Consider the following 282,586-nt stretch of genomic DNA (forward strand, 5'->3'; position numbering starts at 1 on the left):
GTAGCAGTCAAGCATTTTTGGGCTCATTAATATTGATAAAAGGGTAAGAGAAAGCTTAAAGTGGGCTTTTCTTTCTGATCTTGTCCCCCCTTTAAATGATTCTCAAGGACACATAAGTAGTAAGGACACAAAATTGTGAACTGAATCCAAGTCCTCCAACACCAAAACTATCCTTCCACTTTACCATGCAGTCTTTCGCATTAATTTTTTCATTTTACAGACCAGGATATTGTTATTCTCCTAAGGTAACACAACTATATATTGGTTGAGCTTGACTTAGAAACCCAGATCATTTGAGTCTCAGTCCATACTCTCCTCCTTCCTGGTTGTAGCCAGTCAGGTCAGTGAAGGCTTCCCTTCCCCCTCCCTTTTTGTCAACAAATCCTTTTTGTGGTCCTCAAAGACCACCACTCAGGGCTGCCCTTGGTCCTCCTTACCCTTCAGCAAACTCTGAGAGTGACCTACTGGTTGCCTGAAACCTAGCACTGGTTTTTTTTTAGGGCCTCAGACTGTGCTGCTCCCAACTCATTACCACTGATGTTCCGGGACACCTGGAATATGACAGATGCTATTAAGAAATCAAATACTGCTGTATCCGGAAGCAAAGCTAAGAGAGCACAAACAGATTAGTAAGGGGAAGATTGATGAAGCCGAGTCACAGGAAAATAAACAAAGGGAACTTTTCTCTGCCAAATCACTTAGGTATTGGATTTTTTTAAAAATGAGCAGTTGCACCACGGGCACCCGCCTAATCGGAATGAATCACAAGACCTCGGGAGCAGGGCTAGCAGAGGGCTGGGGAGAGCAGTTGGCACCGGGGGCTCACACACACCTGAAATCCATGGGTGGGTGATGTCATTTGGCTCAGACCAATGGATATTTAGGGAAGTAGCTGTTTCTGGGAGATTGTTCTATAACAAGCGATACCTTCATGGCTTAGCCAAGCCTCCGTCTCCCAGATGTTCTCTGTGGGAGCCAGAACTCTGTGGATAGCCAGGTAAATGGGAGCAGACTCCACAATAGGCTTTCCAACTTACTTCCATCCTGTTCAAGGAGATACTTGGCGTCTGACCCAAAAGGAGCTTCCGCGTGTCTAACGATGAATGTGGCTATTATCGCTCTGTCTGCTGCCTTCTGCTTGGCTTGGCCAGCAGCCTCCATCACCAGATTTTAAAAGAAAGCTCTAGTGGCCAATTTTGATCCTGAAAAACAGAAGTTGAATCATATTTCCCTTTTTTTGATGGAGAAGTGGGGAGTGGGGTGTGAGGTTAGAGGTACAGAATGTTGGCTCAGCCACTAAACCAGTCACTTTTGTTAAGTGATTCTTCTTTATCAGAAGAGAGGGTTGGGCAAGGGTAAATCTGAAAATTACTATGCTCTACAAAATGCAAACCATTGATAAGCTCTTTTGAAAATTTTAGGAATGTATTAGCTGAAGAAAGTTGGCTTTCTAAAATAGAATTAAATAGAACCAGTATCACTTGGTGTTCTGACAAGAAATACAGTGATGCAAATGGGAAAAAAAAGGAAATTTGCAACTTCACTGGTCACCAGGATATCCAGGAAAATTGGAACTGAGGGTGGGAATAGACTGATTTTTATTGTTGTCTTTGTAGCTCCACTGAGTAGCATAATGCCTGGCACAGAGGGCTTAGAAAATGATCAGATCTCTCTACAATTTTACTTTCTCTTTGAGCTCCCTCCAACAATGCTAATTGACTATTGGATATTTCAAACCAAGGGTCCCAGAGACATGTAGAAATCAACATTTGAAACTGAACTCATTTTCTCCCCAAACTCATTCCCTTTTCAAGCTTTCCTATTTCTGTTGAGGATGTCACCATCCCACCATTTACTCAGGGATCAAGCCTTAGGGAAGTCATTTAAATTTAGTCATTTGACTCAGATTATTTGACTTCTGTCTTCACATCTCCAGTGCCTAAGATGGTTCTTGTTGCTATGTTGTTTCAATTGTATCCTACTCTCTATGATCCCATTTGCAGTTTTCTTGGCAAAGACACTGGACTGTTTGCTGTTTCCTTCTTCCAGCTCATTTTACAGATGAGGAAACTGAGGCACAGAGTTAAACTACTTGCATAGAATCACACAGTTAGTGTGTGGCTGAAACCAGATTTGAACTCAGGTCCACTGTGCCACCTAGCTGCTCTAAAGATGGCATTTGGCATTTAATAAATATGTGTTGATTATTGATTGACTAATTGATACAGGGTCATTTTGGACACAAGGAACAGTGGGAGGAAAGTCATAGAACTGATGAGAGAAGTAAGATTCAAGGGACTTGTGAGCTCCTGGAGAACAGAAACTGCCATTTTTCATGTTTCTATTCACAAAATCATAGCATCTGACATTAAAAGAAACTTTATCAGCCACCTACTTCCATCTCTATTCACTCCAGAGTTCCAAAATGGATTCTGAAAGTCCTACCCAAAGATAGGAATGCCCTGAGCAGGAATTCATGAAGGAGACAACCATCATTTTGGTGCATCTGCTCTAACTAGTCTCTGGGTTGAAAACAAATCTCCAAATCCAGCAACCAGTCCCTTGATTTTAGTCTCCCTTCCTTTGTTCTCTCTGGATGTTCCCAAGGTTCAGGGTCCTCACACTGCTGGCAGGGGAATAATGAGAAAGGATAAGGTGTGTGGGAAGTGATAAGAGATAAGCAACAGTATCAATAGCAGAGAGCACCTCTGCTGCTCCCCAGCATGTTGCCACACACTGGATGATGCTTTTCCATGGAACTCTGACTGATCAGTGGTAGGTCCTTGGTTTTAGTTTGGAGGGATCCCTTCACTTTACCTAGAACGATAATCAGATGACATCTGGGTCTCTGCTCGCCTTTAGAAGGTGCTGACTACTCTCTCTCTTTCTGTTTCTGTCTCTGTCTTTCTGTCTCTCAATTTCTCTCTCTCTCTCTCTCTCTCTTTCTCTCTAACTTTCTGTGTCTGTCTCTTTCTGTCTCTCTCTGCCTGTCTTTGCTAAGACATAATTTTAATATAGTTTTCATGCAAAAAAATCTATTATTTCAAGTATTTCCTCTGCTTTCATTGGGATTCTTTATCCATTGATAGATTCTGAGTTTTTTTTCACATCATTGTAGTTTCTCCATCCCCAAATCTGTTATTATTGCTTTGCATTATTTCATGTATAGTTTCTTCCATTTCCTTCATATACCACTTACTGGTTGATATAAATTGATTCATAGCATTGAATTCAATTAATATATCACAATTTATTTAAACATTTCCTTATTATGGGATATTTTTGTTGCTTCTGTTTACTGTTTATTTTTTGTTTTTTTTGTAAGTACATCATAGAGTTCATAGGAAGTCTACAAATATTATTTCATTTAATTATCCTAACTATCCTGTAACATAGGTAGAGATGAGGTTATCTGGAGTCTAAAATGAGGAAAACAGATTTTGAGAAGATAGGTGACTTGTTCAAGGTCACAGAGGATATTGGGAATAGATGGCTGACTATTCTCAGTGTCAGTTTTACTATTCTGCCTCTGATGTAATGGGTTGCCCAGAGCCCAAAGTCCTTTCACTAATAATATAATCCAATGCCCCATGGCAAAAGCTGCTACTAAGATAGTTAGTAATTCAGAGGATAAAATCAAATAAAAGCTGTGGGCAAGGAGGCTAGAAGGAGCCAAGGACTTTCCTGAGGTCTTAGGAACTCCCTGTCCAAAATTTTTGCCCAAAGAGGGTCTCACTACAATTCACCTGAGAACAAAGTTGAGCTGTGGGATGTCAGGTCTGCACTACAACTGTCTTGCTCACAAGTCCAGGATGGTGTTTGTGGAAGCACAAAAGCCTAACTCCCATCTCCCTTGTTCCTCCAGTATCCCAGTCCATAACAGCCCTGATTTCTAGTAACATCGGTGTTGGAGGTCACATACACACCAACCATACAGCAACAGCTCCCTTCCCATCATTATTGCATTATTACTACTACATTATTAGTTGTGGGAGATCCATTAAAAGGCCTTCAAGGCCTACATTCTTGCTAACTCACCCACCTGACTAGGACTTGTTCTGCTTCTGGCCTAGAACAGCTTGGGCTTCCCTATGATACCACAGGGCCTTCAGGAGCTGCTTCTGGTCTACTGGGCCCAGCTAGAGCAGGGGTATCAAACTCAAACATAATTAAGGACCACTAATCCATATAAGATATCCTGCAGGCTTCACATTGGCTTCATTTAAAAATATCATGTTATCTATGTTTAATTGTATTTTATTTATTTTGGTAAATATTTTCCAATTATATTTTTATCTGGTTTGGTCTCACTTGGAGTATTGTAGGACTTATATTTGATACCTCTGAACTAGTATACTTACTGAACAGGGAAGTCATGAGTGGACAAGCCCTCCACCTCCCTCCCACCCAACACTTCTACAACATCAGCCTGAACTATTTCAATATAAGAAGTTGTGGTGTAGACTTTGAGCAGCTTGGGTTAACTATGAGCTCTTTAGGCAAGGAAAGGATAAAAGCAGTTTATAGGATGCTCATTTCCTACTCCTTTTAATCCCCTTTCTACAGCTTTTCTTTTGCTTTTTATCTTTTGGACCGCTTTTAAGTGTCTTGTAAACTGCTTTTTTTTAACCAGGGGGCATCTGAATATATTTTTGTTAAATGGAATGTTTGTTTGAACTTTCAGGCTCTCAGGTTAGGGATCCTTGCAATTCTGTAGCAGCATAGTAACGGCTGAACTTATCACCTGGTTACAAAGATTTTAAAATGTTTTGGTCTGAACCTGTGATTTCTTGGGTGCCAGAAACTTCAGGTAAGGCAGTTCCTCTACTGAATACAAAGCTGGGCCTTCTTAGGAAGGTCTTAGTTGTCTGGGGCACTGAAAGGTTAGATGGCTTGCCTAGGTTCACATTAATTGTTCAAGGCTGGACTTGAACCTGTTATACTAGTTCCGAGGCTAGCTCATTCTCTACCTCTCTAAAATTTTACTTGAATGATGAGAAAAAGAAACTCAAAGATAGAGTCTTTTCATTACAGATAAGATCCAGACTCAGGTCTGCGCCCTCCTTTCTGGCAGTATCCTCCTCAGAAATTTCCTTATGGTGTTCCAAGTTCTCCTTCCTGAGACTCATGTATTGCTGCTTGTCCTAGATTTAAAAATTACTAATTGTGGCTCTACTCCTTCCTTCTCTTTCCCTAAAACTCAAATTTGATCAAATTCAAGCTTTCATCTGAGGCTGGAAGTTTCCAAGAGGTTAAGAAGAGAGGAGGGAAAGGTTGGAAAAGATGGAAGTATGGTATAGGGCTTCCATTGAGATGAATTTCATAGCAGGTTTTCTCAAAACATGGGGCTAGTTGGGCCAGGAACTAGAGCTAGACTTTCTGTTGGGCTCTGCCCAGTCTGGATTGCCTTAGGTAACTTCCTGGTGAGCAGCCCACCTGGACTGCAAAGCGGGATTCACTTTGGCTTTGTGTACTTCACAGACACACATACACATACACACATACTCACAGAGATACACATACATATGGGAACTCAGAAGCCACTGAGTCCAGCCCATATGTGAATAATAACAATTTGGAAGAGGAGCCAGCATCCTCTACTGGAAGCCCTACAAGGGCTCACTATCTCCTAGAAGCAGCACCTTCTACTAGTGGACAGCTCCTCTAAAGAAAGAGTGCTTTCTCCCATCAAACCTAAATAAGCTCCTTTGCATTCACTTCTAATTCAGCTCTCTTGGAACTTGGCAAACTCCTCTGTCATAGGAAAAGCACAAAATCATAAATTAATTGTTAAAAAGGATAATATAAGTCATTCAGTCTGTCAACAAGCTTTTATTTTCTTTCTTTATTAAAGCTTTTTAGTTTTCAAAACATATCCATGGATAATTCTTCAACATTAACTCTTGCAGAAACTTGTGTTCCAGTTCCCCCCTTTCCTCCTCCCCTCCCCCAGATGGCAAGAAGTCCAATATATGCTAAATATGGTAGAAATATATGTTAAATCCAATATATGCACACATATTAATACAATTATCTTGATGCACAAGAAAAATCAAATCAAATCAAAAAAGGAGAAAGAAAACAAAATGCAAGCAAACAATCACAGAAAGAGTGAAAATACTATGTGGTGGTCCACTCTCAGTTCCACAGTTCTCTCGGGGTGTAGATGGCTCTCTTCATCACAAGACCATTGGAGCTGTTCTGAATCATCTCATTCCACAAGCTTTTATTAAGCACTTTCTATGTATCTGACATTATGCTATGGCACTAAGGATACAAAGAAAGGCAAAAACAGGAGCTTGCATTCTAATGAGGAAAATCCCATGAAATAACTGGGTACATACAAGGAATATAAAAAGTGGGGGGGGGGAGTGATCTGAGAGCAACAGGCACCAGCCCTGTGGGCAGGAGAGGAGAATAGGACTGGGAAAGATCTTCTATAGAAGGTGGCCTTTGAGCTGAATCTTGAAATAAGCCAGGGATATGAAGAGGCAGAGATGAGGGGAAGAGAATTTCAGGAATGGTGAAACAAGAAGAACAAAGTTATGAAAATGGGAGCTAGAATGTCATGTTCAAGGAACAGTGAGTACTAGTGTGATTGGATCATAGAACCTGTGGGGATGGGAAACTAAAGTAGTCAACAATCATGGAAAGATAGGAAGAGGCAAAATTGTAAAAACTTTAAAATGCTGAACAGAGACTTGTATATTTGATCTTAGAGGTAAGAGAGAACTATTGAAGACTGTTGAGCAGCGGGATGAAAGAGTCAGACCTGTCCTTTAGAAAAATCATCTCAACACCATAAAAAATTTGAAAGGGAACAGATTACATACTTTTCATAGCTACTGGGAAGAAATGTATTCTTAACCAAAAAAGGAGTAGAGGTAATTAAAAAGATAAAATAGCTAAGTTTAATTAAATGAAACAGAAAAGTTTCTGCATGGACAACATTAATGCATGAAAGATAAGAAGGATAAGAAGAACTGCTTGCTGAATGAAGAAAAAAAGTTTTGTATCAAATTTCCCCAGTAAGGGGTATCTGAGATGTGTATGTATGTATATAGGTGTAAACATACTTCTCTATCTATATCCACCATCTGTCTTTCTACTTATCTATTTGTCTGTTTATTAGTAATAGGCATTCTCCAAAAGACAAGTGGTCAAAGCATATGAACAAATAGATCTCAAAAGAAAAACTTCAATATATTCACAACCACATGAAAGAAAGCTCAAAATCACTAATAATAAGAGGAATGGGGGAGCAGCTAGGTGGTGCAGTGGATAGAGTGTCAGCCCTGAATCAGGAGGACCTGAGTTCAAATCTAGCCTCAGACACTAACACTGCCTAGCTGTGTGACCCTGGTCAAGTCAATTAACCCCAATTGCTTCAACAAAAACAAAAATAATAAGAACAATGTAAGTCAGAACAACACTGAGGTTTTATTTTCTACCCAGAAAATTGGCAAAAATGAAGGAAAATGTCGATTATAAATGTTAGAGGAATTGTGGAAAGATAAGACATCAATACATTGTTGGTGGAGCTGAGAAGTGGTTTAGCCTTTCTGGAAAGCAGTTTGGGACTATGCAAATGAAATGATTAATATGTGTATATCCTTGAACTAGAGATTCCATTGTTGGCTTCTACCCAATGAAAAGGCAATGATAAGAAGAAAGAAATCAATTAATCAATAAGCATTTACTAAACTCCTAACATGGGCCAGCACAATATACAAAAGCAAAAATGAAATAGTTCTGCCCTAAAGAAGCTCATATTCTGTCAGGGAAAAACTATGGGTATATAGTCTTTTAATATTCTTCCTTTGGCTAAGGATATGTTGATTTATAAGGTCATAGATTTAGAGCTGAAAGGGATGTTGAGTGCAAACTCTTTCTTTTAAAAGTGAGGAAAGATGATATATAAATAACTATGTATAAACAAGTCATAGACAGAATTAGAGATAATCAGCAGAGGTAAGGAACTCACGTTAAGGGAGATTGGGAAAGGCTTACTGTAGCAGTGACATTTTAGCTGAGAATATTCAGGGAAGCAAAGAGGTAGAGATGAGGAGGGAAAGTGTTCCGGACCTGAGGGTCAATCCGTGAAAATGCCAAGATGGGAGCTGGGGTGGTTTGTCCCTAGCAAGGAACAGCAAGGAGACCAGAATTAACTTTGGGCAAGTTACTTTGTCATGCTGGACCTCAATTTCATTATCTGTAAAAATGAGTAATTTGGATCAATGGCCTTTGAGGTCCCTTCCGGCTTCCAGTCTATAATTGAATGTCCAAGTGTTTGTTATAGTGCATGCTCACAAAGACTTCTCAATTACCCACATCCATTAGCATAAATAATGGAGACCTGATTTCACCTTCAAGTTCAGATCTTCCTAGCAGAAGAAATGGAAGGATGATGAGTGATTTACAGTGAGATGAAAACTGAAGCCTCTCCCCAGAAACCCTAGAGACAATTTAGACATTGTGTTATTAGAGTTCTAACTCAGTTGGGACCAGGAGATCACTAGATCATAGGTTTTCAGTCAGAAGCTATCTAATCCACCTTGGTTTTTTTCTTTTTTTAATATATATAGACTCAGAAATTCAGAGAAGTTATGTGATGGAAGTTTGTCCCTGAATTTAGATGTTTTCAAATTGCCTTCTTAAGGGTAAGAAGTCAGTTGACTGAGAGTGGGTCAACTTACATTGGGTGGTAATTGGATATTGTTGAGCTGGATTGAATGCTGAATCTTAAATCAAGAGGACCTAAGTTCAAATCTGGTCTCAGACACTTAGTAGCTGTGTGACCCACAACAAGGCAGTTAACCTCAATCTGCCTCAGTATCAATGGGAATAATAATAGCACCTACTTCACAGGATTGCTATGAAGATAAATGAGATATTTATAAAGCATTTTGGAAACCTTGAAGTGATTTAAATGCTAGTTACTATTTTATAGATGGGGACAGAGGATGGTATACTGCCTTCGGTAACTCCTGCATATATGCATACGTGCACATTTGGGTTGGGTTGGACTAGATGGATAAACTTCATCTCTCGTTGTTTTTGTGCCTATTGGAAGGCCCCAGTCCAGTTTTCCCTACCTGCTAAAGTCTCTTCCAGCTCAGATTCTGTGCTTTTATGAGATGGGGATCTGCACGCCCTGGAATCATGCATGTGTGCACTTAGGAACAGAGAGAGATAAAGATGGAAGGTGGGAGGAGGAAGGTGGCTGACCAGCCATTCAATCTAATTAACCCCTGGCTCACAAGAAAAATTCTTTAAAATTGGAAGCTGTCATCCAACATCTCTCCTCCATCTCCCAGCCAAACTCTTAGAAAAAGCTATCTGTCCTCTTTGCCTCCATTTCTCCTCTTATTGATTTCTCATCCTCTTGCATTCTGCCTTCTAACCTCACTACTTAGCTGAAGCTGCTCTCTCCAGGGTTGCCAATGATCTCTCAATCACCAAATCTGATAGTCTTTTTTTGTTGTTATTTTTCCTAATCCTTCTTGACCTCTCTGTAGCTTTGAATCTTTGCTGTAGTCTTTCCTCTGCATTCAATTTACTAAATAGGAGACTATATGTTGATTTGAGTTATAGTCTTATTAAGTCTTTTAAAGTCTTCACAAGCTGGATCCTTCCCATCTTAATCTTATGCTTCACTCTCTCTGTCTCTAGGCTTCTTGCTGATCCTCACACAACACATTCCACCTCTTCACATTTATGCACTTAACTGACTGTGTTCTGTGGCTGAAATGTTCTCCTTCTGCTCTGATTCCTGTTTTCTCTTACCTCCTGTGAAGATTCAGTTCAAATCCTACCTTCTTCCTGGCTGCTCCTGATTTCTCCCCATTTACTAGTGATTTTGCTGAGATTACAACTCCAATTTGGTAAATTGCACATAATTTATATGTCCATAGTTGTTGGTCTATTATCTCCCCTATTAGAATATGAACTCCTTAAGAAGGACTTTATTTTTGTCTTTCTTTGTATCTTTAGCATTTAGTACAATGCCGATCAACAAAGCTTGTTCACTTGATTTCATAGAATTTTTCTGCCACTTTATCTTCAGAGACTGAGGTCAGTGCAAATATTGCAATTATTTTCATGGTGGTATTTTTTTAAACATTCATTTAAAATTTATTTTTACCTTTGAATCTCTTCTTCCTTTCCATTTCTCCTTACCCACTGAGAAGATAAACATCGTGATATCAATTAAATAAGTGAAATCATGCAAAAACATTTTTCCATATTAGCCATCCTGCAAAAAAGCAAGAAAAATAAAGTGAAAAATTATGTTTCAATCTATATTCAGACTTCTTTTTCTGGGGGTAGATATCATTTTTCATCATGATATTTTGGAATTGTCTTGGATCATTTTATTGATTAGAATATCTATGAAATTGATCATCATGAACAATATTGCTGTTAAGCATGTTCAATGTTCTTCTGGTTTTTTCTCATTTGCTTTGTATCAGTTGATATAATTTCTCCCAGTTTTTTTGAAACCATTTTGTTCATCAATTCTTATAAGCATCCATGAAACATGATATAAAATTTGTCCCCAATTTCCTACTTAACTTCTAATCTTGGTTACATTGGTTTTGTTTGTGCAAAATCTTTTAAATGTCATATAATCAAAACTATTCATTTTACTTCTTATGATACTCTGTAACTCTTGTTTGGTCACAAATTTTCCCCTTATTCATAGATCTGATAGGTAAAATTTTTCATACTCTCTTAATTTGCTTATGATATCATCCTTCATATTTAAGTCATGTATCCATTTTGAGTTTATCTTGGTATATAGTATGAAATGTTGGTCTACATTTAGTTTCTGCTGAATGTTTTCAGTTTTCCCAGTCATTTTTGTTAAATATTTTTGTCATGTCCCCAAAGCTTGGGTCTTTGGATTTCTCAAATAGTAGATTACTATGATCATTTGCTGTTGTATATTGTGTACTTAATCTATTCCACAGTGGGATTTTTTTTCAAATATCTCTCATTAGTAATGCAATAAATCATGACCAAATGTCTCATGAAATATAAAATTCTTGATGTTTGGGGCATAAGATAAAACCCACTCAGTCAATTGTTTTCTTTCCCTCTTTAGGGAATACCTAGGAGCCATCCTTCCATTTAGCAACAACTTCCTTCTTTCTTCTGGTCCAAATTGATATGATTCAGCTTCTCCAGAAATATGTCTCCTCGATCACTGGGCAAGAACTTCATATTTAAGCACTCATAAAGCTTTCACTAAGTTCAGGCACTGTGCTAAATGTTGAGAATACAAATTCATGCACAAAATCTTTGGGATTCCTGCCTTCAAGGAGTTCCCATTTTACTAAGGGAAGACAATATATAAAAGGTAGCTGAAAAAAAGTGGGGAGAGGTCAAAGGAGAGCAGAGGTGAATTAAAAGTGAGCATTTTGGGCATTTTCTCCAATGAAAGTTCCATGGAGGATGGCGTACCGGCTTGAGAAGGCATCAGAAGAAGAGGTGTAAGAATCCAGAGAAATCTAGAGTATTAGCCATCAAAGTACAGTTAATAGTTTAACCACTGTATGATTCTTACCCTCTGAAGCCTTTTTCTAACTTTGCTACCATCATTAAAAAGGCAGAAGGTGTCTTTATTGGACTGAGGACCATCTAAACATTTTCCCCTGCCTTAAGGACTTTCATGGTCAAGAATATTTCCATCACAGAGGAATGTAACTCTCTGTGATCAACCAGATTAATGCTTAGCAAACATCCTCAATCTGTTCCTAGGGCTATTCTCAAAGCCTTTTCAACAAATAACCTTTGCTAGAGCTTTTCCTCTGCTGGTATAGCCTTTGAGACACCAAAGTTGCCTCTGTGCGCCCATGAATCATTGGAGGAAGACGGTTGTGGAGGGAAACAAAGACATTTCAATTAAATAGCAATATAAATATAGTGGGAAGCAGCCTGGGAAAACTGAATAGAAAGAACTGCACTCAGTTTTCTGAAACTTTTCCTGATTTCTTGGTCAAGTCTTTCTGCCATTTCTAATATCCATGGGAGGTGAGGGTACGATGGAGGATGGGGATTGGGATTTCTAAGCCTCTTTTGTGCAGGAGAGGTCATAGACTTTTCTACCTGCTGAAGAGGATCTTCAGATCATTCAGCCTTCTCTGGCTTCCTTCTTTCATTGCCTTTCTGTGTCTTGGCTATCATCCACAATTGATGTTCTATCTTTAGGACTCCTTGGCTAGTATTCAGAATTAATACCTATAAGGCTTTCTTCATCTGTCAGGCTTCTACAACTATTCTCAAAGGTCCAGACCCTTAGACTGAGATGCTTATATTCTTTGAACTGTTCCTGTTGTTGTTTGGTCATTTCTACTACTCATGACTAACTCCTTATGACCCCATTTGGAGTTTTCTTGGTAGAGATACCGGAGGGATTTGCCATTTCCTTCTCCAGTTCATTTTATAGATGAGAAAACTGAGGCAAAAACGGTTAAGTGACTTGTTAAAGTCACACAACTAGTATCTGAGGGTGAATTCGAATTCAAAAAGACAAATCTTCCTGACTCCAGGTGTAGCACTCTTTCCACCATACCACCTATGCTCCTCTTTTTTTTTTTTTATTTAATAGCCTTTTATTTACAGGTTATATATATGAGTAACTTTACAGCATTAACAATTGCCAAACCTCTTGTTCCAATTTTTCATCTCTTACCCCCCACCCCCTCCCCCAGATGGCAGGATGACCAGTAGATGTTAAATATATTAAAATATAAATTAGATACAGAATAAGTATACATGACCAAACTGTTATTTTGCTGTACAAAAAGAATCAGACTCTGAAATATTGTACAATTAGCTTGTGAAGGAAATCCAAAATGCAGGTGGGCAAAAATATAGGGATTGGGAATTCAATGTAATGGTTTTTAGTCATCTCCCAGAGTTCTTTCTCTGGGCGTAGCTGGTTCAGTTCATTACTGCTCCATTGGAAATGATTTGGTTGATCTCATTGCTGAGGATGGCCAGGTCCATCAGTACTGGTCATCATATAGTATTGTTGTTGAAGTATATAATGATCTCCTGGTCCTTATGCTCCTCTTTTAAACTATTCTATTAACTTCTCACCTTCTAAACTTTTGAGTTATCACCTGAAACTTTTATCTTCTCGGCACTGTCTTGTTCTCTCCTGTCTTTCCCAGATCCTTCAATTAGACCATCACCTCAATTCTGGTATTTTTTTCTTCAGACATTCTTTCATGATTCCCCTTGTATGTTTAGTAAAGCCATTGTGCTGTGTTTAGTCTTCCAGAGGGAGGCTGACTAAATCTATATGTTCTAGGGGTCTCTTTGAGGGGTTGGGGGTATCTTTAACTAATACTATCAGTTCAAGTCATATTCTGAAGAGCCTCCATTTTATTTAACCCATTAACATAAATTAGTTTTTTTTTACAAAAAGATATTGGTGGCCTCTAATTTCTGTTATTAGGGGATGATGAAAGAGTTTGAGAGTTCTGAAGTCCAGGAAGGCTAAAGCCAGTTGGATGTTGGCACTATGTTCCGGGCCCAATATGGTGAACCTCCATGAGTAGAGCCATGAGTATTAGATTGCCTAAAGAGGGGTGAAAGGATCCAGGTCAAATACAATGGATCAGAGCTTTTATGCTGATTATGAGTAGGGTTAGACCTAAGAATGGCCAGCTTCTTTTATGTGGGGATGGATCACTTACTAACCCCCATTGCATTTATTTTTTAATGTACCCTATATTTTCTCATCTCCTACCTTTGTTACCTTAACATCTTAGGGTCCTTTGTTTCTTTTAAGACTCAGCCCAAACACTCTCATCTGTAGGAGAACTTGCCTGTTATCCCCACTCATTCTTATTGAGCACATAAGCTTGTTGCTTCTGCTCGGCTCCCTCTGAAGTGTGGTACAATGGAAAGCCCATCGGATTTGGGGTTTGGAGGACTTGCCCTCTGCCTCATGGGTCGCCATGGTCAAAAAGGTTTCTATCAGTGAATGACCAGCCAACGGGGGTGGGGGGGTGGGGAGAGTACCTCTCTGCGATCACGTTCCACATCTATTATTTACCTACCAGTTGTGTGGTGTTGGTTCACATTCACATCTGGGCCTCATCTGGAGAATGATGGAGTTTAGGTCCTTAAATTCCTGTCTAGCTCAAAATCTATCTCACTTTGTATGTATCATGTGTGTACTTCTTTATAGAACTGTAAGTTCCTATGGAGAAGGACTGGTTTTGCTTTTCTCTATATCCCAAGCTCTTAGCATGGTACCAGGCCCAAAGTAAGGTTTACTAAATGCTTGTTGATTAATTTATTGATTAGCTATAAATATCTTGCAACCTTTGTTCCCTCTCTCCCCTGCCCAGAGAATGTAAGCTCTTTAAGAGTAGGGACCAACTTACTTTTAACCTTATATCACCAACATGTAGCATAAGAATCCCACATATAGTAGACACTTTTAATAGATGCTTATTGATTGACTAATTGATTTATTAGGAAAGATAATGCTGGAATCTTTTATCCCCATACATAAATCTCAGCGATAAAAATTGTCCTGCTTATATGCTTGTGCACCATGGCCATGCAAATTTTTGTAATATCAATTTATGAGAACAGCTGAGAGTCAATTAAATCCTTGGAAGAAAGCAGTCATGGGAATTCAAGGAGGTTTAGTTTACTGTGTGTTTTTCTTTTAAAACAATTTTAGTTGTCATCAATGATAATGACGATTAACACAGATTTCTGCTTTTTTGTACACGTTGTTATACCTTAGAGTTCTTCTGAATCATCCATTATTCTCCCCTTCTAAAGGGGTTGGAAGACAGAGATTATTTTCCTAAATTTGGGAGAAGAGAATTCACTTGGAAGCAGGTGATTGCTTTTCCTGGAGGCTCCTCTCCAAATCTCCAAGAATCCAACCAAGTCATTACACCAAGCATCTATGAGTCAGTTTGCCTGACTAGTAAAAACACTCTACTCCTGGGATCTGTAGGAACACAGGCCCCAGCTCAGTTTCTTTTAATTCTCTTCGGTGCTCCTGTTCTACCCCTGATCCACCTTTTGTGATTCTGGTCTAGCTTATATCTATGTATTCATAATGAAGTGCCACCAGATTGGGTTGGCAGGATGTAGACTGTATAGGGAGGTGCTACTGACTGAGAGAAAACTTATAATTACAGAATCATGGGATTTAAGGGTGAGAAGGATCATCATCTCAGTGTTCATTTTGTCTAAATCATACCTGAAAAAGACCCTTGCAGTATAAAACACCAAACAAGTGGCCATCCAGCTTTTATTTGAAGAGAAGGGTTACCTCTTTCCTTCAGCTCAGTTGATATAGTCACATCCTAAAATGACTAGGTTTTTAGCATAATCACCAGATAATAAGGTATTAATGTGTTAATCAAATGTTAATCTTTAGGAAGTAGAAAGCACCTCATTGAATCAGAAGGTGACTGCCTCTTTGGTTAGTGGCAGAGAGGGAACACAGTCCAGTCAGTTCCAAGATGTGGAGGCAAGAGCTGACAGAACTAGGGAAGAACCCAGATATTTGCTTCTTGGTTGAGGATGGGGAGACTTTCTCTCCTGTCCATCACTACCATCAGCCATAATGTCTAGCAAAAGAAGATATCCCACCCCAAAGTTTGAGAGTTCTTGGGTTTGGGGAGTCGGGGCAGGAGCTAGAAATACAGGATAGATGCTCTTCAAACATGCTACCCACCTCTTACATTGTGCTCTCTGGAATGCCTGTTCCATAGGCAATAAATTAGCTTCCATTGAAAATCTTTTCCTTGTTTGCTCCAACTTCTTGTACTCATAGAAAACTGACTCTTTTTAGACCAAAGTCTCTTAAACTGTGGATCATAACTCTATCTGGATTGCATAACTAAATATGGGGCTTGCAAAAAAACCAAAAACCTGACAACAGTAAAAGCTTTCTGAATAATCTTCTTCTTGCAGTATCAAATATTCCACCAAGATTTAATTCTTTATGTAAAAATAAACAAACATATCCATCTCATTAGTGTGCAAATTTGCTTTCATCTTTAATAAATGGTAAAATTATATCTATACCAGAGGCAGCTAGTTGGTGCAGTGGATAGAGTACCAGCCCTGAAGTCAGGAGGACCTGAGTTCAAATCTGATCTCAGACATTTAATACTTCCTAGCTGTATGACCCCAATTGCCTCAGCAAAAAAACCCCCAAAACAATAAAAAATTTATATCTATACCAAAGCATTGTTTTGAAATAAATTTCTTTATAATTTATTATCAGTAAATGTTTCAAAATTTCATTTTGGTCATGTAATATTTTCTCAGCTGAAAAGGAGCCATGAGTGGGAAAAGTTTCAGAAGCTCTACTCTAAACAGCTTCTTTTGCCATCCTTTTTAGTACCAGTTGAAATTTCACTAATTTCCCAACCTTCCACCCCAATCTTCCAACTCACTGAAATGATGGGATAGTTGGAGTATTTCTTGTTCACCATTGCCAATTCCAGTCTCTCTATCTTCATCAGTCAGTAACCTCTCCTCCTTTGAGGTTCATTTAATCCATATCTACCATCTAATTGGGATTTTGGTAGCTATTATCTATAGATTTTCAGGATACTCATCTTCTTTCCTTAATGAATTCATTTCCTGGCTCACAGTCTTTCTTCCCCCATTCCTGCCCTCACACTAGGGAACTTCAACATAAAATTGACACTTCCTCAAATACTCTGATCTCCCAGTTCTTCAACTTAGTTGATATAAGTATAGGAAGTAATGATACGAAGACCAAGCATTACAACGCCAGGATTAAAACATAAGGGGATAGTGGATAGAGCAATGGACTGGAATCAGGAACTCTGAATTTAAATGCAGCCTCAGACACTTACTAGCTATGTGACTGTGGGTAAGTCATTTAACCCTGTTTGCCTTAATTTTCTCATTTTATAAAAAGTAAAAAGGAAATAAGCTAGAGCTAAGAAACCACTCCATTATCTTTGCCAAGAAAATCCCTAATGTGGTCATGAAGAATCGGCCATGACCGAAATGACTGAACATTTTATATAGTAACATATAATCTATAACATAGCAATATATAGTCACAAAATAACAAAGGGTTTATTAGAAAAGGACTCGGGACAGAATCTTGGGGAATAGTGGAGATGAGTGATTGCAGGATCAAAGTTGTGACCATCTCTATATGTAGCTGTGGCAGGGGCTTCACAAACCATATTTATAGGAGTGCATATTCCAGGGGAGAGGATGATTATGGTACAGGTTTTTAGAAATAGTCACCCTTTGGTAACCTAGAACCTTTCTAAGGAACTCAAGTCATTGATGCAATGACTTGGAATGATAATCATAAGAAAGAACTTCATTCTTTCAAGGAAAAACCCAGTGCCTCCCTCAACTTCCTGCCATTCTAATTGGATTTGCTTCTTAGGAACTCCCACCCATTGTCCTTGAGGGACTAGCCTTCCTTTCATATGACAGCCTTTCAAAGACTAGAAGAATTACAGAATTGGGATCATCCTGTCTAACCCATGTCCAATCAGAAACCTCACTACAACTCGGTTATCAAGTGGCTGATTGGGCTTTGCTCTTGCATCCCCACAGAACCTTTCCTTCTCTGGACTTCATATTACCAGAATTCTATGAGAATAGACATCCTGCCCTGGTTGCTGGGGCTTCGTGGTGATCAACGCCACCAACCTCCAAGATCAAGATCCCCAGTGTTGAGAAGGATGGGGAAAAAGATATTCTTCTATTCCTCCTCTGCCTTGCCTGCCATTCCTGCTCCTGCCCCTGCTCCTCAGTTTCCTCTGCCTTCTGCGCTTTTCATTCTATCCCTCATTAATTTCTTCATTTTCCAAAACTCCCCCAAAGGATTTTATAGCTGGAGCTTATGCGGTTGTTTTCCTGGGCTTGGTGCAAAAGGGACTCAGGGATTAAAGAGGGGAAGGATACAGCTCGGACTGAGGCATTTTTGCAAATTATTTTTCCTGTTTTCCTTGATGGACATGTATGACATACATCTTTCATATGCATGTGTGACTCTGCTTAGAAAAATTTAGGGGACTCTAAGAAACCAGCCAACCAATGCACATTTATCCCCCCCCACTTTGAGTGCCCACCCCTTGCTATGGAGTCCTCTAGAACAATAAGGACCACTGGCCCCCCCACAATTTTTTTTTTGAAATTCAGTGCATGCATAACCAGCCCAGGTCAAGCTTTACTCCTTAGAAAAAGTAGCCTCAAGGTACCCTTAGCTGTTTTCTCAGAAGTACATGTGGCTTTTAAACCTAACTCTACCACCTCCTTTTATCTCTCCTCACACTGGCTTCTAAAGGAAATAAATCTAGAGAAGGCATTCCTCACCTGAGGTCTGTAGACTTTAAAAACATTTTTAAAAAAATAACTATATCAATGTAATTGGTTTCCTTTGTAATTCCATGTATTTTTTATGCATTTAAAAATACTCTTCTGAAAAGAGGTCTTCACCAGATGACTAAAGGGGTGTAGGATGCAAAAAAGATTAAGAACTCCTGGCCTAGGGTATGAATAATTTTTAATGTAGCTAATAAAATGCATAACTTTCTTTGACTGCCTCTTGGCTTTATTCCAACTTAAACTCTCTCCTCATGGAGTTTTGGGCTCTGTTCTTTGCAGGCTCACTCTGCACATCTGTAGACCAGTAGACTCATGGTTGATGGCTGTGTAGTTTATTTAACAAAGAGTTAAGTCACATGGAAAATAAAAGTAAGCCAGTTGCTTTGATTGGCAGCCAAGAAGAAATAAAGTAAACATTTCCCTTTTCCATGCTCTTCTCTTGATCAGAGGGAAAAACAGGATATGGATGATAGGTTGAAAATAGGGGAATTTTTTTTCCCCACTGGAGAAGGTGAAAGGAGAAAAAAAGCTGTTGAAAACAGGTGGTTCCAAGGTCTGTTTTTCCTGACCACCTCACTCTGATTGGCTCAGACCTGTGCCCACTTCAGGTCCAGTATGTTCTTGCCTCCTTCCTATAATATCTCCCTTGTCTCTGTCTCTCCATCTGACACTGAGGGCTTCTCTGTAGCCGCTTTGTAAGACTTTTATCTAGAAGTTCATTCAAAATAGAAATCCTAGGAACTTAAAGGTTCTGGGCAATTACTTTGAGTTCCCCCCAAGTCTTCATGGTGACAATGCTAGAAGTGACAATTCCACAGGGAAGCTCTAAGTTACCTTAGATTACCAGAGGAATTACCTAAAGTACATAGGTCAATGCAATTAGATTTTTTTTTGCATTTTTTAATTGAAGCTTTTTATTTTCAAGACTTATGCAAGGATAATTTTTCACCATTGACCTTTGCAAAACCTTGTGTTCCAATTTCCCCCCTTCTCCTCAACCCCTCCCCTAGATGGCAAGTAATCCAATATATGTTAAACATAGTAAAATATATGAAAATCCAGTATAGGCATATATATTTATACAGTTATCTTGCTGCATAATAAAAATCAGATCAAAAAGGGGGAAATAAGAAAGAAAATAATATTCAAGCAAAAAATAACAGAAAGAGTGAAAAAGCTATGTTATTGTAGAGGACTGCTTGCCATCTGGGGGAGGGGGCAAAGGGAGGGAGGGGAAAAATCGGAACAGAAGTGAGTGCAAGGGATAATGTTGTAAAAAATTACCCAGGCATGGGCTCTGTCAATAAAAAGTTATTAAAAAAAAGCTATGTTTTGATCCACACTCAGTCCCCACAGTCCTCTCTCTGAGGGTAAATGGCTCTCTTCATCACAAGATCATTGGAACTGGCCTGAATCATCTCATTGTTGAAGAGAGTCAGAATTGATCATCTTATAATCTTGCTGTTGCTGTGTACAATGATCTCCTGGTCCTGCTCATTTCCCTCAGCATCAGTTCATTTAAGTCTCTCCAGGCTTTCTGAAATCCTCCTGCTGCTTGTTTCTTACAGAACAATAATGTCCACAACACTCATATGCCATAACTCATACAGCCTTTCTCCAACTGATGGAATATAATTAGATTTTAAAGGAGAAAGAGATCAGAGTGGGCCCTGGCAGACATGAAAAGCTTCATGAATGAGCTGGGACTTAAGCTAAGCCTTAAAGGATGGGAATTGTTTGAATGGAGAAGATGTAGGACTATATGTCTTTTCCTTGTCTGCTCCCCCTCCACCCAGTTACCAGAGCTCTTCTCTAAGGCAATATTCGATTTATGCTGTATGTATCTTGTACATCCCAGTATAAATATACATGTGTGTATACACATTTACACACATATGTGTGCATACACACTCATGTGTATATGTGCACATATATGTATATACACACATTGTTATTATATATACATATATCTTCATTAGGATATAAATTCCTTGGAGAAGGACTGTTTTTTGCTTCTTCTTGTATCTCTAACATAATATAGTTCCTGGTATGCAGTAAATGCTTAATAAATGCATACTGATTAATTTATCAATTTGTGGACAGTGAGGAATTCAATTCAATTGATAGGATCATAGATATAGAGCTGAAAGTTATCTCAGAAGTCATCTAGCTTAGTCCTCTTGTTTACAGCTGAGGAAACCGAGATCCAGAGAAAGCCTTGGTCAAAATCATGTAGGAAGAGTCAGAATTTAATAATCATCAGGAGGTTCAAAATGGCTCTAGTACACCTCTGAGAATGGTAATTCTTATTTTGGGGTCTATAAACTTGTTTTAAAATTACCTTAATATATTTAAATGTAATGTATCTAAATACATTATTTTATAGAGTAATTTGTATATTAATATAGTATTAATTTGTACGCTATTAAGTATGTATATATATTCATATCAATTAATATTAAATAAAATGTATTAAATGTATATGTTATATAAAACAGTGAACATCATATCATAGAAATAAATTATATTATATATTTAGATATAGTCACATGTTTATTTCAAATATAATATATTGAAATATAATTTTAATATATTTAAACATTATTTATTTCCTTTATAATCTTCTGTATTTTGTTCATTCATTGAAGAACTTATTTGAAAAGGGATTCATAGGCTTCTCCAAATTGCCAAAGAGGTCTAGGACACAAAAAATGGTTTAAAACATCTAAATAAGAATAAGGAGCTAACTATAATTTGATTGAATTTAATAGGAATAAATGAAAGAGTTGAAGCAGTCTGGTGAGGTAGATGGAAGATTGATCCGAACCACCAGACAACTTTCTAATATGGGAAGATGCAGAGTGGGCATTGATTTGCATTGGTAGAGACAATTTCATAATCAGGAGTTATTTCTAGTTCTATACCAATGGAAGTGCAGGACTGGTCCCTTACCTCTTTCCTAAAGGTAAAGAACTCCATTGATGAGTTCATAGAATCACAGGATCTGAGCTAGAAGGGACCTCATTTTCTCCAGAAATAAAAAAAAAAAAGTTGCCCCCAACACACTTTTATATTTAATTTGCATTATTAATATTTTCTCTATCACTTTCTTAAGTCTAAATAATCAACTAATCAATCAGGCTCTGATCCGAAGCATTTGCTAATTTCTGAAATGTAATTGTTCAGATTGAAAATTTAACAACTAGCTCTTCTGTGTCTTTTTAGAACTGGTTCCAGTACCCCAAGTCCTATCCAAATGTGAACAAGAATTTTCTGTAAAGACTTTTCTGTAAAGTCTGTTATCCAGACTTCTCTTGAAGATCTTCAGGGAAGAGGAGCTCACCATCCTTTCAAGATATCTGATTCCACTTTGGGGAAGCTCTACACAATAAGACATTTCCCCCTTTTTCAGTGGTTCCTAAAAATTTTTATTCCTTGAGCCCCTTTCAACAATAACAAAAATGTCTTATGAACCTCCAGTAAATTTAAATATACTAATTAAAATACTGTTTTAGATATAATTGTTGTGTTTAAAACAAATGCAATTAGTAACAATTACAATTGCACAAAAGCACCAAATTAAAATTTATTTTATATAATTATAAAACTCTAAATATAAAATATAAAACTTGACTTGTAAAGTGATTATAAATATTTTGTGTGGACATTCTTTTTTTATTATTTAATAGCCTTTTATTTACAGGATATATGCATGGGTAACTTTACAGCATTAACAATTGCCAAACCTCTTGTTACAATTTTTCACCTCTTACCCTCCACCCCCTCCCCTAGATGGCAGGATGACCAGTAGATGTTAAATATATTAAAATATAAATTAGATACACAATAAGTATACATGACCAAAACGTTATTTTGCTGTACAAAAAGAATCAGACTCTGGAATATTGTACAATTAGCTTATGAAGGAAATCAAAAATGCAGGTGGGCATAAATATAGGGATTGGGAATTCAATGTAATGGTTTTTAGTCATCTCCCAGAGTTCTTTTTCTGGGTATAGCTGGTTCAGTTCATTACTGCTCCACTGGAAATGATTTGGTTGATCTCGTTGCTGAGGATGGCCTGGTCCATCAGAACTGGTCATCATATAATATTGTTGTTGAAGTATATAATGATCTCCTGGTCCTGCTCATTTCACTCAGCATCAGTTCGTGTAAGTCTCTCCAGGCCTTTCTGAAATCATCCTGTTGGTCATTTCTTACAGAACAGTAATATTCCATAATATTCATATACCACAATTTATTCAGCCATTCTCCAACTGATGGACATCCCTTCAGTTTCCAGTTTTTAGCCACTACAAAAAGGGCTGCCACAAACATTCGTGTACATACAGGTCCCTTTCCCTTCTTTATAATCTCTTTGGGATATAATCCCAGTAGTAACACTGCTGGATCAAAGGGTATGCACAGTTTGATAACTTTTTGAGCATAGTTCCAAACTACTCTCCAAAATGGTTGGATTCGTTCACAACTCCTTGTGTGGACATTCTTTAAGAATTAAAAGAAGCAACCTAACAAGACCTCATACACTCACTTTATATTAAATTTCTTAACTTTGCAAATTTTATTGAATATAGGTAACTTTAAAATATTTTATTTTTTTCAATTACATATAAAAACAAATGTTAGACTTTGGTTTTTATTTGAGTTCTAAAATTCTCTCCCTTTTTTCCTTTCCTCCTCCTTCATTGAGAAGGTGAGCAATTTAATAAAGTTATTACATGTGCAGTCATGTAAAACATATTTCCATATAAATAACATTTTTAATTAAATAAATTACAACTTGGAAGATGTTTAATATAAGACAACAATAATATATAAACTTCATTTTAGTGTTGGACTTTTTATGTGAATAAAGTCTTGCAATATACAGTTTAACACTAGGTAAACGCTGTCTAAAATCTGATTCAGCATTGCATTTATCTCTGTATTTTGATTTAAAACAAGATTAAAGTGAAAATGCTCACTCACACAAATATGTGGTGGGAATGGGAGGAGAATTTTAAAAGCTTTCTTGCTGGGACATAGAAATTCATCTTTTTATTTTTAGCCACCTAACCAAATGACACAAATTAATAGCTATATTCTTCTATTGACTAACGACAAGCATTATATTAAATGATAAATGTGTTTGAAGTTCAGTTGCTTATACTGCTTTGTTTTAAACAAAATTTGAATAAAATCAATCTTTGTAGGTAAAGAATCTCTTCAGATGTGACTTTCTTCTTTTCTTCTACTGGAACACCTGTTACACTCTTACAGAATCTCTACTGGACACATGATTAATATTGTCCACTAGTTCATTTCAAAATCTATCAGATAGAAAATAGTATCAAATATAAAGGATTTACATAAATTGAAAAATAGTCTTAACCCTGCAATAAGATGTAACATAAGGTTTGTCTGTGATGGTTTCAAGTTAGCTTGTAGTGCACGTGCCTGGAGATCAAGGTCTTCAAGCAGCCTGACATTTGTACTGCAGGAACCAAACTTTCATAACATCTTGATAACATGATGATACAGCTGATTAGGTATAATTACAGGTAACAGGAATAAAGGAGCTTTTTTGGTACAACAGAATGAAAATGAGGCTGTGTGAATCTGATCCTCTGTTGAGAATAAGTTCGTGCTCAAATGTTGAACCCTTGTGGCAGTTTGGAAACAATTTGAAAACAAGTTGAGAAACTGTAACAACAGATTGGATGTAGTCAGAGGCAGTCAGAGTTTAATATAACTGCTGCATAAATACCAAAATCATTGTGTCCATAATCATTATGATTTTGAATCATTGCAGAAATATACCTATATGCTCCAAGCACGCTTATCTTTGTTATCACAAAGGGAAATGGATGTGTGTGTGTATGTATGTGTGTATATGTGTGTGTTTACAACAATTATTTACTGCTCAAGGCGACATTAAAGAATTTTTAAGGCAAATTCCTTGGACTACAATCTTAGACTTGGAGGTTTGCAAATTCAAAATGGGAATCACTGCTCTTTGCAACATTTACCCATTTTCCTAGTTCTGTCCTCTGGGACAAAGTAAAATAAATCTAATTCATTCAAATACTTCCAGGTCATATACTTGCCAACAGCTCTCATGCTCTGCTCTCAGTCTTTTCTTTCCTAGGCTAAATAACCACATTTCTTCAACCAGGCTTTGCTTAGAGATTTCACTGAGGGGGAACCCACTGCTTCCTAACCTTTCTTCTAAAACAGCCCATTATTCTTTTGTTGGGAAGTTTTCCCTTATATCAATCCTAAGTTGTTCTTCTTGTGTCATCTATCCAGTTATACTAGTTCTTCTATCCTTTGACACCAAGCCAAACAAATCTATCCTTTTGTCCACATAGCAGCTTTCAAATATTTGAAGATAGCTCTCATGGCAGTTAGGTGACACAGTGGATAGAGTGCCAGACTTGGAGTCAGGAAAAATCTTCTTCCCGAGTTTAAATCCAGCTTCAGATACTTACCAGTTGTGTGATGCTGGGCAAGTCACTTAACTAACTTTGTTTACCTCAGTTTCCTCATCTGTAAAATGAGCTGGAGAAAGAAATGGTAAACCTCTCTCATACCTTTGCTGAGAAAAGCCTAAATGGGGTTACAAAGAGGTAGACAAAACTAAAAAATATTTATACAAGGAAATCATGACCCTACTCTTTTCCTGTCCAAGCTAAAAAAAATCCTCATTTGCTTAAACAAATCCTCATATGATAGAATCAAAAAGACCTTGATGATCAAAAGGATGATGGTCCTGGTTGTCCTTTAAATATTGTCTGACTTGTCAATATCCTTTTTAAAACAGGGAAGCCAAAACTGAACCTCATTCTCCAAATGTGGTATGATCAGGACAGAGTATAGCAATAGCATTCCCTCTCAAATCCTGGATTCTGCACCTCTCTTAATTAAGTCTAAAATTATATTAGTTTTCTTGGTTGCCATATCACATTATTGACTCATATTGACTTTGCAGTCCACTAACTACCCTTCCCTTTGCCTTCCATTTTGTGTTTGTAAAATTGATTTTTTTTTACTCCTTATTAAATTTCATTTTACTAAATTAGTCTCAAAATATAATTTTGTACATAAAGCACCTTATTTACTCCCCCCTTTTGGGGGGAGAAATCCTATACATGAGCCATAATTAAAATCATACCAAGGACATGCTGGGGATGGGAGTGAAGAGAAAGGCAATGAGCTGAAAAGCATGAAAATGGGGACCTAAATCCTTCTCATTAAAGGCCAGGATTAAACCCTGTCCAAACTACATCCTGGGCACAGAACAGGGAGTTTTCATGGTACCCCAGTCTCTTTGATTTCTAGCAGTGTGGCTCCTCTTGAAGTTAGATTTGAAAATTGAAATTTTCCCTTTTCTGTTCTTGAGTGACTTCTCCCGGTCTTTACAATCTCAGTATTCAGTAACAGGGACTCTTGCAATCATGTCAATCATTTTTTCAGTACTTAAGGATGTAGTTCACTAGGCTTGCTGTCCTGATTTCTCTTACTAAGTCTTTCCTTATACCTAATATTCATTCCCTCTTTACTCTGTCTGTGACTACAAGACTATTACCAATGTAAAAACCATTCTCCTGGAGAGATAAAACAATACAAATTATTGCAAGCAGCTCCTTCTTTTCTTTGTATCTGGCATCATCCTAAGCCCCCTAAACAGGGGTCCTAATCTTCCTTTGATTCCCCCTTTCCACTTCCAAATAGCTTTAAAATACTCCTAAACTAGTTCAAAGTTTCCCCCTCCTCTGGAGTTCTTGAGGTGGAGGTTTGATGAGCACTTATTGGGTATGTTTGTATAAGGGATTCTTGTCTAGTTAAGGAGGCAATATAGTACAGTAGAAAGAGCATTCATTAGCTTTAAAGTCAGCAAATTTAGATTCAAATTCTGCTTCAGAAACTCACTATCTGTGTGATTGTGGCTAAGTAATTTCTCTCTCCTGGACCGCAAAACTGCAAATCTTTGATTCTGTTGTCACAGAGGGTCTCTTCTTGTATTGTGATTTTCGGTTGGGTCAGGGGACTTTTTGTTCTTCTGATATCACATGGACAAAACACTCCAGCTATATATGGCAACAGCCACGGACACCTTTTGTCAGGTTTATGATGCTGATGCTGAATAGAACATCACTAAACTCACGAGTATTTGTCACTTTTAATCTGAGTACAGATCCCAGCACAAGCTGCCTTTTTGTTCCCTAAATCTGGTTAGTATCCAACTTGAGTGTGGCCATAATCACATTCTCACTTTTATTTCTTTTTATCATCATGGCTCTCCTGCTGAAGAGGATGAAGAAAGCTTTGCTGATTAAAAATGAATAAAACATCTCTCTCTGCGTTGAAAGGTAGAATCAAGGCAACATTGAAATATTTTTCAATAGGTCTATAATCTCCTTCATTGTTGTGGGGCCTCCCTCCACCTGTGCAGATTGCCATCTCTCTTTCTCATTTTGTGTACTTCTCACCCACACCGTTCCATAAATCCTTTACAAAGGATATTTTCAGTATCATGGAGTTCTTCCTCTGTTTTTTTAAAAAAAATATTTCTTGTATAACAGTGTAACATTCTCTTAGTAACAAAGAGAATAAACTTGTATGATATATGGGAAAACCATTTTCCTTTCCAGTCCCATATACTTTTGATGATAAATTTTGCACCAATTATTGAGTAACAGTTATCATTGGTCATTTTGTTGTTGTTGTATGGTTATACTGGAGGAAGGGAATATTTTCATACATAAGACATAATGTTTTTTGGGTTTCGGGTAAGGTAATCAGGATTGAGTGATTTGTCCAGAGTCACACAGCTAGTATCGACTATCTAAGGTCACATTTGAACTCAGGTTCTCCTGACTCCAGGGCAGGTACTCTAATTACGGTGGTACCAATTGCTCCTCCCCATTCCTCACCATTTATACTATATTCTTCTTGACCTCTTTAAAGACTTTGATACTGTCCATCCCCATCTCCTCTTGAATACTCTCTCCTCTCCAGATTTCTATGATGATATTTCTCTCATTCTCTTCCTACCAGTGTGACTTCTCCTTAGGTTCCTTAACTGGATCTGCATACAGATCATTCCCACTAACCAGGTATGTCCCTTTCTAAAAATATGAAATCCTTAAATTCTATCCACATCCAGAAAAAGAACTATAGAGTCTGAATGAAGATCAGAGCATTCTATTTTCACTTTTTTGCGTTTTTTTTCCCTTTTATCTTAGTCTTCTTTTCCAACATGACTAATGTGGAAATATGTTTAATTTAATGTACACGTATAACCTATATCAGATTGATTGCTATCTTGGGGAAGGGAGAGGGGAAATAAATAGGGAAAAATATGAAACTCAGAATCTTATAAAAATGCATATTGAAAACTGTCTTTACAAATAATTGGAAAAATACTATTAAAAATAATATGTGGACCTGAGTATGGATCACAACATAGCATTCTCACTCTTTATTTTGTTTGCTTGCATTTTGTTTTCTTTCTCATTTTTTTCCTTTTTGATCTGATTTTTCTTGTGCAGCATGATCATTGTGAAAGTATGCATAGAAGAATTGCCCATGTTAAACATATATTGAATTACTTGCCATCTAGGGGAGGGGATGGGGGGAAAGTAGGGAAAAATTTGGAATACCAGCTTTTGCGAGTGTGAATGTTGAAAATTATCCATGCATATGTATTTTTTACTAAAATTTTTATTTTCAAAACATATGCAGATAATTTTTTAACATTGATCCTTGTATAGCCTTGTATTCCAAATTTTCCACTCCTTCCTCCCACCCTCACCCCTAGATGGCAAGTAATCAAATATATGTTATACATGATAAATATATGTTAAATCCAATATATATAAATATAATTTGTACAATTCTCTTGCTGCACAAAAAAAGATCAGATCAAAAAGGAAAGAAAATGAGTAAGAAAACAAAATGCAAGTGAACAACAATAAAGAGTGTGAATGTTATGTTGTGATCCACAGTTAGTTTCCACAGTCCTCTCTCTGGGTGTAGATGGCCTCAGTCATGTCATTGTTGGAAAGAGTCATGGTCCATCAGAATCGATCGTCTGTAATGTTGTTGTTCATGTAAATGTTTTGAAAATAAAAAGCTTTAGTTAAAAAAAGAAGAATAAACAAACAAAAAAAGTAAATGAGCTCCTTGAGAACAGAGATTGACTTCCTTTTCTATTTGTGTCTCCAGACTTTAGCACAATGCTTTGCACATGAAAAGGCTATAATAAATTATTTTTTTTTCATTCATTCATTAGCAATTCTGTTCCATGAGCCCAGTACTACAGGGTATGCTCGGGGAACAGAATGCAGGGGAAACTCTCACACATCACAGCAACTTTTAAAGACAAACTCACCTCTCAGTGGGCAGTGTAGTGGGTACATTCTGGTCTTATTGAAGTCATGTCTGATTTTTCATGATCCCATTTGGTTTTCTTGGCAGAGATAGTAGAGTATTTGCTATTTCCTTCTCCAGTTCATTTTACAAATGAGGAAATTGAGGCAAGCAAAGTGAAGTGACTTGCCTAGGATCACACAGCTAGCAAGTTTCTTATCTCTGGTCACCAGGCCTTACTGTGGAGAGAGATCATAGGATACCTTGAGGAAACTGCTGGGGAGGGAAGATGGGAGGATCAATCTAGGGATTTGCTCACCTGGGGTATGGCTTCCTGGAAGGAGAGAATATTGTCTAGTAGCATGACACTGTCTCTCTGGATTTCCCTTCTATGTATCTGACCATTTCTTCTCTGATTCCTTTTTTTTATCTCTTCATCCATGTCATGCTCATCAACTATGAGTATCTCCCAAGACTGTCTTGGGCTCTTTTTTCTTTTTTTTTCTTCAAATACATATAAAAATAGGTTTCAACATTCACATTTTGCAAAACTTGTGTTCCAAATTTTTTTCCCTTTCCTCTGCCCTTCCCAAGACAGCAAGCAATTAGATATAGTTTGAATATATATAATTCTTCTAAATGTATTTCCATATTTATCATTCTGCACAAGAAAAATCAGATCAAAGGGAGAAAAACATGAGAAAGAAAAAAAGCAAGGAAATAAACAACAACAAAAAGGTGAAAATCTTATCCTTTGATCCAGATTCAGTCTCCATAGTTCTCTTTCTGGATGCAGATGGCTCTTTCCATCATAAGCCTATTGAAATTTCCAGGACCCCTTTTTCTCCATTTTATATGCTCTCCCTGGGTGATCTCATCAGCTCCCATATATTCAATTATCATCTCTATGCTGATGATTTCCTGATCTCTATATCCAGCCTTAATCTGCCTCCTAAAGTCACATCTCACCAGTTACCCTCTGGGCTTCTTGAAATGGATGCCACAGAGATGCCTCAAACCCAATGTGTCCAAAGCAGAACTCTACCCAACATCCCTATTAATTGAAGCCATCACCCTCTTCTCAGTCATCCTAACCCACAACTTGGAGTTATTCTTGATTCTTTATTTCCCCTACATATGCATTCTGTGTTCACATCCTATCCTTTCTACCTTCACAACATTTCTCACAACTCTTCTCTCTACTCACAAAGCTGCCATATTGGTGCAGGATCTCCATCCCTCCTTGGGCTGTGGTCATAATCTCCTCATTGATCTCCCTTCTTCAAATTTCTCCCCTTTCCATGTCATCTACACATACAGCTACCAAAGTGATTTCCCTAAAGTGCAGACTACTCCGTTACTTAATGAACTCCATTTGGGTTTTCTTGGCAGAGATACTGGAGCATTTGCTGTTCCCTTTTCCAGTTCATTTTATAGATGAGGAAACTGAGGCAAATAGAGTGAAGTGACTTGGCCAGGATATTCTCTTTTTTATCCTGCTTCTAAATCCCTTTGGACTGAGAACCAAGCCCCCTTTCCTGCTGTCTCAGTAGCCTGAGGTCCCCTCCCTGTAGAACAGTCCATCAACTCAAGGCCCACTTACCTTAGAATTTCCCTTCACAATGTCTGCCCCTCTTCCCTCATTGGGGAGTTCCTTCTGGGACTCCCATTTTGTAAAGGGGCAGGGGCTGATCTCCCTTTATTTTCCTAGGAGAACATATTGCCTTGAACCAGATACATTTATCTCTTTTCCCATTGCTACTCCTATTTTCCGTTCTCTTTTGTGTATTCATTTATTGGAATGTAAGTATCTTGAGGACAGGGACTATCTTCCTTTTTGCTCATATATTTATTTGTATCCACAACAGTTAGCACAGTGCCTGGCATAAAGCAAGTGCTTAATAAATGCTTATTGTAAAACTATCCGGTACTGGTTAAGAAACAGAAAGGTAGATCAGCAGAAAAGAGTAGACAGACAATACACAATAGTAAATGATTAGAGTAAACTTGGGTTGGACAAATGTAAAGATTTAAACTTTTGGGAGAAGACTATTTGGTAACTATTATATCATTTGATAAAAATTGTTGGGAAAACTAGAAAGTAGTCTGGCAGAAACTAGATAAAGATCAGTCTTAACATCATTTACCAAGATAAGGTCACAGTGGATACATGACCTAGATATAAAGGGAGATATCATAAAAAAATTAGAACATGAAATATATTGACCTATCAGACTTATGGATAAGAAAAGAATTTATGAATAAACATGAGTGCATTGTGAGATGCAAAATGGATAATTCTGATTACATTAAGCTTAAAAGGTCTTGTACAAATAAAACCAATGTAGTCAAAATTAGAAGGAAAGCAGAAAACTGGGGAAATTTTTATAGACATTTTCTTGGCCTCATATCTCAAGTATATGGAAATTTACTTGTCAAATTTAAAAGAATGAGTCATTCCCCAATTGATAAATGATCAAAGACAATTCCAATAGATTTAGGACAGAAAATGCCATTTGCATCCAGAGAGAGAGAGAGAACTATGGACACTGAATGTAGATTGAAACATACTATTTTTATCTTTTTTTTGTTTGTTTGCTTGCTTTTTCTTTCTTGTGGTTTCCCCTTTTGTTCTGATTCTTTTTTCATAACATGAATAATATGGAAATATGTTTAAAATGAGTGTGCATGTACAACCTATATCAGCTTGCTTGCTATCCTGGGGAAGGGATAAATAAGAAAGGGAGGAAGAAAAAAATTGGAACTCAAAATCTTATAAAAATGAATGTTGAATTTTTAGATGAAGAAATTAAAAACATTTCTAGTCACATGAAAAGGTGCTTTAAATCACTATTGATCAGAGAAATGCAAATTAAGACATCTCTGAGGTACCAGTACACACTTCTCAGATTGGCTAAGGTGACAGAAAAAGATAATGACAAATATTGGAGGGATGTGGGAAAACTGGGACACTAATGCATTGTTGATGGAGTTGTGAATGGATCCAACATTCTAGGGAACAATTTGGAACTATGCCAAAGAATTATCAAACTGCATATACCTTTGACCCAGCAATGTTTCTACTGGACCTGTATCCCAAAGAGATCTTAAAGCAGGGAAAGGGACCCACATGTGCAAAAATGTTTGTTGCAGCCCCTTTTACAGTAGCAAGAAACTGGAAACTGATAGATGTCCATCAGTTGGAGAATGGCTGAATAAGTTATGATATATGAATGTCAAGGAATATTACTGTCCTATAAGAAACGATCAGCAATATGATTTTAAAGAAGCCTGGAGAGACTTATATGAACTGATATTTTAACTTAAAGGGTTAATGTTGAAAAATTATCCATGCATATGTTTTGAAAATAAAAAAGTTTAATACAATTTTTTAAAATGAATGCTGAAAACTACCTTTACAGGTAATTGGAAAAATAAAACACTATTGATAAATGGTCAAAGAGTATAAACAGGCAGTTTTTGGATGAAGAGATCAAAACTATTTGTTGTCATTTGAAAAAATGCTCTAAATCACTGATGACTAGAAAAATGCAAATTAAAACAACTTTGAGATATCATCTCACTATTAGATTGGCTGAAATGATAGAAAAATGACAAATGTTTAGACAACGTGGACAAATTAGGACATTCATACACTGTTGGTGGAACTGTGAACTGATCCAACAATTTTGGAGAGCAATCTAGAATGACATTAAAAGAGTTATAAAACAGTTTTTATTTTTAGACCTAGCAATATCACTATTTTTTCTTTCCCAATTTTTTTCATTTTGACTATTTACCTATTTGTTTGTTTGTTTATTTAATTTTGTCTATTTCCCAAAGATTATTAATAAAAGAAGAGAAATAACCTATATGTTCTAAAATATTTATACCTGCTTTTTTGTGGTGGCAAAGAGCTAGAAATTCCCCAATTGGGGAATGGCTAAAGAAGTTGGGGCAGGGATATGGCAGGGATGGAATACTACTGTGCAATAAGAAATGATGAACTGGTTGATTTTAGAAAAACACAGAAAGACTTGCATGGAATAATGAAAAGTGAAATGAACAGAACCAAGGAGACCACTATATACAGTAACAGCAATATTGTTCAAAGGATAGTGGTGAGCAACCAAGTTATTCTGAGTATTACAAACACTCAAATCAGCAACAAAGATCTTAGGAAGAAAAATGCTATCCATCTCCAGAGAACGATTCAACTCCAAAGAACTGATAAATAGAAGTATGCACAGTATGGCTTTACATATATTTCTAAATTTGTATCAAATGGTGGTCTTCTCTAGTGAGCAGTGGGGAAGGAAAGAGGGAAGGGGTCAGTTTGGAACTTAAAACACAACAGCAAAATAAAAAAAATAAAATGTTTATTCTCTTCCTGGAATATATCATTGTTAATCCTATTCTTTGTAACCTCATTTGGGGTTTTCTTGGCAAAGATACTGGAGTGATTTGTTATTTTCTTCTTTCTTTAGCACATCTTTTTTTTTTTTTTAAACAGTGACTTACCCAGAGGCACACAATTAGTAAGTGTGTGACAATGGATTTGAACTCGGGAAGATGAGATTTCCTGACTCCAGGCCTGGAACTCTAGCCACTGCTCCACTAGTTCTCTGGTGCCTTATAAGTGCTTAGATTGAGTAAATGGATGGCCATATGGCAAATCTGCCAGTGATAAAGATGAAAGCTAATAAGGTGTATTGATGAATATTTTTCTATCAGTCAGTCAACAAGGACTTATTAAGTGCTGTACTGTACTAAATACTTTTGGCACAAAGGAAGGCAATCATATGGCTCCTGCAGCTAGGAACCCCCAAGAAAGAAGCAAAGGCTGAAGACATAAGCAATAAAATTTCCTTTCTAGAGCTTTTAATGGTAGACTTTATCTTGCTTGGGGCTTATGGGCCAACTGTCTGTGCTATGAAAGTGTCAGCGTCCCTTGATCAGGGGGGATTTGAGAGAGAGCAGCACAGAAAGGCTTCCCAAGTTTCCTCTCTCTTACACAGAAAGTGACCTTGAGGGATGTTTTACCAGTTTTCCCACTTCATGGGGATTCTAGGGCAATGATCAGTTGGTAGGGGGGAAGACTCAGTTTTTGTCTCTGCTCCCAAATCTAAAGTTCACTCTCTTTGAGCATTGCACCTGGATGAGAGGGGCAAGAGTTAGAAATCCTAGTTAGAGTGGGGAAGAAACTCAGGTTGTCGTATCCAATTTTTGCATTTTTACAATTGAGGAAACTGAGGTTCAAGGAGATGCCTTTTTTCTTGCTCATGGTCACATAGGTAGTGAATATCTGAGATGGAACAGGAGTGATCTTTTCACTGTAGCACAAAGCGGTCTCCTCCCTCTCCCCTTCCTTCTTCTTCTCCTTTTCCTTCTCTTCTTCCTCCTCTTCTTTTTTCTCCTCCTCTTCCTTTCCCTCCTCCCTTCTCTCTTCTTTTTTCCTGCTCTCCGTCTTTCTCTCTCTCTGTTTCTGTCTCTGTCTGTCTTTCTGTCTGTCTCTCTGTCACTCTGTCTTTGTCTCTCTTTTTCTTTCTGTCTTTCTTTGTGTCTGTCTGTCTGTCTCTCTCCTCTTTTTTCCTTCTCTTCTCCTCCCTCAACATCATCAATTCCCATGTGCTCAATTACCATTCTTTTCCTGCCCTGACTCTTCATCTGGTTTTAAAAAATGTTCCATTGTTACCAGCACAGTCCTCTGGCCATCTGCCTGTTCTCCTTTATGCTTTAATACTTGACTGACCTATCTCCATGGATTTAATTATCATCTCTGCGCAGATAATTTCCAGATCCATATCTCTAGTTCAAGTTTCTCCTCTAAGCTCTAGTTTCATACCACCGATCAGACATCCCCAAATGGATGTCCCGTAGGTGTCTCAAACTCATCACCCCCAAACCCCAAGAACTCACTGTCTTTCCCCCCAGACTTATCCCTGGGCTCTTCTTTCATCCTCACCCCACTCTCTGTATTTAATTAGTTTTGTCGATTCCACTTACCCAACATTCCTCACGTCTGTTCAATTCATTCACACAACTGTCATTCAAACTCATCTCTTCTCACCTGGAATATTGAAATAGCCTCCCAAATGGGTCTTGCTGCCTCTAGTTTTTCCCCTCTCCAATCTGTCCTCCCTGTGGTTGCCAAATTAATATTCCCTAAGCAAACATCTGACCATTTTTATGAGACTAATTTATATATACATCAAGGGCATCTTTGAGGAGAGAAGAGGCAGGCTTTTATTAATGGTATTTCATAGGAAGCTACAATTAACTAAAATATGTAGGGAATGTGAGATCCCACTGTGATTATTATTTGTTGAAAATTAAAGAAATAATTTGAGTTGGTCAAGCAAAATACTTTCCTTCTGTCTCTTTATCTTGCAGCTTACAAACCAACCATCATCCTGACTGCCCTCATTTCATATTGCTTCCTACCCTTCTTCCTATCCCTGACCTTGCCTATCATAATCTTGGTTCTTACTCTAAATAAACCCTTTCTGGTTTGCCACATGACCTTGGATGAGATAGTTAAGCCTTGATTGCTCTACCTGTAAAATGGCTTATTACCCATTTCCTTCCTTACCAAGGAGTCTAGGTGATGCTGTGGCTAGTGCTTAGGTATACAGTCAAGAAGACTGGAGTTCAAATGTGACCTTGGACAGCAGTCAAGTTACTTAATCTCAGTCTGGCTCAGTATCCTCAACTATAAAATGAGAGTAATAATAGTGTGAGGATCAAATGAGAGAATAGTTGTAAAGTAGTTAGTATTGTACTAACTATTGCCTGTCATATAATGGGGGCCTGATAAATGGTTGTTCCCTTTCTTCCAACGTGAGCAAAGATGAACTCATGTGTGAGAATCATCTGGAGCTCTTTGGAAAGGAGACCACAGGTTTTAGAAATAGAGGGGTACCTACATATTCCCTTATTTTCTAAGAGAGTACAATTAGATGAATAGAGGTTAAGTGAATTGGTTCTCCAAAGTCTCACTGGCAATAAGAGGAGATAATCAGTTATGATTATTCTATTTTTATTGGAATTAACTAGTCCAACACAAAACTGGCTCTGGTCATAGAGGAGGGAGCAGGGAGGCAATAGAGGGCTGGAGGTTTTTTAGGAAGTAGTATATGTGGTCAAACTCTATTTAGGAGCTTTTGGTTCAGGAAGAGATTGTCTTCCTTTACCTGGTGACCTGGGGGAACCTGAAGGGGAAATTAGCTCAGGCAGTATATTTTTCTTTAGGAGGAAGAAAGCAGCAGAACTCTGAATGCTGAATCAAATGGAGTGACCCTTAAAGACTGGCTTCTCCCACTATCTCATTTTATCAGGAAATAAACTGGCGTCCAGAAGGGGGAAATTGCTTGCTGAAGACCACTCACCAATAAACAAGCTGGGATTCTAAAGCTTTACTTAGTCCTCTTCTCATTTACTCCCACTGGACTCACCACAAGAACCTGAGTTTCTCTCAAAACCCTGGATTTTAAACGCATTTCTTTGCCTTTATTAAGCCAAGAACCTCAGAGACTTTCCTTAATAGGAGTGGACATTTGATAAAGGCAAGAATGATGATGATGAATTAAGATAGAACCAAATACTGCCCAAATCATAGGAGTATTTGACTTTTAAATAGTAAAAGTTGCTCAAAGTGCCCATTCGGTTCATATTTTCATGGCATTGTGATTGTAAATAGTAAAAGAGGATCTGGGGGCCTGCTTTCCACCAATCACACCATGGAATTAGGATCCTAGTTTAGAGTGGCTGGACCAATGTCAAACAGCTATCACCTCAGAGAACAGTTGAGAAGTTAAGTCACTTTGTTGGCAAGTGTATGTCCCATTCTCTACCTGTTGACCTCCACCTTCATGTTTTATATATTTAGATTAAGAGCCAGGATTGTGATAGCTTCATCATTCACCCTCTGAGACCAGTATTGGCCAGGACAGTAACTTGATCTTTTGGTCTTCTTTCCTTTCTGCTATTATGATCACTGTGTATACCATTATCTTAGCTCTACTCCAATTAATCTGCTTCCTACAAGCCTTCTCATGTTTCTTGTAGTTGTCATCTATGATAGTAGAACCAGAAGGCATCTTAGGGGTCACCTAGTCCAATTCCCTCGTTTTACAGATGAGTAAACTGAGGCTTGGGGAGGTTGGGTGATTTGCCTCTGTTCACATAAATAGTAGGTGACCCAGTTTTAAATCAGGGTTTTTTTCCCTCTCGCCTGTACTGGTTATTGTGAAGCCAAAACATACTTGGCTCCCCCACAGTAAGGTAAGTCAAACCAGCAGATTAAGTGCCTACTGTGTACCAGGAGCTATGTTAAGTGCTAGGAACACACACAAAAACATTCACAACACATCCTTTGCTCTCTAGGAGTGCTCAGTAAAGCAGAGGAGACAACAGGAAAAAACAATGTACAAACAAGCTCTAGAGAGGGCGAATTGGAGATAATCAGCCAGGGAAGGCACTAGCTTTAAAGGGGATTGACAAAGGCTTCTTGTGGAAAGTGGGATTTGAAGGAAGCCAGGAGGCAGAGACAAGCATGGGAGAATTCTAAGCATGGGAGGCAGCCACGACAATGCAGAATGGGAGATGGACTGTCTTGCTCATGAAATGGCGAGGAGGCCTCTGTACACAGTAAGAGAAAGACATCAGAAAACTGGAAAGATAGGAGGGGGCCGGATTACGGAGGGCTTCCACCACCAAACTTTGGGATCGCATAAAGTCAAACAGGACAAGAACCAACAATCTGCTGGAAATCAGAGGACTATCTCTCCAAGCCTTTTTGAAATCATATTTTCAAGACAATGTGTTGATATTCCTCCTCCCTGCAGAGAGGGTGCTTTTTCTCCTGGGATCATCTTAATTTGGGGTCTGCTGACTCCCTGAGCTCACTTTTACCTTAAGCAATTGTGACTCACTCCCTAATTTCCCATTTCCTCTCTAGGGACCCAAGGCTCTGTTTATTTTTATCTCTGGAATGGAGCTAAGTTGCCAGGAAGATGATCTTATTCTATCCACGAGGGCCCTATCGATTTACTGCAGTGATAGAAAGGCTTGTGAATCCATCTGTGTAGGTGTTTGCTCCCCCTCATGAGACCTTCCCAACCCCATGTCTTGGTAGATTGTCTTTTGGAATTGCTGGAAGAAAAAAAATTATCACCTGGTGACCAATCGATTTATGAATTTTTCACGATTCATTTTTGTGTAACAACCCCAGGCAAGGCAAGGACTCTCATGATACATTTGTAAGTTGCTCAAAGCGAGGAAGAAGATGCGAGAGTGATTTGAATAAACAGGTGAAAGATAGGAATGGGGGGAGGAGCAAGGTTTGGCTCTGACATTTCAGGAGGAGGCAGGGATGGCCAAATCCACCTTTTACAGCATCCTAGAAAGAATGAACCAATCATAGAAGCTCAAGGATGGGTCTGCTATATAAGACACGAAAGAAAGAAAGAGAAAAAAGAAAGAAAAGAAAGAAAGAAAGAGAAAAAAGAAAGAAAGAGAGAGAGAGGAAGAAAGGAAGGAAAAGAAAGAAAAGGGAAGGAAAGGAAAGAAGAGAAAAGAAAAAAATTCCCTTGCTTTGCCCTCAGTCCAAGAGTAGTGCTGATTCTTCTTTTTCCTCCATCAGCAACATGAAGTCATGAGATTGTTAGGACTGGAAAGGACTTACTCTAAATTCTGGGATTTTAGAAGTAAAATGGGCCTTAGAAATCACTGGCTCTGACCTGCTTATTTTATAAAGGACACTGGGGTGCAAGGGGGATTTTCTGAAGGAGTGCAAGGAGCAGCACACTGCTACAAAGCATATCTCCTATTCTGCACCACATTCCCTCACCTCTCTACTGAGAGCAAGAATCATGGGAGCACAAGTCTAGGGTTTAAAAGTGTTTTTCTCCATTTCTATACTAATCATTGTATTTAGAGACTGGCCACATTTTAGTGTGGTCTTTCCTCCTAGTACAAAGTTTTGGGGGGCAGCTAGGTGGAGCAGTGGATAAAACACCAGACCTGGAGTCAGGAAAACCTGAATTTAAATCCAGTCTTACACTTATTAGCTGTGTGACCCTAGACAACTCACTTGAGCCTGTTTCCTCATCTGTAAGGTGGGATGGAGAAGGAAATAGCAAAACACTCTGCTATTTTTGCCAAGAAAACCCTAAATGGGGTCACAAACAATTGGGTATGACTTAATCAACTGAATAAAAAATAAATCTAGGTAGCACTGAGAAACTAAATATAGAGTTCAATCCAGCCTTAGATATTTACTAGCTATGTGACTTGATCTCCATTTGCCTTATTTTTTGGTAAATGGGGGATAATAATGGCATCCTCCTCCTACAGTTATTGTAAGAATCAAATGAGATGGCACATAATAAGCACAATTTAAATGTGAGCTCTTGTTATTATTTACACAATTGCAATCCCTGCCCTTCTAGTTCTGCTTCTTCCCTCTGCATTATTTATACCCATTTCCCCCAGTTTCTTGGAATTTTTTCTATTGGTCATTTCTTAGAGTGCAACAATACAATTTACAGCCAGATGCCATTTTTGTTCAGCCATTCCCCATCTCCATTGAGATGGTCCCTCTTACAGGATCTGCCATGGCTGTGCATTTGCTGTCTCTCCCAGGATCTTCCTCCTTGTCTCCTTCCACCCTTTGGAACTCCTTCTACCCTTTGGGGCTCAGCACTACGCCCTAAAAAGGATTCCCAATGAGCTCTTCAAAAACCTCCTTCTTTTGCAGAGGGGCATGTGGGACATTGCCTGAGGGCTGGTCTCAGAGTGAGGAAGGCTCCCTGGATGAGACCTTGAGACTCCCAGGTTCACCTCTCTCCCGCCGCAGGATATCAAAGAAATAATGTCCTTGAAGGTACTGATCACACGCATGCTAAAAGCACTTCTTAAATCAGTCTTTATTGCAGACAATAGCATAGCATGGGGTTCCCTGGGCCTCGATGCTGGATGACCGACCCACCCGTGGTCTGTGTCCCACAAGGTCATTGATTCTGGTTCCTGGGTAGCAGGGAAGAGGGCCAGGGATGGACAACACTCTGGTTCACCTTGAGCAGCAGAGGCGGCCTCTCTCCCTCGATCCGAGAGTCAGGTCACACAAATGGAAATTAATGATAAATGGTGGGGAAAAAGCACAGAAAATATATAAAATGGGGCCAAGATGGGAAAAGAGAGTGGCTGACTCAGTTTATCGTGTTGACATTACAAAAGAAAGCACATCATATCGAAAACAGTGATTATAAATGGGAATAAAATCCAACTGCATAGAAAAAAAGGCAAAACAAGACAGAATGGGAGGGAAGGGAGAAGGGCCCTCTCTCCTAGTTGCCTTCCCCTCCCTCTGGCCCCGGGAGTCTGTGGGTTTCATAGAAATTCTCTGTAGAAAGGAATGTCTGTGGTCTGCGTACTGGATGGCCTTTGACCAAGGTCTCGCCTCGTGATTGGCGGGGTTCCTCATAGAGGAAAAGAAGGTGTCTGTCCAGGGAATTTGTCCCACCCGATGTTGGTCCGAGCCGGGAACGTGGGCCCGACGCTTCCTTGAAAAGCAGATCCCATGGGTGGGGATGTCCAGACCCCGGCAGCCAAGCTGGAGGCTGTCCAGAGGAAGGGGCTAGTGGGCTCTGGCTGGACTGTGGAGGTGGCCCACTGGCAGTGGGTGGGCTTCTGTGTTGAACACCCAGTCTTCCAAGGAGAGGAGATCATCTTCAGAGAACAGCAAATAGAGGTACCTGCGCACCATGGGAGGGATAAGAAGAGCTTGTTAGTTGTTCATCCCAGAGCAGTGACTGCAACAAAGCCCTGGGTCCTGCTAGCTGTGGAGGCTGACCTGACTAGACCAGCATGGTGGGTGGGAGTCCTGGCAGGCAAACAGCTCAAGGGGGTGGAATTAAGCTGGAAACTGGTGTCCAGAGGTAAAGGAGGGTCACCATTCATGGACCCAGGGCTGAAGATATAGGGAGCTTATGGTCATGGGGAAGGCGTCCAACTCTTCTGAGAGATAGAAACTGTATCTCCCAGTCCCCCTGCCACTGTTCTCCATTGTATTTTCTTGGCAGAATGTTGGGAGCCAGAACCTTCCAACCAGGCTAGAATTAAAGACCACCAGGAACCCCAAAGTCAATCTTCCCAGAAGCTCATGGCTAGATTTTCTAGGCTAAGGACTTCTCATCTTACTCTGGGATTACTGACCTCATCTTCTCCCAACCTCCAGGCTCCCCATTCCATTCTAAGAGATTTACTTTCTTAAAATAAAATTTTAATTATAAAGTCATGAAATCCCAATAGTTGGAAGGGAAATTAGAGGCAATCTAGTCTCAGGCTATTGGACTTGGTGTTGGGAACCCTTGGTTCAACTCATTTCAGATCCTTACCTGGGTCACACACACACACACACACACACACACACACACACGACTGGCCCATAAATCCCTTCCTTTGGTCTTTCTCCCTAACAAAGTGATCACTAAGGCAAAATCCCCTTCTCCTTTCAGAGTCCCAACACAGACTGCCTCCTGGTGACTTTTTCTCCTTTTAAGACTCTTCTGGGTATTCATTTTAACCCAATTTTACTTCTAATATAATGTAGGGGGAAAGGGGGAAGAGGGCACAATCATAACTAGCACTTCTGGAATAGGAAGGGGACTCAAACTTGGGACAGAGATGTCTGAGGACACAAGACAGGAGGTTGGAAGGACTGAAGAGACCCTGGGACATTATCTCCCTGCAAGGAAACAGACACTCTAAGAAGCCTGCAGACCCATGAGTCTGCTCCTAGGAAAGACACAGCAGGGAGGATGCAAACTGGGTTTGCTCTGGAGAAACTCATCTGGGGTGTGAAGGAGGGAGATACATTCATTTTAACCACTTGTTCTTGCTAAGTTAGTTGTTTTTAATCACTAGAGCCAGGTCAGCACCCAGGGGAGGAGAGTGTCAAAGTGCCTGTGGTCTTACCCTAGTTAATCCTTTGAGACTCTGTAATTTGCCCGAAACCCCAACCATCCCCAAGCAAACACCTTTGGTTCTTCTTAGAGAGAAGGAAGGAGCAGTTTCCAAAAAGCCCAGTCTTACTTTAGTGTCTCTGCCAGGAAAAAACTCTGTTGCATGTTATCATGCTCAGGAAACATGGTATAAACATTTCGGATCCCAGAGAAGCCTGTTTCTGTTCGACAGTATTTTTCTAGAGCCTAGAAAAAAAGGAAGGGAATATTAGGAGGTTCTCTGAATAGGACCTTGTGGTTGTGGTCAGCTCTAGATGAGTTATTTCTTTGATCAGAAAATGTCTTCAATGATGAGACAGATGATAAAGATGAAGATGGTGAAGCTATCAGACATTCACACAGCACTTTAAGTTTGTAGAGCACTCTAGAGTTCTAAGGATCCTTAGAGATACTTTATTTTCATTTTACAGAAGGGGAAACTGAGGCCCCCAGAAAGTAGATGATTATCTGAACTGACCTTTTCATTCAAGGAAAATCAAAACCACCAAAAACCAGATAGTTAGCTGTCCTCTCCTTTCCAATTTCAAAAGGTAGGAAAAGTTACCCTGCTTTCTCATTCTTGCTGCTCTTTCCACTCCCACCAATAACCTCCTCAGCATATTATATAAGGTCTGCTCTTCCTGCTCCCCTTTCTCACAGATCACCCAGACCCCTTTCTGCCATATTTTTACATGTTTATAACTGAACACTTAAAATGATCTATTTTTCAGTATTTCCTGGGCAGACTTTCTTTGTCTGATAGGATTCATTGATCAAGCATTTATGAAGTGTTTACTGTTTGTCAGGCATTAGGCTGGGTATCAGGAATACAAAGACAAAAGTAAAACAATGTTAGCCTTCGAGGAACTGACATTCTGCAGGTGGAAACAACATGGGGGTCTTTTGGGTCCAAAAAAACCCCTGAATTCCTCCTCCATATAACAGTCTTTTAAATGCTTGAAGAAAATAATTATTCCGCACCTCCACTTTCTCTATTTTTAGGTTAACCATGAATGATTCCTTTAATTGATTCTCAAGTTCCCTCTTCATGCAGTCACCCTTCTCTGGACCTAGCAATGATGTAATGCAAATAAGACTGAGAACTATAGAAATAAGAGCTGTGGTCTCAAACAAGATCAGTTTGTCCTACTTCCATGATTTCAGGGGATGATACCAATAAAATTGTACTTGTTGGGATATGGATTCCAGTTCTGGTTGAGTCACAGGCCAGGGAGATTTTGCTTAAAAAATAATCATGATGATGTGACAATGATGGCAATGATAACAAAAATAATACCATCAAATTCCTATAATGCTTTAGCAAGGTTCACAAAGCACTTTTCCTCCCTATCTTGTGATACTGAAAGGGTGAATATTATGATCCCCATTTCATAGAAAGTGAAAGTGAGGCTCAAGAAAGCACATACTTGTTGAAAAGCCAGGGTTGCCCAAATGTCAGAACAGAAGTCTGCTCCTAGAGTTCTGGATACCCAGTTCAGCATAATTTCCCCCACTTTAATTACCAGGTCTCTCAATGGAAAGAATAACAACTATCATTTCTGTAGTACTTTAAGGTTTCTAAAGTGCTTCGTTCACAACCCAATGAGGCAAGAATTATATGTTTTACAGATGAGGAAACTGGGGTTTTGAGAAGAGGAATGATCCAAGGTCAATCATCTCAGAAACAGCAGAACTCCTGATCCTCAAGCCCGGTACATGCCAGCTCTGAGGCAGAGAGAGAGTGGAGAGAATGATAAGCTTGTAGTAAGGAAAACTTGAGCTCCAGTATGACCTCAAACACCTGCTAGCTGGGTGATGTCAAGCACACCACTCAGTTTTGGTTTGCCTCAGTTTCCTCAACTTCAAAATGGATTTATCACAGTGTCTAGTACACAGTAGGCACTTAATAAATGCTCCTTCCCTTCTTCCTACTGTGAAGAGATGATCAATCAGTGTGGAGGATAGTAGAATATGCTCATCTCCCACCAATGTATAGCTTCTTCTTTTAAAATTTTTTCTTTTTTCATTATGAATTTATCAATAAATAATAATAAATGCTCCTCCCCTTGTTCCTAATGTGAAGAGATGATCAAATCAGTGTGGAGGATAGTAGAATATACTCATCTCCCACCAATGTATAGCTTCCTTTATTCTCTCCTTATCTTTAACATTTTTCCTCATGAATTTAACAATCAATAAATGTATATAATTCATTTTTTGAATATGTATTCAACTGTGAGCTTTTGTTTATATTACATAAACGTTACATATATATAATATTTGCTTATAAAAGTTATATAATGCAACTTTTATTTATATTTCAGAAGTCTTTATGATGTCACAGAAGGGAGCTGCATTTCTTTTTCATGGTGAGTCTCACAGGTTGGGGTGGGAGGACTGGGGGGATGGATGGGAATGGGGGAGGGGGGCTCTGTGAGCCCCAGCTCCAGCTCTGTCCTTACCTCCACAACTTCCCAACCCCATTGCCGGTACTTGGGATCATGAGTCAGGCGCCACATGTACATGTAACTTTCCACCACCTCGGGCCGCAGGATGTAGTAGCTCTCGCTGGGGCTGGATGTTGTGGCTTCACTCCCAAAATCAAACCAGAACACCTCTGGTCCCAGCTTGGTGTCTGAGGGGCGGACACAGGACAGTCAGTCACAGTCACCCACCCTCACATCCAGGGCTCTCGAACTCTGAGCTATAGGGGCCAGACACCCCCCGCCCTGGGGCTTTCATATGAACAAGAGGCCCTCCCTACAACCCATGGCACAAGTGCCTGTCCTGCCTTTGCCCGCAGAGCCTGTTACTGCTCTGGACTGTTAGGAAGGTTAGATAGATATTGGGCCCAAATCGTCCCCTTGGCAACGCCCTTGGGCTCCCATTCTACTCTCTAGGGCCAAAGCAAAACTAAGGGAAATCCTCTGGAATCAAACTCTGGAAGACAACTCCTTGCCCCATTCTCATCCTCCCCACTTCTCCAGGATTTTCTTCTCAATTCAATTCAGTAAAGGGTTTATTCAAACAAAGTTAAAGGCTCATGGAGGAAAGAAGCTTTATCCATTGTAGCATTCAGCAACCTAGCACTAGGAATACTAATATAACAATGATAACTCTCACCCTCAAGGAGTCTGCTTGGTCTATATAATCCCCTCCTCCCACCCCCCCCACCTCCCACCTCCCATGGCAATTTGGGGTTAAGTGACTTGCCCAGGGTCACACAGCCAGGAAATGTTAAGAGACCAGATTTGAACTCAGGTCCTCCTGACTTCAGGGCTGGTGTTCTATCCCTGCTCCACCCAGCTGCCCCATTGGTCTATATAGTATTTCAAATTATTTCTGATTTCAATAATTTCTGATCACTTACTAAACTGATCCGACTTTTTAAGTCTTTCAAATTTATCTTTGCAGTATTGTTGTTGTTACTGTATACACTGTTCTCCTGGTTCTTCTCGTTTCATTTTGCATCAGTTCATAAAAGTGTTCCTTCCAAGAGTTTCCTTCCTCCCTTCTCATAGCACAAGAACATTTCATCACTTCACATACTTATTGAGTCACTGCCTAATTAAAGGGCATCCCTTCCATTTTCAGTTCTTTGCATCACAAAGGAGTTACTATCAGTGTTTTTGCACCTATGGGTCCTTTTCCTTTTCCTTTAATTACTTTGGGGATAGAGATTTAATGGTGGGTTAAAGCACATATACAGCTACATAGCTTTGGGAGTGTAGTCCCAAATTGCTTTTCATAACAGAGGGATCTTTGCAAGGGGAATGATGGTCAGAATGGTATTGAAAATAACAGGGAGGGAATGAGAAACAAGGTTCTCCCCAGATTTCTAGGTGGGAGGAATAGAATTTCCAAGAGGAAAGGTATGTCAAAGGTCATCTAGTTTCTCTTAGTAAGACAGAATGTTGGCGGTGAAAGGGAACTTGGGATATATTCTCTTGCAGGCACATTGGGATGGCCAGACTGTCCAAATGAGCAGAGGGGCCACAGGGGAGCAGGGGCTAGTGAGGCTATCAGGGAAACCTTTTCCCCTTGTGTCTATTAGGGACTACAGTGGCACTTGACTTTTCTGACTGTTTCCATTTCTTTCTTTTTAAATTCACTCAAAGCAACAAATCATTAGTTGAAAACTGGGGGCCTTCCTTCAGAGACTTGGGAACAGCCCTGGTCTGGGAGGTGAGAGGGAAGGCCTGGGAACGTGATTCAGAACCAAATGTTGTGCTGGTCCGGGACGACCAAGCAGCCCCAGAACTAGGCCTGAGACCTGCCTTCTGCAACCAGCCAATGGAAGGGGTTCTCGGGCCCCAGCCGGGGCACTCGTAAGCACTTGCTATGTGGCCCCGAGCAGAGTTCTGCCTTTGTCAGGGCTTCAGTTTCTAAACAAGGGGGTTGTATTGGTGATCTTGAAAGTTCACAAACTTCAGTGACTCTGTGACTATGAATTAAATCATTTTAAGCCTGTCCCTAAGGGAATGTATGTTTTCTGAAAGGATTAAAATCAAAGGCACTTAAAGCTGGAGAGGACTTTAGGATACAGAATGTCAGAATTGGGAAGGTCTTTAAAAAAGTCGACAGTTTTTTTCCTTGGGCCCTATTTAAACTGTTTTCCTTTTTTAGTGATGAAGAAAGCTTTGCGGGGGATGGAGAGTGGGGGCAATTTATATTTTTTCCCTTTTTGTTGTTTAAATTGGGGCTTTTTTTTTTCCGGATTTGGGTTTTTCCAAAGGGGTTGGTTTTTATAATTTTTTTAAAAAGGCAAAGGGTGGAGGGGGAGGGGAAGGGGAAATTTGAAAAAAGATTTCCGGGTAATTTAAAATTAATGGCTTGCGGTAAATAAAAAGGGCTTTAATTTAAAAAAAAGAAGTGAAAGGGGAAAAATGTTAGGAGAAAGCGGAATGGTGGGGTGGGGGAGGGGGTTTTTGCCTGGGGAGCTGGGGCCTCCGGAAAGGGAATGTTGGGGTTGTTGGGGGCTTGGGGTTTGGGGGAAGGCCTTTAGGTTTTTGGAAGGCTGGGAGGGGGTTTTGAAAACCCGGGGGTTGGGAAATGGGGGTTTGGGGGGCCAAAAGGTAGAATTTTTTGGAAAGTTTAGAAATGAATGGGGATAGTTTGGAAAGCATGGGGGTTTGGCCAAGCCTAAGTTGGAAGTAAGTTTAATTGGTTTTTAAACGGGCCTTTTTTTTCCTTTGTAAGGATTTTTTTGGCGGGGGGAAGGGGCGGCAATTTGGGGCATTCCAAATAAATCAAATTTTTGGTTTGTAAATTTTGGGGGATTGTGGAAAATTTAAGCGGAATTAAGAATTTTACCTTGGGAAAATAGGCGGGAGGGCTTTAAACCCAACCGGGGCCGGGGTAATGGGCAGGATTGGGCCTTGGCTTGTTGTGTTTTTCCCAAATTTTTTGCCTTTAAGGTGTTTTTGGGGGAGGAAAGGTGGAAAAGGGATTTGGTCGGATGGGTTTTGGCCGAGTGGCGAAAGGGGTGGGCGGCCTGGCCGGAGATGGTGTGCGGGGATGGGATGAATGTTTTGGGAATTTGGGTGGTGGGGAGCAGGAAGAAAGAGGAAAGGTTGGAGGGATTTTGGATGGGGCTTTAATTGGAGGTTAGTTAGTAAATTTTGACGGTGTTTTGGGGCAAGGGTTTGTTTTGCCGGGCGGGGTTGGTGTTTTTTATGGGGTTTTTGTGAGGTGTGGAGGGTGGTGGGCGGGGAGGGGTGGTTCGTTTTGCTTGGTGGGGTGCGGGTGGGGTGGTGGGGAGGGGGTTTTGCGGGGGGTGGGGGAGATGTTTTGGGATGGTATTAGGATTTTGGTGGGGTTAGGGGGTTAGAGAGTTTTTTAAAAGATATTTTGGCTTTTTGTTTTTTTGTTTTATTTTTTTTATTTTTTGTTTCTTGTTTTGTTTTTTTTGTTTTTTTGTTTTGTTTTTGTTGTTTGTTTTTGTTTTTGTTTTTTGTTTTTGTTTTTGGTTTTGTTTTTGCGGCGGCGGCCGGGTTTGGGGATGGGTGACGGCGGTGGTTTGGTGGAAGGGGGTGGGCGGTTTTGTTTTTTGGTTTTTTTTGGGGGTTTGTTTTGTGAAATTGGGTGTTTTGGTTTTGTGGTTTGGGGAGCTTTTTAGGGGGGGGTTGGTTTTGGGATGGGGTGGTTTTTGCTTGGGAAGCGGGGAAAGGGAGGGGGGGGCGGGGAAGGGGGGGGGGTGGGGGGTTAAGTGGGGTGGTGGTTTGGGGAAGCAAATTTGCCTTGGGTGTGATGGTAAATTTTGAAATTTGGGCGGTGATTTAGGCTTTTTTGGTGGGGTGCCGTATGGCGGGGTGGAAAGCGTTGGTTGGGGCTGTGTGGGATTTTTTAAAGGGGAGGGGTGGGGTTTTTTTGGAGGTGGAAAAGAAATGGCTGATGGTGGGGTTGTTTGGGGCTTTTGGGCGTTGGTGAATGGGGCCTAGATGGGGAAGGGTGTTCCGTTTTTGTTTTTGTGGCTGGGGAAATTGAGTGGTGGTTTTGTTTATAAGTTAAAGGTTGGGTTGGGGGTGGGGTTTTTGGATTTTTGTTTTGTGGGGTTGGGATGGTGGGGTTTTTGGAAGGAAGCGGTTTACGGGTTGGGTGGAAAGGGGCATGGAGGGGGAAATTGTGGTGTGGAATTTTTGGTGTTTGTGATGGGGTGTTTTGTTTTTTTTGGTTTTGGCGGTTTTTTTTTAATAAAAGAATGGGGGAAGTGTTGTTGGGAGGGGTGGAATTTTGTTTAGTTGGAGGGTTTAATGGGTGTTGTTCGGGTTATGGTTATTAACGTTTTTGGGGAGAGGGAAAGGGGTGGCATTTGGTGTATTGAGGAGTTTGGGAGGTGGTATTTTGGGTTTAAGGTTGGTTTTGGGGCCAAGGTTGTTTTGTTTGCCCTTTGGTGGGGTGGTTGGTTTTTTTTTGGAAGGGGGTTATTTTGATGGTTTTTGGGGTTTTTGTAGGGTTGGGGTTTGTTTGGTTTTTTGTGGGTTTTTTTTGGTTTTTTGGGAAGGTGGTTTTTTGGGTTTTTCCTTTTGCATTTTTGGGTGGGAATGGGTGGGGGTTGTTTTTGTTTTTTTGGCCGGGTTTGGGAATTGTTTTTGGGGTTTTTGGTTTTTTTGGGCTGGGTTTTCTTCGGCCTTTTTGGGGTGGAGGTTTGTTGTTTTGGGGAGTGGGGCAATTTAATGGGCTGGCTGTTTTTGGGTTTTTGGCTTGTGGGATTTGGGTGGGGTAAGGGTGGGATAATTTGTTTTTTTTTTGGTTTTAGTTTTGGGAAAGGGGTGGAAATTGGTGTTTTGGAAATTTTCGGCTGGCAAAGGTGCATTGGGGTTCCGGTGCTGGTGCCTGTTTTGTTTTTGGTTTGGGTTTGGGTTTTTGTGGTGTGTTTTGTGCAAGTTGGTGGTGTGAAAGGGGTTTGGTTTTGGGTTTGGGGTGGTGTTTTTTTTTTTTTTAAACGGGTAAGGGGGGTATTTTGTTTTTTTGGGGTTTTGGTTTTGGGTTTTAGTTAGGGATGAAAATAATTTTGAGGTTGGTTGGTTTTTTTTTGCGGGGTTGTGGGGAGGGGCAAGGTTGGGGTTGGGAGTTTTTTTGACGGGGTGGGTTTTGGGCGGCAGAGGGAAATGGGTGTTGGGAAAGTGGGATGATGGGTTGGGCGTGTTGGTGGGTTGGGTGGCTGAGTTTTGGGTTTGGGGTTTTTTTTGCTGGCCGAGAAATGGTTTTTTGGCAATTTTTGGGTAAATTTAGGGATTGGGTGGTTTAAATTGGTTGTGGGGAAGTGGGGTGAGGGGGGGTGTAAAGGGCTGGGAGTTGGTGAAGGCTTTTTTCTTTGGGAAGTTTTAAAGTGGAAATGGCTAAAGGGTTTTTGGTGAAGGGTGGAATTTGGTGTAAATTTTTGGGCTTTAAAGGGATTTGGGGTTGTGGGTTTTGGGGAAATTTTAAATGGAATTTAAAGGAGGTTTTGGGAAAGAAGGTGGATATGGTTTAAATGGGTGGTTGAGTTGCGGAGGTTTTAAATATTTTGAATTTTTTTTGGAAAAGAAATGGTTTTGGGAATTTTAAAGTTTGTGTTTGGTTGTTTTTTCCTTTTTTTTTTTTTTTCTTTTCCTTTTTTTTTTTTTTTTTTTTTTTTTTTTCTTTTTTCTTTCTTTCTTTTTTTCTTTCTTTCTTTTTTTTTTCTTTTTTTTCTTTTTTTTTTTTTCTTTCTTTTTTCTTTTCTTTTTTTCTTTTTTTCTTTTTTTCTTTTTTTTCTTTTCTTTTTTTTTTTTCTTTTCTTTTTCCTTTCTTTTTCGGTTTCCTTTCTTTTTCCTTTCTTTTCCTTTTCATCCCTCCTTCCTTCCTTTCTTCCTTGTATCTTTGTGCCTCTTCTCCAGTGCATGGACTGGGGTGAGGGTGATGGCTGAGGAACAATGAGCATCTGTATTTTCTCCTTCCAGGGCCACTCTTTGGCAGTGCTGGACAGCACCCCCGGGGCAGTGGGGGGTGCACCTCTGAAAAGAGCTGCCCTGCACTTGTGATAAAGCCCTAGAAAAAGGTTCTGCCCCCCCCGGGGGGAAAGTCCCTGTGGAAGCTCGATCCAGATCAGATGACCTCTCAGATCCTTGTCGACTGCAGGATTTGGTGATTGTAGCAACTAATTACCAACCTGTTCCAAAAGGACAGAACCAGCTTCTTACCTCGAGGGCGGTATAATACATATTTTTAGCTTCAATGTCTGTCTTGGCTGACATCAACCAGGCCTTGATCAAATATTCATAGAAACTGTCCCCGAGTCCTCCAATAGAGACATGGTCTGTGAGGAGAGAGGAGGCACGAGAATGGTTACTATGCAACTGGCCAGACACCCCAGAGCAGCCGCCATGTAGAGAGCTCTTGTGTGGGGGCTGAAGGCTGGTGTGGGGTGAATCAGCAAGAGAAGAAAGAAAGAAAATGAAGAAAGGGAGGAAAGCAGGAAGGAAGGAGAGGAGAGGAGAGAAGTAAAGGAGAAAAGAAAGGAAAGAAGGAAGGATGGAAGGAAGAAAAGAAGGAAGGAAGGAAAGGAGGAAGGAAGGAAGGGAAGGAAGGGAAGAAGGAAGGAAAGGAAGAAAGGAAGGAGGAAGGAAGGAAGAAAGAAGGAAGGGAAGGAAGGAAAGAAGGAAGGAAGAAGGGGAGGAAGGAAGGAGGAGGGAAGAAAGAAGGAAGGAAAGGAAGGAAAGAAGGAAGGAATAAGGGGAGGAAGGAAGGAGGGAAGGAAGGGAGGGAGGGAGGAAGGGAGGGAGGGAGGAAGGCGGGAGGAAGGGAAGGAGGGAAGGAGGGAAGAAAGAAAGGAAGGAGGAAAGAAGGAAGGCAGGAGGAAAGAAGGAAGGAGGAAGGAAGAAAGGAAAGAAGGAAGGAAGGGAGGGAGGAAAGAAGGAAAGAAGGAAGGAGGAAGAAAGGAGGGAAGGAAGAAAGGAAGGAAGAGAGGGAGAGAAAGAAAGAGGAAAGAATAATGAAAGAAGGAAGAAAACAGAAACAAAGAAAGAGAAAAAGGAAGGATAAAAGAGAAAAAGGAAGGATAAAAGAGAGAAAGGAAGGAAGAAAGAAAGAAAGAAAGAAAGAAAGAAAGAAAGAAAGAAAGAAAGAAAGAAAGAAAGAAAAAAGAAAGGAAGAAAAAGGAAGGAAGGAAGGATTTGGACTTTGAAAGAATGAAGATGGGTGACTAAGTTTGTGAGGGAACCAGAAACCATGCCATAATAGGAATGACTGAAAAAACAGAGGGATGAGCCTGGAGAAGAGGTTTGGGGGGACAGTCTCTCTCTTCAAGTGCTGGAAGAGTAGTTGTGCAGGAAGTGCTGAGGCCCGCTATGGGAGGCAGAATAAGGAATAAGAACCAGTAGGTCAACACTGCAGTTCAGCACAAAATGTGTCCCTTTCAGAGTCGAGGGACCCGAGTTCAAATTTGCCTCTGGCCCACACTTCCTAGACTTCCCTCTTGGGACCTCAGTTCTTCAGCTCCAGAATGAGAAGAGTGACTCAGACAGCCCCTGAGGCTTCTTCCAGCTTCAGAGCTCGGTCATTAGAGAGAAGCAGGTTTCAGCTCAATATAACAACAATAACAAAAACAATTAAATTGTCCCAAAGTTGAATTGCTGCCTCAGGGTCAGTACACTGACAAGCACTGATTAAAGGGCCCACCCTGTGGCAGATGGCTGCTCAGTACCAAGCCTACAAAGCCGGAAGGGAAACAGTTCATGCCAGAAGGAACTCAGGTACTCTCAGGTGAGACACAGCCATGTATACGGATATACTGGTATTGCTGTTCTTGTTCAGTTATTTCAATCATGTCCGACTCTCTGTGATCCCATTTGAGGTTTTCTTGGCAAATATAGCAGAGTATTTTTCCATTTCCTTCTACAGCTCATTTTACAGAGAAGGAAACTGAGGCAAACAGGGAGAAGTGATTTGGGTAAATAGCTAGTAAGTGTCTGAGGCAGGATTTGAACTCAGATCTTTCTGATTCCAGGCCATACTAAATACAAATAAAATGAATACAAAGTGGCTTTAAATTCCTTTCCTTTCTTTCCTTCCTCCCTCCCTCCCTCCCTCCCTTCTTTCCTTCCTCCCTCCCTCTCTTCCTTCCTTCCTCCCTCCCTCTCTTCCTTCCTTCCTCCCTCCCTCTCTTCCTTCCTTCCTTCCTTCCTTCCTTCCTTCCTTCCTTCCTTCCTTCCTTCCTTCCTTCCTTCCTTCCTTCCTTCCTTCCTTCCTTCCTTCTTTCCTTCTGTCCATCTTTCAGCAGCGTGTGGACAGCCACCTGTTGGGCGTGTTGTAGTGAACATTCATGCTAAGGTAAGAATGGACCAGGTGCCCTCTGAGGGAACTCTCCAAGGTGGAAGATTCTGTAATGCTATGACTTGAAGATCATCGCTGGCTGAATGTTCTGGGCAAAATGTTACAAGCCTCTTCCAGAGCAGACATAAATCATCCAAGTGGAGCAGGGCCTTCTAGTTATTAAGTGTAAGTGAGCTATGCTTTTTTTAAAAGCATAATCAGATGGTAGAGAGTTCAGAGACTTTTATTACTGGATGACATACAAGGTAATTAATGCTGGGCAGGTTCATAAATGGCTAAAGAAGTGCAAATGAGACTTAATTTAGTCACTTAAACCCTCTAGTACAACCCTCAGAAAAGAACAGGGTTTAAATTTAGCAAATTAGAATAAATGGAGTCCAACAATTAACGGAGGGACAATTGAGTGGAAAAAAGCTCTTGAGCCAATTTGGCCCAATCAACATTTATTAAGAGCCTACTATGTGTGTGCAGTTCCCTGGGTAGACTCCTCCTCTTGGAGCCATTGTACCATTGGGCTCTGGCCCTCTGATGTTCTGAAAAATTATGGGAGGAACCAGTCCTTCTACTCCAGCCCCAGCCTCATCTTTAGGCCACTAGGAAGAGTAGAGGGAACTGAACTTGGAGTCAAGAACTCCTGAGTTCAAATCCCACCTTGAATACTTCCTGTGTGATACTGGATGAGGCACTTAATTTAAAATGAGGATAATAATAGCACCCACTTTCCAGGGTTATTTATTGTGAGGAAAAAATGAAAAACTGCAATTTGTAAACTTCAAAATCATGTATCTAAATGCTAGTTAGTATCATACAAAATTGCCCAGTGGGTAACGTAGTACTGTTGGGGGGCCCAGGCTGCTTATACCCCACAAATTAGCCTTCTCAGCTTCTGTCGGTCCACGGCCCAGCTCTGTATCCATGCTTCATCCATCCCTCCCCTCGCTCCTCTTAAGTTGTAGGTCTCAAAATGAGGCATTTGTGCTGCTGTTTGTCCCTGACCAGGACCAGCATTCTGAGAACAGAAGGGCTCAGTCTCAGCACTGACTTGGGGTTAATTTAGGACTTTGGAAAATAAGTTTCTCTGGACTTCAGCTTCATCTCAAAAATTATAGGCTAGGATAAAATGATCCCTAAGATCCAGATCCGACCTCCTGGGTTCTAAGGGCCCTCCCAGCTCTGACCTCCTGAGTTCTAAGGCCTCTCTCAGATAATGTATCCCACCTCCCAAGTCCAGTGTACCAAGGTGTACTGAACACTGTTTCTATAACAGAGTTCTGCTCTCTCCTAGGGCCCTTTTGTGCCCACTTCCACATAAGGAAGCCCAAACTGCTTGAATTGCCCAGGCTCATACCCAAGTCTCAGGTACCAGGACTGGGGGCTTCCTGGCCAATCGCTGTTGTCCTTAATCCATAACCATATGCCTGCTCTTTGCCAACCACAGGCCTCATATTTTATTAATGAAGAAGTTTTCCATGCATAACAGATTTTCGCCCAGCCTGGTGCTCCCGGCACAGCGGGAGGAGGAATTATGATTCCCTGCAGGAGGTCTCCTTTTGGATTGGAAAGAAAGGTAACTGTTTAGACCCGGGGCTGCCTTTCCTGCTCAAGAGTAGCTCCCGCTTTATGCTAATACCAGGCAAGAGAGTTTATCTCCTAGTCAATGTCTTGCAATTAAGAGAGCAACAATTCCTGAACTGTCTCCTCTCGTGACCATCATCAGTAATTCAGAGCATCTTTCTCCCGGCGCTGAGGATCTGGCAATGGGATGATTCGGTTAAAAATACTTTCTGCTTTGTAAGTGCTTTTTGTTAGAGGTCACAAGGGGATGAGCTCGCTGGTGAAGAGGCCATAATTTCTGGACCTCCCGGCCTTATAGACATGCAAAGAACTTCAGTCCTCAGGTCCTTGGGGGACCCCAGAAGAAGCACTTCCTGTTTCTAGCCCTGCAGAAAAGCCTCAATAACGATATATGGCACCTGCAGTTTTCAAAGAGCTTTCATACCTGTTGTCTCATTTGATGGTCAGAGTTTCAGGAGAGGGGTGTCATTATGTCATTTGTAAATCAGGAGATTGCCCATTCCATGCAGGGAAAATTAAAATGTCAGAGCTAAGAGGGCCCTGAGAACACAGCATATCAGAGCTGGGAGGGTCTTAGAACCCAGGATGTCAGAGCTGGGAGGGCCCTTAGAACACAGGATGTCAGGGATGGGAGGGTCCTTAGAACCCAGGAGCTCAGAGCTGGGAGGGCCCTTAGAACCCAGGATGTTAGAGCTAAAAGAATCTTTAGAACCCAGGCTGTCAGAGCCGGGAGGGCCCTTAGAACCCAGGAGGTCAGAGTTGGGAAGGTCCTTAGAACACAGACTGTTTTAAGGGTGAAACCATAGTACGCAGAATTCTGATTTTGGAGGCAGAGGACCTGGGTTCAAAGCCTGCTTTTACCACTTATTATATGAATGACCTTAGAAAAGTAATTTTACTTTCCCTGGACTTCAGTTTCCCCATTTGTAAAAAAGAGGAAATTGGACTAACTGGTCTCTGCGGTCTCTTTAAGCTCTCACTCTAGATCCTTTGTGTGCTGGAGGTGCATGTACATTGGATTTGGAATGGGTCTTGGAATGTTGGAATTGCAAAGATCTTTAGAAAAGAACAATGCAGATGAACACAGACTTTACAACAGAAAGAGCCCAGAATAGAACACACCAGGGCTAGCAGGGTCCCAGGAGCAGGGAGTATAAGGGCATTATAATTACAAACTTATTAAAGTCCAAGACTGCACTAAGATTTTTGGGACACTGTAAAATAATAATATTGATTCTTTTGGTGGTGGTGGTGGGGGAAATATCCCCAACTTAATTCATTGGCTAGAGAAATTCTAGTGAGAAAATGCCCCTTTGCCAATGCAGCTTCTTAGAAAAAAGCACTGTTAGGGCTCTAACTCCAACTCGAACTCTTTGGAGTTAGAAAACCTGGTTTGATGCTTCGTCAAGCATCATTTAACTTCCCTGATCTTCAGTTCCTAATTTGTAAAATGAGGAGTTGAAGCAGATGGCTTCTCTGTCCCCAACCCCCAGATTTGTTGTAGTCTCAGAATCAGGGATTCTTAACCTTTTAGATGTCATGGACTCCCCCCGTCCCGGGGGGCACTTTGGACAACCATAAAATCTATAGATTCCTTCTCAAAAAAATGATGTGACATAGAAGGTTACAAAGGAAACCAGTTATAGTGAGTTAATTTTTTGAAGCTCATGGAGGCCAGAACCTCTACTTTCGAGAGTGCCTGGGTGCTCTCAGAGAGCTTGGGAACTTGTGACAGTCCACAACCAATATTCACAAAAGCAATATGTAAAAACAAAACAAAACAAAACTATGTACAACTAAGATCTATATAGGATCAATGACTAAACTGCCCCCTCAGTTCCATTTTCTCTTCTCATAGCAACCCTATTTATTTTCAGGATCTAGTCTAAGTCTCATCTCCTCCAGGAATCACTTCCAGAACCCCCCAGCCCATACTGATGCCTCCCTTGAGCAGCCCTAGTGCTTACCACGTGTCCTGCCCCTCGGACACTTAGCACATCCTGTCTTCTGTTTTTAATTATCAGGTACAAATGCCTTATTTCACCAACCAGAGAGTCAGCAGGGAACTGGAGAGGAAGTCTGAACCTTGTATTTCTGGGAGCCCCAGGGTGCTGAGCACACCCTATTATGTTTAAAGATAAGCCTTCTCCGGCAAAAATTCTGACTTTCCAGGGGTATTTCAGCCATTTGCAAAGCTGTCTTGAAAATATCTGGCCCTCTGTGGTTCTTATTATTTACCTGTCGTGGAAAGTCTGCCATTCTTTATTAGCTCTCCTTGGTGGGAGGAGCAGTATTGCAGAGCAGGTTGGAAAAAGGTAGTAAATTCCCTGTCATATGGAATTTTAACAGCTACTTGTCAGAGATAATAATAACGAGGATGATGATTATAACTAGTATTTATGTAGTCCTTTAAAATTTGCAAATTACTTCAAATATTAACTCATTTGATGCTCACAATAACCCAGTGAGATGGGTTCCCATAGTTACATATGAGGAAACTGAGGCACAGAACGATTATATGAGTTGCTCAGTAAGTCTCTAAGGGAAGGAGTTGAACTCAGTCTTTCTGAGTGTGAGTTCTGTGCTTTGTCTATTGTACAACCTCGCTGTTCCATATTGAGGGTCTTCCTGGTCAGGTGGGAGTTAGATTTGAAGATTTCTCATTTCACTTTCATCTGGGATTGGGAGTCCAGGAGAGGGATTAGGCTTCTCAGTGTAAAGTACAGAGAGAAATTAGAAAGGAAATAAGGATGAAGCCGGGGATGATGGAGCCTACCTTGCTTCTGACGGCACCGGATTTGGGGCTAGAAGGGACCTTCTAAAGATCACCTAATCCAAGACTTCTTCACCTTTTTGTGTTTAGGATCCCTTGGAAGTCTGGGGTGGGAGTCTGTGGATCCCTTCTTGCCTATTTTCACAATTAAAGAAAATTCTAAATCTCAGCAGTTAATGAAAATTAAAATGTCAATTTTTTTTCCTCCATTCAAGACATCTTTCCATCAATCCCTGGGCCCAAAGTTAAGAACTCTGGACCAATCCAACCCCTACATAGGAACATAACTCTGAGCTAGAACTGGGGACCTCAGAGATCATCCTAATCCAATGTCTCATTGTAGAAATGAGAGTCACAAAAACTGAATCACAAGGCTACTAAAGTAACAGAGGCTGAATTTGAACCCAGGTTCTTGGCCTCCAAATCCAGAGCTTATTCCCCTGCACAGTCTGATGCTCCTGTTCCTGCTTTGCCCCTTGCCTCTCAGTTCTTTCTGCACTTGGGGCCCCTTGTCGCATTTTTCTTGTCGCTGAGCATGTGTTTCAGAGCAGTAATGTACCAGATGTGCAGAACCAGAAAAACATTCTTCCCGGGCCTAAGCTGGTCCCCCCCAGAGGGACTTAGGAGGGACAGGGCCAGCCAAACACAATATGCTCTTGTTCCAATTGTTTAGTGCTCCCCAAGTGGTCCTCAGGACCATAACCCCTGCAAGGGAAAGTAATTTTATAGACTCAGTGAGTTTCCCCGTCATAGATCTGACAACCCCCCATCTTGGCAAGTGCTCTGGGGGGAGGGAGGATCCTGAGGTCCTCGGATGCTTGGCTTATATTGGAGCTCACTCTGACCTGCAGTGGGAGGCTGAGGAAGGATGAACCCCTCTTTGTGGACCAAGGCTGGGGATTTCTCAGTAGGGGGCTATAAAAAAGGCTGAGATAATGAGCTTGAATCAATCATTCCTCACTTGTGAAGGCTGTTGCTACAATGGATGGAGAGGCAAGAGATATAATGGAAAAGATGGTGGAGCAGGAGTGGAACAGGAGCCCAGTGTTTGCTTAGACAGGGGTCCTCAAACTACGGCCCGCGGGCCAGATGCGGCAGCTGAGGACATTTATCTCCCTCACCCAGGGCTATGAAGTTTCTTTATTTAAGGCCCACAAAACAAAGGTTTTGTTTTTACTATAATCCGGCCCTCCAACAGTCTGTGGGACAGTGAACTGGCCCCCTGTTTAAAAAGTTTGAGGACCCCTGGCTTAGAACCTGGAAGGTGGAGAATGAGTGCTTGTGGAATAGAAAACAGAAAAGCAGAGAAAGCCCTGGTTAGAAGGGAGGGAGAAGTATTCTATGTTAAATGTAGACCCTTGTGCTTGGATGACTGCCCCCAAAACCTCAAAGGCCTATGATGACAAAAGTACAGATGTTCCATAGTCATAAAGCACTATAGAAATATGAACTGTTACTGTTGTTATTGTTAGATACAGCTTGGTATAGTAGACAGAGAGCTAACCTTAGAGTCAGGATTTAAGTCCTGCCTCTGACATACAATGGCATTTTGATGCTGAGGAAGTTATTCTTAATCTCTCAGTGCTCTAGGCAGCTCTCTATGATGAAAAATTGCAAAGGAGGTGCTAACATGCATTGGTGGAGGGAATTTCCTCACCTGGGAGTTCCCTGTATCAGTGAAACTACAGGTCCAGTCCCTACCCTTGCTATTATTGTTGCTAGAAGCAGTTTGGTGGCACAGCAGATAGACCACTGAATCTGGTTAAGAAAGACTTGAATCCAGTCTCAGACACTAGCAATAATCATGATTGCCTCAATTTCCTCATCTGTAAAAAAAAGAGGAATAATTGAATGAACTCCACCAGGTTGTTGTGAGAATCAAAAAAAAAAAAAAAAAGACTTTGCAAACCTTAAAAGTGTGTGGCTCTGGGCAAATCATTTAATCTCTGGCTGTCTCATAGATAAAAACATGATAACTATAACATAATTACATATCAATAGAGAGATATCAATAACTTTTCACTCCACAGCTTCTCTGAGTTGTTGGGAGGATAAAATGAGATGCTATTTGCAGACAGAATGCTCTGCACATCTTTAAATGCTCTATAAACACTAGCGATAACGATTTACGTTGGACCTGTGGTTTTGCAGGTGAAGGGAACTCCCCCTGAGGAAGATACAGGTCAGCATCTTCACTAAAAACTGATACTTATCTAAGAGCGTGACTGGGTTAAATAAATGACTTGTCCAAAGACACATGGCCTTCCGACCTTCCTGGTTCCAAGGCCAGCTGCCTTTAGATCTCTTGTTCCTCACAAATAGTCCTTTCGGTAACGACTGATAACACAATAAAGCAGCGGAAGCGCCCCCAGACACGGTGGCCCTCTTTAAGCCAGCTCACCCATCCCGCGGGACATACGTACGTTGGACCCAGCTGCCACTGACAGGGCTGAGGAAGTTGGGATAGAGGCCTTTGGGCTTCTCAGTTCTGTTGAGGACCCTGCGGATATTCTTCACCTGTACAGAGAGAAGAGATGGGGGACTCCTCATTTCCACAAAGGTGCAAAATATTTTGCCTCATCCACAGGCACGAGGGGAATAACATATAAATTCTGTGAACTGATCATCTCCCAGGGCCTCAGGGAGGCAATCGGTGGCAGGCCACAGGCCAGGCGCTATTGGCCTGTGGGGGCGGCTAGCCCAGCCTTCTCCCTTGGAGCTGCCTGCCTGGTCAGTCGGTCGGTCACCAAGTAATTATTAAGTGTGCGCCATGCTCCGGGCACTGGGCTCCCACGGGGGACCCAGGGGTCTATTCTCTGCCCTCTCCTAGCACCCTGCTCATGAGAGCAGCCCCTCTTCCCAAAGGAAGTTCTTATTTTGACATATTCAACTCTTCATGACCCCATTTGGGTTTTTCTTGGCAAAGATATTGGAATAGTTTTCCATTTCCTTCTCGGGCTCATTTTACAGAAGAGAAAACTGAAGCAAACAGGGTTAAGCCACTTGCCTGGGCTCACATAGCTCATAAGTGTCTGAGGCCACATTTGAACTCCAGGGGCAGCCCTCCATCCACTGCAGCTTTCCCTCCCAAAAGAATTTCTGAGTTTAAATTGAGCCTCAGACCATTACTAGCCCTGTAATTTAGGGCAAGCAATTTAACTTCTGTTTGCCTCAGTTTTCCAAATTGTAAAAATGGGGGTAATAATTCAGCTCCTCCTGATTTCAGGAGGTGTTCAGGGACAGTGTTCTATGCATTACCCCAAGATTCTTCTTCTTGAGTTCAAATCTGGGCTCAGATACTTACTAGCTGTATGACCTTAGGCAAGTTGCTTCACTCTATTTTACCTTAAAAGGAAATGGCAAACTGCTCCAATATCTTTGCCAAGAAAAGTCCAAATGGCTTCATGAAGAGTTGGACATGACTGAAGAACAACCCACCTCTCAGAGTTGTTATTAAGAGTTGTAAAATTCTTTGTAAACTTTAAAGTGTAATATAAGTGCTAGCAATGATTATATATATATATATATGTATGTATACATATATATATATATATATATTTATATATAAATATATGTGTATATTATATAGACATGTATATAATGCATCTCTTGTATGTAGGGATTTTTCCCTAGGGCTTCTCATGAGACAGCAGGCTAAGTATAAATATATTTAGAGTATTACAGAATGCTAAGGACCATGGAAATAAACTGGTCAAAGCCAGAGAGGCCTACTTAGAGAAAGGAAATTACTTACCCCAAATCACACTGCAAATAATGGACATGGTGAGATTTGAACCCTGCTCATCTGACTCGATAACATCTGCTTTCCCCACTACACTGTGCTTCAATCCTACTGGAATGTTATTTCCTGGAGGGCAGGGACTGTTTCTTTGTGTGTTTGTTTTCGGTAGCCCCCAGTACCCACCGCATTGCCTGGCACATAGGAGGTGCTTAATAAATGCTGTTTAAGGGGGGAGTTAGGTGGTGCAGTAGAGAGAGCACCGGCCCTGGAGTCAGGAGGACTTAAGTTCAAATCTGGTCTCAGACACTTAACACTTCCTGGCTGTGTGACCCTGGGCAAGTCACTTAACCCCAATTGCCTCAGGAAAAAAAAAAATGTTTCCATTGAGTTTAAACTGCCACAGTAACCTGAGTTTTCCTGCAATGACACAAGGTGCCTGCTGATGATCTTCCAGGCATTGAATGGGCTCAAACAGAGGCTGAAGAAGTTCTCAGAGGGTTTTGTAGAGGGCTGATTTAGGGAATTCCTAGTTCTTTCAATTCTGAGAAACTAGGACCTTATCTCACACGGGAACAGAATGATTTAGACTACGTGTAACTAATTGCCTTCCAGATATTCATTCCTGTTCTCAGCTATACCCACATTATTGGTAATAGGTATATTCTAGACCAAAGCTTCTTAAACTGTGGGTCTTGACCACATATGGGTTATGGAACTGAATGTGGGGGTCACAAAATTACGATAATTATCAGTAAATGTTTAATTTATATGCTTATGTTATATATCTATCTATACAAGATTCTGTAAAAATTTCTTAGATGAAAAGGTTTCACAAGTGGAAAAAGTTTAAAGTTTGTGCTAGACAAAGGGATTTGAGCTGGTCTTGGGTAGATAGAAAAGAGACAAAGAATGGGCCTGGTAGCCAAGTGGGGGAGCGGGGTGTCAAGGGGAAGAGAATTAGACTAAGGGACCTTGTTCTTCTCAACACCAGACACCAAGGGCAGTAACTATGTTCTCTGCCCCTCAAATTGTTCTCATCTCCAAACTAAACATCCCCAACTTCTCGATGCTCAAAAACCAATTACAGAATGTTGTGAGTGAACCATTCCCAATTAGCTTAGAGAATCACAGAATGTCAGAGGTGAAAGAAGTGTAGATCATTGCTTAGAGATTTCTGAGAGCATAGAATCTGGGGCAACTAAGTGGTACAGTGGCTAGACCATGGATCTTGGAGTCAAAAAGACTTATTTTCTCCTTTTTTTTTTAACCTGATTTTTTTTTTTTGTGAGGCAATTGAGGCTAAGTGACTTGGCCAGGATCACATAGCTAGTAAGTGTTAAGTGTCTCAGACTGGATTTTAAACTCCTGATTTAAGGAGGTGTTCAGGGCCAGTGTTCCATTCATTACCCCAAGCCAAGATTCTTCTTCCTGAGTTCAAATCTGATCTCAGATACTTACTGACTGTATAACCCTAGGCAAGTCGCTTCACCTTGTTTTATCTTAAAAGGAAATGGCGCCAATATCTTTGCCAATTAAAGTCCAAAGGCTTCATGAAGAGTTGGACAGGCTGAAAAACAACAACAAAGCATAGAATGGCAGAACTGAGAGATGCTTGGGAATCTAGAATGTTGGAGCCAACAAGAGGGCATAGAATGGCAGAACTGAGAGATGCTTGGGAATCTAGGATGTTGGAGCCAACAAGAGGGCATAGAATGGCAGAACTGAGAGATGCTTGGGAATCTAGAATGTTCGAGCCAACAAGAGGGTATAGAATGGCAGAACTGAGAGATGCTTGGGAATCTAGAAAGTTGGAGGGACCCTAGAACACGATGCCAGAGCCAGAATGGACCTTAGAATACAAGAGGGAAAACCCACAGAATACAGAATCTGAGGGCTGGGAGGGATCTAAATGAGCACAGAATGTTGGAGCTGGCACAATACTTAAGAGACCATCTTGTCAAACCCTCTTATTTCATAGATTACAACATCACTTCCACCCATCTGTTCAGCAATTCAACTGAACAAGTATAAAGTATACACTCCAGCCCTGTCCTCTGGGGCCAGGTAGGATTAACCACATCCAATTCCTTTTCCATGTGACAGCCCTTGAAAGATCTGAAAGCCCAGATTCCAGGCTAAGCAGCCCCTGCATCCTACACTCAATCTGCCCAGGACCTGGTCTCTACTTCCCTAATGTTCCTGGTTCTCCTTTTCTGGATGTTCTCCAGTTGGTTCACATCCTTCCTAAAATGGAGCAATCAGAGCTAATATAATCTCTCAGAGATGACTGGAGCATCATCTTTCTCCCACAAATGATGATTCTCACGTCAACGCTCAAGCCTCAGACTCCATATTTGTAACATGAGAGGCTTGAACTCTGTCGCCTCTTCCTACTTCTAATTCCATGAGCCTGAGGCTGCCCAAGATCTTGTCTGGCGGGCCAAGGTCACCTTTGGCAAATCGGTGAGCAGAACTCAGTTCTCCAGGATTCTAGCCCTATCCCTAAATGCCCTTATCTCCCTCCCAGGTGGAGGGTGACGGGGCCCTCCCTATCCCTGTGGCCACACAGCGGTATGTCAAATCCTACATACTATGGAGTCACTCAGAAGAAAGACAGCACCCCCCCCCCACCCCAGGAGATGTTGCTGTTAATAGATTTATCTACAAGCCAAGCAAGGGAGAACTGGCGTTTGAGCTGTCAAACCTTTTTTTCCAGAGCATGGTTCTGCGCTCTGCCAAGTCAGGTCTCATTTCCATTCCCGTTAACAGAGCCCATTAAATCAGGGCAAGGATGTGCTTGTACCTCAAGCTATTTCCAGCTGTCCTGGCAGTGAGCAGCCGAGCAGGTTAAATTAGATCCCACCACGGGCATGGGCCCCATCTAGAATTTGGGCCAGTTTCTGGCCTGCCAATAATCACCTCAGCAGGAGGCATGATTGGGGGGACTAAAATAGGCCCAGAATGTAAATGGACCAGAAAAATTAACTGGAAAGAAATCTTTGCATTTCATGGCCCAAATCAGCCGCTGAGCATGGCGTCTCTAGCTCTATCTTCCTTCTCTCAGGTTGTCCCAGGACTGGAGCAAAGACTTTCCATTATTCTTGGAACTAGTCAAAGTCTGATTAAAGGATGTATCCTAGGGAGTATCAAAAATAGGGGGGCTAGAGAAGGTTAAAGGGATGGCAATTGAGAGGATGAAAAGTTTGGAAAATAAAATCTATTGAGAAAAGCATAGAATGCTTTCTCTCTGTCTCTCTGTCTCTCTGTCTCTCTGTCTCTCTCTCTGTCTGTCTCTATCTCTGTCTCTGTCTCTCTCTCTCTCTCTCTCCTTTGTATCTGAAAAGGAAGAGAAATCTGTAGGGTGGCCAGATGTCTTTAAAAGTCTTAAAGATTATTTGAGGAAGGACAATGACGATTTATCTTCATCTTGAAATAAAATGATTTCAGGACCCAAGATTTCAGCAGGTTAGAATGATGGGCCCAAACGCAATTTGAAAGGAAATGGAATAACAATAAATGGAAAAGCCTACATTTTGGTGCAGTTGATGTATGGATAGAGCACAGGATCCAGGAGCTGGGAAGACCTGATTTTGAAAGTGGTTTCAGATATTTACTAGCTTGGGCAAATCACTCAACTTCTGTCTGCCTCAGTTTCCTCATCTGTGAAACGAGCATAACAACAGCAGTCCCCTCCCAGGTAAATGGAGGTGATAATTGTAAAACGCTTTACAAACTTTAAAACATTATGTAAAGGCTGGCATTATTTATTCAGAGAAAAACACCATAGTTCAAGTGAAAAGGGCCTAGGAGATTGAATAGACTTAATTTGGGTATGAGTCAACAGTAGGATACAACAGCCAGAGATGCTAATGTGTTCTTCAGCTGTATTAATAAAAGTAGATTATCTTGAATGAGATACAGGATGGAACCAAAGCTTTCTGTTTTTATCAGGTCATATGTGGAGTCTTAGATTGGGTTCAGGGTATCACAGCTTAGTTAAGGCCTGCTGAGGGCAGTTGGGGGGAATGGGAGAGCTGTTCCAGTCCTGAGAATGGCTTGGCTTGGCAGGGGGTGGGGGGCAGGATTTCACATAACAGCTCTAAGGTTGTTATACGGAAGAGAGATTCGGTTTCTTTTGCTTGTCCTCGGGGACAGAATTAAGACTAGCAGACAAAAGGTGCACAGGGGCCACAGTGAGGGGTGCAAGGAGACTTCCCTAAGACTCATACACAAAAGGAGGACGAGGTGTCTCAGGAGACAGTTGGTCTCTGGGCCTGGGGGCCTTCAGTGGCAGCTGGTTTCAGAAATGTCCTGACCTGTCACAGGCTGAACCAGATGCCCTCTGAAGCTCCTGTCAAATCTGAGATCCAGTAACGTCAGGCTGAGGCATTGAAGCAGAAGGTGGAGGGATGCTCTGTCAGGGATGCTCTGGAGTGGATCGCATTCTTCAGAAAGGGAGTTTTAGGTGGTGAGTCTCCAGATCACTTCCTACTCAAGGATTCCCTGACCATGGTCCTAAGCACAGAGAGCCTTGGTCTCCTTGGGGGGCTTCTGTATTCTAAGAGGGCTCTGAGGAGAGGGCAGGAAGAACTGAAGGACAAGGAAGATACTTGAATGCTTCTGAATCCTCCCCGTTTGCACCAGGTGAGTGCTTCTCTGATGCTTTAGCCATCCCCTACCATCACCCAAAAAGGATAACTTCACTTTGTGGGGGTTCTGCCTACATTCATACATGGGCCTGCTGTTTTTTCCCAATAGATTATGACAAGGACTGTTTCTGTTTTTTCTTTGTATCCCCTGGGACTTAGCACAGTGCTTGACACATTTTGTTGTTCAGTCATTTCGGTCATGTCCAACTCTTTGTGACCTCATTTGGGGTTTTCTTTCTTTTTTAAAAAATGTTTATTTATTTAATATTTTAATTTTCCCCAGTTACCTGGAAATGGAGTTTTCTTTCAAAGATACTGGAGGAGTTTGTCATTTCCTTCTCCAGTTCATTTTACAAATGTAGAAACTGAGGCAGAGTGAAGGGACTTGCCCAGGCTCACCCAGTTAGTAAGTGTCTGATCCAGAATGGAACTCAGGAAGATGCATCTTACTGACTTCAGAGCCAGCATTCTATCCGATGTGTCACCTCATTGTCCATGCTTGGCACAGACCAGGAATTTAATAACTGATGATTGATTGGATCCTCTGAAATCCCTCCACAGGCTTTTTTTTTGAGAATAGGAGTCATGGTTACAGAGCTTAAAAGGACCTTGGAAGCTATTTCTAATTTAATGCTCTCATTTAAAAAAATAATTTTCCATTAATATGTTTGTTCTTATATTCTTCCCCCTCCCCCTTAGGAAGTGTCATCCCATATAACAAAGAATTTCCAGTCCTCTTATTTTACAGATCAAGAAATTGAGGCCCCCCCAAAAGAAACTATTATTAAGGGGGGGGGGAAGAAACTGAGGCCCAAAATGGTGACTTGGTAGGAGTGGTTATGGACAAAAAGCTTTGTGTCTGGTGAGATGATGGACACGGCTGCCCTGCCTCTGCCTTCCCACCTGAAGCCTTTCCAGCCAGGCAAGGCAGCACCTCCAGAGTGTGTAGCTTCCTGAGAAGGCAGTTAAGAACCCAGACAAACTGGGGGGGGGGACCCTAAGGAGACTTCAGGGGAGTTTCATTTCTAGATTTTCAAAATATATACTATACTATCCTAGGTGTGGCTCAATGATGTGTCTACTCACACACTATCTGTATAGTTTAGTTGTATATGTACACATACATTTGTGTACATGAGTATAAATGTGTAGCCATACACAAACATACATGTATATATGTGTAACACATATGAGTTAAGAGAGGGGCAGTAGGAGAGAAAGGTATAGGAAGAAGAGAAGAGAGCATGTATATTTGTTATTATGAGTAGAGGAATATGCAGTAAAGATGTATTGTTAGAGATGTCAGAAGCATAGATGGAGATATAGACAGAGCATGAGCAATGAGATGAAAGAGAATTACATGAGAAGAGATATGGCAGAAGCAGAGAGATAGACAAAACAGAGAGAGAAGAGACAGAGAGAACAGAGACGAAGAGAAGAGAAACAGAGACAGATGAGAGACAGAGAGGACAGAGAGAATAGAGACAGAGAGACAGAGACGAGACAGAGAAGAGAACAGAAGAGACAGAGACAGAAGAGAAGAGACAGAAGAGACAGATAGAGAAGAGAGAAGACAGATGAGAGAGGGAGAGAGATGAGACTAGAGAGACAGACAGAGACGAAGGCAGAGATAAGAGAGATAGACAGAGATAGAGAAGGAGAGACAGAAAGATAGAGATAGAGAGAGACAGAGACAATTAACTAGAGCACTGAGAGATTAGATAGAGAGACAGAGAGAGACAGAGACTAGTAGCAGACAGAGACTAGAACTAGAGAGATAGAGATAGTTAAGAGCTTACAGTCCCCGACTAGAAGACTAGAGATAGGACTGAGGGACAGAGACCACATTAACTGCAGACTAGACCAGTCCTAGCCAGAGCATCGAGAGTTAGGACAGACGGCTAGGAGCACAAGACAGGCCCGCGACGTGAGGGCTCACGAACTGAGGAGGTCCCCACCCACGCAGAAAGATGACTAGGGATTGAGGCGGCAGAGAGTGACGCCACACAGAGCATCGTTCCGGCGCACTGGAGAGTGTCACCAGGCCTACTGAAGCCCCGAGAGGCCAGCAGACTGCTCAGCCAGAGACAGCAGATCTGGACGGGGGAATCAGGTGCAGTGGATCTAACTAACCCTGGGATCTCTGCCCCTGCCTAGCCGCTGAAGGCCACTGGGGCAGAAGCCTCCGCCTTCACTCTTCCTATCCTCCCGTGACCCAGGCCACCTCCCCCAGCCCCAGCAGTCGCTGTTTCTTCGCTGCCTCAGGAGCAGTCACCACGCCCCCCTTGGATCTTGTCGAGCCACTGCAGGAGTGCAGTCTCCTCCCCCCCTCAGAGGCAACTGGCGAGGACTTCCCTGACGAGATCGGCCTTAACCCAGATCTAGGGCAGACTCGCGTGCGGCCACTCCAGCCAGGATGCTCCCGCCGAACGCCCCTCCCAGGCTGTGCCCCGCCAGGCAAACCCCCAGCCGCCCCCATCACACCGCCTCCCATGCCGCCTGGCCTCCTGCGTGGCTCTCCCCTAAGCCCTGGAGGCATCCCCGCGCTCCCGCCGCTGGACTGCTTGCCCCTGGATTTAGAGCTCCCAGTGCTATGGGAAAATTCTCCCCTCAATGGCTGCCCAGAGCCCAGCCTCAGGCTGCTAGCTCCCAGAGAACCTGCCATCATCACAGCTGCCTCTTCCCGGGGCTGGGTCTCCCCCCCCACCCTGAGTCGTGCTCCCGGCTGCCACTGGAAGGAGTGGGCCCCTCCCCCGCCCAAGGGGCGGGGGAGGACTTCCTTTTCTGAAGCGGGCAGAGATCTTGGAGAGGTGCAGGAACTCCAGGTGCAGGGATCCGAACTCCGCCAGGATGCTGCTGCCCAGAGACGCCCAGCCCCAGGTCCTGCTGACGCCGCTGGGGAGACAGAAGCCCCGCCATCATCATCGTCATCATCATCATCATCATCATCACCCCTCGCCATCGCCCGCTCGCGTCCTCCCCCGGCCCCACAGCTCTTCGCACCTTACCCGGCTGCCTCCCAAAGAGCCAATGGTCACTTCTGGCTCTCCACCTTGTGATCTTATGACCAACCATAAGTGCTATGGAGTGCAAAAAATAATCCTACCCATTCTACAAATGAGCAAACTGAGAGCAGTCACTTGTCTAAGCTCCTAGAGAGAATCCGAGGATAATAATCACAGCTGCCGGTTCTCAAGATGACCGTGTGTTTACATCTGTTCTCATTTAATTCTTTCAGTGACTGTATGAGTCAAAGACAACAAGGATTATTATACCCATTTAACAGATGAGAAAACTGAGTCTCAGAGATAAAGTCAAAATGGAGGAGATACCTGATTTCCTGCCTTTGAGTCCTTGACATGACCTGGCCTGCCCAATTGTTGTTACCATCCAAGGAGCCCCCACAAGGGTTGAAGGGACCCAAAAACAGAAGAGTGGAAGCCAGCAGCATTGGGATGGCTGCCTCTCACAGGCTCTGCTAAATTAATCAGGGTACAGACACCAAGCCTTCTCTTCTATTTAATTTGCTAATTATAGTAAACAATTCAATAAATATTGATTTATACTTTGGGCAAAGCCCTATGTTGGATCTGAGGTCACAAAAATGAAAGTCTTGCCTTCAAGGAGTATGCAATTTAATCCAGGGTTTATGGTGCTCATAAAAGAAGGAAAGGAAATAAGCATTTATTAAGTACCTACTATGTACAAGGCACTTTACAAATGTTATCTCACTTGATTCTCACAACAACCCCAAGAAACAAATATTATTAACCCCATTTTGTTGTTGTTGTTGTTGTTTTTTCAGTCATGTCCCAACTCTTCATGACCCCATTTGGGTTTTTTGTTTTTATTTTTTTGGCAAAAATACTGTAGCAGTTTGCGATTTCCTTCTGCAACTCATTTTACAGATGAGGAAACTGAGGCAAACAGGTGTCGTAGCTAGTAAAAGTATCTGAGGCATGATTTGAACTCATGAAAACGAGTCTTCCTTATTCCAAGTCCAGTACTCTATCCACTGTAGCATCTACCTGTCCTAAAATGAATTAACTCCATTTGGGTCTTTTTTTTTTTTTTTTTTGACAAAAATACTGGAGTGGCTTACCATTTCCTTCTCTAGCTCATTTTTACTGTTGGGGAAACTGAGGCAGAGTTAAGTGACTTTCCCAGAATTGTATAGCTAGTATTTTAAGCTATATTTGAACTCTGGTCCTCCTGACGCCAGGCCCGGAGCTCTATCCACTGTGCCAACCAGTTGCCTCTCTCCATTCCTCTTTACACACTGCTAAATAGAGCTGAACAAATCATAAAACCATGGTGCCTGGGTCCACTTCAAACTAATGTTACTTAATCTCATCTGGGACCTTCTTGCTAATTGTTCCTTATCCCACTCATCCCAGCAGCTCTTGCAAATCTTAAGCTTCCATGGCATCTTTTCCCTCCACCTGCCACTGAAGAGCTCACCTCCTACCTCCCTAAAAAAAGAGACTTTTGTGCTGAGAGAGAGCGCTCCCCTTCTCTCCTCCTCCTCATCTCATGTCATTCAGGCACCTTCCTCCACCATCTCCTCCTTCAGTCCTTCTCTATAAGGGGAACCCCTCTACATGTGCCTCTATTCTCCTGCTCTTCTGTTTCTCCAGCAGATTGCCCCCTCACCCCTCAATCGCTCCCAGGCTTTAGCAAATCTTCAAACTTTGGATTCTTCCTCTGCTGCCTACAAGCATACCCACGTCTTCTCCCACCCTGTATAAACCCTAACTTGTGTGCACCAGAGTCACTCCTCTGTATCTCACTTTCCTTTCTTGGTTAAACTCCTGGGAATGTTGTCTGGGCTAAGGATGTCCACCAGCAGCGAGGTGGTACCATCATGGATGGAGCGCTGTCCCTGGAGTCAAGAAGAATCATCCTGAGTTCAAATTCAACATCAGACACTACTAGTTGAGTGACTTCTAATGGGTCACTTAACCCTGTTTGTCTCAGTTTCCCCATCTGTAAAATGAGTTGGAGAAAGAAATAGCAAACCAGTATCTCTAATCCCAAATGGGGTCAAGAAAACTTATAAATGACTAAACAAAAAGCTTCTTAACCCAGCATAATCCACCTTAGGTCAACCAAAGTGCTCCCTCCAAAGCTTACCCAATGAGCCCTTAATTGGATTTTTCTCAGTCTTTATCCTTTTAACTTTTCTGCAGACTGTGACACAGTTAACCATCATTTCTTCCTGGATATTCTCTCCCACCAAAGTTGCTGTGACACCACTCTCTTCTGTATCTCTTAATTCTCTGACCTCTCCTTCTTCCGGATGAAGAAATCCTAATTGGGGGCATTCCCCAGAACTCTGTCCTTTTTTTCTTTTTCCTCTATATTCTTTCATGTGGTGATCTTATCAGTTCCCGTGGATTCAACTGCCATTTCTATAGAGGTGATTTCTAGATCTAAATACTCAGCCCTAGTCTGTTCTAGGCTCTTGTCTTTGGTCACCAGCTACCTTTTGGACATCCTGAATGGAACTTCCCACAGGCATCTCAAACTATGTTCAGAATAGACTTCTACCTCCCTTTCCCCAGCCTGTCCCCCTTCCTTCCCTACTTTCTTATTACTATTGAGGTACCGCCATTTTCCCAGTGTCCTCTGTGGATCCTCACTCACACTCAATATGTTGTCAGATTTTTAATTTTTACCTTCATGACATCTTCACCACCCTTGCCCTTCTCTGTCCTCCCACAGCCATCACCCTCATTCAGTTCTTTTAATTGTCCCTTTACCTCATGACTCCTTGCTGGCCAATCCAAACATCCCTCCAGTGCCAAAGTGATCTTCCTAAAGTACGGGTCTGTTATCACCCTCACACACACTTAATAAACTCTGGGAGCTTCCTGTTAACTCCAGATCAAATGTAGATTCCCCTCTTTGACTTCCGAAGCCTGGATTCCTTGCATCAGCCTGATTTTCCAGCCTTTTGGCACTTCAATGCCCTTCACATACTGCATCCAGTAATACTGGGCTTCTGGCTGTGTCTCCAATATGCTTGCTCCTGACTCCAGGCCTTTTTACTGGCCGGGTTTCATGTCTTCAGTCCTCTCCCTGGGCTCCTCTGCTCCCTAGATTTTCTGGCATCCCTCAAGATTCACCTCTGGAGAACATTTTCCATGTTGCTTCTACTGCTAGCAACTTCTTGCTAGGATTCCACATGTAAATATTCATTTGTGAGCTCTTTCAAGCAGGAGGATGTCATAGGGAACGTTTAGTGCAGTTCCTATTAATTAATGATTGTTAAGGGATTGGTATTCTATGTTCTAGCATTCTACATTCTAAGATTCTTTCCTGCTCTGATATTTTTCCATTCTAAGATTCCTTCCTGCTCTGTAGTTTCCATTCTAAGATTCCTTCCTGTTCTGATAGTTTTCTATTCTAAGGTTCCTTCTTGCTCCGACATTCTGTGTCCTAAGTTCTTTCCCAGCTCTGATATTCTGTGTTCTAAGTTTCTTTCCTGCTCTGACATTCTCTGTTCTAAGTTCTTTCCCAGCTCCGACATTTTGGGTTCTAAGGTTCCTTGCTGCTTTGTTACTGTGTGATTTGACAGGAGCTGGTTGATTTTGGGAAGCCAGGACCAGGCATGAACGAAATCAGGGTCTCTGAGTGCTTACATCTCCTCCCCTATAAATCATTCTCCATCTTGCCTCTTTTTAAAAGGAAGGCCACAGGACACTAAGAACAGATTGGGGAAGGAGGCTGGAAGAACACAACATTGATTAAAAAAACAGTAACAATTAGCAAGCACTTTAATGCACATCCAGCCTTACAAAGGACTTCACTTCTGCTACTTCCCCTCATTCCAGGGGAGTATAAAAGTAGCAACATCACTAATTAGCTGTGCAGACAGGAGGCAGAGTAGGAGGCTGAGAGGCTGGAGACTCAGAAGCGAGGCCAGAGTTAGATCCCACAGGGCTGGCCATTTCTTTCCTGCTGGCTGCTATTTGCTGTTTTTAGAATCAAAAGATCTTAAAGACTGGTCCTTGCACAGAATCAAAAGCCCCCAAAAAGAATCTCTGTCCCTGGTACCACCCTGTCACAAGCTGCAGACTAAATGGAATATCGGAGTTGGAGTCAGCTTTGTAATCCAGGTCAGAGACAGGAAAGTCTGAATTGGAAGAGGCTCTAGAACACAGAATGTAAGAGAGGGAAGGGTCTTTAGAACAGAGAAAGAGAGAGCTGGAAGGGTCCTGAAAACACTGAAAATCAGGGTTGGGAGGGCCCTTAGAACCCAGGATGTCAAAGCTGGGAGGGCCCTTAGAACCCAGGAGTTCGGAGCTGGGAGGGTTTTTAGAACCCAGGATGTCAGAGCTGGGAGGGCCCTTAGGACCCAGGAGGTCAGAGCTGGGAAGGCCCTTAGAACCCAGGAGGTCAGAGCCAGGAGGACCCTTAGAACCCAGGATGTCAGAGCTGGGAGGGCCCTTAGAACCCAAGATGTCAGAGCTGGGAGGGCCCTTAGAACACGGGATGTCAGAGCTGAGAGGGTCCTTAGAACCCAGGATGTCAGAGCTGGGAGGGCCCTTAGAACCCAGGAGGTCAGAGCTGGGAGGGCCCTTAGAAAGTAGAATGACGAGCTAGGAGGAGTCTTAGAACCAAAAAGCAGGATTCTCTTCTCTATTTGTATTCTCCATGCTTGGCACACAGAAAACACTTAATAAATGCCCATTCATTCATTCAAACAGTAAGGATGATCCCTCATCACAGAGAAGCTTCTTCCACTGGGAAGGAGTTTGAACTGCATTGATCCAAATGATGGATTTGGAGCCAAAGGACCTTCATTTAAACCTCAATTCTACTACTTTCTACCCATGTGATCATGGGAAAATCTTTTTTTTTTCTGAGTATCTGTTTCTTCCTTTGTAAAATGAGAGGGTGGGACTAGACAGGGTCCATTTAGCTTAGAGTCCTGTGATCCCATGACCTGTCTCCTCCTTCCTATCATGATCAGTTCCAATCTGGTGTTTTGTGTACAATTTTGGGGGCCATCTTTTAGGAAGGGCAAAGGAGGGTGGCGAGCATCCTTCTCAAATGGGTGCCACATTTCGATCATTCAAAGATACTTGGGATATTTAGCCTGTGGAAGTATGAAGGGATGGGGGAAGGAGGAGACACACACATATTCTGACTTTAAGGCTGTCTGGTAGAAGAAGGATCAGTTTTGTTCTTTTGGTCCCCAGAGCAGAAATAGGGACAAACAATGGAAGGCATATTTAGGCTTGTGGTCAGGGGAAACTTTCAAAAGTTGACCCAAAAGCTGCTTTGGGAGGAGGTGAGTTCCCTCATCCTTGAATACGGATAGCCACGTATGGGATCCAGGAATCCCCTTTCAGTGCCCTAGGGAAATGAAAGGGGATGGATAGTGTGACTGTGTCAAATAGGTTTCAACCCTGGGGTTGACACTTGGCTGGTTCAGTATCTGAAGGGATGGGATGGGCGCTGGAGGAGGCTTCCAGACAGGCTGAAGCTGGAGGTGGGGCCGGAGGAACAGGGAACAGAGCTCTCATCTCCCCATATACCACCCCCAGGCCAATAAGACCCTCCTTTCCAAGTTCCCAGCAGGGCAGGCTGCTAATGGGGATTCTGCCTTCAGATTTCAGCTGGAGCTGAACAGGTCAGAGAGCCATCAGTGAATAATTGATGCTGCCTATGGTAATGAGGATCCCAAGGAAATTTCAAAGTAAAAGACAACTAAGCAGCCTTTGGTTTTTACATTCATTGGTATAGCACCTTCCTCTCCAATACAAGCTGTTCCCAAGGAGGAGCCCTGATTTAGCCATAAAGGTGACAGCTAGGGAATTCAAACAGCAAACCGGGAGGGGAGCACTCTTCTGCAAAACATACAAAGTTGGCTTCTGAGGTCTTCCCTGCTTCCTTTTCAACCATATCAGTGGCATAAGAAGCATCACAAAATAATTAGGAAGAGGGAGGGAGAGACCTGGATTTGAGACCCCCAGCTCTGAAACTACTCTTTGTGTGACCTGGGCCAAGCCATGGGAACTCTTTGAGATTGAGTGTCTTTAACTGTACAAAGGACACAATCCACCTTCCCTACCTACCTCAGAATTGTAGGAAAAGTACTTTGTAAATCTTTAAGATCTATGGAAATGTAAATCATCATCACCATTATTATAGTTCCTATTATTATTAATGCCTGGCAGCCCAGCTGTTTAATAAGCCCCATTCGTGGCTTTTATTCCAGAGCCCGGGAAATGCACTGACTTTGACTGCCGGGGTCCCCTCCAAAGCCCACTCTCCCTCAGGAGAGTCCCCTTCCACACGGAGAGGAGCAAGGGCAGGAAATTTCAGATGCAGTTAGACAAAAATGACCTACCCTGGTTCCTCCTGACCCAGAAGAGTTGCTCGGCTCTCCCCCTTCTCCAGCCTGAATGAAGCTTCTTGGGGGGGATTATTATGTGAGCCGATGCCCAAGGCACAGGCCATAGATAAAGAGCTGAAGGATGCTTGAAAGAGCATCTAGTACAACCCTCTTATTTTATAGGTGAGAAAATCGAAGACTGAAAAGGTAAAATGGTTTGTCCAAAGCCAAACAGGTATCCCAGAAGCAGGATTTGAATTCAACTCTGATAGTGAATCTAGAGCTCTCTCTTCTGAGGCAGCAAGGTGTGACACTTGGTGAAGGGTTAAGCCTGGCATCCCAAAGGCTTGAGTCCAAATTTCACCTCAGGCTCTTTTTAGCTGTATGTCCCTTCAAATTCTGGTTGCCTCAGTTTCCTCAACTGTAAAATAGAAAATAACTGCAAACATCAATGTTGTAGGATGATAGATTCTTATGAATGTGACTTCTTCCAATATTGAGATGATGGATGCCAGCTGCAATGACCTTGTGATGGAGAGAGCCATCTACATCGAGAGAGAGGATTGTGGGAACTGAATATGGATCACACCATAGTATTCACACTCTTTTTGTTGTTGTTTGCTGGCTTTTTTGTTTTCTTACTCATTTTCTTTCCTTTTTGATTTGATTTTTCTTGTGCAGCAAGAGAATTGTATAAGTATTTACACATATTGGATTTAACATATTTTAACATGTATAACATATATTAAATTATTTGCCATTTAGGGGAGGGGAGAAGGAGGAGAGAATCTGAAACACAAGGGTCAATGTTGAAAAATTATCTGTGCATGTGTTTTGAAAATAAAAAGCTTTAAAAAAAGAAAAGAAAAGAATTGCAAAATGAGGGATTAATAATAGCACCTATCTCTCAGGTTGTGAAGATCAAATGAGATGATATTTATAAAGTATTTGGTACAATGCCTGGCACATAGTAAGTGATAAATGCTTCTTTCCCTCCCTTTCTCCCTTCCTTCTTCCCTGACTTCTCTATGGATTTTTCAGGACACAGAAAACTACTGGCCTGTAAGCGGGTACTCTCCTCAGAGCAAATTATTATCATCAGTCACTCTATATTATATTACATATAGGTTGTCATTTATTCACTTCTAGTTCCCTTGGTGACAGAATATGACAGAGATGAACTTCCTCTTGAGCAACAAAGAGTGATAGCAAAAAGCACACTGGCCGGGAATCAGGGAAACCCAAATCCAACACCCAGCCTCCCTCTGGTGCTTTGGGGAGTTGTGGAGGAGCCATTCCCTTTCTCCTTTATAAAATGAGAAAGACAGACAAGATAATCTTTGAGGTCCCTTCTAGTTTTGATATTTAGGGGTTCTTAGAGCCCTTTTAGTTCTGACATTCCATATTTTAAACTTTTAAGGCCCCTCTCAGCCCTGACATCCTGGGTTCTAAGGCCCCTCCCAGCTCTGACATCCCGGGTTCTAAGGGCCCTCCCAGCTCTGACCTCCTGGGTTCTAAGGGTCCTTCCAGCTCTGACATCCTGGGTTCTAAGGGCCTTCCCAGCTCTGATATCAAAATCTACAGACCTTCCTCCATTTTAATATCAATGGTTCCTTTATGAACATCCCATAAGACCTCCCTCCCTGCTATCAGCAATGGGGGGTGGGGGTGAGGGTGGGTCTCAGCATAATTAGCTCTCCAGTCTGTCTCTGAATTCTAGTTCCTCACTGCCAGGACTTTACTGATTATTCCCTGCCTTGACTGGGCCTTCCTAGGTTGCTGCCAGGTACGTGTGCTGGAATCCATCAGACTTTCTCTTTGAAGAGCAGCTCCTGGGCTGCTTCTGCCCACTGTAGGAGGCATCCCTGACACTTGGCAGGGTGGAAGGAGGAAACATTTGAAACACCGAATATCTTGCCCATTAAAGAAAGAGGAACTTCTGCCAAAAAATCTACATACACATACATATGTATACATAATCCCCTTCCGCCCCCACTGCACCTCGGAAGATGGAGAGTGCTTAAAATAAATACTTTATCAGAAATGTCAGTTAGGGTCTGTATTAAACAAGTGCTTGTTGAGATATGGAGGTGATTGACAGCAAACACAGTCCAGTCTGATCTCTTAGAGTTTAGAAGCTGGGAAGAGAGACCGGGGAGGGGAACTGAGGACCTCTCCCCGGCCAGAGGGTCCAAGCTAGAACATCTCACTGGGTATACTAAGACACTGGAACCCCCGGCACATAGAGGCCAGAAGCGTACGCCAAAGGCCTTCTTAGCTGCCATTTTGGATATGTCTCTTCCCTCTTGAAGGGATCTCTGGAGAGGTCCCAGGTGACATGTCCAGCTCTCGTGATAATGGCTTGGTTTCTCTGGAAGAATCCTTGCGTCTCACCCTTTATTGCCTTCTTATCTACACACTTAAGTCCTATGTAGTAACTTTTGAATCTCTCATTTCCCTCTCTGTTCTCAGTTTCCACCCTAGTACCCATCTGGACTGTAGCAATTGCCTTCATTTTTCTCACCACGACCTATCCTATAGTGTCAAGCACAAATAGAAATGGATCTCTGCAGGCCACAAAGTGATTTAGAAAACCCACATTAATTCTCTACATTAAGTGTATTTTAATTTATTTTGTCAAACATTTTCTGAAGATATCCGAATCTGGTTCATACACAGGAACACTTCTGTACACCATTGCCTGAATAATCTCTGGTCATATTATTCCTCATCTCCTAACAGCCCAGCAATTACCTGTTACCCACCCAACAGAAATCCAAATTTCTCATCATTCAAGGTTCCCCACCATTTGTTGCTGCTCCACCTTTCCAACTTACCTCATTCTCCCTGTAGGTGACAATCGAACTGTCTTCCAAACATACCCTGGACAGTTCTGCATTGTTTCTTTGTTCCAATTGCTACAACTGCCCAGAATTTCAAATTTCTGGCCGCTGAAAGCCTGTCCATCATCTAAAGCCCACTTTGTATGCCATCTCCTCCATGATGCCTTCCCTGACGCCTTTAATTTCCACCAACTAGTGATGACCATTTCCTCCTTTTCTACTTTGCGGCCTGGCTCCCAACTCTGTCACCTGAAACTTCCTTGTTCAAAGCTACAGTGATCTTTTGATTGCCAAGTCTACTTCTGTTAGTCGATCTCCTTGACTTCACTGTAGCATTCGACAATCCTGATCACTTCTTCATGGATGTTTTCTTCTCTCTAGAAACTCATGACACTTTCTCTCTCTCTCTCTCTCTCCCTCCCTCTCTCCCTCATTTCCTCTCTCCTTCTCATCTTCTCCCTCCCTCCTTCCCTCCTTCCCTTTCTTCCTCCTTCCCTCCCTCTCTCCCCTCTCCTTCCCCCTCTCTCTGTCTCTCTGTCTCTCTCCCCCTTTATCGCTGTCTTTCCTGTCTCTCTCCCAGATCCCTGCTGAAGACTTAGTTCATGCTTGAAAAGTTGTCGGAGTACAACCCTCTTGTTTTCTAGGTGAGGAAACTGAGACCTTGAAAGTTAGAATGATTTATCCAGAACCATACAGTTATTGCAGAACCAGGATTTAAACTCAACTCTGTTGGTGAAGTAGGGATTTATGGGAAGACCTGGGCAGTAGTTATAGGACTTTTCCTCTCCACCTGCCTTCTCCCTCATTTGTGGTTTTCTCATGGGGTGAGAGGCAGATTGGTGTAGTGGAGAGATTATAGGGAAGATCTAGTTTTGGGTCCACTTGTGCCATATACCAGCTAAGTGACCCTCACCAAATTATTCTTTCAATTTTTTACACAGTTTTCTGAGATCACAAACTCTAGAGAATAATAATAATAATAATGGCAGCGAACATTTATATAACATTTACTATGTGCCAGGCACTGGGCTAAGTACTTCATAATTATCTATTTGATCCTCATAAACTCTGGGAGATAGATTATCCCCATTTTATAGTTGAGGAAACTGAGGCAGATGAGAGGTTAAGTGACTTACTCAGCTTCACACAGCTAGTGAATGTCAGAAGTCAAATTTGAATGCAGCTCTTTGTGACTCCTAACTTGCATTAATAGAGGGAGTTTCCTTTTCTGGGAGTTTCAACACCAGCAAAATCTCTCTATAAAATCATAGATAAAACTGGAAGGGACCACACAAGTCATCAAATTAACCTCCTAATTTCTAGAAATAAGAAAATCAAGATTTAGAGAGATTATGTGAGTTGCCCAGGATGGCTCAGCTAATGCGAGTCTGTAGAGAGGTTCAAACCTAGATTTTCCCCAGTTCTAAATCCAATGTTCTATCTATCTCTCACCTGTGCCTCAGAAACTATTATAGATTATGAGCTTCTTGAGAATGCTTGGAGAAGCAATGCAATGAATGGATAGCAGTCAGGAAAGCCCTGAGTTGAATTTTCACCTCTGAGGCTTCCAAGCTGCATCTTCACAGGCAACTTGCCTTATTTCCCCAAGCCTCAGTTTTCCCTCATAACATAAACAGCTCATAAACAGCTACAGAAATATCTCACAGGATTGTTGTGATGCTCAAATGAAATGATGTATGTAAAGTTCTTTGCAAAATGTGAAATGCTAAATAAATGTCAGTTTCCATTATTATAATCTATGTCTGAATCCCCAGCATGGAGCACAGGGCCTTGTCCATAGACTAATAAATGTCTGTTGATTTGCATTGAATTGAGGGCCCCCACCAAGGAAATCATGAATCAGGCAAAGTAAGAAGTATTAATGCCATTTCCCCCCAAATACACACACACACACACACACGCCTACATTCATCTTCCCAGATGCTGCTTTTGTCTCTGTTGGCCACCGAGAGAAAAATGGTTGGTATTATCCAACATTTCTGTAAAGGTTTTGGTGGATAACAACTCTCTTGTTTATAGAACTTTAAAATGATCAAAGAATTTTCATCACAACAATGCACACAGAAATAGAATTTTTCTCATATTACAAATGGAGAAACTGAGGCATAGAGTGGTGAAATAGTCTCTCCAAAGTTCCAAAATCAGAAAGATTAGAGTCTGGGATATCTTCATGGTACAAGTTAGGTAGGCAACTGGAGACTGATGCTACCCTACTCTCCAGGGATCAGAAAGTCATAGGCATCAAAAGGCTTTTCCGGCAAAAAGTATCCTAACCACAGGATTAGGCAGTAACAATCCTAATGGGCTCTGGGTCATGGATCTGTGCCTCCAAGCTCCAAACCCTGCTTCTTCTATGAGCATCTGACAGCTCCCTGAACCTCTTTTTTCTGTGGATCAATAGATCTATAATCATACAGCCCTGGAGCAGGGATGGAAAGATAAAGATGGAGCAGGTTGGTAGTTACCAAGAAGGTGTATTTTTTTACAGAACACTGAATATTTCTCTTAACAATTTCTTTAGAATCCTTTACCTCATTCTATATAGCCCCATTCTATAGCTTCTGCATGGATTTCTGAAATAGTCTCCTAAACAAATAATAGCTTCCAAACTCTGCCCTTCCTACGTATCCAGCATAGATCTCGTTTGATTTCTTGAGATACGGAGTTGATCACATCCCTACCCTGTTCAAAATCTTCAAAGGCTCCCTGATATCTACCAGTCAGTCAATGGATCATTCAAGAGGCTTAAAATTTTTTTCCTACCAGATAAAGCCCAATTTCCTTTCACTGTTTCCAAATTCTTAATTCCTACACAATGAAAAGCCACTTTGCTTTTCCAAATTTATCTCACTCCCCTCCTTCCCTCAACTCATGCTTGTATCAAACTGAATTGACTACTTCCATCCATTACATGTCCTGTAGTTTCTCACCTTCACATCTTTTCTACATCAACAGTACTCTCTCCGCTCCAGTCTCCACTGTTAAACCCTACCCAGACTTAAATATTTAGTTTTTCCCAAGAGCCATCTCGAGCTTTCTTACCAGAAGTATCATTTCCTTTTCTTGTTCTTAAACTTGTATCTTTCTTATGTACCTATATATTGTCCTATTTTGTATTGAAGCTATGAGTATTATGTTGTATTTTTCTAGTAAGTTCAAAATTCATTGATTCATTCAATAAACATCTATTCATTGCCTACTGGGTCCAAGGTATTGTCCTAGACTCTGAAGACATATATAGCATCCATTTTGTAAGCTCCTTAAGGGCTTTTTAAAGTATGATTATATCCCTTAATGTCCAGAACAGTTCATATCAATAAACATTTATGAAGTACTTATTATATTCAAGTGCTGTGCTCCACATAGGGTAGGCACCAGATACAGTTTTGTGGACTTGAATGAAATGATTAACAGAGGAGCTGTCCACCAGAGAATCCCTGGGATCCTTCCTAGTCTGGAAGGAACAATATTAGCCTATTGGGTTGAGTGACTTGATTTTTTAAAATCTATTTTTAATTTATGAAATAAAAGAAGAATTTCCATAACACAGTAGAATTCAACAAAGATGATTGCACATGAAATTGTAAACCTATTGGATACAGATTGCTATAATTTTTAAATATATAACAATCATGTAACTTTCTTTTTTTTTCTTTTAAGACATCATTAAAAAAGGGTTCACTGCAGGATTCCTAACTCCCCACTTTGACAACTGGCTGCCATTGTCATGGGAAGGGGGAAGGGGAGGGGTAAAGCATGATTACGCCTTTAAGCCACCCTGCTTCAGCCCACTTCTCCCTGTAGCTAAATCAATCAATGGCGTGAGGAACAGTCCCCAGGAGTGGATAGTCAGTGCCAGTGCTGGCTGATGGTTCCTACCTCCCAAAGTTTACCATCCCCCGGGGGATTCCAGTGGGGGTGTTGAAGGCTGGCAGGAGCTTCTCTCCAAGTCTGATGACCTTCTCTCGGAAGACCTGCAAAAGAAGGTTTAAGATGGCTTGTTGAACCATAGCCTTAGCAGGATTAGCTCACTGGTCCGGAATGTGTCTATGGCTGAATGAATTTACTCCTAAGCCTGTGAGTCTTAAAGATAAAGAGAACCTAAAAGGAATGATAAAGTATGGCTGGTATCCACAGAAAGTCCATATCACCCCATGGCATGGAAATAACAATAATAAAAACAGCAGGCATTTATATAGCATTTTTAGGCTTTCAAAATGCCTGCTCTTCTGAGCTTTGCAACAACCTGGGAGGCAGACAATTGCCTTGACATAGTGTCTGGCATATACTAGGTGCTATATACGTGCTTATTCTCTCTATATATAAGAAAGAAAACGGGCACTCAGAAAATTGTGACTTTTCAATGAACAGGAGCAGGATTAGAAACCACAGGTTCCCACCTCCAAGTCTGGCATATCTTCCATATCTTTCCAGGACATTATACTACACTACCTTGCAAAAGACTCCAAACCTGAACTGATGAATATCGGGGATGGGGGATGATGTACTAGGAACTTTCCAAATGGGTAGACGTCACATCCAATTGTCACACAGCCACTTGTACCCTTCTGATAATGACAACTACTTTACAAAGGTTTCCCTATAAAGCAGGTGATATAAGTATTGTTATTCAATCAATAAACATTTGTTAAACACCTACTCTGGTTGTGTCGGGCACTGTGTATAAGTGCCGGGGATACAAAAAGAGAGAAAAGGCATTATTTGATCCTATGAAGTATACACTATTATCATCCCTTATTTTACAGATAAGATTACCAAGACCCAGAAAAATGAAGTGCCTTGCTTGGAGCCACACAGCCCTGCAGCTAGTTTCAGACCCTGGTCTTAATTAGCTCCAGTTTCAATATCCTGGAAGATTAGTGTGGTAACAGGAAAGCATTTAATTCATTTGGTGGGTGGCTGAACACACATCATCTCTTTCTCCTCTTTGGGGGCATTCTATTTCACTTGGGAGTCATTGTGTACATGGGCTTCCAGTGATATTCATGTGTGGTCTACATGACTAAATTCATGTCAGCAAAGCATAAACTCTTGTACCCACAGCCAAGACAGAAATTCTGAGAGGAGAGACCTGGGAATTGATTGGAACTCTGACACCCAAGGCTCAGCCTAGTTAAGGCCCAAGAAGCTCCTCATACATTTTTGTTTTCAACAATAGCAACTCCCAGAATCATTGCCTGCACCCCCACTGGATGCAGCAGTCCACATGAAGGAAGGAATATGTTAAAGTTCTCAAAATATAAGAAGTATGTCTTCTCCCCTTACCAGATTATGTGCTCCACTGAACCATGGGCCCTGTTGTATTTCATCTGTGTAAATTCCATAAGGGACAGTGCACAGAGTAGGTGTTTAATAAACCAGCAATGGATTGAACTGATCCTGAGCCAAATGAAGCCCAGGGGCTATGACACATGTCTGTGGAGGAGAAACAGTCTTTCTCCGTTGCCTGTCTAATGGCAGCTATTTCTATTTGTAACGGGGTGGGGGAATAGATCAGCTTTTTCTGGCATCCACTCACACTAAGATCTGCCTAGAGAGTGTAGAAAGTGCTAAACTTAAGAACCACAGGATGTAAATTTTAATTTTAGCCTTGGCAGCTAAGTGACACAGTGGATAGAGAGCCGAGTCAGGATTCAAGAAGACCTGAATTCAAATCTGGCCTCAAACACTTACTAGCTGTGGAACACTGGACAAATCGCTGCTTCCATTTCCCCAGCTATAAATAATAAAAAATAATAGCATCCACCTCTCAGGATAGTTGTGAGGATCAAATGAGATAATAATCATAAAACAGCACGGTGCCTGGCACATAGAAGGTGCGTAATAAATGCTTGTTCCTCCCTCACCAGCCCCTGGTACTACCTGTCTTATTTTGGGAAGGCTGTTTAACAGCTGTAGGCCTCTATTTCTTCCTCTGAAAATGAGAAAGTTGGATTAGATCTTCTTTTAGGTCTATTTCTGCTCAATAGCTTTGACCTAGTGATCATCTATCAACCCATCTAGGAAGCCTTTTATAAGGTCCTGTATTTTTAAGATGGAAAAAAAAAACTGAAGGAAGTTTTAAGTTACTTCTCCAATGTCTTGTGGGTAGAAAGTGCCAGAGTTGCATTTTGGACGCAGGTCTCGTGACTCAATTCATGACAGTTAATCTTCGGCATTAGCTCCTTGCCCTTTTCAGAGTGCAAAAAGATTTTCCTTATCTCTATAATTCTGGGAGATATGAGGGCAAGCATCCTATCGGCGGGAGGTTGCCCTGCTGCAAAACTGTTTGCAGCTTCCGGGAGCTGCTTTCTGTGTCTCTAGTGTTACTTGCTCCTGGCTACTGCTGCTGGCCACCGGTAGAAGGTAGGTCTACCCTGTTCAGCACCACGGCCAGAGGAAGCACCCAAGCCAAGAGCAGGCAGCTGATTTAACAAGACTGCAAGAAACAGTGCTGAGTCATTAGCAACTGAACTGAACTTAACCACCAGGATGGATCTACAGTGGTAGCATATGGTGAGAAGCTGAAGGAGAATAGCAGCAGGTGGGCTGTCTGCAACAGATTGAGTTCTACTGTGGAACCCTGTGGCTGATCCAGCTGCTTATAGGGAGACTCAGTTGGAGGCAAGATTTTTGGTATGGGCAGGTGGAGTAGCATTGCTGGGGTTCTCAGTGTGTCTCTCATAAGTACTTAATAGATGGGGTGCCGTATATGCATGTCTGTATCTTTTTGTTTACTTATCCATTTCTCTTTAGCTCTGTTTCTTTCCCCTTCTGTCTATATTTCTATTTTTTCTGTCTGTCTCTACCTCTCTTTTTCTCTCTTATCTATCCCTACCTCTCTATCTACTTATTTTCCTCTCTATTTCTTTTTATCTACTATCCATTTACCTACTTCTGTCTATCTACCTACCTACTTATTTCTTTCTATCTCAATCTATCCATTGATCTTTCTCTATTTCTCTCCATCTATTTATCTTTTTCTATTTCTATCAACCCTCCTTTCTTCTTCTTCTTCTTCTTTTTCTTCTACTCTTCCTCTTTCTCCTCCTCTTCCTCCTTCTCTTCTTCTGTTTCTCCATTTATCTACTTTTCTCTTTATTGCTTCCTTTCTATTTCTATTTTCCTATCTTTTTCTACCTACTCTCTACTTAGCTATCCATCCATTTACCTGTCTGCTTATTTACCCATCTCTCTCTTTCTCTATTTACCTATCTCTATCTATCGATCTCCCCTGAGATTTGGTTGTGTAGAAAAGTTAAGGAGAATGAGTTTAGTATCTGTTTCCCCTCCAAGTCAATATATTATGGCTGCATTTGGTACATTCCTGTTAGGTGGGATTAAGCCAAAGGGACCAGAAGAGTTTACAATATGTAGTCCCATTCATGGGGCTGTTGTATGGGCTAAATTAAACAGCTCACGAGGTTCCATCTAAAGCTAAGATTGAAGAATTGTAAATATAATAGTGAAGCCTTCCTGTTACATCCTTGGTTGCAATTCTAATATGGCAGATGTCTACAGATTTGCCCCATTAACAATGGAATACATTTGAAAGCCCTGAATATGCACACAGAAGAATGAGATTCTGCTGTTGGACCTCTGCTAATCTATGGGGTGCTAGAAGTATGAGAGGTATTAAGGATTTGTCAAGGTTTGGCTGAACCAGGTGAATGGCCTGGCCTAGAAACTGGTTCTCTAATTCATCTTTCTTAACTCACTCCTGGATGCTAAGATTCTGAGACTTCATCTTTATCCACAGATAGAACAAACTAGTACAAAGACATCATCTGGGACATTTCTTTGACTGAGGAGATGAAGGGGATGGTATCTCTTGAGTAGGTAAGTTAGGTTAGGACTGGACTGAAGAGAAAAACCACATCCAGATGATGCACAACTTGTAACCTTGGAACATTTTCCAGAGAGAAAGTTTTCTGAAACTTTCTTAAGAAAACATCTAAGAAGACTTACATAAACTGATGCAGAGTGAAGTAAGCAGAACCAGGAGAACATTATACATAGTAACAGCAACATTGTACAATGTTTGGCTGTGAATGACAGCTATTCTTAACGGTGATCCAAGACAATCCCAAAGGGCTCATGATGAAAAATGCTATCTATCTCCAGAGAAAGAAGGGCTGTTGGCTGATGTTGGCTGAATACAAACTGAAACATGTTAGTTTTTCATTTTCTTTCTTTTTTTGTTCACGTCTTCTTGCACAAAATGACTAATATGGAAATGTTTTGCACATATGACCTATATCAGATTGCTTACTGACTCATGGAAGAGAAGAAATTTTAAAAAACCCAAATGTTTAAAATTGGTTTCACATGTAATAGGGAAAAATACTATTAAAAGATTTTTTTAAAAAGAAACTTTCTTAAGATACAGCAATTGTGAACATATGACAGCTATGAACACTATTACATATAGTGCTATATATGTATATATATATATATAAATATAATGTACTAAACATATACATGCAAATTAGAGAAAGTAGAAATGAGTTCTGATAATTAAAGGTTACAGGAAAAGTTTCTGTAAGAGTCTCCCAGAATTATTTTATTATATTTTGTTTACTAGTTTCAAATTTACTTCTCGGGAAACACTGCATTAATCATTGGAGTTTCTGTCTTATTTCTACACCCACCCCTCCCTTTCATTCACCACTCTACTGTGTTTCTGCAAGGGTGAGGATTTATTCAAATTTGAGTCCAAAAGTCCCCAGAGAAGTTGAGTGAAAGGATGAATTATTTTCTCCATCACAAAGGCTAGCATAGGATACGAAGAGTCCTCAGTTAAAAGATCCTAGCTCTACCATGTATTTGCTGCATGATCTTGAATTCTGACTTTTCTGCTCTGAGCCTTCACAGAATCACAAAATTTGAGAGATGAAAGACCATCTTCTATGACTATCTAGGCTGACTCATAATGAAGAAGGATCCGTGGCCCAACATATAATAAGTGACTACTGCGTTACCCCCTCTATTTAAACAGCCAAGTGTTATATAAACAGCAGCTATTATTATGGGCAAGTCATTTCACTTCTTTGAAATCTCAGTTTGCAGATCTGTCAAATGGGGTTATTCGCATTTCCATTTCTGAAGTCAAGGGATGACCCAACTTGTTAAGTAATTCAGGGCAAAGTAAAATTCCAAATCAAAGCTGTATTAGGTTCATAGTGTGATTTTTTTAGATCACTTTATAGAGTCTCTGAGCAAAAGATGATGTTGCCCTGCAGCAAAAGGGAGATTAGAAGAAATATTAGCTCAAGTTTGTGTAGAGTTTACATTTTGTGAGGTCATTTATCTAAATTATTTGATCTTATGAAGTAGGTACTTCTTTCTCCCCTTTCCTATTTTACAAATGAGAAAGCTGAGGCTAAGAAAGGTTAAGTGTTGGGACAGCTAGATAGAGTACTGGACTAAATTCAAATCTAGACTCAGGCACTTAACAATTCCTACCTGTGTGACCCTGTACAAGTCACTTAACATCATAGAAAATGGAAAAGAAAAACGTTAAATGACTTTTCTGGAGTCACACAACTAATGGTATCTGATTCAGGATTTGAACTAAAATCTTCCTCATTCCAAGTCCTTCACTCTATTTTTGTGATGCTTAACTGCAGCTTTTTTTCATTTGCTTGTGGCAAAGTCCTCATGTCACATGGGGCTTGTTGGGATTACCTAAGAGTCTCCTTTCTTTAAAGAAAGAGAGAAGGGGGATCTGGGTTTTTCCCAGCTATTCTCCCTGCAGCAAGGCAGATGGCAGTTAGCCGATTAGCCTAGTGCCCACCTCTGGTCCCTGCCAAGCCCACCCAGAAGGACTCACCTAAGCGGAAACTCACAGATGAGTACCACGGCCAGCACCCCACAGGCTTAATCCGGGAGCAGAGTCCCTGAACAGGGCATGTTCAAGCTCTCTCAGAGAGGCAGCGTTTCCATGCTCTCCACCAGGGGGAGAGGGTCAGCTGTCTAATACCTTTACTGAAAGGGCTCCCAGGCTGTTGCTTCTGGTCCCAGTGGGCAGCCCCTTCTGAAAATGGGAACACCCAGCATCCACCTTTGTTTGAAACTAGGTGGTTCTGAGTGTGGCCAGAAGGGGAAGAGGATGATGAGCATGATCATGGTGATAGCAGTGATGATGATGATGATGATGATGATGATGATGATAATTTATAGCTCTTATTAAGTGCCAAGCACTGTGCTAAGCATTTTACAATTATTATCTCATTTGATCCTCACAACAACCCTAAGAGGTAGGTGCTATTAGTATAATCCCCAGGTTATACTACAGGTTAAGTGACTTGCTCAAGATCACTCTCCTGACTATAGGCTCAGTATACTATCCACTGTATCACCCATAAAGCAAAGATCTTGGCTCTCTTCCAGCTTTGGGTCTAAGATTTTTTGTTCCTATGGAGGGATAATTAAGAAACTTCTCAAGACCCTCTTTTTGTCCTGTGTCTTAGCTGAAAGCAAAGATCTTCCCACCCACTGCCACCATTTCATTTCCATAGTGTGGAAAGAGGCTTCAATTCAGCTATTTTCATATGCAGGCTCTAGTATTCCTAGTTTGGGGCAAGTCAATGTCTTCTCTGTAAAATGGGCCTAATCATAGTTGTACCACAAGCAGTGGGGTTGGGAGGGTCAAATGATGTGAGATTTGTAATAAATATCATATAAAAGTCAAATTAGAAACATTTATGAGATAAGGATGATTTACTGGGCTCTGTTTTAACTGTTAATGTTAAAAGAAAGGATAAAAACCAGTCCATGCTCTCATAGAACTCATAGTCTAAGGAGAAGACAATTTGAAAATACCTTATAAAAAGCTATAATAATAAAAAAGAGAAATAAAATGCCTCTATACAAACAAAATGGAGAAGATAAATGGAAATAATCATCAGTGAGAAGAATGCTAGTTTTTATTATCTTCTCTTTTTTAAGTGGAATTTGGATGGAAACACTTTGGGAACAAGTGGCTCTCCATTCTTCTTCTTTTTTTTGTCTAAGGCAATTGGGGTTAAGTGACTCTCTCAGGGTCACACAGCTGGGAAGTGTTAAGTGTCTGAGAGCAGATTTGAACTCAGGTCCTCCTGACTTCAGGGCTGGTGCTCTATCCACTATGCCATCTAGCTGCCCCTATTATTATTCTTTTATATTAAATATTTCATGGACTGCTTCACAATTAGCTTAAACAGATACCCTTTGTCACTGGATGAGTAAAGGTTTCATCGGAGTGTATCACCTGCAGATTCACTGAAAGCATCAGGCAGGAAAATTGGGGTGAAATATATCTCCTGCCCCTGCCAGATTCTGATCGCCTAGGCTACAGCTTTATTTTTTTTGAGGTAATTGGGGTTAAGTGACTTGCCTAGAGTCACAGCTAATAAGTGTCCAAGACTGAATTTGAATTCAGCTCCTTCTGACTCCAGAGCTGGATTCTATCCAGTGGGCCACCTGACTGGCTCCTGTCAGGGCTTATTCTATATATTGAAGAACATTCATTCCATCTATCTTGGATATATGAATGCTTGTGATGGCAAATTGCTTGGTGTCAGCCAACTTACAGTAAAACCCAAAGGCAGAGCCCGAGTGCACGCCTTGCTTTCCCAAGGCCAGAACACTTATCTATCTATTAAAAATACTGTTCTCCTGGTTTCTGAATCAATACTACATCTGGGCAATCCAGGACAAAAGTCAGGTCTGCGATAACGGTATGTTTCCAGTAGATTTTATTGGCTGTGTTCTCCAGGATATTTTTGAGGATTGCTGCAATAATTATAATCCTCTGCAACCCTTTTGAAGTAGGCAGCACAAAGATTGATATCCCCATTTCTCAGAGAACAAAACTGAGGCATGGAAGTGAAGTGACATGTTTGTCTAAGATCATAGAGCTGGTAGGCTGGGAATACTTGCAGCCCTCCTTTATTATGGGTCTGTTGGGAGCAAAGAGCTTTGCAATCTGTAATTTGTTACCAAGACCTGAAGGACTCCTTATATTCCCGACGAATTTTGGCCCTCGTTCTGTGGCACCTGCGGCCCTTTCCAGAAATCACTCCCAGAAAGCCGGGCCTTTGCCTTGTTCACAATTATTGACACTCAGAAAGGCAGAGCACGGGGAAGGACTGAGTTGATGAAGTAACCCGGTCGATTGGCCTTGAATCCTGGTTCTGAAATTTCCCATTTCCTCCGGGCACATCCAGGCCATTAGCTGGACAGGTGGGCAGACAGACATTTCTCCCACTCCTCATTTGGCGGTCATTGGGAGACAGGGAAACTCTACTTTCAAGTGCCCTGGAGCCTGGTGCTCCCATCAAGAATCATTTGGGGACAAATTGGTACAAGCAGACATCTCTCCTCGGAAGATTACATTTGATCAAGAGAAGCCTGTTTTAGTGACTCAGGAGAAAAAGCCCGGCAGCTTTTACCTCCAAAGCTGACCCCGAAGCCTGGCCTGTCAAAATAGCTCAGAGGAAGCAGGAAAAGATTTTGTGGAGGATGACTGTGTGGGGGAAGACTGATTTCTCTACAGCCTGGCGGCCTTGGTCTCCCTGCCCTTCCCAAGAAGCTGGGAAGCAATATTTGTCTCTGGATGGAGAAGGGGGTATGGTGAAAGGAAGACTGGCTTTCTACAGGGGCTAAAAAATGAGATTAGAAACTGGAATACGTGGGTGGGGAAGGGGCAAATGGGAACTACAGAATCCTAGGATCACTGAGAGGAATTGCCTCAGAGAATCACAGAATTCTATACTATAATCCCTAGGGTTGGAGGGCGTCTTCCAGAGGCAGAGAATGCTTTGGACTTGGGGCTCCAAATGTTGCCCTTGCCACTGTGTGATTTGGGGCAATTGTTTCCCATATCTGAGTCTCAGTGTCCCCATCTATGAAATGGCAGGGCTGGATTTGTAGGGACTGAGCAGCTCTCTGACCTATGGTCCCCAGTGAGAGCCCCCAACCCCCACTGCACTAGCCAAGCTTAAAGGACTTGAAGCACCCAGGCTAAATCTGCTTCTCCCCATCCTCCCTTTGCAACTCCTGATTCTGCTCTCTGAGAACAAGCAGCCCCTCACCCTCTGCAAGCCAGCGCTCTCTCCTTTCTTTCTCTAAGCTTTCTCTTCTCCCAGATAAGGCAGCTCCAAAGCCAATCCTTAATTCCCCAGGCTTCAGATGGCACGGACTTCAGGATCGTTTTGGCCCTGGATGCCCTCCTCTGACTGAAATGCCCATCTCTGGATGGCGTCCACTTTATCAATGTCTTGCCAAAAAATGTGGCCCCCCAGAAGTAAATGATGCACTCTCTGTGTTCTCTGACCAGAGCAGAGCGAAGAGAATAAACATTTATGGAGCACCTACTGTGTGCTCTTAAATATTATATATCATTTGATACTTGGGAGGTAGGGACTATTGTTATCCTCATTTTGTCGATGAGGGAACTGGGGCAGAAAGAGTAAGTAGCTGGCAAAGGGTCACACAGTTAAGGGTCTGAGGCTGCTTTTGAATTCAGGTCTTTCTGACTCCGGGCCCAGCCCTCCAGCCTCGGTGGTCCCAGATGTCTCTGGAGGGCAGACAGACCACGGCCTCTATGTCCCTTGAAGTTAGGTGTCTGGATTATAGCTCCTTCCTTAGGTATCCCCATCCCACCAAGTGACTCACCTTGAGCTCCTCACACCCTTAAATCTTTTTGTTTAAACAAACAAAACTACCCAACTCTATCTCCCCTCATCATATTTGTGAAGCTGGTCTTGTCCAACTGAATTCTAAGATTTCTCTCTATTAGATTCATTTTGGAAAAGCATAGAGCTTATCATCAGAGAGCAGGGCTTTGGAGAGAAGAACTGGGTGTGAATCCTGCCTCTTACACAGGTTCTTTGTATGACCCTGGGGCAGTCTTCTAAGGGACCCCTTCCAGGAAGATTCTGATTTGTGGTGATGGACAGAATGTCTTCATAATTCCTTATGACTAATGGACTCATAAAGCCCAGCTTAAAAATGTCATGTCTATGTCTTCAGTTCTCTGGGTCTCAGTTTACTTACCTTTGATATTCTAAGTCCTTAAGATCCTCTGCAACTCTGATATTTTTGATTCTAACTTCATCCTAAGGTCTTTTCTAGTTTTGATATTTTATGTTCTAACTCTTCTCTGACTCCTGAGTTTTAAGGGCCCTCCCAGCTCTGACCTCCTGGGTTCTAAGGGCCCTCCCAGTTGAGGAAATGTGTACTCCCAAGTTCCTGGCAGGCCTTACCTCTTCTCCTGTCAGGTAGTAGGCCGAGAGGAGTCCACCAATATATCGAATGTTGACCTCAAATACAGAAGCGTCTCCTTTCTAAAGCACAGGAAAAAAATGGGGAAAATCCTTGGTGATTTGGGCAGCAAGGCCATAGTCAGTCCTCATGACAAGAGAGAGGGTTCAGCAAGCCCACACCTACCTCCTCCCCATCCTAAGCCCTTCCCTGGGCCAGATATGTCTGTGATATCCCAACTTGATGAGACTTCTTATAGTATGAGAGGACTTAAAGAAGAAGGAAAGGTCCTCCAAGCCTTCTCTGGACTGATGGTAGGATGGAGGACCAGACAAGGAGGCCATTTCCCTCAGGTCACACAGTGAGGAAGCTACAAAGCTGTGATTTGAATTCAGGCCCTCCCAGCAGCCTCAGCTGCCTCAGAAGACATCCACCCCAGACCCAGTTGTGGGAGTGGGCTTGGGGTCCTGCCCTGGCCTGGAGGCTCACAGCAAATCCCAGGCTGGTGACTAGCCAAGTAAAATGACTTTTGGCTCCTTCCCTAGGATGCCTTCTGGGCACACCGAAGCAGTGTGCCCTCCTGCTTGGACCCTCTGGGTGCTGGACAGAGAAGGGGCTGCTTTTCTCTCTTGCTACTTTGGACAGCTGCCCTGTCTGAGTTTTAGAGACCCATGAGATCATACTTGTAGAGCAGGAAGACCAAGAGCCCACTCCCCCTTCTTTTACAGATGAGGAAACTGAGTCCCAGGGAGGTAAAGTAACTTTGGCCAAGTGAATGTCAGAGACAGGATTTGAACTCAGTACTCCAGAATCATCCCTCTCTCCATTGCATCAACCTCACCCCTTAAGTTTATTTGTATTATTATTTTAAATTAAAAAAATTATCTTGATTTTTTTAGATAACCCCTTAAGTTTTGAAACTTTCTTCATTGTTAATAATAGGTGAGGGAGAGCAGCTTCAGAGAGAAAATGGGGGGCAGACATGAGAAATGAAAGGACTGAAGGGAAAATGAAAAGTGAAAGATCATTACCAGAGGCTGGGCCTAAAGACAAAGGGATTCTGATGCAATGGAAGGCACTCCCGGATCAAGCTTAGGAGACCAAGGCCTTAGTCTGACTCTAACCCAAAAATGAGCTGTGGGACCCTGGGCCAGACTTTCCCTTCCCTGAACCTCAGTTTCCTTCTCTGTAAATGGGAACATGTACCGTCTGCTTCCTGGAAGGATGATGAGGAATGGGCTTTACAAACATTATACCAATGTGGAGGCAGCAAAGGCCAAAGGGTGGAGGCTCCTGGGCAGACCAACTTCCCTACACACAGCGGAATGGGGACCTGTCGGTCGGCACTGGAAGGGGGAGCTTTCTCCCTGGGAGTCCTCAGGTCCATGAAATCACAGGCCCAGTTTAAAAAAGGAAATTTGACTTTCTATTATGATTGCAGAAAGAGCTCCAGCTTCAATAAGGCCTCTGACATCAGATCACTGTGTGGGGATAGTAATATTCCCATTACATTACAGTATGTGTGGGGGGAGAGGGGGAACTTTGTCAACTGTAAAGAATTACACAATAAATTAGTTTTATTGGTTATATTTTGAGAAACAAAGGTTAAAGGAAGAGGAAGGACAAAGGAAAAAGAAAAAGAAAAGAGGAGAAGGGGAAAGGGAAAATGGAGGGAGGACAACAAGTGAAAAGAGGGAGGAGGCAAACAGAAGCCAGCTGGTTAAGAGACCCAGGCTCTCCTGGATGATCTTAGCCTCCTGGCCTTGAAATCTCCCTAATCTTGGTTTAATGAGGATGATTTCCCTGAGGTTTGAGCCCCAGACCTCAGCAAGCTCCTCCCTCCATATCTGGTGACATCTGAAGTCATTCCCCTTTGGCCTGCCCTAAGCTCCTGTGATCAATTCTTTAAAAAATTAAAAATAAAAAAGGCAAGATGCTATTCTGAGAAAAACAGGATGACTCTGAATGAGAAAACAGGGTGTGAGGCCCCACTGGGCCAATAATCAACAGTGGGGCTCCAACGGATGTCTTGAATGGCCGGATTCTGGGATTTTCTCAAGTTACATGTACATCCTCCTTGTTCAAGGTAAGTAAGAATGTTGTATGCCGGGAAGTCACATATAATATTTCTCTCATTCATTTCACTCCCTCGGGGCCACCAGAGGTTGTAATGTGGGCGTAGGGACATGTAGAGATCAAGCTGGGAAAATAGGAGTTGTATTCTTTGCTAAAAACAAGTTTAAAACAAAGAGAGCTGATTCTCTGACACCAAAGGAAAGAGAACCATCTGGATCAGAAAATGCGAGTTCAAGTTTTTGCCTCTGTCTTTCATTCTTCATTCACATGGCCCTGCTCAATCATGTCTTTCAGGCTCAGTTGTCTGCTCTGTAGGAGAGAGATGGGCCTCTAGAAGTCCTTCCTGCTCTCATGTTCTACTTCTAAAGTTCTTTCCAGTTTTTCCAAAGTCTCTTCCATCACAAATGTTATAAAGTATTTTTAAACTCTGATATTCTATGTTCTAAGGCCCTCCCACTTCTGACATTCTCAGTTCTAAAGTCCTTTCTACCTCTGACTATGTTCTGAAGTCCCCTCCAGTTCTGACATCTCATGTCCTAAGAACCTCCATAGTTCTAGGGTCCCTCCTACTACTCACATTCTTGGTCCTAAGGTCCTTCTGACATTCTGGGTTCTTAAGCCCATTCCAGATCTGACTAGGACTTTCCCAGCTCTGACATTCATGTTCTGATATCCCTCCCAGTTCTGATAATCTCTGTTATAGTCTTTCTAATTTATGTTCTAGAGCCCTCCCTGCTCTGACATTTTCTGCTTTAAGTTCCCTCCCAGCCATGATATTCTAGATTCCAACATTCTCTGTCCTAGGGCCCTTTCAAGCTTTGACATACAAGGTTCTACAACTCACCACATCCAAGTCGAAGCTCTTCTCCACCCAGTTTTTGGCCTCTTGAAACTCATCCTCCAGCTCCATGATATACAGAGTGTCTAAGGCATCAATGATTGTGGCCCCACCAAGACCTCCTGCAGGACAAAGAAATAGCAACTTGACTACAGTTCATTCCCTTCCTTCCCTTCTCCATCTCTCTTTGGGGAAAAAAAATCCAAACTTTTTTTCTCCCTTAAAAAAGACAAGGGCAAAATTAAGCTTCTTGTAGTGGATGGATCTTTTGAAAGACAGATTCAAAGACCCAGGGCTTCACCTGGAACTCTTCTGAACTTTGCCCTGTTGAGATTGTATAAGAGGGAATTTACTTAGGGTACTTTAGTGGACAAAGGGTAGGTTCATAAGCTCCCATGATATTTCTGGGCCTCTCTGCTTCCTCTATTTAAGAACACGTATTTATTAATACCTGCCATGTGTCAAAGTCTGTTTAGTGCTAAGAAAATGTGAAAGAATATAATTCCTGCCCTCAAGGAGCTTACAATTTAATATTAATTTTATTATTTTAAAATTATTTTTTATTTTTAAATATTTTAACATTTAATGATATTTAATAAAATATGTAATATTTTATTATCATTTATAATTTTATTATATTGTATAACATAAATATTAATTTAATATTAAATATAATACAATATAAGTATAATATAAATACCAAAAGTACAATATAAAAAGTAATAGAAAGTTGCATGGGATAGAGCCAAGGGAAAAAGTACAGACGAAATGTTCTAGGAGGTGGAAGAGAGAACATTAACATTCAATTATTAGGGCAGAAGAGGAGGAAGGAAAGGATCAGAGTTGTTTATATGGAAATGGTGGCAACTGAACTGGACTAAGAAGGATTATAATTAGATACATACCAAGATCCTAGAATGCGCCACGTTGTGCAATGGAACTAGACAAAAAGGGTAGCACAATGTATACAGGAGGGGGTTAATTGTGCACCATAAATAATTGGTACAAAAAAAGGAGGAAAAGTTTTGTGTAGTTGGCATCCCTTCAAAGGAAAAGAGATGAAGACTTTTATGTTGTTTCAAAGGACTGAACTAAGACTCCTCCAAGGGGCTGGTTTTTAATTTTATTTGTATACCCAGCACTTAGCACAGTACCTGGCACATAATGTGTTTAATTAACGCTTGTTTCCTTCCTTGCTCTTCCAACCTTCCAGAGGGTTGAACTAGGATTAATAGAATGGAAACTCCTTGAGGGCATCCTGTTTCCATCTCATCTCTCTCTATGTCCCCAGCACAGCATTTACTATATGCTTGTGGAATTGGAGTAAATCTGGTAGAAGTTAAAAGAAGCAGCTATTCTCTTCACGTAACAGAGGGGCCAGCGATGACATGGGCTGCCATGGGAGTTGGTGAGTCCCTATTACTAAACCGAGGCGAGACAGTCATTGTCAGAATCAGACAGAGCACTGGCTGAGATGACCTTAAGCTTTCTTCCAGTTCTGAGATTCTTTGCTTCATCAGGGAAAGCTTTCAGGAGAAGCTCATTTCCAGCACCATTTCTTACAAGAACCCTTCCTTGATTCCTCCAGCCAGAAGAGCCACACTCCCCACTATCCCAATGACCTTGCATTTATTTTGCCTATGCTAGATGCCCCAGTGGACAGAATTGGAATTAGGAAGTTCAAATCTAGTCTCAGACACTCCCTAGCTGTATGACTCTGGGTAAATCACTTAACTGTCTGCCTCAGTTTCCTCATCTGTGAAATGAGCTAGAAAAGAAAATGGCAAACCAGTTCAGTATCTTTGCTAAGAAAAGCCCAAATGGAGCTGTGAAGAATCAGACATGAACTAAACAACAATAATAAATGATGGCATTGGACAGATAAGTTTTCTTCTATTTTGAAATCTATAATCCTCTGGATTCTCATTTCTAGAACAGATTTACAAAATTCACAACTACCTTGACTTTAGTTTTCCTCACTATCTTTCTGTGAGGGTAAGCTGTGAGAGCTGTGAGGGCCTTCGCTCCCCAGAGTCCTGCAATAAAGATGGACTTTCATGGTGGGGAAGTCTATTCACAGCCTGGAATAGGATGCAGAGTGGAGGAGTGGGCAGCATGAAGAAACTGGCAGCACCCCAGACTCTCCTGAGTCAAGCTTCCCCTTGTGGCTTCATTATTTCTCTTTTGGAGTGAATTCCCAGAATATTAATTATTCCCATTCTTAAAAGGTCAGTATGAAAACACATCCAAAAAATTCAAATAGAAATGACTTTGGGACTTTAACACTATCTGTCCTTATTCATTACCCATACTGTGGCTGACCTTTATAGGTACTAAAAGCCATTCACACCCAGAATAGTTCCTTCCAGATTTCCTTCCCCTCCATCATCTCCTTTACATCCCCCTCTGCCAATCCATCGACCACATCAGAGACCATGTCCTGGAGGAACACCCATCCTGGAAATCCACCGTCCTGATTGGTGACTTCATTTTCTGGCCTCCTTCCCCAGTTCTGGAACCACAAGCTACAATCAAGCCAACTCTGCCATTATTCTTGCATGAGGTGCGCCCATCTATTCATCATCCTGTAGCTTTAAGGACTAAAGTGCCCCTCCCTAGTATCACTCCCATGATCATGAGGTCAGGGAGAACCACGAAGACTTAAATGACTCAAAAACAACAAAACAAGTTGAAGATGTAATTGAATTATTTTTTGTGAAAGAACTAAGACCAATGAGTTCAAGTTAAGAGTCAAAGATACACCAACTAGAATGGTCCCCCAGTGAAACTTAGGAAGTGAGGAAGTGACCTCCCCATCCTGGTGGTATCCATGCAGTAACTGGATGGCCACTTGGGGATTTTCCAGAAAGAATTCTTGCTTCAGGAAGGCATTGGACTGGATGACTTCTAACATTCCAAGATTTGAATCAGTGCATTAAAGTATCGTATTTAATCTCCTTGAAACAAAGATACTATTCTACCCTTTCAAAGCTGGGGAAGATGAGGTCTAGGAATGTTCAATGGCATGAAGAGGTCAAAAATGAGTTAGCCCTGGATCTGTGCATCATTCAAGCCTCCTGCCTCTGCTAAAACAGAGGTGAGTATTTTTACCTCTCTGGGTCTCAGTTTCCTTATCTGAAAAAGGAGAAAAATCGTCTTTCAGCACCCCTGCTACCTGGTTATTCATCCTTTCCTTTTCTGATTTTCAGCAATAAAGAAATCAAAGGTATTTAGAACCAAGATCTGAAATAAATTCAGTTGGTCTATATTTGGTTCAGACTCTTGCTCATCTCCTACCTAGAATGAAACAGCCTCATAATTGGTCTCTGCTTCTAGTCCCTTCCCTCTCTACTCCATTTTTTCTTAATACAACTGGTGAAAATGTGAAGGATCTTTGAGGAAGTCCCTCACTGTGGGAACATCCTTTACCCCTGCAGATTACCATCTATCCATGAATCAGCATATAAGTCATAGAAGTTTCTTAAGACCTAGAGGTTAAATAATTAGTCCCATGTCACACAGGAGCCAGTGTCTCTGGTCTTCCTGATGTGCACTTTGCCCTGATGGCTCAAGAGGAGAGAGAGAAAGCTGGTGACTTGGAGTCCACCCTCACTTAATCCAATGGCCTCACCTTCCCAATGACAAGGTCCTCTTTGAGAATGAAAGACAAAGAACAACCTGCAAAATAATCCTTCATATATATATCCAACCATCTCACCAACCCCTACTTCACTCAAAAACTTGCAGTGGCTCCCTTTCATTTCTAGATAAAAACACAAATTACAAATTAGCCTAGCATTTAAGACCTTCCACAGTCAGACTTGACTGATTAAGTGGGTAAAGGAATAAATGAAAGAATGAATGCTTATTCCAAAGTAGAATGAGTCTCACAGCTTGTTTTGATATCTTGTTTGATGTCCATATGGAATTTTTAAAAATATGATGCCATATTCCCCTTGGATGCCATAAGGGCTCAGGGAACAGAGTCTTGTGTCTCATTAAAGAAAATCAGCAGAAGTTGAGCCTCTAGGGCTGTGCCAGACCCCGAGCTCTTGTCCTGATGGTGACCTAGGAATGGAGTGAAATCAGCAGGCAGTGCCTTCTGTGACATTTTCCCTTCTGGACAACCCGAGCAATGGATCTCTCTGTGACTCAGAGTGGAAGAGAGCCTGCTAGATTAGTTGCAATACTTCCCCTCTCATTCTCATGTTCCTAGTCGTTCTCTTGATTGATCTCACAACATCTTGGTGGGACGTGGTCCAGGTATGCACTTAGAAATCCTTTTACTTGAGTCCAAAGGTTACCCACGGAGGCACACTAGGCACAAGAAACCCAGAAGGTGTCTTACTTAAATTCAAGTGGATTTTGTTTTCTGATTGCCCCAGAAAGCAGGTTCGCCATTTTGTTTTTGAAGTTTAAATAGGGTGTGAAATATTGAAGGATCTGGAGAGAGATCAAGCAGTTAGAAAAGACCTGGGCTTTATAAATGGCCTTGCCACAAATTCATCTGCTTTGGGAGAGTGAGACACAGAGAGGCAGAGATAGAGAAACAAAGTGAGAAAGAGACAAAGACAGAGAGAGAATATGTGTATGTAAAGGACTGAAATAGACGGATTGTAAAATCCTTTTAAGATTTAATATTCCATGTTCTAAAGATCTTCCTAAAACTGACATTCTAGGTTCAAAATCGGATTTCAATTAGGAAATTTTGTGTTCTAAAGCCTCTTCTAGATCTGAAATTTTGGGTTCTAAGGCCCTTCCCAGATTTGACATTCTGGACTTTTATTTCCACTTAATAGTATTTTATTTTTTCCAGTCACATATGAAGATAATTTTTAACATTTACTTTTAAGAGATTTTGATTTCCTTTTTTTCCCTTCCTTCCCTCCTCACCATCCTTTCCACGATGGCAAGCAATCAGATGTATATTATACAAAGATAACTTGATTAAATATATTTCCACATTACTTACATTCTGTTTTCAGGAAGCTCTTATATTTTTAGATCTAAGGTCCATTCATGTTCTTGTTCTAATGTTCTATGTTCTAAAAATCCCTCCCAGTTTCAACATTTTGGGTTCTAGGTCTCTTCCCAGGTCTGACATCCTGTTTTCTAAGGCTTCTACTGGCTCTGAAATTCCATGTTCTAAGGTCCTCCCATCTCTGAAATTCTATGTTTTAAGGGCCCTCCCAGCTCTGATCTCCTGGGTTCTAAGGACCCTCCCAGCCCTGATATCCTGTGTTCTAAGGGTCCTTCCATGTCCTACATGCTAAAGCCTGCCTTAATAGAGGAAGCCAGTCTTGGAAGTGGAAGCAGGAGTCCTCTGTTCCATTTCTTAGGTTAAGCTCTACCGTTTGCCAACTATCTGACCTTGGATAAGAGAGTTAACCTCTCTGGGACCCAGATTCCTCATTTGTATAATGAGGAGGACTATGAAGCCCCTTTCAACTGTAAAAACCTGGGACTTTTGCCTGGCTTTGGCGTTCTCATTATGTCAGTTTCCAACTTTCCTCTGTCTTTCCATCTTCCTCTCTTACAACAAAGCAAAGACCCAATAGAGTCAAAGGCCTCATATAGAAATGACCCTTCCATTAAGATCAAAGGGAACTCTATGTGAATATGATTATATATGAAGTGTACATGTGGTACTTCAAGCCTATAAATAATGATAATAATCATAACTTAGTTTCCATATGGGAAGCAGAAGGTATATAGAAAAAAGAATATAAGTAAGTAAGAGGACCTGGTTTCAAGAAGACCTTGTCCATCACTTATTCTGTGTTAGTCAACAAGCATTAATTAAGCACCCACTGTTGTCAAACAGTGTGCCAAGGGATGAGGGCAGAGAGAAAGACAAAATACAAGCCCATCTGTCAAAGAGTTCACATTATACTGGATATATACAAAATATATATATCAGGTGCCAAGATAAAGTATGAAGCTATAGATAGAGAAGATGGAAGGTAATTTCAAAAGGATAGGCTTAGAGAAGTGGGAAAATCCTCCTACAAAAGATAAGATTTAATCCAAGTTTTAAAGAAAGACTAGGAAGTCAGAAGAGGATGCAAAGAGGGATAGCTTTCCAAGCATGGGGAATAATCGGTGAAAGGGAACAGAGCCTGGAGATGCAAGAAGTTCAGTATCACTGGTTTGCAAAGCAAAATTGGAAAAGGAGGAAGGGGCCAGATTATAAAAGGGCTTTAAAAGCTAATGATCTCTTTAGCATCTAAGGAGTGCCATAGTGCAGCAAACACTGGGCTTAGAATCAGGAAGACTCACAGCAAGCCATTTTACCTTGTTTGCCTCAGTTTCCCCATCTATAAAATGAGCTGAAGAAGGAAACAGCAAACCACTCCCGCACCTCTGCCAAGAAAATCCCAAATGGATCATGAAGAGTTAAACACAACTAAAATGACTTGAACAACCAAAAGAATTAATAAGAGAGCTATTGGAGTTTATAGAGTAGGGGGAATGATTTGTAGGATGATATGGCTCTGAGGTCCCTTTCAAGCTTGAAATCTATGATTCTATGAAAGCACTTGTGATTGAAAAAGGGTCAGCACCATATAATCCTCCTTTTAGAAATGGGGAAACTGAAGCTCCAAGAGGTGAAATCCTTACAATTCATTGCTTCTATTTCCTTTCTTCCCCCTTCCTTCCTACTTTGTTTAAACCAAACCTGATCTCTCTAAGGCCCCCAAAGACTTCAATCCAAAATCTTGTAGCTTTTCCCTTGGTCTTCAATCCTCCTCACTTTTCTATTCTACGCTTTAGCATCTAAGTAGAGTAGCAGACAGAACATTGAGTCTGGAGTTAGGAAGATCTGAATATAAATCTAGATTTAGACACTTAGCTCTCTTTCTCTCAGTTTCAAGTGCAAAAAGGGTTTTATAAGAGCACTTATTGCTTCAGGCAGTTGTTAGAATGGAAGTCAGGATTTTCTTGGGGAGGGGAGGGATCATTATGTTCCCAAACCTAGTATAATGCAAACCAATTTATTATTGTATTTATTAAGTGTTTATTATGTTACAGGCATTGTGATAAAACACTGGTAGGGAAATGGGGGAGAATAAACAAAGGCAAAAAGTCAGTTTTCAAAATCCATTTTCCAGGAACTCACTTTCTAATTTGCCAATTACTAGGGACACACAAGATATATACAGAGTTTATCAGGTTGTTTCCAAGGGAATATCAAAGAAAAGGCTGGGAGGTCCTAGAAAGGCAAAAGCAGAATCTTGAAGGAGAACATGGAAGTGAGGAGAGACAATAATACAGAACTGAGAGTAAAGTTGGAATGGCAGATTGAGAGAGGATTAACTGAGGACTTCCACTAAGGCAAAATGGCTGGACAGGCTTCATGGGAGGCAGGCTAGGTGTCAGCTAGACTGGATGGGAACTTGTTGACCCAGAAAGAGTGCCAGCTCTTCAGAACAAATTTAAGATATCTTAGAAGAAGAATTCTGTGATCTACAAATGTTCATTTATTTTTCATCATTTTAATTTTTAAATTTTATATGTAATTTAAAATTTTCTCTCACTCTTGTTTCCTTCTCCCCCACTGAATAACATCAAAAAAGAAAAAGAAAACCCTGATACACACACACACACACACACACACACACACACAATCAAGCAGAGCACATTTCTTCATTGGCCAGACCCAAACAAATATGTCACGATCTGCATTCCATCTCTTTGTCCATAGGTGGGCAATGAGCTTCATCTTTGGCCTTCTGGTATCATGATTTATTGTTGCATTGATACACTTTCCAGTCTTTCAGAATTGTTTTTCTTTATAATGTAGTTAGTGTATAGTTGTTTTCTCCTGGTGCTGTAGATCTAAGGAAATATATGACTTTTTCAGGATAGCTACAAATTGTCTTCCAGAATGGCTGGACCAACCCCCATTTCCACCAATAATGTATTGATGTCCCTATTTTCCCACAGCCCCTTCAACATTTATCATTTGCCTTTTATGTCATCTTTGTCAATCTGATAAAATGCAATCTCAGAATTCCTATCACTTGCATTTCTCTGGTTATCTGGAGCATTTTAAAAGTATAGTTGTTGATAGCTTGCTTTTTTTCCTCCAAAAACTGCCTGTTCATATCCTTTGATTATTTTTCTATTAAGGGATGGCTCGATTTTTTCCACATCATGAAAAACATGTTATAAAGATTTTTTCCCCAGTTACTTGTTTGTTTCACTTCTAATTTTAACTGCATTAGTTTTGTTTTGGGGAAAAACTTTTAAATTTTAACCAAAACTGTCTCCTTTATCTTCTGTGATCCTTTTTCTCTCTTGTCTGGTCTTGAGTTCTTCCTGTATCCAGTCATGAAATTTCTTCTTCGTTCCTCTAAATTACTTGTGATGTCACTTATTTATACTAAATCATATCTCCATTTGGATTTTATCTCGATCTGAACTTGTGAAATGTTGGTCTATACTTAATTTCTGAATGACTGCTTTCCAGTTTTCCTAGCAGTTTTTGTTGACTAATGAGACTTTACACCAGTAACTGGGGTCTTTGGGTTAATTGAACACAAGCTACTATGTTTGTTTACTTATGTACATTGTGTACCTAATCTGTTCCACTGATCAACTTCTCTATTTTCTAACTGGCACCAAATTGTTTTGATGATTACTTTGTGGTATAGATCTGGTACCTCATTATTCTTAAGCACTATTAAAAGCATCAATAAAATCCTTAAAACCTAAGCAAAAGAATTCTACACACTCCTCTACCTCCACTGATATAAACGATATAAGGGCTTCTGAAGTTTAAAATGTATAAAAACCATGGTGCATGGCCTGTGATCTTTTTGTGAGGTGGGAAGTTCATTGATTGGGTAAAGATGGGAACAGTTGATTGGTTAAGCAAACAAACTAATTATCTAAAGTTGGGAACTTTAAATAGTGGAACAGATCTCAGCAATTGGCTAGTCCAGTGGTAAAAAATTCCAATTCAAAACCTGGAGTTAGCGTCCTGAGAGAGAAACTTTCTCTTGGGAAGAAAGAGCTGCATTCTGTCTCTGTCTGTCTCTCTCCCTCCTTCCTACCTCTCTCTCCTATTTCACATCCATTGGTCACATCATTAGATGCAGGGGTCCTCAAACTTTTTAAATAGGGGGCCAGTTCACTGTCCCGCAGACTGTTGGAGGGCTGGACTAGAGTAAAAACAAAAACTTTGTTTTGTGGGCCTTTAAATAAAAAACTTCATAGCCCTGGGTGAGGGGGATAAATGTCCTCAGCTGCCAAATCTGGCCCATGGGGCTGTGGACCATAGTTTGAGGACCCCTGATTTAGAGAGACTAGTCTAGAGGCAGACAATATAGTCAGCTGGTATTGAAGAGATGGGACAGGAAAGAGATAATTCCTCCAGAAAGGAGCTGACAGACTAATAAATGAAGATTCCTCTATGGGAGAAAGGATTTCTGGTACCAATCGTTGTGAGTGATTCTTTTCCATATCCATTTAAAACATGTGTACCTCAGTACACAAAGCTCACTTTTCCCATAGACTTCATGTGTATTTATTTGTAAAAGAGCAAATTCCAGACTTTTAGCAGAAATGCTTTTGTAATTATTGTTTTTGCTATTTTGGTTTAGGAAATTCCTTTGTTATAAGCTAACTGAAGCTATTTGCCACTGGTTGTCCACTAGCAGGATTTGTAGGCTACAGTAAGTAAGAATAGTCACCTACAAGGTTACCCCTAGTACCCTGAAAGTAGTAGTCACTGGTCTTGAATCTGTGAATCTGAGTCCAAGTTTGTAGTAGTCTAGCTCCCAAAAAGGTTTTATCACCAAAACCAAAATCCCCAAACAACATTAACGTTCCATGGTATTCTAAAAGTAGAGGTATTTAGCTAGAAGTAGAAAAGGTTTGGTCATCTGTCAAAAGCATTTATTAAGCACCTACTGTCTGCCAGATATAGATCCTCAGACCTGAGGATAGGAAAAAAAAAGGCAAAAGACAGTCATCCCTCTTCTCTTGAAGTTCACGGGCTAATGGGGATGACAATATGCATAGCAGAAAAAATACATACAGGATAAACTTGAGATGATAAATTTGAGATGAGAGGGAAAGCATTAGAATTAAGGCCAATTGGGAAAGGCTTCCTGGAAAAGACGGGATTTTAGGTGAGATTTAAAGTAAGCAGGGAAATTAGGACGTGAAAATGAGGAAGAAGAGAATTCCAGGCAAAAAGGACAAGGGTTGTGGGCTCCAATTCTGAGTCCAGCATTGTCCAGTAAAACTAGGAGAAGGAAGAAAGCAGAGCAAAAGAAGTCCAGATCCCAAGTGCAGATTCCCTTCCCTTGCAGATTCCCTTCCCAGCTGGGGGCTTGTTAACTCAGACCCTTCCACTCCCAACCCATCTTGAGATGTGAATCACTGACATTGGGAAGTAGGGGAGAGAAAAAAGAAATGAGGAAGAAATGGAGGAGAAGGATAGATGGGAATCATTCATTTCCCATTCCTCTACTACTTAAAAGTTCTTAAATGTCTTTCCAATAACCCGGGGAGCTTTTGTGCCAAGGTGACTGTACCTAGTATTTAAATGGAGGAACTTGTCCTTAGATCTCCCGGTCTACCAGTTTTAAAGCCTTCCAGCACCCTCCAGTGCCTCCCTCCTCAGTAACCCTTACATTAATCATCTCTGCATTGTCCCTTTCTCCATTTAAATTGTTCCAGGGGCTTATCTTCCACTCTCCTAAATTCTCTTTGAGCAAGAGACTAGATCGCCACCCAATTACAATTTAAAAGACACTTTAAAATCACCTATTAACACCTAGGGAAAGAATCTAGTAATAACAGTAAGGAGCTTTGAAATATGCATCTGGATCAATTCTAATGGACGTGATTCTTCCACAGAGAGGAGATTCAGGCCAATTCCAATAGACTTGTGATGGAGAGAGCCACCTGCGTTCAGAAAGAGGATTATGGGTACTGAATATGGACCAAAACATAGTATTTTCATCTTTTTTGTTATCTGCTTACATTTTGTTTTCTTTCTCTTTTTTTTCATTTTTGATCTGATTTTTTTTTTGTGCAGCAAGATAATTGTGGAAATATGTATAGAGGAACTGCCCATGTTTAACATATATATTGGATTATTTGCCATTTAGGAGAGGGGGTGAAAAGAAGGGAGGGAGAAAAAAATTAAAAGAAAGAAAGAAAAAAGCAATATGCATATGATCTCACAAAATGGTAAGAAGAATAAATAGGTGGGGGGGAAGTTTATAAAAGAAGTATTGTGTCTAGTGAAGTAGGTGGTAGATGGTAGGAGAAGGGCAGAAGTTTATAGGAGTATTACATCTAGTGCTGGGACTATTTGGGGAAGAACACTGACAAACTTCAGAGAAGTGACCAGGTGGGTGAAGTTGTTGAAGGGCCTCAAGATCATACCATGTGAGGATTTGCTAAAGGAACTGGAACTAGTTGGCCAATAGAAAAGAAGAACGAGAGGGATATGATAGATTACACATATTCTTGGCCAGAATTTTAGGCAATTAGGTCAAGCAGTAGATAAAACACAGACTTGAAATCTGGAAGATCTGAGTTCAGATCCTCCTATCTTAAGACGCTTAGTAGTTGTATGACCCTGGACAAGACATTTTAATCTGACTGCCTCAGTTTTATTATCTGTAAAATGGGAATTATTAAAGCTTTTTTTAAAAATAATTAATAAGCTCTTGTTATGATAGGATTAATATCTCCTTGGAGTGTTGTAAGGTTCAAAGGAAGGAGGGAGAGGAGGGAGACAGAGAGAAGGATGCATAGAGGAAAGGAGAGAGATGGAGGGAAGGAGAAAGAGATATGGAGGAAAGAACAGAGACAGACAGACAGATAGACAGAGAGGCTTAGAACTCTGAGGAAAGAAACTAGCATTAAGGGGGACCAGGAAAGGCTTCTTACAAGTGGGATTTTAGCTGAGACTTGAAGGAAGACAGGAGGTGAAGTTGAGGAGTGAGAGCATTCCAGGCAAGGGGTGCCCAGAGAAAATGTCCTGAGTCAGGAGATGGAGTATCCTATGCAAGGAATAGGAGTAAGGACAGTGTCATTAGACTGGAGAATACATGTTGGGGTATTAGGTGAAATAAGACTAGAAAAGTGGAAAGGAGGCCACGGTATGAAGGACACCAGTCAGAGGAGTTTTGTATTTGGTTCTGGAGGCGATGGGGAGCCGCTGGAGTTTACAGAGTGTGTTTGGGAGGGAGGGTGATATGGTCCAATCTGTGCTTTGGGGAGATTACTTTAGTGGCGGAAGGGAGGCTGAATTGGAGCGGGAAGGACTTGAGGCAGTCAGCCCCACCAGCAGTTAATGCACTAGTTCAGACATGATGTGCTGGAGGTCTGTGCTAGATAGGGAGCACTAGTTGCAGAGAGAAAGGGACAAATTCGAAGCTGCCAAAATGGAATCAGCAGGTGTTGGCAATAATCAGATATGGCCATCAATAAGACAGTAAGGAGTCAGCTGAGGAAGCCATCGAACTCGTGGGTCTGAGGAACTGGGGCAATAGTAGCGCCTTTAAGGGAAGCTGGGATAGCAATATGATAAGTAGTTGGGTTGACAAATTCAAGAACATCCTTGGAAACAAAGGCAAAAGACTGGGTGCCTCAGAAACTCTTTTTCTTTCCCACAAAGGGGGGGGCCTGCCCTGAGCTGTCTTCCCCTTTTCTGGGGTCAGAATAGGGGAACTGGGTTTCTAAACTGGACTCAACCACATTCAACAAGCATCAGAGTACTCCTTTAAACAGCAGATGCATCCTTGCTGGGGTTAATCGATTCCATTAAAACATGTTAGATGGAAAAATATTATAGGATGCACTTGGGTCCATAGGAGCTATATCACAAATGTAAGAGATGTTCCCAGATGGCCAAAATTCAGCCTGTAAAACCTTCAATTAGGTCTTGATCTGAGACAATAAAGTTTTAAAGGTAATATAGACCCCAATAATTTCTCCATTCCTAGCCCTTCAAGACAGATTGGGAAAAGGAAGAGGGAAGAAGGAGCAAGCGTTTATTAAATACCTACTTTGTGCCACATATTGTGCTAAGTGCTTTACAAAAATAATCTTATTTGATTCTCACAAAACCCCTGCAAGGCAGGTGCAGGTATTATCCCCATTTTACAGTTGAGGAAACTAAGACAGATAGAAGTGCATGGAATTGCCTAAGATCACAGCTAGTAAACGTCTGTGGCTAGATTTGAATTCAGGTGTTCCTGTGACTCCCCCCTTAGCTACCAAGAACATACGAGTTCAAATCCCACTTCAGCCATATCTGGGCAAATCACTTAAATGTCTGCCTCTGTTTCCTCTCCTGTAAAGTGGGAATAACAGCAGGACCTCGCTTTTAAGCAAGATTGTTGTGAGGATGGAATGAGATACTAAAATGCAAAGAGCTCTGCCAGTCCCCAAATGCTATAGAAATGTTAGCTATTATTATCATTATTACGCTAATGAGTCACTTCCTTCTTCTTGGCACTGTGCAGTGAATGCCAAGGATGCATCGGGTCGGTGGGGGCAGAGCACTGGGAGAAGCCGTTTGTGGCCGTTAGTAACCAGCCTGTGCACAAACCAGGCTGGTCTGGCCGGTGGCGAGCGTGGAGTCGGCGCAGGCAGCGTATGTGCCCGAGACTGCTTGGGATGCAGGATGAGGCGAGAAGACCCATCTCCCAGGAAACCTCCCGGCCGTCAAGCAGAGCAGAGAAGGCTGCCATGTGGCCCCAGCTGGGTGCCACTGGCAGGGGGCTTTTCCACAGCCCGAGGGGCACAGAGCCACCCACGCTGTGCCATGGACAGACTGAGGCGGATGCCCGCCGGGGCATGGGGCTCCAAGGGCAGCTCAGCTGTCTGCCCGCCACCCTCGCCCCCCGTCCCACAAATCCCCAGCAAGCCACAGTGACCAGGCTAAGCAGGCCGGGCCAGGCGCCCCTCTCAGTACCAGACACCACAGCTCCTGACAGCCCTGAATCATTAAGCCTCAGCTGGCATATTTGCCAGGTAGCCAGAATGTCAAGCAGCCCTCTCTCAGCTTCCACATTAGCATATTCACGGCTGTCCCAAGGCAGCAGGAGCAGGGAGGGAATGGAAAGAGGCTTAGACCTGGAGCCCCCAAACCGGAGAGGGGAATCCAGCCCTCTGTCCAGTGATGGGAGCAGAGGAGGAGCTTCATAAATGCTTTTTGGCTGTTTGAATCCTTTAGCCTCCAGCCCTGAATAGTCACGTGCCCTCTCTGGGCATCAGGACTGTTTCCAGAGAATTGTGCTCTGGGCAACCAAGACATGTTCCTGGATCATAGATTTAAAACTGGAAGGGGCTTTAGAAGCCCAAAGAAACATGGGCTGTTATTAAGCGTCTACTGTTTACAGAGAATTCTGCCCTTGATAGAATGTTCCTGGATCATACATTTAGAGCTGGAAGGAGCTTTAGAAGCCATTGGGCCAATCCTAAAGAAACGTGGGCTCTTCTTAAGTACCTACTGTTTATAGAGAATTCTGCTCTTGACATAAGACAGGACACATTCATTCCTAAGATCATGGATTTATAGTTAGAAGGAGCTTTAGAAGTCCCTGAGTCCAACCCCCCTCCCTTTTTTTTCTTTTAGAGGAAACCTGGGTTCAGTGATTTTGCTTGGGGTCACATAGCTAGTAAGTATCTGAATCTGGATTTGAACTCAGTTTCTTCTGCCTCCAGATCTCCTATTAAATGCCCTTATTTAAAAGAAGAGGAAACTGACTTTCCTAGAATCACATAGCTAATTCTCAGAGGGATAACTCAAATTCCCATCTTTGTGACTCCATTCCAGCATTCTAGCTCCTCCAGATCTGCCTTTCTTCAAGGAACTTACATTCTTGTAGGAGGATATAGCACACACAAAATCGCTATTAAAAATAAGTATTAGAATAATAACAGCTGACATTTAGATACCACTTTAAGACTATTCTTTGAGAAAAATAGTATTATTATCCCCATTATACAGGTGAGAAAACCGAGGCTCTGGGAAGCCAGAGGATTCATTCAGAACACGGTAAGCAAATAAAGGAGACACAAATTATGGATTGAAACAGGAAAAAAAAAAAAACATCTCTGCTGAGAGGTAAAAGCCAGAGATGGCTTCCAGAGGGAATTAATTAGCATTGGAACTGGGCCTTGAAGAACCAACAAGATTGTACCAACTGGAACTAGGGGGATGGGGAGGAAGGAGGGTGGGCCAAAGTGTCTCTTTAAGCTCTGTGGCCCAACACAAGGCACAGGGAAATAGCTAAGGATGCTTAGGCTGGGGGTTTGGCTGGCTGGGGCATAGAACCCCTCAGGGGAGAATTTGGGGAGGATGCTGGATTGCAGATGGCTTTGAAGGCTGAGCTAAGGGGGCCACTGTTCAGAGCTGGGTGCTGGCACAAGAGTGCCCTCCGTCCCTTGGCACATCTTTGCCTCAGATGGACTTCAGAGTCTACCCTCCTCCACTGCCCCCTGCTCCCCCTGACCAGGAAAAATAATAACCTTTCAGCCAGTTGTTTTTATCCACCCCAGTGCCCCAGGGAATTAATGATGCTGCCGGGTTTCTGTGACCAATCCTCTTAGCAAAGGGAAACCCGCCAGGCTGAGCAACGTGGACTCCAGAAAAACACTTTGGGGGGGAATGCCTGGGGGAGGGGCTTGTGACTGCAGAATTCCCAGAGCCCCTCCTGATGGCTTTGTTTCATTCCGGGAGGCGACCCACAAAGTGCCTTCCACTGCCCAGGCCAGTCTTGGGTCCCTCCCCCAAAGCTGGGTCAGGGACACATTTGCCACAAGGTAACAGCTGAAATGATCCAAGAAAGTGAATTTTTGAAAATCACCCAGCCTTCCACAGCAGGGTTTTCTGGCCACTGATCATTCTTTGAGAGACACAAAAGCCTGGACAGATGAGATGCAGTCATTTCCATGTGGCTCAGAATTTCTCTGCCATGGCGAAGGGGAAGAAGACAGGCTCTGATACTAATTAGTGTGAGCGACTTGGAGTTTCCTCAATTGTAAATGAAACAGTTAGAGGACCTTTCCTGTTCTGAGGTTTGGGGTTCTAGAATTCTTTAATCCAACAGATTTAATCCCCTAGGGCCCTTTTGCGCTAATAATATTGTATATTTGAAGTCCTCCAGCTCTGACCTCCTGGGTTCTAAGGTTCCTCCCAGCTCTGACCTCCTGGGTTCTAAGGTTCCTCCCAGCTCTGACCTCCTGGGTTTTAAGGGCCCTCCCAGCTCTGACATCCTAGGTTCTAAGGACCCTCCCAGCTCTGACCTCCTGGGCTCTAAGGGCCCTCCCAGCTCTGACATCCTGGGTTCTAAGGTTCCTCCCAGCTCTGACATCCTGGGTTCTAAGGGCCCTTCCAGCTCTGAGCTCCTGTGCTTTAACACTATTCCCAACTCCACCAATCCCTATTCTGGCAGTCCATAGTTTTCATATTATCACACTTTCAGTGGGTTGTTCCTAAAGCACATTTATTCTCTGGATTGTATAAAACTGCTAGATTAAGGTTGAATGTGCAAGAGGTATAATGGTCTTTGTATAAGAACTTCCAGGATCCTATGAGTAGATTATATAAAACATTTCTGGGGGGTTAGAAGGCTCCGCAAGGAGAGCTGGGACATGAGCTCGGTAGGAAGGCCGGCCAGGTGCTTCATGGACTCTCCAAGCTCTGCTGGCGCTCACAGCAGGGGCTGCTCTCTATGGGCTGGAGAAGAAGCCTGAGTCCACGAGGGCCCGAAGGAGGCAGATGACGATTCGGTGCCGGAGCTCCATGGGGAGGCAGCTACAGAGCCAAGCATTGATTAGCATGTGAACAGGGGCCAAGCAGACTTGTAGTTCTGATGGCAGGAGGAACAATGATTATAAGCAAGGAAAAATGAAAAGGAACTGGAAAGGGCTTAGTCCCTCCCCAGGAAACCGAAGGAATTTCTGAGACAGCTGCAAAGAGAGCCTGATCCTGATTGGGGCAAGATTTGCCCCATGCTCTGCCTGGACAATTCCAGCAGGTTAAACTGCTAGATGGACATGTCCTGGTTTGGTAAATCCTGGAAGTCATCGGCTATGGCATCTTCATGTTCTATCCCCCCAGTCTGTCCTCTGCCTCCCTGCCTGCCCTGTAGTCTCACCAGACTCTCACTGCCCCGCCACACTGGCCTATTGACAGTCATCACCAAAAGCCCTCATTTTGGAAACCAGCCCCAATTTTTTTTTTCCTGAGGCAATTGGGGTTAAGTGACTTGCCCAGGGTCACAGAGCCAGGAAGTGTTGTGTCTAAGACCAGATTTGAACTCAGGTCCTCCTGACTTCAGGGTCAGTGCTCCATTCCCTGCCCACCTACCTGCTCCAAAATGCTCTAATTTTTTTTAGCCCCAATTTCTTAATGTAGCAGCAGCTATTGATGATGGAGAACTTGCATCAAGTTTCCTTCATGTGTCCTGAACATTCCTGAATTCTAAACTTCTTCCTGGCTCTGCTAAGTTTTAAGACCCCTTCCATCTCTAATATTTTACATTAATCACAGCTAACATACATGGCACTTTAAGATTTATAACATGCTTCAAAAATATTCTTACAACAACCCTGAGAGATAACTTATTTTTATTCCCATTTCACAGATGAGGAAACTTAAGTTAGACAGGCTAAGTGACTTGCCCAGGATCACACCTCTAGTAAGTGGCTGAGGCCAGATTTGAATCTGGGCCTTCTTGACTTCGTATCCACTACTCTTTCCACCAGGTCACCCAAAGTGCTCCTACACTCTAAGGTTCCCCTTCCCCCCTTCCTGATAGTCTCAAAATCATTCTAGTTCGGACATTCAGTGCTCTAAAATCCCACTGAGTTCTGACATTCCATGTTCTAAAGCCCTCCCAACATTAACACAAGCTCCCTCTGGTCTTCCTTCTCCAACTGGGGACCTGGTTCACCATATCTAGGGCAATCCTTCCATCTAGACCCAGAAATATTAAGTGGCTTGCTCAAAGTCATACAGTAGCAAGTGTTCAAACCAGAATTTGAATCCAGGTCCCCGGCATACCTCCCTCATTTTTGAGCTGGGGAAGCTGTGACTTATTCAGGTCACACGGCTGGTTGATGGCAGTGACCGCTAGTCCCCAAACTGTCCAGAAATCCCCATGATGAGGTCCCAGAGGAGAAATTCCAATGAAGGGCAGTATGGCGAAAAGGAGAGGAGTCAAAAGCCCCAGAATCCAGTCTGCCATAAATCACTGTGGGGCCTTGAGTGAGTCACCCTGCTCACCAGGGGCCTTAGTCTTCCTTATCTGTCAAGCAGGGCTGGACCTAGAACCTCCCTTCCAGTCTAGTAGTCTTTGAGGATTGCACCGCTTCCTACCTCTCACATAGCCTTAATCACTGAATACCCATTAGGTGATGAGCTAAAAAGGGCAAGGTCTCCCAGAGCATCCAGGGCCACCTCCAGTCCTCCTGATCTGTATCTGGCCACTGGACCCAGAAGGATCCAGAGGGAAAGTGAGGCAGGTGACCTTGTACAGCCCTCCCTCACTTCAATCCAACTCACCTGCATATCATGGCCCTCTTGGAGAATGCAGAACCTCCCAGTATGTACCAGCCCTGCTTTCTGAAAGGAAGCCTGTGGCTAGATTCTGTACATCCTGCAGCTGCCCTGGATGGATGGAACTGCCTCAGAGGACTGACAGCCTCACATAGCCCCCTTCTGACCCTCTCATGGAACTGAGACAGTCATGGATGGGGTCTGTCCAAGCAATGTAGGAGGAAGGAAAGGGCTGAATGTCAGAGCTGGGAGAGCCCTTAGAACCCCGGAGATCAGAGCAGGGAGGACCCTTAGAACTCGGGAGGTCAGAGCTGGGAGGGCTCTTAGAAGCGGGGATGTCAGAGCTGGGAGGGCCCTTAGAACCCAGGATGTCAGAGCTGGAAGGGCCTTAGAACCCAGCTTATTAGAGCCACAAGACTTTGGAGGTCTTATTCAGAAGGGATCTTGAGACCACCTAATACCACCCTCTGGTTTGGTGGAGGGGACCAGACGCCTGCAGGACTGCGCATCCCAAAGCGGCCCAACAGCCCCCTGGGAAGCAGCCACTGGGCAGCCCAGCCCGGTTTCCAGGCTCTTGGGGCCGGCACCAGCCTCGCTCTGGATGTACAAAGAGCGGGGAAGAAAGCGTCTGCCTCTGAGGGCAGGACAACTACTCATGGCAGCAGCAAACACAGAGCAGAGCCAGAGAGAAAGGCTTCTCCGCTCCAAAGAAAACACCCAGTTCCATTTCCCAGCGCTCAGACCCCGGGAGCCTTCTCCAGGCTTTCCCGATGAGCGCGCGCTCCGGAATGCTGGAGGGCTCCCACAAGCACATCGGGGAACGCCGGGAGAACGGGCGCTTTTCGGGCCTCGGTGACATCTTCGGACTGAGCCCCAAATGCCGATTTCGGGCCGTCTGGTTTTCAGACTCACAAAGCGACCCTTTATGTCAAAGCACAAAGCGAACCCCACCGACAATTAAATGGCAATGCTCGTTAACTGAGCAGGGGCAGAGCAGTTTCAATGCCTTGGAACAGAACTCCGACGGCCCGTATGGTCACCGGCCATAAAACAGGTGGGGGTGGAAGCGAGGAAGGGAGGGCCGTGAGGACCGAGCCAGAAAATGCAGGAACCCTCCGCTTCTCCATTGGCCGGGTGCGTGGATGGGGGGAGGGGAAAAAGAAGGGGCAGGGGTGGAGGGCACCCGAGAGAGCCAGATGTCAGCACTCGGTCAGTCCCCAAGCGGTGGGTGACTCTGAATGAGTCATTTCGTGCTGCATAGTCCCGGCATCTTTAGCCGCAAAATGGGCCTTCCCTCCCTTGCCTTTGGTCTCCGTCCCCACCCTCTATTCTGGAATCAAGTGAAATAAAGGATGAGAAAGATCTTTGTAAACTTTAAAGTGCAAATAAATGTCTCATAAAATTTAAAGCTCTCTCTCTGGGTTGAGTTTTTATACTGTTATTATTAGACATTATTATTCTATGACAAACTGGTCATATATCAAAATCCTGAGGGCTCAGGGCACAGCCTGCTGATACGTACAATGCCCAGAACACAGTAGGAGCTCGATAAATACCAGATATCCCCCATGTCTTCCCAAGGTCCCTGCTTTTTGTGCAAAGAGGGTTCCTAGCGTTGCTGGAGAAAGGAGATGTATTCGAGGGATTACAGATGTTTTTGAGCGGATGTGGGGGTGGGAAGGGGACCGCTGTATCTCTCCCCATGGGGAATCTTGGTAAATGATGGGGCAAAACAGCGGGAGGAAGGGGCAGGATTGAGGATGGGACCTGCACACAGATGCATGTACCACAAAGCAGGGCATCATGGGTGCAAAGGGCAGATTCAGACAAAGCACTCCAGGAAAATGTGAGGAGAGATCGCTTTTAGTGGCGAGCATCAGGAGAGACCCTCTGAGCGAACATGTGCTTTTGTCGATCCTTGGAAGAAAGCAGAACCATGAACATGAACTCAAAGATACCTTCCATTGCTCTAAAATCTATTAAACTTTCATCTAAGGGGCATGGTAGGACCAAGAGGTTTAGAACTCCACCCCCAGAGGTCTTTTGAGCTACAGATGGAGGACCCTGTCAATCAACATCTCTCTCTGGACCCTTTGACAGCCTTAGTTTCTCAGGAAATCAGATCCTTTACAGAACAGACCTACAAGTACTCTGCCTTAGGGACAAGTCCTTCCGAAGCTGGAGCAGGCATGGAATGGGTGGGAAACTCAAATTCCCAGGCCTGTACAGCTGGTGTGAGAGACTGCTATCTCCCAGTCAGGTCCACAAAAGCTTGGATTCAGGGCAGCTAGGTGACACAGTGGACAGAGGACCAGCCCTGAAGTCAGGAGGACGTGAGTTCAAATGTGACCTCAGATACTTAACACTTTCTAGCTGGGTGACCCTGGGCAAGTCACTTAACCCCAATTGCCTCAGAGGGGAAAAAAAGTTTGGATTCCCAGGTTAGCAGAGCCACAGTTTAGTGCAGTAACTGTAAAGTCCCCATCTAGTTGGTCTCAAAGCTTCCCCAGGTAGATCAATCAATCTCTAGATCAGTAGTTCTCACCACACCTTTCTCTCTACATTTTGCCAGATGCTTTGACAAATAATGGAAAATTGATTTTGATTCCTGGTCAAATTCTACAAAGTATCATTAAAAGGATGGTCTATATGTATTTAGAAAAGGAAGCAGTGTTTCCAAAGAGTCTATATTTGTTCATCAAGAATAGATGTATGAAAAGGTACTCTGAATCCCTATTGATCAGAGAAATGCAAATTAAGACAACTCCAAGATAGACACCTTTCCGATTGGCTAAGATAACAGGAAAAAACAATGATGATGTTGAAGGGAATGTGGGAAAACTGGGACACTGATACATTGTTGGTGGAGTTGTGAACAGATCCAGCTGTTCTGGAGAGCAATCTGGAACTATGCCCCAAAAGTTATCAAACTATGCATACCCTTTGATCCAGCAGTGTCTCTACTGGGCTTATACCCCAAAGAGATCTTAAAGAAGGGAAAGGGACCCGTATGTGCAAGAATGTTTGTGGCAGCCCTTTTTGTAGTGACCAGAAACTGGAAACTGAGTGGATGCCCGTCAATTGGGGAATGGCTGAGTAAGTTATGGAATATGAATGTTATTGAATATTATTGTTCTGTAAGAAATGACCAGCGGGATGATTTCAGAAAGGCCCGGAGAGACTTACATGAACTGATACTGAGTGAAATGAGCAGGGCCAGATCATTATACATGGTAACAAGATTATATGATCAATTCTGACAGACATGGCTCTCTTCAACAATGAGACCATTCAGACCAGTTCCAATTCTTCAGTGATGAAGAGAACCATCTATACCAAGAGAGGACTGTGGACCACAACATAGCATTTTCACTCTTTTTGTTGCTGTTTGCTTGCATTTTGTTTTCTTTCCCATTTTTTTCCCTCTTAAATCTGATTTTTCTTGTGCAGCATATTTATGGAAATATGTATAGAGGAATTGCACATGTTTAACATATATTATACTTGCCGTCTAGGGGAGAGGGCGGGGGAAAGAGAGGGAAAAATTAGAACACAAAATTTTGTAAGGGTGAATGTTGAAAATTATCCATGTATATATTTTGAAAATAAAAATCTTTAATTAAAAAAAGAAAAGAAAATGGTTTGATAGGGGGACGACCTGAGCCCTCCACTGGTATCCTTATAAAATTGGGAGAAAAATGAGGAAGACTTTCAGCACATTGGGTGGACCCCATTATCTTGATGAATTCTAGGGAGGATCTGGACAAAAGTCACAGGCGGTGGGAAGGTATAAATAGATTGCAATCTGCATCACTGGAGGGAACAAATTGATGAGATCACAGACCCATGGAAGATTTGAATAAGCAATCAGTGCAATGGCATTAACAAAGTAGATTTCAGCATGGCATCTGACAAAAACCTCATAAGACAGCTTTCTGGACAAGATGAGAAAATGTGGGCAGAGTTGGGTGAACTTGGAATTAATAGAATTATTGTCCCTGGCCCCGGGCCATTCCTTTATTTTTTCGTCTGCCAAAGCCTTGGGTGAAAGCAGAGATGACAGACTTATCTGATTGGTAGCTGATGCATCTTCTTAGGCTCCTGCTCTTTTCCCTTTCTACCCTTCTGCCTCCCTCTAATGATGTATTAGAAAGAGAACAGGAACAGAGTCAGAATCCCTGGGACTTAATCTCAGTCCTGTCCCCAGAGAGGCTTTAGGAAATCACTTTACCTATGTAGGTCCCATTTGTAAAGTAAGGGGGCTGGCCTACATTACTGACTTGAGGTTCCTTTCAACCAGTTCTAAGATCTGATCATTTTTAGGCAGGGATGCTCAGAAAATAGCCCAGAGCACCTTAGCTGGAGGGTCTAGAGCCTCCCCTTTGCTAACATGTTCCAGCATCTCAGAAGTCATAATTAATTGGAAATCTCACGCCATGCCAGGAAAATTCATGCCAGGAATTTTTAGACATGTCAGGTTGACTGTGCTATCAAAACCTTGTCATGTCTCTGCTGAGCACACTCTGTCTTTCCTCCTCTGTTGAGATATTCCAAGCTCAGCACACATAATGCATTCTGCCAGAGGAGAAATCACAACCTTTCACTACAAAGTGAGCCCAAACTGAAATCACAGACGGCCTCGGGAGCCCCCGCCGGGACTCCCACAGCCCCCTGTCCCAGGCTGCCTGCTGCCCCAGCCCAGCAAGGTCAGACTGCTGCCATGGTTAGGTTCTATGATTCCGAGAAATGGCCTCAGAGACAAAAATACCTCATCCCAGTTCGGACGGAGCATCAGCTGCTCGTGACTCCATAAAGGAGCAACACATGAGAGGTGGAAGAAGAACCCTGGAAATATCATCTCTCATTTTATAGAAGGAGATACTGAGGCTGGAAAGTATCAAGCATGAGAGGCAGGAAGAAAAGCCCTGGAAATATCATCTCTTATTTTTCAGAAAGAGAAATGGAAGCTGAAAGATATAAATCAGGAGAGACTGGAAGAAGAGTCTGTAAATATCATCTCTCATTTTACAGAAAGAGAAACTGAGGCTGGAAGATATAAAGCATCTTGTTTATAGGATCACAGATTTAGGACTGGGCTGGACCTCTGAGACTTCATTTTACAGATGAGGAATCAGAGGTCCAGAGAGAGGGAAGTAGTAATAGCAATCGGGATTTGAAGCCAGGTCTTCTGGAGGCAACAAGGCAAGGAAGTTACTGGCTTTGGAATGAGAGGACCTGAGTTCATATCTCACTTCCAACCTTTTTATCTGTGAGACCTTGGACAAGTGTTTTGATTTTCTTCATTTATAGAATGAGTAGGGTAGATTAGATGACCTCTGAATTTTCATTTATTTCTCCTTTTCCCTTCCCCCTACACTGTCAACATACACGTCACAACCTCTTTAGAGCCTCAGTTTCCATATCAAGCTTTGGGGAATCTTTTTTCCCTTTTCCCTTTCTTCCCATAGTGTCAACATGTGGTCCAGGATGAGTCACAGCCCCTTGGAGCCTTTGTTTCTTTGTCTCATATTTGCATTATTGTCCCAGGTCACTGAAGCCACTTTGGGGACTTGGATAATTTTACTACACAGGACACTGAGCAGAAAAGCAGCTGGCTGTTATTACTACCATGCCTTAGAAGTATCATGGCAGACCTGGATTTGAATCTTACCTCAACTTTCTGGGCCTCAGTTTCCTTATCTGTAAGACGTGAGAATTGGACTTGATGGCCTCTGAGGTCTCTTTTAGCCCTAATCTATGATTAAAAATGTCTGTTGATAGACAAGAGTCCCCTTCAGCTGCATCTGATCTCACAGACAGAGAGCCACCAATCAGTGAGATCACATGGGAATGTAGACATTTCTAAGGCAGAAGGAGGCACATGGAGGAGGAGAGGAATAGGGGTGTCTTGAGCAGAAACAGCCTAAGAAAGAAAGTCTGTGCCTTCCAATCCAGCTTTTCTGGACCACTGAGATGTTCCCCCACCAGGGATGCTATGAGCTGCTGAAGCCCTAGACAGGAGGGAGACAGTGTAACTGTAATTACTCCTGCTACTGTTATTACTTCTGTTAGTATGGCTCATACAAGGGGCAAGGCCAAAGATGCCCACCCCATGTAGCAAACCTTTCAGTCAAACCTAACACTCAGGCTTATTGGCCGCCAACAATCCTTCCCTCACCCTAGCTCTTTCCTAAGGAGAGAAAGGTGGAAAGAAAATTAAATCTAAATTCCTGGAACTCTCAATTCAAATACCAGTTTTGCTACTTTTTATGTGTGTGATCTCTGATCATTGAACCTGTCTGAACCTCCAATTCCTGGAGTCAGGAAGAAGACCTGAGTTCAAATAATTTATTCTTGCAGTCCTTCATGCCCGGAACACTGTCTCTCCTCCATTTCAATTACTGACCTCCCTGACTTTAAGTCCTAACTAAAATTCCTTCTTCTATAGGAAGCCTTTCCCAATCCTTCTTAATGTCAGTGCCTTCCCTTTGCTAATTATTTCTTACTTATCCTATATCTAGCTTGCTTTGCACAAATGGTTTGTTTTTTTCTGATTAGACTAAGCTCCTTGAGTAAGAGGGACTATCTTTTGCCTCTTTCTGTATCTCCAGGACTTAGCAAAGTGCCTGGCACATAGTAGGCACTTAATACATGTTAATTGAATTGAATTGAAATCCTACTTCATCCACTATATCTGTGTGACCTTAAGCAAGTCATTTTGCCTCTCTCTAACTTCAGTTTCCTCCTATGTACAAAGGGGATAATAATAACATCTACTTCCCAAAGTTGTTAAAATAAAACAAGATATATTTTTACTTTATAACTTTAAAACAGGATATAAATACTAGTAATTATTCTTATCTTTATTATTATCATGATGTTATTATTATTATTATAATACGTCAGACCTATAATTCTATGATCTTTCCTTCCAGTCTTAATTTTAAGCCTCCCCCCACCAACATGAAGCCCCCCACTCCAGTCTAAGAGCCACCACAATACGCCAAGCCCCACCCAACCTCTCCCCAGGTTTCTTTCTATTCCTCCTAACTGTTCTTGCCACTTCCAATGTCTCCTTCCTCCAAGTTACTCTGAACAGGCTGCCCCATGAGTCTCCTTCACCTACAAGACCCACTCCTGTCCTTTTTGCTCAGAAAAACTTTTTGATGGCTCATTAGTAGCCAGGTCAAATGCAAACCTCCTAGCCTGACATTCAGATGTTACTGGCAGGAGCCCTCCATCACCAGTCTTTTTAGCCTAATTTGAAAGGATTTTCCATCTTCTCTAGGCAAACAGGATTATTAACTCCCACCTGATATAGATAGTTGAAAGAGTGCATTGAATTGGGCATCAAAAGGCCTGGGTTCAAATCTCCACTGTACTTTTTACTACCTGTGTCACCCTGGAAAAGTTACTAACCTTCCTGGACCTCAGTTACCCCATTTGTTAGAAGAGAAGTGAATTGAATTAAATGATCTTTAAGGTCTCTTCAATGATCCTACGCTAATACCTTTGTTTATGCTGTTCCCTGTGCTTAGAAAGTCCTCCCATCAAAAACAACGGAGCATAATGAAAAGAGGGATGGATGTGGAGAGACTGGGATTTAATTCTTGCCTCACACCCTTAATTACCATGTGACCATGTAAAACCCTTATTCTCCTTGTGCTCCAACTTCCTCACCTGTAAAATCAATCAAAAAATCAGCAAAACATTTCTATTACGTGTCACCTTCTGAATTCAAATCTGGCCCCAGACACTCTGTGACCCTGAGGAAGGCACTTCCCCTGTTTGCCTCAGTTTCCTTATTTGTAAAATGAGCCAGAGGAGGAAGTGGCAAACCATAAATAATATGAGAATCCTACTCCTAGGGATGGCACCTCCTATAGAGTTAGATATGAGCCTTCACCCTTTGCTGTAAAGATACAGTCTATGTTTGACTGATTCTTGATAATGGTTGACCAAGACCCAAAGGGAACGGACTCTTGTCAGGGGTACCTCCTTCCTGGTGGTCTCTAAGAGTAAACTAAGAATCTGCCCATAGTTTGGACCCTTTTCCCAAGCTTCTTTTCCCGTGGGCTTCTAGATCAAAGCACAGCATGAGGAGAAGAAGGGACACCTCTCTTTCCCCACCCTCACCTCCTAACATCAGGAAATGGTCCCTTGGGAGGAGAAACAGGTCAGCAGTAGAATTTGCGGGCCTCTGGTGACTGGTTACGTCTCTTGCCTAATTTCTCCCCCAGATCCTAAGAATGGACGTGACCAGCCTTGGCGGGGTGCTAGCGCTGTGTGGGCAAGCTCTGAGTTGAAGAGTTCCTTAAGAGGGCCAGGCAATAGCAGCATGAGGGGCGGTGAGATGGAAGGAGAGATGCAAATAAAAACAGCATCTGAGCACTTACATAAATGCATTACTATTGTAGTAAAGAAGGGCTTCTCATCAGCCCTACCCCAAGGTCCTCTTCCTTCTCTGATGGTTCCTTGTGGTCTGGTTCTCAAAGGCTGAGCTGGATCCCAGGCTTCAAACGGTCTCTGAAGACAGCAAGACTCTCCTCTGGGACCAGTCCAGCTCAGGGAGGAGGGGTCAGGCCCAAGATCATAAATTATTCTGACCACAGCAGGTTCCAAAAGCCTTCTCCGGGGGACTGTGGAAAGCCTGAGATTTGTCCGGGTCCAGGTCTTTGGTCTAGGATCTCGCGGCTCTGTCCGAGTGCTTTCCTTATCCCCAAAAATGTCAGGCTAATTCGGACCGAGCGCCTTGGCTGGGCTGACATGTCTTTCCCATGAGGCTTAGAATGCAACAACTCCTGAGAGGGGGAACACATTGAGTGAATGGAGGAACACACTGACTGAGCTCCCCATCCCTGGAAGTGTGCAAACAAAAGCAGATGACCACTTGGTTGGGGATTCAGGCATTCAGTTTGAGTCAACTCAGTTCAGCACACCATTTTAAGCACCTGCTATGTGCCAAGGGAAAGAAACAAAGACAACAGTGGAGCTGTCCCTGCCCTCGAGGAGCTTACATTCTCCTGGGCACTGGGCAGGAGGCTGGACCAGATGAGCACTAAGGTTCCTTCTGTGTTTGAGATTTGATGGATTTTCATACTAAGGTATAAATGACTAAGATTGGTGCCCCGCAGAGACTGGGGGACAGGGAAGAACTAGGCTACTTGTGGTCCAGAGAAGATCACCACTGCAGCCCCTGGAAAGGGGAAGCTCATGTCACCGTGCTACCATTTAGTCCAAGGCCTGTCCTAGAATGAAGGTCGTTCCATATATATATATATATATATATATATATATATATATATATATATATAGGATTATAGACTGAGGGCTAGAAGGGTCCTTAAAGGTCATCTGGTCCAACCCCCTCATTCCATCAGGGAACAGAGGCTTAGAAAGAGCCAGTATTTTGCCCCGAGGCCCCTGGAATTTGAACCCAGGTATCTAACGACAAATCCAGTTCTCTCTCTCTCCTCCCTGCTACCATGGGGAGCTGATATCTGAAGTTGTTTGGGGAAGTCCAAGCTGATGGCTCAAGGCAGCCACAAGGCTGAGAGTGTCTGAGGTCCCCCAAAAAGCTTCCCCCTAGGGGACCGCCATTCAAGAGGTCTATGGCAACAAATAGAGGCTTTGAAGTCTGGGGCCTCAGGCTGAGCTCCCCTCCTGTCAAATTAAGCTTTTGATCCCCACAGTGGATCTGGATCCCAGGGTGTAGATCTGAAGCAGGGTCAGGGGAGGGCTTTCATCCCTTAGGAAGAGAGAAGCCTTTATCTACTTGATTCTGCTATGTCAGACCTATTCATAAATTGGAGGCAGGTAGAAAAGTGGCCACTTTAAAGAGCATTGCTTCATAATATAGAGCCACAGAGGGTCTGATTTGATCCAATAAGCACTTATTAAGCACCTACTATATGCTGGGTGCAGGGGATTCAAAGACAAAAGTGAGACTGTCCCTGCCCTCAAGGAGCTTCCACTCTGTCAAGAGAGAGAACACACACACACACACGAGACAACATAGGATAGATACAATGTAGTAGCATAGGTAGGTGGGGCAGGAATGACTAACATTTGGGGCTCAAAAGGAGATTAGGAAAAGCCTTCTACATGAGATAGCATTTGAGTTGAGCCTTGAGTTGTGGAAGGGATGTCATGAGATGAGGTGAACAGACAGCTTGTGACAGGCACAGTAGACAAGCTTTGCAAAAGCACAGGGGTGAATGGCACATTGTTAGGTATAGGGGGGACCTACTTGGTGGGAACACATACTGCACAAGGCAAAATATCCCATTTTTTGACAACAATTCCATTTATACAATCACCAAACGATGGTGTGATCTATGGTCTGAAGTCCTCCAAGCTCTGGGTTTTCAAAGACCACGTCTGATCCTGGGACTGACCCCAAAAAGGCAGTCTCTGCCTCATAGGCGCCTTGCTTTGGTTCTAAATCTCTGCCCCATATAAGTAGCCACCGGGCCTTTACAATGAAGAGTGTAGAACTCACTGCCTTATGAGAAAACCCCCTCCTACGCTGGTACAGCTCTAATTGTTAATTTTCCTTAGAGCGTGTCTAAGTTCTCTCCTTGAGAAGCATCATCTATTGCTCTTCTGTCATCTCCAAAATCTAGAGTCAACATTAAGGTATCATTCAATTAGACTTCCAGCCCCCAAAATATCATCTCCAGTGACTGTTAAGGTATGTGGAATTTCATTAGTCAAGATTCATTCTTTTGGGTCTGGAAGAGATATACAGAATCCCAGAATGTCAGAACTGGCAAGGAGGAAGCTTAGAGATCAACCAGTTAACAAGCATTTGTGATACGTATTATCATTATTATAATAATCACCTTTTGCTATATATAGCACCTTGTGCTATATGGCAAGGAAAGGTAAAATTCAACAATCACCAAAGAATTAAGAATCAATGTCACAGAGAAATCTTTCAGATGCAAAAATTCAAAGTCAAGCAAAGGATAAAGAGGATCCTAGAGGATAAAATGGGTAGTTTTGATTATACAAGATCTTAAAATTTTTGCACAAACAAAATTAACACAGATAAAGCTAGAAGAGAAGCAGATAAAACTCTTTGTAAAAATTTCTCTGATAAAGGTCTCATTTCCAAGATACATAGAAACTTGATAAAAGTTTATAAGAATAAGGATCATTTCCAAATTCATAAGTTGTCAAAGGATATGAACAAGTAGTTTGCAGAGGAAAAAATCCAAATTGCCAATAAGTAATAGAAAAAAATTAAATCACTAATCATTAGGGATATTAAGATTACAGCAATTCTGCGCTTTCACCTCTTATTCAACAAATTGGCAAAATTGACCCAAAAAAGGGGAATTAGAAAAAAGGGAAACTATTAGAAGTGTTTTGGAAGACAGGAATATTAGTATACTATTGATGGAACTGTGAATTGGTCCAGTCATTGTAGAAAGTAATTTTGAATTATGCCCCTAAAGTTACTAAATCCTACTTATTCTTTGACCCAGCAAAACCATTAATAATTTAATATTGCCAAAGAATTTAAAGAAATAGGAAAGGAATTCGTATATACAAACATTTGGAGCAGCCATGAGTGTGTGTGTGTGTGTGTGTGTGTGTGTGTGTGTGTATGTGTGTGCATACCGTGGCGAAAAAAAAAAAAACCTGGACACTAAAGGGAGGCACATTAACGGAAGAGCAGATGAACAAATTGTAGTATATAACTATGATGGAATATTATTGTGCTCTAAGAAGTAACAGCAGAGGAACCTGGAAAGATTTACATAAACTGATCCAGAGTAAGGCGAGCAGAATCAGGAGAATATACAGCAGCAACATTGTAAATACAAAAACTTTTGAAGGACTTAAGAATTGACATACAAAATTATTAATCATGATAAAGCATGTTCCTCACTCTCTGAGAGACTATAAATATGTGTTTTTTAAAAATGGCTTCTCCTCCTCTCCCATTGGGGTGGGAGAAGGTAAGAGAAAGAAATAACCCTGAGAAGAGAAAGAAATTTGTTAATTTTTTGTTTGTTGAAAAAAAAATAAATTGAGGCCAAAAAAGTAGACTACAGTACAGAACCAGTGAAAAACTCCAAAGAACAAGACTAAAATTTATTATCAGGGCAATATGTGATGGGAGAAGAGGAGAGAAATAAACATTTATTTAGCTCCAACTATGTACCAGGCATTGTGTTAATCACTTTACAATCTCATTTGACTTATAGAATAACTCAGAGAAGTAGGCTATATATATTATTATCCCCACTTTATAGTTAAGGAAATTAAAGCAGACTAAGATTAAATGACTTGAGGTCAAATTTGAACTCATGTCTCCCCGTCCCCTTAGGACCCAAAACTCTCTTCATTTCATCACCTGCCTGTTCTGATGGGATGAGAAAATGAACTGGCCATTTGGGGAGAATGATGAAATGACAGGTGGATAGCCAGGAGATTTCCTGGTACCCGGAAGAAGTCAACACAAAGCAAGGAAGACCTTGAGCACATTGGGCCCACTTCCAGTGGCTAATTTATAGGATGATCTAGAAAAGAGTTGCCCAGGATGGGCAGGCACAAATGGGCTTTGATCTTCATTGGAGGAAACTCCCAAACAGATCCACTGGCATATTTTCATAACAAATACAATGTGGACTGGAGAGGCAAAGATTAAAGTGAAGTAGTCCCTGCCCTGGAGGAGGTTACATGTACACAGAAGTATATCTAAAATACATGCAAAGACACCACAGGGCTCTCTGGTCCAACCCCCACATTTTGTTAATAGGTTAATTGAGGCTTATTTGTTTCTCTTCTAGAATCCCTATAATTTGTAATAAACACAAAAGTGTTTCACTATTGAAAGGACAAAACCCTCTAAAAATCCTTTTTAAGACAACAGTTTAGTAAGATGAGATATGAGTCCTTCTCATTCTAAAATGTATTACGGGAGCAGAGGTGATAGTTTCCAAGAAAGACAGACATAGGCCCATAAAGTAGAAGTGGAAGGAACCAGGAGGAACAGATAACCTCAGAGCCAGACGGGATCTAAGAACATGGAATATCAAAAGCTAGAGACCACACAGTCCAACTCTCCCATTTTGTGGAGGAGGAAACTAGCCAGAGAGGCTCCTTTTTTCACCACCTTTCTCCTAAACTCTCCCACACTTTATGTAGCTTACCTTCCTGCCCTTGCTTTACATTGTACTGGATTTAAGGACAGCATTCTTATTTGGTCCAAAGGCATCGGAATTTGAATCAGATAATTAGACTCAGACCTTGGATTCAAATCCCACCCCTGGGAGCAAATCACTTTCTCTCTTATAAAAAGTGGAGGTCAAATTAGGCAGTATCTAAATTCCCATCTAGCTCCAAATACTAAGAGAACCCAGGTTTAGAGATTTCCTACCTTCTTAGACTTTAGGAAACTAGTCCTAGACAGGGTCAAGGTTACTCAGATCATGAGTGGTAGACCTGAGATCTGAACTCGGGTTCTTGGATCCCAAAGCCAACACTTTCCCCACTATACCACCACTGCCTTTTGAGCCTGGGAAACATTTAAGGATAGATATATTATCTTTCCCAATGATGAAGACATGGCTGAAGACTTTGGTCAGATTTTGCTTTTTGTGGGGGAGGGAGAGTTTAAGAATATGAAGTCTTTCATTTCTTACATCCCAGTCATTCCTGGAAAATAATCTCCTTGGTCCTCAAGTCTCCAAAGTGAAACCTTCCTCAAAACAAAGGAAACAGCCAGACATTTTACAAATATTCTCATTTTTGGCTCTCCAAGCTCCTTTAGGATTTATTATAGGGGTAGAGACTGAATCAGTGATTTCACTGATTTAAAAAAAAACCCTTCTCTGAGAGATTTATGCAGGTCAGTACCTTCTATGCAACTAACTCAGTCTTGGAGACTTGCTTGGGGATACTGAGAAGTTAGATGATTTGTTCACAGTCCCACAATCAGTCTGTGATTGGTGGCCTCTGACATAATCAAACAATAACCATTTGTTAAGCACTTACTACGTTCTAGGAGGCACAGTGCATGGAGAACCAGGCCTGGAGTCAGGAAGATCTGATTTCAAATCCAGCCTTAGACATTTCCTACCTGTATGGCCCTGGGCAAGTCATTTTTAACTCTATTTGCCTCAATTTCTTTATCTATAAAATAAACTAGAGAAGGAAATAGCAAATCACTCTGGTATCTTTGCCAAGAAAACCTCAAATGGGGTCATGAAGAATTGGATATGAGTGAAATAACTGGACTGCATGTGCCAGGAAGTATGTGTTGGATGCAGCTCTTCAGCTTGGAGGCTGGCAGGTTCTCTACCTTGCCACGTCGTCTCTCAAATATTTAAGTTACTGACAGGGAAAGAGTTGAAATTAGCAGAATGTGAGTCTGCTTGGCTGAAAATCGGGGTTGATGCTGCTGCTGGTTGATGCCCTTTTTTTCTAACAGTAATGATGTTTTTATGGATACCATCAGCAGATAATCAAAACCAGACATTTACACCCTTCTTAGATGATTGAGCAGACAGAGCTGAAGAATTCCGCAATGGTGTCTGAAAATTTAGCTAAAGGGATAAAGCTCAAAGCCTCAAAAACTGCTTCCAATGGCACAGCTGTACCTGTTTGCTCTAATAATGTTGATGAAGATTTGAAGTGGGTAGAGGAAAATAGTTCTTTTTCATTTGCAGATGCAATTCTTTTGGTATTAGTGGACTCAGATGGGGAAATAATGTGATGACCAAATAGGAAATGTCAGGAAGAATGTTATTTTCAGAAATGATAACCTCATTGGAATCCGATTAGAAGAAGGCTGATCAATGGTTTACAATCATCCTTACTGGCTCAAGCTCTAATAAAAGATTTTTTTATCAACTGTGCATATATTTGACACTTCTCGCGAGTGTCCTAACAAACTGGTTATCATATTGTCCCTCAACTGCGACATGCCGTTTCTCATCTCCGTGCTTTTACATTAGCTGTGCCTCATGCCATGAATGCCATCCCTCTTCATCTCTACCTCTTAGAAGCTCCAATTTCCTTCAAGATTCAGTTCAAGTACCACCTCCATGAGGCCTTTACTGATCCCCTTCAGTTATCCCCATACCAATCACTTTATATTTATAGTTAGGAATATTCTGGGAAATGTTGAATAAATGGTTTTCTAGGGAAAACAAAAAACAAAAACACATAACAGACTTTTACAATTATTCTGCATTAACATTTTTTTCCATTGATTTCTTAAGTCTGGAAATCAACAATACAATAAGCCAAACTCTGATTTGTAGCATTTATAAATGTCCAAGGTATGAATACTCATTGAAAATTTAACAATTGGCTCTCCAGTTGGAGCAATTTCAAGCTCTCATCTGCCTATATTGTTTGAATATGTACGTGTATGTGTTATTTACCCTGACATATATTTTGTAGCCATTTATTCTTTATTAAGGCAGATAGGTGAAGGGGCCTAAAGTGAAGAAGTGCTGAGTTCAAATCTGGCCTCAGACATTTATTAGTTATGTGACCCCAGACAAGTCACTTTATATTATTTGCTTTAGTTTTTTCACCTGTAAAATGAGCTGGAGAAGGAAATGTCAAACCACTCCAATATCTCTGCCAAGAACACCCTAAATGGGGTCACAAAGAGTGGGACACAACTGGAACAAATGAACAGCAACCTTCTTTCCCACTAGAATGTAAGCACCTTGAGGGCAGGGTAGTTTTTGTATTCCCAGAGCCTAGCGTAATACTTGGCACTTAGTAAATACTCAATAAATGCTGACTGATTTTTGAATTAAGCAAAGAAACATCAAATACTGCAAATATATATGGCCAGAGATACAACATTCTGCCCCAGCAATCCCCTGTCTTTCCCGTACCAGTATTGGATAGGAGGAGTATGTCCAGAGAGCAACCTCATGAAAAGAAACCAGGAGCTTTAGTGACTGCAAGCTCACAGAGACAGCAGTGCGATGGGGCAGCCAAGAGTCGATGCAATCTTAGGGTCTGACTCATAATAGTGTAATATGTGCCTTTGATCATCTCTCAAAAGGTACCAAACTGTAGACAGGACGCTGATAAGTTTGACTGGGGTCTTATGTCTGACACTTCTGAACAAGACAGCCTCTGAAGTCCCACCAGCTCTCTGTCTGTCCATCTGTCTTTCTTCATCCTTCCCTTTCCCTCTCTCTCCTTCAATTTCTCCCTCTCTCTGTGTGTTTGTGTCTCTGTTTGTTTGTCCGACTCTGTCTCTCTCTGTCTCTCTGTGTGTGTCTCTCTCTGTCCGTCTTCTCTTTCTCTGAATCTCCTCCTCTGTCTTTCTGTTTCTTTCTCTATCTCTGTCTCTTTCTCTGTTTCTCTCTCCCTCCCTCCCTGTTTCTGTCCGTCTCTCGGTTTCTCTGTCTCTGTCTGTCTTTGTCTATGTCTCTGTCTCTCCACCTCTGTCTTTGTGTCCTCCCACCTTCCTTGTCTCTGTCTGTCTCTGTCTTTCCCTTCCCTCCTCTTCCACTACCTTTCTTTTGTCTGTCTGTCTGTCTTTGCCTCTGTTTCTCACTGCCTTTCTCTGTCTCTCCTTGCCACCTTTTTCTCTTCTGTTTCTGTTTCTCCTCTCTCTTTTTCTGTTTCTCTCTCCCCCTTTTCCCTCTCCTTCCCCTTTTCCTCCTCATTCCTCTCCTTTTTTCACCCTTTCCCTCTCTCTGTTTTTGTATCTCTTTATGTCTCTGTCTCTTTCCCCCCTCTCCTCTTCTCTCTCCCTCCCTCTCTCTAAGATCATCATATTAAAATATTTGAAAAGGGTAGTTGGGGGACAAAGAAATAGGTTTGTCTTTCTTGGCCCCCAATATTATAAGTAGGAGGAGTGGTTGAACTTTACAAGGAGGGAGATTTTAATACAACATTAAGGAAGAGTTCCAGATGACTAGAGCTATCTCAAAATGGAATGAGCTATTTAGGAGGTAGTGAGTTCCCCATCTTTGGATGAAATGCAAAGTCTAAAAGACTCCTTGTGAGAGTAGTTATAGAAAGAATACTTGTGAAGATGTTGTACTAAATAGTCTCCACAATAAGTTAGTATTTATTAAGCACCTACTACATGCTCTAAGAATAGCTAAGTGTAAGTTCAAATCCAGCCTCAGACACTAACTAGCCGTGTGATCCTAGGCAAGTCCCTTAACCCTGTTTGCCCCACTTTGCCCATCTGTAAAATGAGCTGGGGAGGGAAATGGCAAAGCGCTCCAGTATCTCTGCCAAAAAGCTCCAGTTGGGGTCAAAACATGTCCAATGACTGAACAACAGCAATTTTCCCATCTGTAGTAAGCCCTGGAGACACAAAGAAAGGCAAAAACAGTGACTGCCCTCAAAAAACTTTAATTTTAGTGGGTGGGCAGGGGTCAACTTGCCTATGTGATAATGCAGAGTAGCTAGAGAGTAATCTGAGAGGAGAAGGCTCCCCGAGTCTGTGCTTCTACACTTTGTTCCTTCATTCATTAAATCTTCATTTAGTGCTCCCTGTGTGGAAAACCACTTAGTGTCTTATTAAGGCTGGGGGCTTAAAGGTTAAGTGTTGGATAAACTGGCATCAGGGAGGCTGAATTTGAATTCTAATACTAAGAACAGTCTCTAGTTCCTGGTACTTAGTACTTCATTTGAAAACCTAGAATTTAGATTCTAGGAGCAGACAGAAAGACAAAAACCTGTGCTCTTACGGAATAAGACTAAATTTCGTGAGAGCACGGACCCAGTATTGTCAAGAAAGAGACCAGTTAAGTATACACATAAATATAATAGAAATAATAATGGCTACCATGTATATATAACATCCAGAGCATGTAAACATAATAAATAAATATAATAGAAAAAACAATAGCTACCATGTATATATAGCATGTGAATACAAGAGAAATAATAGCCAGCACGAATTGCTAGCATGTAAATATAATAGAAAGAACAATAACTAGCATGTATAGATAGCATTATGGCATGTAAATATAGTAGAAATAATAGTTAGCATGTAAATATAACAGAAATGACAATAGCTAGCATGAATAGCTATTATTAAGGCATGTAAATATAGTAGAAATAATAACTAGCATGTATATAGCACTTTGGGTTTGCAAAGCACTTTACAAAAAGTATATCATTTTATCCTCACAATAACCCTGTGAGATAGATGTTATTATTAATCTCCTTTTACAGATGAGGAAATTGAGGTTGAGAGGTTCCATAACTGGGAAGTAAGGCAAGATTCAAATTCAGGCCAAGTTTATCTAACACTTAACCTTCAAGCCCCCCAACTTTTAACAAGACAGACAGCAGTTAAGTGTATAAAGTTGAATTTGAACTTGGGTCTCCTTAATTCTGTAAGTACATTGTGTCATTGAGTTGCCTTTAAATCAAATCAGGTTATTGATATTCAAAGGGATCCAAAGTCTAATGAGAGCAACTGAAAAAGAAATTACAATTGGATGGAGGGGTTGAGGTACAAAGGGGCAACTTCACAAAAGATTGAGCCTTTTCACTGGGTCTTCAGGGATGCTCTCCACTCCAAGTGTTCCTGTGGACGAGGCTTCTGAGCTCCTCCTGTCTGACTGACCACAGTCGGACACACTGACCCCAGCACAATGATGTCATTTTGGTCCTCTTCCAGAATGGAGGAGAACAATCAAGCAAATGGATGGGCAAGATGGCAACCATTAGGAGCGGTTTGGATAAAAGCACAGAGAAGAAAATGGCCTCTATTCTGGAAAGAGTAAGCCTAGTGACTCTGCAGTATAAAAGGGGCACAAGGCAGGTTGGGCCCAGTCTGTCCAGAGCCTTGGGCCAGTCATTCAGCAAACTCTGGCACAAGGAGCCCACACTCTGGGGAGAGAGATGCCATGGATAGGGGCACACCAGATATATAGGAGCCAGGGGAGCAGGGGCCCTGGAGTCAGGAGGACCTGAGTTTGAATGTGGCCTTAGACATTTACTAGCTTCCTGATTATTCCCAAAAAAGGGAATGTAATCTTGGAGGGGAAGGCACAGGCCTCTGGGTAGGGAGAAGTGGTGAGATAATGGACCGAAGGTGGGATTTCAGCAGAATGTTGAAGGAAACCAGGGATTCTTTTTTTTTTTCACAGTTACTTGCATCAGGCATTTATTTATGATTTAGTTTTATACACTCTTTTGCTTATAGGAATATAAATGGACTCTTTGTTGACCCATCCCTCAAAAAAAAAAAAAAGAATAGCATCTCTCATCTCTTTCAAGGCACAAGCTTTCTTCCCAGATAGCAGTTCTGGCATTAATTATACCAGCAAGGATTTAACCAACTGATTTTCCTTCACCTAACACATGAATGGATAGGAGTGCGAAGGGGATGCAATGAGGAAGTAAAAGACCTAAGAAGTCAGAGATTCTAAAAGGCAGAGGTGAACATGGCAGGCATGGGGCACATGGACCGTCCCACTGAGGAAGGGCAAGTAGATTTGACTCGGGAGCCATTGAGGGTTTCTGAGAAAGAACATGACGTAATCAGACTATGGACTTTCTCTACCATCCCTTTCTTGAGCTGAATATATTTTTCTATTGGAAAGGTTCTCCGTGGGTAGCTGTTAAATGGCATAGTTGGACTCCAGAAGAGATTTAGAGACATGAAGAGGTTAAGAGAGAAAATAATTAAGCCAACTTTTGATGAAATCAAATAATTAAGCGGATTACATCAGTTGCCAGTGATTTATTGGCTGTCAACACTGTTCCTTGTGTTCCTCTGTTTAAGGCCATTTCTGATAACTCCCGACACTGGGGGCATTTTCACAGGAGAAACCTTCTAAGTAATAATTAAAGAACCAATTCTCCCAGCCATTGCCAGCAGCAGCAGGGACTTCTGGGAATGAGTCACATAAGGTGGTTTGGAGCCTTCCATAGGGGATCTATTCTAAAGCCATTCCTAAGAATTAATGTGGGGAAGGAGAGGCAGGTTGGGGTAGAAGAGAGTGCTGGCCTGGGTTCAGATTCTTCCTCCTGACATTTACTAGTTCATTCCACTAGCTTACAAGGTGCCTGGTTCTATGCCCTGGGACCAAATGAAGTTAAGTCTCGTCTCCCTTCATCAGAAAACTTTTCATTATGGTGTTCTTTCTATCCCCTTAGATTTGAAAACAATGTTAAAATATAGAATATTCGGACACAGAATCTCTGAGATAGAAGCAGCTTTACAAGATATCAATCCAACCTGATGATTCCTGGAATCTCTTCTATAATAAATGTTTAATTTTAAGGGACAGGGAGCTCACTACCACATAGGCAGCCTGTTGCATCCCTCAACAAAAAATGGACAATTCTAATTAACTGGAAGTTTCCCTAGAATGAACCAAAATTGACTTTGTAATTCTCATTCTGCCTTGATGGCAACAAATGTTTCTCTCTAAAGGTAGTTTCCTTCTCACCATCCTGGCAACCTTTCTCTGGGGCTGCTGACACCCATAGGTGCCTCTTCAAATTCTACATCTTTTACCACCGGATCCCCAAAGCTCAGGCTGTCTGCCATCCCCCCCTGCCCCCACTTTACTGCGGCAGCTCGGCTGGGAGCTTGAACAATGCACCCTTCATTCTGCTTGATTTGTGACACTGTAAATTGACCTTGCTTTATCGGCAAAAATTCCGTTGTAAAAACATAAGCCGAAAATGTCCAACTGAGAATTAGCAGAGATTTATCTTATTTGGAATCACTGCAATTTCCTTTATTTTTTTAACCTGGGTTTTTTTCCCTCAAGTTATTTCACTTATCTAAGTTCTTGCAAAACATATGAGTGAGTCACTTCCCCTCTTTGTAAAATGTCAAATTTGGACTGGATGATCTTTAAAGGGTCTTATAGTTCTGGCAGTCTATGTTCTGAGTGTTCTCCTAGTCTAATATGCTGGTTTCTAAGTTCAGTTCAAGTTTAGACATGAGTCCTAAGGACCTTCTAGCTCTAACTTTCCATGTTCTCAGGGCTCTCCTAGTTCTGACATTGTGTGTTCCAAGGACCCTCCCAGCTCTGACATCCGGGGTTCTAAGGACCCTCCCAGCTCTGACATCCCAGGTTCTAAGGGCCCTCCCAGTTCTGACAGTCAGTGTTTTCGTTTTTCCTAATTCTGCTAGCTAAATATTAAGTTTACTGGAACCATTAGTCACTGTGAATCATAGATCCCTACACTCTTTTCCTCTCAGTGCTTATTAATGATACCTGTCTAGGCCTTTGGGACCTCATTGCACAAAGCATCCCTGTGCAGAACTTCTTGGAACCCCCAGCTTGGGAATATTCTTAGACCACTTTCAGCTCTGATTTTCAACTTAAAAAATGAATGCTCTCCAAGCTGAAGGGAAGGTCAGCTTCCCTCCCTAAGAGAGCTGCTGAGGTCCCTCTGAGCTCTGATCTTTTATGTTCTAAGGGTTCCCACCTCTTAACATTCTGTATCCTAAGGGCCCTTTCTCCTCTAAAGTTCAATGATTCTATTAATATTCCATATAGACTTTCAGAACAGAGTAATTGGACTTTAGAGATGAGACCACAATGTCCTAGTCACTTCAGGCTCCAATTCCATAGTCAAGTTCTCTCCAGTTCTATCATCCTTCCAAACTGTGCTGTCTACATTTCAATCAACTTTCTCATCTTACTCATCCCCCTCCCACCAGAACCTTCAACTTTGCCCTGGTGGTTCTGGGTCCCAAAAGGCAAGCTTTCATTGCCCCACACCAGGACCCCAGATTCACTTCCCAATCATTTTCAAACCACAGTATCTGTATTTCTCATTCTCTCCTCACCTCTACTTCCCCTTCCTGTGTTTTTTCTCCCATTAGAATGTAAAGGCAGAGATTGCTTGTTTGCAATACTCAAAGCACTTTGTCTAGCACACAGTAAACATTTAATCCATCCATCCATCCATCCATCTGTCCATCCATTCGTCCATCTGTCCATTCTGTCCTATTTCTCTGTATAAAAGAAGTCTTTGAAGGTTGGCTTAGAACAGGGCACTGTTCTTTCAGACAATCCATTGCTAAAATTTCTTATTCCTAAAAATACATCTAATATTTTTCTTATAAATGAAAAACACAACAGAGCATCAAAATAAAAAAAAATAATGATATCTCATTGCCTTATGCTTTAGGCTGCAAGGAAATCCTAGTCAATTATGGTTCCAGCTCACATATATCTCCTAACCCTCCATGGCCACTGACACCATTAATTAAAAAGCCTTTGCCTTGGGATAGTGGGATGATCTGCCAATGCATGCAGACAAATGGACTGTGCACTTGGAGCCTGCTCCAGTGGGGACAAGTGGGGTAATAAGGTTTCTGTGTCACCTCCTACCTATGAAGAGGAATGCCACAAAGAGCATAATTTGAATGGCCTTCCATTGACACTCTGCATTGTAAAGTGATCTGTTTTAGACCATCAACTTTTTTCCTTCTCCATCAGCATGGCATTTAAGGGAAATTATCAACTGAGTATCTCTTTAGGGAGTGGTTGCAAAATGTATAGAAGTGATTCCCTCCAAATTATCAGTCACTGGCAAACGTCCAAGCAAGCTGGAGGCTGGTTTGGCCATAAAGAAATGATCATCGATTTCTCCCTCATCCTTCTTGCGGTGTCTGACACCTGGGACTTCTCCTCCTGAATGACATTGGCATTGTCAAGAATAGTACTTAACACATAGTAGGAGGTTTAAATCAATGCTTGTTGAATTGATCAATTATCCAATGATTCCCCCCCCCCCCCATTTTTCCCAAGCCCTCTTCTAGCATCCATGAGGAAGCAGGCCCTTGCAGGACAGGAGTAAGCAGTCTTCTTGTCTATTGTGGAAGACCTGGGGCTACAGCCAAACTTGGAAGTCAGCTCTCGATAAACACTAAATTAAGCCTCTTTGTCTTTGCTCAGGTCCATCCTGCCTAGAATGCTCTCTCCTCATCCCCATTCCCCCTCACACAATCTCAGGAGAAAGGACTTCAAAGATCATCCAGTCCAATTCATTCTCTCTCTACAATGCTCTTCTTGAAAACAAGCTCTTCTTGAAAACTTGCAATGATGGGAGCTCATTACTTATCAAAATCTTTGGACAGCGTCTATATCTAGAAAGTTCTGCCTTATATGGGGGCACCGATTTGGCAGTGGATATAATTCTGGGTTTAAATTTGGTCTCAGACAATGAGATGTGATGATCCTGTGCAAGTCACTTCACCTGTTTACCTCTCATCTGTAAAATAAGTGAGTTAGAGAAAGAAATGGAAAAGCAAAGTATCTTTGCCAAGAAAACCCTGAATGGGATCACAAAGAGTCAGACATGACTGAAAACAGCTGACCAACTTAATATAGAGCCCAGATTTTCCTGTGATTTCCCATCAGTTATTCAAATTCTCTCTTCTGGAGCCACACAAATAAGCCCATCTTACAACTTGGACAGAGCAGCAGATCCATATGGATACCTCCCTTTCCATCTGAGCCAGAAACAGCCTCACATCTAGGCTCCCACATCTGCCTTAACATCTGATCTGAAGACACTCCAAGCTGTTGCTCCTGTCACTGAGAATCATTCTCTACCTGGATTAAATGTGTAGTTAATTCCATTTATTTGAATAAATAGAGTTAAAGTCAGCATAAATAATGATTACCAAATAAAGTTTGGCAAATGTACAACTAAAGACCACTGGATACATATGGAATCATGACTGGGAATGTCACTCCTTCTCTGAGCCTGTTTCCTGTTTTAATCACTAAAGTAATGGGATTTAATGTGGATTTATAGCTCTAACGCCCCATGTTTTAAGGACTCTCCCAGTCCTAACATTCTATGTTCTAAGATTCTTTTTAAGATTCAACATTAGCACTCTCCATTCTAAGTCTCTTCCAGGCCTGACATTCTAAATTTTAACATTGAATATAATGTGATAGTCAAGTATGATAGACTTAGCTTTTCTCAGCAATACAGTGATTCGAAACTATTCTAATAGACTTGGGATGGAAAATGCCATCCACATTCAGAGAAAGAACAATGGAGACTGAATGTGGATTGAAGCCTTTTTTTCACCTTTTTTTATTTGCCTGTTTGCTTTTTTTCTCATGGTTTTTCTCCTTTGTTCTGATTTTTCTTTCACAAGACTGCAAATATGGAAACGTGTTTAAAATGATTGTACGTGTACAACCTATATCAGATTGCTTGCTGTCTTGGGAAAAGGGAAGATAAGGGAGGGAAGGAAAAAAAAATTGGAACTCTAAATCTTACAAAAATGAATGTTATATATATTTTGTTTTGTTTAACATATATTGGATTACTTGCCATTTAGGGGAGGAAGTTGTGGGGAAGGGGAAGAAAATTGGAATACAAGATTTTGCAAGGGTTAATGTTGAAAATGCATATCTTTTGAAAATTAAAACACCTTAATAAAAAAAAATGGGACAAAATGAATGTTAAAAACTATCTTTACAAATAATTAGAAAAATAAATATTAAAAAATTTAAAAAATAAAATAATATTAGAAAATTAGAAAATATTAGAAAAATAAAATTCAATATGCCATATCTTTCCATGTTTTCAGGTCTCTTCTACCTCTGGCATCTTATGTACCAAAGTGTCTACCACTTCTGCCATTCTGTGTTGTAAGACCCTTCCAAGCCAAAAATCCCCTCCAGTTATGACAATCTATATTCTAAGGTCCCTCCCAGTTCTAATCTCTCTGCTAAAGTCCTTCCCAACTCTGACATCCTCCGTTCTGTGAACCTTCCCCTCTCTGGTATTCTATATTCTAAAGTTCCTTCCAGCTTTGACATTCAATACTGCATTCTAAGGTCTCATCCACCTTTGACATTCTATATTCTTAGATCCTTTCCAGTTCTGACATTTAAAAATCTCAATTTTAAGATCCCTCCAAGTTCTCATAGTCTATATGTTAAAATTCCTCCTTGTCTGCCATCTCTTTTCTGAGATCCCTCCCAGTTCCGACCATTCAGTATTCTGTGTTCTAAGGTCTCTAGTACCTCTGACAAAGTGTATTAACCTTGTGTTCTGAGGTCTCTGCCAGCTGTGACGTCCTCTGCTCCAACATTCCCTGTGGCGAGAGCCCTCCCAGCATTAGCATTTTATTACTCTGAAAAGGCAGCGGTGATGGGCCTCCTGAGCTCAGCTTTCCTTCTCCCCTCCCGGTATCATCGGTTTTGTGTAGGGCAAAGGAATACGTCTTGCGTTTATGATCCATTGATGTTGCTGAGCTCTGGTCTTCCTTCAAGGATTCATTTTTTTTTTTTTTTTTATCACCAGAGCTGAAAAATCTTCTACCGGGCCCTAAGCAGAGACTGGGCTTAGCATCTGTGTCAGAGCATGGGAAATCACCAGTTCCGGCCTGATCTCCCCTTGCAGTCCCTGAGATCTCAGGAGCTGGGAGGGCCTAGCAGTCGTGAGGGAGACAGAGGAGCCAGACATGGAGATGAGCAAGCCCGGGTGCGAAGGCTGTGCCCACAGATGGGGGGTTAGTACCCAATGGCTAAGGAAGTGGAGGCTCTGCCAGGGGAGGCAGTGAGAGGAAGGCTGGACACACAGGAGGTGCTCCAAAAAGGGTCACTAGTGGGAACTGATTGGCTGAAATCTGGCGTTCTGACTGGGGTCCTGTGTGTGACATCTGAGAGCTCCTAGCAGAAAGGGCACAAACCTGCGCCTCCTTCCTATGAGTGGCCTGGAAGGGATGCTATCTGCAGGCCGGGAGGCAGGGATGGCTGTGGTTTTGTTTGACTTTCACATGACTTCAGGCAACTCCAAGAGGTGAAAATACTGAATAGAAACTAGCTGACATTTTAGATTTATGGAATAATCAGGTGGAAAAAGGCCCTTAGAACCTGGGATGTCAGACCTGGGAGAGCCCCTAGAACCCAAGATGTAAGAACTGGGAGGGCTGTTAGAACCCAGGATGTCAAAGCTGGGAGAGCCTTGAGAATGTCAGAGCTGGGAGAGCCCTTAGAACCCAGGAGGTCAGAACTGGGAGGGCCCTGAGAACCCAGGAGGTCAGAACTGGGAGGGCCTTTAGAACACAGGATGCCAGGGCTGGGAGGGCTCTTAGAACCCAGGAGGTCAGAGCTGGGAGGATCCTTAGAACCTGGGATGTCAGAGCTGGGAGGGCCCTTAGAACCCGGGATGTCAGAGCTGGGAGGGCCCTTAGGACCCAGGAGGTCAGAGCTGGGAGGGCCCTTAGAACCCAGAATGTCAGAGCTGGAAGGGCCCTTAGAACCCAGGAAATCAGAGCTGGGAGGGCCCTTAGAACTCAGGATGTCAGAACTGGGAGGGATTTCAGAATGACTCAGTTCCTCACTTGTATAATAAGAGGTTTAGCCTACACAAGCTCTCTTTTCCAACTCTAGATCTATAAGCCTAGCATGTCAAAACTGGAAAGGGACTTTAGACAGGTTCTAGTCTAAGCTCTTTCATTTTCCAGGGAAGGAAATGGAGACAGACCTAGCTAGAGAGGTTGAAAATCAGACGTGGATGCTTGAGCCCAAATCTCTTGCTTTCTAGCTCCATCTTCTTTGCATTCATCTAGCTCTATTAAAGAAAAAAAGAAGGGAGCAGCACAGACCACAGATCTCCACCTGATGCTGGAGTTGCAATTGTGATTTCCTGACAAACTAAGTCTCGAGTCCAAAGACAGAGAAACTACCCTACTAAGCTCCCTGGCATCCAGAGGAGGGATCAGGGAGCACTGAGATGCCAAGCTTGGCTCCACACAGGTGAGAGAATTCCCCAATGAGAACATAAGGCTCAAGTCACTGGAACATGCTGAGATTGGTTTCATAGACAAGGTCCAAGAGCTTATATTTCTCAAGCCTTAAAGAAAAAAAGACAAAAAGCAATAAATCGTTGACTTGACCCCACCGTCCCCTCAAGATGGGGTCTTGCTACCTCAAGGTAGCAAGTCTATGTTTCTCCTCGCTTTCTCATCACACTTGTAGAAAAAGCTTCCTTCGCTCTTCATATGCTTGCTTCTCACTCACTGTTTAACACTTCCCCATCTGACTCCAACCCTCACCTGATCCTGCTCTCTTCAGTTACCAATAATCTCTCTATCACTAGATCCGATGGCTTCTTCTCAGTCCTCAGCCCCCTAGAAATCCTGGTAGCATCTGACCCCCACATGTTTCCCTTGCCTAGAGTAAGCTCCTTGAGGGGAGACACAGTCTTACTTTTGCCTCTGTGTGCCCAGTGCCCACCGGAGTAGACCCCTTAAAACCTTGCTGGTAAACTGATATTAAAGTGGGCTATTTTGTTCAATTTATAGATTAAATCTGGGAGGCTGTACCCCGAGTCCATGAGGCAGCTGTTGCTAAGGACATCCCTCCTGGATAGTGCTTATAAAATGTAAACTTAAGCAAGGATAAATGGAAAGTCCTGTGATCAGGCTCAAAAAATCATCTGTGTAAGTACAGGATGGAGCGGATGTAAACAGACAGTGCTTCTTTATGGAAAACAACCTGGAACTGTTTGCAGACCACAAACACAGAGTGTATCACGGCTGCCAAAACAAGCTTCGGGATCTTGGGTTGTCTTAGTAAAGCTCTTAGGATTTAGATCTGAGAGATAGGGGTGACTGTAAATAAGGGAGCTCTCCAGGACTGGTGATCCACAGGGAAAGGGCAGGGGAACGGAGGTTGAGTAGAGAAAGTTTTGCAACATCACACTCCCAAAAGCCTCACTCGTGGGTGCCAGGATTAAATCAGGGAGGCGAAGGGGAGGTGGGGGAGACAAGGAAAAAAATGAGAGACAGCAAGCTTCAGGGTCCAGATAATCTGGAGGGGTCTAAGTTGCTGTATAGGCCATAGTGACTAGGGGGCTTTGGTTTGCCTGGGGCTTCGGTGTGGGTGGAGACTTCACTGGCAAAAATCTTGGAGAGGGAGTGGCAAGGTGCAGCTGGGATGGGAGGGGAGAGGGAAGGAGTGGGGAGTAGTATCGCCCTAGCATTCCTGGACCTGGGAGTCCCATGGCTACTTCAAAGCCAAGCCACACCAGGAGTCTGCTGCAGATTGCAGCCCTTCCCTGGAGGCCTGACCTGAGAGAGAGAGCACACCACAAGACAGAAAGGATTTAATGGAAGGATAGGGACATGTGGGCTCCACATCCCTTCTTAAAGTTATCCTCAGAGATTCTTTCCCATTCACCAAATGGAAATGTAGAATATTATACTCACTTGTACATGGAGAAAGGAATGACTTCATTACTTGATTTTGTCTTGCTATTGATACTTTTTATACTTAAATTAAATGCTTTTGTTATTGGATTTGTAGCTTTTGTCTGGTCTGGAAATAAAAAATGTTGTACCAGATGGGGGCTCAAGCCATGATCTATGTGACTGGTCTGCAAATCACAATCATGATGAACCTGAGAACTACAATCACAAAGTACTGAAGTAGGAAAAAGTCTCTGACTTTTTCTCCGCTAGACAGAGTAACAATCACACCTGTGCTGGCTACTTGAGGCGGCTGGTGAGGCAAGGGATGGAGGGTCAGCGAGACCTGATGCAAATTTGGCGTCTGACATCAATTGGCTGTGTAATCCCAGACAAGTCACTCAAACTGTCTGCCTCAATTTCCTCAATTATAAAATTGAGATTATAATAGCACCTGCCAGGGTTGTTGTGTGGATCAGGTAAGATAATATTTGTTTAAAAAAAATGTTTGTCACAGTTAGTAGTCAGGCAGCCAGAAGGCGTAGTGGATAAAGCGCCAGGTCTGGAGTCAGGAATCCCCCAGTTCAAATCTGCTTGGGACACTTCCTAGCTATGTGATCTTGGGTAAGTCACTTAACCCTGCTTCACTCAGTTTCCCCATCTGTAAAATGAACTGGAGAAGGAAATGGCAAACCCCTTCAGTTTCTCTGCCAAGAAAACGCCACATGGGGTCACGAAGAGTCAGACAGGACTGAAATGACTGAACAACAACATGGCATGTAGGAGATGCTATGTAAATGCTATTTCCTTCCCCCGTTCATGGAAACTTAGGAATTTCATCTTTTACCTGCCCTAGCCCCTGGCTTCAAAGTCTTAAGCACCTTCTGCCCCACCCAGCACCTCTAACTCTGTGATATCTTTCTCCCCCTGGATAAATAAATATGACTCAGAAGCAAGCAAGTTGTCTGGTGGACTAGAAAGAACATGCCTGTAGACTATGTAGATCATGTGTCTCTCTTTCTCTCTCTCTCTCTCTCTCTTTCTCTCTCTCTCTCTCTCTCTCTCTCTCTCTCTCTCTCTCTCTCTCTCTCTCTCTCTCTCTCTCTCTCTCTCTCTGTGTGTGTGTGTGTGTGTGTGTGTGTGTGTGTAACACATCATCCTACAGAGTGGGAGACAATGGCCCAGAGTGGGGAAGCCATTTGTCCCAGGTCACACAGGCAGGGAATGAAAGAACTGGCAACTGTACCCAAACTCTGACTCCCAAACCAGTGCATAGTCTTCCTTATCATGCAATCAATCCTCTCCTCTCCTCAATCACTGTCTCTCTGTGTCTGTTCCCCTTCTACCCTCACTCTCTCACTCTGTTCCTTATCTCTCTTTTCTCAGTCTCTGTTTTTTGCCTATCTACCCCTTCCCCTTTCTCCTCTTCCTCCTCCTCCTTCTCCTCCACTTATTAAGCACTTACTGTATGACAGAGTATGATACTAAATACTGGGGATACAATTAATAAAAAGCCAGTCCCTGTCCTCAAGGAGCTTACAATCTCTCTGTTTCTCTCTATCCCTCTGTCTGTCTCTAGTTCTCTCTCTGTCTCTCTGTCTTTTTGCTACCTTTTAAAACATATACATATGGAGACAAAGAAGGAGTAAGGGGGGAGAGAGAGATAAAAAGACAAAGACAGAGACAGAGGCACAGAGGCAGGAAAAGGCACAAATTCAGAGAGAAATCATAAGCTTATATATATATATATATATATATATATATATATATATATATACAGAAAGATAGGGAGAAATCAGAAGGTTTTATACACACACACACACACACATACACACACACAGAAACAGACACAGAGGAGACACAGAGAGACGGAGAAAGCCAGAGGAAGTGAGAGACAGACAAGGACACAGAAAAACAGAGAAAAGACAGAGATGCAGAGAGAAATTATAAGCATATATATATATAGACAGACAGAGACAGAGAGAAAGAAATCATAAGGTTATATATATATGTAATATATGTACATATATATATACATATATATAAAGAGAGACATACAGAAACAGAGAAAGAGAGATAGAATGTGTATATATCTGTGTACCTACATATACAGAGAGAGACAGGAGGGAAATACATACCTACATGTGTATACTTATATCTAAAAAAAAATCAAGTTCTTGCATTAAACCCCGAGAGACAAAGGGCCATTTAAGGACCAGAGATTTGAATTTCTTGATTCTAATCCTTTGAAAATGTGTGCTGTCAGGCCCGGGACTTGCTGTGGCATTAATTTAGCTCCTCGGGTTTCTGGAGAATCAGAAATCTGCTACTCATCATGTATTCTGTGACTCAGTGCATTTATTTGAAGACTTCAATTACAGAAATAACTTGCATGATTAGCTGAATGAATATGAATCTAGATTAACCAACTCCTTATATACTTAAATCAAACAGGGCCCTAAGAGCAAGCTGTGAGCCCAGAGCAAGCAGGCACTTCCCAGGTCAGGTTAACCTGCCCTGTGCCAGAGCCCTGACTCAGCTGCTGCCAGAGGATTACCCCACCAGAGAGTGCTCCAGCTCAAAGGCACTTAAGGGGCCCAGCTTGTCAGAGCCAGGAGGACCCTCAGAGGGAATCTAGTTTAGCTCCTTGATTTGCAGATAAGGGAAGTGAGGCTCTACCCAAGGTCACAGCTAGTAAATGAGAGACAAGATTCCAATTCAATTTAGTTCAACAAGCATATATGAAAGCCCTTATCATTTGTAGTAAGGAAATAAAAACAAAAATAAAGCAGCCCCTGCCTCAAAGAGCTTACATTTGTTGGGGTCTTTGCCCCATTCTCCTAGCATTTCTCTTTGGATGCCCTCGAGGAAAAATCAAAGAATAAGAGACCTCAGAAAACACCTAATTTGATCCATTAAAAAATAGTTGGGTAAACTAATGGTGAAATAACATGTTCAAGGTGTAGAACATGAAGTTCTGATGTGCTGAGAAATCAAATTTTAAAGAAAAATTAGGGGCAAGGAGGAGGAAGAGGGAGACGAGAGGACTAGCTACCTGAGTCCTTGATTGTGATCTGGGGATGCTGGTGCTCCCTCTACAAAAAAAGAGAAGGGAGGATGGGAGGACATTCCATGATAAGACTTTTTCTACCAAATTGAAGTGGTCTTAGTCTTCCTTGGACTTAGCTTAGGCTGAACTTTGACTCCAGACTGTTTCCTTTTAAAATAGGAGACTGACATATGCCAGTATTTAGCTGGTAAGAATAAACATCAAACAGGTTTGGGGGAATGGGAATGAGTTCTGTCTGGAGGATATTAAGCTTAAGATGTCTACTGGACATCGAATTTAAAGTATCTGACAGGCAGCTAGAGATGCAAGATTGTACATTAGCAGAGAAGTTAGAGTAGGAAAGGTAGATAGGAGAAATATGGGCATTAAATCCATGGGAGCCAATGAGATCACCAAACAAAGTCATATAGAGGGAGAAGAGCAGAGGGCCCTGGTCAGAGTCCTCGGGGCCACACATAGGGTGTGATCTAGAGGAGGATCCAGAAAAGGAGACAGAGAAGGAGAGGTCAGAAAGGTAGGTGGGAACGAAGAGAGCTGTGTTCTGAAAACTTAGAAGAGTATCAAGAAGGAGAGAGGGACCAACGGTGTCAAAGGCCCCAAGGAGATCAAGGAGAATGAGGGTGAATTAAAGACCATTGAGATGACCTTGACCAGGTCATTTAATTTCTCTAGACATCAATTTCCTCATCTATTAAATGAATAATTTGGATTTGATGATCCTCCAAGGGGATCTTCCAAATCAAAAATCCCATTGAAAATCCTATAATGATCTGTCAATACAGTCAGAATGGATTGGAGGTGGAGAGCCTGGAGGAAACAGAGGAGTGCTGACCTCTGTTAGGGGTCAAAAACCTACAGGAACCCCAGTAACCTGGAGCCCACTAAGTCAAGGTCAAGACTAGAAGCCCCATCTTGGTGAAACAAGACTATCTAAGATAACCTAATATAGAGGAAGACATGTCTGAAACAACTGAAGACCAAGGAAATCTGCTTACTCCTTCTTCTGCTTCCCTCCTCCTTGCCATATAGAACAAGACTAATCCCTCCTCCCCCTGAGGACCATTCAAATAAAGATATCCACCACATCCTTCTGGACCTTCTCCAGCTAAGCATCCTTGAGTAATTCAATCACTTTCAGGAAGAGTCCAGACATTCTGCTTGGTCACAAAGGGCCGAACTAAGAACAAGAGGTAGAAAGAACAACAGGGCATGTATCTGCTAAATAGAAGGGAAAAAAAATCTTTCTTAATACATTCGTGTATGTGAAGCTTCTTTATATACAACATACTCTAAATATAAGCCCATTATTATAATTGGCCATAATTAAGTTGGAGGATTAATTGTAGTGAGTAGTTCTAATTGCCAAACAATAATAGCAATGAGAAGGATTAGAACTGTCCAGGAATGAAATGTGTCACTTTGTTAGGGAGTGAGCTCCCCATCACTAGAAGTACTGAAGTTGAGGCCGAATCATCAGGGAGACTTTAAAATCCTCTACCAAACAGGGAGTTGAACTAGATAATCCAGTTTCTTCCAGCTCTAGGATGCTACCAATCTAACACACTGAATTTTCTGCCTTCTGCCTGGTTACTAATGGGGAATCAGCCAAAGAGACACTTCTACTTCACAAGTACCATTATCCTGTGAGCTTTGCCCTGCTAGCTGGGAAGGAAAAACAGGGATCAAAGACATGGGGAGCACAAGTGGGCCTTCCCTCCCAGGCGGGGCTGGCTTTTTTACACTTCATCCTTTTGCTTGACAATTGTCAAAATTAGACATCTGCAATTATTCCCAGATCATTTATTCCCAGAATTCATAGTTATCAAGAGAAAACTCAATTGTCTTTTCTCCAGGCCTCCAGCCAATTTTTTTTTTTTTAAATCTAGTCCATTTTCAGCCTGCCCTTATAGCCTGATGAAAAGCCACAATACACACACACACACACACACACACACACACACCCCAGAATCAGCCCTGATTTGTGCTGATAAGATACTGTTCCCTGGATGACACTAAGGAAAGGGAGTTTTCCCACAAATCCCCTCCCTTGTTGCTCCTACTTATCCCACCTCCCCATACTCTGATTTAGGCTAATCATTTACATAGACACTTATGCAGAAAAACCCATCCCAAATAAGTTCCTGGCTTATTAGAATTAGAAGAACCTTAGGACAGAATGAGCACTCTGGAAAAGGGGCCCACCTGATCCTTGCACAGAGCATCCAGCCAAAGTTATGTGATCACTGGGCTTCCTTGAAGTCCCCATTTAAATCTCATCTTGTACAGGAAGATTTTCCCATTTTTTCTTCATGAAATGTCTTCCCTCCATCCATTATTTCCTACTTAGCTTATCTAAAGACTTTCTGTAAATAGTTGATTGAATGATGTCTCTCCCCATTAGGTTGTAAGCTCTTGGAGAACAAGAACTGTCATTTGCCTTTTTTGGGATCACTTAACACAGTGCCTGGCACATAGTAGGTGTTTAATAAATGTTTACTGATGAACAGACATAGAGGGATAGCATCGAGGGGACTTTTAATCAGGTTAGGTTGAGGCCGGGGGCATCCCTTCTGGCTATGAGGCAATGTCTCTTTTATGCAATATCCTAACACGTCTTGGTCCTCCGATGCACTTCTGGTGTTCTAATTTCTATTATATTTGTAAACTATTGTTTGTCTAATCTCCCTCCATAATGAGAAGCTCCTTCAGAAAAGGGACCATCTGGAAGACTGGTTCATCTCTCCAAATTAGTTTGCCTGCCTCCAATCCTTCTTTCATTCAGCTGCCAACAAAACAACAAAACCAAATCCTGTTTTTTTAGATACATCGACAGCAAAGTCTGAGCCTCCCTTTTGGAAGCAAGGTGGGAGGAGTCAAATTGTCACTTGGATACCCACTCAGAAGAAGGCATCTCCATAAGGTGGACAGCTGACTCCATATTCTTCAAAGAATCAGACAATCTGTCTGGCAGAATGCTTTTCTTACCATACCATACTGAGCCCCGAGAGGACAGAATTTGGGAGATTTGAACACAAGTCTTGGCTCTTTGTTAACAACGGATCAACAAGTCAGCTTCTTAGGAGACACTAAGGAATGGGAGTTTCTCCACAAATCCCCTTACTCATTGCTCCTCCTTATCCCACCTCTTCATACTCTCATTCGGGCAATCGTTTTCATAGACATTTATGCAGAAAAAATCATCCTAGATAAATTCTTGGCTTATTAGAGCTGAAGGGAACCTTAGAACAGAATCTAGTTTTCTTGGATGTAAAATGAGATGACTGGACTGGATAACCTCAGAAGTTTCTTCCTTATTCTAACATGTCCCAAGTTTCTTGCCCAGACAGAAAGTAAGCTTCTTGATGGCAGGCACTGCTTTATTTTTGTGTCACTATCTCTGGTCTTTGGCTCAGTGTCATGCACATGGCAGGGAGTTAATAAATGTTTGCTGACTGGCTGATTCCATGAATAACAACAGGAATATTTTTCTTAGACCATGACTGAGCAGGATAGAGTAGAATTAGTTGGAACTAGGAAGAAAAAGAATGGCATAAGGGACTAGAGATTTAGAAATCAGAGAGCTGAATTTGCATAATAAACTTGAGTGAGTTTCTTAAAATCTATTAAGTCACCAACAGTAGACTCTAAGTATCACCATCCAAGCTCAGAGAAGGAAAGATGACTACCAGAGACCCAGGGTCATTTCTTTTTGAGCATGAGTTTTGTTTTTAACATCATGGTCATTTCTGTATAAATCTCCAAACCGCATTTAACTTACAACAAAACAATCATGCAAATCCATCTGACACAGGGGTTATATTTGACACCTATGCAATATTCCTCATCCCAAGGCCTCTATCTCTCCAAGAAAAGAAGAAATCTCTTTCCAAGGCTGAAATTGGTGAATTAATGCATAAGCATTTATTAAACACCTACTATGTGCTAGGTGCTGAGGATGCAATAGGGCTTACCAAGCCCCTTGATCTTGATAATGAACTCATATTGCCTTTCCAGTTATGTATAAGAGCCTGAAACAAATTAAGAAGTTTGTGGTACGTGGATAATGTGTGAGAAAAATGATTATTAATAACCAGTGATTTGGGGAGATCCAGAGTTTCCCCCTTTTTTGGAAGTCCTCATCTCAGTTGTAGTCAGACCCCATCCAGCCTTATACGGAATTTAATCTAAAGTGAATTCCTGCTCATTATGTCCCACTCAAGCAAGTGAGTAATGGTAGATCCTTTGTCTAGACTAGCAGGGGTCCTCAAACTTCGACCCTCGGGCCAGATGCGGCAGCTGAGGACATTTATCCTCACCTTACCCAGGGCTATGAAGTTTCTTTATTTAAAGGCCCACAAAATAAAGTTTTTGTTTTACTATAGTCTGGCCCTCCAACAGTCTGAGGGACAGTGAACTGGCCCCCTATTTAGAAAGTTTGAGGACCCTTGGTCTAGAGCAAAGCTTCTTAAACTGGAGTCATGTAACTGAATATGGGGTTGGTGAAAAGTTTGACAACAGTAAAAAGTATCAAGTATTCTGTGAAGATTTAATTCTTTATGTAAAAATAAACAAGTGTCTCCATCTCATTAACATAGAAATTTGTTTTCAGCTTTAATAAATGGTAAACATATATGTATATCAAGGAATTATTTTAAAATAAATTTCTTTATGATTCATTATTAATAAATATTTGGTTTGTATACCTATATACCCAGGGTCAAGTAAAAATTTCTCGGGCAAAAAGGGGTTTTAAATGAAAAAAGTTCAAGAAGCCCTGGTCTGGAGTACCCAAGAGTGGGGGAATCTGCGTATAGAGAGAGTCTCTTTGTCCAAAAGTGAAATCCAGTCTCTCATTGGAGTTAGCCCACTTATTTCTGTAAAATCCACCTATCATCAGTTGTTAACCAGTCCGAGTTGATTGCCATCTTCTGGATCACCCACTTTTCCAAGGCATTTAAGCCGTGAGCCTGCCACCATGACTGTCTTTGGACCGAGAGAGAGATGGCCAAATGAGACTGCTTGGCAAAAAATAAATAAATAAATAATAAAAGGAACAGTCATTTCCACATCCTTCATAAAATCATTCAATCGGAGGTGCTTTCCTCACCTTATCTTGCTGCCCCTTCAGAGAACTCAGATTTGGGAGAGATTTCTGGTCTCTTCCAATGTATATCCTCCTTTGCTTTAATGTTCTTTTTGCTTGCATCTGTATAGTCACTGTATATGTTGTATTACCAGTTCTCTTTATTCCTCATTTGTTAAGAAAACAATAGTATTCCGTGATGTTCACCTATCCTGATTTGTACGTTTGCTCCTCAATCAATGGGCACCAAGCAGCCTCATGACTAAGTAAGGAACAGTCTTTGGAAAACAAGGAGAAAATAAGCACCAGAGATGAATGTCAGTTCTGACATGAGTCATCTCCCAGATCCCCAGCAGCGTGCTGTGGGGACGGATACCCTGACTCACTCTTTCACTGACAAGAAACAGGCTTGTTGCTACGACTTCAGATAGGAATAGAGCCAGCAGTGGGGCACACGTCTCCATGCAAACACACACACACACACATACACACGCACACACGCACGGTTGTGAGGTTATCAATGTGCTACTATTATCTTTTGAGGAAAGAAATTCTGATCTGTGCAGCTTGGAAGACAAACAATTAGCCATCCCAAAAGCCAGTGAAGATGTGCTTTAATTAGAAACCCATCAGAAAAAATCTTAAAGGGGTGGAAGGGTGGAGTGTGGAATGATATAACACTGTTGGGAGAATGGTCAACTTAGCTTGTAAGAGTGTGAAAATTTCAGCAGGCTAAATCAGAGAAGAGGGCTTTGTCTGTGTGATCGTACTCTGGGAGTCTGGGATCTGAAGGATGAACAGTGAGCATCCTGGTTTTGTCGTGCTGGGGGATGTAGGGACTAGCATGGCAGGGCAACATTTGGCTGACAACTGGACCTCTTTCCTTGCACTTTGCCTATTTCAAGTTAATTTCCTTAATCAAGAACCATTCTGGAATCACGTACTCATTACAACTATCCACATCCTTCTCAAATAACCCTGTTTTTGACCATTATTTTTATTTATTCTGCATATTTTAATGTATATACTTATCTCCTTTATTGGGATCAATCAATATTGGGATTATTTCATTTATCCTTTTTGTGAATAATGCCCAACACAAATAGTAAGTGCTTAATAACTAAATTAATCAATGGTTGCTTGATTGATCAAAGTGGTTTCTTTTGCCTCACCCATTTTTTAAATTCAGTTGCTATTGTTTCATTCATTCCATTTGTGAACAATGCCTAGAATATAAAGGAAGAATTTAATTAAAAAATTAACAAATGCTTGATTGACTGATTGATCTAAGAGATTTCTTCTGCCTCACCCAGAATTCTAAGCTCATGACTCAGTTCCAAGAACTGCCGTAGCATGCGACCATCTGGAAAGCTGGATCATTGGCTCCACACCCATCACCCCATTTGGCCTGAGATGTTACATCACTCCCTTCTCTGGGGCTGATGACAGTCCCTTTTCCACACTAGCAGTCCAGGTCAGAAACATGGGCCAGCTTTCAGGCTAGGACTGATGAGCCACAGGAAGCCAAGATGTTTATTTTCCAAGAATTGTAGAAAGCTCATCTCTTTAGACCATAAACTCCATGTTCTGTTCCCACAGGGAAAGTAGTCATCAGCAAGTGTGCAGAAATTTATGGAGTTGCTAGGCATATATACCCAAAGGAGGTCAAAGGCAGAAAGAAAAGGTCTCATATATAATCACATATATCTATAGTAACACTTTTTATGGAAACAAAGGAGGAGGGGGAATCCATTAGTTGGAGAGTGCCTGAACAAATGGTGATGGGTGGGTGGGCAGAATGAAGTAGAATTGCATTGTAAAAAAATGATGATGTGAGAGATTCGGGGAAGACTCTTATACATTGATGCAGAACGAAGCAAACAGAACCAGAAAAACAAGGTACATATTTACACTAACAAAAACAAATTGAACACTCAGCAAAGCTAAATGTTCTCTAACAATAATGACAAATCTGGATTCCCAAAAGGAAATAAGAATATAGGTCTTCCTTCTTTCTGAGAGAGGCAAGGGACCATGGGTACAGAACATTGAATACATGGTCTGACAAGGCTGCTGTATCAGGATTATTTTTTTCCTCATTTGTTATCCTTTATTACAAAGAATGGTTCATTGGGTGCTTGAATTGAAAAAAGGAATATATCCTGAAATGTCTAAATGCAAAAAACAAAATATATTAATAAAATTTTAAAAGAAACAAAGAAATGAGTGGAGGAAGAATAGCATGGGGGAAGGACTTAGATTAACAGTCTGGAGGCCTAGAATCTGGTAGTTCTCTGGGACTTCTAATCTTTGGCATTGTGGACAAGACATGCCTCGTTTTCACTCTTTTTCTTATCACCAAAGGGAGCTGGGCTCTGTGGATAATAAGGTCCTTTCCATCTACATATTCTCTGTCCAAAAGGCCCCTTTCAAGTCTGATAGTCTAGGTTATGATTCCATACTCTTCCTTTTAGTTCTGGGTCCCTCCCAGATCTAACATTCCATGTTCTAAGATCTCTCTCAATTATGACATTTTATGTTTCTATCTTGTCTCTGAACTCTTCCTTCTGAAACTCTAGGAACCTCTACTTAATCCATATCTCCAGTGAGCACCAAACAGTGTTGTACACCTAGTAGGTACTTCATTAGTGCAGGTTAAACTAATGGCAACAAAAGAAACTTGGGCCTTCGAATCTGCGTGTAACGATTCCCAGGACAGGCTGGGCTATTTGCATGGCTTAATTCACTCTTCGTCCAAGCAAACAAAATTAAACAAAGACTGGGGTTTGTGAATGTATATGTGTTTTACGGAGAGAGCTGCTTCTAAGTTAAACACCAAAAAGCAAATGCAAAACCAGCGCCCAGAGGTCCAGATTTATCTCCCCTTTCACCATCACACTGGCTCTGTTTCCAAGGCAAAGATGATTTCTCTCTCTTCCAAGGCTAAAGTCTGTGATCAGAAAACTAAGCCATGTCCTTCTGGCTCCTTACATCACCCATAGCCATAAATCATCACCCGCAACGGGAATGCAGCTGACAGTGCTGTTGGGGAGGCAGGCTACAGAGACAGCATCCAATCCAAGGCTCCGACAGCCTCCCCCACCCCAAGGTAAGCGAGAGATTAGGGCCTGTAACCACCTCCAACTTGAAGACAATCAAGCGAAAGCTCTGCTGATACCCAGAGCACAGGTGGCTCTGGATGGTCCTTTCTGACTGAAGGGGATTCTCCAGCTGAAGGGATGGGAAATCAGTCAAGGCAGGACCCCCTTAGCTTGCCTTCTGACAGCCCGTCTGGGATGGGGGTAAGGTTGAGAGAGCCCTGGCTTGCAAGCCTGAAGTCCTGCCTCTATTACTTAACTAGCCATTCAACTCTGAGCAGGCCTTTCTGAGCCTCAGCTTCCCTACATGTAAAATGAGGTTAACAATTTCATATTCTATCCATCCCCCTATCTATCTACCTACTTCTCATTTCTGTGGGAAAAGATCTTTTTAAAAATAAAGTGCCAAAGGAATATGGACTGCTCTTAGCCTAAAGCTATGAATTTCTGTGTATTTGGACTAGTTAATAGTGGTCAATAATCAAAATCTGGGAAAACTTTTATTTTGAAATGTGTAATATATGGAATACCCAGAACATGATGCCCTCTAGATCAAGACATTCCAACAGTAGCTCTCTATTGCCTCAAGAATAAAATACAAAACTTGCTTGGCATTCAAAGCCCCTTAACTCTCTGTCTCTGGATGATCTTTCCAAACTGGTTTCACATTAACTCTCCATTGAAATTACACACATCACATTGCAGTCAACTAGCCAACTAGTTGGCCCCTATATAAAACACTCCCCTCCTGTGTGCCTTTCTGCCTGAATTTCATTCTTTCCTTCGTTATCATTTCTCAAAAGGTTGAAAGGAGCTCCCTTAGAACAGCTCAATCTTTGTACAGTTCTGACAAGACACTTTCTTAGATGTCTTCTAGTTGAACATTCTATGTTCTGCAGTTTATTCCTGCTCTGGCATTCTCCTTCTAAAGATCCATCCAGTTCTGACATTCTATGCTGTCATATTTTCTATCTTAAGGATCCTTTTATTCCATATTCTAACATTCTGTGTTCTAAGGTTCCTTCGATGCTCTGAAAGTCTCTTCTTGATCCAACATTATTTTAAGGGTCTATGCAGTTCAGATCTTCTATGTTCTAACATTCTCTAGGCTAAGGCTTTTTTCAGCTGTTAACTTTCTGTGCTCTAAGGAATTTTGCAGCTTTGCTATCTTCCCTCTAAGGTCTGACAATTCTGACATTCTCTTTTCTAAGGTCCCTCCAAGCTCTGATATTCTGTGTTCTAAAAGCATCCTTATGTTACAAGAGCCCTTTCAGGATCTAATAATGTAAAATATAACATTTTGTGTTCTAAGGTTCTTCCTAGCTCTGATGTTCTCTGTTCCAAGACCTCTTCTAGTCCTGATAATCTGTGTTCTAAAGCCCTCCTGGTTCTGACATCCCATGTTCTAAGGGCCCTCCCAGCTCTGACATCCTGGGTTCTAAGACCCTTTCCAGCTGCAGTCTAAGTAACCTCCAGAAATGTCATTATGAGTCTAAGCATTGGAGGTTTCCTGGTCAAGAACTCTCTCTTCACCACACTACCTCCTCAGAGCTAAAATACAGTAGGCATTTAGTATCTGTCTTCTGAACCAAATTTTGTTTCTTTTTTTTTTTTTTAAAGGGAAAAGAGTTGAGTAGCCTCCTTAAGACAAGAATCATAGAACTGGAAGAGACCAAAGAAGTCACATAGCTTAACATAATCAGAAGAGGAGTCCTCCCACTCTCCAGGTTCCTTGAGATCTAGCTTTCCAAATTTACACAAGGGCCCAAGAGACTCCCTCCCTCCCAAAGCAGCATATTTGGCATTAGGGCAACTCACACTGTCAGGTTATTCTTTACATTGAGTGTAAATCAGCCATTGCAGCGTTCTCCATTTATGCTGGAAATATCTCACTCATACACAGTGTGCACATTGTCTCCCTCTTTGGACTGGAAGCTCCTTGAGGGACAGAGACTATGTTCTTGCCCCTCCCTGGATCCCTGATGTAGCTCAGTATTCTTAACAAATGCTTGCTGAGCAATTGAATGACCTATTTCTGCCTTGTTGGGTCGAGCAGCATAATGAATCCCTCTTCCCTATGAAAACCAGTTAACATGGCAGCTGGATGGCTCTTTGAGTAGAGGCAAGAAGACCCGAGTTCAAATTCTACACAGACACTTACTGCCTGTATGACCCTCAGCACATTACTTTACCCTATTTGCCCCATGTCTTCATCTGTAAAATGAGTTAGAGAAGGAACTAGCCCTCAGATGGGGTCACAAAGAGTAAGACACAACTAAAATCAACTGAAAAACTTTCTAAGAAAATGACAGCCTCATCTGATATAATTAGTTTTCTCATCTGTAAAAAAGGTAATAATAATGAAGATAATTGAATAATAATAATGATAACAGTAATAGTAAAAACAGTTAACATTTATAGAGTACCTACTATGTACCAGGAATTATATGAAGTACTCTACTAATATCAAAGTATGTATATTTTTCAGCTGAGGAAACTGAAGCAAACAAAAGTTAAGATAATATTCATAAATCACTTGGCGGACCTTAAAATATGGCTATATTAATGCTATCAAGTGACATAATATTTATAATTCTTTAGCAAAGTGCCTGGCATATCATACATGTCACATAAATTCTAGATATTATGATTATGAAAATCTTCATCCTTCTCAACGCTCCCAGAGCCTTCTCCTCTTTACACTAAACATCTCCAGGATCTTCTACCAACTTCTGTACAGAATGAGCTCCAGCCTCTTCACCATCCTAGTTACTTTCCCCCTACTAACAGTCAATGTGGACTAGAGAAACTTCTCCTGTCAGATGCTGCTGAACAGGATTGGGTTAAAAAAGAAACCATTTTCCACACTAAATTGCTCAAGACACAGACATTGGTTTGAAAAACAGCCTCACCAAAAGGTCCTGCCCCCAATGCGAAGCTGGTGGGAGGGGAAAAATGCCAATTTACTGAAATCCTGCAGACAGAGCAGGCTCCTGCAAGCAAATCATCCCCACTGCAGTTCAAGGAAAACATTGCATCCGAAAACAGCGACTCCAGTTCTCAAAGTGAACTCATTAACCCTCCCAGCAAGCAATACTGCCCTCCCACCCCCAAGGAACCAGGAAGATAGCGACCCCAGAAACAAAGCAGAGAATCATAGTGCATTAAAACAGAGAAAGAGACTTAGAACACGGGTTGTCAGAGCTGGGAGGCCCCTTAGAACATAGGATGTCAGAGCTGGGAGGGCTCTTAGAATATAGGATGTCAAAACTGAGAGGTCCTTTGGAATACAGGATGTCAGAGCTGGAATAATCCTTAGAATCCAGAATATCAGAATTAGGAAGCTATTAAGCCCAAAATGTCAGAGCTAGGAGGACCCTTAGAAGACAGGATGTCAGAGCTGGGAAGGAGCTTAGAACCCAGGATGTCAGAGCTGGGAGGGCCCTTAGAACCCAGGATGTCAGAGCTGAGAGGGCCCTTAGAACATTAAGTATTAGATGAAAGGAACTCTAGAAAACAGAACACCATAGCTGGAAGGATCATAAGACATGATAGTGATAGAAAAATAATCTTTGTTTAATCTGAACCTGTAATTTTTTGAGTGTAACATCAAGATAAAATATCAATGTAAAAATTCTTTCCACCACTGCAAATCAGTAATTTGTCCCAAATTTATAAAACTGTCATTTTGGAGACTTCACCAGAGCACTAACAGGCTCAATGACTTGTTTGTTCAAGGCCACACAGAAATATAGGTCAGAAATCCAAGGTCAGCTCTCTGTCCATCCCACCTGGACAGAGATGGGATGGACCTCAGAACACCAAAAGGCAATTTCTTAAAGAAGAGAGAGTTCTGAAGTTGGGATGAGCTATGACCTTACATACTTTTAGCAGTAAAGAACAGTAAAGAAGACTCCTCTGAGCCTCAGTGCCCTACCTATAAAATAAAGGCTACTAATCACACTCACCTCAGGGGGGTTGTAATGAAGCTCAGATGAGATGTGATGTTTGTAAAGGTTTGCAAACCTTAAAATGCTAGGTGTTAAAATCACAGTTATCATTAACATAGATTGTCAGAACTAGAAGGAAATTTTATAATGTAGAATGTCAGACAAATATGAAGAATTCAGAAAAGCATGAAAAGATTTATATGAATAGACGCACCATGAAGAATCAAAAAAGAGGAAGGAGGGAAAATTTGGAACATAAAGTTTTGCAAGGGTTAATGTTGAAAAATTATCCATGCATATGTTTTGAAAGTAAAAAGAAAAATCAGGAAAAAAATGATATATAAAATGGCTATAGCATCATAAATGGAAATTCTCTCTCTCTGCCATTAACACACACACACACACACACACACACACACACACACACACAAAATGAACCCTGTATAATTAGTGACCAAAATTTGTCCTGAAGAATGAGAAGATGTACCTCCTTCCTGTTTTTGAAGAAGTGGGGGGCTATGGGTGTGGAACACTGTGTGATATCAGAAATGGTCCATGTGTTGGCTAGTTCGGCTACTGGTTTTTTGGTGTGCTCTCTTTTTAAATTTTCGTTACAAAGTCTAGTTTGCTGGATAGGAAAAGGCTATATCAGGAAATGTATGGAATAATAAAAACAAATGGCATCAATATAAATAATTATTTTTAAAAATACATAGGATATCAGAGGTGAAAGGAACCTTTAAGACAAACTGGCCCCTTCCCCTCATCTTGAAGAGGAGGAAGCAAGAGGCCAGAAAGCAGACAATGACCCGGTGGGAAGGCCAGCAGTGGCTAGCTGCAGACTTGAAGCCAGATCTCACATCCTAGGGCTGTGATTTATTTCACAGGTGAGGGCGAATGGGAGCCCCTCCCCTCGTGCACAACCTGGTCACTCTCTCCCCGGCCGCAGCAAGCCTTATCAGGCAGACTCAGTGGCAGGGGATCACAAAGGTAGTTAATAGCCACTACTGCTCCAGCAAGGCAGAGAAAAGAAGCGGCTGGAATGTCGAAGCTCTTGGTTTTTACTGAGCCCTACTAGCTTTCCAAAAGCCTTGGCACTGGAGAAGGTGCTATGATTTCTCAGTGTGGGGAAGCCCATCCAACAACCCAGATTACCACCCATGCATATTGAGTCCTCGGAAAGTGACCGGAGAAGTCATCTAAAGCTAGATCTTCCTAATTCCAAGCCCTTACTGCCTCTATACAAATCTAATTCACCTTAACTGATGAATTTTAATTGCTAGCATTTATATATTGCTTTAAAGTTTACAAAGCACTTTTAAAATATAATCTCATTTAATACTCACAATGACCCTAGAAGGTGAGTGCTATTATTATTCCCATTTTACAGATGAGGAAACTGAGGCAAAAGGAATGATGCTAGTAAGTATCTGAGGCTCCATTGGAACTCAGTTCTTCCTGACTCCAGGCCTAGCCCTCTATCCCATTTATGAGATGTCTGAGTTCTTTACATCATCATTAGAGGGAGGATTACAAAGAATCACTTATTTGGAGTAGAAAGGGGTGCTGTTAACTCTTACTTTGTAACTAAGAAAATTAAGGACCAAGAAATATTAAGTAACTTTCTGTAAGGCTACACAGTTGATCTGTGCGAGCCGGGACACTTGGGAACTTCTCTGGGCCTGGCAAACTGGGAAATGGTGAAAGGAGAAGCAGGCAAGATGGTACCTCTAGCTTTCAATGGGGCCACTTTCCACAGAGCATTTATGCATCCTGGAGTTACAAGGTGGGACAAAACCTCAATCAGAAGTCTATCCCATCTCTTTCCTTAAGGGTTTTTCTTCTGTTCCCCATAGGAACTAACCAGCCTTATATCTACCCCCTTCTTCACTGCCCTTTGCCACTCCAAGAGCCAGGACTGGGGTGAGGACTGGGGTTTGAGTCCAGCAGTTATTGGAAAAATTTATCCTGCAAAATATTGTTACAAAGACTATAAGCAAGTCCACCCAAGCCTAGAGCTCTTGTCCATAGATCAGCCTGGTTAATTATGGAGAGACACCCTATCTGTCCACAGGGGATGAATTCTTTGGCCAAGGCAACCCATAGAAGAAAAGCATAAAATGGTCCTTAGTCCTTTGTGGTTCTATCCATCCTTCTGTTTCCACAATGACAGTTGCTAAAAGTGGGGATAGAGATGTATTTGGAATCTCAGTTTTTAAAGTATCTATAAACATTAATTTCACCTCTGGTGTTCTGAATGTAAGATCCTTGCTCCATGATCAATGAGAGGCCAATGGCCGATGGGAAGAACAAAATCACATCAATACTGATGCTCCTGCCATAAATAAACCAGAAGATGGAAGTTGTGAGTGATCTCTCCATTTAGCTTTAAGTTCCCCTTGGAGAGACCATAAAAGAGTTGGTTTTATCATGCACTCAAAGGCAATAAGAAATATCATTTCACAAGATAGTCAACCTGCCCCTTAGCACTCATGATGAGTACAACCCAAAAGACCATTATGAAGATATTTTCAAATGGATGCCCTACATTTATTACAAAGGACAGAGACAAAATCCACCAAAAAAATATTCACAAGATTGTTATTTGGGAGTTGTTTCTAACTAAATAAATAAAATCAATGGGGGAGGAAAACACATTTTAAAGGACTTATTATATACAAAGTACTGTGCGAAGGCTAGTGAAACAAACAGAAAATTCAGACAGCTTCTGCTCTCTAGGAGCTCACCTAATAAAGGAGGGTTTCAGCTGTATGTCAGAAAAAAATTCTTCTGGTCCTTAGGGTCAGCAGCAAAGCAGATGGTGATGCTTCTTTTTAAATGTTATTTCCACAGGGAAATTCTTATCAGTTCCTGATGTTGAACTATGTGACAGGGCCAAGAACTTTGGTGGTAAGAACTTTCTTTTTTGGAGTCCTCAGTAACTATGCCAACAGAAACTGCAAGGAAGCTCAATTAGCAATTTTTATGTAGTAAGACCAACTGTTTCAAACTGAGGTCAAAATCAACAACAAATAATAAAGATAAAGAAAAAAGCATATTTGTGATTTATGTGATTACTGTAGATCTAACCTGACCTATTAAAATGAGTTGTTTATGTTGGGAAATGGAAAATGGATAAAGGTAAAGACATTGACTTTGTTTTCTTCCAGAAGTTTAATCTATTTAAGGCAATTATTTAAATGAGAAAGTTGTCTCTGTGGTTATATTGATCAAGGAATCTTCTGACCTGCTCAGGATTACACAGTTCAAAAAGTATGTAAGGCTGGTATTAAACTTCAGCACATTACTCCACTTAGCTGCCTCAACTGTAGTTTCCTGCAATTAACTGCTTCAAGGAGGAAATGGTAAGAAGGAGGGTTTGAAATCCTTAAAGTCCTACAGAAGCATGAATGATTATTCTTATTATAGGTGAAGTACAAACTTCTTTGCCTGCCATTGAAGGTTAATCAAGCAATCAATTAACAAATATTGATTACATGCCAGATACCATGCTAAATACTGAGGATATATATTTTTTTTAAAAATGTAATAAAATATTCTCAGCTCTTGAGAAGCTTCCACTTTATCACAGACATCACTTTATCTTTCCAGTCTTACCTTCATTCAAGCCCTTATTTTTGTTTCAGCTAAAACAAACTTTTCTTCTTTTCATGGCTAGAAATGAGAAATGCCCTTCAATGGGGAAATGGTTGAACAAGTTATGGTATAGGTATATGATGGAATACTATTCTGTAGCGAGAAATGATGAAGAATATTGGTTCAGAGAACCCTGAAAAAACTTATATGAACTGATGCTGAATGAAGTGAGTATAACCAGTAGAAAAATTCATACAGAAATAACAATAACACAAAGATGCACAATTTTGAAAGTTTTCAGAACTCTTATCAACACAATGATGAACCACAATTCCAGGGAACTCAGGATTAAGCATACTACCTACCTCTAGAAAGGGAAATAATGGACTCAATGTAGATTGAAGCATGTTTTTTCCCTTTTTTTGACATGGCAAATATGGGAATGTGTTTTGTTTGAATCTCTATATTTGTAACTGGTTTTGTTCTTGCTTTCTCAGTGGTAGGAGGTGAGAGGGGAAAAGAATTCAGAACTGAAAATCAAATCAAATCAAATTAAATTTTAAAAAATGAGCTATTCCATGTCCCCCAAAGAACCCATGGTTCATACTCTTCTCTGTGCCTACTAAGTCCTTTCTTCTCCATCCTTGCCTCCTGAATCCATACTAACTTTTAAAACCAAATTCAAATGCTGCCCTTTCCAAGAAGCTTTCTTTGATCTTCTCTATCAGTACTGATCTTCTTCCCTAATGTATATATGATCAAGCAAATAAGAAGCATTTATAAAAGTTTAATATGTGCCAGACACTGTGCTAAGTATTGGAGATAGATTATGTTCTAATGAGAGAAATAGCATATGTAAATAGATTCATCCAGGAGAAATAAAGTTGATGGAAGGCACTCTTACAGAAGGCAATCTTAGCCTTAGGAGCTAGGGGAATAGGGGAAGGCCTCCTGAAGATATCACATCTGAGTTGAATCTTGAAATCAGAGATTCTAAGTGATATGAGATTAAAAGGAAGAGCATTCTAGGCTTGGAGAATGGGAACAAAGGCAGGAAACGAGAAATGAAGTATCATGGTGGCAAAGAACCAGAAACGGAACAGATGCCTTTCAATGGGGAAATGACTGAGCAATTTATGGTATAGGTATATGATAGAATACCATTGTATTTTATCATATTCCTAAAGAAAGAACAGCCAGAAAGTCAATATTGCTGTATCAGATAGTATGTAGAGAAGAATAAAGTATAGGAAGACTGGAAAAGTAGGAAGGGGCCAGATGATAGAGAGTAATAAATACTAAACAAAGGATTTCACATTTGATCCTGGAGCTACAGGAATTCACTAAGAAGGGTTCCATGGACAGACCTGAGCTCCAGGAATACGTTTGCCCACTGCATGGAAAGTACATTGGAGGAAGGAGAGGCTGGGAGAAGAGAGACTAGTTAGAAAGTTATTGCATTTGTCCAGTTGAAGCGTAGAGAGTCTAAGCTAAAGTGATGGCTATGTGAGTAGTAGAAAGATTATGGGAGAAATGGTCAGAAGAAGGAAATTACAAAATCCAGCAACTTACTGAAGAGGAGGGGTAAAACAGAGAAGGGAATGAAGGATGTCACTGGGGTCTCAAATCTGGGTGACTGGAAGGATGGTGATGCCTTCAACAATAAAAGGGAAGTGAGGAAGAAGAAAGGGTTGGGGGATGGAAAAATAATGAGTTTTGCTTTTCATAGTTAAATTCAAGATACCTAAGGGAAATCCAGTTGGAAATACCCAATAGACAGTTGGTGGTGCCAAAGTAGAATTCAGTTGGGAGACAAGGGATGAATATAGAGTTGGAAAGTATCTGTATAGAAATGGCAATGGAATCACGGCAACTAATGAGTTTATCAGACTAAAGAAGATACAGGGAAAAAAAGAAGAGGACAGAGCCTCAGAGGACACCCACAGTTAATGAATGTGACATGGATGAATATCCAAGAAAAGAGATTGAGAAGGAATTGTCGGACAATTAAGCAAAGTGCCAGGAGAGGAGAGAGAATCCATGAGGAGGTGGTCAACAGCATCAAAAGCTACAGAAAGCTTAAGACATTTGAGAATTGAGAATAGGTCAATGTAGAGCAATAAATGCCTAAGGACTTCACATTTGATCCTGGAACTAAAGGAAATCATTGAAATGGATTCCATGGTCAGACCTGAGTTCCTACAATTGAGGATTGGCCATCAAGAAAACACTGATATCTTTGAAGAGGGGGATGTTGGTGAACGAGAAACCAGACTGTTTCTGTGAGAAGAGAGGAAATAGAGGCACTAATTGGAGATGATAAGCTATCAAGAATGGGCAGACCAAGTGGAGGTTTTTTAAGGATCAAGGATACTTATACATATTTGTAGACAGTAGGGAAGGAATCAGTATATTAGGGGAAACTGAAGATTAGATTGTGGGAGTGATGGTGGGGCACACAGGAAGGGATGAGGCTAAGGAAGTGCATGTGAGGGGTTATATTTAGCAAGTGGCAGGACTACCTCATAAGCAGAGACTGAAGGGAAGTTAAGATAGTAGGGATGAGGTCAGACAGTTGTAAGATGAGAAAGGGAAGAGAGCTCTTGGCAATGGCTTCCATTTTTTCAACAAGGTCTCCAGTTAAGAGGATTTGGAGAGAGAGTATCTTGGAGGTTTGAGGAGAGAAGACAAGGTTGAAATATGTGTTATCATGTTTTAGAATTATTATCTGTGGTAATTTTTTTACACAAGCTCCACATGGACATCAATCATTCCTTATTTAAGTTTTCCCATGGTACAGAACAATTTTCTGCATACATTTGGATTTAGGATCCCCTAAGCATCCATGACAGATTTAGAGCTGGAGGGAACCTAAGACCATTGAGTGCAACCCCCTCATTTTGCAGATGAGAAAATTCAAATCTAAAGAAGTTAGGTAAATAGCTCAGGATCATACAACAAGGACATGTCTGAGGCAGGATTTGGACACATCTTCTTGGCTCTAATATCAAAATTCTGACAATTGTGACAACAGGTAAGTTAACAGTTGTTAATTGAATGATGAATACCCAGTCCTTACACCATCCAGGCCACCTTACATCTGGCCAATATGGTAACCAGAAGTCACTAGAATTCAGTCAGAAGAAGACAGGAAAAGAGGGGGGTAAGGGGAAGACAAGAGAAGGAAAGAAGGGGAGGAAGAGGAGGAAAAGGAGGAGGAGGAGGAGAAAGAGAAGGAGGAAATGGAGAAGAAAGAGGAGGAGGAAGAAGAAGAGGAGGAGGATAAAGAGGAGAAGGAAGAGGAAGAGGAGGAAGAGAAAGAGGGGGAGGAGGAGGAGAACAAGAACAAGAACAAGAAAGAGGAAGAGGAAGAAGAGGAGGAAGAGGAAGAAAGGGAGAAGAAAGAGAAGAGGAGAAGGAAGGAGGAAGAAGAAGGAGGGGGAGGGAGGAGGGAGAGGGAGTGAGGGATGTCAAAAAGAAAGAGAAAGAAGAGGGAAATAAAATGAGGGAGAGAAGAGAGATGGAGGGAAGAACGAGGGGTAGAAAAGAGTAATGTCTCAGCTGTGAATGTGGCCACCGTAGTCCATCGGCTCCTCCCCAAATCACAGAGTGCTCCCCTCACCGAACATGCCACCGGTGTAGCCATTCTTCGTCACTGGTCGAAGCTCATTCTTTCCCAGCGCAAACTGCTTGTAGTTATCCCAGGCGAACTGCATCATCTGAAAGAAATATCAGGACACAAAACACTTTTGTGAACAACCTCCGCCTCTAGTCCCTTGAAATGTAGCACGGAATCATATTTGGACAAATATTTGCAGTGGGAATAATTACAAAAATATAAGGAGGCAGTGGGATGGAGACAACATGTACACAGATAAATATAGACACAGTGAATACAGAGTAATTTTGAGGGGAAAGAGCACTAAATAAATGGAGGAAAGGAAAAGGGAAAAGACCTTCCAGAGAAGGTGATATCCAAGCTGAGCCTTGGGGGTGGGATGGGGATGGGGACAGGGAGGAAGCCGGTAGTGCAGTGAAAAAAATCAATGAACCTGGAGTCCAAAAAACCTGGGTTCAAATCCTGCCTCAGAGGCTTCCTAGCTGTGTGACCCTGGGCAAGTCAGTTTAACTCCATCTGCCTCAATTTCCTCATCTGTAAAATGAAGAGATTAGCTATGATGTCCTCTAAGGACACTTTCAGGTCTAAACCCAAGATCCTTTGATAATCACCTGCTATCTGCCAAACACTGTTTTAAGCATTGAAGATACAAAAAGAGGTAAAAGACATGTTCCCTGTTCAAGATTAGCTTGCAGTCTAATCAAATAACATGCAAACAAATATGTAACCTCCCATATATATATATATATATATATATATATATATATATATACACACACACACACACACACACACACACACACACACAGGATAAATAGGAAATTATCAAGAGAGAGAAAACGATAAGGGAAAGAAGCTAATGCATTCCCCCTCTCTGAAACTCAGTTTCCTGGACTATAAAATGGGAATAATGATGTTAGAACTACTTATCTCTTAGGAGTTTAAGGAAAGGGTTTGGAGAACTTTTAAGCACTAAAGGGTGCCCCAAAAGTCTTAGTGTAGTTTTAAGCTCCTTGTGGTTGCTGTTCTGTTGGGTCCAACTCTTTATGATCCCATTTGGGGTTTTCTTGGCAAATGTCATTTCCTTAGAGGCATATAGGATGATGTGACCTGCCCAGGGTCAAATAACTAGGAAAACTGTTTAGATCTCAGGTCTTCCTGACTCCAGGCCCAGGATTCTATCCATTGGGCCATTTAGGTGGCATTAAACTGCAGTAAGACTTTTGGGATCCCTTATATTACCCAATAATACACAAATAATCTTAATATAAGGGAGGTCATAATAAAGATCCTATAAGAGTGCTCTGGATTAACAGGAAAGAGTTATTACATCTCTATCCTATACTACAGGAGCAGTTAGACCTGAGTTCAAATCTAGCCTCAGACACTTCCTATCTATATGACCCTTGGCAAGTCACTTAATCCTGTTTGTCTCAGTTTTCTCATCTGTAAAAATGAGCTGCAGAAGAAAATGGCAAACCACTCTGGTATCTCTGCCAAGAAAATCCCAAATGGGGTCATAAAGAGTCAGATATGACTGAGAAAAAACTCCAACCCTAAAGTGAGACAAATCACCTAAAATAATCCAGCAAAGGGCAGTAATTCTTCTGCCATCACAGAACTCAGAATTTAAAACCAGAAGGACTCTTTGAGATCAGCCAGCACTGCCTCATTGTACAGAGGAGGAATATGGAAGGTCCCAGGCAAGAAAGCCTGTCCCTGCTCTCGTGGGTGGGCTCAATTGGAGGAAGACAATGCTTTGGGGCTGGGGTTCAAATTCAGATCTTTCTCCCCCACTACCTCTGCCTCAAACTGATTTTGGTTTCCTCCCTGGCTGCTGCTCCAGATTCTCAGCCCACTTTGTTTACCAGGCTCCAGGGGAAACTCATTGCTTGACCAAGGCAACTGGGGAGAAATGAGATGAGCTGAGTGACTCCCAAGCACCAGCAGCAGTCCCTACCCCAGCAGCTAGTCAGACAGACCTGCGGCAGCTCTGAAAGGAGGAAAGGGAGGTGGGCGGCCCTGGGAAGCTGTTACGAGTATAAAAAGGCAGCAGAGAAGGTGGTACAGGGGCGTGCAAGAGGGGGAGGCAGTCAGCCATCCTGCTGGAAAATCAAAGACCTGCCAGAGATAGAGGAGGGAGGGGGAAGGGAATTAGAAGCAGAAATCTACCTCTGTCTTATTTTTAAGGATCTGTCAGTTTAGATATTTTAAAAGTTCTCAATTATTATCCAGACTGTACAGAGTGACAGAGCATCTCCAGAGTAGATTGGGTGGGACAAGCCAGTATCTTTCCTAGACTCCCAAGCCGGCTCCCAAGCTACCTGGGGGACCTCTCCACCTGGATGTCCTCTAGCTACCTCAGTCTCAACTTGTCCCAAACTGAACTCGTTATTCTACCCTCTAAACTGCTGCCCATGAACTTATGTCTTTAAAAAATAATTTGAAAATAGTTTTCAGTCATTTTGCAGTCATGACCCCATTGGGGATGTCTTGGAAAATATAGTTGGAGTAGTTTGCCATTTCCTTCTCAAACTCACTTTACAGATGAAGGAACAGAAATTATTTGCTCAGAATCACACAGCTAGCGTGTAAGATCAATTTTGAACTCAGGTTTTCCTGACTGTAGACCCAGCCCTCTATCCATTGTCTTACCTAGTTACACCTTGAAAATGGTATTTTAATGCAGTCGGGTTCCTTTGTAATCCTATATCTTTTATTTTGTGCATTTAAAAAATTCTGAGAATGGATCCAGAGTCAGTTTCATTCAATGGCCAAGACCCCCTCTCTAAACCCATTTCTCCTCCAGAATTTCCCATTTCTGTGGAGGATGCCACCATTTTTGTAGACGCCCAGATTCACAATTCAGGAGTCAGAGAAGTCATCCTCAAGAGGCAGTGTGATATAGGGGACAGAGAGGTGAGCATGGAGCACAGATCTCTGAGATTTCAAACCTGAGCTTGAATTCTAGCTCCAACACCGAGCAATGACCTCCCCTCATCCAGTCTTTGACCTGCTTGTATGAGGAATAAATGTGGATGCTCTCTCAGGTCCTCTCAAGCTCTCAGTTTCTGATTCAACCTATCATACTACATTCTTCCTCATTCCCCCATATCCAACCAAATGCAAAGTCTTGTCAATTCTAATACTCTATATCTCTTACACTTTTCTCCTCCCTATACACACAAGTAACTTACATTTGTTCCTTTATCATTTCACATCTGGACGAGGACAATATGCTCCAAACTATTCTTGCTGAGAAGTCTTTCCAAATGATCCCCCCCACCTTGCAAAAAGATATTCCTAAAGCCCCTCCCTTGCTCAAGAAGGTTTCCTGGCTCCCTCAAAGATAAAACATAATCTTTTTGGCTTGACATTTAAAACCCTCCAGTCTGGCTCCATTCTACTTGGTTATATATTAGTCTCCCTTTCACTCTCTACATTTCCAACAAAATGACCCACTTATTGCTCATCACTCACAACTTTGTATTTTTAATTTCCCTGTCTTTACATGAGGGGCTGTTCTCCTTTCTTATTTCTGCCTCTTAGAAGTCCTTCAAGTCAAGTGTCTCTCTGTTTCTCTCTGTCTCTGTCTCTCTTTGTCTCTCTTTTCCCTCCCCTTTCTCCTTTCCCCTCTCCCTCCCCTCCCTCCACCCCCTCCTCATCCCCTTCTCATCCCTCCCTTCCCTTCGTCCCCTCCCCTTTCCTCCTCCTTTCTTCTCTCCTCCCTCCTCTCCCTCTCTCCTTCTCTTCTCTGCTTTCCTGCTCTTCTCTTTCTTCTCTTCTCTCTCTCCCTCCCTCCCTCCCTCCCTCCCTCCCTCTCTCTGTGTCTCTGTCTCTCTGTCTCTGAAATTTTCTTCAAGCAATCTTTTAATTTTGTATTTATTTACCATTCTATGAACATATGTCCCCCTGGCAGAATGGAAAATCCCTGAAAGCAAAGAAATCTCACTTTCATATCTGTATACTTAGAACCTACCACGGTGCCTTTCCTGATGCTCACAGGGGCCAGGACATTTTCTTCTAAAACTGCTTTGTATTTACTATGTATATATTTTGAATGTATTTATATGCGGACAGGTGGTTTTTCGTGATAGAATATAAACTCCCTGGAAGCAAAGGTCTTTTTTCCCCCTTATCCTCAGCTCCTAGTGAGGACACAATGCCTGGTACATAATAAGAATTTAACAAATACTCATAGATTAAGAAATGTTTGACTATAGAATCTTTAAGTGAGAGTGGAAATGGACCTTAGAAGGTCCTCTTGTCCCACTCTCTCATTTTAGAGAGGAGAAGCTAAACCACAGAGAGATTAAAGTCACAACGATAATAGTTTATGAAATCCAAGGTTGTATGGATAGTAATAGTAGGACTGGGGTTTGAACCCAAGTCTTCCAGTTCAAATCCTGTGCACTTTTCACTTTACTACGGTTCTCTGGGAGAGAGAGGGCAAGGTTATATTGGGAAGTGAAGGTAATGTAAAATTAAAATGATATAAATGTCATTTATTATGATGATGATCTCCAGTTTACAGATGACAAGAAGTTGGGAAATTACCTGCCCAATGTCACATAGCAAGTTAGAAGGAGGCAGCACCAAACTGGAACCCAGGTCTCCTTCACTACTGACTTGGGTGGGGAGCGCAACTAACTGTCTCTTTGTCTGACTCTTTTTATCTCTGTGTATGTGTCTGTCTTACCTTCTCTCTTTCTGTCTCTATCTCTGTCTTTCTGTCTCTCTGTATGTTTGTCTCTCTTTGTGTGTCTCTCTATCTCTGCCTCTGTCCTTCTGTCCTTGTCTGTCTCTGTCTCTGTCTCTGTCTCTCTCTCTCTCTCTGGGTCTGTCATCTGTCTTCTGTGTGTGTGTCTCTGTCTCTTTTCTCTTTCTGTCTCTGTTTCTCTGTCTCTTTGTCTCTCCCTATCCTTGTCTCTCTCTTTCTCTCTTTTCTCTCTTTGTCTCTGTCTCTCTAGGTCTGTCATCTGTCTTCTGTGTGTGTGTGTCTCTCTCTGTCTCTTTTCTCTTTCTGTCTCTGTCTCTCTGTATCACTGTTTCTCTGTTTCTGAATCTGTCTTTTTTCTCTCTGTGTGTGTATGTGTATCTCTGTCTTCTCTCTTCTCTGTCTCTCTCTTTTCTTTCTTCTGTTTCTCTGTCTTTGTGTGTCTCTCTGCCTGTCCATCTTCTGTTTCTCTGTCTTTGTGTGTCTGTCTATGTTTCTGTGTCTGTCTCTCTATCTCTGTCTCTGTCTCTGTCTCTTTGACTGTCTGTCTCTGTCTGTCTCTCTCTCTCTCTCTCTCTCTCTCTCTCTCTCTCTCTCTCTCTCTCTCAATGTAGATGTTTAAATGGCAGGAGCACAAAGCTCCCAGTGGCAAAGAGACAGACTGTGCAGCAAGCAAGAGAGCCCAGACACGCTCTTCAGAAACAGCTTCATCTTTTTCTCAAACAATGAAGCTTGAGCTTCTCTTTAGAATGACAAGGGATCTTGGAGATGAAAAATATTTACTAGCTAGAGACAGGCTCACTTTTATTTTTAGATCAGCCTGGTACCTGTTTCCACGCTCAGGAATTCTTCTTTAGAAAAGTGACTGAGGATGGGCAGCAGGATGTGCAGAGAATTTGGAGCCCAAAGGACTGGACTAGAGCCCTGGCTTCCCCACCCCCAATTTCTTGGTTATCTTGAACAAGTCACATTGCTCTCTGAGTCCCAGTCTCTCTGTCTGTAAGACAGAGACAATATTTTTTTTTTTGCTTTTGTTTTTTGTTTACTTTTTAGAGGCAATGTTTGGACAATCTGTTGCATGGGAGTGTTATGACATTTAAATGAGATGAACCTTCCCATATAGCCATCTCTATCTCCACCACCTAGAAAATCACAGCAAACTATGACTACTTATATAAATAATCAGCTTACCTCAGTATTTCTGAAGAGCCATGTGGGTATTCAAACGATTAATATTCTAAGAGGCAGTGGTGGTATCATGGAGAAAATACTGAACTTAACTATCAGAAAGAACTGGGTTGAAATCCTGCCTTTGACACTTACTGTCTCTCAGAGAGAGAGACAGAGACAGAGAGAGAAACAGAGACAGAGACAGAGACAGAGACAGAGAAACAGAGACAGAGAGAGAGAGACACACAGAGAGAGACAGAGACAGAGAGAGACAGAGACAGAGAGAGAGGAACAGAGACAGAGAGAGAGAGAAAGAGAGAGAGAGACAGAGACAGAGAGAGAGAAACAGAGACAGAGAGAGAGAGAGAGAGAGAGAGAGAGAGAGAGAGAGAGAGAGAGAGAGAGAGAGAGAGAGAGAGAGAAATCAGTGATTTTCCCAGTCTCAATTTCTTCATCTTATAGAATGGGAATAATAATAACAATAGCAACCTCATAGAGTTATTGTGAGGGTCAAATAATATAATATTTAGAAAGAGTTTCCCCAAATCTCAAACCACAATGGGAATATGAACTTCCATGTTAATTATTGTTAGATTCTGTAAGCCATAAAGTGTTTATATAAACATCAACTATTGGTATTACTATCCCTTCCTACCAATGTGGATGGCAACCTTCCAGGTCTTAGGAGACTCTCTTCAGGAGCTGACATGGCCCCCTACAATGTCATCACCTGGTGGGCACATGTCCCAAGTTGATCCTCAGATAATATCCACAATGCCCCTCTCCCCCTCCCCCAGCCTGTACCCAAGCCTCTGCTCTTGGTTCCAGCTTCCAGAACTTAGACTTCTTTGACATGTCTTTGGAGAGTTAAAGGTCACCTTCCCACAATGACGAGGCATCCAGGGTGAGATCTCAGTAGAAGAAATATCTGCTACCATTGGAATCATTCATCAACTCGGTGACATAATAGAGTGTTGATGCTGAAGGGAGGAGGCCCTGGATTCAAATTCTCCTTTAGATACTTAATAGCTATGTGATTCTCAGTTTTCTCATCTGTAAAATGGCTGTCAAGAACAATATCTGCCTCACAGGATAAATGAAATACACTTAGGACTTTGGAAACCTTCAAGATTGCAATAAATGTTAGCTCTAATTGTTATCATTATCATTCCTCCAGGTACATCTATTCCCTTCAACCAGACACTGGTTTTGAAGGAAGAAAACAAAGAAAAGTGAGAACTACAGCAAGAGTGACTTGGAGTCGGGAGAACTGATACCCTGACCTGGGCATAGCAAAGAATTACTTGTGCCACAGGGAATCCTTTTACAGCATCAAACATTAAAACCTACCCTGTCGGAGATGCAAAGGGCTTTAGAACCTAGATCATCCGAAGTGGAAGGGTCTCAGGACTTGGAATACCAGAGGTAGAAGGAGTTGTAGAACACAGAACATTAGACCTGAAAGGAATCTTGGAATCTAAAATGTCGGTGCTAGAAGGGTACTTAGAACAAAGTGTCAGAGCTGGGAGGGCCCTTAGAACAGGGAATGTCAGAGCTGGGAGGGCCCTTAGAACCCAGGAGGTCAGAGCCGGGAGGAACCTTAGAACCCAGGATATCAGAGCTGGGAGGGCCCTTAGAACCCAGGATATCAGAGCTGGGAGGGCCCTTAGAACCCAGGAGGTCAGAGCTGGGAGGGCCCTTAGAGCTCATTTAGTCCCAACTTCCACATCTTACCAACTGAGAAAGTTGAGGCCCACGAGGAAAAACACCTGCCCCAAGGGTCACACATTAAATGTCATACCTCGGGCCAGAATTTCTTCATCCCGATTCCCACCCCCAGGTTGTCTCTAATACTCCACTCAGTCCTGTTGGTAAGAAAACAAAATCTTTCTTTTTTCTTTTTTGCATAAATTCTATAAACAGGCCCAGCTGGTAGTGACCCAAGGAAACAGGAGTTACCATTTCGGGGCCAGAAAGCAACCCATTGGTGAAATGGTTTTTTCAGATCATTAAAGACAAACACTCGCGCCATGAGGCAACCTCCTTGGTATGTCTCAGCGGGGATACCAAGGGCCCAGTGATTTGCAGAGAGGAAATGAGAAGAGAATATAGGTTTAAATGTCCCGTGAATCAAACGACTTACATAGGTAGGCTGGCTAGAATGCGTGTTTGCTTTTCCCCCAGAAAGCACTCACTCTGGGTTCAGCTCAGCATAGCAGCCGGCACATGGGGCTAGGGGGGAAAATGGCCTGTTACGTTTCTTTATCCAGGACCATTAATAGAGAAGCAGAAAAATGATGTGTTTTGGCCCAAAGAGAATGCATGGCTTCCCCAGGAGGGAGGGCTGAGGTGGAGGTTCAGTATGCAGAGCCACAGAAAACTAGGGCTGGAAGGGTCTGAGCAGCAGCCGACCGGCCCTGGCCATTTCACAGAGGAGAGTGGAAGGGACTTGTCCACTGTGGTCTGGTCAGGAAGGGCTCGGTCACCAAAAAGAGCATGTGTGACCAGCGGCCCCATCTGCCCAGGAGAGCACCGGCTCGGTGCCCGAGGCAGGACCAGGCTCTTCCATCTGAACAAGGAGATGTGGGTTTACATGAAAACAACAGAGGGACTGGGAGAAGAATCTTAACCAGGGAGCTGAGTTAAGCAATCGCTGGCTTCCTGGGCAGGTAATGGAATCAACCTTACTGGAAATCTCACAGTTCAGATTCGAGAAGCAATTTCTGAGGTTTGCACCATGGCAGTGGCTCAGGAAGCAGCATCATGGACCACATGGCCTAGTTCAAGGGTCCCTTCTGGTGTCCCTGCTCTCCGATCCCAAGGCAAGAGGGAAGAGGGAAGGAAACATTAGCACCTCATACATGCCCATTCCCACTGAGCCCCTGTCTGCCCTCTCTGTTGGCAGGAGCTGGGAATCCATAAGCCTCCAGAGAGTGGGGAGTCAACTCGATTTCATCTTGTTGGGTAAGGTGATGGAATTAGTGGGGGACCCCAGAGTCCACCTTTAACCCATCCCTGCCAGGAAATCTCTCACCTCGGTCATTCTCCCATTGAGCCAGGGGCACATCAGGGGAAGATGATTAGGAGTGACTGCCAACAGTCAGTCCTGGAAAGAGGAAGGTGTGACCTGATACTATTTCTCAAGTCTAGACTCCTATATGGCCACCAGCATGGAAGCGGGAAGGTGCAATCACAGCTGGCAACTCCTACTGAAGCTGTCCAAATATTACTGGGTCTGCTGTTCTTCCAAATCTTAAATTCTCCTCTCATCTCTACTACTAAAACACCGTGCAGTGTGGACAAGTCCCAATAGGTCTTTATGATTTCTAAGTTTCCTTCCTGATCTAGCATTCCCCTATGCAGAGAGGGCTGTGTTCTGGCCTTCCACCTTCTAAGACCCCCTCCCAACTCTGACATCCCATCTTCTAAGGGCCCTCCCAACTCTGACCTCCTGGGTTCTAAGGGCCCTCCCGGCTCTGACCTCCTGGGTTCTAAGGGCCCTCCCGGCTCTGACCTCCTGGGTTCTAAGGGCCCTCCCGGCTCTGACCTCCTGGGTTCTAGGGGCCCTCCCAGCTCTGACCTCCTGGGTTCTAAGGGCCCTCCCAGCTCTGATATTCCACGTTATAGGCACCTTCCTGTATGACTCTGTATGACTAAGCAAATAAGACCCTGTGGCCTCCTCCATCCAGCATGAAATTACTCAGGCTTTGAAAACACATTCATCCTTGGAGCCTAAGTAACTGCCACTGGAGCTGCAACCTCCTATAAGCGGTACTCGAGTTTGCATTAATCAGACAGCTCAGTTCTGGTTTCCTTTTCATTTTTCTAAGTCTGTGATGATGGATGATATGCCCTGACACTACAGGCTTTTTAATAAGAGGTTTGCAGTGTTCCCCCACTGCTACAAGACTGAATTTTATGGGATGCTGAGGACATTTCCATGGCAGTTGCAGAACCTAAGAACTATATTCTTGAAGGGATTTCTGCACCGCAATACAAAAGAAAATCTAGCCACAGGCAAGAATAAAATAGTGAGCAATTGGCTTTGGAGTCCCTGAAAACCAAAGCTTCACAACAGAAACCAGCTCATGACCAGCTCCCCTGCTGGAAGAGAAAGGGAACTGGCCTGGGTTTCTAGTACTAGTTTGACTACTAACTGGCTTGAAGGAAGTCATATTTTCCCCTTCAGTCAGTTTCTTGGGCTGTAAAATAAGAGGCTTTTCCTGTTTCTCTCAGCTTGCCCCAGTTACACCCCAAAATAACTTTCCCTTCCTTTGGATTTACAGACTTGGCTACATGTTTTCTATCTCCAGGAGAATGCAAGCTCCTTGTGAGTAGGGCTATTTGGTTCTGTCTCTGTAGCTTCAGCACCTAGTACAGCACCTAGCATGCAACAAGCATCTAATAAGTGTTTTGTGGATTGCACTGAATAAACTGGATTGAGCTAGAAGGTGATATCCCACAGCTCCTTCTTGCTTTGACCTTCTAGGTTCTAAAGTCTGAGTCTGATGTTCTATATTCTAAGGGCCCCCCCAAATCTGACATCCTGGGTTCTAAGGGCCCTCCCAGCTCTGACATCCTGGGTTCTAAGGGCCCTCCCAGCTCTGACATCCTGGGTTCTAAGGCCCCTCCCAGCTCTGACATCCTGGGTTCTAAGGCCCCTCCCAGCTCTGACATCCTGGGTTCTAAGGCCCCTCCCACCTCTGACATCCTGGGTTCTAAGGCCCCTCCAGCTCTAACTGCCTGGGTTCTAAGGGGCCCTCCAGCTCTGACCTCCAGGTTCTAAGGGTCCTCCCAGCTCTGACATCCAGGTTCTAAGGGGCCCTCCAGCTCTGACCTCCCGGGTTCTAAGGGTCCTCCCAGCTCTGACCTCCCGGGCTCTAAGGGCCCTCCCAGCTCCGACATCCCGGGGTTCTAAGGGCCCTCCCAGCTCTGACATCCTGGGTTCTAAGGGCCCTCCCAGCTCTGACCTCCTGGGTTCTAAGGAGCCTCCTGGCTCAGACATCCCGGGTTCTAAGGAGCCTCCCAGTTCAGACATTCTAGGTTCTATGGTCCCTCTCAGCTCTGTTTTAAGGTTCCTCTCAACTCAGAGTTTCTGTTTTAAGACATTTCTCAGTTCTAACATTCTATGGAATTCTAATTAGACAGATGCAGATAGAGAACATTCAGGTCTTGAAATTTTAACTTAAAAAAAGTTAAATTCTCCAATTAAGACTCACCAATGTTTTTCTGCAGCTTTATTTTTGGTTTAGCTTTTTTCCTTCCTGCTTCCCCTACCCCGACACACAAATAACCGATTTCCTATCTCTAACTCCACAACTCTGGTTCTAACAAGACCTGAATTTTCTCTTTGCTGATTACTCCATTGGACCAAGGGCCCTCCCCGCTGGGGCATATAATGTCCCGTCATGAAGATGGCAGCTCCCGCAGAGCAAGACAACAGCCCTTTTCAGAGAAGGGGCAAGAACTAAGCTAGCGACAGGTGACAGGGCAAACGGGCCTGAAAATCCTTTTGCTGTGTATTTTTCTCCTTGGCCCCAGCTGCAGCAATGATAGCTAATTGCTCTTCAGGCAATCTTTGAGATAAGACCCCCAGATATTTCTTATGAAAGGCCCCTGTGAGATCCTTGTCAGTGACAGAACCAGACAGACTAGAAGAAAGAGAAATTCATCCCATCCTCCGGTCTCTGGATGCCATAACTTCAATAACTGGCGCATAAAATGACTTCAATTGGGCTCTTGGGACTGGGAGCTGGAGACCTCCGTGGCGGTTTTGTTAACAAGGATTCCGAGTCTCAATCTTCTCATTCTTATGATAAATAGGGATGGCAAAGATAATAAATAATTATTGTCATTTTTAATAACAACATAATAGATGCACAGAGATCACCAGAGCATTGGACTTAGATTTAGGAAGAGCTGGGGTTCAAATTTCCCCACTGAGGCAGGCCGGGTGAACCCAGATAAGTCAATTAACCTTAAAGTGCCTCAAGCTTCCCCGGATTCACCTGAATCATGCAAGTGGGTAACCTCCATTGATAGAGGAAATCCCTAAAAACCACAATCCTTCATCAACTCCAGGGGTTCAAAACCTAGGATTTGTGAACTTGGTTTTTTTTTATTAAAAATATATTTTTAAATAAAAAAATTTAATTTTTAAAATTTTAAATTTAAATGAATAAATTGGTTCCTTTTGTAATTCTATGCATTTTATTTTATGCATCTAAAAACATTCTTTGGAGAAGGGGTCCATGATCTGCAGTAGACTGCCAGGGACTCAAGTCGTACAACAAAGATTTCCACAATATACATGGATTTATCTAGAGAGCTTGATGGTTATAAAACCATTATGTTATCATGTTATCACATTCAAGTCTCACTATCACCTTATGAGGTCTAGGGATGGAAAGATCAGTCAGCCAACAACCAGGCCATAAGCATTTATTAAGCACCTCCTACAAACCAGATACCTAGTTTGAACCACAGGAATACCAAGAAAGGAAAAGAACTAATACCAGCCCCTGAGGAGCTCACATCTGAATGGAGGAAACAACACAGAAGTAACGAGTCACACACAAGCTCTATGTAGAGAAGATGATGGTCATTTCAGAAGGAAAGGTGCCAGCAGCCAGGAAGAGTGGGAAGAACCTCCTGCAGATTTGGAGTCAGTGGTCATGGGTTCAAATTCTGACTCTGCTATTTCTACCTGTGTGATCAGGGCAGTCACAACTTCTGTGTTCTCACATGCAGAGGCAGGGGAGACAGGTTGGATAAGGCCCCTCAGTCTCTTTTCCAGATCCAAACTCTACGATCTGGTTTTCAAATGAAGAAATGGGAGCTCCAAAGGGGGAAGTGTTTACAATGTCAAACATCTAGTTAAGTGGACTCAAAATCAGGTCTTTGGAACTCAAAAGTTTATTTTATTTTTTTCTAGAGAAAGAGAGAACACTGGGTTTCTTTCCTTAAAATGCTGAATCCCAGAAAGATTTCAAAGACATATGGGACATTTTATATGAATTCATGCATAGCAAAACCAACAAAGCAAAATATATAATGGTTACAATAATAAATGTGAAAAGAAAAAAAGCCACCAAACCTAAATGTTGTATAATTATTATAATTGTGTGTGTGTATGTTTCTATGGTTGGTCCCAGAGGAGAAGAGAAAATGTATCTTCATCCTTCTTTGCACAAGTTGGAGACTATGGGTGTTGAATGGTGCATAAACTGTCAGATAAAGTTGATGTATCAGCTAAAGAGATTAACTGATCTCTTTCTCTCTGTCTCTCTGTCTCTTTCTGTGTGTGTGTCTCTCTCTCTTTCTCTCTCTCTCTCTCTGTCTTTCTGTCTCTGTCTCTCTGTCTCTCTCTGTTTCTGTCTCTCTTTCTCTCTGTCTCTCTCTCCCCCCTCTGTCTCTATCTCTCTCTATCTCTTTATCTCTCTCTCTCTCTATCTATCTATCTCTATCTCTTTGTGTATCTCTCTGTCTCTCCCTCCCCCCCTTTCTCTCTCTGTCTCTCTTTCTCTCTGTCGCTCTCTGTCTCTCTGTCTCTCTCTCTCTGTATCTCTTTGTGTATCTCTCTGTCTCTCCCTGCCCCCCTCTTTCTCTCTCTGTCTCTCTCTCTCTCTCTGTCGCTCTCTCTTTCTCTCTCTCTTCCCTCCTCTTTCTCTCTCTCTCTGTATTTCTCTTTCTCTGTTTCTCAGTTTCTCTCTCTCTGCCTCTCTTTGTATCTCTTTGTGTATCTCTCTCTCTCTCTCTCTCTCTCTCTCTCTCTCTCTCTCCCTCTCTTTGTGTATCTTTCTGTCTCTGTCTCTTTGTCTTTCTCTTTTTCTGCTCTTTTTTTCTTTCTTTGGATGAAGGGAAGATGCTAGTTTTCATTTATAAACAGGGGTGTCTGCAGTAAAGATCTGAGCAAAGGCTCACTCTGAGACTTCCCTCTGAGCTCCACTGCTATGATTTAAAAAAAGATGAGATTCATTAGGCAGAATCTAAACTACCTGCTACCCTCAGCCCTGTCCAGATAGGAGAGTCATCCAGGGAGAATGCTCTATTCAGACAGCAATGAAAGAAAGTAAGAGCCGGAATATTTCCCTCGGACAGATTTAACTGCAGAAATGTGTCCACGTGTGAGATCAGAAGGCTCAGACCCTTACAAAGTTTGAATCCTTCAGAGGTCACGAAGACATCCAATGGAAAAACTGGTGTTTCACGTGTTTCTCTCTTCCTGGGAGCCCAAAACAATTTTAAAATGCAGAGCATTTCCAAACAGCTCTTTGATGAGTTCTGCCCATCTCTGCGATGATAATTAGCAGATGCCTGGGAGATGGAATTTAAATATGTCAATCAGGCCACCTCAGAAGCTTAACCCAAACACTGTATAGAGCAATTCTCTTTACAAGATAACCACATCCATGGGGTAACTCTCGTCTCAACCAATGACCTATGGCCCTTGAACTCACTGGCACCCCCCATCCAGCTAGCCCCCCAAAATACCCATTAGTGTGGCCTGAGCTGTAAGGAAACTTAAGAGATCATGCAACTTGACAGCTCTCATTTTACAAGAAAGAAAACTGAGGCACAGAGAAGGGAAGTGACCACACAGGCAAAACTGAACTTCAATCCAGGTCTTCAGATTCCAGATCCTGTGCCCTCTTCATAATTCCATGCCACCTCTCCTTTATTTTTTATTTTTTTATTTATTTATTTTGCAGAGGCAATTGGGGTTAAGTGACTTGCCCAGGGTCACACAGCGAGGATGTGTTAAGTGTCTGAGACTAGATTTGAACTCAGGTCCTCCTGACTTCAGGACTGGTGCTCTATCCACTGTGGGACAAAGCCCACAAAAAGATGACCTTAGAAGGACTTAAGGAAAGATCTGTCTCATTTGAGTAAAAAGGAACTGCAGCCCAATATAGACAACATCCAGACAAGGCAATAAGAGGCTCTCAGCAACTGAGGCCCTGTGGCCTCAGCTCAGTAGGCTAGGGGCACAGTGGGCTAGCTGGGAGACCTCCAGCCCCAGGACAGAAGGCAAACTGCCAGCCCTGGAATTCAGGGCACAAGAGATGTGCCTAGGTGGGTGTAAGCCACCTGAAGCTCCAGTGTAGAAAGCCAGGGACCAGGCCCCTGGCCCTCAGCACAGGAAGCTTGGGAAAATATCCCCTGGGATACTCAGGAGAAGAGCTCAACTTTTTAAAATGAGCAAAAAAACAAAAGAACACCAACCATAGAAATCTACTATGGTGACAGTGAAGATCAAAACACAAACTCAAAACAGGAGAACAATGTCAAAATGCCTACATGTGAAGTCTCAAAGGGGAATATGAATTGATCTCAAGCCCAAAAAGTCCTCTTAGAAGAGCTCAAAGGGTATTTTAAAAATCAAGTAAGAAAGGTAGAATAAAAAATTGGAAAAGAAACGAGAATTATACAGGAGAATTATAAAAAAAAAGAGCCAACAGCTTGGAAAAATAAGCATAAAAATTGGCTAAAGAAAACAATTCCTTAAAAAATAGATTTGGTCAAATGGGGAAAAAAATCCAATGAAGAAAACTACTTCTCTAAAAGTGGAATTGGCCAAATGGAAAGGGAGGTACAAAACCTCCCTGGAGAAAATAATTCCTTAAAAATTAGAATTGGGCAAATAGAAGCTCATGACTCCTGAGACATCAAGAATCAGTCAAATAAAATAAAAAAAAATTTAAAAATGGAAAAAAAATTAAAGCACCTCATCATAAAAACAACTGACCTAGAAATACATCCAGAAGAGATAATGTAAGGATTCTTGAACTACGGAAAGTCATGATCAAAAGTAGAGCTTAGACTTCATATTTCACAAAAGTATCAAGGAAACTGCTCTGATATCCTAAAACCAGAGGGTAAAATAGTTATTAAAAGAATCCGCTTATCATTGCCTAAAAGAGATCTCAAAATGAAACTCCCAAGAATACCTTAGCCATATTCTAGAATTAACAGGTCAAGGAGAAAATAATGCAAGTAATAAGAAAGAAATAATTCACATATTAAGGAGCCATAGTCAAAATGACACAGGACTTAGAAGTTTCTACATTAAAGGATCAGAGAGTTTGGAATATGATATTCCAGAAGACGGATTATAACCAAGAATCAACTGCCCAGAAAAACTGAGCATAATCTTTCAGAGGAAAAGATGGTCATTTAATGAATTAGGGGACGTTCGAACTTTCTCAATGTAAAGACAAAAGCTGAACAGAAAATTTGTCCTTCAAACACAAGACTCAAGAGAAGCATAAAAAGGTAAACAGAAAAGAAAAAAAAAACCTGTTATTCAATAAGATTAAACTATCTACACCCCTACCCAGGAAGATAATACTTGTTATTCTTGAGAATTGTAAAATGGTCTTACACAAACAAAATTACTGCAACCAAGATTAGAAGAAAAACAGAATTCTGGGAAACAATCTTTACAGTCAGTGTTTCTGATTAAGGCTTCATTTCTCAAATAAATAGAGAACTGAGTCAAATTTTCCCAATTGATAAATAGTCAAATGATATGAATAGGTAGTATTCATATGAAGAAATTAAAGCTACCTATAGTCATAGAAAAAATGCTCTGAATCACTATTGATAAGAGAAATGCAAATTAAAATAACTCAGGTATCACTTCACACCTATCAAATTGATTGATAAGACAGAAAATAAAAATGACAAATGCTGGAGAAGTTGTGAGAAAATTGGAACACTAATGCATTGTTGGAGGAGTTGTGAATTGATCCAATCATTCTGGAGAGAGATTGGGAACTAAGCCCAAAGGGCTATAAAACTGGTCTTAACCTTTGATCCAACAATGTTTTTACTAGATCTGCATCCCAAAGAGATTATAAAAATGAAGAGGATCCACGTCTACAAAAATGTTTATAGCATCTCTTTTTGTGATGGCAAAGAATTGGAAATTGAGGAAATGCCCATCAATTGGGGAATGGCTGAATAAGTTGTGGTATATGAATATAATGGAATATTATTGTTCCATAAGAAACAATGAGTAGACAGATTTCAGAAAAACTTGGAAAGACTTTCAGGAACTGATGCTAAATGAAGCAAGCAGAAGCAGGAGAACATTGTACATATTAACAATAACTTTGTATGATGGTCAGTTATGATAGATTTAGCTCTTCTCAGCAATACAATGATCAAAGACAGTTCCATAAGACTCATGATGGAAAATGCAATCCATATCCAGAAAAAGAGCTATGGAGTCTGAATACAGATCCAGGCATACTATTTTCACTTTTTTTTCTTTCTCTCCTTTTGTTCTTTCAAAACATAACTCATGTGGAAACATGTTTAATATGATTGTACAATGTATAATCTTAAGAAAAAGACTATGTTCTAGGGCTAAAACTTAGAAACAAAATCTCCTGACTTAATTCAATGCTCTTTCTACAATGCAAAAACTTATATATTTAGTTTCTAAGTTTTTGTTTTCATTTTTTCTTAGTAGCATATATACTCAATTGACATCATTCATTCTGGTTCAAGGCCAGACTTTAATTGATCTTAAAATAGAACTATTTCTTATGGGAATAATATGTGTGGATTGTTATAAATAATAATAATTCCTGCTTATGTAATTTATTTCTTCATAACCAGTTCATAGTTGTTCACAACCCCTAAATGAATCAATCCAAATTAATTTTTCATTAGGATTCTCATATGGAGCCAATTTGGTGGACATAAAAGAAAATGGAATAAAAGATTCATGTAGTCAAAGGGATGGGAGAAACTTTATTTTCTTTAAGCATTATTTTTTACCAGTTACATTGGAAGAGACTTTAAGACCCTACCTCTAATAGAAGTAATCTTTATACCATCTCAGGACAATACGGGGTGCACCTTTCTCAGGCACAGTATATACTAGCTGCCCTGGATTTAAAAGAAAAAAAGGATTCCATCATATTCAGTACAAACGATACAGGAACATGGGATTTTGTTTTGTTTTTGAAGAAAGAAGATTGGGGGAAAAAAACCCTCTGAAATGTAAATACCCATAAATTTCGAGTCTGATTACCTAGTGGCCATAAATGCTGACAGCTGAGTAGGTTTACCATTAATTTCCAGGGGCCTCAAGCCACTACAGATTGAACAGGTTCCAGTGATCTACTATTCACCCAAATCCCTGGGTAGACATCACATGGCTATTAAAAGAACCAGCAGAATTTCAATTCTCATTTGTGCTTTCTCTCCTCAGCTATTTCTTCTGTCATTCTCTATGAGCAGTTTCTCTACGATAGATGCGTTTGACTAGAATTTCAATTAAACAGCCAAAGGTATATATTGTATGAATAAAGAAAAAAAAGATAAGAAAAAAATGAAAAGGGCTTCTACTATAACTTTTTACATATACCCACCATTTCCTTTGGACAAATAGAAATGAATGTAATATCTTACATTTGGATTCAGAAAGTCATTTTCTAAAGCATAAGCCCCCAAACCACAAACATAATAACTACCATAATGTAAATGAAAGTACTAATGGGCAACTGGGTGTAGATTAAATACAATGACTAGTCTTGGTCTGGAGGACATATGAAGAATCAATGGGGGGACGGAAGTAGGGCTTATTGGCCAGGTATGACAAATATGTCTGCTCAACTCGACTCCAAAGTGATTTTCCTAAAGCTGAAGTCACTTTCTTGCTCACTAAACTACACTGGCTCCCTATTGCCTCTAAGATTAAGCCCTTCACAACCTAGCCAATGTAGGTGCAATGTAAGTTCTCTGAGATTACCTGACAAATACTCTGCGTAGATCTCACATGTGCATGGTTATTTGTGTGTTGTCTGGGCCTTTCTCCATCTCCCTAATGCTCAGCACAGCTCCTGCCATAAGTGTTTAATAAACACCTGAAGGACTGACCTACCTGGCTGACCATCTTCCTTCTGGATTGGTTCACCATGCCCCCTAATGGGAGTATTCCTAAAGAGTTGTACTGGACCTTCTTTTCTTCTCTCACACTTTCTCTTGATGTCCCTATTAGCTCATTGGCTCTCTCCCTGGAGCTTCAATTCTTTCTTACCAATGACTTATTAGACATTTGAAATTCATTGTCCCAGAGACATCTAATGTGTCTAAACATGAACTAAGGATCTTTCCCCAAACTCTCTCTCTCCTCTTCCAAACTTCCTGATTTCTGTCTAAAGTCCTGCCATTTTCCCAATTTTCCAATCAATGTTTTCCTGGACTCCTTCTCCTGACCTTCCCCCCCCCACATTTAATCAACTGGCCCATCTTGTCATTTCTCCCTTCCCAGCATCTCTCACATCTGATCCCTTCTCTTCACTTGCTCAGCTACCATTGTTGGGTCATTGCCCATCATCTCTCACTTAAACTGTTGCAACAGCCTCCAAATTAGTCGTCCTACGTTGTATCCTGCTTTCTAGAGCCTCCAAGCTGGGGTGATTAAAATATACCCCCATCCTGAGAATGGTGGAAAATGGAGTCCCACCTCATCACTTCTCCAGTAAGACGATATATTCTAATCATCCCAATTTGCGGGCTCTAGAAAGCAGGACACAACAGTCTTACCTCAGTTCCTCCCTGGCTCCAGTCTGTCCTACACTCTGCTGCCATGCTCAACCAACTGTAGCCACTGCCTTTTCCCTCTGGAATGATTTATAAACTCTGCTTGGCTTTTAAAGTCCTGGACAATCCGGCCCCATCCTAGCTTTGCAAGCTAACTTCTTCTGCCATGCTCTGTGATCCAGATGAGCTGGCCCTGGCTTTCTGTTCCTCATACGCTCTATATCTTGCTTCTATACCTTTTCATTAGCTCTCCTATGTGCCTGGGATCCACTCCTGCCTCATCTCTGCTTTCTAGGCAATAGAGACAGGACTGGACCTAGAGGCAGGAAGGGTTAGTCAAATCCAGCCTCCAACGTGTATTAACTGTGTGTCTCTGGGCAAGTCATTTCACCTCTGTCTGCTTCAGTTTCCTCATCTATAAAATGGGATTAATGATAATACTTCGCTCCCAGGGTTGTTATGAGGATCAAAGGAGATTTTTTAGAGCACTTAGCACAGTGCCTGGCATACCCAGGTGTTTAATAAATGCTTATTTCCTTCCTTCTTTTTCTTCAAGATTCAGCTCAAGCAGCCCCTTCTGTATGAAGTCTTTCCTGACTCCCTTATCTGCATGTGTCTTCTCTCCCAAACTACCTTACATTGAACAATTATATATATATATATATATATATATATATATATATATATATATATATAATTAACTTGATTTTATACTGCATATAATTTTCATGGACTTATGTTCTCACCAATTAGAATGTAAGTTCTCTGGGAGTAGGGATTGTTTCATTCTTTGTACTTAATTGGTGCTTTAATAAATGCTTAATGGTTGATTAATTGTCAAAGATCACACAGTCAGTAGGTAGCAAAGCTTGAATTGGACCCCAGGTACAACATAAACACACATATGTATAAATATTTATGTGCACATATATATGCATATATGTAAATCTCACATGTGTGCATATGTAAACCTGTAAATGCATATGCACTCATGTGTGTCCATACAAATCTGTCTGTTCATATGCTTGTCAAGTTTTGCTTAATTTTATATTTGTTTAAAAAAAGGAATACAGAGATAAGTAAATGACAATATGAGGAAAAAGAAAAGAAGGAAGAAGAGGAGAAAGGCTGAAAGAGAAAGAGGAAAAGAAGGAAAAAGAGGAGACATAAAGAGAAGATGCATGACTCTCTCTCTCTCTCTCTCTCTCTCTCCCTCTCTCTCTCTCTCTCCTGAGGTAAGGTGTGGAATATTGCATATATGCACGAGCCACATTAAATGTATTGTCTGATTTTACTGAACTGCTTTTTCTTTTATTCATTGTTTTAAGAGACAGCTCTCTGATAAAAAAAAAAAAATGAGGAAGAATATATTTGGAAATAAAGAAAATATAAAAAACAAAAGGAGTGTGTGTGTGTGTGTGTGTGTGTGTGTGTGTGTGTGACTTCTCAACTCCAAACTGAGAGACAAATGCCTCCTCAGCAGAAATCTGAAAAAGATCAAGGGTTTTAGAGGATGGCAAGCCCCATATAGCACGGAGAGGGGGCAGAGCAGCTGAGAGAACGCATTCAGTCCTGATTAGGCTCCATTGAGAAAGTCAATAATGTTCAGGATCAGGAAGATGAGAGTTTTACTGTTCCCCGCCCTGCCCAGATGGCATCTAGAGCCCTGCATTCAGTGCTGGGTACCAAGTTGTCAGAAGGACATTGATAGGCTGGACAGTGAACAGAGAAAGGCCACCAAAATGGGTTAAGAGCACCAGGATCATGTCACATAACCATCAATCACAGGAACTGTATTTAACTGTAGAAGAGAACGCTTAGGGTCTTCCTATGAGCTATCTGCTGGAATGTGAGGGGCCATCCCCCGAAATGTGAAGGGCTGTCACTCTGAAGAGAGAGTGGAGTCGTTCTTCTTGGCCCCAGAGTACAGAGCTGGGAACAAGGGGTCAAAGTTGTAAAGAGACAAATTTGGGCTTGGGTCAGCAAACCTTCCTGAGCACTGGCACTACCCAAAAGTGCAATGAGCTTCTGGGTGAGGGGGCAGACTCCCTTTCGTCCAGGCCGAGGTCAGATGGACACTCAACGGACACCTTGTTCCAGGATGGGCTGGACTAGGCTGCCTGCAAGGTTTCTTCCAACTTTAAGATCCTGTGCCTTGGAAAAAACCAGCAGGGTGAAGAGGTTTTGCACAAGTGGTAATGATTGTCTGACCTGGAAAAGTGATGCCCTATTTTCTCTACCAGGGATCTTTTTAAAAAAGAGAGAGAGAGGAAGAAAATAAGATTACTCTCTTGTCTCTTTCTTTCATTTTCTGTCTGGCTTTCCCCTTCCCCCTTTCTCCCTCTCCCACTGTTCCCCTCCCAGTGTAGTTAAGAGTACCTCACAACAAAGATCAGACAAAGCACAAAGAACACTGGAATGGGAGTCAGGAAGCATGGAAACCCAGGTCTGGTTTTGCCATTGGCTCTGAATGTGACCTTAGGTAAAAAGTTTCATCTTTCTAAGCCTCAATTTTTCCATTTACAAAATGAGGAAATTTAATTTTGTCTCTACCCAGCCAGCTACAATATCCTCTAAAATTCCTCCCAGTTCTGACATCCCGGGTTCTAAGGGCCCTCCCAGCTCTGACATCCTGTGTTCTAAGAGCCCTCCCAGCTCCGACATCCTGTGTTCTAAGGGACCTCCCAGCTCTAACATCCCAGGTTCTAAGGGCCCCCCCCCCAGCTCTGATATCCTGGGTTCTAAGGGCCCTCCCAGCTTTGACATCCTGGGTTCTAGGGCCCTCCTAGCTCTGACATCTTGGGTTCCAAGGTCCCTCCCAGCTCTGGCATTCTGTATTCTAAGACCCTCTCAGTTGCCTTTGGCTCTCATATTCTGTATTCTAAGGTCTCTAACATGTTCAAAAATGTATTTCAGTCCTAAAATTCTATAACTCTAAGATTGCCATGGAGCATGATGTCATTTAAAAGATGAGAAGAGAATATGGTCAATTGTTTAGAGAAAAAAATGTTTTTATCTTGTGGGGGAGTGGGAGTGGAGGAAAGGAGCATTACCCAGAGCAACATCAGATGGAAAGAAAGCCTCTGCAAGTACTCCCACTGTCAAACTAGGGCCATTTTTCATCCTCCGGACTTGGCCGGCGTCCCTCAGAATAGCTTTTTATAAGACCATGATGGGGAAATGGCTAAGACAGAAGAAGGCTTCACTCCTTCAGCCTGTAACTACAGAAACACATATGTCTCGGGCACAAAAGGCTGTTACTAGGCAACGTACAAAAATGAACAGCATTGATAATCCATTCTCAAGTAATGGCTTTTATAATTAAAGATTACTGTAAATCCAATAGATCCCAACAAACGAAGTCATTCAGAGACTAGAGTATAATTCTTGTCTTTTTCATGACATCTCAGCTACTGTCAGAACATGGACTTTTTACTTGCAAGGACAAAGAGGCAGTGAGACCTTCTAGTCAAACGACCTGGGTTCAAATCCAGATTTCCTGTGTGATCATCAGCCAGTTATTTACCCTCCCTGTGCCTCAGTTTCCTTCTCTACAAATGGGGGTAATAGTGACAATCATCGGCATTTGTGTCAGGGTCTAATGCTTTTACACGTTGATTTTACACGTGCTTTCTCATTTGCATCTCACAATAACTCTGAGGTAGGTACTAAAGGCATTATTATCTGTGATTTACAAGGTGGAACTCTGAGGGTTTAAGAAATGTGTCTGTGGGTACACGGCTAATAATTGTCAGAGCGAGGACTGGAATCTAGATCTTCCTGATTCTAAGCCTAGCACCATGGCCACCATTCCTGCTTCTACTGCAATTGTTTGGTAACTTAGTGTTACTGCCAATAAGTTATAAAGGAAAGCTTTGTAAATAATACCGTAAATGGGTAGTTAGGTGGCTTAGTGGATAGAGCACCAGCCCTGAAGTCAGGAGGGCCTGAGTTAACACTTCCTGGCTGTGTGACCCTGGGCAAGTCACTTAACCCCCCTTGTCTCAGCAGAAAAGAAAAAAAACCTGTAAATAAGCCACTGATCCTAGAATACTAGAATACAGCAGCATCAGAGGGATCCAGCTTCCCTAAGCACTCACTTAAAATACTGGTGTCCCTCTGCCTGGTTTTAACCATTACTCTCCTTCTCAAAACTGGCCAGTAGCTCCCTCATGGGCACTCCTGATCATGGCCTAAATCTGCTAGTGCTTGACCTTGACCTTTCAGTCTCCCCCTCCCCACTTCTGCATGTAGAGCCTAATTGGATTGCTTGCCAGTCCCCCTTTTCACCACCTCTGGGACTTTGCCCAAGTCCTTTCCCACGCCTGGAAGGCCTTTTCCCCTTCCCTCCTACCTGGTCCCAACATCTTCCCTAACTTTCTCTCTATCTTTCAAGAAATTAATCAATCAAGAATCAATCAATCTCAAATCAAGAAATTAAAATGTGAACTCCTCCAGGAATCCCTCCATGCTTTCCCTGGCCAGGGCAGGCCAGTCTGCTAGAGGGCAGAGCCATGAGCTCAGGACCTCCATTTGAGGAGGAGGCTCAGCATGGTCTTCTCCCTGTTTCCCCCCAGCTCTACTTCTCTGAGACTCGGTTCCCTCCTTTCTAAAAATAAGGGAAGTGCACTAGATGGTGTCTGGGAGTCCTTCTAGCTCTAAATGCTGTGATTGATTTCGAGTGCAAGCAGCTGGTAAACTCTGCCACCATTACATCCAATCACAAGATATGTATCTTCCCGGATGAGTCCCCCGCACCGCGGCCCCTGCCCCAAGAGCCTTCACCTTCGTCTTTAATCGAACAGTACTTGACGATTTCAGCCCCATCCATCAGCTTCTCTCATTGTCCCCTAATAGAATTTGCAGGCTCATCTCCCCTGTCTCCAGCCCTGGCCAAAAAGCTGCTGTCATTTCCACAAGTCCAAGTCGATCTTAAATGGATGGCAAATGGAGGCTGCACTCGGGCCAAATGGTGACCATGGGCCGGGGAGGGCCTGGAGGCTGCAGAACGGGGAGAAGCCGCGGGCCGGCGGGACCCACAGAGATCACTCAGGCAAGGGACGCCCCACGAGGAACAGGGAGGAGTGCGTGGATACCTGGTGGGAGGAAGGATTTCCCACGCCCCTCTCGGAAACCTCTCTTCTTCAAGCAAACTGCGCTGTTTCCATGTTGTTCTTCAGTCCTTTGTGATTCTATTTCGGGTTTTCCTGGCAAAGAACCTTCTCCAGCTCATCTTACAGATGAGGAAACTGAAGCAAATGGGATGAAGTGATTTGCCCACAGTGATACAGCCTCAGACACTCAAGCTGGATTTGAACTCAGAAAATAAGTCTTCCTGACTCTGATGTTCCACCTGCTATGGCCCCCTCTAGATCAGTACCTTCTCAATAACTCCTAGTCTCGGGGATTCAATGCTCGGAGGCATTGAATTGGGGTTCACAGCCAGTCTGAGCATCAGTGGTTGGATTTGAACTCGGGTCTCCTCTCTGGCTACTATATCCCCTTTGCTATCTTATTAGTAAAAATTAGAGAGAAAAAAATTAGAGGAAGTCTGATTACAGGGGGAAACACTGGCTTTGAAGTGTTTTCAATCCCAATTTTACTATTGAAACCTGGGTTAACATGAATAAGTTACACCCTCTCTGGGGCTCAGTTTCTTCATCTATGAAATGGTCTGGAAGGCACTGAGGCCATTTGTGGTCCACCCGCCGATTCTAACTCTATGATGTTATGAATTGACAGGCTACCATATGCATGAATACTTTGGAGATTGCAAAACCCTTTACAATGAGCTATATAATTTGAGTATCACAGTCCTGGAAGAAAGGCAGCAAAAGTATTATTAAGATAAGAAAACTAGGATTCAGAGAAATGAAATAGTTTGCCCAAGGTCATACAGCTAGTGCCAGAGGTAGGATTTGAATCCATGACCCCCCAACTCCAAGTTCAGTGTTTTTTCCACTACAGCAAGAGAACTAGCACTTAGCATAGTGCCTGGCACACAGTAGGTATTTAATAAATGTTTGTTGACTATATAATACTTTCAGTAATGTCACTGGCACGTGAGCACCCATCCTTTGCCTGAAAGCCTCCAATGAGACAGAACCAACCACTTCCTAAGGCAGTGATGTCACTTTTGGATAGTTCTGATTGGTGGGAAGCTTTTTCTTTGATATTAAGCCTAAATTTACTCCTGCTTCCTGCTCTAGTCCTGCCCTCCAGAGTCATGTGGACCAAGTCTGTCTCTACTCAAATATTTAAATGTAATACCCTATCCTGTATCCCCTCCACCCCTCTACCATCCTGTCATCCCTAGTCAAAATATTCCCAGTTGCTTTAACCAATACTAATACGGAATGTTCTCCACTTTGTTCTCCTGCTTTAGTTTAGGTGTCCAGAATGGAACAAATGCTCCAAATGTGCTTTGATCAAGCCAGCACACAATGTTATCATCGCCTCCCAAACTCAAGACTCTGCATTGATCTTTGTTGGACCTCCCTTGCCTGGAACTTGCCTCCTACTAAGTGAGCTAACTGTCCACTCAAATCCCTTTAAATGTCCTTAAATAACAACTTTGAAATGCCTCCTCCATATCATACCTGTTAAGTTGAATTTTTGAACCTAAGCATAGAACTTGACATTTATTTCTATTAAATTTCATCCTATTGAATATGGCCTAATTCCAGCCTACGTTGATTCCTAACCTAGTTCTGTCAACATTGGCCAATGACTTAGATGAAGATGTAGGAAGAATGCTTGTAGATGTGCAGAGAATGCAAAGCTGGGAAGAATTAATGGGATGAATGGCAGAGTCAAGATTCAAGGAGAGCTAACTACATTAATAGGAGGATGGGAAGCTGATGGAGCTCTGGTGACCTAGAAAAAGAAGCACAGATAGAGATAGATAGAAAGATAGATTTTATATTATATATATCTATATCTATATCTATATATATTATATTTAATTTAGTGTTTTCACTGCACTATAAATCTTGAAATCATGACAAACCACATGGTGGAATAGATGGAAGATTTAAGTTCAAATCTGGCTTCTGACAAGTACTAAATACATATATAAAAGAGACATATATATACTCACATAGAGATAGACAGAGACAGAGAAAGACAGAAAGAAACAGAGAGAAAGAAATTTTTATACCTTTTTGTTTCTAGTTTTAATCCTGGCTGATATTTTATTCAAGCCTTCTCTTTCAGCAAATGCTTCATTTTGCATCCCTGTCTTCTGATTGAGGATGATCTGGACCGCCATTTTTCATAAGGTACCCAAGTCTTGTTCTCAACTCTGAAAACACCTACTATGTGCCAGGTATTTTCTTGGATTCTAGCTATACAAGTCAATCAGTGAGGATTAATTAATAAGCCACTCCTAGTCCTATCGTGCTGACTTCTCCCACTGATAATGATTGCAAGCCAAAATCACCGGGCCCATGAACCCTTAACACGAAAAAAAAAAAATCTATCTCACCATACTTATTATTCTTCAACTAGCACTAATCATAGCCTTCACCTCATCAGAACTCATTATGTTCTCTATCCTGTTTGAAACCGCCCCTATTAGATGTCAGGTCCTGTGCATATAAGATTGCTTGGGGGGAGAACAGAGAGAAGGGGCTGAGTGCTAAATATCTAGGTGGAAGAAAGAGAGGGATGGAAGAGGATGTTTTTTAAAAAGGAAAATTATCTCTTCAAGGGCAGAGTTTGTTTTGCATTTAGGTTGTATTCCCAGGACTTCGCACAGTGTCTGGAACATAGTAGGTGCTTCATAATGCTTACTGTTGATTTAATACCCAACAGGGATATTATAAAGAAAGCTGTGTGACTCTAAGGTCACTTCTACACTCTAAGCCTCAGTCTCTTTATTCATAAACTGATTCATAAATTCATAAAATTCATAAAGTGGGGATGATAAAACATGTTCTCCCTATCCCACAGGGATGTGATAGAGGGAACCTCTGCAACCCTAAAGTCCCACAGAAAAATGAGCTACTCTTAGGACAAATGAGAGCAGTGATAGTGAAACAAACAATAGAGACCTCAAGCCCCTACACAGGAAAACTTGCCCAGGAAGTCCCAGGTGGCCCAGAGTCACATTTAAAAGAGGAAAATAGACAAAGAAGAGTTATTGACTTTACAGCTAGAGCATCTTAATTAAAAACTGCAGCATGAGGGCTAGAAATGCCAAAAATGCACAGACGTCACCCTGTGCCAGGGGTCAGAGCTTGGGCTCCAAACCTGAAGCTGGTCCTGAGATTCAATTCCCCACGGTTTCCCCCTCAAGGGCATCAAATTTATAAAGAGCATGTGTGCATATAGGGAAGAGTCATAAGGGGAGAAGGGATGACCCAGAGCCAGGAAATTGCCAATGTAGACCTGCTGAAATGCAGGGATGGTTCATTGATCTTTCCCTACTGGTCTAACTATACATAAGCTCTGTCTAAACTGAAGGGGCAACCCAAACATCAGCTTCATTATAAAGGCTTCCGGAGCTCCCAGTAGGACATATTTCCTCATATATGCTCTTGTCCTTAACTACTTTGTACTTATTCGTATTCATTCTCCTTATAGTAATTATATTTAATTAAATAATTTATTCTTGTTATAAATTATGTATCCAATTATAAATTTACATTTTAATGTTACCTACTATTAACTACATTAACTACTACTATGTTAACTACTATTAATGAAATTAACCACTTTTTATATTTAACTATTTTGCATTTATTCATATTCTTTTTCTTTACATTTATCCTAGAAACCAATTAACTATTAAATTATACATTTTATATTAAATATAAATTATATTATTGTTAATTTATATGTTTTCTTTCTTCCCCCTGGAATTTAAGTTCTTTGGAAAGAGAAATTGTTTCCTTCATTGTATTTTGTTTCCATGCCTAGCACAGTGCCTGGCATTGTTCAGTCATTTCAGCCATGTCCATCTCTTTATGACCTCATTTGGGGCTTTTGTGGCAAAGATACTGGACTGCTTTGCCATTTCCTTTTTCACCTCATTTTACAGATAAGGAAACTGGGGCAAATATAGTTAAGTGATTTGCCCAAGGTCACGCAAATAGGAAATGCCTAAGGCCAGATTTGAACTCAGGAAAATGAATCTTCCTGATTCCAAGCTATATCCACTGTACCACCTAGCTGCCCTTAGCATAAAGCAAGGGTTGATAACAGTACTTGTTGATTGACTTAATAAAAAAAATCAATAAAATGAGAGCTCTCTGGGGGGGAAAAACACAGAAGTGCAGTATGGGGGGGGAGGAAATAGAGGGTATCCCAAAAGTCTTAGTGCAGCCTTAAGTTATGAAAGCTCTAGCTGACTACATACATATTACAGGGAATTCCAATAGCCTAAAACTACATTAAGGGACATTTACTTTTGAGAAAAACCTCCCTGCTTTCTATATAGTGATTCCTTGTTACCTCCAGGATCAGATCCAAACTCCTTTGTTTGGCATTTAAAGCCCTTTACGACCTGTTCCAGCTTATCTTTCCAACTTATTAGATCTTATTTCCTCTCATGCAGATGAAGAATTTATCTGTGACTTGTACTAAAAATAACTGGAGCACTGAAAACTTAAGTGATCGATTCCTGATAGGTAAAAGGAAAGATTTGAACCCAGGTCATACCATCTCTTGCTTTCTGGAGTGAGAAATCTCTACAGCAGCTCCCATTTGTGAGGTTCAATTGCAAGATACCTCACAACAGCCCCAGGCTCCCACAGCCCAAGTCATTTTCCTGATTTTACAGATGTGGAAACTAAGGCATGAAAGATGAATGGGTAAAAGAGCATTTATTAAGTGATGACACTGTGCTAAGAACTAGGAACACAGATAAAAATGGAGGCAGCACAACAAGCTTATATTGTGATTTGCAAAGCTAAAGGAAGGAGTGATGGCCAAGGGGGATGGACTTTGGGCAGGTGATGGACACATTGCAGAAGCAATGGCAATTTTGATTTGATTCCTGTGCATGGTGAGAGGGGGAGTATATAAATGCAATAGCAGAGTTGATGGCAAGACTCAGAAAGGGTAAAATTTAGTAGGGAAAAATACCAAGTCCTATAGTTTAAATCAACTGATGAGATGGTGGTGGGGAAAGGAATAACTAACCAATAGTTGACAGGAAAAGTAACTTGGAAGCTATAGTGAACTGCAGACTCAAAACTGGGTTATGGCCACCAAAAAAAAGTAAGTGATTGATAGTGTTGTAGGTTCTAAAACAAGTGAAGCAAGAGTCTCACTCTTGGCAAACAGAATACTCAGTTAGCATCGCGTTTTTAAGGACGTTGACAAGCCGGCACGTGTCCAGGGGAGGACAGAATGGTGAGGAAACGGGAAACCTTCTTTGCCTTGGAAGAGAGGCTGAAAAAACGGAGGATGTTTAGCCCAGAGGAGAGAAAACTGGAGAGGGAGGGGGAAGTGACATGATAACTGTCCTCAAGTGATGAAAGACTGTCATGTAGAAGAAAGACTCAATGGATTTTGATTGAGCACAAACACCATCTTCTCGCAGAAATCCTTCTTCATTCGCTTTAATTCATCCCCTCTGTTGATGAGTCTTGAGTTTATTCCATCTGTATCTTGTTTGTACATAGTTGTTTGCACATTGTCCTTCAGAGACTCTCTTTTGCCTTGCTTTGTATCATCAGCACTTAGCACAATGCCTGGCACATAGTAAGCACTTCATAAATAAATTTTTACATTACAGGCTAACTGATGGATAGAAGGAAGAATTAGGAAGGACGAGTAGAGGACTCTAGGAGACGGAACTCATTGCAGTATAAAAAAACTTTTACGAATTTGTTCAGAAATAAAATGAGTCTCCTGGAGCCATCCTACACTCTTTCACTAGATGTTTTCAAAGGAGCATGGGGACTTATTTGGGGAACCAGAGATCCTCTGTAGGTAAATTTCAGGGAGTCTATAAACTTGGCAAAGGGAAAAATTGTATTATCTTTTCACCAATCTTTGGAAGCCTGTGTTTTATTTTATACATTTAAAAACGTGATTCAGAGTAGGAAGTCTTTAGACTTCACCAGACTACCCAGAGGGGCCCATGACAGGTCAAGAGAAGAGGTCAAGAATCTTGGGTTGGAGACCAGAAGTAGACTGGCCAGAAATGTTGGAAAGTCCTATTCAGATACAAGTTGGAGAAACTGAACTCTGAGGTCCCTTCCCTGGAAGGTCACCTGGAACCTAGGCCAGTTGTCCAGAACATCAGAGTCTGGGTAGGAGTCCGGGTCTTCTCACTGGGCTTTAGGCTCATGGTTGTGCTATGACACCTTTTGAGGAGGCAAGCCTTTCTTTCCTAGGAGGTTTGAAGACTCGAGAAGGTGATTTGGGAACAATTGGTTTTAGCTGAAAGAGCACAGGATTTTCAATCAGATTGAGTTCACTTTCTGATTCTTGTATTTATTCTCTGGAGACCCTGGTAAAGTCATCTCATTGGGCCACAAATAATAATAGGTAAGATGAGGCAGATGAGGCCCTGAATGATTTTGAAGGTCTCTTCTATTTCAATTCAACAAATAAGACTTAAAAGCCTGCTGTGCCCTAGTAAGTGCTGGGGATACAAAGACAAACCAGAGAACGGCCCCTGTCCTCAAGGAGCTTACATTCTACTGAAGGAGGGACCACACATACACAGTTAGTTGTTGTTCATTTGTCTATGCGTCTGATTCTGCACCTCCTTTTGGAATTTCTAGACAAAGATACTAGTTTGCCATTTCCTTCCTCATTTGACAGATGAGGAAACTGAGACAAACAGGGTAAAGTGACTTGACCAAGATCACATACTGGGAGGTATCTAAGGTCAAATGTGAACTCAGGTCTTACTGATACTAGCCCAGTGCTCTATCCACTGGGTAGCACCTCGCTAGCCGTAACATACAAATACAGACAAAGTAAAAAATAATGGCTAAAATTAATATGATGCTTTGGGGTTCATGAAGCACTTTAACACATATTATCTCATTCAATCTCTACAACAATCCTATGAGGTAGATACTATTTAAAATATCATATATAATATGTATATTATATACAATATTAGTATATATTATATATGTAAAATATATATTAATATCTGATAATATAACATATTATTATACCTATTTTATAAATAAGGCTGAGAGAGGTTGAATCAAGAATAGATTTGAACTCAGGTCTTTGACTCAAAATGATTTCAAGGGATAGGGGATCAGGAAAAAGGTTAATGGAGGAGCTGGCATGTGAAATGAGCTCTGAAAGAGAGCTGAGCTTTCCAGGAGGCGGAGATCAAAATGGGAACATTCCCAGCATCAGAACAGTCCATGAAAAGGCATGAGAAGCTAAGCTAAGAGAAGAAAGAGTGGATAGAAGGAACAGGGAGACTAGTTTGACTGGGAACCTACAGATTATAAGGGCAGCTAGGGAACGGCATAGTGCATAATGTTCTGGGTATGGAGTCAGGAAGATTCATCTTCAAGAGTCCATTTCTAGACCAGATACTAGCTGGTGAGCCTGGACAAGTCACTTCACCCTCTCTGCCTCAGTTTCCTCATCTGTAACATGATTTGGAGAAAGAAATGGCAAATCATTCCAGTGTTTTTGCCAAGAAAACCTCAAATGGCATCATGAAGAGTTAGACACAACCCACCAAAAGGAAGAATCTGTGCTTTGTCCCCGAGGCAATAGGGATCTACAAAGCTTCCGGAGCAGAGGAGTAACAGCAAACCCGTGCTTCAGAGCCATGTCTGGCAGCTGTGAAGAGAAAGATCAGTGATTGGGAGGCCAGGGAGAAGGCTCAGCACTCCAGGTGAGAAGTACTAAGGACCTGACCTAAGGCAGGGGTTCTGGGAGTGCTGGCAGAAGTGACAAGACTTGGCAAGCATTGGAATGGAGAAGGGGGAGATGGAGAGGGAAGAGTCACGCGTGTTTCTCAAACTGTGAACCCTGAGGGCTGGAAGGATGACAGAGCCTTGCGCAGAAATAGGGAAATCAGAAAGAGTTATCAATTAAGTAATGGCATGGAGCTTCCTGGGAGCTGCCAATGGCCATGTAATTCCTTGGCAGAGGAAGCCAAGAAGGCCGTCCTCCCACGAGATGCAGCTGATGAAATCTGGGTCTGAGCACCCATCTCTTTGGGGCTTTTAAGGGTCATTTAGCAGGGACAGAGGGAAGGAAGTATTTCTTGACCATGAGCACTATTTTAAAAATTTGGATCAATTCGGATAGGGGCAAGGGAGAGGACAAGGAAATCATCCTTCCTGGAGCCAGTGGAATAGATAAAATATCCAATTGGGAATCAGAAATATCCCCCACTTGGGTTCAGATTCTACTATGTGACATAGTGCGAGTCATTTTTTAAAACCTCACTGGGTCTCAGTTTTCTCATCTATAAAATGGAATTGTATCCACCTGACAAGATGTCTGCAGGGATCAAATGACAAAGTACATAAGATTGATTAGCAAACTCCAAGACACTACAGAATATCAGCTATTATTATCAGAGCCGACCTATCTATTGGCAATAGAATCCATCAAGGACTGTTGGAGGTAATATTGATATCAGCCAAATAGGGAAATAGATTGAAACCTTTCATCCCAAACACCCATGGAGGCAGAGGGGGCAATTTAAGAGAAGGACCTGAAAACCTGAGCCTGCCCTGCTGAGCACAGGCGGCCTCCTCTTGGGAACACACACACACACACACACACACACACACACACACACACACACACACACACAAATCTTTAAATCCTGCCCGGACTGGGAAAATAAACTGGGATAAAATAAGGTACATCAAGAAGTGATTTTCCATTTGAAGTGTTTGCCAAACTGAGCTTGCTTTCTCTGCTAAGTTCAAGGAAAGTAATTTGAACTGCTTGTGCCCCACAGTTTGATGTAGCAGAACCAGTCACCTCTCCATCAGCTACAAACCCCCAGTTACCCAGAGGTCCAGGAGCCAGTGAGATTTACTTGCCGGTCTGTTCCTCTGGGAAACCCGAGTCCAGAGGTGGCCTCCACCCAGAAAGCCCAGGATTCTTGGGAGACAGGCCCTTGGGGAGCCAGGGCAGGTCAGCTTTACAAAGAGAAGAGAGCAGCTGATGCCAGGAGGTTTAATGAGGACATCCAGCTTTCTCTCCTCCCCTCAGCTGACGGAGGCAAGGCCAGTGTGTGTCCCGTGCTGCTCCACCTTCCACTGGCCCTCACCTCAGCATTCTAAGTGGTGAGGTGCGCAGGGCCTGGGCTGGGGTCACGAGGATCCAAATTCAACTGGAACTGACTCAGACACATACAAATTTGTGAGCCTGGGCTCAACCTCAGCCTCCCCGTGAGAATAATAACAGCGGCAGGGAGATGGTGCAGCAGATAGAGCAACAGGCGGGAGAACCCAAGTTCAAATGTGGCCCTGGAGGCTTAAACTCGCACTAGTTGCGTGGCTTTGGACAATTGCCTTTGCAAAAAAGAGAAAAAGAATAACAGCCACACCTCATCCCAAGATTATAGTGAGGACCCAGTGAGATCATATTTATAAAGGAGTTAATATAGCAGGCCCTTAATAAATGTTTGTTCCCTCCCTTTCTTTCTTTCTTTGGAGGACACGAGGGTTTGGGAAAGAGATTGTAGCCAAAAGTGGAGCTTTGGAGTCTGGTTATTAAGTTGACTTTCTCCAAATTGTACAAGTCCCAGGAAAAGTTCCATGTGCCGGGCTGGGCCGTAAGCTGCCCAAGGTCTTAAGCACAGAGAACATCAACAGCTGAGGCGATGAGGATCTGGCTCATGAAGTCAGCCCCTTCTGGACCCTTCCCTGGCATCTCAGCGATTACCTGACCCATCCCTCTAGTCCTTTCATGTTGGAGGAACTCTCTTTACCTCACACAGAAAGGAATAACTCCTATGGCTAGACACCAAAAGTATGGCTATGATATGATGAATTTCTTTAACAATGGGAACTCACCTTCTACCCAGGCAATGGGGGTGGTGGTCTGGGGCAGAAGGAACATTCACTCAGGTGATTCAGGGAATTCAAGTATACAATCAATCATTTGGTCCGCACCTACTGTGGGGCACACAGTGGGGATACAAGGGCAAAAAACACAAAACCCGCCCTGCCCTCAATGAGCCCATTTTAGAGAAAAAGAAGCTGAGACCCACAGGGGTTAATGATCATACTCAGGTTGGAACCAGGGCTTGTATTCTAATGTTCCCAGCTGTTGAACATGCCTGCCTACAAGTCCTTCATAGGAAGTGTTTCAATTCCCAGAGAAATTTGTCGGTTAGTCAACAAGCATTCATTAAGCTCCTACTGTGTGCCAAGAACTGAAGATACACAAGAAGATCCCAGATTTAGAACCAGAAGAGACTTGGAGGGACCCCATCACCTCAGGCCTGGTCCACAGTCAGAGCCTGCTGGCTGGCCCTTGCCTGGAGTTCCCCCCCACACACACACTCCATTCAACTGCCAAATCCATCCTCCTCAAATGCAGGTTTGACCTGTCATCTCACTTTGCAAACTCCAGAGGCTCCCAATCCCATCCAGGATCAAATGCAAAACCCTTTGATGGATATTTGAAGCTGTTCATAACCTGCCTACACACACACACACACACACACGTGCACAACTGCACATGCTCCCACCTTTCCCCTCCTTTCTTTTGTATCCCCCGAAATGTGTTTGGAGAACTTCAGAATCTAAGGTTTCTGCCCCCCCAATCCCAGAATAATGGCTCAGGCCTGCCCTGCCCTTCCTCTCCTGGGAGATTAGAACACAATGCCAGTTGTAACCACTTGAGCACCGTACAAATGTAAATCACGGTTCTTACACCGAGGACTGGACAGAGCTCTTCAGTGTTCCAGGTGACAATGTCCAGAGACTCCAGCCCCCCGCAGGAGTCAATCCTTTGGAAGGTCATTAACCTCAAGACACAAGTGGAAATGTACTGGCTGATGTTCCCCTTCTAAATCATCGGGTTAACTTTAAAAGTATTTGATAATTCCTTCCTTAAAAGGAGGAGAAGGGGAGGGAAAGAGGGAAGGAAGGAGAAAAAAGAGAGGGATGAAAGACAGATGAGAGAGAGGCAGAGAGAGACTGACAAAGAGAAAGACAAAGAGAGACGACAGAGACAGAGATGGAAAAAGATAGAGAAGGACAGAGAAGAAGAGAGAAACAGAGAGATAGAGACACAGAAAGACAGAGAGAGATGAAAAATATAGGAGACAGAGAGACTGATAAAGACAGTCAGAGAGATGAGAGTGACAGAGATGGAAAAAGACAGAGAGAAGAGAGAGACAGAGAGAGGGAGAGAGAGACAGAGAGACAGACACAGAGGGGGGAGAGAGACAGAAAGAGACAAAGACAGAGAGAGAGACAGAGACAGAGAGAGTGCATACCCACAATCACACACACTCACACACACACACACTCACACACACATGAGCACTTCAGTTATCAAAGGACAGCATGAATTCCAATAAACCCAAAGGTCCTTTGAAGGCTGGGGGAAAATAGAGTCTAGCCATGAGCGGATTAAATTGTGCAGCATCTGCCATGAAGTTTGTTTTTGAAATGCGGTCACAAATAGATTACCTCAGAAGCTTGCTAGAAATAAAGGCGGTATAGAATTCGACACACTCAGTATTGGAAGAAACCCCTCAGACCAGCTAGTCCAAGCAGCGCCTGAAATAGGAAGATCTGCTCTGACACTCCAGGGGTCATCCAAACTACCCCTTCGCCCTTTATCTTCCAAGATAACCCATTTTACTTTTGAATAGCTATTATTAATGCATTCTCTCTATATCCATTACTTCCTCCCTCTGGGGCCAAATAGCACCAGTAAAGTAGATAGAGCATTAGATCCAGAGATAAGAAGACTCATCTTCATGAGTTCAAATCTGGCCTCACTCCCTTACCAGCTGTGTGACCCTGGTCACTTAACCCTGTTTGCCTCAGTTTTCCCATCTGTAAAATATCCTGAAGGAGATGGCAAACTGCCCCAATATCTTTGCCCAAAAAAACCCAAATATAAAGCAGCTTGAGCTATCTTCATGTTCTAGGCTAGCCAGAAACCAAAAAGATATCAATCCTCTCTCTCACCTAAAAAAAAACCCCAAAACAGAAACTCACAGACTGACCTTGAACTCACTCAGCACTCCTCCCCCATCTTCTCTGTTATCAGTAGAAGGCAGTACTAGCAGACTCAAAGACATTAAAACCCATCCCAAACTCTGGTTTCCCCTCCCTCCTTCTGCTATAAAGACCTTGACTCCAGGCTGTGGAAGTCTCTTGGCTTGACAGTGAGCTTGGCAATTAGAAGCAAAAACCTATTTGGGGGTTGAGACCTAGAAGCACCAGCACCATAAAGTTCTAATGCCAGGAAAAATGGGCTGTGAACCACTAAGACTGGGCCAAAGAACTAAGGAAAAAGTAGAGTGCATCATGTTACTAGGAGAGGATATTCTTTGTATGGGGGGGCTTTGCAGCACTCTACAATCCTGTAAGAAAGAGCAATTCTGACCACCCAGAAGTCATTTGGGGCAGACATGGGCTGTTGAACTGTGAATTGACCAGAAGGCTGAGATGCTTTGACATTCAGTCCCCAAAGAAATCATAAGAGGGGAGGGAGTCAGGAAGTAAGAAAATAGGGGGAAATAAGGAGAACAAGACTGAAATTACAAAAGATCTCAAGAAGAAAATTCGAAGACTTTGAAGACAAAATCAATAGGAAAAACAATAACAATAAAAGGAAATATTACTTCCAATATAATAAACAAGTTCAGACATGTATGTATAAATACTGAAAAATGAAGTATTTCATGATCCAACACCTGCCTAGACAAAGGACCCTGCAGAATTTGAGCAGAACCTGGAACCATAGCATAGTGTTCCTAAGCAGTTTAAAAGAAAAATGAAAATTATGAGAACAGAATTTCTGTCTACATGACAAAAATAAAGTACAGAATAGAAAAAAATTGAATCTCTCATTGTAAACCTCACCAAAGAACAAAAGAAAAAACAATAGATTGGGAATGCAAATACACAGAAGTGAAGCACAATCTAGAATAAGAAAAGCAAAAAACAATAACATTAAAAGAAAATATGCTCACTATACAAGCAAAACCAACTGAACTTAAAAATCAGCTGCATAGAGACAACCTAAGAATCATAGGATTCCCAGAATAACATACCAGGACAAAACCTCCCTAACACCAAAAAAAAGGAAATAATAGAACTGCCCAGAACTTCTAAACATAGAAAATAACATTCAAATTGAAAGAATTGACAGATTGCCTCCATAAAAAAATCTAAGGCTGTATACTGCAAGATGCATAGTGGTTAAATTTAATAATTTGATTCAGAAACACAAGTTTTGCAAGCCGTCAGGAAAAAGACCTTCAACTACAAAGGACATTTGAATAATGCAAGACTATTCCTCATCCACTAGAAAGTGGAGGAAGGAAGGGAATAATGTGTTCTAAAGAAGACCTAAGCTCAAAATGAAGCTCAGTGCGACCAATCCTGCAAATCTGAGCTTAACCATCCAGGACAAAAAGACAGACTTCAGTAATAAAGACGAATTTGAAATGGTTCTAGAAAGAAAATTTGAACTGAAGAAATTATTTACATGAACAGCCCAAAGACCAGAAATGCAAGAGGAATAAAATAAATGCAGCAGGCAAGGACAGAAACAGCAATAGAGTGACAACAAAAAGGCAAAATAAGAAACACCCTTCTCTATGTACACAAGGAGACAGGGGTGAAGGTGGAAATTTGATAAAAGTAGCAGTGAAGAAGTAAAAAGGAGAATTATAGACAGAACCTGTAGACACTCTGCCTACAAGTGAACACTTCTTTTGTGAGATTACATTACAACATAAGAGGGGAAGGTAGACTTCCTAGCTGTGTGACCCTGGGCAAGTTGCTTAATTCCAGTTGCCTCCGGGGAGAAAAACCATATTACAACATGAGAGAGTACGTAAAGGGGAAGAGGAGAAAATGGTGTTGGAAAGGAGTAGTGTGCCACAGTAAAATGAAGGCTAACAATGAGAAGAAGGTGATTTTCATGGGCTTAGAAACAGAAGTAACTACAAGGGAGTGGATCAAGAGGAGAGAGAAAAGGTTGAAAAGGTTAGAAACTTGGAAAAGAAGCAGATCTTTACTTTGGAGGTAAAAGATGATTCCACTGATGAATCCTATAAGTGAAGAGAGATGGTTAGTGAAAGATGAGAACCTTAAAACTGGATGAAACTTGGGGGATTTGGTGCTTGAAAAGTTTACTTGTCCCAAGAGAGAGAGTTGGAACTCCTGAGGGCAAGCGGCACCTGGAGGAATGGGAGAGCATGGACACAGGGGAGAGATTTCCAGGCAAATGTATAAAAAAATCAAGAAAGAATAGAGATCAGTAGTGGGCTATACAATCAGAATGTGGTAATGAAGAGGCTTTAACATGGCGCAGTGTTCTCTCTGACAACTACAATAATTGGCATTTATCTAGAAATGAGACACCATAAAAAAGGGAATTCCTTGGGATAAGATTTAAAAGTCAGTGACAGAAAGTACCTAGAAAGGAAAGCCTAGAATGAATATCTCGGAAGCTTTGATTGCATGAAGAATATAGAATATAATTATAGATTATTATGATTATTAGATAATTATAGAGGTCATAAATCAAAGAAAGAGAGTCTATAGTAAAGAGAAATAGGAGATGGATAATGAAGAGGATAAAAAAATCTTACTTCGAAAAAGACACAAAAAATGAAATTTAAAAACTAAGGAACAGGATTATCTGAAGGAAAGGAGAAGGAGGAATATCAAATGAGAGTAAGGGATCGGGAAAGTGGAGAAGACACTAGCGAGAACAGGACACCTTTAAAAAATATTAAAATAATTGAAGGAGGAACTTAAAACTGAAAAGCTTCTGCATAGACATTAATGTATCTAGGATAAAAAGGGAAATGGGAAATGGGAGGCAAAGTCTTTCTATCATATTTCTCTGAAAAGAGATTAGAATACACCATATATAAAAAGAATATACATCATTGGTGGAGCTGTGAAATGGTACAACCATTTTGGAAAGCAATTTGGAATTATGTAAATAAAATTACTAAAATGTCCACAGCCTTTGAAGTAGAGATTCCATTACTGAGCTTATTTGAGCTTTCAATATGAAAATGTCCTCACAGACTCCAAAATATTTTATAATAACACTCTTTGTGAAAAACATTGACTGGGGGATGGTTATATAAATATATATATATATATATATTATATATATATATAAATTGTAGTTCGTGAATGTAATGGATATTACTGTGCTGTAAGAAATGATGAATACAAAGAAACATGGAAAGAGTTGTATGAAATGATGTAGCGTGAAGTAAGCAGAACTGAGAAAACAATATATACTACAATATGGAAAGAGCACATCAAAAAAAATTAAATAAAACAAAAGAATAAAGATCAAACATGACTCAAACAAAAGATAACCCCCAACCCATCCCTTCATGGAGGTAGGAGGTCCAAAGATGTTCTACATTGCACATGTTTTCGGTCTTCTTCAGCATATCAATCAGTTGTGCTGACTTTTCCCCCCTACAAATAACATTATTTTTCATATGATATGGCTCTTGGGAAGGAGGAAGTGGAAAGATACATAGAATAACTATGGTGATGAGGAAAAAAAACCCAAAATATCAATAAAATTTTATTTTTTAGATTTAACAAAAGAATCAACAAAAAAAGTCAATAATATCTTAGACTAAATTAAGTTTCACAAAGGAGAAGGTAATGATTGCATTGTTCTCTTTCCAGATCAAACTACGCCTAGAATTCTGTATTCAGTTCTTTTTTTTCTTTTCTTTTCTTTTTTAGGTTATACATGTACATTCATTTTTTTTTATATATATTCCCATATGAGTCAGGTTGGGAGAGAAAATCAGAACAAAAGGGAAAAACCATAAGAAAGGGAAAAAAAGTAAAAATAGTGTCTCTCTGGATGCAGATGGCATTTTCTATCCAAAGTTTATTGGGACTGTCTTGGATCACTGAATTGTTGAGAAGTACTAAATCTATCATAATTGATCATCGCACAATCTTGCTGCTGCTGTGTACAATTTTTTCCTGGTTCTGCTTTTCACTCAGCATCAATTCAAGTAAATCTTTCCAGTTTTTTCTAAAGTCAGTCTGTTCATTATTTTTATAGAACAATAATATTGCATTACTTTCATACTACATTCAGTTTTCAGTACCACAACTTGGGAAGGACTTGGACAAGCAAGGGAGCATCCAAGGAGGATAACCAGATTATTGAAGGATCTGGAGATTGTATCATAGGAAAAGCAGTTGATGGAATTGGGGATGGTTAGTCAGGAGATGAGAAGACTTAGGTAGGAACATGACAGCTGTATTTTCAGATTTTTGAAGGCTAACACCTAGGAGGGAAAATTAGACTTGTTTTTACTGGCCCTAGAGAATAGAATGTGATAGAAGCAATGGGTATAAATTACAGAGAAACAAATATATGTTTGATATCAGGAAAAATACTTAGAACTTTCTCTAAGGAGCCTGGAATGGCTGGGTATATAGTGGGATTTTCATTTGGATTTAGAGGGGAGTGGGATTAAATGATTTCTATGGTCCCCTCCTCTCTAAACTTATTCACCTCTCCCCTTTGTTTCCTCATCTACAAAATAAGGTAATATTGGTACAACATTAACAAAATGCAGTAGTACGCTGATAAATGTTTAATAAATGGCTCTCCAAAAAGCAGGCAAAAAAAGTCTAAAAGGCTTTTAAAATTAATCATGTATTATTATCATTTCTCCATCATTTTATGTCTAAAAAATAAATAGAACGATAAATCAAGCCCTGATTTATAGCTTTTATAGCTTGCCAATTTCCAAATGCCAATTTATAAATGTTCACATTGAAAATTTAACAATGGGCTCTTTGAAGCTGGCTTCAACATATCCCTGACTAAGGTCATTGGCAACCTTGTTACCACATCACATCTTTCTGTTTCTCCTATGGCTAGAAGAGAGATGGGAATAGTTGGAGTCGAGATCTGGGTTCAAATCCTGCCTCAGATATCATTCATTAAGCACCTACATGCAGGGCATTGTGGTGAGCACTGGACAAACCTCTGAGCCTTAGTTTCCTCCTCCGTGGAAGGAGAGGGTTGAGCCAGATGGCCCCTAGGGTCCCTAGATTACTAAATCTAGGCTTCCATGAGAGTGGGAGGGAAGGGGAGAAAGACTCATTAAGCTAAGAGGCTTATGAACACATCAGGCTGCACTAGAGCATCTAAGCTGAAACTTCCCTTGCAGAGCTCCAGTGAATGCTTTACTGAGAAGTGGGAGACAGTGCTATTCAGGTAGGAGTGACAGTCGCAGGGTTGGGGAGATGATAATTAGCCAAGTTCAGCTCCCATGCTCATTCCAAAGAAAGGAACACGTTCTTCCAAAAGCAAAGCAAAATGTGCGTGAGAGGAGGAAGGCTTCCCATAGCAACCGAGCACATCCCTTCAATGGCCCGCTGTGCTGTCCAAGGGGTTCAGCAAAAGAATCTGAAAATGGGCTTCACACCAGAATAGAACATTTCTCTCAACTGCATTAACTTTTCGGGCTAGCAAGAGAGGACAGTGCAGTGGAGAGAGGGCAAGAGAGGACGCAGTCAAAGATCTGAGTTTGAGTTCCACTCTAACGCCAAAGTCTAGTCACCTGACCTCTCTGAGTCTTAGTTTCTTCATCTGTAAAAGGGGGTTATAATAACATCTGTCCAACTGGCCTCTTAACGCTGTCAGAAGACTTGAAAGAATGTATGTGAGGCACTTTATAAATCTTAACGGGCTTTATAAATATCAGTTATAATCATTATTCACTGGAATGCCTGATGGAAATTAGATTGGCTCTTTTGTCACAGTCAAATCTCCATTATAGAAATGGCGATTGTGGCCAAAAGACCTGGAATCTTAATTATTTGTAATCACCTTCCCAGAAAAGGTCATGAGCCATGTCTTGGAGGGAGCCAGGAGTCAAACTAGAAGAGACATTCCTTGGCAGAACAGTTCAACCACAGGCTTGCCTGGGCCTTAAGTGATGGAAGGCAGGGGATAGCTCCCAACTCTCCCCTTTTCTTAATTCAGTCATTTCTCTTGTTTAGGCTCTCATCACCTTGCATCTGGATTACTGGAGTAGCCTCCCCATTGAGACTACCTCCACCTCTCCCTTTTGCAATCTATCCTCCACACAATAACCAAGGTAATATTCCTAAAATAAAGACCTCATTACATCATTCCTCAACTCAATGACTGCCACTGGCTCCCAATGAGCTCTAAAAGCAAATACTTGTAAAGCCCTGCATAGTCTAGCTCGAATCCATCGTTCTAGGGTTTGCACCATATTGTCTCCCCTTGACACACTTCAGCCTCAATAGCTCAATTTGCCTTCTTGCTGTTCCTCTCTTGAGACATTCCACTCCCTCCAAAGCAAATGGTCATTTATTCAATACACAACTTTGTATTTCTCTTGCTTCTAAAGAACAATCACATGTTGATATAGCCAAAGTTACCTGCTAAGCCTGTTATTAGGGACAGAGAGAATGAGAATGACTTGAAAGCCGATAGGGGTATATCTTTTACTACTACTATTACTCTTCTTTCTCCTCTATTAACAACTACCATTACTATATCAATAATAACTACTACTCCTACACTAATAACAACTACTACCACTGCTCTTATTTCTCCTTCTCCTTTAATGATAACTACTACTATAGTAAATAACAACTAGTAGTAGTCAACAACAACTCTTATTACTACTATCCTAACTACTATTATTACACTAATAACAACTACCACTACCTCCTATTCCTATTTCTCTTCTACTGACAATTACTACTGCTATATTAATAACTATTACTACTACCATACTAATAACTAATAGTAATAGTATTATGTTAATAACAATTATAACAACTATTACTACTACACTAATAACAACTATTACTATTACTACTATATTGATAACTACCACTACACTAAAAACAACTACTCTACTATTATTCTTCCTTCTCTAATGACTACTACTACTATACTAATAACAACTACTATACTAGTAACTACTACTACTACTACTACGTTAATAACTACTGCCACTGCTATTATTTTTCTCCTCCAATAACAACTACTACTATTAATACTATACTGATAACTCCTATTACACTAAAAAATAACTACTTTACTATTAAAACTACTACTATTACTACTATACTAGTAACTAGTACTACTACACTAATAACAACTACTACCACTGCTACTATTTCTCCTTCTTCTCTAATGACAACTACTACTACTATACTGATAACAACTACTACTAGTAGTAGTACTATGTTAACTATTACTACTTCTATCCTAATGACAACTATCACTATTATAATTATACTGATAACTACTATTACTACTATTACAGTAATAACAACTACTACTACTACTCCTATTCTTCTTTCTCTTCTACTGACAACTATTACTGCTATACTAATAATAACTTCTTTACTATACAAATAACTAGTAGTAGTAGTAATGTTAGTATGTTAGTAGTATGTTAGTATGTTAGTAGTATGTTAACAACAATTATAACGACTACTATGCTAGTAACAACTACTACTATTACTACCATACTGATAACTACTACTACTATATCAAAAACTATTCTACAATTATTCTTCCTTCTCCTCTAATGACTACTATTATTACTATACTAATAACTACTACTAATAGTAGTATGTTAACAAAAATTATAACAACTACTACTGTGCTAATAACAACTACTACTATTACTACTATACTGTTAACTACTACTACTACTACTACTACTACTACTACTACACTAAAAACTACTATTATTCTTCCTTCTCCTCTAATGACTATTATTACTATTATACTAGTAACTACTACTACCATACAAATAACAATTAATAGTAGTAATACTATGTAAATAACAACTATCACTACTACTATGCTAATAACAATAACTACTATTAATATTATTCCTCCTTCTCTAATGACAACTACTACTATTATACTAATAATAACTATTATTACCATACTAATAACAACTAATAGTACTAATACTATATTAATAACAATTATTACTACCACTATGCTAATAACAACTACAACTATCACTACTATACTGAAAACTACTATTACTACTACTACTACAAATGACTTTTTACTACTATTACCATTACTACAACAGAATCTCTAAGTTAGCAGTGCCCTCAAAATCCTTTGTGTCCAACTTATACTTGAAGAATTCCTTCTACATCTTGACAAATGGTTAGAGAAGATAGCATTGTCTTGAACTGGGAGGACCTAAGTTCAAATTTCAACACTACCACATATTCGCTGTGCGATCTTAGACAAGTCATTTATTTTCTACTGGCCTCGATTTTCTCTTCTGTAAAAGAAGGGGAAATTGAAAAATCAAACTAGATAGTCTTGAAGGTCTTTTCTAGAACTAAATTTTAAAATCAATAAGTTTAAAGTATGGCTAATCTAGCTTTTGTATGAAAACCTTTATAAGAGTGAGGCAGATTGAGCCACCCCATCACAATTAAAGTTAAGTGGTAAAATGCTCTGATACCTTCACAAGTAGAGAACAAGTCTTAATCAGTCTTAATCATAGGCCTTTGTTTCAACTGATCCTTCAATCTACGAGCAAAAAAAGCTTTGGATCTAGAGGGAAGAGGAATGGTGTTCCTGAAGAAAGTGGGTCATGTCCTTAGAGTCATCTATAAAAAGTTAGGATAGCTTAGAACAAAGATCATCCTAGATATTGGAGCAAATGTCGCATCTTGTTTTTAAAAATATATATATATCCTGAGGAGAAACTACTTTAGGGGAAAGAAGGACCTTAGCTTAGGTCTCCTCTCCCCTCCCCCTTCTGACTGAAGAAAATCTTTGCTATCCTGGAAAAGTTCAAAGGATTTTGTTCTGTCCATCTCCCACGTTGATATCCTAACAGTGTTCCCAGATCAGCTAATAACAATTTATGCATTAGGAATAAAAGGCAGACTAGACATAGATTCATAGCTCCATAAAAAGCCCAACTAAGAAACTACACAATGCCTTAGGAAATTCATTAACATCCCACAAAGGACAGAAAAGGACTCTGAGCAACCACGAACTGTGTGCCACAAGTATTGTCTTGATCCCATTTCCCCCTAGACTGTAGGAACTGATGGGGAAATGTATCACAGATAGTAGGGTAGGGGAGAAAAAAGAATCTTTTATATCAATTATAGTGCTTTAGTAAATATCCCTCTCTAAAATCTACTTAAGTTTGGTTGACTAAATGCATTTTGGCATTTAAAAAGACATATACTGGGTAGCTAGATGGCACAGTGGATAGAGAACCAGCCCTGAAGTCAGGAGAACCTGAGTTCAAATCTGGACTCAGACACTAATACTTCCTAGCTGTGTGACCTTGGGTGAGTCACTTAACCCCAACTGCCTCAGGGGAAAAAAGACATATACCTCTGGTCTATTGAGCTATGAACAAGCAGAGTAGCAAGCTCTTTGGACACAACTCATCAGTTTGAGTAGGAATCAGGACAGAAGTTCTTACACTTTAAATGAAGGGGAATTCACTCTAATTGTAGCAACTTTTTGGTTGTTTTTTTTTTTTTTTCCTTGAAATCAAGTTTAAATTGACTTCTGGAACTTTCACTCATTGCCCCTAGCTCTGCCCTCTGAAGTCAAGTGAAATACCTTTAATCCATTTTCCACTTGAGAGATCCTCAAAATCTTGAAGATAACTATAGAGCCCTGCCTGAATATTCTCTTCTCAGGTATACAAGCATTTACTAAGCACCCACTATGTACATGGCACCATGCTAGATACCAGGGATACAAAAACACAAATGAAACAATCTTTGCTCTCAAGTAACTTATGGTCTACTGGGATACATGTGTGTGTATACACTTATATATTATTATAATACATATTTTATATGTTTTTATATAAAGAGAGTAAATACAAAGTAATGACATGAGGAAGAGAATACTAGGTTGAAAAGAAGGAGAATAAGAATATGTGGGATATAGTGTCTAAACTGAGCTTTGAAAGAAGACAGGAATTCCAAAAGACTGAGTAAATTCTAGGCAGAAGGAACAAACTCTGCACAGACATGGAGGCATGGGAAGGGATACCATATAAGGAACAACAAACAGGCCAGTTTGGCTGGAATATAGTGTTTGAGGGGATGGGATGTGAAATACGCCTGGAAAGGTAGGCTAGAGCCAGATTGTGAAAGGCTTTAAATGTCACATGGAGAAACTCTCCATACCAACAAATCACCAAGTTTTATTAGCCTGCTTCCAGGAAACACGGCTCATCTGCCTCCCCTTGTCTCTGTCCATGCTGCCCCCACTCTAGTTCAAGCCCTTGCCACCTCTTGCCTGGATCACTGCAAAAGTTTCCTAACTGGTCTCCCCACAGCCAGTCTCTCCCTTCAATAATCGACACATATTGAGAATCTGAAAGCATGAGTCTGACCATACTGTTCCCTGACTCAAACTGCTTCAGTGGCTCACTAATGCCCCTAGAAGAAAATATAAGCTCATCTGTTTGGCAGTTAAAATCCTTCCCAATCTGGCTCCAACCTATCTTTCCAGTCTGATTTACTTCCCATCAGAACTCTCTGTTCCAGTGAAATTAGTCCATTTGCTATATCCCATACACAACAATGCATCTCCCAGCTCTGCCTTTTCTTTCTTCTCCTACCTTAAATGTTCTTTTTTCCTTGCAACCACCTGTTGAAATCCCCATGCTCTCACACTTTATTGATCCCTGACACTGATTGAGAACTACACATATATACACACACATCCCAAAATTATTTTACATACCATATATCTTTAATTTACTTGTATTTTATCCTCTGCCTCTCCCAGTAGAATATAAGCTTTTTGTGAATAGAAGTTACTTCATTTTTGTCTTAATATCTACCTACCACAGTGCCCGGCACATAGTATATGCTGGCAAGTGCTCATTGAATTGAATTTATTCCAAAGGCAAAGTTTCTTAAGCAGAGGAATGACACGTTGGAATTGTTCCCCAGGCCAAACAACCATAGCTTCTTCAACAAATTCTCACATGGCAGCTAATTACTTTTATGGCAGATGGACTGCAAGATTTAGCATCAGGAACCTTAACCCCGACTCTGTCCCTAAAATCCAGCCTCATACTTACTAGCTATGTGTCCTGGCTAGGTCACTTAAATTCTCTCTGCCTCAGCTTCTTCATCTCTAACTTAGAAATAATAATAGCCTCTACCTCACGGTGTCATAAAGAATAAATGTACCGATGCTGGTTCCAGGCAGAACCAGTAAGAATGTGCGATGATCAACTAGAAAGTCTTGGTTCTCAGGAGATGTACATGACAACAGCAATATTGCATAATGATCAATTCTGATGAACGTGGCTCTCTTCAACAATGAGATGACTCAGGCTAGTTCCAATGGTCTTGTGATCAAAAGATCAATACACCCAGAGAGAGAATTGTGGGAAATGAGTGTAGTTTACAACATAGCATTCTCACTCTTTTTGTTGTTGTTTGCTTGCATTTTATTTTCTTCATCATTTTTTTCTGGTTTGATTTGATTTTTCTTGTACAGCAAGATATTTGTATAAATATGTATACATATATTGGATTTAACATATATTTCTACCATGTTTAACATATATTGGACTACTTGCTATCTAGGGGAAGGGAAGGGATAAAGGGGGAGGGGGGAAGTGGAACACAAGATTTTGCAAGAGCTAATATTGCAGAATTATCCATGCATATGTTTTGAAAAATAAAAATCTTTAATAAAAAAAAGGAAGAAAAGAAAGAATTGGTTCTTCTCAGTGCTTCAGTGATCCAAAGCAATACCAATAGACTTTGGTCAGATAATGCCATCTGCATCCAGAAAAAGAACTAAGGAGACTGAATGTAAATCAACACAGGCTATGTTTTGTTTCTTCTTCTCTCTTGTGGTTTTTCCCTTTTGTTCTGATTTTTCCCTCCCAACATGAAATGTATATTAAAAAAAGGACAAATGTAATAGCATAACTGAAGTGCTTTGCAAACTTTAAGGTGTCCTCCAATCAATAAACGTTTGTTATGTACCTGCTCTGTCTCCGGCGCTGTGCTAAGCATTATAAATGCTAGCTATTATTTTCATTATTGGGCATGATCTTTGAGCCCCATCACCCTCCTAATTACCTGATTCCAAAACACTTTCTAGCTTAGAAACATCTTTCCTAAAACATGATGCCCAGAAGTTGACACAAGGCTCCAGGTATGGTCAGTGGTTTATCACCTGCTTAGTTATGGGCTCTAACTTTCCTTAATTCATCTGAAGTAGCAATGAATAATAAAAAGCCAGTTTCCTCCATCATCCTTCAGTGCCTCATTTTAGCACAGAGGTAATCCCAATTCTTGGGAGTAGTGCCACCAAAACCAGGTACAGTCTGTGAAATGTCACTGGATTAAAAACACATGGAATGTATAACTTACATTCAGATTGGTAAGCAATCTGACCATCTTGGGGAGGGGGAGAGGGAGAAAATTTTGGAACTCAAAATCTTATAAAAATGAACATTGAAAATTATCTTTACATGTAATTGAAAAAATAAAATACAATTATTTACATTAAAAAAAACATAGAAGAAGTAAAGTGTTAAAAGACTGGCAAGGTAGAAAAGAACCAATCTGTAAAGGGCTTTAAAAGCCAAACAGAGGACTTTATATTTGATCCAAAAGGTAATAGGAAGGGATTGGGGATTATTTATTTATTCATTATTATAAATGCTAATGGGTGGAGTAGAAATGACATGGTCAGATGTGCATCTTAGGAACAATGATTTGGCAGCTTAGTGGAGACTGTACTGGAGTGTATGTGTGTGGAGGAAAGAGACTTAAAGGCATGGAGACCACAGCAGACGATTAGAATAGTTCAGGTATGAGTGGGTGAGGGCCTATATTAGGGTGATGGCTGTGTCACAGAAAAAAAAATATATACAAATGATGTTGGATAACCTAGAGAGGTAGTAGATAGACTGTGGAAGACTTGGAATACCAAGGAGAAAGAAAAGAACCTTTAAATCTAGGACTATACCAATTAAAAGTAGCCAGGGATTACTTTATAGAATTAAACAAAACAAAATTCATGTGGAGGGAGAATAAAAAGTCTTGAATGTTAAAAAGAGTAAGAATAAAGAAGGTATAATATGAATATATGTCAAAACATGTTATAGAGTAGTGATCAAAACTGTTTGATACTGACTGGTTAAAAAAATAAAAAAGCAGATTAACGGCACAGATTAAACAGGCAAGATCCAGAAGCAACCTAACACAATCTGTTTAGCTAGTTTTTGATAAACACCAAAACACAAACAACTGGGAGAAGAATTCCCCATTTGCAAGGTCTGCTGAGAAAACTAGAAAGCAGTTTGGCAGAAAATAGGTTCAGATCATCATTCTTCACTACATATTACAATAAACTCCCAAAGGATAAATAACCTACATTTAAAAGGGGGAATCATTTTTAAAAGTTAGAGAAAAGTAGAAAGAAATTTCAGATCTATGATTAAAGGGAGTATCCTTTTTAAAAATATTTTATTTTTGCCCGGTTACATGTAAAACAATTTTTGTTTTTAAACCTTTTGAGTTCCAGATTCTCTCCTTCCTCCCTTCTCACCCCAAACCCCACTGAAAAGGCACATGTGAAGTTATGCAAAACATTTCCATAAAAATCATGTTGCGTAAGAAAACAGATCTCTAAAGAAAGAATCCTTAATCAAACACAGGATACATATGATTATAATCTTATTCTCCAGAAGGGCTACAAAATAACTTCAGATAAGTAGATATATACTAAGTACAGAGCCATGGGTGAGGGAGTTAGAGAAGGGGAGAGAAATACTAGCAGCTGGGGGATTCAGGAAAAGCTTCTGAGGAACTTGGGACATGAGGTAAGCCTGGAAGATGGATCTGAGAGAGTCAAAGAAATAAAAAGAATGTCCTGTATTCTTGAAAGCCAAATCATGCACCCACCTTATTTTGGAAACTGAGACCCACAGACATTAAATGGCCTGTCAAGGTCAAATAGCTAATAAATAGCAAAGTCAGGATTGGGACTCAGGTTCTGTGACTCTACTGTGGTACCCTGCCTCATCCTCAGATATTTCTACATGAGAATCAGTTTATACAAAGGCAAGGGAGCAGGAGCTGGAATGGTGTGCAGAAGGAACAAGATGTGGAGCAATGTGGAATCAGCCTGGAAGATATGATTCCCTCAGTAATCCCTCCTACAACCATCAAGCTGGGGCTGCCGGATCTCTTGAGGGCAGTTGGGCTCATCACTAATTTGGGCAGCCGGATGGTGAGCTTCTGGTGAGAGAGGATGGGGAAGGAACACTAGCTCGGGTCAGACACAAGGCAGGTCAAAGCGCTAGTGGAATTGGATGTGGATCCATGAGCAAGCTGGGTGAGCTTCCAGCAAGGACAGACTGTGTTGGTCATTTGAGCCCCAGCTCAAGATGGACAGGCTCATTACCGAAACACCGGTCACTGAAGAAGGTGCATCTTTGGCCACAGCAACCCACGAAAAAGCTTCTGAGACATGGAAGCGATCTGGAAGCATTCACTCAGACAAAAGCCAATCGCAAGCTTTTAGTGAGCACCTGCCAGATACTGGGCTGGCTGCTGGGGATAAAAGACAAATTAAACAGTCTCTGTCCTTAAGAATCTTACATTCTACTGGGCAAAGCAGGATGGAGGACTAGGGGCAACATATACAATATAAACATTAAAAAAATCAAGCAAGTGACAAGCATTGATTAAGCACCTACTACATGCAGGGCATAGTAATGGGCACTGGAGGTACAAAGAAAAAAGGGAAACTGAGCCTGCCATCAAGAAGCTTACATTCCTTGGCTGAATAAGTTATAGGATATGAATGTTATGGAATATTATCGTTCTATAAGAAACAAATCTATAAGATTTGTCCTGGACAAATCACTTAAACCCAATTGCCTTAAACAAAGTATCAAAGTACTATTAGCTAATGTTTTATTAATTAAAACCTAATTAATTTTATTAATATTAATAATCAATATTATTAATTTATTAATATTATTAATGAAAAACCTAATGGATTACATTACCTAATGTAAACCTAATGGATTACAAAGCACTTTCTGCATATTCTCAGTTGATACTCAAAACAACTCTTTCAAACAGTATATGTAATTATATCTATTTTACAGAGAAGGAAACTGAGACTCAGTTTAGTGATGCTACTTGCCCAGGGTCACAAATCTGGTCAGCGATGGGGTAAACATTTGAACATAAGTAGACTGACTCCAAGTTCAGGGCTATCTCTAATAAGCCCGGGACTCTTCTCAGCAAGACAAAAGCTAGAGTACCTGGAGAACTCAAGGGAAAATATAAATCACGATCTATTTAATTCTACTAAATAGTATCTGAGGCCATATTGAACTCATATCTTCCTGGAAACTTGGACATAAGAAGATCAGTGAAGGAACTAGGGTAGTTTAGAGTGAAAGTACGGAGACAAAGGGTACCCTGACAGCTTTTCAAATATCTGAAGGTAGCCGCCATGTAGAAGAAAGACAAGACTTACTCTGCCCAGCTCCAGAAAGAGGAATGAGGAATAAGGAGAAACAGTAGAGAGGGAATTCTTGGGCTCCATGAGCAAAGCCTTCCTGACAATGATGGTCTTCACTCCCCGTCTCTCAAGGCACTTGTATCACTGAAAATCTCCCAGTAGAGGCTAATCCATGATGGGGAAATGTTGTGGAGGGAATACCTACATAAGTACATATACTATACAACCTCTGAGGTTTCTTTCAAATCAATGATTAATGGGGTCATTCCAAAAAGTGCCTTGTAAGCAAAAAATATGGGTCACTAGGTGGCACAATGGGTAAAGCACTGGACCTGGAATCAGGAGGACTCATCCTCATGAGTTTAAATCCAGTCTCAGACACTTAATAGTTAAGTGAATCTGAGCAAGCTGCTCCACCCAAGTTGCCTCAGTTTCCCCAACTGTAAAATGATCTAGAGAAGGAAATAGCCAACCATTCCGATATCTTTGCCAATAAAAACCCAAAGGGGGTCACTAAGAGTCAGACATGACTGAAACGACTGAATAACAACAAGCCATACATGAAGCATCAGAAAAATGTCAGCTCTTGGCATTATGAAGGTAGAGAATGTATTTGATTTATCTTTCTACCCAAGGGCCAAGCACATTGGGAGCACAGAGTAGATTGAATGAAAGGACACCTGTCTGTATGTCCAATGTAGAATGCTGAACCATACCACATTTACTAGGCAATGGAGATACAAGGACAAAAGACAAATACTATAGGGCCTGCCCTCAAGGAGCGTATATTCTATTGAATGGGAAATGTATATAAGCAACTAATTATAAGTTAGATACAAATGAACACAAAGGAATTGAAAAGAGTATGCGATGAACTGAGATGAGCAGAAAATGCCTCATGTGGCACTTGAGCTATACTTGGAAGAAAACTAAAGATTTTCTGATTTGGGGGTGAAGGCGGCAATGTATCCAGATGAATTCATAGAATCCAATCCTTTAATCCAACCCCCTCTTTTTGTTGATGAGGAAACTGAGACCCTGGGTAGTTAAGTGACTTGCCTTAGTTCCCAGTAAGAAGAGATAGTCTGACGTGAATTGTGGGATATTGAGTCATTCTAGATCTTTTGGGCTGGAAGGGAATTTGAAGTTCTACCTAACCTCCTTAAATGATAGATGAAGAAATAGAAACTGAAAAGGGGAAGCCAGATTTACTCGAAATCACCTTGCTGGTAAGTGGGGGACTCGAATCTAAGTCTTCTGACTCCGGGTCTTTCCACAATACCCCACCGCTGCATGTCAGAAAATCTACTAGACTTGCCTGCTTTGCAAATCTCTTTCTTCCAGGATAGCAGAGTCAACTAAATTGTATCTCCCCCCCTGACATGCGTCTCCTTATCGGTCGCTAATGAATTCTGGCTGGCCCGTGAATCTTAAGTCTATCTTCAGACCTGAAAGTCTGAAAATTGTTTCCTCTTCCTTTCCTGGTGAAAGGGACAACACTAATCATAACTTCAGAAAGCAGGGATGGAAGCAGCCCTCAGGGTTCTGCTAGTGCGTGAAGATAAATTATTGCAATTATTGGATTAATCAGCCAATAACAGGGGAAGAAAAACTTAATTATCACTCAGCCCTTTACTAGCCTCTTAAGGCTCAAGAATTTGGGTTATCCATTTTTTTCAAGTGTATCCAGAGCAGACAGCTCAGCATATCCAACTTTCCTGGCAAATTTCAGATTCATAAGCAGCACCACACAGTGTAAACAATGGGAGGTTTGGAGCTAGGAGAGCTGGGTTCAAATCCTTCAGTGTGATCTACTGTGAACCTCAGTCTTTCCATCTGTAAAATGGAGATGATATTCAAACTTCCTACCTCACAAGGTTTTCATAAAGCCAAAGACAAAACATTATCATGAAGAAAGTGCTTTGCAAACTTAATTAAAGCAATCAATCTACAACCATTTAATAAGCACCATCTGTGTACCACACCTGGAGAAAGATTGAAATGATGATAAGGAGGAGGAGGAGGAGGAGGAGGAAGAAGAAGAGGAGAAGGAGGAGGAGGAAAAGGAGGAAGCAGTCCAAGTGAGAAGAGAAATTAGAGACTGCTCCACATTTTACAGAGGCAGAAATGGTGGCTCACAAAGAAGTGATTTATCCAAAGTCACAAAGGGAATTAGCGAGAGAGGCCAAATTAGTTAGTGATATTTCTCTCATATTCTGTCTAGGGAAGATGTTGTCTGAAGGCACCTCCACAACTGAAGTAGAAGCAAAAATCTTGGAATCTGGGGAAGGCAAATCATCTTTTGAGCAAAGGGTCAGCTCTGAGGAATGGGAGCTACCACAGAAGTGGCACTCGGCTACTGAGCTTGCTGCCACTCAGCTGATGGGCCCCCTCAGGGAAGAATATTGGGGTTGAACCCGGCATTGTGCCAATAAGCAGTACTCCAGGGGCTTTGGTGATTAACGAGCTGAGGAAAGGGAATAAGCTGTGAACAAAAAATCAGGTGACACAGATAATAAATCGGGACCAGCACATGATGTGTAGAATGCTGAGGGTATGTAGGGAGAGAGAAGAGTAATTTCTAAGGTACATGACCCTTGGATGAATCATTTAACTTCTCAATGGCCCTCAGAGTCCACTGAAGTAAAATGAGAGAGTTAGACTAGATCATTGCTTCTTAAACTTTTTCCACTCGCGACCTCTTTTCACTAAAGAAATTTTTATGTGACCCCTGGGCATATAGGTTTATAAAATAGGTATACCAATCCAACATTTATTTATAATAAATCACAGATTTATCTTAAAACAGTTCTTTGATATATATAAAACTTTACCATTTATTAAAGACAAAAGCAAATTTGCATACTAAGATCGATATGCTTGTTTATTTTTACAAAAAGAATTAAATCTTGGCAGAATAATTGAAACTGCAGGAGAGAGAGCATTCGGAAACCTTTTACTTTTGCCAAATTTTTCATGTTTTGAGTTTTGTGAATGTTTCATATTCAGTTACCCAACCCCATATGGGGTCGAACTCCACAGTTTAAGAAGCTTTGGACTAGATTGGTTAAGCCCCCTTGCAGCTCTGACATTTAAGCAGAGCCAGGACATTACCCTAGAGTCAGGTCTGATTTCTACTCCTGACTCTTTTTCTCAGAGTTGTGAGGCAAAGGAGTTGCCTGAGCCTCAACCTTCACATCTGTAAAATGGAGGTAATGTTAACTGGCCTAACTCCATACATAGTGTGTTTTTTATTAGTATCTGAGATTTCAAGAATTTGAGTAACTCATTTTGCTTTGAACAGGTAAAATTCTATACTTTGAATTTCTAAAGTTACAAAAATTGAAGACCATAAACTCTCAGAAAATAAAAATCTAGCGTCCAAATTCTTTCTGACCCAGTGACTGGGGTTTCAAGAAAAAACAAGTTAGTGCAGGTTTTCCCCTCTGTTCAAGAAAAAAAAATTATAAATGGTTGTGAGAAGGAGGAAAAAAATCTATAATTTTATAATTTGGAAACAGATCTAGAATCCACATCTATAAAAAAGAAATAATATGCACTGGACCTCCCACTATAGCAGGGTTTTTCATAGACCTTGGGGTGGGGTGACATCTAGCCCATCCCCTATGATTAGCCCAGTCTCAGAGAAGGGAGTTCATTTTTGCAAAGTTACACAGGTCAAAAAAAGAGGCAAGAAGAGAAACTGAGTCCAAGTTTTTGTTTCCAGAGCAAGTGTTCTTCCCACTGTACCATTCCATGAGGAACAAATGGAATCATTTATGTGAAAGTACTTTGTAAACTATGAAATGCTATATAAATATAAATGGCTATTATTACGAGCTTATGAGTCACTCAAGACTCATCTGGAAAATGCAGCAGAAATAAGAACATCAAAGATGCAAAATGGTGTCATGAAGAGGATCGGCTTGGAGTCAGAAATCAGCATGACAGCCCATTTACAGAATCAGAGGCCTGGAGCTGGAAAGGACCTTAGTAGTCTGTGAGCCCAGTACCCTCATTTAACAGATAAAGAAACTGAGGCCCTCAAAGTCTCTGGGATCATAACTTTAAAGCTGGGAGGAACCTCAGAGATCAGTGAGCTCAAGCCCTTCATTTTACAGAGGAGGAAACTGAGCTCCACAATAAGCCCAGGACCACAGAGTCAGGGGAAGGATGGATTTATGAAATCATGTTAGTGGACATTAGCCACTAAATGAGGAAAGTGGGAAGAATACTGGCTCTGCTACTCATTGCCAAGATGAGTTTGAACATGTCAATCTACCAGTCAACAAGCATTTATTAAGTGATTACTGTATACCAGACTTCAAATGCTAATTCCTGAAAACACAGTCCCTGCCCTCAAGGAGCCCACATTCTAATGTGGGAGGGGACAGAGAAATAACTGCATATTATAAACAAGATTCAGGCAGCAAAAGTGGAAAGTGATCTTAGTGGGAAGGTGAGGTGGGAAAAGTCTCCTGCAGAAAGCAGCATTTGAAAGGAGTTAGGGGAGGCAGAAGGCAGAGGTAGGAAAGGAGATCACTTCAGGCAGGGGTTCAGCCAGCCAGTGGAAGGCATGAAATCTGGAGATGCAGTATAACAGTAAGGAAGCCAGTATCCCTGGATCACAGACTACATGGCAAAGTGTTAGAAGATTAGAAATGTCAGGTGATAAAGAGACTAGAAGTAATAGGGAACCACTGCAGTTTACTGAGCAAGAGTGGTCAGATATGAGCTTTAATAAAACCGTTTCAGCAGCTGCGTGGAAAATGAATTGGAATGTTTCCATCCTCCTAAAAGATGAGGGTTGTACTATCTGGACCCAATTTCAAGTATTAACTAATCTCTGAAATATGAATTCTATCTGGATTCAAATTCTACCCAAGATACATTCTCCCTTTCTCACCACGGGCAAGTCATTTAACACTTTAGTTCCCCTAAGCCTTTCTCTAAGATAATAAATTGCAGGCAAGTTGCTCATCTGCATGGGAGGAGGAATTTTCCATGTTGGGAGCTCCTTTCAGGGATGAAATTGCTGGTCTGGATCAATAATAATCAGCAACAGTAGGTCAAATTTATAAAGCCCAAAGTACTTTCTTGACAACAACCCTATAAGAAAGGTGGTAGAAGGATTACTTCAATTTTACAAGAAGAAAAAATCACCCAGTTAGTGTGTGTGTGTGTGTGTGTGTGTGTGTGTGAGAGAGAGAGAGAGAGAGAGAGAGAGAGAGAGAGAGAGAGAGAGAGAGAGAGAGAGAGAGTGTGTGTGTGTGTGTGTGTGTGTAGCAGGGCCACTACTGTAACCCAAGGTCCTGTGAAGAGATCAGACCAAATGATCTCCAAAGTCCCTTCTAATTCTAAATCCCATGAAAGCAAAATGCCTTTGGCCTGGCAGCCAGACACAGTGGAGTTTGGGGGTGGCGGCAGTGCTTCTGGGTAGATTGGACAAAGACAAAAGACAAGAGGACAGGAACGAGACAGCCAGCAGAATTCTCACCCCCTTCCAACTGAAAGGATGGCAGCGACTTTGGGAAATTGGCAGAGGCCTCAGAGGGACCCGGTGAATAAAGGGCTCTCTTAGTATCTGATCAATTGTTTGTTTCAGAGTCCACGGCAAATGAAAAGGGACATCGGAGTCCCAACCCCCCCATCCCCACTGAACACCAACAAACAAGTTGTTTCTAATCAACCACCCAAGCCTCTGGATGTCTCTTGATAATGAAAATTAACCAATATTTAAATGTTTCCTCCCCCACTCGTCCATAGCCATCTGCCAGATCTGATCCCCTGTACTGCTTCCTGCTAATAATCTCACAGTTTAATAAGATGGCTTAAAGTACTAAGCAGCCAATTTCTTCTCTCTAAATTCTCTATTTCCCTCAGAAATAGGTGCAGGTCAAAGGCTTTGAAGTTTAAAGGAGGAAAATCTAGGATGAGTAAGAACTAAGTCAGAGAATTTTAAAACCAAAAGCAGCGTTGGAGATCAGAGTTTAAACTTGTATTTTATATACCAAGCATCCAATCACTGAACAAATACTTATTAAGCTCCAACTAGGAGCTTTACAAAGGCCAAATGGCATCACAGAAAGAACACCTGGGACCTGAGGGACTTGTGTCTTCCATTTGTTCAGTAAAGCTCTGGGTGAATCATTTAACTGTGACTCAGTTTCTTCACTTGTAAAATGAGGAGAATACTTCACCACCCGAGCTGCAAGGTTGGAGTCTTTATAAAATCATAAAACCTATGAAGGTCAATATGAGTTACCACCATGCAGACTCTGAGAAAGGGTGAAAGAAGTGGCTCCTGCCCTCAATGAATTTAGAAACTAGGAGAAACTATGATGGATGAAGAAGCAAACAACATAACAAATGTGTAAGAGACTGTACAGGCTCCTATGGGGTTCCAAAGGAAACTGAGAAATGTGTGTTAATGTCAGACCCATACTGCCTTCCTAGCCCAGTGCCCGATGGGGCTAGATCAATGTTAAGAGAGCAAACTCTGGCTGATCAACCTGGGCAGGAAGGGTTTGGAATCCAAGCCCAGAAATGAACCATCTGTCAAAGGACTAGTCTAACTAAGGAAAGAAAGGTTCATCACCAGAAGGGAAGACTCTGGGAGATGGATAAGCTTGGCCAAAGCAAGAAAATTCACAGTACAATGGGAAAATTGCTGGATTTAAGTTGAAAGACTTGGATCTGAACTCTGGCTTTGATCATACAATCACAACTGAAGATCTGTAAGGGACTCTAATGTCTTTCTAGGTCAGACTCCCTCATTTTACAGATCAGACCCAGAAAAGTTACACAAGTTCACATAGGCAAATAGGCCCCCAAATGTGTAATCTGAACCCAGGTCTTTGGACTGCAGAAGTAATGGGTGCTCTTTCTATTGTACCAATCTGCCTCCTTACTATTTTTACATCTTATCTTTTCTCTAAATCCATTTCCTCTTCTATTTAAAAAAAAAAAAAGGGCAGCTAGGTGGCACAGTGGATAGAGCACCAGCCCTGAAGTCAGGAGGACCTGAGTTCAAATCTGATCTCGACACTTAATACCTTCCTAGCTGTGTGATCCTAGGCAAGTCACTAAATACCAATTACCAGAGAGAGCAGAGAGAGAGAGAGAGAGAGAGAGAATATCAAATTGGCCTCAGACATTTATTAGTTGGGTGATGCTGGGCAAGTCACTTTATCTTGGTTGTCTCAGTTTCCTCACCTTAATTTGCCTTAATTTCCTCACCTGTAAAATGAGCTGGAGAAAGAAATGGCAAAACCATTCCAATATCATTATCAAGAAAACCCAAAATGGGGTCATGAAGAGACAGAATGAAATGATGCAACATACCATAGAGGATAGAGTGCTAGTCTTGGAATCAAGATAATCCAAGTTTGAATTTGACTTTACCAGCTGTGTTACCCTGTGTTACTGGGTCCTATTGCCCTAAATGAATCATTTAAGTTCTCACAGACTGAGTTTCTTCATCTATAAAATTCAATCCCATCAACTGATTTTTCATGACCCCATTTGGGATTTTTCTTGATAATGATATTGGAGTGGTTTGCCATTTCCTTCTCCAGCTCATTTGACAGATGAGGAAATTAAGGCAAACAGAATGAAGTGACTAGCGCCATCCAACTTGAAAGTATCTGAGGCAGGATTTGAACTTGTCTTCTTGACTATAGGTCAGCTCTTCTAGCTTTTAGTTGCATCATCTATAAAACAGGGATAATGATAACAATTCCCCTCTCTATTAGGAGACCCAAATGAGATAAGTACAAAGTGCTATATATAATGTTAGCTCTATATACATTCTATATATTTTAAAGTACTATATATAAATGTTAGCTATTATTATTATTATTAATAGAGCTATAAAGTCACTTCGAGGTCATTGTATGAAGGTGTAATCTTGAAGTCTCAGGGAAATTAAGTGACTTGTCCAAGATCAACACGGTTGATAAATGTCTGAAATAGGATTTGAATTCAGGTCTTCCCAACTTCAAACCAAGAATGCTATCGCCTAGATCACATAATTTCTCAGAACTCCCCTCCTAAACTGCCCTTCCTCTGAGCATGGAGGGAAGGGTGAGAAGGGGAAAGCAAGGAGATTTTCTCTCAGCCAAACGGCCAAGAATGAGGGTGGAAATTAGCCAGTCTGATCCTGACTCCCCAACAGAGAAGACTTCAAACTCCAGCCCTGACTAGCTAGAATCTCTGATCGGTGCCAAATTAATATGGAAGGGGGGGAAAACAGCCAACCAAACAGCTTAGTAAGATGCCTTACACTCTTGTTACAGTCAAGTTGAATGCCAAAGGCTGTCACGGGAAGTGTTTACAATCCTGTTGTGACATCAATCTCAGCAGTGCTGTGGGAAACATCGGTACTTTTCACAGATGCTCTCAAATCAAAGATCACATGGAGCATCCTCCCAAAATGTTGCACCAGGCAATGATCCTGGTCCTACGGTCTGACAGGCTGCGCCCACGGCACCTTGCCACCTCCCCCGCCCCCCATCTCACTCCCCACACACACATTCACACGTATTTCTCAGGCTGCTTTCTTTCCTGCCCATAGAGACTTAAGGAAGGTTCATGGAACAAACTCTTCTACCTGAAAGTTACAAAAGGAATCATCTGAGTCACTCCAGAACACCAGCTTCCTCCTCTCCCCTCCCCCATCCATTCCTATAATTAAAATCTAAGATTACTCCTGAGCCCTGTAACATATGTTATTGAGGGATGGGAAGAAAAATCGTTACTTCGGTTGTAAAAAAGGGTGAAGATTTGCTGATAATGCACACACAAAACACCAAAGGGGGAAATGGAATTAAAAACTGAGTTCTGTGGATGCTTTCCCCAGAAAGATCGGCTTTTCCTCAGAACCCTAGAATGGCAGAAATCTGGGAGGGGTCCATTAATTTTTAATATTCTCTCTCCCCTTCCCTCCCTCCTCCCCAGTTACAGAGGCCAGACACAGGAAGGGGCTTGCTTAAAAGGTCACACAGCGAGTTGGTATCAAGAGTGGGACCAGAAAGCCGGATTTCAGCCTCCAGGGCTCTTCAGTAGTCTGGATCCACTTCTCTTGGCAAAAGTTAAATTAGAGTCTTAAAATTGCTGGGGTGGGGTGAGATGTGAAAAGAGGAGAGTTCTTTCATTTAGCTGGATATTTAATAGGCAAAGGGGCCGTGTAGTAGCACTAATGAATAATAAAATGATAAAACAGTCCAACTCATTTACATGGCATCAAACTTCCATTTCTTGGCAGCCACCTGATGTGGGAAAGGGGCGGGGTGGGGGGAAGAGTGGTACTACTGCAAGTATTTAGCACCATTTTTCAGAGGGGGGAAAGCAAGGTTCAAAGAATTGAGGCAATTTGGATTCTTAAGATTTAGCACCAAAAGAAACCATAAAGTCCAATAACCTTCTTTTGCAGAGGGTAAAACTGAAGCCAGAGGAGCAAAGTGATCTGTCTATAATGACACTGCCAATAAATGTCAAAATTCAGACTCAATGACTGGCTGTCCCCTATGCTTGAGATGGCCGCCCTCCATCTAGCAGCATCCTTGATTTCCTTCAAGAGTCAGCTTAAATGCTGCTTCCCTCTGATATTACCTTTCATATAGATATTCTCTCTCTCTTTCTCCCTTACTCCTCTTCTTTCTCTGTTTCTCTCTCCTTTATTCCCTCTTCTCTCCCTCTTTCCTTCCCTTCCTCTCTCCCTTTCTCTCTCCCTCCCTCTCTCTTTCCTCTTTGTCTTTCTCCTTCCTCCCCCATCCCCCTCTCTCTCTTTTCCCCAGTCTCTCTTCTCTTCTTTATCTTTTTATTCCTGTTCCCCTGTGCTCTGTATATTTGTGTATATGCATCTTCATGTGCATACATATGTGTATAGACATATAAACATGTATGTACATGTACTACATACATTTGATATATATATATATATGTGTGTGTGTGTTTGTGTGTATGATTTTGGGTACCTGATTATTTCTATGTTGTCACCCCAAGGTAATATAAGGTCCCTGAAGTTGGTGCTTGCTTTTGCCTTTCTTGGTATCCCCAGTGTTCACTTAGTGCCCACAGGAAGCGTGTAATAAATGCTTGTCTACTGATTGACAGGGCCCAACACTCAGTGGTTCTGTTTGCGGATCTACTCCACAGAAGCTTCAGTCTACTCTGTCGAGGGACATAGGAAGCCAGGATTCAACCCTTAGGTTCTAAGATATCCCCTTTCTTCAAGGGTAAAAAACAAAGCAAGCAGCCCCAGCCCTGCCGAGCTATGAGTCTCTTCCCTCCAAAGACATCTCTCAAGAGCACTTTGTAAAATGCTTTTCCCACAACAGCTCTAGGAGGGAGGGAATAGAAACATTCTTATTTTAGTCACAAAACTTAGAAAGGAAGTGACTTGTGCAAAGTCATACAGTGAATGGCAGAGCTGAGAGACTGAGGTCTGACTCCAAGCCCAGGCTCCTTCCACTTTTCCTTGCTGACTCTCATAAGACATGAGTATGCACTGGATGATTATTTAACCTTTGAATGAACACAGGACATGTTTCTCGATCATCTGTCAGAAGTCCATGCTCCAGCAATTTGGCTTATGTGAATAATAGCTCCTGGCACAAGGCATTATTTATGACTTAAATTGTTTTAAGTGTCATTTGGCTTCCTATAGAGCTTAGAGTAAGTATTTATAGACACATTATGAAATCCTGATATGTTTATAGGGTTGATGATCAATCAACAGGCATTTATTTGGCATCTACATGTGCCAAGCACCTTGCTAGGCCCTGGAGATACAAAGATAAGAACGATCTCTGTGGTGGTCCATGCCTGGAGATCCCTCTCCCCCAGCTGAAGAAGTCTCACGTTGAAATGGGTTGAGTCACAAAATTCTGAGCTGTGGTCTTAGTGTCTATACTAAGTTCAGCACTGATATGGGGAGCTCCCCAAAACAGGGAAAGGGAAATCAGCAGCCTAAGGATGGGTAAACTAACCCAGTTAGCTTCTCTCCCCATAATTAGTGGGCTTGGGTCTGGGAGTAGCCAGTCTGAGTGAGATAAGGTGACCCAGGCTTGAGAAAAAGACAGACAAACAGAAAGAGTAACAGACACAAAAGGAGAGAGAGGAGGCAGAGACAGAAAGAAATAGAGATGGAGACAGAAAGACAAAAACAGAGAGATACAGAGGAAAGAAAGGAGGAAAGGAGATAAGGAGAGAGACAGACAGAGACAGAGGGAGGAAGGGAAGGAGGACAGGAGAAAAGAAAGATAGTCAGAATAAGAAAGATAGATTAAAATTAAACAGTCTGAATAGAAAGGAATAATAAAGATACTGCGATATAAGAAACAATGGATCCAGTGAAGAGAGACAAAAGACTTATATGAACTGTTGCTGAGTGAAAGAAAAGCAGAACCAAGAAAACAATATACCAAATGATAACAAAATAAATGGAAAAAAAAACAACAAAAATCAAAGCTGAATGCAATAATACTGTTCAAGGTCATCAAGCCTGACTAAAGAAGAGATATGAGAAGGTCCCTCTTCCCACTCTACCAATGTGGAAAACTGCATACAATTTTCAGATTTTTTTTCAGTGTATTGATTTGTTTTGCTGATTTTTTCCCTCTTGTTGCTCTTTTCTTTGTTATATGAGATACCTCTCTGGGAATAGGGAGAAAGGATACTAGGAGACATGTAGACAATGTAAAAACAAACATATCAACCAAATTTTATTTTTAAAAAGTGAATATCCCTACCCTTCTCAGGGAACTTACAATCCATTGATGGAACAAAAATAAATAAATTAAAAATTGTAAAAGGAAATCAGGGTGGTAGGAGATTAGAAAAGTTCTCATTGTAGGAATTGGGTATTTGAATTGAATTCAAGTGAGGGTAAGAACAATCATTCCAGGCAAGTGAGACAAGTGCTGCAAAGGAAATGGAAAGCAGTGGATGGGGTACAGGAAGCAGGGTGAGTAGGTAGACTGGAGTCAAGCTGGGAAAGGCTTGAAATAGCAAAATAGAGAGCAGCATCATGGACAAGAGTGAGCACATTTGCCTATGACCTGTAAATATGGAGGGAATCTAAGAAAGCACTAGCAGGTTAGATAGCGTCTGAAATGCCTGCAGTTACTGTAGCTATATCAGAACAGCCAGAGCCAGAACAAAACAATAACAGCAGAGAAGACACATTCAACATAGTAATGCCTTGTTGACATAATAGCCCCAGACATCTGGATTGTGGCCATGAACTAGGAAAGATGCAAAGCAAAAAGTCTCCAAATAGACAAAGAAGCTATCCAAAAGCTATACCCACGCACTACTCATGAAAGAAGCCTCAGGTCTCCAATTTGAAGCCTATTGCTCCAAAATTTTTGGAAACTAATAAAGTGAGGTTCAAGGTGATCTATAAATGTCAGCAACTGCTAATTATTAGAAACAGCAAAGGAGTATCACAACCTGGTTTCCATCTTTTTCCTCTCTAAAACTGTGTTGAGGAACTCTAAATCACATTTCTTTGGGGCCATTAAGTGAAAGGGCAGCTAGTTGTACAGTGGATAAAGCAAGGGTCTGGAGTCAGGAGGACTTATCTTCTAAGTTCAAATCTAGCCTCAAACAAATCTAGCTGTGTAATCTTAGGCAAGTGACTTAACCTCACTTAACTGTGCCTCAGTTTACTCATCTACTAAATGAACTAGAGAAGGAAATGGCAAACTACTCCAAGAAAATCTCAAATTGGGTCATGAAGACCCACTAAAATGACTGAACAACAAATTCAGTGAAAGGGCAGAGGACTCGTTTCCCCAGCTCTGTAAGTCTACAAGGTGACATAGCAATGGTGGGAAGTCACTAGAGCTGGGACCAGATTCTGGCTTCAGGGATAGAAGCATGATATGGAACCCTGGGTGGGAGCAGTTATACCAGGCAAATTCAGGGGAGAGAAGATAACAGTCAAGGGGGTTAATGAAAGAGAAAGGAATAAAGACCTATTGATGGAAGGTGGACCCCAGAAAAGAAGTTGAAAGGACCCTTATAGTACCAGGTGGCAAAGAACTGGAAAATGAGTAGATGTCCATCAATTAGGAAATGGCTGAATAAGTTATGGCATATGAAAGTAATGGAATATTATTGTTCTATAAAAAATGATGAAAAAAATTTTAAAAAGAAAAAAAAATGATGAACAGGATGGTTTTAGAAAGGCCTGGAAAGATTTACATGAACTGATGCTGAGTGAAACAAACAGAACCAGGAAAACATTGTGCACATCAGTAGCAAGATTGTACTATGACCAACTATGACAGACTTGGTCCTTCTCAGCAGTTCAGTGATCCAAGGCAGTCCCAATAAACCTTGGATAGAAAATGCCATCCACATCCAGAGACAGACCTAGAGACTGAATGTAGATCAACACATATTATTTTCATCTTTTTTTCTCATGGTTTTTCCCCTTTGTTCTGATTTTTCTCTCCCAACATAATACAAATGGAAATACATAAAAAGTGAATGTACATGTATCACAAAAAAAGTTGTAACATGTAATTGGGAAAAATTAAAATGATAATAAAAAAAGACAAAAGAGACAGAAGGACTGTAGTAGGATGAAAGTATGCCCTGCTCCATCTTGCCACCCTGAGGGAAAGCACAAGTCTTACTAGTCACTAGACTGGAGATGGGTAGTTCAAGCACTACCTCCATTTCACAGAAAAGGAAATCGCATTTGTGGTATGGAGGTAAAGAATTGAAGTTGGAATCACAGATCTGGGTTGAAATCTTATCTGGACAAGTCACATGATGGGTCAGCTTCAGTTTCCCTGACCTTAAAATGGGGATTGCCATGAGAATCAACTGACATTGTGTATGTAATGTGCTTTGCAAGCTTTAAGGTGCTGCAGAAATGCTGGCTGTCACTATGCTGTCTCCAGGAGCAGACATGCTTTGGGAGATCACAGGAGTCCCAGCTCCTTCCCTTCCACGTGTGAACGTTGCCTGCACAGGATCATCCCTCTGACCAGGCTAAATGCCAGCTGCTTGGGCCTGGCTAGCCCTTGTCTGTTTATGCTCGTTGGCTGGGCAGGAGTGTGTGTGGCTGGTGTGAAGCCCTGAGGAAGTTTTTGGCTAACTTCACACAGCTGGGCTATACCCTCAGGCTCTGCCTCTAGGATGAATAACTGAATAAAAACATGTTTACTCAAGCACTGGGTGCCAGGCACTGTACTCGGGGCTGAGGGCTATCCCTGGCCTCCAGAGGCACTGACAACAGCTGATATTTACACAGCTTTAAAGTGAGCTAAGCGATCTGTCGCTGCGCAGTCCTTCCAGTCTTGGAAGGGACCCTTTGGGACCCCATTTGGAATTTTCTTGGCAAAGATACCAGAGGGATTCACCGTTTTCTTTTCCGGGTCACTTTACAGAAGAGCAAACAGGTTAAGTGACTTGTCCAAGGTCACACACCGGTAAGTGTCCGAGGCCGGATTTGAAAATGACTTTTCCTGACTCCACACCCAGCACTCTATCCACTGAGCATCTGGCTGCCCAAATACTTTTCATGTGTTCTCTCAATAGAAGCCCCCAACAATGAGCTGCTATATTATTCTCTCCATTCTACAGAGAAGGAAACAGAGAATGTGAGATGAAGTGACTTATTTAACTACTTAGTATCCTGTGACAGGATTTGAACAGAGATGTAGTGGACTCCAAGGCTGGCTATTCCTATCTAGGAAGTCATATTCCTTCACATGGCTACACCAAGACATGGGCCAGGTTCTTCAGAGGGAAAATACGGATGCCTTCAATAATGTCTCTCACTGCCTTACTTCCAGGAGAGCCTCAGACCAAGGCAATGGTCCAGCAGTGGAGGAAGTTACTGGGCCAAACTGAGTGCTAAAGGAATGCTGGTCTAATGTAAGCTACAAGGATGACACAGCAGAAGAATTTCTGGACCAAGCCCAGGTCCTTCTGCCTTAGAATAACAAGGCAAACAAGGAAGAAAGGCAAACTTGAGCCTTACCCTTCACTGGCAATATGAACTGTGCAGGGAGTGGGTAAGGCTCAATTCTCTAATGATTTTAATTTCTTTCCCCACTTAATTGGGGGTAGGAGAGGAGATCTTAACAAACAGGAAGATGCTATAAACCTGAAAGACCATGTAAGTCCCATAGGAAAGTAAGGAAGGTTGTATGACTGTAGACACCCCAAATTCTTTCTCCTTATGAGGGAATTCTACCCATGTCAATACTATAAGCCTGAATGTCTATCCAGATCCACAGGGAAACTGGGACTCATTGGAAAAGTGTCTCAACTTGGGCTTAAGGAAGAATAATTGTCATTCTTTAAATAAAACTCATCCTATATTCATTGTATCTTAGCCCGAGTGCTTACACAGGAACATGCAACACTCTGTGCGTGTCTGTGTTTGTGTGCGTATGTGTATGGACCTAGACATGAGGCAAATTCTAATATTTCTTAGAGCAGGGCTTTTTCTATTTTTGATTCCTTTCTGTCTGAGAAATTTTTATACAAGTATATAAGTATATAAAATAGGTACATAAAGCAAATATTTTCTGATAATAAAACATATTTTTACAATCCCTGTATTCAGTTCTAAGGGGCCCTATATAAAGTCATGACCCACAGTTTAAGAAGCTTTGCCCTAGAGGAAACTTTGGAGGGGGGTGGGGACACAAGCCATAATTACTTATTGAGAAGCCTCCAAGATTGAACCTGATCCATGTGAGCTTAGCCATATCATGCTGAACCATGTCTATGGTAACCGCCATTCTTAGAAACATCCTTTCTTCCATCTTTATATACTGAGATTTTACCTATCCTCCAAGGCCCAATTCAAACACTAGCTCCTCTAGAAAGCTGTTCAGGATTGCCCTCCTCACCTCCAGACTATAATGGTGATCTCTCCCCTAGATTCCACCTGGATCTCTGTGAACTTTTCGTTCTATTTTGTATTTTAATTGCCTACTGCTTTAGCTCTCCTACCAGTCTGAAAACACCCCTGAGAGCAGGAATCATGTTGTACTCTGCTTTAACCCACACACACAACCAACCCTAGCACAGATCCTCATACAAAAGGGGCATTTTAGTAAGTGTTCATTAAGTTGAAATGAAAGGCTTTCACACACACACACACACACACACACACACACACCCTAGATATTTACTCAAACTGATTCTAGGTTCATGAGCAAAGAGTTTTTGAATTGTCCTTCCACTTTGAATAATTTTAGGATTATTGTGGAAGCCATACCACAACCAGGTTATAAGTCACTCAGCTACTAAGATCAAGGTCTTCTTTCCCTTTCTGAGGGTGGAAGCATCTCCAAGTATTTCCTACCATAGCCAACACCAATTTTATAGTTGATATGAAAGCCCTCTCCCCCAAAAAGACATTTCATCAGCTATTAACCAATTAGCCCCTCAGTCTAAAGAAGAACTGACCCAGACTTTGTTTTACAAAAGGACACCCCTCTGATGTCTAGAAAGGAAAAGTTCTTGCCTCAGTCAGGCAAGATTAGAAGCCAGTCTCCTGACTTTGGATCCAAGACTTTCCTTACTGGTCTGTGTTTACTTACAAAACAAGGATCCAGAGCTAGAGGATGACTCAGACTCTCATGAATGCAGTGATCAGTAAGAACTGCTCCCATAGAGGTGGTAACTGCAGGTGCGGACTGAGGTATACATTTTTCAGAAATGGCCCACATTCTAGGTTGGGAGGAGGGGTGGCAGGGGTGTATCTCCAGATTTATTTATTATAGGGAAAGGTTGTTATGCGAAAGGAGTTATTGGGGCAGGGAGAATAACTTTTAAAGAGTTTCAATAAAAATCATTTAAAATTTTAAAGGAGATAGAATAATTGAGAAGAAACCCAGAGAGAAGGTCCAACACCTAGATGTGTAGCCTGATGTTATCTCCACACACAAAAAAATCTCTACATGTTACAGTCAGGAAAACAGGAAAAATCAGTTCTTGTAGGAGCAGACACCCTTCCTATAGTGTGATTTAAATACCTACCTTGTGATGCTTAAGCCCTTAGCTTTCTGTATCCTAGGTCCTATCAACAGGCACCTCCCACTCACACCTGTAGGGGTCAGGGAGACTTGTGGGAGAATGCCAATGGACCCAAAGAACTGGAGCAGGAGGGGAAGGGGGCCCAGACGAGCCTGAGGTTAGCCTGTTTACAGAAGGAGTCTTGGCAAGATACAATCCACAGGGAATCCCTCTCTCCCTTTCCTCCAAAGGGATCCTGGCCCTTGAATGGATATATGTCTCCTCTACAATGCAGCTCTGTTTCTTCCCTACATTAGCAGGTTAGCTGTTCACTCAAAGTGGGAGGCCTGGGATATACCATACAACCCGATGATCTGTGAATGAGGGACCTTGTGAGTGACAGGGATATTTAGATATTGTAGGGAGAGGTTGAGAGGAGAGGGAGGGGGAAAGGAAAGAGAGAGAGGGAGGGGGAAAGGGAGGAGAAAAAGGAAGGGGAAGGAAAGGTTGGGAGGAAGAGAGGAAGAAAGGGAAAGGGGAGGAGCTGTTGGAAGGGAGAGGGGAGAATGTAAAAGAAAGGGGGAGGGAAAAGAAGAGAGAGGGAAGAAGAGGGGAAGAAGAACAGAAGGAAGAGGGGGAAAGGGAAGAGGCAGGAGAAAGGGATAGAGGAAAGAAAGGGGAGGGGAAGGGAAAGGGGGAGAGGAAGGTGGTAGAGGAAGGAAAAGAGGGAGGGTAAAGGAAAGGAGAGAAGAAAGAGACAGGACAAAAAAGGAAGGAGAAGAGGAGGGGGGAGTGATAGGGAAGGAGGGAAAAAGAAATAGAGAAAATCTCTGTGGGGTCAGGGAAAGAGCAGAGAGACAGCACAAAGCTGTTTATACAGCTTTGCCAGGGGAAAGCGGGCCAACAGGCCGGGGGAGAGTGTCTAGCCTTAGATTTGAGAGGAGGTGAAGGACACTGGAATTTCTGACTTGAGCTCACTTGGGGAGGGGAAAGGGAGGGAGTTCGAGTCCAGGGACCCACTGATCCTTCTTTGCTTTGAGTTCTGTCTGGGGATCAAGCCAGCTGTGCCTCCTTCTGTGCTGGGGGAAGGATGTTTCAGGTAAGTGGGGGGGGAGGTAGTTCATGGCTCCTGGCAGTCTTCTCAAATCTTGGGGTTTGGTTGGATGCTTTAATGCAAATGGCATGGAGCCAGACGGGTGTCACGGGGCTCACCAGTGGGGTAAATAAGCATGGGACCAAGGTGGAGGCTAACCAAGGGGACGGAATGGCTCCAGCCACATGTCACCATTCTTGAGCTATTGCTAGAATGACATAACACGAGGGAGAGCCAGCCCCACTCGGGGTGCTATGCAGGTGGGTATCTCTTTCCAAGCAAGGCATCCCAGCCTATCCCCCAAGCAGGACCCTAAAGGCCCTTTCTGGAGAGCACATCACTGTACTCCAATGCGACGCCACAAGCTCTATCAGGGCCTGCCTACATCAGGCTGAAAAGGTTTCAGGAGGGAACTAGTGGCATCTGGGATGTTTCCTTGGGAGGATCCAGCACTAGCTCATGGAAACTCATCAAGAGTAGGGACAGTTTGGATTTGGTCATTGTGTACCTAGCACTCCGCCCAATATCTGGCACATCCCCGGAGCCTGATAAATAAATGTGTTTTGAATTGAGCCCCATTTAAGGGAAGGGGAAATGGGCTCACAGTGGCTCAAAAGGAGTTTGACTATGTCCATACAACACAAAGTATCCAGTAGAATGTAAGCTTCCTGAGGTAAGTTATCGTTTTCTTTCTGTTTCTATAACCCCAGCAGCATCTCCCATAGGTCCTGATAAATGGCTATTGAATGAAGGTCTATCAGAATAACCCATGAAGGCCATGTTCTAAGAAAAAGGTCTGCTTGCTCCATCCCATCTCTTCTACTTATTACCAGGCACTCTGGGGCTCAGTTTCCTCACCTGCAAAATCAGTGTAGAGGACTAGATGACCTTTGGGCTTCCTCACAGCCCCAAATCAAGGTGCCTATGATCCCACAGGTGGAAGAGATGCCCCTACCATTGTCCTCCTTGCATGGGGTCTCTGAGCTCAAGAGATCCTCCAGAACAGGACAGCTGTCATTTCTCTAACCACTAGGAAGCATCTGCCCCTGGAGAGTCCCCAGTACAAGGCTACTCCCCTCCACACAAACACCAGGTTACTACAAATGCCTGTCAAGCCTTCCATCATTCAAGCACTTCTTCTCCACCTTCATCTTTTCTTTCCTTTAAAAGGCAGCCTTTTTAATCTGATGTTGCTCCCCATCCCCCAACCCCCCTCTCTACCTTCCTGCTATTAACTAATATCATGAGGAGAAAGAACAAAAACAATCAAAATGAAGAAATGACAGCCTATTCCATATAGTGGCAGCTGTCTCTAAAGTGAGCTAGGCAGGCAGCATGGGATAAGGGGAAAATTTGGAGCCTGGAGCCCAGCATAGCCTGGTTCAAATCACAGGCTCATAGGTTTAGAATCGGAAAGAGGTGCCAAATGTCTCACCCATGGACATGGGGATAACAAGAGGCAAAGATTCAAACTCAGGTCCTGCGACTGATTTCTGAATCTCTAGTACAATTCGACTGCATTTAATTTCCCTCAGCCTCAGTTTCCCCTTCAGTAAAATGGAGGCAATTATACCGCAAGCACCTGCCTGGCAAGGTTGCTGTGGATTTTAGAAGAGATTAAGGATATAAAAGAAACATATAATAAAAATCATGGGCATGACGTTATTTGTCATGGCCGATTCTCTGTGACCCCATTTGGGATTTTCTTGGCTGAGATGTTGGAGGGATTGGCCATTTCCTTCTCCGTTTCATTTTTACAGATGAGGAAACTGAGGCAAGCAGCATGAAGTGACTTCCCAGGATCACGCAGCTGGAAAGCATCTGAGGCAGGATTTGAACTCGGGAAGATGAAGCTTCCAGACAAAAGGCCCTGTGGTCTGTGCACTATAGCGCCACCTGGTAGCCCATAAGTGGTAGAGATTCACTAAATCAAGGTGGGAGTTGGGGGTGGGGCTGTGACGGGAGAAAGAAGCAAATTTTAACCACTTTGCCAGCCCTGGTAGGTCACATTTATGAGTCATGTCTCCGCGTAAGACAATACAGACTTAATCCTCTATTAGCAAGTAAACAAAATTAGGACAGATTTGTTTATCTCTCCATCAGTAAGTTGATTTTGGGGGGGAGGGGGCGGGGGTAGAGGAGGAAGCGGAGATATTCCCTCTGAAAACGAGGCTCAAAGATTCAGAGCTTTTCAGCTGAGGCTATCTGTGCAACCCTTCCATTTTACAGATGAGGGAACTGAGGCCCAGAAAGACTGAGTAACCCTAGTGTCTGAGCCAGTATTGGAAATCAGGACTTCTGATTTCAATTCAGCACCCAATCCATTATCCCACTCTGCTTCGGGAGTAACTACCCTGCAGGCTTCAAAAGCAGACACTAAGATTAGGGGGTTAAGTTCTAGTTAGTTTTTAATTAAAGCAGGAAAACCTCAAAAGTCAGCTTCAATTCGCCACTCCCATCAGCACCTTTCTGGCACCAAATGATGCTTGCAGACTGCCCAAGGGAGGCAGTCCAGGAAGAAAGCACCCTGCTTCATTATACCAACAACCTTCGCAGATTTCCATCACCCCCTGCCTCTGTATTATCGATTCTCCCAGCCTGCATCACAGGCAATCATGTAGAATTACTCTAACACTCCACAACAGTTAGCCAAAGAGCTTTACATGCATCTTCACTGGCGGGTCGCGGGCTTGTCGCAAACATCGCAAGCAAAGCATCACCCCCAGCACCACCTAAAAAATGCCTGGGGTTTATTTGTGGGTGCGGAGTCTTGATCCAGCCCCAGAGGGACTGCCAGAAGTGATGAGGCTTTGGATGCGGGGGGGGGGGGATGGAATCCGACCATTGGGACCCACAAATCCAAACAAATGGAAGCCAGGCTCCTAGGAACGAAACCCACAGCCTGACCTGAGCCGCCGCTGGCCCCAGGATATGGTCGGGCGTGGGGGTGGGGAAGTTGCTGAAAAGAGTGATGAGGGAGGGAGGCCCGGTGAGGAAGGAAATTTGGTCTCGGGGGAGGAAAAGGAGAGGAAGTCGAAAGAAAGTGGCCGGGTTAGGTGGGAAGAGCAGTGGTTAGGGAGGCTGCAATGAAGGAGGAGGGAGGGAGCAGGGAAAGGGTAAATAAATAGAGGGGGCGGGGAACTGCTCTAAAGGTTCAGGGGGGTAGGGCAGGAGAGGGAAGTTTGGAAGAAGCCCAAGCTAATGGAAAGAGAACGGGGCCGGCGAGGGGGGAGGAGGAGGGGAGGGAGGAGGGGGAGGAGGAGGAGGAGGAGGAGGAGGAGGGGGGTTTTGGTTTCTGTTTTTACCTCCTTGATTTTCTCCCTCTGGGCCAGGCTCTTGGCATCCGAGTTGCCCCTGGTCCCCAGCACCGGGTGCCGGAGACGGCTCCTGAACTCCTCGAAGACCAGGGTGGGCAAAGGGCGAGACTTGGGGGCTCTGGGAAGCCCGGTGGCTGCTCCGGGGGTCTGCTGGCCCCGGGTGGCCCCGGCCTCCTCCCAGGGAGTGGTAGGACCGCCTGGAGGGTGTCGCCCCCCTCGGCCAGGCCCGACCGCGAGTGCCCCGGGGGCCGGGGCTGGGTTGGGAGGTGGCTCCTGCCCCCGGGCTTGGGTCTGGTCCCCAGGCTCAGAGTCCCCAGTCCCTGAGGCAGTGGCGAGACGCTGGGACCGGAGAGGCAGGAAAAGTCGCCTGAAACGGTAGGAGCTGGGCAGTAGGAAGAGGGCCCCGAAGCACAGGGTGATGAGGCCTGAAAGGAACAGCAAGAAAAGGAACTTGTGTGACAGGCGCACCCCGAAGACCGAGGCCGGGGCAAAAGCGGGCGTCTTCCTCATCAGCATCTTCGGCCCGAGCTCCCCGCCGTAACGGGGCGAGGCCGGCGCCGGCGGAGAGTCTCAGTCCCGGGCGAAAAAGGCTGCGGCCACTTCCCCGGGGGTGTCCCGGGCCCTGGCTGCTCCGCGCTGTCGTCCCGTCTGTCCGGGCTCAGATCCCGGCCGCCAGCAGCCACTCGGGGGGTCCTCACGAGACCGAGGAGTCTCCCTACGCCAAGGAGAGACCCTCGAGCGTCGCGGGGCGGCGGGGTTGGCCAAGGGCGCGTGAGAGAGGGAGTCCGAGACAACAGGGGAGGGAGGGCGGGGGGCGGGGGGGAGATAGCGTGGAATTCCCCGGAGAGGCCGGAGCGCCGTGCCAAGGCTTCGCAGCTGCCCGGCCCACTGGCCGCGGTCCCCGCTCGTCTGGCCGCGGAGCTACAAGTTGAGTCAGTTTCCAGCGAATCCCAGAGACATCCTGGGAGATGAGGGCGGGGACGCCGGGAGGCGGGAGCCGGGTTGGGTCGTTCAGCCACGGGCAGGCGAGGTTGCCTTCAGCAAGGCTTCTCGGCCCGCGGACGCCGGTCCCGGGGGAGGCGGCTCCTGCGGCTGCTGGAGAGGGCCGGTCGCTGCCGCATTTCTGCCGTCTAGCCGCCCGCTTCGTCTGCTCCGAGCCCCGGGTCCCTGCCGCCCCCGGAGATGGGGGCTCTCTGCTCTTCCGTACGTCCCCAGGAGCTCGGACTGCCCCCGCCCCTTCTCACAGTCCCCTTGGCTGGTCCCAGCTCCTTCACATCCTCTCAGACTCTTCCTGTCAACACGCGCAGAGGGCCAGACGTTTTCCTCGACGGAAAACCCGGATTGGGACCCGAGGGGCGGTAGGGAGGGCGCCCTGGGGAGGAGCCACCACCCCGGACCCTGGGAGGGACAGCCGAGGGACTGGGGGCGGAAGGTGGGGAGAGAGCCCTCCGAGACACCCAGGAAGGGGGGAAAGTCTCTAGGCCAATACGCCGGAGCCCTCCCCGCCTCCCGGCGTCCCCGCCGCACCAGACGGTTTCCAGAAGAAGCCTTCGGGGAAAACAGCTGTCGGAGGCTCGGAGAACAGTCCGCTGTCGGCGCGCTCCGGGACCGGGCGGCAGCAGACCGCTCCCCCTCTGCCACCTCCGGCGGTTCGCCGCCTCGCTCGAACGGAGCCCCTGCTGCCCCGGCCGACTGAGTGGCGGTCGGACGTCGTGGCCAGCGGCTTCCCGGGAGGGTAAGCCCGCAACTTTCCTTCCCCGAGAGCCAGCGGGGCACTTCTGGGGCCCGGGAGTCCCGGCGCTCGGCCGGCTCCCGTCGGCGCTCACGCACCCTGCGAGCCGAGGCCGGGCTGTTGCCGCTGCCGCGGCTGCGTCGGGTGCCCCCGGAGCCCGGGGTCTCCTCCGGGCCAACCCTGCAGGCTGGGGCCGCCGCCGGGGCTCCCGCTGGGCGCTACGGAGCAGGCAGCCGGAGCCGCGCCTCCGCCACTGCACCTGGCCTCATCGCACCTTCCCCCCTCCAGATGCTGCCGCAGCTCTCCCTCCCAGCCGCGTCCAGCCGCCGCCGCCGCCGTGCCTGCGCCTGCAAACACACTCACACACAGCGGACGCCGCCGCCGCCTCCCTCCGCCACCGAGGCTCGCCTTTCACTGCGACAGCTCCAGACGGCCCCGCCTCCCGCCGGGCCCCGCCCCCGGCCCCGCCCCCCGCCTCCCTCCCGGCCCGGCCCGAACGGCGCGAGGCCATTGGTCCAGACGCCTCGAGCCCCGCTGGGGAGCCGGGCCACGCCCCCCCACTCCAATGGCCGGCGCCGCGCGTTCCCCCGAATGGTCGCACCCGCACAAAGCGGGCGGGAGAGGGAGAAAGCAAGGAGCACATTGGCTGCTTCGGAGGGATCCCCGGGGGGCCGCGGCCGTCCATTGGTTGCTTCTCAGCACCGGCTGGACCCGTAGAGACAGGACCGTACTCCCACCCCCACCCCCAATCCGACCAGCTCGGGCCGGACCGGGCATCTCCAGCGGTTCAACCCAAGCAAGGGGGACATAGGGCGGGGCTAAGCGCAGGGACTGAACCCATTGGTGGGTGACCTCCCCCACCCCTTCAATCCCTCCCCCGGATTGGTGGAGAGCTGCACGCTCCAGTCCCTGGGGGTTGGGCTGGGTGGCCCCCTAGGTTTCTATAAAAGGGATGGATGGCCCGGCGGGATTGTGACCGAGTGGCTTGGGCCGGGGCGGGGAGCTCTGGAGACCGGACCTGTCCCTCTAACTGAATGCCTAACTGTGACCATGCCTGAGCCTGCGGAGCCATCCCTTGGACGCCGGGCATCTTGCGCCCCCCGACAGCAGAGCCGTCCAGCAGCGGCCACCGCACTAACCCCTGCTCCCTCACCCTCCGGGCAGAGGCTCCGCGGGCCCCCAGCTCCCGCACAGCCCCTCCCCCGTCCCCTCTCCTAAACGTCGCGGCTGCGGCCTCGTCGTTAACCCCTCCTTCCCCGGCGAGCGCACGCCGAGGTCCCGGCCCCCCGAGCAGCTGCCCCGGGGGCCGCAGCCCCCCTCCCCGCGCGCCCCTTCCACTGCTGGGACCCCCAGCCCGGCGCAGCCGCTCCCCAAAGGCCCCCGGCTCTCTACACGTTTGGGCGGTAGTTTATTAGATTATTAGATTATATTATGTATATATTATATATTTATTATATATTAGATTAGATTATATAGAATACATATACATAGATAGATTATAGATGATATATAGATATATATAGACTAGATTATACTGGGGTCTTAGGGACCTTGTAATCTAACCCTTTCATTTTACAGATGTGGAAACTGAGGCTCGATAAGGTTACACAGGCTTATTACACAGGTAGTAAACACAAAACACAAACTTCTGCTCCAAAGACACGATCCCTCCCGATATACATTCCCTGTGTCCAGCTAGGACCCCCATAAGGGGGCCTCGCGCAAGAAGAGTCTTCAAACTCCTCTCTCTTGTCAGACTCTCCCAGCAAAGGACTCCGTTCTCCCCCAAAGCCTCGGCCTCAGCTGGAGGGCCCGGCTCTAGCCCCCTCACTGCCCCACTGAAAACAAGAGGCCATCGCTAACTGCCCTCCCAGGAAGGCCTTCTAGGGAGCACCTCTCCTGCTAAATACTAGTGAGCACTCGCTGCGCCCCCCCCCCCCCTTACACAAACAGTTGTGTCAACCGGCTCAGCCCCAGCTTGTCTCCCCTCCCAGCTCGTCCAACCCCAGCTATTCGGAAGTTCCACCGTCTATCACTCATACAAAGTCCTTTATGGAGACAGATTGCAGCAGAGGGAGAGACAAATTAAGAGGTGTAATAGGCAAGAGGGAAAATATCTGCTTTCAGCTTCAATTTAAAATGAAATGCAGTGTTGATGAGACAGATACTGCAGGGAGCTGCTGCTCCAGACCGTCAGAAATGCAGAAAAAAGGAGGAAGCTTGCCCAGGTTACAAATCTACTTCCTCTAGGAAGGTTCCTCTGACGCACTGAGGGACAGGGAAAAACCCCCCCCCCCATCCCACCTCTGACCCTACTCCCCTGAAACCAGAAGTGATCCAGAATGACCCTGTCCTGGAAGGCCAGGTATTCAAAATGAGAGGCGTTTGGCGGGAGGATTACAGAATATACCTGTCTCATCCTCCCAGTGGCACATGCCGGGGAGAGGTCTGTGTCTTTCTCCCATGGCCAATCTTGACAGCCAGTGTCCTAGCAACATATTTTATACAGACTTGCAAGACTGTGTTGAGGCAGTCATAAAGTCCTGTGAGAAGGCAGGGATCAGGGAAGGGTGCCCTGAGGAAGGCCGTGCTGAGAAACTGGATAATTCGAATAGGTTTTTGTAAAGAAGGAAATGCCTTTGAAGCTGGATCCTCAATTTATTTATTTCCCAGAGCAAGACAAGATTACAGGTCTACCCGGTGGTGTGCTGGATAAAAAGGTCTTATCCACAGCCTTAGCCCCAGATTTGCAGTCTCTTGCTTGTTTCAGCCACCTTACACTGGAAGCTTCCAGGCCTCTGTAGGGGCTCTGTACCCTGCATTAGCTATCCTCTGCCAAGAAGCAAGATGGTCTACAAACCCCACCCCTCCATCCCAGCTGGCACTGTGTGTGATCAAGGGGGACCAGAGTCCAAGTCTCCCAGCCAAGAGATAAGGAGCACCCTGGAGTCTCTTTAATTGGCCCAAAGTCGAAAATTCCTACTGTGTCTGCTGACCCTTCTATAATTAACTGCTGGAACAGCCCTCAGCTAGAAAGTGCTAAATACACGATCTCGTGGATCCAGGGACCTGAGCTGTAAAGAGGTCTCTTAGGGGACACTTAATGTCTTCTGACAGTGGCCTGGACATGTTTGGGTGGAATAAATAAAAAGAAGAGGGGAGGGGAGAGAGAAACAGACAAACCTACAGAGACCATTCTGATCCTTGATCACAACAACAACATAGAAATGTAACACTTGAGGTTGGTAGTACAAATTGCAAGGTTGTTGGGGTGGTCTTAGGATGGGATTAGAACTGGGTTCAAGACTTCCACAAAAAAGAACAAAGCCTGATGGGAAGATTACACGAATGTCTTTCATCTCAGTATTACATGCAGGGGGAAGGTCTGTGTCTGCCTCCCAAGCGTTATCTTGACAGTCAGTGTCCTAGTGACATATTGGATATGAGTTTGCAAGAATAGGCTGAGACGGTAGCAATGTTCGGTGAGGGGGAAAGAAGCAAAGAGTTAGGGAGGGATGCCTAGGCAAGTCTGGGCTTAGAGTCAGAGAATCATGACTTCAGAGATAAAACGGATCCCATCACATTATGGATGAGGAACCGGAGACATGGAGGGTTAACTGATTTACCCCGGGCCACACAGCCAACAAGTGCTTGAGACAAAATTCAGATCTGGGTCCTCCTGCACCTGCTGTCTATTGTACCACCTCAATGCCTCATCTTTAAAAAAGGGATAATATGGTATAGGAAAGTAATAGAATATTATTGTTCCATAAGAAATGATGAGCAGGCTGATTTCAGAAAAGCCTGGAAAGGCTTACGTGAACTGATGCTAAGTGAAGTGAGCAGAACCAAGAGAACATTGTAAACGGCAACAACAAGATTATGTGATGATCAACTGTGATGGACTTGGCTCTTTTCAACAATGAGGTGATTCAAGGCAATTCCAATAGACTTGGAATGGAAAGAGCCATCCGAAGCCAAAGAGAGAAAAATGGAGCCTGAATGTGGATCAAAGCATTGTGTTTTCACTTTCACTGTTGTTGTTTGTTTGTTTGTTTTCCTTTTGATCTGATTTTTCTTGCACAAAAACATGACAAATTAAGAAATATGTTTAAAAGGATTGTTCATATTTAGCCTATATCAGATTTCTTCCTGTCTTGGGGAGATAAAGAGAGGAAGGGAGAAAAATTTGAAACACAAAATCTAATAAAAATGAATGTTGAAAACTATCTTTAAGTGTTTTTGGAAAAATTAAATACTAGTGAGAAAAAATAAAATAGGGGTAATAATAATAGTTCCAAGAACATATCTCCCGCCTAGGGTTGCTGTGAAGACCCAATTATATAGACTATATGTGTATATAATGTATATAGATATATATGTGTATGTGTGTTGCATATAAATATGCATATTTATATACCTGCATTGTATACATGTGTGTACAAGTAACTATGTGTGTATGCATATATGTATATCTGTACACACATAAGGTATGTGTTATACGTAGAAAGATTCTCAAACATTAAGGTATTTATTGTAGAATTAGAATCATGGACATAGAAGTGGGAGGGACTTTAGATGCCTTGTCTGCCCTCTTCATTCCACAGATGAGTACATCAAGACCCAACAAAGCTAAGGGATTCAGGCCACACAAGTAATAAATATCAGAGGGAAGGTTAAATATCTGCCAGAGTCAACATCAGCAAGCTTTGGGTGCTAACCACTGGGGACACAGAAAATGTCATTCTAATGGAGGAGACATCCTACAAACAACTAGGTTATTACAGAAAAAAGTCTGAGGTTGACCTGGTGAGGAGCTGGTCTCTATTGCTATTGTTACTATTAATTTCTAACATTTATTTAACACCTTATGGTTTGCAAAGCACTTCACATACATCATGCTATTTGATCCTGACAATACCCCTCCTGGGAATGGTGCTATGATTATCCCCATTTTATGGATGAGAAAACTGAGGCTTAGAGAGAATAGGGATAAAGAAATGACAGAGACAGGATTAGAATCCAGGCACCCCCTGAGTCAGAGTCAGTGACTTTCTGTCCCCCATCAGCTGTTCCCTAGTGCCTATCCTTTATCTCCACTGGGAGCAGGGAAAGAGGAAAAGTGGAGGTTTGGGAAGAGAATAGGAAAGTGACCCTGAATCCCTAGAGAGAGAATGTGACTCCAAAGTTTTTGAGTTCAAGGGAAACCCTAAACATCATCTGGTCTAATCCTCTTATTTTACAAAAGCAGAAACTGAGGTCCAGCAAGAGGAAGTGATTTGCCAAGTCTAATAGAGTTAGAATTCCAACCCATGTCACCTGATGCCAAATCAAAAGCTCTTTTCACCAGACCAGAGACTCAAAGTACAGCCCACGGACTTCAAAGAGTTCCCAAGATCCTTTGGGAGAGCCCATGAAATCAAAACTATTTTTACAATAATACAATACAATATAATAATAATAAATTGTATTTTATAATAATATAATAATTTACAATAATAAATGTTTTCATTTTTAATATGGTGAACATTGTTGCATTGCAACAAGTCTAATATGGCAAACATTGTTGCATTGCATCTCATTGCCTTTCCTCTCCAGCATCCTCCTTACTTCCTTCAGTGTCTAGGCGGAGCAACTGAAAAACAGAGGTTATTTCATAGAAAAGGTGGGTTTAAATTTTACCTGAGACACTTATTAGGTGTGTGACCACAGGTAGGCAAGCCACTTAATCTCTTCCTGCCTCAGTTTCCTCACCTGGATAATTTACCAAAAGATATCTCTACCCCAGGGAAATAGTAGGTTTGGACCAAATCCATCTAAGTTGATCTCAAGTTGATATAGGTTTAGAACAGGAAGGAAATTTAGAGGTCATGTAGTCCAATCCCCTGCAGCCCTCTCATTTTGAAGATGAGGAAACTGAAGCTCAAGCAGGCTGACTTCCACAAAGCCACAATTCCTTATTGAACAGTTAAATCGTAGAGGAGATTTTCTAATCTAGGTCCTCTGTCTCCAGATACTTTCTTTCCTCCACCCAGCTCAGTATGTCAGGTGGAGCTGAGAACAGAGGCTAAGAAGGGGCTCCAATTTCCCCAGTCACAATCGAAGGCCACACTGCAGCCTTATCACTATCATTAGTCCCATTTAGATATATAATGCACTCAGTAGCCTAGCAGAGAGCCAAGAAATAATAATGCAGTTTCCTAATAGCAGCAAGACAGATGTGACCCTCAGAATGGGGAAGACACTGATTGCTGTGTGGGCCAGCTCCCAGTTTGGACAGATTAAATTACTTCCATGATAAAAGGCAGTGAGACTTTCCAAAACTCATCTCTGTGCATTGTTGGGCAAAGCCAATATCGTCAATGCCCAGCGATGGCTGATTAAAGGGTCAAAGAGTTCTGAACTCCTTTTCCTGTGTCTTTCAAAAGGAGATTACCGATATGGAGCTCCAACCTTTTAATGCCAATGAATTCTGACGTGAGCCCGAACTCAAGGATGACTGACTCCAGTGGAGCTTGATGTATGGTCAAAGAAGATAGATCCTGCTTCCTTCTTGCTAAAGCAAGACTCCCAGGGCTCTCTCCGGGTTTGGGAAGATAGACTGTGGAAGAGGAGAAAACTTAGATGCCCGCCTTTGAACAGGGGTTCCTAGTCTCTGAGGAGATGACCAACAAGCACTTGAGTGCCTACACTAGAAATACAAAGACAAAAACTGAATATTTCTGTCCTCCAGGAGGCTCATATCCTGAGATGTAAAGATGGGACAACATGAATATATCCATAAATATAAAACATATACAAGGGGTTAGCTGAGGGAGTGCAATGGATAGGGGAATCTGAATTCAAATTCTGCCATGATATTAATTGTGTGACTTTGGGCAAATCACTTAACCCCAATTACCTCCCCAAAATTAAACAAATAAAAATAAAAGATATACAAGGTAATTATAAGGTAATTTTTAGTAAATAGGGTATTAGCAACCAGTAAAATCAGGAAAGATCCTCATATAGGAAGGAGCAGCTTTGAAGGGATAGAGGGATTGTGAGAAGTAGTGATGAGGAAGGAATAGACTCCAGATATGGGGCACACCCAACATGGGCATAGGGATGGGTCTGGGTCCTTTATATACCAGGATCTATATGATCTATATAAACAACAGCAACAATAATAATTAGAAATAATTTCATACATCTTAGTTCACAGATCCCCACAAGATGAATCCTCTGGGAGGTAAGTGCTATTTTATCCCCATTTTATAGATGAGGAGACAGAGGCACAGAGAAATTAAGTGAGTTGCCTAGAGTTATACAGTGACTAAGTGTTAGAGACAGGAATGAAACTCAGATCTTCCTGGAATCAAATTCAGTGCCCTAACCATAACACAACACCATCTCTCATTGCAGTAAACCACAGTTTCCTATTTGGTAATCGGGCAAAGCAGGAAATCGGAGTGGGCACAACCCACCAAAAGTCATAATTGGGGACCCACTTAAATCTTTTAATAACTGTGTCCATTTTTAATCCTAGAAAATTTGGCTCTCTTTGGTCCATGGGTATTTATGAATCAAGTTGCACATGGAACTGCAGAGGCTTAAATGATAAGCCCCACGTATCTGATGAATAACAATGAACATGAGAGACTCTTTAAACACAAAGGTCAGGTCAAAGGTACATAAATACTTAATCTCCACTCTGCCCTGGGATCCTTAAAAGTCACAGTATGGTGGAATTTTAGAACAGCCTCTCTTAAATCTGAATGGGTAAGGGGTGTCAAGGACAAGAACAAGACAGAGATGTCAAGCTACTGGATGGGGATTAATCACCAAATGTCAGAGTTGGGAGGGAATATGGAACATAGCATTGGGAGATGATTAGAACCCAGGAGGTCACAGCTGGGAGGGCCCTTAGAACCCAGAATGTCAGAACTGGGAGGGCCCTTAGAACCCGGGATGTCAGAGCTGGAAAGGAGTTTAGTCCAAAAAATATCAGCGATGGAAGGGCTTTAGGAACAGAATATTAAAACATGGAATGTTAGAACTATAAGAGAATCATAGAACACAAGAATGTAAAGAGCTAGAAGGAATATTAGGAATGATCTAGTTCAACCTTCTCATTTTACACTTAAAGAAACTGAGGCCCAACGAACAACATGCCAAAACTGGCTTAGCTGTTTCACGTTTGTCCTCACTCCAGCCATCCTAAGCTTCAACCTTGGGCTGCCTTGAACACCCAAAAAGTAGGAGATGCAAAACCCTGCAGGGAGACTCTTCCTCCCAAATCACTCATTCACAGCAAAGTACTTAATATTCTGGAGTAGAACCAAATAAATAAATGATGCCAGGATAATGTTTTAAAGATGTCATTTGCTTCTAGCCCATTGGAGCTTTGTGTGGTCTTTTGAGTATATATTTTTATGAGGCTTTAAGCTATATTATTTCATGTATTTGGTTGGGTTTTTCTTTTTTCTTTCTTTTTTTTAATGACTGATATATAAACTGGTAGAATCTGCACATGCTTAGAAAGACTACCATGTTATTATTTATGAAGAGCCAGGCCCCTAGAGTTTGGTCTAAGGGTGGGGCCCTTTTCCCCAGGTTCTGCCCTAGAATTCAGTGCATCTTTTTGGAGAATGTGTGTGTGTGTGTGTGTGTGTGTGTGTGTGTGTCTGTATGTGTAGTTTTAAAAATCATTCTTTGCAAATACTAGATAAAGTGAGCTTTTCGGTGCACATGCCAGAGCAGAAAAAGAAGATTGTACGTGAAATCGAAGATCTCTATAATAGGAGGCTAGCTTTTCTAGTTAAGCATGTAATAAGTCCAGCCTGTAGTTTTTAAAGCTCTTTGGCTCTTTCAGGCCTTCTTTCTGTACTCTGCTGTATGTGTATGTGTGTGTGTGTGTGTGTGTGTGTGTGTGTGTGTGTGTGTGTGTGTGTGTGTGTGTGTGTCTGTATGTGTAGTTTTAAAAATCATTCTTTGCAAATACTAGATAAAGTGAGCTTTTCGGTGCACATGCCAGAGCAGAAAAAGAAGATTGTACGTGAAATCGAAGATCTCTATAATAGGAGGCTAGCTTTTCTAGTTAAGCATGTAATAAGTCCAGCCTGTAGTTTTTAAAGCTCTTTGGCTCTTTCAGGCCTTCTTTCTGTACTCTGCTGTATGTGTATGTGTGTGTGTGTGTGTGTGTGTGTGTGTGTATAATATACACACTCATAATAAATGCATATGTGTGTATACATATGTATCTACGTCTATCTATATCTCAATGATTTTCTTCCTGCCTGCCTTTCTTTTTTTCTTCTTTGTCTCTTGTGTGTGTTTGTGTGTGTGTGTGTGTGTACATATGTATCTCCGTCTATGTCTCAGTGATTTTCTTCCTGCCTGCCTTTTTTTCTTTTTTCTCTTTTCTTTCTCTTCTTTCTTTTTTCTTTCTTTCCTCCTTCATTCATCCATCCTTCGATTCCTCTTTGCTTCTCTCCCTTTTTCTCTCTTTCCTTTCCTCCCTCTCTCCCTTCCTTCTTTAAGGGAGGAAACCATAACACACCACCATCTTTCTTTTTTTCTTTTCTTTCTTTCTTCCTTTTCTTCCCTCTCCCTCCCTCATTTTCTCTCTCTTCTTCCTTTCATTTTTCTTTCTCTTTTTTTTTCTTTTTCCTTTTCTTCCTTTCTTTCTGTGCCTTCCTTATCCCTATTCCTATTATGTAGGAAAGTAGGTGTCAAGTGAATAGCACACCACGTCTGGAGTCATGAAAGCCCCTAATAGCTGTGAGTCCTTCAGCACATTAGTTAATCTCTGTTTGTCTCCATTTCCTTAACTATGAAGTGGGAATAATGATAGCACCTACTTCCCATGGTTGTTGTGAGGATCAAATAAGCTAATATTTGTTTAAAAAAAAAAAAAAAAGCACTTAGCACAGTGACTGGTACCTAGTAAGTGCTCTATAAATGCTTATTCTCTTCTCTCCTCACCTTCTCACCCACCCCCTAACAATAGAAAAAAAAAAAAAAAAAACAAAGACCAAATATGCAATGAAGCAAAATAAATTCTGGTGCTATGTCCAAAAATATATGTCATTCTGCATTTTGAGTCCTTTGTCTTTCAATATATCATGAGATAGACAACTAGCTTCATCATTGGTCCTCTGAACTCATGGTTAGTCATCATGCTGATGAGATTTCCTAAGTTTTTAAAGTTTATTCTAACATGGATTATTGCCCCGATTCTGCTGATTTCACTCAGCATCAGTCTATACAAGTCTTTTCGGGTTTTTCTGAAATTGTCCCTTTTGTCCTTTTCAGCACAGTGGTTGATATTCCATTCCATTCCTGATGGGTGCCCTCTTAGCCTTTGGCTCTGTGCTAGTGAAAAACAAGCTGCTTAGAATCATTTTCTACAAGGCCCCGCTCTATTTCTACCACTCCCACGAAGCCTTCTCTGGGTTCTCCCTTCCCCAGTTTTGGAACTTTGAGCTGGTTCATTCATTTGACATCATTTTCTTTCTCATTTGTTTGTTTATATCTTTAGCTAGAGATGGTCTGGTATAGTAGCTAGAGAACCAGCTTTGCAGGCATGGAGATCTGAATTCAAGTCATGCCTTGGATACTTCTAACTCTGTGACAATCTAGGAGTCATTTAAGCTTCCCAAGCCCCGGGCAACTCTCTGACACAGCCATTAACTGAGTACACGGGCATCAGTGGAGAGCGTTTACACTGTGGGAATTTCTTATGTTGCTGGGATGTGTATGTCTATCTTTGCCTGGGGTCTTTTTTTTTCTTTTTGACTTAACAAAATGTAAGTAAAATGAGCTTCCCCTTACACAAAGTGGAACAGAAAAAGAGGACTGCACATGAAATATGAAACTTATATGATACACATATGTGAGTGTATGTTTGTATGTGTAAGTTTGCTTGCCAAGGAAGGTTTTTTTTTTTTTTCTTCTTTAATGCAGAGAAGTAAAGCCAGAAAGAATAACAATATGTTCAGGTCTCTCTGTGTGTCTCTCACTCTGCCTTTGTCTTCCTTTTCCTCTTTGTCTATCTGTCTCTCTTATATACATACTACACACACACACATATACCCCTTCCCAACACCTGTGATGACCAAATATAAGATCCTCTGTCTGGTTTTCAAGTCCTCCATGACCTCCCCCCCTTCCACATTTCCACTTTCCCCATACCTTGCTCCCCTGCAAGTCAGTGCAGCCTCTTTAGTACCATGCAAACACAGCATGCCATATTCCAACTCCCCTGGCTCTCGTCCAAGCCTGGAATGCTCCCCCTCCTCATCTCCACTTTCTGGCTTCTTTCAGTTTTCACTTAGTCTCACCTTCTATTAGGCTTCCCCGGTCCTCCATAGTGATTCCCCCCTAAGATTACCCCATCTTCCTGCTTTATCCTGTCTCCATCTTTGTGTGTACATTTTGAATGCATCTTTCCACCTCATCCCCATTTTTGAATGTGAGTTCCCTGAGAGCAAGAACTTTTGCCTTTTGCCTTTTTCTCTCTTCAGCACTTAAGATGTTGCCTAGAACAAAGTATTTAATAAATGCACCCCCTCAAGGTCCACCTCTTCCTACAAGGCCTATAGGATAAAACTTGGGTTCTTCCTCTCCTCAGTGATCATCCTTTCAAGGAAGAGTAGAAAACTCTTCCCTGCTGCCACTAGCTTCCAATCAAGGGATCCAGTAACTCTCAGGTTCCCAGGAATCCAGGAGGTTGCATCTAAAACTACAAATCTGTGTCATTATTCTGCATCACTCTTCAATTCCCTATGTTCAGGGGGATAATAGCATCATAGATCCTAGATTTCACCTGAAAGGGACATTAGAGGTCATCATGTCTACCTCCCTTATCCATAGATGAGGAAACTCAGACTGATGGAGGATTTCCTCAGGGTTACTCAGCTAGTAAGTGTCTAAGGAAGGATTCAAATTCAGATAGTCCCGACTATAAACCCACCACTCTATCCACTGGAATACAAAGCGAGAGAGGCAGCCAGGAGCCCGAAATCTGGGTTCAAGCTTGCAAAGATAGGATTTGTGTGTCTGCTTTAGCGGGAAAAGAAGTCTCCATAGTTCTGGTAGCAGGATGGAAAAGGAGGAAGTTTGGGCCCTTCCTGCTAGAGTCCCCAAAGGCTGGACAGAGGGCAGTCACACTCCTTTTAAACTCCACAAAGTAGGTCACTTTATAGCTCAGAGGCCTGTCCTTTTTTCAGTCATTCCCTTCCCCCTGTTTCCATCATGGAGACCAAAGGATGGTGATAGCATCCCGAGTACCAACTTCTTCAGGGCTGAGCATGAGCACCCTTGGCTCTCCAAAAGTGACCCATGGGAACCCAGATCTTCTCTATGTATGTTCCAATGAGACATACTCTAACCTGGACAGATGAGGAGTGGAGTGGGAGTCAGGAAAGGGGATCTTGTTTACCTCCATCCCATACACAGACATAGACTCACCGAGTCTTCATTGTAGCAATAAAATATTAATAATTTTATTTATATATTTTTATATCCATCCTCTTATTTGATCTTCTCAAACCCATTAGGTAAGTAAGTTAGGAGAGTAAATCATTCTATTCTATTCTATGTTATATAATACCATATGTTATTGTATTGTGTATTATATAATATATTGTTATATATTATTATATTTTACAAATCAGACCATTCAGGCCCCCAAAAAACTTAATAGCGGTCATACAGTAAATGGCCAAGTCAGGCCTTGAACCCTCCTCTCCTAATGTCCTTTCCAAAGTGCCCCGCACAAAGCTGGTTCTCTGATTGTATTTCTTGAATGATTTATTCAAGTTGTTTTTAGATTCAGAGGCCTCAGAAACCCATTTAGCTTTTTAATGGGACAAAATATGCAAGCAAGAAGAGGCAGTTTCATTCTGTCTCTTGATAAATGAGAAAGTCTTGCAGAATCCTGCAACTAGAAGAACTCTCTATAATAGATCACTGAGTTTATCCTCCTTTCTCAAGGCAAGATGGTATCCAAAGCATGGCAGAGAACTGTGTAGTCATGAATTTCTTAAAGCTTTTTCAAAAGGGAAATTCCAGGGCCTTTTCTAGTGTCTTAAAAGATCAGGAAGCTCTTGACTGGGAACATTTAATCACTGCCATTAAATATCTGAAGAATTGTCATGAGGAAGAAAGAGTTTTGTCCTGCTTGACCCCAGAGGGCAAAGCTGGGAGCAAAGGGGAGAAGTGGAAGGGAGAACTAGGCAATTGTATAATGGAGCTTGGACCCCGGAAAGACCTGAATTTAAATCCAGATTCAGATACTTATAGCGATGTGATCCTAGGTAAATTACTTCTCTGGGGTCTGCCTCAATTTCCTTAGATATAAAACGGAGATAATAATTACATCCACATCCCAGGTTGTTGGAGGACTAAATGGGATAACACATTAAACTGTGGTTAGCATGTTACCCGGCAAATAGTTGTTGCTATTATTTTAAGTTTTTCAAGAGGACCCTTGACATCATGGGGTGATGTCCTGACTCCAGCCTCACTCACTCTTCTAGAGTCAGCAGTGGCAAGATGAACGGCAGGCTGGCTGGGGATGGCCTGGGATGCAGTGGATGACCTTGGTGTCCTTGAGGTCTGACCAAGTGCTCCATGGCGCCTGCTTCAGCGGCCTTTGGAACTGATCAAAAGTCACATAATGTGTAGTCAGAATTTGAACCCAGGCCCTCTGACCCCAACTCCAACATGCTTTCCATTATAGCACACCGCCTCCATCCTGGGCCACATCCATAGTGATAGATTGCAACCTAAATCTCTCTTGGTACCTGCTTGGAAACCTTCATGGCTCTGTATGACCCACAGTCTGGCTCCAACCTCCTTTTCCTAACTTAATCTCTTACTGTTTCCACAGATGGGAGATGAAGGACTGTGTATGAGGATAGAAAAAAAAAGACCAATTTACTTGAATCACCCAGTATGAGAAGGAGAAGAATATATAATGAGCCTGGAAAGATAGCTCAAAGACCAGATTGTAAAGGGTTTTTAAAAGCTAAACAGGAGTTTATAGTTTATATTAAAGGTAAAGGGGAGACAGTGGAGTTTATTGAGTAGAAGAGCACTTTAAAAAAATCACTATAATACCTATGTGGGGACATGGACTGAAGTGAAGATTTTTTTGGGGGGGGAGGGAGAGGTCATTTAGAAGGCTGCCTCAGAAATTAAAGTGAGAGATGATAAGGGTCTGAACTCTAATGATGATTATGTGAGTACAGAGAAGGGGATAAAGGTGAGAGAGAGAGAGAGAGAGAGAGCAGTAAGAAGAATTGGCAGGGAGAGAATGTAGCCCAGGATGAAGCTGAGATCATGAACTTGAGAGCCTGGAAAAATGGTAATGCCTTTGACAGATATAGTGAAATTTAATAAGAAATTCAGTTTGAGGGAAAGATAATAAATTCTACTTTTAACATATCAAGATTGATATGTTTCTGGGTCATCTAGTTCAGTGGTTTTCAAACTTTTTTCTCAGCATCTTTATTTTAAAAAACATATTTCCATATTTGTCATGTTGTGTAAGAAAAATCAGCTCAAAAGGAAAAAAAACACAAGAAAGAAAAAGCAAGCAAACAACAACAACCAAAAGGTGAAAATATTATGCTTCAATCCACATTCAAGTCCCCATAATTCTCTCTTTGAATGTGGATGGCATTTTCCATCCCAAGTCTATTGGAGTTGTCTTGGATCAACCACATTTCTGAGAAGAGATAAGTCTATCATAGTTGATCAAATAATTTTGCTGTTCAGTAGCTTTGTTATTAACGATTACTGAGGAGCTGTCCAAAAAAATTATGTAGATTATATTTATAGATATTTATCATATTAGAAATAAAACTGTTTAAATTTGTAGACCCCCATTTCAGAAACCTCCAAGATTGTATGGACCACTCTTTCAGAGCCATTGATCTAATTAATTATAGGACAGCAATAAATTTTAGTACTTGCCTAATATTTCTTGGTATTTCAAACTCTTCATAATAGTCTTTTTCTATTTTTTTTGGCAGAGGTGGAGGATTAGGAGTATCTAATGCTATAGATATTGTTAGATTTCTTTTCACAATGTTGCTTCATTTTGCTCAACTAATTTATTTTTTGTTTTAAGAATTGCACTCTTGAAGGAAGAGGGAGAGTCATATATTGGGAAATATAGGTGATATAAAAATTAAAGATAGCAATAAAAATGTATTTTTAATAAAGCATCTTCCAGACTGGCTCCTTCCTATCCTTTCAGTCCTGTAAACACATTGCTTCCCTCTCTACATCCATTACCCCAGCCCCACTGGCCTAGTTGCCTCAACTAACTCCATCTCCTGAATCTGTCCCTTGCCCAGGTTATCCCCCACACCTGGAATGCTCTCCCTCCTCTTCCTTATTCATAATCCATGGTTCCCTTCACAACTCTGCTCAAATGCTACCTTTTATATCAAGGGTTATTCATCTGTTTTTGTATGATGGCTTCCCATCTTTGGCAGTTTGCTATAACCTATGGATCTCTTTTCAGAAGACTGTTTTTTAAATGCATAAAAAAATACATAGGGTTGTGAAGAAAATCAATTATATAAAAATATAATTATCAAATTTTTAAAAATAAGTTCATGAGCCCCAGATTAAAAACTCCTGTGTATAATGATGATTCTAATAATAAAAATAAAATGATAATACTAATAATAAACATTCCCATAGTACTTACTATATGCCAGATGGTGCGGAACTCTTTTTTAAGAGAAAATTGTTTTTATTCTTTTTTTTCAATATATGTATATATATTTATACAATTATCTTGCTGCCCAAGAAAAATCAAATCAAAAAGAAAAAAATGAGAAAGAAAACAAAATGCAATCAAACAAGAACAAAAACATTTGTCATTATCTCCTGAACTCCTTGTAATTGTTATCTTACAAAGACCTCATTTCTAAAATTATATATTTGAGAAAATAATCAGATAAAGAAATTGAAATCAGTTATAGTCATATGAAAAGATACTCAGAGAAATGCAAATTAAGACCACTCTGAGGTATCACTACACACCTGTCAGAGTGGCTAAGATGACAGGAAAAGATAATAATAATTGTGGAGAGAATGCGGGAAAACTGCATTGTTGGTGGAGTTGTGAACAGATCCAAGCATTCTGGAGAGCGATTTGGAACTATGCTCAACAAGTTATCAAACTGTGCAGACCCTTTGATCAGTAGTGTCTCTACTGGGTCTGTATCCCAAAGAGAACATAAAGGAGGGAAGAGGACCCACATGTGCAAAAATGTTGGTGGCAGCTTTTTGGCAAGAAACTGGAAACTGAATGGATGCCCATCAATTGGGGAATGGCTGAATAAGTTATGATATATTAATGTTATGTTCTATAAGAAACTATCAGCAGGAGAGGCCTGGAGAGACTGATGAACTGATACTAAGTGAAATGAGCAGAACCAGGAGATCATTTACACAAGGCAACAACAATATTAGGTGATGATCAATTCTGATGGACATGGCTCTTTTCAGCAATGAGATAATTCAGACCAGTTCCAATGGTCTTGTGATAGAGAGAGCCATCTGCACCCAGAGAAGGAACTGAGAGGACTGAATGTGAATCATAACATAGTATTTTCATTCTTTTTGTTGTTGTTTGCTTACATTTTATTTCTTTCTCATTTTTTCCTTTTTGATCTGATTTTTCTTGTGCAGCAAGAGAATTATATAAATATGTATAGAAGAATTGCACATATTTAACATATATTGAATTACTTGCATTAGGTGAGGGGGTGAGGGGAAGGAGGGGGAAATTTGGAACACAAGGTTTTTCAAGGGTTAATGTTGAAAAATTATGCATGCATGTTTTGAAAATAAAAAGCTTTAATAAAAAACAAATTTCATTTAAAAATAATAATTATTATTATCTCATTTGATCCTCACAGCAACCTTTTGAGTTAAGTGTTATTGTTATGATCCTTCTTTTATAGATGAAGAAAGTGAGGCAGAGATGAAGTGACTTGAACGGATCATACACAAATAAGTGTCTGAGGCTGGATTTGAACTCAGACACTATACCACTTTTCTCATATGTTTAAAAAAAAAAAATGGAACTTAGACTAAAGGATTTCAAAGGTTCCTTTTAGCCTAAACTCTAATCCTATAACTTTTCTAAATAAAATAACCAGCTTCTAGTGCAGAAGGCGGCTCTTTCCTTCAATCTACTCTGTCTGTATCTTCTATATAGTAAGCGCTATTACATAAGTATCTTACACAGGAAAATGTAAGCTCCTTGAGGGCAGGCACTACTTCTGCTATTTCTTTGTGTCTACACTGCCCAACACAGGATAAGCTCTTAATAAACATCTGTTGATTGATTGAAATTGAAGTGAATTAAATTCACTAGTTCCATCTAGAATGAAGAAAATATTTCTTAGATTTTTTCCCAGCTAACCAACCCAGTGCAAATAAATAAATGAAGAATGTTTCAAGTGGTCTGTGATGGAAGAAAAGAAAATATTCTTGCTGTGTAATATTCTCATCTCCCCACTAAAGTCCCCCTCTGATGCCTCATTATAGCAATGACCCTGGATTCCCAAAGGCTAGGCTGCTGGACCACATGTGCTGGCAGGTCCAGTCCTGCTGGAAAGCCTCCCAGGCAGAGCCAAAGACAGCCTGTGTCCCCATCCTCAGAGACCTGGTCCTACCAGCCCCCTGGTAGGCTCAGCAGCAGAAGCCTGGGGGAATGGACCATTTTTTTTGGCAACTGCAACTTAGAAGACAGTCTTCCAAAGTGGGGCTGGGGCTCTACCCTGCATCTGTCGGTGATGGTTACACCACTAAATCTCATATTTCTGAAGCACTAATATCATGCTATTGCTATGTCTAAGTTTCTTTGTTATTCTTTCTTAGTATTTCCACCCCTCTCCCATTCTCCTACTTTAAGAATCATTCAAACCAAAAGAGAAGAGATTATGAATGTAGATTATGAATATAAAAGGCAGGGCCCATTTCCCAATCTTGTCTTTGTATCCCTAATACATAGGGCAGGAGCTTATTCATATGTTGTTTGGAACTGAATCATTTGGGCCCCCATCTTAAATAGCAATATTCCTAGAGACTCTGATGACTTTTTTTTTTAATTAGGTTAAGATATTTAAAACTGGGCTAGGTTTCAGGGCCTGATGTTGTTTCCTGGGGCAAACTGAATTCCCAAATTTTATTCTATTCCAATAAGCCTTGATTAAGCACTTGGTACAGTATGCTAGGTTCTGGGTAAATAAGAACAGAGAAAACACATTCCCTGCCCTCAGGAAGCTTATGTTTCCTTGGATCCTATAGTGAGCCTGGGCTTACATCTGTGTTAGTGCAACCAGGGAATCAAAGTTCCATTATTTATCCATCAAGATGAGTAATCAGGCTGGCACTGGGATAATAGCTCAACTTCCACTGAAGATTCAGCTCTATTTGGGCCAAGGAATCGCTTCTGTACGGCAGAAGGGAGCGAGAAATTCTTGCTCCGATTTCTATAAACGCAAGGTCGTTCTATGTCTTGATTCCTCCTTTTGCTAAGATGAACATAAACGGTTTCCTGAGAATTATTTCACAATAGCCACAAGAGAGATGGAATTTAATATATACAGGATGGACGGTAAATGGTGGCGAGAGAGCCAAGGCCAGAGGCAGGATGGGGGAAAACATTAATTAATTTTGCTTCGCCAGCCCCCTCTCTTATTCTCCTCTTTACCAGCCAGTTTTCAGAGGGAAGCAGGTCCTATAAAAGGCTACATTTCATATAGAAGACGCAGCTCAGTGTGGTGGGAAAGCTCTGGATTTAGAGGCTGATTTGTTGTGTATCCTTGGTTCTGGAAGACAACCATGAAATGAGAAGATGCTGCCATGACATGCGAGTGAATTGGATTTAAGGGAGGAAGGGCTGCGCAAGGTCACCTGCCTCACTTTCCCCTCCAGAGCCACCTGGGGCCAGTGGCCGGAGGGAGATCAGGAGAGGGTCCTGGATGCAGAGGGGCCCTTTTTAAGCTAAGATCTTTAACCAGTCTGAGTTTGACAGAGGCAACACCCATTCAGTGATTAAGGCTTTTGTCTCATTTCCTTCTCGCCTGACTGATTTGTATCTTTCCTCTGTGGCTCCTGTTATTTCCTTATCTTAGAGCCTGTTGTCTTCAACTCCTCCCAGGAGAAATAAACTCCTCAAGGGCAGGGATCTGCATGATTTCTTGTCTTTCTTTTCCTTTGCTTAGCACAGTGCCTGGCACACAGTGGGTGATTGGTAAATACTTGCTCTTACTGTCAGGGTTAATTGATGTATTTTTTTGTTGTTGTTGTTGTTATTGTTGTTTTTAATTCTTTGCTAGAAGGGTTAATGGGGAGGACATGATGAAGATAGAAGAAGGATAGTAACACAATTTTAAAAAAATCTTGAACTTAAATTCCCTTCCTTTTTCTGGGACTCAATACCTCGTGGGGGGAAAAAAATGAGAGTTTGAAACAGAGGACTTCTAAGGTTTTTTTCAGGTCTAAACCATATCATTTTATGACCTCTCAAGGCCCTAGCTGCTTCTCCTATAAAATAGAGATGGACATACTTTCCCAAGATCATGTGAGGGATTGGCGCAGATATAGAATAAATCGGCCCCTGAGATACTGTATGTATTCTTTGTCTAATTATATACCTACATATTATCTGCCCCAGTAGAAGGTAAGCTTGTGTATCCTGATGTCTGGAGCCATTTTCTGTTGTTATGTCAGATACTCCTGTGACCCCATTTGGGGTTTTCTTGTCAAAGACTCTGGAATAATTTGCCATTTCTTTCTTCCGCTCATTTTATAGATAAGGAACTGAGGCAAACAGGATTAAAGACCTTTACTGGGGAGGCACAGAAGGTGGATTTGAAGCCATGAAGAGTAGCTTTCTGGTTCTGATCCCAATCCTCCATCCGCTTTGCCATGAGCTTCCTTTATGTTTGGAACATAGCATATAATAAATACTTGCTGATGGACTGATTGCTTGATTAAGGCAATTGAGAGCATAAAGTCTGCTCAGAGTCACACTAAACACTAGGGAAAAACACACCAGAATCTCTTTGGCAAAGGAGAATACGGGAGAGAACAAGGCTGAAGGGACATCTCATTTTCCAGGACAGAGGAAAGCAGAGGGAATGGAGCTGATGCTGAAGTGATCTGAATATAGAATGGAGAAGAGGGAGCCCTCGTGGAACGCCTCCATGTGCTAGTCATAGTTTCAAAGGCCCTTCTCATCCTCAAGTCCTTTCTCTGGACATGCTCCAACTTGATAGGTCCTTGAGATATCCATCCACAACATGGACTTCCTCTACAATTCTTGCTGCCTTCCTTCCGGACCTTGGGAAGAGAAAGCAGGTAACAAGTGCAGATCAGACTATAGGATCTCTGGGCTCCCTTCTGACTTTAAGGTTTTATTATATGAAGGAAGACAAAGGAAATAACAAAAGATGGACAACAGGCACGTTGATAAAGCAATTGAGTGTCAATAGTTCCAGGATTTCAGGCTCTTTGGGATTGTGTTCAATCCTGTCCCTGATGTTAACTACCTGTGTGTTCTTGTGTTAAGTCAGTCAGTCTCTGGGTCTTGGTTGCCTGCTCCATGAAATGAGAGAATTGGACTAAATTGCCTTTGAGGTACCTTCTAAGCTATGATCCCGTGAGGAGAAGGCACTGAAGCATTGAAGGCTGGGCTTATCCCAGGGTGAGAGGGTCAGGGCTAGCAGAAACTTGTGTCTAAAGGAAAATGAAAGCCATTTGGCAAATTCTATGCACTTGTCCATGGGGCAGCCAGGTGGTGCAGTGGATAGATTGAAATTCAGGGAAGATTCATCTTCATGAGTTCAAATCCAGCCTGAGACATTTATTAGCTGTGTGACCCTGGCAAAGTTACTTAACTTTGTTTGCCTCAGTTTCCCCATCTGTAAAATGATCTGATGAAGGAAAGGGCAAACTGCTCTAAGAAAACCCCAGATGGGGTCATGAAGAGTCAGATGTGACTGAACAGAAACAGATGCACTGGGTCATTGGACCTTAATCCCATTTTTTCATTCCTGAGAGGGAGAAAATGAGACCCAGGACTTGCCCCAGGTGACATGACCGGAGGAGGCAGTCCTTTGATTCCAAATCCCTTCTTATTTCCTCCGTGCCTTACTGTGGATCCTTAATAACAAAAGCACTCAAGGTATCTGTCACAGTTCCTCCCTCCTCCTCCCTCCCCCACAGCCCGTTCCATTGAGGTCTAGTCACCGCTTGTGACAGCCCCAAGAAAGAGATATCACTCTTCTGTAGGCAGAGGAGCGCTCCCTGACAATTCCCATCGGCACCGGCCCCTATCTACGACTCATCTTTCCCTGGGTCGGCATTGGGACATCTTTCATGTACTCCCCACACAGCCCAAGGCTCAACCTCCGCTTCTGCGGAGAGCATAGAACACTGCCTGAATGAGCAAGGTATTTATTCTAATAAAAAGGGGGGCTTCGTTGCCATGTCAACAGGTGATGGTTTTGTCAGTGCTCAATGGGCCTTTTGTACTTCGTGTGAGCTCAGCAGCTATAGTAAAGGAGCTTGCAGTGTAACAACTCATTACTATCCCAGGCGGATGGAAAAATTATCTTCATTCTTGGGCTTGAGAGGTTATTCAGTCCAATCAAGTGCCTCCGTTACATCCCCCACCACGTGATCATAATAAGGGGACAGGACGTGGACCAGTTGATCAGTAAAGTACCTTCTAGCTCCAAATTTGTAATTGTAATGTAGCTCTGGTGATGGGGAGCTCAGTCCCTCACACCTTCCATAGCTGGACACTTAGAGTTGAGTCCTTCCTTATCCTAATGAACTGAAAAGCGCCTCTTTGAAATTTCCACTGGTGGATTCAAATTCTGCCCTCTGAGTCGGCACAGAATCATTCTCTTACTCTTCCAGCCCCCAACTCGTGTTGTTAATCAGTGAATGCCAACAATTCAGCTGCTCTCGGGTAGGTGCCCCTGAAAGTTTCATATTAAAAAGGAGCCTCAAACTCAAAGCTGCTCAAAGGGCAAAAAAATGGCATAGTCTGTGTTGGAAGGACTGCAGAAAGGGAGGCCATCCATGCTTGGATGGTGGAACTTTGAACTGGTCTGGCCATTCCGGAAAACAACTGTTAAAGAAACTGATTTTGATATTCATCTGTTCCCAGAGGTCAAAGCCAGAAAGCAACCAAGATATTTATAAGATATATTGTGTCTGAACAGAGAATTAGAAAAAAAAAATTAGATAGATGTCCATCTATAATAGCTAAATAAATTATGACATATGGATGTGATGGAATAGCACCAAGCAGTAAGAAATAATGAATGTAGAGAGTATAGAGAATCATGGGAAGATGTTATGAACAGATGCAGGATGAAGTCAGCAGAACAAGGAGAGCAATAGATGTGATGGCTGTAGCAATTTCAATGGAAAGAACAGGAAAAAAAAACAACTGACCCCTATCTTTGAAGCTTGTACCTGATAAAGAAATGATAAAATGAAAGTCCTTTCCTCCACTGGATCAGCCTTGTTTGCACCTTACTGTGTTATTTCTGCTGATGTTCCCAGTGGAAACAGCACCAGAAACAGCTGAAATCTTCCATTAGAATCGAGCTCCTCGAGATCAGGGACTGCCTGACTTTTCTATGTGAATCCCCAGTGTTTAACATAATGCTTTGTACAGAGTAGGTACTTACTGTGTGCTTTGACAATAATAATCATGGCATTTATGTAGCACTTTGGGGTTTATGTGATGCTTTAAGCTAATGCTTCTCATATATTTAATATTTTATCTCATTTGATCCTCATAACAACCCCATAAGGGAGATAAAAATGTTATTTCTATTTTGCAGATGGAGAAACTGAGCCTGAAAGTTGAAGCGACTTAAATATCCCCCTTTTATTCTAGTGCCTCCCGCTGTTGACTATCTCAAGTTTATCTTATTTGTCTGGGCAGCTAGGTGATGCCTTAGAGCAGCGGGACTAGAATCAAGACTGAACTTCGTGAGTTCCAATCCAGCCTCAGACTCTTGACCCTGGCCAAGTCACTTCACCCTGCTTGCCTCATTTGCCTCATCTGTAAAATGAACTCGAGAAGGAAATGATCAACCCCTCTTATATCTTTGCCAAGAGAATCTCAAATGGGATCACAAAGAATCTCACAGGGCTGACCCACCTGAACAACAACATCTTATTTATATACAATTGTTTATAGGTTTCCCTTCATTATATTGTGAGCTCCTCGAGAAAAAGGACCTTCCTTTGCTTTTCTTGTTATCTCCTGCACTTAGCACAATGCATGGTATATGACAGGTGCTTAATAAATGTTTCTTTACTAACGTCTGATTTATCCACTGACTTAATGCTAGTGTCTGATGTAGGATTTGAGCTGAGATTGAAGCAAATTCTAAATTGAGGGTATTCCCACTTTTCTTATTCTTTCTAACTACTTGCAAAATGCAGTTGTTTTTCACTGCTGAAAGACTTCACGTGCTGCTGAAACCTTCTAAATTTAGCACCTCAGGGCAAATCTCTGCTTGCTCTACCCTAGGTATGTCTCCAGTTGGAAGTGAAACGCAGTCTCCTTCTAGTTCCTGTACCGAAAAAATATGTTCCTTCCCCTCCTCTAACCTATCCCACTCTCCATCCCTAATCTGGGGTTGGAAGTTCAGCTGTAAGTCCTTAAGGGGAAAAACAGGAGGAAATGTGGGTATGCAGAGATGAGCTCAAATATGTTTAGGGGGAACAGATAACATCCAGAGGCTTAATTTAAAATACAACTGTGTAGCTTGGAGCCCTACAAAGAATTTAAATTGCTGTCCTCAACTCACAGCGCAGATAGCAATTCACACAATATATTAAAGAAAAAAAAAATTTCTCCCAGGTGAGATTATCAATTTCACCGGCAAAATCTACAGTCACAGTGGAGCGAAGCCTGTTTGGTTCTCATAAATTTTAACATCCAGACTTTTGTACAGCAGTGATGCAAATATTAAGGGAAGAGACCCATTGCAAAGATTTGGCTTTTGGTAAAAAGAATTTCTCATTCTGTCTCTTCCCACCCAACCCACCCCAATGGGATTATAAGGTGGAACCCTTGGCTGGGGGATGGGAGGTGGGGGAGTGGGAATTATGCTGAATTGACTGTGCTTGATGCCTTTTTCTTGGATCAGCGCCATTAATAAATATGGGACACCATGATTCATGGCCAATGGCTGTCATTCATAGTCAGAGAAGGGCAACTAACATGCAGAAAGTCTTCAAAATTGGACCACAGGGAAAATTGGTTGAAGGAACTGCAGATTTTTAGCCTGGAGTAAAGAAGCCTTAAGAGAAAAAGGATGTGGGGCAGCTGGGTGGATTTAGAGCCCAGGTCTTGGAAAGGTCACTTTATTTTATTTATTTATTTTTGCTGAGGCAGTTGGAGTTAAGTGACTTGCCCAGGGTCACACAGCCAGGAAGTATTAAGTGTCTGAGGACAGATTTGAACTCAGGTCCTCCTGACTTAGAGCTGCTGTTCTATCCATTGTACCACCTAGCTGCCCCTAGAAAAGTCACTTTAAAAAAAATAATAAAAGGGAGAGGATCATTGTTTGGCAGTGAGTGCCACAGTGATCTGACCTTGAGGCAGGAAGAATTGAGTTCAGATTCAGCCTCAGCAACTTAATAGCTATTTGATCTTGAACAAAATCCCTTCATTTGTTTGCCTCAGTTTCCTCATCTGTAAAATGGGAATAATAATAGCACTTGCTTCGCAGGGTTGTTGTGAGGTGATAGTGTAAAGCATTTACAAACCTTAAAGCAATATACAAATACTATTATCAGCATCATCATAATGATCATAATATTTGAAAGAAGAAAAACTGGATTTACTCTAGATTTACCAAATAAGGAAGAACAGGAAGTTGCAGGGATTCTTCCTGTCACCATATATATCTGCTTTTGAACAAAGGTGGAGAAAATCACAAACTCTCCTGCCTGGGTCCATCACAAAATGAGGCTAAACAATCTCACCTGGGTCCTTACTGTCCTACCACACTTCCCTTATCAGCTCCCTCTCCCTCTCCCCTGCAGCTCTTCTAAACCTTTTCATGCTTTTTCAGACCACTCGTGGTTCCTCCTCCGCAAAATACCAAGAATTTTGCTTCTCATTTTACAGAAAACATTCAGGCCATGTGCTGTGTACTCCCTCTTCCTCATCTATCACTCAGATGTTTTCTGACTCTCTCCTCCCTCACTCTTTATTCCTAACCCCTCTACCTGCTCAGCAACCCCTCCCATCCCATCTCCAACACATTTTCCCCCCCTTCCCCCTCCCACTCTATCCCTTCTTTTCAATCTGTCCCTGACCATTGGCTCACTCACTACCAACACGCCCACATCTCCTCTATCCTTCCATTCCTATCATCCTGTCTTCTGTCCTTGGAAGCTAAACTCCCCACAAAGCACCTACAAGATAGATGTTCCCACTTCCTCTCCCCTCATTCTCCACTTTTTTGTGCTTTTGTGGTCTTGAAGTCGTCTCCATAAGTGACCCCTATGATGCTCTGTGACCCCATTTGGAGTTTTGGGGGCAAAGATACCAGAGTGGTATCCTGACTTTTCTGAGGTCAAATCACTTGGCCTTTCTGAGCCTTTCTGAGTGCATCTATAAAATGGATTTGTCCACACTGGCTTGTTACAAGGATCAAATAAGATCATGGGTGGGGAAATACTTTGGGGGAAAAAGTAGAGTCCCAAATATAAATATAAATTAGGATCATAGATTTTGAGCCAGAAGAAAACTTAGAGATCACCTAGGCTAGAACAAAGCTACACAAGACAAGAGCGCTCTGTCTCTCTCCTTCCCCCCACCCTTTTTGTCTTTTCTCCTCTTCCTCTCTCTCTCTCTCTCTCTCTCTCTCTCTCTCTCTCTCTCTCTTTCTCTCTCTCTCCCCCACCCCTCTCTCTCTCTCTCCCTCTCCCTCTTCCCTGTCTGTGTGTGTGTCTGTGTCTCTGTCTGTCTGTATATCTCTCTGTCTCTGTCTCACTGTCTCTTTCTGTCTCTCTTTCTCTTTCTTTCTGTCTCTCTGTGTCTGTGTGTGTGTATCTCTCCTCCCCTCCAATAATTCCTTTTAAATTCACCTTATTGAATTTGACTTAGTGTTCTAGTTTGTCAAGATCCTGACAATCATTCGGTATATTAGCTACCCCTTTCAGCTTTCTATTTCTCATCTGACCTCTGGGAATTTGCCCTTCAGAGCCCAACTCTAATCAACCTCAGTCCCAAAGTAATGGTTCTTGTCAGGACCAGATTAGTCCTAATAATGCCTCCAATACCTTGCTCCATCCTGGTCACCCAGGAGCTGAGGGGCTACATCTCTGCCTGGCCCAATACCTTTCCAAACCAGATTATTTCCTTGTAAGATGGTTACCATAAGGGCCTGGACCTTCTTCATGACAACCCTATTTGATGGATGAAGATGTTGAGACCCGGGACACAGACTTGCTTAAGACCACACCAGTGGCAGGAGTAGGAGAGCACTGGCAAATATGATAAAAAGTGATAAAAATGGAAGCAATGTTGGAAGGATGTGGGAAGATGGGCACACTGATTCATTGGTCCAAGCTCTCAATGAGCTAAAAAAGGTCATTAAATGACTCATAGCCTTTACCCTCAAGGAAGTGAATGATAAAAAGAAAAACCCTATCCTATATAAACCAAAATATTGAGAATGTTGTGAAAGCCAAAACATGACACATAATTGGGTGCCCAATGGTTGAGGAAAGACCAAATAAACCAGTGCATTAATGCAGCAGAATATTCCTGTGCCATAAGAAACAGCTAATTCCAGGAATCCATAACATGGGAAGACTTGTATGAACTAATGTGAAGGGAAGAGAATAGGTTTAGATCTCCAATGACCCTGGTAATGCAAAGGAAAACAGCTCTGGAAGGCAGCCACACTCTGATTAAAACTGCAGGGACCAGACTTGGTTCCAAAAATAAGTGATTATCCTGCTGCTAGAGTCCTCCCTTGCCAGACTATTTTATCTCCACGTATGTATATATGTATATGTATGTGAATATGTATATATGTATATGCATATGTTTTCTCTTTTCTTTTTTTAATTAAAGCCTTTTATTTTCAAAATATATACATGGGTAATTCTTGACAGTCACCCCTACAAAATTCTGCTTTCTATTTTTTTTCTCTCCTTGCCCCTCAGTTGGCAAGTGATCCAATATATGTTAAATATGTGCAATTCCTCTATAATATTTCTACAAATATCAATTCATGTTTACACATAACAAGCACGTGTGTGTCACACACACAACACCCCTCCCACCCCAGCCCCTGTGGGTAGCTGGAACTGAAAGGAACAGGAGACAGAAGAACCAAGAACCAAACAGAAGTTTAATTTCAAAGTGAGGGAAATGACTTGCAAGCAAGGAAGCCGACTAGACCCAGGCCTAAGCTCAGGGACCAGAGGGTGAGTGCAAAGGATTGTTGTGCTGTCAAATTCAGGGCCCGGCTTGCTGTGGGCCTTAGCTCCTAATCTTGCCAATACACCTATTCTGTGTATATTGATATATAGATCTGTTGTCTTCCCACTTAAAAAAGGAAGCTACTGTTTAAGAGCCACGCTAGAGTTTCCTTCCTGTGTCCCTGTTGCTTACACACTGTTTGGCACGTGGTAGGCACTAATCATCGCTTATTGATTGATTGGTTGGTTGATGGAGAATGGCTTATGTGTTGTTTGGTGGTTTTTGTTTAATTTTTGGTATGAGAGGGGATCTCTGAGAATAATCATAGTCTAAAAAGAACATGTCAATTAAAATCTCTTCACGGGCAAGTGGTGACTCAGTGCATGGAGACAAAGAGACTCATTTTCCTGAGTTCAAATCCAGCCTCAGACATTCACCGCCTGTATGACCCTGGGCAAGTTCCTTAATGCTTTTTTACCTCAGTTTCCTCATCTGTAAAATGTTCCGGAGAAGACAAAGGCAAACCACTACCATATCTTTGCCAAGAAAATCCCAAACGAAGTCATGAAGAGTCAGAAATAACTGGAAAATGGCTGAACAACAAAATAAATGTTTTTGTAAAGAAGCAGCAGCAGAACTCGCCACGGCCAAAGGCAGTGCTTGTACACCATGCCCCCAATGCAGAGTTGAAAAGGGATCACCAAAGGCCACCGAGGCCTGCAAGGTCTCCAGCACAAGCTGTTCATTTCCCCAAAGAACTCTGGAAAGGCTCGCAGAAAGGTTTGCTATTCAGAGAGGTGCCAAATGAGAAAATTACCCTTTTCTTAATGGCGGTAACTGCTCTCGTGACAGAGAAGGATTCTGGGGCTCCAGTTGCTAGGGAGCCAACTCTGGATCCCACCATCAGTATTTAGGATGGAGATGTTACTTAGGGCTTAAGTGACCTGTGTGGCTCATGGAGGGAAGAGGATGAGGAGGACAAAGGCACAAGGTCTCCTTCCCACTCCCCTCTGGGCAATATTCAACCATCTCTTCCATAACCTTCCTCCGATTAACATTTACTGCCGCTAATGTTTATTAATGACCTCTATGAATAGATTCCTTTCTCAGCAGCTTTTTCACAGCTGCTGAGGAAGAACTTCACAAGATCTTGAGAAATCAGAGAATTTCCAGTTGGAAGGGACCAAAATTACGACTCCCAGAACCTCAGAGTTCGGTCTTATCTCCCCCGCCAAGAAGAAGTCCCCATTACATCACCGCCAAGGGTGGCCATCCATTCTGAATCATTTAAATCATTTGTGAAAGCAAAAATCTGACAAATAATTGGGTGTCCAATGGTTAAGGAAAGACCAAATAAAACAGGAATATTATTGTGACATAAGAAATAACAAACACCAGACTTTAGTGCGAGTGAATGGAAAGATCTTGGGCTCCAGAATCAGGGGATGAAAGCTCAAATCTTCCTTCTGTCTCCTCCTCTTGCTGTCACTTACACTCTCTGGATTTCAGCTTCCTTATCTGTAAAGCAAGGGAATCAGGCTGGATGCCCCCTGAGGACCCAGCCAATTTTAAATCTGTGACATCCTCAGGCTGGTGGCTTGTTTTTAGATAGCTCTGACCATCGGGCACCAGGGGGTGCCATTGTGCATAGAGCACTGAGCCTGGAGTTAGGAAGATTGAGTTATCTTTGTGAGTTCAAATATGGCCTTAGACACTTATTAGCTGTGTGACCCTGTGTAAGTCACTTAACTCTGCTTCCCTCACTTTCCTCATCTGTAAATGGGGTCCAAGAAGATTGAAACAAATCTGCTACAGAGATCAGTCAGTCAACAAGCAATTATAAAGTATCCATTATGTGCCAGATATTGTGCTAGGGACTGGATAAAAATAAAACTGATCCTGCCTTCAAGGAGCTATCGGGAAAGACAATGTATGCACATTTAACTATATATCCAAAATAACAATAATGATCATCATTGTCATAGCATTTATACAGCACTTAAGAGTTTTGCAAAAATTTTTGCAAATAGCTTCTCATTCGATCCTCACAACCACCTTGGAAGGTAAGTACTAGTATTATCCCCATTTTACAGATCAGGAAACTGAGGCAGACTAGTTAAGTGATTAGTCAGGGGCATACAGCTAGTAAGTGTTTGGGATCAGATTTAAACCCCTTTATAGAGTTTTCTAAGTAAAGATAATGGAGTGGTTTACCATTTCCTCCTCCAGTTTATTTTACAGATGAGGAAACTGAGGCAGACCAGACTAAATGACTTACCAGGATCACACAGCTAATAAATATCTGAGGCTGGATTTGAACTCAGGAAAAAGAGTTTTCCTAACTCCAGGATCAATGCTCTACCCAATAATTGCCCCCTTTTCCCTCCACACTTTTCCAAGAGAGACTTTAATTCTTGCCAGGAGAGGAAGCAGGAAGGTGGGGCTAGAGATCATTCTGTTCTTAGAAAGTGGGTTAACAGCTAGAATTACATCTTCTCCCTTAAATATTATTGATCCTGGGGGTGCACTTTTCAGTTCAACCTAAACTTCCAATTGCTGTTTCATTAATGGAGAAAGGAGGATCCCAAGCTCTATATCCAAGCCTAGACTTCCTTTCCACCCAATACAAGTTCCACAATGAGTGCAAACATAGCAAGTAGAAGGACCTTTATCTAAATCACTAGCAGAACAGAAGTTAGGAGAATATATACCAGACAGTGCAGAGCAGAGAACTTCCCCATTGGGAAGGAGCTCAGTCACCTCATCCTATAGGGAGACTTCCAGGTCTCATTCAACCTCCCTACTCCTTCTCCAGAGTTTCCAGTGTAGGAAGCTGGGGACATGAGGGAGTCTGCCAGCTCCTCTTGCCTCAGTTTCTGCCTCAGAATCTCATTCTGCTTTAGCAACCTGAAGAGAGGTTGCCCTCATCCATTTTCTCTTTCAAAGCTGGAAATCACGTGGACCCAAAGAAATCCCCCCAAAGTGGAGAGACCAGAGAATGGGGAGCTCCCATTTCTCCCAACTCTGCCCAGTGCCACCTTTAGTGCTGGATGCTGAACTCCATCCAAACCACTGAGAAGAGAGGTCTCGGGTAACAGAACGAACACAGCACAGTAGTATTACATTCTATGCATGTACCACAACTTATTTAGCCATTCTCCACTTGATGGGCATTTACTTAGTTTCCAGGTTTTCTATGCACAGAACTATCCATAAATAGAATGGGCTGCTCTAGAAGTAGATTCCTCTATTATTAGAGGTCTTCAAGGGGGAAAAAGAAGGGGGGAAGGGAACAAACACTGATTAAGCACCTACTATGTACAAGCACTAGGATAAGCATTTTGCAAATATTATCTTATTATGTAGAGAACAAAGTCAAATTTAGAAGAATATAAATCATTCTCCAATTGATAAATGGTCAAAAGATATAAACAGGCAATTTTCAGATGAAGAAATGAAAGCTATCTATAGGCATATGAAAAAAATGTTCTAAATCACTACTGATTAGAGAAATGCAAATTTAAAAAACTCTGAGGTATCTCCTCATACCTATCAGATTGGCTAATATGACAGAAAAGGTAAACAATAAACATTGGCAAGAATATGGAAAAATAGGAACATGAATGCTTTGTTGGTGGAGTTGTGAACTAATCCAACAATTCTGGAGAGCAATTTGGAATGATGCTATCAAACTATGATCACTACTGGGTCTGTATCCTCAAAAGATCATAAAAAGGGAAAGGACCCACATGTACAATTATGTTTATAGCATCTCTCTTTGTGGTGGCAAAGAATTGGAAATCTAGGGGATGCCCATGAGTTAGGGAATGACTGAATAAGTTGTAGTCTATGAATGTAATGGAATACGACTATGCTATAAGAAATGATGAACAAGCAGATTTCAGAAAATCTGGAAAGACTTACATGAACTGATGCTGAGGGAAGCAAGCAGAACTAGGAAAACATTGTATACAGTAACAGTAACAGTATATGATGATCAACTTTGGTAGACTTTGCTCTTCTCAGCAATACAATGATCTAAGATAATTCCAAAAGACTCATGATGCAAAATGCTATCCACATCCAGAGAAGAATTATAAAATCTGAATGGGGATAGAAGCATACTGTTTTTACTTTTTTGTTTTTGTTTCTGTTTTTGTTGTGGTTTTTCTCTTTTATCATGATTCTTCTTTCACAACATGTGGAAATATGTTTAATATTATTATACTTGTATAATCTATATCAGATTACTTGCTGTCTTGGGGAAGCAAGAAAAGAAAAAATGTAAATCAAAATATTAGAAATGTTGAAAACTTTTTAAAAATATAAAATAAAATCATAATAAAAACCCCCAAACAAATATTATCTTGTTTAGTTCTTATGGCAACTCTGGGAGTAGGTGCTGTTATAATCCCCATTTTACAGTTGAAGAAATCAAGGCTAACAAAGGTAAAGTGACTTGTTAATTAATAAAGGAGGTCACATTTGAATTCAGGTATTTCTGACCAAACCTAGAACTCTATCCATTTTGCCACCTAGTTGTCTCAGTGGAAATTTAATGATCATTTATCAGAAATGTTGTAGAGAGACACTATTGTTTAAGTAGGTTTGGACTTGACAATCTCTGTAGTTTTATTTTGTTTAGGTTTGACATTTGTATTCAAGGGAATTTATGTGTAAATCTGAAAAAACAAAACAAAACAGGGTGATTCACTGGAAAGATCATGGTGTCTAGCTAGAAACAGAGTATCTGAGTTCAAAACTTACCTTTAATACACCCCTGTATGATTTTGGGTGTGTCACCTTTACTTCCTTGGGATCCCTAATCTGGAAAATGAGAAGGGTAGACTTTGAGATCCCTTCCAGCTCTAGATCCAGGATCCTATGGATTTCTTTGGACATTTGCCTTAGCACTCCAAGACTGTGAGGCACTTAAGGGGCACTTCAATTCGTGCTTTCTCTTCCTTTTGCTTCTGTCAGCCCTTATCTCTTCCCAGTTCATCTGATGGATCAATTCACCTTCCTCTCATCCCTATCAAGGCCTGAGGGATGAAACAATTAATTGCTTAGAGAGGTAGGGGATTGGTTCATGAATGGACTATTTATACTTTATCTGGCTTCGGGGGTAAAAAAAGGATTGAAAACAGTTTTATAAGATTAAAACACAAATACAAAACAGACTCCAGAAATGAGAAAAAAAAAAAGATTAAAAAGAGCACAGAAGTGATTACCAGGCACCTGCACTTGTGCTTTTGTTATTAAAGGTGACTAGTGAATTTTGCCTTAAGCTGACTTCCCTCTAAAGTAAAGTGGGACTGCATCTCATATGTAAATACCCCAAAAATTGGAAATAGGCTAGGTGCCAACAACAAAAAAAAAAAGCTAAACAAATTGTGGTTCAATCATGTAAGGAAATATTGCAATGCAATGCAAAGACCTGCAAGTAGAAAGAAGCCAGAGAAATCTGCAAAGAAATCATTCAAAGCGAAAAAAAAGAAAAAAAAAAAAAAAAAAAAAAGCAGAATCAGAAGAAAGATGTGCTTGCAATTAATTTCAACCACACAATGAAAACTGAGAGACAAGCAAAGAAAACAGTTGAATTTGTGGACAGGATGATTGAAAAATCATTAGGTGACTTTGGTTATCAAGTACTGGTAGTTGGTTACACTAACATTCAATATTAAGCTTTTAATAACATATTTACTTTTTATTATTCTTTATGGTATTTTTTCCAATTACATGTCAAGACAATTTTTAGGATTCATTTTTACAAAATTTTGAGTTCAAAATTTTTCTTCCTCCCTCTTGTGAAATGGTAGGCAATTTGATATATGTGTTCTATCACGTAAAACATTTTCATTTTAGTCACATTTTGTGAAAGAAGAAATAAAGAGGATAAAAACTACAAAAAAGAATAAAGTGAACAATGTTTGCTTGTATTCAGAGTCCATCAGTTTTTTCTCTGAAAGTGGATAGCATTTTACATCATAAGTCTTCAGTACTTGTCTTGGATTGTTGTGTTACTGACAAGAGCTGAATCATTCATAGTTGATTTATCACACAGTGTTACTGATATTATGTACAATGTTTTTCTGGTTCTCCTCATTTTAGTTTGTATCAGTTTATACAAGTCTTTCCAGGTTTTTATGAAATCTGTCTGTTCTTCATTTCTTATTGCACAGTAGTATTCAATTACATTCATATACCACATCTTGCTCAGCTACTACCTAGTTGATGGGTATTCCCTCAATTTGAAATATTTTGGAATCCATGAAAAGGGCTACTATAACTATTTTTGCACATGTAGGTCCTTTCCTCTTTTTATGATTTCTTTGGAATATAAATTTAGCAGTAGTATTGCTGGATTAAAAGGTATGCACAGTTTTATAGCCCTTTGAGCAGTTTCAAATGCTTGTAATTGTAGTCATATAGTTCCTGGGTTTGTGTTGGCAGGTAGACTTCCAAGTATTTTATATTGTTTGCAGTTATTTTAAGTGGGATTTTTCTTTCTATCTCTTCCTTCTGGGCATAAAAAATGCTCATGTAGGTTTATCTTAAATCCTGCAACTTTGCTAAAATTATTATTTCAAATAGTTTTAGTTGATTCTCTAGGGTTCTCTAAGTCTCTAAGTCATCATATTGTCTGCAAAGAGTGATAATTTTGTTTCCTCGTTGCCTATTCTAGTCTTTCATTTTCTTTTTCTTCTCATTGCTACACGTTTCTTGTACTACATTGAATAATAGTGGTGATAATGGGCATGCTTGCTTCATCCCTGATTTTATTGGGAAATTTTCTACCTTATTACCATCACATATAATACTTGCTGATAGTTGTAGGTAGCTACTAATCATTTTAAGGAATATTTACTTTATTCTTATGCCCTCTAGTGTTTTTAATAGAAATGGATGTTACATTTTGTCAAAAGCTTTTTTTTTTTAGCATCAATTAAAATAATCATGTGATTTCTGTTGGTTTGTTATTGATATGGTCAATTATGTCAATAGCTTTCCCAATATTGGTATGTTGTCTTATTGTTGTCATTTTGGTTAATGAAAATATTGATTGTTTCTATAATTTGTTCTTTGGTCCACTTATCTTTAGAATTAGATTATTTAGTTACCAATTAATTTTTAATCTATCTTTCCACTGCCCTTTGTTGAATGCAATTTTTATTGCATCATGATCTAAAAAGAATACATTTCATATTTCCTCCTTTCTACATTTGATTTTGAGAGTTTCTGCCTATTATATGATCAATTTTTGTGTTGCTGAGAAAAAATATATTCCTTTCTATTCTCACTCAATTTCTCTAAAAGTCTGTCATATCTAACTTTTCTATTATTCTATTTACCTCCTTATTTCTCTTTTTTATTTTTTGATTGGATTTATGGAGTTCTGAGAGGGGACAGTTGAGGTCCCCAACTTGTATGGCTTTGCTATCTATTTCTTCCTGTAACTCACTTAACTTCTCCTTTAAGAATTTAAATGTCGTAACACTTGGTGCATATATGTTTACTATTGATATTGCTGTGAATACATCCAACCATTCTGGAGAGCAATTGGGAACTATGCTCAAAAAGTTATCAAACTGTTCATACCCTTTGATCCAGCAGTGTTACTACTGGACTTATATCCCAAAGAGATCATAAAGAAGGGAAAGGGACCTGTATGTGCACGAATGTTTGTGGCAGCCCTCTTTGTAGTGTCTAGAAACTGGAAACTGAGTGGATTCCCATCAATTGGAGAATGGCTGAATAAATTGTGGTATATGAATATTATGGAATATTATTGTTCTGTAAGAAATGACCAACAGGATGATTTCAGAAAGGCCTGGAGAGACTTACACGAACTGATGCTGAGTGAAACAAGCAGGGCCAGGAGATCATTATATACTTCAACAACAATACTATATGATGACCAATTCTGATGGACCTGGCCATCCTCAGCAACGAGATCAACCAAATCATTTCCAATGGAGCAGTAATGAACTGAACCAGCTATGCCCAGCAGAAGAACTCTGGGAGATGACTAAAAACCATTACATTGAATTCCCAATCCCTATATTTTTGCCCACCTGCATTTTGGATTTCCTTCACAGGCTAATTGTACAATATTTCAGAGTACGATTCTTTTTGTACAGCAAAATAACAGTTTGGTCATGTATACTTATTGTGTATCTAATTTATATTTTAATATATTTAACATTTACTGGTCATCCTGCCATATGGGGAAGGGGGGGAAGGAGGGGAAAATTGGAACAAGAGATTTGGCAATTGTCAATGCTGTAAAGTTACCATACATATAACCTGTAAATAAAAGGCTATTAAATATATATATATAAATATATATATTGATATTGCTTCCTTGTCCATGGTATTTTTAAGAAAGATGAAGTTTCCTTCATTATCTTTTTTAATTAGGTCAATTTTTGCTTTTACTTTGAGATTAGGATTGCTATCCCTAATTTTTTTTACTTCTGCTGAAGCATAATAGATTCTTCTTCACCCCTTTACCTTTACTTGTGTGCGTCTCTCTATTTCAAGTGTGTTTTTTGTAAACTATATATTGTATGATCCTATTTTTTGATATACTTTAGTATCCATTTCCATTTTATGGAGAGTTCATCTCATTCATATTCAGTTATGATTATTTCCCTCCATCCCTTCTTCCTGTCTGTCCTCTCTCTTCTTTCACTCTTTCTCTCCTCACCAAAGTTTTGCTTCCATCTACCATCTCCCCTGATCTTCCCTCCATTCTGTTAGTCCCCACTCCCATCACCTTTACTTATTCTCCTTCCTTTCTACTTTCCTGTTGGATAAGGTAGATTTCTATATCTAACTGATTGTGTATATTGTTTTATATTTGAGTCAATAATGATGAGAGTAAGGTTCAAGTGATGCTCATTGTCCACCTTCCCATCTTCTTCTCCACTGCAGCAGATCTTTTGAATCTCTTCATGTGAAATAATCTGCTGCATTCTACTTTTTCCTTCTTTCTGTGCTCAGTGCACTCCTCTTTATCATCCCTTAAGTTGTTTTTTTAATGTCATTCCCTTAGATTTGTTTTATATCTGTACTCTCTGTCTATGTATGTTCCTTCTAGCTGAACTATTAGTAGAAGTTTTCAGAATTACAAGAATCATCTTCCCATGTAAGGATGTGAATAGGTAAGCTCTATTGAGCTTTCTTTTTCAAATTTTTTGTTTAATTCTGGTCTTTTTATGAAAGCTTGAAATACTTCTATTTTGTTGAATAGCCATTTTTCCTTTGATATATCAGACTTGATTTTGATGGGTGATTCTTGGTTGTAGTCCTAGCTCCTTTGCCTTCTAAAATATCTTATTCCATGAGCTCTGATCTTTTAATGTTGCATTTGTTCCTTAGACTTTTTATCTTGGGATCTCTTTCCCGAGGTGATCAGTAGATTTTTTTCAATGCCTATTTTCCCTCTACTTCTAGGAAGACAGGGAATTTTCCTATGATAATTTCTTGAAAGATGCTGTCCAGGTCCTTCTTTTGCTTATGGCTTTCAGATAGTCCAATGATTCTGATACTGACTCTCCTAAATTTATTTTTCAGGTCAATTGTTTCAGAAGTATTTTCCATTTTCTTCCATTGTTTCTATTGTTTTGAATTTGCTTGATCAATTATTTACATTTCATAGAGTCTTCTATGAAATTAGCTTCTACTTGCCCAATTCTATCTTTTAAGGAGTTCTTTTTCTCCATTAGCTTTTGTACTTTCTTTTCCATTTGGCCAATTGTATCTTTAAAGAGTTATTTCCTTCCATAGGAATCTTTTATGTCTCCTTTTCCACTTCCATTTTCCATTTCCAATTCTACTTTTTAAGCAGCTGATTTCTTTTTCCAAGCTGTTTATTCGAAATTCTCATAATTCTCATTTTTCCCTCAATTTTTTTCTACCTCTCTTATATAATTTTTAAGCCCTCTTTGGAGCTCTGCTATGCATTCTTTCTGGTCTTGAACCACTTCCCAGTTTTCTTTGGGGGGGTTGCCACTATTTTCCTCTTCTTCTGAGTTTGTGTCTTGATCTTCCCTATCACCATAATAACTTTCTATGATCAGATTCTTTTTTGGCTGTTTATTTGTTTAGGGATTTTTTTTGGCTCATCTTTTCTTAGGGCCCACTGAGAATGCTACATAGGATTTAATTGCAACCAAAGAGCTAATAATGAATGCATCCACTTGAGAATACAGCACCTGTATTCCTTAAAACACAATAAAACTAAAAATATACATAATAAATAAAAATAAGCAAAACAATGCCATACAATTTTCTGTTAGTGTAAGGAAGATATGCATTGAATTATCTGAAAAGTGGACTTTTTTAAACAATTGTAGCTACTCTTATGGCACAGCTTTTGATATTTTTGGTTCAAAACGTGCTATTGAGCTTTAAAAAATATCTATAATAAAAATTTTCTCATCTTTTTCAAACATTTTTTTCCTTTTAAATTTGAGCTTTGTTCCCAGGGTGGAAGAGGATGTGTCTCAGACTTCTTGTGACAGAGACTGCAAGCTGATATTGCCCAGAAGCCCCCTAGGGACCTTCATTTCTGATGCTCTACTGAGGGGATGGGCTGGGGGATAGCTGAAGCTGCTGGAGGCCATAGCTTATCCCAGTATTTGTTTTGGGGTGTTATTTTATGGTAGTTTGGAGTTAAGTACAGAAGAATTATAACATTCAGCTCTGCCATCTTGGCTATGAAGTCAAAATATTTACTTTTTTTAAAAAGGGAAAAATAGTGGGGAAATATCTGTTTACAGCACTCAGAGCTCTGTGTAGGGAGAACCCTAGTTTCTGGGAAGATTGATATGAAACCTTGCAAGGGGAAAAGAGAGGAAGCAAGAAAGCATTAAATCCCATGACTACAACCATGTAGGTGGGAAAGAGAAAACAGAATGTGAAGTCTGTGTAATTACAGTGACCAAGCTGGCCCAACAGAGGAGGTGAGCGAATGCATCTCCCTCCTTTCTTTGCAGAGGTGGGAAACTATGGGTAGAAAACGTTGTGTGTTCTCTCAGATTTGGTTGGTAAATTGGATAATTGTGCTGAGATAACTTTTTCCTCTTTTTTTTCTTTGTTATAAGGGATGGTCAAGGAAGGGTGTTCAGAAAGGTCATGATATCAAGGCAAAATAAATTAATTTTTTTTGTTAATCCCAGGCATAATTCTAGTAGAAGAAGAGAAGGGGCCCATATTTGTAGTGAGACCCTCCCCCCATGGCTAGGAGGCTTTTGTGTGGCTCAAAGGGAAGCAGAAGAGAAATGTCTAATCTCTTCTCCCCCCCCCCCCCCGCCTCATCTCCCAGGGGGACTTTTATTCCTACCAGGAAGGGTCTCCTTAGAGAGAGGCTAGAAATTCATCTGTTTGCTCCCTTAAATATTATTAGTTGAGGGGTTATAATTAGATCCAATCTAACTTCTGAATGTTTTATCATTTCTTGGGGGAAAGAAGAACCCCAAATTCCAGATTCAAGGCCAGACCCTTTCCCCACCTAACACCCATTCCATGACAAGTTTACATAAGCAAAAGCAAAGAAACCCATTTATCCAAATCGTAATAAAATAGAAATCAGAGAAGGTACACTTTGGAGAACAAGTACGACACAATAGAGTGTGAAAGAGCTCTCCCGTTGGGAGCCAGGTAATTCAGTTCAACTAAGAAAAGGAGTCCTGGATATCACCCAAAGGGAAATTCCCCATTGTCTAGAGTAATGAGCTGGGAATAAGGAGACAGCCAGCCCTTCTCATGACAGCTACTTCCCAGAGCCTTGTGCATTTTCTCTCTCTCAGAATTCCCTGAAGTAGCCAGGTGCTCCAGGAGTCCATCCCATTTAGGAGCCAATAGGGAAGGAGCCCCATGGCTTTGAGCTTTGTGACAGGTCTCACATAAGGATATCTCTAAGTAGAAAGAGCTTTGAAAGGATGTTCTGTTATCAGGTTAGGAGAGTAAATCCAGAACAAACTAGCAGCTCACCTGTGGTCCTTGGCACATTGTAAGCACTTAATAAATGCCTGTTGATTGACCCATGGTCATTGAGCTGGTAAACTTGAACCCAGATCTCTTCTGATTCCCAGAACCATATTCTTTCTACTATAGTCCACACAGAACCAGAACCTTGAGAATATATTCATCGTCACCTTCCTAATAACAATAATAGTTAATATTTACAAAGCATTTACTATTTTCCAGGTGCTTGATAATTAGTATATCATCTGATCTTCATGACAACCCTGGAGGGAGGGAGGATATTATCCCCATTTCACATTTGGGCCACAGATCCCTAGATTGAAACTCCAGGTCCAGCTTTCTATCCATTGCACCCCCTAGCTCCCTCCTCCAGCCATCACTCTTAAATGGATTGGATGGTGAGCCTGGGCCCTGAAAGAGAGACGCACAAAAAATAGATCCCTTGTCTTCAATAATCAACCAGTATTTATTAAGCACCTACTGTATGCCATGCACTACAGTACACAGTAGGCACTGAAATACAAAAATAAAGCAATCTTTGCTTTCAAAACACTTGTAGTTGAATTGAGAAGATAATAAAGTACAAGTAGAGGGAAAAAGGTTCAAGAGTGTTTGGGAAGGAGGGAGGAGGATTTGGGGATGGAGAAAGGCTTTTTTCAGAAGATGGTGTCCCCGTTTCAAGGAGCGGGAGAGGGATCTTATGAAGGAGAATATTCCAGGCTTAGAGTTTCCCTCAGTGCAAATGAATGGAGACGGTTCACAGAATGTGAAAAACAGAGAGAAGGTCTGGATGGGATGAAGAGTGGGGGAGGCAGAGTCCTATGCAGATGGGACTAGGAGAATGGGGGTCAGAGTGGAAGGTAGGCTGCTTTTTTAGGAAACACCAATCCAGGCCACTCGCATTCAGGGACCAGCTGCTCCTTTGCCCCCAGTCCCTTCCTCTATCCGCCGGGCACCAATGGGAGCCCCAAGCCCTCTGACCACGTCCCTGAGTTACAGGGACAAGATGGCAGCAGCTTCCCCCGATAACCCCCTACAGCAGCAAGCTCTCTTCCTCCCTAAGCACTAGGCAGCCTAAAAAAGCAGGAGGATATCAGGTCTATGAGACACTCATTCCAAAACCAGCCTCAGAACTAAGCAGTTGCCCGAGAGAGACAATGGTGAGCCTGTAGCTCTGAGGAGCCTGCTTACCTGGCTGGCTTTTCTTGCCACCCCTGCCTGGGTTCCCCCACGTTATCTCGTGTAGTTCTTCAAGCAACTTGGGGATTCTGGCCCCCAACCAGCCAAAGGATAACCCAGGATTCTGGGTCAGGAGGAGAGGCCTGGAAAATACCTTCCAATCCTCCCTTCATGTGTCCCTTTGTCAGGGATCCCGAAACAAACCCATTCTGCAGTCAGGGCAGGCAGACACACTCCTGGCTCCCACAGCTCAGGGACTCAGCAGCCCGGCTGCCAAACCTGCTTTTCCCAGAACCTTGTGGGTCCCAGCTATGCCCTGGTCCCGTCCAATTTGGTCAGGTCCCTTCCCGAGACCCCACACCTGCCATCAGTGCCCCCAAAAGCTGCCCCTCATGCCCGCAAGGGAGCCCACCGGACCTCAATGCCTCCCAGCCACCACCCACTGCTAAATTACTAATGATGACCCAAGTCACTCTGGCTTCCTCCTGGACCAAACACAGCTCCTGCTTCTCTGCCAGGCTGGGACCCTCTCTCCCACACTGTGCCTGCTTCAGCCTTCGCCCGAAGCCCGTGGCCACTGCCCGGGCCTGCCCCATTTCTTCCAGATTTCCTCCTCATGCCTGGGCTGTTTGCACCGCCCGGCAGGTCCCTCTGTGGTCACCTTTCCCTGCCTTCTGTTCCTGACTGGGCCCCTGCATGGCCCCCCGGGCTCTGCACAGTCACAGGATAGAGCCTGAATACACATGAGCAGAGAAGGATTTACATGGGGGGTCAAGGAGGAAAACATTGATGGGGGCAGAGTGCAAGCTGGCAGGGGAGAGAGCCCTTGGCAATAAACTAGGGGTAACCACGGATGGAATATTGATGATGTGCCATTGTTTGCATAGGGAAATGATTCCACTGGCCCAGAGACACAGAATCAGACACTATGTGATCTGCAAGGGCCTTCAGAATGTAGAGTGTCAGAACTGGAAGGGCCTGTCATTTCATACTGTAGGTGTCCCAGGTGTGAAAACACCTACAGATACGGGTCTGCAAGTTTTCCACAGCTCAGGCTTAGAAAGGAAGCTGGGGCACTGAGAGATTAAATGATTTGTCCATAGACTCAGAGCTAATATCTGTCAAGGGCAAAACTCGAACCCAGGTCATCCACACTTCTGATTGGTGAGTGTTCCCTGTGACCCTCTAGAACCAGGCCAGCTCCAGACGTATTTCCCTTTATTCTTCTGGCCAGCCACCTTGCAACCAACAGCATATCCTTCACCAAGCAATATATCCCTCCCTGGCCATTACTTTCTTATATGTGTTAACTCCTTTTGTTAAAATATTAACTCTGAGGGTAAAAAGCATCTCTACTTTGGCCTTCCTACCATGACACAGAATGGGCTCTTAATAACTGCCTTTTCATTCATCCGTTCACCCATTCATTCATCTATCCATCCATTCCTCCATCATCCTTCTATCCATTCATCCATCCCTCCATTTATTCCTATATCCGTCCATCCATCCATCTATTCATTCATCCACCCATCCATTAAACCATCCTTCCATCCATTCATCCATCCCTTCATCTATTCATCTATCTATCCATTCCTCCATCATTCATCCATCCATCCATCCATCTATTCATCCATGCCCCCATCTATTCAACTATCTATCCATCCCTCCATCATTCATCCAAATCACTATCTATCCTTCCATCCACCCATCCATTCAACCATCCCTCCATCATTTATTCATCCCTCCATCTATTCATCCATCCATTTATCCCTCTATCTGTACATTTATTTATGCCTGTCTCTAAGGCCGACTCTCCCCTCACATAGAATGTGGAACTACCTCGTTCCGCATCTCATTTACAGAGCAGAAAACTGATGTCTGGGAGTGACTCAACAAGGATCACATAAAGAACAAGTGGCAGATCTGAAGCGAGACCCCAGGGGTCCTGACCCACTCTGTGTTCTCTGCGCTCTCCACTCTATGGAGGGGCACAGCCCCGGGGGAAGAGAGGGTCATCACATCGCTTAATTTCATCCCCAAACACTGCCCATCAATGGGAAAAATTCTGTCATTGCCAAGGTTATCCACCCACAATATTTTATAGCATCACTTTAGGGGAGGACCAAGAGAAGGACCAAGCAGATGCATCCAGATGGGGAACAACCAAGCAAACTGGCACACAAGAGTGGGAGAGACGTGCATTGCTGTATGGTAAGAAACAAGGAATATGGTGACTGCAGAGAACTGAGGACTTAGGTGAGCTTCGAGTAGAAGAGAGAAGTAGAACAATAAAAAAAAGTCCTCCATTAATCCAAATAAAGAATCCCTGAAGGAATCACATTATTCAAATTTGAGCTGTATTTTTCCATTAGATTGGAACCAGTGACCATATTTTGCATCATTTTAATTTCAAAGAGTGCAGATTTGAATAATTTAACTACTTCAGGGGACTGTTATTAGAACTAGTTGAAAGGGGCCTAACTATATACATAATGACTAAGACAATGAAATAAAAATAATAGCATTAAAACCATTGAAATTGAATATTGCAAAAGCTTTCTGGCCAAGCTTAGTCCTGGAAGAGATGTGAGAAGACATTTCCTGCCTCTCCACCTCCGCCCCCAGCCCATTCCCAGTCCTCCTCCTCACACTCCCCTTCCCCAGTTATTTTACAGAGACCATGGATGTGGAACATTGCGGATAATGTCCGACTTTTTGAGATGTGATGAGTTTTGCTGAATGGGTTTCTTTTCCTTTCTTAAAATTCTTTGTTATAAAGGGTGGTTCTCTGAAAGGAGGAGGGAAATAACATAGAACAGAAGATAGTAATAATCCTTTATTTGTTTAAAAAAAAAA

The 282,586-nt window shown here is 41.9% G+C and overlaps 1 protein-coding gene across 1 annotated transcript; it reads right to left on the bottom strand.

Annotated features, from left to right (window-relative positions):
* Positions 1–39,665: 39,665 nt before the first annotated feature.
* MAN1C1 (mannosidase alpha class 1C member 1) lies at positions 39,666–238,297 on the bottom strand. Its single transcript, XM_031961530.1, has 11 exons — positions 237,312–238,297; positions 163,778–163,874; positions 94,670–94,785; positions 91,752–91,832; positions 81,382–81,476; positions 68,000–68,187; positions 59,325–59,480; positions 50,392–50,538; positions 44,222–44,418; positions 41,851–41,966; positions 39,666–40,511 (listed from the first exon to the last, which is right to left on the bottom strand). The coding sequence occupies exons 1-11, from the start codon at positions 237,837–237,839 to the stop codon at positions 40,394–40,396; spliced, it is 1,839 nt and encodes a 612-aa protein (XP_031817390.1). The 5' UTR covers positions 237,840–238,297; the 3' UTR covers positions 39,666–40,393.
* Between the last annotated feature and the right edge of the window lie 44,289 nt (positions 238,298–282,586).

Source organism: Sarcophilus harrisii, chromosome 3, assembly GCF_902635505.1.
Source record: "Sarcophilus harrisii chromosome 3, mSarHar1.11, whole genome shotgun sequence".
Taxonomy (NCBI): domain Eukaryota; kingdom Metazoa; phylum Chordata; class Mammalia; order Dasyuromorphia; family Dasyuridae; genus Sarcophilus; species Sarcophilus harrisii.

What these genes read in the sequence shown, in the direction of transcription:
- MAN1C1 (XM_031961530.1), bottom strand. Translation starts at nt 237,839, where the DNA reads ATGCTGATGAGGAAGACGCCCGCTTTTGCCCCGGCCTCGGTCTTCGGG. An exon ending in AGAGCTTCGACTTGGATGTG is followed by an intron (nt 91,833 to 94,669) that starts GTGAGTTGTAGA and finishes CCTGTGCTTTAG; the next exon opens with AAAGGAGACGCTTCTGTATT. An exon ending in GTTCTGTCCTTTTGGAACAG is followed by an intron (nt 44,419 to 50,391) that starts GTTGGTAATTAG and finishes GTGACTGTGACT; the next exon opens with GACTGTCCTGTGTCCGCCCC.